This window comes from Mytilus edulis, chromosome 7 (assembly GCF_963676685.1).
Source record: "Mytilus edulis chromosome 7, xbMytEdul2.2, whole genome shotgun sequence".
In the NCBI taxonomy this organism is placed as follows: domain Eukaryota; kingdom Metazoa; phylum Mollusca; class Bivalvia; order Mytilida; family Mytilidae; genus Mytilus; species Mytilus edulis.
The window spans coordinates 92,978,111-93,266,468 of NC_092350.1; the positions used below are offsets into that span (position 1 = coordinate 92,978,111).

At 34.1% G+C, this 288,358-nt stretch overlaps 6 protein-coding genes across 10 annotated transcripts; 4 read left to right on the forward strand and 2 right to left on the reverse strand.

The window, feature by feature from the left end:
* Positions 1 to 13,780: 13,780 nt before the first annotated feature.
* On the reverse strand, positions 13,781 to 95,269 carry LOC139483511 (ankyrin repeat domain-containing protein 17-like). The gene is made up of 20 exons (XM_071267532.1): positions 95,133 to 95,269; positions 84,931 to 85,005; positions 62,866 to 62,911; positions 46,756 to 46,943; positions 44,978 to 45,289; positions 44,362 to 44,667; positions 40,375 to 40,592; positions 38,080 to 38,182; positions 28,525 to 28,578; positions 23,137 to 25,194; positions 22,228 to 22,599; positions 21,878 to 22,071; positions 21,413 to 21,604; positions 19,852 to 20,020; positions 18,767 to 19,062; positions 18,070 to 18,196; positions 17,183 to 17,478; positions 16,522 to 16,612; positions 15,829 to 16,191; positions 13,781 to 14,778 (listed from the first exon to the last, which is right to left on the reverse strand). The coding sequence occupies exons 2-20, from the start codon at positions 84,938 to 84,940 to the stop codon at positions 13,781 to 13,783; spliced, it is 6,393 nt and encodes a 2,130-aa protein (XP_071123633.1). The 5' UTR covers positions 84,941 to 85,005; positions 95,133 to 95,269.
* A 10,851-nt stretch (positions 95,270 to 106,120) lies between these two features.
* On the forward strand, positions 106,121 to 132,763 carry LOC139482490 (protein lin-7 homolog C-like). The gene is made up of 4 exons (XM_071266397.1): positions 106,121 to 106,193; positions 127,386 to 127,427; positions 129,091 to 129,239; positions 130,043 to 132,763. Exons 1-4 carry the CDS (start codon positions 106,154 to 106,156, stop codon positions 130,406 to 130,408), a joined length of 597 nt encoding a protein of 198 aa, XP_071122498.1. The 5' UTR covers positions 106,121 to 106,153; the 3' UTR covers positions 130,409 to 132,763.
* Positions 132,764 to 142,798: 10,035 nt separating this feature from the next.
* Positions 142,799 to 171,054, forward strand: LOC139482491 (aldo-keto reductase 1B-like). 4 transcript variants are annotated; one of them, XM_071266400.1, is made up of 11 exons: positions 142,953 to 143,338; positions 150,399 to 150,563; positions 154,624 to 154,740; positions 156,406 to 156,560; positions 156,618 to 156,657; positions 157,555 to 157,661; positions 159,837 to 159,912; positions 166,286 to 166,369; positions 168,151 to 168,233; positions 170,338 to 170,399; positions 170,445 to 171,054. In XM_071266400.1, the coding sequence occupies exons 1-10, from the start codon at positions 143,258 to 143,260 to the stop codon at positions 170,378 to 170,380; spliced, it is 951 nt and encodes a 316-aa protein (XP_071122501.1). In that variant the 5' UTR covers positions 142,953 to 143,257; the 3' UTR covers positions 170,381 to 170,399; positions 170,445 to 171,054. The 4 variants fall into 4 exon arrangements, with proteins under 4 accessions (XP_071122500.1, XP_071122502.1, XP_071122501.1 ...); XM_071266398.1 differs by having other exon boundaries at positions 142,954 to 143,338; positions 170,338 to 171,054; XM_071266399.1 differs by lacking the exon at positions 156,618 to 156,657 and having other exon boundaries at positions 142,799 to 143,338; positions 156,406 to 156,600; positions 170,338 to 171,054.
* An 11,702-nt stretch (positions 171,055 to 182,756) lies between these two features.
* LOC139482492 (atrial natriuretic peptide receptor 1-like) lies at positions 182,757 to 246,347 on the forward strand. The gene is made up of 25 exons (XM_071266402.1): positions 182,757 to 183,189; positions 198,754 to 198,863; positions 206,550 to 206,684; positions 207,387 to 207,590; positions 210,145 to 210,251; positions 211,411 to 211,518; positions 213,366 to 213,476; positions 214,152 to 214,287; positions 217,091 to 217,227; positions 217,797 to 217,905; positions 220,015 to 220,096; positions 221,158 to 221,254; positions 222,390 to 222,558; positions 222,935 to 223,011; positions 227,317 to 227,421; positions 228,417 to 228,488; positions 229,717 to 229,873; positions 230,888 to 231,034; positions 231,593 to 231,776; positions 233,935 to 234,075; positions 235,138 to 235,261; positions 236,695 to 236,763; positions 237,362 to 237,524; positions 244,471 to 244,581; positions 245,198 to 246,347. Exons 1-25 carry the CDS (start codon positions 182,987 to 182,989, stop codon positions 246,247 to 246,249), a joined length of 4,110 nt encoding a protein of 1,369 aa, XP_071122503.1. The 5' UTR covers positions 182,757 to 182,986; the 3' UTR covers positions 246,250 to 246,347.
* Positions 246,348 to 249,123: 2,776 nt separating this feature from the next.
* Positions 249,124 to 249,820, reverse strand: LOC139483512 (DNA-binding protein K10-like). The gene is made up of 2 exons (XM_071267533.1): positions 249,816 to 249,820; positions 249,124 to 249,484 (listed from the first exon to the last, which is right to left on the reverse strand). The coding sequence occupies exons 1-2, from the start codon at positions 249,818 to 249,820 to the stop codon at positions 249,124 to 249,126; spliced, it is 366 nt and encodes a 121-aa protein (XP_071123634.1).
* A 1,346-nt stretch (positions 249,821 to 251,166) lies between these two features.
* Positions 251,167 to 255,006, forward strand: LOC139482493 (major egg antigen-like). Of its 2 annotated transcripts, none has more exons than XM_071266404.1 (3): positions 251,167 to 251,336; positions 251,864 to 254,806; positions 254,868 to 255,006. In XM_071266404.1, the coding sequence occupies exon 2, from the start codon at positions 251,896 to 251,898 to the stop codon at positions 252,907 to 252,909; it is 1,014 nt and encodes a 337-aa protein (XP_071122505.1). In that variant the 5' UTR covers positions 251,167 to 251,336; positions 251,864 to 251,895; the 3' UTR covers positions 252,910 to 254,806; positions 254,868 to 255,006. The 2 variants fall into 2 exon arrangements, with proteins under 2 accessions (XP_071122505.1, XP_071122506.1); XM_071266405.1 differs by having other exon boundaries at positions 251,226 to 251,340.
* The last annotated feature ends 33,352 nt before the right edge of the window (positions 255,007 to 288,358 follow it).

A 288,358-nucleotide genomic window follows, 5' to 3' on the forward strand; every position in this document is an offset into this window, starting at 1 on the left:
CTTTCTTGCAGTAAATTAATTATATTGACAATAACCAGATGCTCCACAGGGCGCAGCTTTATACGACCTCAGAGGTCGAATCCTGAACAGTTTGGGCATGTATGGACACAACATTCAAGCTTGATACAGCTTTGAATTTGGATTGTGATTAAATAGTTGACACAGCGTATGTTTCTGACACAGAATGAATGTGGTCTAATGAACATAACAAAATCAAATTTACCTATTTTGGTCCAATATCCATAATAAGTTTTGGACCCCAATTTGGACCAACTTGAAAACCGGGCCCTTAATAAAAAATTTAAATATATGGTTTGATTCAGCATATCAATGAACCCCAATTGTAACGTTGGTAGCCTATATATATTAACTAAGAGACAAGCCATATGTACTGATTAACATACTTTAATATAATGCTCGAGCTAAGTAATCAACACAAATACATAAAGCAATACGACGCGACCTTATCTGCTATGTCCATCAACACAACACGTGCGTGCACTCTGAACTGTATAGATATTTATGAATGAAAGGGAGTTACAATATTACACCAATAATTCAATTTTTGTTAAAATCAAACTTAAGTTTTATTTTGGACCCTTTAGACCAAAATGGAGACTTATCTGAAAACGGGAACCAAAATTAAAAATCTAAATACATGGTTAGATTCTGCATATCAAAAAATTTAATAATTAAATTTTTGGTGAAATCAAACAAAGTATAATTTTGGCCCTTTTGGACCTCATGTGGACCAATTAAAAACAAGGTAAATTTTCAATAACTTGATTAACGGTTAGATTCAGCATATTTCATAAACCCCAAGAATTCAAGATTGCAATCCCATTTAAATTGGTCAAGAAATAGGCAATTTATACAAAGTATTAGAAAAGTATTGTTTTGGCCCCTTTTTCGCCCCTAATTCCTAAACAGTTTCTGCTTCTGCTTCTGCCAGATAATGGCCACAATCAACGAACTTTAGTTTTCTATGTTGTGTCATGTGTTCTATTGTTTTTCTGTTTGTCTTTTTCATTTTTAGCCATGGCGTTGTCAGTTTGTTTTAGATTTATGAGTTTGACTGTCCCTTTGGTATCTTTCGTCCCTCTTTTATTGTCTCAAAACTAGAAAAATACATATTTTGACCCGTGGGTCCGTTGTTTCTTAACTGTTGGCACCTAAACCCCCTAAATTCATCCAAACCTTCCTTTATCAACTTTGTGTTAAAAAACATGATTTCTATTCACTTATATTAAAGTTATCATCCGGAAACCATCCGGCTTCGGATGACGATGATACCAATATACGACCAAAAAAAAATTTGCGGTCGTATAAAAACCTCTGACTCTTATCTAAGAACGACATGTATTTTGGAAGATCTCAGTCGGTAATTAACTACTTCGGTTGCAAAAATGAGGGGGAGTAAAGCCATGCATTCCAACACTAGTGACGAGTAACAAATGTAGAAACAAGAAACAATTATGTCATGTATGTAGTTAATCGATTGTCTTCCTCTAGGACACCTAACACACTTTCAATATCCTTATTTATACTACACAACAACCCAACCTAAACGCAACAACGCGTCAGGCTCAGAAGTAAAATCTAAGTTTTAAAACATCGTATCCAGCAGTGACTTTGACTTTGCACACACAGACTGCCAATATTGTAAAATCTATATCATTTAGTCTTTGGTGGAGAGTTGTCTCATTGCCAATCATACCACATCTTCTTATTTTGATAGGATCATAATGTGATCCCGGCTTTGTATTAGGCGGAGTTAGATTTTCGTTGAAATCAACGAGACCAATTTTATGCACAAGATCCACATATTGAAAATTAATGTTTCATCAGTGATGTTCGAAGCAAGCATATTTAAAATCTAAAGCCTCATACGAATGTTTAGAGTTTATATGACCGTCAATGTCATAACTTAATCAAAACCTGTTGCTAGCTATATATATAGTGTACGAAGAAAAGTAGGAAGGAAGAACTGTAAGCCTATAATTCCGAATCCTTACTTAATTCTCCTTAACTCCTTACTTGGTACGTGACATTTTAAGAAATAAATTGGTAGGTTGAACCAGTTTTTGTGGATATCCGAAGTTTGCACTTTATGGCAATGTCAAATATACCGTTACAATGACAACATTCAAGACGGGATTACAGTACAAACAAAATAAAGAACGCCAAACTCAGAGAACACACATAAATGAATAATATGATAGTACTTTTCGACATGTAAACCAAAGAATAACAACAAATAACTAAAATTAATTTAGGACAGTACTTAAATCCAGCTTAATAAAATTACGAACTGTATGTTTGTCACACGAATAGATCAATGCCACAAAAAGCGACTTCACAGGTAAATTTCTAGAAATTAGATATAAATCAAGATTAGGTTCCTTATTATGTTATTTGATGTATTTTAAAAAATTACAAGAATATTAATATAGAATTGTGTTAGTAATAACTAAACTTACTATGTTGGCCTTTCTTTCAAACATTTTATTTATAATTTTCTTTACTTTTACATATGAATAAAAAGTAAATAATAGAATCAAAACTACAAGCAATAATACGCAAAAGAATATCGTATCAGAATTACAAATAAAACTCCGTAAATAAATACATGAACGTTGGTTAAACAAATACCGTGCAAATATCATGGTAATGTTATAAGTACATTGATTTGTAGTTATATTTAAATCCTATAACTGTGTTTACTTTTTAAAATAGTATTTGGAAGAGCATTCCATACTGTTGGTTCATTGTACGAGAAGCTATAGACTTATATTAGGTTTTGCAATTATAAATTTATCTGAAGACGAAAATCTCGTATAGTATTTTTTGGTTTACAGAAGCTGATAAAATAAGAATGGACACATATTCTGGAGCTAAGCCATGTTTTGCCTTATACATTAGTAATCATATCATATTGTTTTCTTCGTGCAATCGACATAATGTCAGTTTCATGAAATAATTCGCTTGAAGGTTACAAGATTGCCTATCAGAACACACTTAGTTTAGTGTTTTCTACATTGTAAGCGATTCAATATTTACATGAAGCTACTAAAAATTTAATAATTTAGAAAAAAATCAACCGTATGCATGGAAAAATACCAATAGGGACAAAATATCAGTTGTAATCTGCAGGGATTTTGATATGTTGTGGATTAAATTGGATTTTGTATGTGGGGAACTTATTTAAATGAAGACTGTGACTGTATTGTTTTAATAATACACTTTATCATACATTCTAAAATATACCTTACAACGGGATATTTTAAAGTTTGGTTCTAACTGGATCAAATATAGCCAAACGTAGCTTGGAATGAGCATATGTCTTTTAACCGTCTTGTCTGCTGACATTTAATTAACATTGAATAAGCAAACATATGTCAAATTCCTTTCTATAAATTGTTAAGGCTTATGGACCTTAAACGAAATACGAGCCTTTATCACCATTAAAAACATTATCGATCTAACATCAGATATTTGCTGAATATTAAGATTTACTGACCCAAAAACATTGATCGGATATAGGTCGTTTTACAGGTAACGGTGCATTTAGAATCTATGATTAGTGTAGTTTTGACAGATGATTTAAATTACATCATTGGCAAACTTATATTGTCCTATTTTGATGTTGACATTTGACTTGTGACATAAACTCAATATGGGACTTTATCACTCCAAGGCAAATTATCCACTAAAGGTTTGTAAAGATATTCATATGACTCAAGGTACATTTGGAATGAACTTTTCCCCAAGATGTCAGTATTATAGGTGTGCAATACTGGTCTTCCTTATCCTATTGAACATTATTGAATCACGTTTACTAACAAACTGACAAATCAATAATGTTCAGTGGTGATGGTTTGTTGTTGTGCAAAAGTGTTTCTCATTTCTCGTTTTTTATATAGATTAGACAATTGATTTTCCTGTTTAATTTGTTCTACACTAGTAATTTTGGGGACCTTTTCTAACTTGCTGTTCGGTGAGAACCAAGGCTCCGTGTTGAAGACCGTACTTAGAACTTTTATGGTTTACTTTTATAAATTGTGACTTGGATGGAGAGTTGTCTCATGGCACTAAAAAACATATCTTCTTATATTTAGGCGCAAACAATAATGTGTACATGTGCAGATATAAATATTAAAAAAAATAGGAAAATAAATAAACCAGTTCGCAGTTCTTTTATCTATATATGGTTCATTGACATAATCCGTTAACCATAAATGTTTAACAAAATCTAGTTTTATGTTGACCAATAGTTGCATTCATCCACATTTTTTTGGCAACGGTTGAATAGTTTTCTCAATGACAATCATACCACTCTTCCTTTTTTCTTACAGTCTATGTAAATTAAACATAAAAAAAATGACATTTGACCTCATGAACCAAAATCAATAGGATTTCCATCCCCTCTGAGGAGTTAAGGAAGCTGGCTTGTCATGTTTTGTAATTTTGGTCTGATTTTCGGAATCCTCTGGTTTTATCCATTTGAATGCATTAACAAATTTTGCCAGGTGACCCCCATTTTTCTTTTTATAATTCTTTTACATGTATAATGATAAGCTGTCTGTTAAAGTCTTTTAAAATTTTAATTATTTTTTAATAGTTTTTGAGGACTTTAACTTGTCAATGATAAAGCTATGAAAAGTCAAGAGAGAACATTTTCCGCCAAAATTTCAATGGCTTATATACCGAAAACGAGCACGGTGACCTATATATTTTTTTCGCTCTTTGTATTCCTTTATTAATCCCCTATTGATATAAACTAGTGTTTTGAAAAGTTAATTACTTTGAAACTGAGAAGCGAACTCCCTTAATTTCACAGGGTGTTATCATAATATATCAACTAACGAGAGTAAACCCGATGGAATGTCTTGCCTTAAAAGTTTGAATAACATATGAATGTGACATTGGCATGCAAATGAAATCAAAGTCAGATGAAAACTGCCAGACAGACAGATATATCTAACAATCAGTCTTTACACCTAATATAGTTGACCTATTACTTATATATATAGTATCTGACAAATGAACGAAAACATATAAAAATAACATTGTTCAGAGACAATGTATGTCTCTGCATTGACCAAAGAACAATGAAAAAGAAGTCAAAGTTGAATGAAATCTGTCAGTAAGGTTTGTACATGCTACAATCATGCCATACACCAAATATACAAAATGTAGTTGACCCATTGCTTATAGTTTCTGAGTTACGGACTAGGCGACATAACCGTAACCTTTATCACTGATCTATGCAATGAAGTCAAGGTCAGTTGAACCCCGTCTGATTGATATTATAGACCTTGCAAGAAACCCATATATCAAAACACATAAAATGTGAGAAATTTGCATGACAAAAAAAAAGCAATCGCTGAAGGTGTAACACCACTAATTCGGGCCCGGCCAGAAAGCACATACCAGAAAGTAGTACATATTTAACACAAAATAGTTCCTACACATGGACATAACTTTCAAAATATTTAGAGTATTTTATTAATTTTGGTATCAAATGAAAGCTGCATGACTGGTGATCATTGTAGAACAATTTTTGACTGATAAATTTGAATAATAAAAAATGGCATGAAATTTAAAAAGGAGGGTACATTTTGCCTTTTGTCAGATCGGAAGTACCTGTTTTGGTACATCCGAAGTTCCGGGAACAAGTTTTTTCTTATATGCAATATAAGGTATGTTGATTTTTTCAGTACAGGACACCAGAAGGTGTTGCTTTGACATGCAATGATTGTCACTTTATTTGAACTTAAGATCAAAGAGCTGTGACCACTCGAAATTGAGGAATTTAACATAGAAAGCAATCGGGCAATTAATTAGTGGTGTACTTCCTGAACCATGAAAATGAAGTCAAGGCAAATGAACACATGATAGTAGAAAATTTCATAATATATGGTTTCTGAAGTATCCATTTCTTTAAAATATAAAGCATGAAACAATTACATAACGCCTTAATGAAATCGGATTTATACCCTTATGTCTCGCATTCTACGGCTTTTGTCGCAGGCGAGACAAAACGTTGGCCTACAATTGCATTTAAACAAGCCCATTTGTCTCTAAAGGAAAGTTGTCTCACTGGCAACTTTTCATCATACAGCAATCCTAGTTAAATTTCCTGGCAGCTCCACTAAAAATGAGATCTATCATTTACCTGAAGTTTAAATAAATGATGAATGTCTTTTTCTAAATTTTCACGTATTTCCGGGGGATAGTGTTCAAAATTTTATTAACAAAAAATCTAAAAATTGTCAATTAAACAAATTAACAAATCAACCAAAGATGACATTTTCTAAAATAGTCCTTGTAACAAATTTATAGGTCAATCAAAATTACCACTTTCTGAAAAGGTCCATTTAACAAATGAAATATCATCAAAAGTTGACACTATCTGAAATAGTCCTTTTAACAAATTAACATATCAAACAAATGTGACACAATCTGAAATGATCCTTTTAACCAATTCAAAAGGCAACAAAAAATGACACAATCAACAAATTGTCCTTTTTAAATCAATAAAAACAAGAGGCTGTCAGAGCGACAGCAAACCGGATTAATTAATATTTATCCGTGTCCTGGCATTTTTCAATATTACAGGAACCATAAATGATGCACGGTTAAAGTGAAAATCATCAATATCAAACTTGACCTCCATTTTGTCATCAGTAACAACATATTAAAATTTGAAAAGCTTTGGTTGAATGGTTCATGAGTTAATGCACGGACAGGACTGGAAACGCCATTTTTCAATCTTTCAAGAACCATAACTCCAGAACCGTAAAAGTCAAAATGGTCATTATTGAACTTAACCTCCATTTTGTTGTCAGTAACAACATATTAAAATTTTAAAAGCTTTGGTTGAACGGTTCATGAGTTAATGCACGGACAGGACTGGAAACGCCATTTTTCAATCTTTCAAGAACCATAACTCCAGAACCGTAAAAGTCAAAATGGTCATTATTGAACTTAACCTCCATTTTGTTGTCAGTAACAACATATTAAAATTTTAAAAGCTTTGGTTGAACGGTTCATGAGTTAATACACGGACAGGACTGGAAACGCCATTTTTCAATCTTTCAAGAACCTTCACTCCAGAACAGTAAAAGTCAAAATGGTCATTATTGAACTTGACCTCCATTTTGTTGTCAGTAACAGCATATTAAAATTTTAAATGCTTTGGTTAGACGATTCATGAGTTAATGCACGGACAGGACTGGAAACGCCATTTTTCAATCTTTCAAGAACCATAACTCCAGAACCGTAAAAGTCAAAATGGTCATTATGGAAGTACACCACTAATTAATGGCCCCATTGCTTTCTATGTTAAATTCCTCAATTTCGAGTGGTCACAGCTCTTTTATCTTAAGTTCAAATAAAGTGACAATCATTGCATGTCAAAGCAAGATCTTCTGGTGTCCTGTACTGAAAAAAATCAACATACCTTACATGGCATATAAGAAAGAACTGGTTCCCGGAACTTCGGATGTACCAAAACAGGTACTTCCGATCTGACAAAAAGGCAAAATGTACCCTCCTTTTTAAATTGCATGCCATTTTTTTATTATTCAAATTTATCTGTCAAAAATTGTTCTGCAATGATCACCAGTCATGCAGCTTTCATTTGATACCAAAATTGATAAAATATTCTAAATATTTTGAAAGTTATGTCCATGCGTAGGAACTATTTTGTGTTGAATATGTACTACTTTCTGGTATGTGCTTTCTGGCCGGGCCTGAATTAGTGGTGTTACACCTTATTGAACTTAACCTCCATTTTGTTGTCAGTAACAACATATTAAAATATTAAAAGCTTTGGTTAAACGGTTCATGAGTTAATGCACGGACAACATTTGGTTGCCGCCGCCCGCCCGCCGTACATCCCCAAATCAATAACCGACATTTTTGTCACAAAAATCCGGTTAAAAATCAACCAATAGATAATACTTTCTGAAATGGTCCTTTAAGAAAAATTTCCATATTAACAAAAGATGACACTTTCTCAAATGATCTTTTAACAAATTAACATATAAATTAGAGAGGATACAGATGATACTTTCTGAGTTGATCCCTTTAACAAATTAACAAATAAATTTAAGATAACACTCTCCGAAATGATCATTTTAACAAAATAATAGATTAATTAAAGATGACACTTTCTGAAATGATCCTCTTAACAAATTATTATATCAATTCAATATGATCCTTTCAACATAGAATAGATCAACTAAATATGACACTTTCTGAAATGATGAACCTATAACAAATTTAAATAGTAACCGAAGACACATATTAAAATTGCCTTTTTAACAAATTAACAGATTGACACATGTGACACTATCTGTAATGACCATGTTAACAAATTAATAGATCAACCAAAGATGACACATTCTGAAATGGTCCTTTTATTAAATTAACAGATCAACAAAAGATTACAATTACTGAGAATGGACATATTGACAAATTAACAGACCAACTAAAGACAAATATTAGAATGATCCCTTTCAAAAATTAACAGATCAAATAAAGATGACACATTCTGAAATAGTCCTTTTAACAAATAAACAGTTCAACCAAAGATGACACTATCTGAAAGTATTTAACAAAATGGTTTGGTCAAACAAATAATAAATACTGATAAATATTTTTATTATACCTATATTTTGTCAGACTCAAACTATATCAACACATACATGTATTTATATTTTTACAATGTAAACAAAATATAATTTAAATTACACAAAATATACAAAAAATCAGTATATATCTTAAAATTATAAATTATAAATATATTCAAATTTTCTCAAGAGATTTATTTATAGTACACAATCAGTATAATTACTAAGCTAAGACGAAGGTCTACCATGATCTCCCAAGATCAACATAAGAATCCAAATAATCTTAAGATCACTATATGAAAAATATGAAAAATTTCCATTGAGAACACTGATGTTTTCATACACCGATATTCAATAAGCTTAATATATAATTTGAAACAGAACAAGTAAAATATTATGTTTTACTATCAAATTTTTCCTGTATCGTAAGACTCGATTTCATCAATTCAATTCTTTTCCTTGTTTACACTCAAAAACAAAATATGTGACATGGACAAATATACAAAAGAATATTTGCCTTAGGGTTTATGGTTATTTCATATCACTTTAAATCTTTCTTATAAATATCTTTTAGTTCTACAATATGGTTACCAAATATATGATTTACATCTGGTATCTTTCGTCCCTCTTTTACAGCAATTAATAATTAGTTACATGTGTATTCCTACTACTTTGCAAATGTCTAAACATCACATATTATTAACAACACCGGGAAAACAAATATAATCAAAAACTCAAATTTGTAACGTATGTCTGACAGTAATGACAATATTGACAAATAAACAATTTTAAATAAACATCATAAATTCAATACACACTACATTTTAATAATTTAAAATAAAAAAGTTACCAATCCTTCAAAACTTCAATTAAAATTAAAAAGTATTGTATCAAGCTCAGCTTTCTTCTAAAATAAAAGACATCTCTGCTATGATACATTTCCATATCGTCAGACAAAAACATACCGTGAATCACTGATATATCAAAAGACAAAATAATCAATTAAATTGCATCAAATGTGAATCACTGATATGCCAACAAAACAAATAAATCAATATCATATCATGATTTTGTGAATCACTAATGTAAAAAAACAACCAATTAATACCATTGCATAAAACTGTATCAAAAAACAAACGTATTAATTCCACCACATACCAATTTGTTAATTACTGATATGTCAAAAAACAAGAATCAGTACCATTGCATAACGACAACATTTGTTGTACCACTGATTAAAACAATGACCTATCAATTTTAGTAAATTATATATTCACAAATTCAAGGGTTTGTTGACATGGTTGTTTAAAGACACTTCACAAGATATTTTGTCATCTTCATTTAACATTTTTTACATCTGCACGAAGCTCTGGTACGTTTGCAGCTTCTTGTGTACAGTTTGGGTAAAACGTATTATGTAATACAAGTAGAGAAGAAAACAAGAATCAGCATGCATAGCAAAAAATGAAACTAATAATAAAATGATATTATAATACTGGAACGTAACACATAAGACATTCTTACGGTATTCCAATAACACAACTAGACCAGGGCTTCCGCCATAAAACTGAACTTAGTATTAAGAGTTAGAAATTTGGTTAGAAACAGTAAAGCAAGGGACTGATTGTTTTCCTTCATTTCAGAGTCAAAGTACAAAAAATATTCTAGAAAGTTTCATTACTGCAACATTTTCAAGGCCAGAAATAAAAAGGCAAGCATAAGTCTCATATATATATAAAAAAGAAGATGTGGTATGATTGCCAATGAGACAACTATCCACAAAAGACCAAAATGACACAAACATTAACAACTATAGGTCACCGTACGGCCTTCAACAATGAGCAAAGCCCATACCGCATAGTCAGCTATAAAAGGCCCCGATAAGACAATGTAAAACAATTCAAACGAGAAAACTAACGGCCTTATTTATGGAAAAAAAATGAACGAAAAAAAAACAGTAATAAAAAAAATATGTAACACTGAATTACAGGCTCCTGACTTGGGACAGGCACATACATAAATATGTTTACCAGAATGTATACATGTACAGTGTATATGATGACATACATACCAGGGATGGGCACGATTACTGACAAATGTAATCGATTAATAATCGATTACATGAAGTATTTTTGTGCAATCGATTAATAATCGATTACTCAAATTTTAGTATGTAATCGATTACAATCGATTACTTTATCAAAAGTAATTACATTACTTTTCGATTACTTTCAATTACATACTTCAACATTTCAACAAAAAATAACATGAGTAAAACACAATTATATTGCTCAACATTTGTATATATAGTGGAAATTAAGATCTTTACCAAATGCATCATTCAAAGCATTGTTTCTAAATTATAAGTTAATAGCTGCTTTTTAGATCAAATCTCTTGATGAAAATTAGAAATATTTAAAAAATCTTGTAATTTTGACTTTCAACATATATGAAAGATGTCATCGCATTGCAATAATCACTTATTCATAACTAATTGTTTTTCAAAAAATTAGCTTTCTTACTGACACGTAAGCTTTTTTGTTTTTACTCTTTCAAAAATTTTTTTTTAGCATAGTTAATTACAATGTTTAAGGAAATATAAAAAAAAAGTAGAATAATTAATTAGTTCAGCTAATTTTTAAGATCAAAATTTATTTTTATAATGACATGCATGTTTTAAAACTTTTGTTTGGATAACCACCCTAATTACAGATTATTTAACTGCCACTGGAGTACAATTTATAACCTGGGGCTAAATATTGTAAATTTCCTTCTTTATTAGACATAAGATAATTGAAATAAAAACAAAGTATGTTTGTCATTGATTAGAAGACTTTGATCATCTCATTAGTAAAGGCAAGAATGTTGTTAACTTCTCCAATCAAATTATATACAAAATATATTTATAGTGTCAAAGGGATACATGTATCTATTTCTAAAAAGAATTGCTATGCATTGCCATTGGTTCATTGTTAAAAGGATTTTGTGTTCTTTTTTAATCTAATTTATATACATGTATATATATCATAACATTTAAGAAACCAACTGTTTATGTATTCTAAGCTTTAATTTCAACTCTGATTGAAAATGATGTTTTCAGGAAATTTAATACAAATAAGCTTACTACTTTTAAAAAATGTAGTACAGAACTTAACGAAAGACAGACACATTTCTTATTTAAGATCTATTTTATTTTTTCAAATCTATTTTCTTATTTAAATATTAAAGCTCTTGAATTATTGACAAGCACATACATCCATTTGTTTCAAAAGCTAGATATAAAATAAATTTAGGTAGGGGAGGGATCTGGTTACTCATAATGCAGCTAGAGACATTAGATAGAAATAAGGCAGTTGCTTAAATCTCAAGTATTGTTAATGCATAATATTTTATCTGTACTACAAAGTGATAACATACATATTTTCCTCTGAAATAGGTTATTTTTCATCAAATTATTTTACTAAAGTAATCGAAATTTAATCGAAAAGTAATCGATGATTACATCCAAATTTTTGCTGTAATCGATTAAATTACGATTACATGTAATCGAAAATGTCTTCGATTACAGATTACTGTCGATTACTTGAAAAAATGTAATCAATTACAATCGATTACGATTACAGATTACGATTACCCCATCCCTGATACATACAGAGTAGAACATGAACCAACATTATGTAGCAATAATTCATAATTTCTATCCAAGAGGGTTATTTCTATATGAAGGTATACACAGACGCAGGTATTGATCACATTTGAGTGTGACTTATATATCAAAAGGGGTCGCTTGAACAGAGGTAATTTAAAAATGGGTTATTAATGATTACCTGCTGCTAAGATTTCTATAAAACATGTGTTCTGATCAAATGATATGAAAGATCCCATGTTGTTAGCATCTATATACAATATAATGGAAGCTTGGAAATATGGGATTTTCCATCAATCAATATATATGAATTATTAACTATACTAAATATATATAAAAAGATCTATACGTTACATTAATTATTTTGCATAACATACTGATGCACGCTTTCTGCTTGTCATTTATTGTATATTATGTTTTTTTATATATATATATAAAAAAAAAGAAGATGGAGATCTGGGTAATATTACAAAAGAAACAGCTTTTCAATGAAACAAGTATCCATCAAAGTTTAAATAAGGAAATGGGATATGATTACCAATTACACAACTATCTATCAAAGTAAAATTACGGATTACGGATATATTTACCAATTAGACAACTATCAACAAAAGTAAAATTATGTGATATGATCTGATTACCAATCAGATTATCCAGCCATGTGATAAGAATGAGATGTGGTATGATTGCATATTAGACAACTATCCACCAAAATAAAAAAAATGACTGCCAATGAGACAACTATCTACCAAAGTAAAACTAGGAAATGGGGTATGTTGGCCAATGAGAAAACTATCCACCAAAGGAAAATAAAAAGGTATGGTATGATTGCCAATGAGACAACTATCAACAAAAGTAAAATTATGTGATATGATCTGATTGCCAATCAGATTATCCAGCCATGTGATAAGAATGAGAGGTGGTATGATTAGATATTAAACAATTATCATCCAAAATAAAAAGAAGATTGCCAATAAGAAAAACTAACCAAAGTAAACATAAGAAGATGGGGTATGTTGGCCAATGAGAAAACTGTCCACCAAAAAAAGATTAGAAGGTATGGTATGATTGCCAATGAGACAACTATCTACCAAAAAGCAATTTAGGCCCAAATAGTATACCGGTAAGGTGATTTATACGACAATAACTTCTGAGTTTAATTGGGTGATTTAAAAAAAAACCAGACGTTTACCAAAATGTTTATGTTGACCCCTACCCCAGATGCGTGTGTTTGTGTGTGTGAATACCGGTATCACTAAAGACTGGTGGTGAAAACACAAAACGATAACCTGCATGTGCGTTGTAAAAATAAGAAACAGAGTAGAGTAGTGTAACAGGAGTAGATATCAAACCTTTTTAATAAATAACAGATCATACTAGCGAACGAAAAATATTAACAGTAATGTATGATCATGTTCAAAGTGGTAGGTATATATAAATGTTTGTGTAAAACTGAGATAAAGAGTTAAAATTCATTGACCAAAAAAAAAACGAGTTAAGAAAAATTTGGTTCCACCTTATTTGTGAGATTTGTTAACATCATTACTATAGATGTATGTCCATTATCCGTAGCAATCTGTAAAGGAGATTTCCCATCAAGTCTCAATATCTGTGTATCTGCTCCTTTATCTAACAGTAAACGTACAATATCCTCATGTCCTACTTCACTTGCATAACATAATGGTGTGGTGCCGTCTTCTTTTGTCAGGTTAATGTTAGCATTCTGGTCCAGAAGACAAAGGACGACATCTATTCTACCCATAAAACAGGCTATGTGTAATGGAGAAGAACCGGCTACTACATCAAAGGCATAATCTACTGACCTCTTGCTGACATAATATGTTACATGTGATGATTTATTCTTTACAAGACTATCAAATAATGATTGTTTTCCTTCGTCCAATGTTATACTTTGATGGTTATTTAATGTATCTGTAATAGACTGTTGACTATGGATACACATATTACAGTCAGCATTGTTCTCTAACAGTAACTGTATTATCTCAATGTTTCCATCCAGTGCACTGAAATATAAAGCATTACCTCCATCACATGTCTGAGCATTCATGTTTGGTTTATGTTTGATTAATAGCTTTACAATACTGGTATTGTTATTAATGCACGAGGAGATCAATGGTGTGAAGCCATTATTGTCACATAGATCAACATTAGGATTCTTCTCTAACAATAACTTGACTATATCAGTATGTCCTTCGTTACTTGCTGAATTCAGAGGACTCCAGCCATCGTTGTTATATAGATCAACATTAGGATTCTTCTCTAACAGTAACTTTATTATATCAGTATGACCTTTTGTACTTGCTGAATTCAGAGGACTCCAGCCATCATTGTGACATAGATCAACATTAGGATTCTTCTCTAACAGTAACTTTACTATATCAGTATGACCTTTAGTACTTGCTGAATTCAGAGGACTCCAGCCATCATTGTGACATAGATCAACCTTAGGATTCTTCTCTAACAGTAACTTTACTATATCAGTGTGTCCTTTAGCACTTGCTGAATTCAGAGGACTCCAGCCATTCTTGTTACATAGATCTACATTAGGATTCTTCTCTAACAGTAACTTTACTATATCAGTGTGTCCTTTATCACTTGCTGTATTCAGAGGACTCCAGCCATCATTGTGACATAGATCAACATTAGGATTCTTCTCTAACAGTAACTTTACTATATCAGTGTGTCCTTTAGCACTTGCTGAATACAGAGGACTCCAGCCATCATTGTGACATAGATCAACATTAGGATTCTTCTCTAACAGTAACTTTACTATATCAGTATGTCCTTCGTCACTTGCTGAATTCAGAGGACTCCAGCCATCATTGTTACATAGATCTACATTAGGATTCTTCTCTAACAGTAACTTTACTATATCAGTATGTCCTTTAGCACTTGCTGAATTCAGAGGACTCCAGCCATCATTGTGACATAGATCTACATTAGGATTCTTCTCTAACAGTAACTTTACTATATCAGTGTGTCCGTTATCACTTGCTGTATTCAGAGGACTCCAGCCATCATTGTGACATAGATCAACATTAGGAGTCTTCTCTAACAGTAACTTTACTATATCAGTATGTCCTTCGTCACTTGCTGAATTCAGAGGACTCCAGCCATCATTGTGACATAGATCAACATTAGGATTCTTCTCCAACAGTAACTTTACTATATCAGTGTGTCCTTTAGCACTTGCTGAATTCAGAGGACTCCAGCCATCATTGTGACATAGATCAACATTAGGATTCTTCTCTAACAGTAACTTTACTATATCAGTATGTCCTTTATCACTTGCTGAATTCAGAGGACTCCAGCCATCATTGTGACATAGATCAACATTAGGATTCTTCTCTAACAGTAACTTTACTATATCAGTGTGTCCTTTAGCACTTGCTGAATTCAGAGGACTCCAGCCATCATTGTGACATAGATCAACATTAGGATTCTTCTCTAACAGTAACTTTACTATATCAGTGTGTCCTTTATCACTTGCTGAATTCAGAGGACTCCAGCCATCATTGTTACATAGATCTACATTAGGATTCTTCTCTAACAGTAACTTTACTATATCAGTATGTCCTTTAGCACTTGCTGAATTCAGAGGATTCCAGCCATCATTGTGACATAGATCAACATTAGGATTCTTCTCTAACAGTAACTTTACTATATCAGTGTGTCCTTTATCACTTCCTGTATTCAGAGGACTCCAGCCATTCTTGTTACATAGATCTACATTAGGATTCTTCTCTAACAGTAACTTTACTATATCATTGTGTCCTTTAGCACTTGCTGAATTCAGAGGACTCCTGCCATTCTTGTTACATAGATCTACATTAGGATTCTTCTCTAACAGTAACTTTACTATATCAGTGTGTCCTTTATCACTTGCTGTATTCAGAGGACTCCAGCCATTCTTGTTACATAGATCTACATTAGGATTCTTCTCTAACAGTAACTTTACTATATCAGTGTGTCCTTTAACACTTGCTGAATTCAGAGGACTCCAGCCATTCTTGTTACATAGATCTACATTAGGATTCTTCTCTAACAGTAACTTTACTATATCAGTGTGTCCTTTAGCACTTGCTGAATTCAGAGGACTCCAGCCATCATTGTGACATAGATCAACATTAGGATTCTTCTCTAACAGTAACTTTACTATATCAGTGTGTCCTTTAGCACTTGCTGAATTCAGAGGACTCCAGTCATTTTTGTTACATAGATCTACATTAGGATTCCTCTCTAACAGTAACTTTACTATATCAGTATGTCCTTTATCACTTGCTGAATTCAGAGGACTCCAGCCATTCTTGTGACATAGATCAACATTAGGATTCTTCTCTAACAGTAACTTTACTATATCAGTGTGTCCTTTATCACTTGCTGAATTCAGAGGACTCCAGCCATCATTGTGACATAGATCAACATTAGGATTCTTCTCTAACAGTAATTTTACTATATCAGTATGTCCTTTATCACTTGCTGAATTCAGAGGACTCCAGCCATCATTGTGACATAGATCAACATTAGGATTCTTCTCTAACAGTAACTTTACTATATCAGTGTGTCCTTTAGCACTTGCTGAATTCAGAGGACTCCAGCCATCATTGTGACATAGATCAACATTAGGATTCTTCTCTAACAGTAACTTTACTATATCAGTGTGTCCTTTATCACTTGCTGAATTCAGAGGACTCCAGCCATCATTGTGACATAGATCAACATTAGGATTCTTCTCTAACAGTAACTTTACTATATCAGTGTGTCCTTTATCACTTGCTGAATTCAGAGGACTCCAGCCATCATTGTGACATAGATCAACATTAGGATTCTTCTCTAACAGTAACTTTACTATATCAGTGTGTCCTTTAGCACTTGCTGAATTCAGAGGACTCCAGCCATCATTGTGACATAGATCAACATTAGGATTCTTCTCTAACAGTAACTTTACCATATCAGTGTGTCCTTTATCACATGCTGAATTCAGAGGACTCCAGCCATCATTGTTACATAGATCTACATTAGGATTCTTCTCTAACAGTAACTTTACTATATCAGTGTGTCCTTTAGCACTTGCTGAATTCAGAGGACTCCAGCCATCATTGTGACATAAATCAACATTAGGATTCTTCTCTAACAGTAACTTTACTATATCAGTGTGTCCTTTATCACTTGCTGAATTCAGAGGACTCCAGCCATCATTGTGACATAGATCAACATTAGGATTCTTCTCTAACAGTAACTTTACTATATCAGTGTGTCCTTTAGCACTTGCTGAATTCAGAGGACTCCAGCCATCATTGTGACATAGATCTACATTAGGATTCTTCTCTAACAGTAACTTTACTATATCAGTGTGTCCTTTATCACTTGCTGTATTCAGAGGACTCCAGCCATCATTGTGACATAGATCTACATTAGGATTCTTCTCTAACAGTAACTTTACTATATCAGTGTGTCCTTTATCACTTGCTGTATTCAGAGGACTCCAGCCATTCTTGTTACATAGATCTACATTAGGATTCTTCTCTAACAGTAACTTTACTATATCAGTGTGTCCTTTAACACTTGCTGAATTCAGAGGACTCCAGCCATTCTTGTTACATAGATCTACATTAGGATTCTTCTCTAACAGTAACTTTACTATATCAGTGTGTCCTTTAGCACTTGCTGAATTCAGAGGACTCCAGCCATCATTGTGACATAGATCAACATTAGGATTCTTCTCTAACAGTAACTTTACTATATCAGTGTGTCCTTTAGCACTTGCTGAATTCAGAGGACTCCAGTCATTTTTGTTACATAGATCTACATTAGGATTCCTCTCTAACAGTAACTTTACTATATCAGTATGTCCTTTATCACTTGCTGAATTCAGAGGACTCCAGCCATTCTTGTGACATAGATCAACATTAGGATTCTTCTCTAACAGTAACTTTACTATATCAGTGTGTCCTTTATCACTTGCTGAATTCAGAGGACTCCAGCCATCATTGTGACATAGATCAACATTAGGATTCTTCTCTAACAGTAATTTTACTATATCAGTATGTCCTTTATCACTTGCTGAATTCAGAGGACTCCAGCCATCATTGTGACATAGATCAACATTAGGATTCTTCTCTAACAGTAACTTTACTATATCAGTGTGTCCTTTAGCACTTGCTGAATTCAGAGGACTCCAGCCATCATTGTGACATAGATCAACATTAGGATTCTTCTCTAACAGTAACTTTACTATATCAGTGTGTCCTTTATCACTTGCTGAATTCAGAGGACTCCAGCCATCATTGTGACATAGATCAACATTAGGATTCTTCTCTAACAGTAACTTTACTATATCAGTGTGTCCTTTATCACTTGCTGAATTCAGAGGACTCCAGCCATCATTGTGACATAGATCAACATTAGGATTCTTCTCTAACAGTAACTTTACTATATCAGTGTGTCCTTTAGCACTTGCTGAATTCAGAGGACTCCAGCCATCATTGTGACATAGATCAACATTAGGATTCTTCTCTAACAGTAACTTTACCATATCAGTGTGTCCTTTATCACATGCTGAATTCAGAGGACTCCAGCCATCATTGTTACATAGATCTACATTAGGATTCTTCTCTAACAGTAACTTTACTATATCAGTGTGTCCTTTAGCACTTGCTGAATTCAGAGGACTCCAGCCATCATTGTGACATAAATCAACATTAGGATTCTTCTCTAACAGTAACTTTACTATATCAGTGTGTCCTTTATCACTTGCTGAATTCAGAGGACTCCAGCCATCATTGTGACATAGATCAACATTAGGATTCTTCTCTAACAGTAACTTTACTATATCAGTGTGTCCTTTAGCACTTGCTGAATTCAGAGGACTCCAGCCATCATTGTGACATAGATCTACATTAGGATTCTTCTCTAACAGTAACTTTACTATATCAGTGTGTCCTTTATCACTTGCTGTATTCAGAGGACTCCAGCCATCATTGTGACATAGATCTACATTAGGATTCTTCTCTAACAGTATCTTTACTATATCAGTATGTCCTTTAGCACTTGCTGAATTTAGAGGACTCCAGCCATCATTATGACATAGATCAACATTAGGATTCTTCTCTAACAGTAACTTTACTATATCAGTGTGTCCTTTATCACTTGCTGTATTCAGAGGACTCCAGCCATTCTTGTTACATAGATCTACATTAGGATTCTTCTCTAACAGTAACTTTACTATATCAGTGTGTCCTTTTGCACTTGCTGAATTCAGAGGACTCCAGCCATCATTGTGACATAGATCAACATTAGGATTCTTCTCTAACAGTAACTTTACTATATCAGTGTGTCCTTTATCACTTGCTGTATTCAGAGGACTCCAGCCATTCTTGTTACATAGATCTACATTAGGATTCTTCTCTAACAGTAACTTTACTATATCAGTGTGTCCTTTATCACTTGCTGTATTCAGAGGACTCCAGCCATTCTTGTTACATAGATCTACATTAGGATTCTTCTCTAACAGTAACTTTACTATATCAGTGTGTCCTTTAGCACTTGCTGAATTCAGAGGACTCCAGTCATTCTTGTTACATAGATCTACATTAGGATTCTTCTCTAACAGTAACTTTACTATATCAGTTTGTCCTTTAGCACTTGCTGAATTCAGAGGACTCCAGCCATCATTGTGACATAGATCTACATTAGGATTCTTCTCTAACAGTAACTTTACTATATCAGTGTGTCCTTTAGCACTTGCTGAATTCAGAGGACTCCAGCCATCATTGTGACATAGATCAACATTAGGATTCTTCTCTAACAGTAACTTTACTATATCAGTGTGTCCTTTATCACTTGCTGAATTCAGAGGACTCCAGCCATCATTGTGACATAGATCAACATTAGGATTCTTCTCTAACAGTAACTTTACTATATCAGTGTGTCCTTTATCACTTGCTGAATTCAGAGGACTCCAGCCATCATTGTGACATAGATCAACATTAGGATTCTTCTCTAACAGTAACTTTACTATATCAGTGTGTCCTTTAGCACTTGCTGAATTCAGAGGACTCCAGCCATCATTGTGACATAGATCAACATTAGGATTCTTCTCTAACAGTAACTTTACCATATCAGTGTGTCCTTTATCACATGCTGAATTCAGAGGACTCCAGCCATCATTGTTACATAGATCTACATTAGGATTCTTCTCTAACAGTAACTTTACTATATCAGTGTGTCCTTTAGCACTTGCTGAATTCAGAGGACTCCAGCCATCATTGTGACATAGATCAACATTAGGATTCTTCTCTAACAGTAACTTTACTATATCAGTGTGTCCTTTATCACTTGCTGAATTCAGAGGACTCCAGCCATCATTGTGACATAGATCAACATTAGGATTCTTCTCTAACAGTAACTTTACTATATCAGTGTGTCCTTTAGCACTTGCTGAATTCAGAGGACTCCAGCCATCATTGTGACATAGATCTACATTAGGATTCTTCTCTAACAGTAACTTTACTATATCAGTGTGTCCTTTATCACTTGCTGTATTCAGAGGACTCCAGCCATCATTGTGACATAGATCTACATTAGGATTCTTCTCTAACAGTATCTTTACTATATCAGTATGTCCTTTAGCACTTGCTGAATTTAGAGGACTCCAGCCATCATTATGACATAGATCAACATTAGGATTCTTCTCTAACAGTAACTTTACTATATCAGTGTGTCCTTTATCACTTGCTGTATTCAGAGGACTCCAGCCATTCTTGTTACATAGATCTACATTAGGATTCTTCTCTAACAGTAACTTTACTATATCAGTGTGTCCTTTAGCACTTGCTGAATTCAGAGGACTCCAGCCATCATTGTGACATAGATCAACATTAGGATTCTTCTCTAACAGTAACTTTACTATATCAGTGTGTCCTTTATCACTTGCTGTATTCAGAGGACTCCAGCCATTCTTGTTACATAGATCTACATTAGGATTCTTCTCTAACAGTAACTTTACTATATCAGTGTGTCCTTTATCACTTGCTGTATTCAGAGGACTCCAGCCATTCTTGTTACATAGATCTACATTAGGATTCTTCTCTAACAGTAACTTTACTATATCAGTGTGTCCTTTAGCACTTGCTGAATTCAGAGGACTCCAGTCATTCTTGTTACATAGATCTACATTAGGATTCTTCTCTAACAGTAACTTTACTATATCAGTTTGTCCTTTAGCACTTGCTGAATTCAGAGGACTCCAGCCATCATTGTGACATAGATCAACATTAGGATTCTTCTCTAACAGTAACTTTACTATATCAGTGTGTCCTTTATCACTTGCTGAATTCAGAGGACTCCAGCCATCCTTGTTACATAGATCTACATTAGGATTCTTCTCTAACAGTAACTTTACTATATCAGTTTGTCCTTTAGCACTTGCTGAATTCAGAGGACTCCAGCCATCATTGTGACATAGATCTACATTAGGATTCTTCTCTAACAGTAACTTTACTATATCAGTATGTCCTTCGTCACTTGCTGAATTCAGAGGACTCCAGCCATCATTGTGACATAGATCTACATTAGGATTCTTCTCTAACAGTAACTTTACTATATCAGTGTGTCCGTTAGCACTTGCTAAATTCAGAGGACTCCAGCCATCCTTGTTACATAGATCTACATTAGGATTCTTCTCTAACAGTAACTTTACTATATCAGTTTGTCCTTTAGCACTTGCTGAATTCAGAGGACTCCAGCCATCATTGTGACATAGATCTACATTAGGATTCTTCTCTAACAGTAACTTTACTATATCAGTGTGTCCTTTAGCACTTGCTGAATTCAGAGGACTCCAGCCATCATTGTGACATAGATCAACATTAGGATTCTTCTCTAACAGTAACTTTACTATATCAGTGTGTCCTTTATCACTTGCTGAATTCAGAGGACTCCAGCCATTCTTGCTACATAGATCTACATTAGGATTCTTCTCTAACAGTAACTTTACTATATCAGTGTGTCCGTTAGCACTTGCTAAATTCAGAGGACTCCAGCCATCCTTGTTACATAGATCTACATTAGGATTCTTCTCTAACAGTACCTTTACTATATCAGTTTGTCCTTTACCACTTGCTGAATTCAGAGGACTCCACCCATTCTTGTTACATAGATCTACATTAGGATTCTTCTCTAACAGTAACTTTACTATATCAGTGTGTCCTTTAGCACTTGCTGATTTTAGAGGACTCCAGCCATCATTGTGACATAGATCAACATTAGGATTCTTCTCTAACAGTAACTTTACTATATCAGTATGTCCTTTATCACTTGCTGAATTCAGAGGACTCCAGCCATCATTGTGACATAGATCAACATTAGGATTCTTCTCTAACAGTAACTTTACTATATCAGTGTGTCCTTTATCACTTGCTGTATTCAGAGGACTCCAGCCATTCTTGTTACAAAAATCTACATTAATATTCTTCTCTAACAGTAACTTTACTATATCAGTGTGTCCTTTAGCACTTGCTGAATTCAGAGGACTCCAGCCATTCTTGTTACATAGATCTACATTAGGATTCTTCTCTAACAGTAACTTTACTATATCAGTGTGTCCTTTATCACTTGCTGAATTCAGAGGACTCCAGCCATTCTTGTGACATAGATCAACATTAGGATTCTTCTCTAACAGTAACTTTACTATATCAGTGTGTCCTTTAGCACTTGCTGAATTCAGAGGACTCCAGCCATCATTGTGACATAGATCTACATTAGGATTCTTCTCTAACAGTAACTTTACTATATCAGTGTGTCCTTTATCACTTGCTGTATTCAGAGGACTCCAGCCATCATTGTGACATAGATCAACATTAGGATTCTTCTCTAACAGTAACTTTACTATATCAGTGTGTCCTTTAACACTTGATAAATTCAGAGGATTCCAGCCATCATAGTCACATAGATCAACATTAGGATTCTTCTCTAACAGTAACTTTACTATATCAGTGTGTCCTTTAGCACTTGCTGTATTCAGAGGACTCCAGTCATTCTTGTTACATAGATCTACATTAGGATTCTTCTCTAACAGTAACTTTACTATATCAGTGTGTCCTTTAGCACTTGCTGAATTCAGAGGACTCCAGCCATTCTTGTTACATAGATCTACATTAGGATTCTTCTCTAACAGTAGCTGTACTATATCAGTGTGTCCTTTATCACTTGCTGTATTCAGAGGACTCCAGCCATTCTTGTTACATAGATCTACATTAGGATTCTTCTCTAACAGTAACTTTACTATTTCAATATGTCCTTCGTAACATGCTGAATTCAGAGTACTCCAGCCATCATTGTTACATAGATCTACATCAGGATTCTTCTCTAACAGTAACTTTACTATATCAGTGTGTACTTTATCACTTGCTGTATTCAGAGGACTCCAGCCATTATTGTGACATAGATCTACATTAGGATTCTTCTCTAACAGTAACTTTACTATTTCAGTATGTCCTTTCTGACTTGCCATGTACAGTCCAGTACTCCCATTATCTTTACTCTGATCCACATCTACATCATTATGTAGCAGCCATTCTACCATATCATGATAACCTTCATAACAAGCGTCTATTAGTGGAGTAGTACCTGATCCATACTCTTCTTTTGATCTCACTGTATCCTTGGTACTGGCTAATATTACTTGTTGTGATACATCTAGTTGTTGTAAGTACTGTAATAACTGTTGTCTGAATGATGATTCCTTCATATTATTGTTATCAAACACATCTGTCACCTTTCCTGCTGACCAGTCCTTTATCAACCTTTTAAAATATGATTCTAAATAATCATCTGGTATATCAATAATGAAGTCTATGTTACTGTTCAGCTCATCTGGTGATTTCTGCCAAATAAAACGTTCATGAAATAATTTACTATCACCATGATCTATCAAACATTCAATCATTTTCTGACCAAAGTAATGAGCAAGGAAGTCAAAAAGTTTATCATGTGCCGTTCTATAAGTACCATTCTGTTTACATATAAATGTACCATCTAGAGTGTCAAGTGCTTTCTTTAGTTTTGCCTTTGGTATACTGGTGAACTCACAAGCCTCACAAGTGTCTTCTATAACATGTCGCTGTTCATCCGTCATTTTACCCTGGAACCATTTCTCCTTTAGCTGATTATTAAAGAGAACACATAAAGCAAGACTACATATTTTATAGTTCCCTTCATCACTATGCTCACTTAACCTGTCTAATTCGTCTTTATAGACAATAAAAGGATTTCTGAAAAATTCTTTCACATCTGAACTTTTTTTTTCATGATATAAGTAGCATAAAAGTGGAAAAAAATCACTATTTTGTGATAAATCGTTAATATCTTTTACATTTGTACCAATATAGGTTTTTGCTATACTTAATTTCTCATCAGATGTAAGACATAATTCATCTGATACCAAGTTACATTCACAAGATTTAAAAGGTGTTAATACCTTAAACTTTTCATCCTTATAAACTTGTAACCTACAAGATACAATAATCTTACAAAAATTGTCTGCAACAATCTTGTTAATTACAGGTAACAGTTGTTTCCAGTTATTTATCTGTTGTTGGTTGGCAGTGTAATTTCCACAAATATCATCTACAATGAAGACTGTCTGTTTTCCAGGATGATAATAATCTCTTATGTCTGTTGGAGCATACACTGGTATTATTTTGTATCCTTCCTTCTGTAAAACAAGCGCTGTATGTCTACAGATAAAAGATTTCCCAACTCCTGCTGGGGCAGTTAAAGTCACACAACTGTTGTCCTGTACACATTCGATGACATAATCACTGGCTCTTGTAGACACAAACATCTTATCTTTCTTTTCCCAGTCTTCTATTTGTTCTTTTATCTGCTCTAAAAAATATATTTGTGTCTAATTGATCAATAAAATTTCAATTATTTTCAATTAATTTATTATGAGGGTAAGAGTGCCTCTTAATGTTAGGCTTCAAATGGTCATTTTCAGTCACCAATTGTGTCAAATTGGTTAACATATTACTGTGATTCTTCAAAATATCCTGATACTATATGTGGTATGTCAGAGGTCTTAAATAATAACCATTATCGTTATTTTTGTAAAAAAAATATTAACACGATTTGTCAATATCAGTCAAATTTTGTATAGTCTAATGGAAATTGTACACTTAAGGTTGACCCTCAATTATTATAACATTAAAGTTGCAAACAGAAGTAAAGAAAGATTTCTTGTCTTTGAAATACCTACACCACCGAAAGTAAAGACTAAGCTTTTGAAACTGATATCATACACATTATGACAATCACTGGAAGATTAAAATCGACTCAAAGTTGAGTGATTTAGAAAGTGACAAAATATCAGGTAAAGCACACATGGATAAAAATCATAGAAGCTCCAAAGAGCCTGCATCACCCATCTCATATCCTTTCCAGTTTAAACACAATAAGACACAATTTAAACAAGTGAATTTGTGATTTTCTGCTCCCTCATTGTATCCCCGGCCATTTAAAGTATACGTTAAACAGGAATTTATTGAGGAAAGGCATCACACCGTATATTTGACTTACAAAAACCCTGCGATCAAATTTCAGAAATCCTTATATTGTTGTTCCTCAGAAAATGTGATTAACATTTTCAGCTTCGCAGTTCTTTAGAAATTGCTAACAAAAGCACATAAGTTTCACTTGTGAAGCACATGAGATGCAAGTAAGAACTGTCTGCAAAATCAGATTGCTCACATGTGCAGTTTGGTAGTTCATATGTGCCCACAAAAATCTAAAATAATGCTCATATGTGCAATTTCAACATCCGGTGAGCTTTTATCATTCATGTTAGTTTTATGTTAGTTTTTTTGCATTCTTCTAACCATTCAAAACTTATAAACCAAGATCATTGCTCATATGAGCTTTTTCAAAATTACATGTTCAGTCATGTTCTTCCTGTAAATTCAAATAATCAAAGCATCAATTTGAAAGGAGATGGAGTTGAAAATATTTTGCCATATTTTTTGCAATTTGAAAATAATTGCATTGTTGGAATCTGATAAAACCAGTGTGGGTGTGGTTAATTATTTGTAAGTTATAATTTCTATTTCTTTATTTCAAATTTTGTATCAGATTCTGAAATATATTGCAATTTTAAGTCCTATATGGGAATATAGATGCAGGTTGCTTCAAAATAAGTACTACATGTATATAGATTATTCCCTTTTAAACTTTCTGAAATACAGTACTAATTAATCAAAAACATTCATTATGTACTAAACTTAATGCAAGTTCGTCCGTTAGTTTTATAATGAAATGCCATTCTTTGGTCTTTATCATGATTATTGTTTAAATAACAAAACAAAAGACACAATAATATGAAAATCATAAATAACTGACAATAATTTAAAAATAACACTTTTAACATGATTTTAAGATTTTCATTCAAATTCGAAAAATATTTCTATTTTGAAGCAGCCATTTTCTTATTATCATCATCTGGAAACCATAAGAAACCCAAATCAAATGAGTCGACTTGTATTCCCGTGTGCAACATGTGATCAATCCGATCAAATGCACATGTGGAACAAAAGCTCATATGAGCATTTGCACACGAAGTTTTAACATACAAATTAGGTTAGTTTCATATGTGCAATTTTTTGCTCACAAAAAGCTCACCTAATTTGCATGTTAAAAAACCTCATGTTCAATCATGTTAGTTTCTAGCGTGAGCATCTTATGTGCAACTTATTGCAACATGCAAGCACTTTTTGGTAAGGGATCACACATGACCATGTTTAAAATGATACATGTTAAGTTTACAGTAAACAGGAAGTTGTTAAGAGATGAATCTAAAAATGCATCACACTGACTTATATAAACCCTGAAATCTTATGATGTAGTTCCTGAGAAAGATGCGACAAATAACATTCATAGGACGGGTGGATGATATGACCAATGGACAGAGATAAAAATAGGATTATGGTGATTTCATCCATATTGACATATATGTTGAATTTGTGTTGCTGATTATTTTCTTATTAAAAATTTCACTTTATCAACTAAAGAGTGATAGCACAAAATGTGTTGCTGTTAACAGATCTGCTATTCAAAGTTTCAATGGAAATATACCAAATTCTAAGATGACATGCTTCTTTCGCTTTGTAAACAAACCCATGCTCTAAGTCCAATAAAATTTGTTTGCCCACATGCGTATATTGACTACTGCAGAACAATGAGTTCTATCAAATTGGTATTCATTTTATTAAGTTACTTAAAACACTTCAAACTCTTAAATAAAGAACATGTTGTTACTTATTCATTTATTATGACTGTAATGTGTTGCTTTCCGAAATTACATATTTGACCTAGATACGACACCGTATATGTTGGCTGTTCAAACTGCTCCCTCTGAAAAATCACAGTGCCAATCATTTGCTTCATTACAAACAAAAATAAAGGTTCATGGAAGAGCCTACACAAACGATCTACACATATACATGTCGGATATAGAAATTACCTTAATTTTCCCAATCAGAATCGAAATAATTGATACAAGCTATATGTTATTGTAGGTTTAACATGGGTATGCATTATATTCGTGTTATTTTAGCCCTCACTATCGCTCGGGCAAAAATAATCTATTTTAAAACATCAATAAAGTATAGCTTGCATCAATTATTTCTTAAATAAACATTTAAGAATAATAAAGCATACAAGGAGTGACCTGTTAATTTAAATTAAGCACGCATGAAATGGTGCCAAAATTGTATTTAATGTTGTAACATTCTAGACCTTTGACATTTATTAGCCCAAAAGTTTATTAGGATTTTCTTCACTGAATGGCGGAGGAAGACCTTAGGCCACATCAATACCTACAAAATATTATTTTACTCTTCCTCAGAGCACATGCAATTACTACTGGATTTCTTTGGGGTTTGTGTTGTCAGCTTTTATAGTGTGTTATGTAGTTTGGGGTTTTGATGTTTGTCTTCTCTTTGTTTTTGTTCTTTCCCATGGCATATTCAGATTATTTTTTTCATCTTATTGGTTTGAATATCACTTTAGTACATTTGCTTCTCTTCAATAAAGAAGTGTATTATAACGAAAATCTTGTTTGAACCAATTGACGGCAAAGAATTTCCAGAAGTTGCAAGAGAGCTGTCGGGTTTTTTTTAGTAAGAAGATGTCAACACTACATTTGTACATGAACTTTTAAAATACCTCTTATATTCCTTGGGATAACTTCTTCCTCTTCAGATTCTTTCTGGTACATTTCTAGAATAAGACCATAAGAGTACATGTATTTGAAAATATATACAAACTAGATGTGTCAAAGCGACACGAATGGTCCCGTCTCAAAAAGTTGAAAAATCTTCAATTTCAATAACACATGTGGACACAAACATGATCATCATGGTTTATCTCACATATAAAAATCATCTCAAAATTTGGAGGTCTATAGACAAAAAGTCCGTATGACTGTGATTTTCAACATTAATCAAAAACCAACGCCCGTAATTTCTGCAAAAATTACGGGAGCGGAAAGAAACTTAAACTTGATCTGTAACTCAACATGGTTAGTTCACATAACAAAATCATGAGTAATTCACATACAAAAAATCAGCCCAATATCTGAAAGCTGAAAGCTGAAAGCTGAAAGAAAAAAAATTCCATATAACTGTGATTTTCAACAATTTATCAAAGTCCATAGCCCGTAATTTCGGCAAAAATTGGCCAAGCGGAAGAAAACATTAACTTGATCTGTAACTCATCTCGGTTAACTCACATGTCAAATATCATCCCAATATCTGAAAGCGTTTGGAAAAAAATCTGTATCACTGTGATTTTCCTCAATTTATCAAAGATCAAAGCCCGTAATTTCGGCAAAAATTAGTGGAGCGGAACGGAACTTAAACTTCATCTGTAACTTATCATGGTTAACTCACATACTAAGAATCAGCCCAATGTCTCAAGGCCTTTTTAAAAAAAACCTCCGTATAATGGTTTGTTGCGGAATTTCGGAATGACGGAATTACGGAATTTCGGAATTTCGGACAAGGGTAAAACTATATGGCACCGACAACTTTAGGGCCATAAAACTAAAAGTAATCATTAGAAAGTTTCATGCAGGAGTCAAGAATACTATAAACATCAAGTAATTATGGCTTCAGTGAATATTGGTTATCAAATAAATATCGGGTTTATTCTGGAAACGCATAATTAAATTTTGAAAATGGAATTTAATACATGTTTGAAACAATTGATCCTTACAATAATTCAATACGCTAAATATAGTTTACCCATTGCTTATCATGCTTATAGCATATGATAAACTGACAAATTCATGAAAACTTAACATAAGTTCATCTAAACCTATTAGACAGGTTGTCTGACGAACGTGAACACCTGACAATCTGAATCAAATATAACGATGATATTAGATGAAGTATAAGAGAAAGAGTCCAAACCACACCAAAAGATCCCTTTCTGTCCATTTATACTGCTCACTTCGTCAACGTTTCATCATTTAGGCCAATAAATCAAAATGTTTGGGTAACTTTCACCCCGTATGTAGGAAATGTGATAATAAATGCGTATTAACTGAAGCATTGAAGCTGAATGAACTATCCATATTAATGATAAATTACTCCATCAAGGTTTCAGATAGTCCATACATAAAACTTAAATGTATCCCGCGATCCAGAGAGGGACATGAAATGGTTCACTCTCAGTGAAAAATCTGTTTTTACTGCTTCAAAAATAATTAAATTTACCTATAACTTTTTTAATTAATGAAGTATTACTTTCGAAAAATGTTTCTATTTTAGCATAATATAAGAACTCAGGAGAAAAAGTAAGAAAAATTTCCATAAAATACTGAGTATGGCTTTCTGTATGTTCTAATAGTTATCAAAAGTACCAGGATTAAAAAGCCAAATAAATACAAAGTTGAAGAGCATTGAGGATAAAAAATACCTATAAGTTGTGCCAAATATGGCTAAGGTAATCTACTCCTGAAGTAAGAAAATCCTTAGTTTTTCGAAAAATTTAAAGTTTTGTAAACAGAAAATTTATAAAATGACCATATAATTGATATTCATGTCAACACCAAAGTGCTGACTACTGGGCTGGTGATACCCTCGGGGACGAAACGTCCACCAGCAGTGGCATCGACCCAGTGGTGTAAATAGTTATCAAAAGTATCAGGATTATAATTTTATACGCCAGACATGCATTTCGTCTACATAAGACTCATCAGTGACGCTCAGAACAAAATAGTTAAAAAGCCAAATAAATACAAAGTTGAAGAGCATTGAGGATCAAAAATTCCTAAAAGTTGTGCCAAATATGGCTAAGGTAATCTACTCCTGGGGTAAGAAAATCCTTAGTTTTTTGAAAAATTTAAAGTTTTGTAAACAGAAAATTTATAAAATGACCATATAATTGATATTCATGTCAACACCAAAGTGCTGCATGACTACTGGGCTGGTGATACCCTCGGGGACGAAACGTCCACCAGCAGTGGCATCGACCCTGTGGTGTAAATAGTTATCAAAAGTACCAGGATTATAATTTTATACGCCAGACGCTAAATTGATGGTAGTCTAGAGTCCCATCTTAAGGCAATTGTCTCTCAATATGTGTTTTTTGATACACAATCTACTCAGAATATTTATGTTTTGCTACATTTCACTGAAATAGCGTGAACTTTTAAAAAATGAGAGAATATACAAAGTCAAAGGTGCAGGTGCAGCTTCTCATACCACCATTAATTACTGTTCCCCTATTAGTCTTAATTATATACATGTATATATAGTCAATTCCCAATTTTCATAAAATTGTGCAGAATTTATCTTTAATTCAAATAAAGAAATTCTTGGCATTAGTCAAATTTTATTCTGTCCAGTCCTAGAAAAAATTTCACATAATATTTTATTGCATACAAGATAATAACTATTACTGGAATTGACATCCTGTTTTCCCTGTAGACAAGCTTTAGTAACAATATAACCACAAGTTTCCAAATAATTCATAGAAAGAGCCTGTGTCTCTCACCTTGGTCTAGTGTGTATATTTAACAAAGGACACTCTCCAATATAGACCAAAATAGAATTCATGACAATAATCTGTTTTGTCGATCTTGTGTTGCTGATCATTTAGTCTACTTAGTCTCTTTCTATCTTCTCTCATTTCAGGGCAATCACTCCCATGAAGAGTGACAGTTTACAAACTACATACTAGGTAAAATTTGACTTGTTAGCATCAAGCAGATTTTGCCTAACTGATCATTTTGTGATTTAAAGATTTTAAGATAACCAACTGGTACTTGTGGCAAAGTTTGGTTAAATGTGGGCATGTGGGCCAGGTGAGCTAATACAAAAAGAGTGGTGCTTTAAAACACTCAAGATATATGTTTTATGATTTATATTTGTTTTTACTGCAAAGAAATGTTGCCTACAAAAGAGGGACGAAAGATACAAGACGGACAGTCAAACTCATAAATCAAAAATAAACTGACAACACCATGGCGTACTATGAATTGGTGGTATAACTTTAACAGAGAAATGTATTAAGGGTTCATGTTTTCAATCAATAGGTAATGTTTGGTGCTTTGTGACTGCTCCCTTCAATAAATTATAACAGCTTACTTTTTTCTTACATTATTTCTTTTTAAGGACTATAACATATGTTATAATATTGTAATTATTGTATTTATTTATGTTGGCCTGATTTGTATTGTGTGGCCTGATAGTTGTTTACAGAATAATTTTAGAATTGTGCAGTTTAGAAATCTCTGGAACAATTACAGAATGATTGGAACTTTCCAGAATGATTCTAATAAAAGATGCATTATATAAACTTCTACATTTTACTAGAAACTTCTGTTGTAACTTTCTAGGATGTTCCATTATAGACTGTTCTAGAATCTTCCATGACAAATATATATATATACAGACACTAAAGTTAAACTCACTCTAGGACTTACTCTTGGACTTAGACTTAGACATCGACAGACATTAGTATTCACTGCATTTGGATTGAAACTTTATTCTAAAAACAACATCACACTGGATTGTGACCGTAGTAGTGAACGTAATATTCAGATTGGATTCCGAAAAATATCCGGATACAGATAAAGATAAAGATTGGACTCATATTTTGACAGTTAAGTTGACAGTAATATTTGTGTAATACTTCTTGTAAACTTTTGTATAATAAATATTGTTAAATTTTACTATTGATTTGTGTCTTTTGTTGGCTACAATTTAAAGGTAATTTCTGGCCGTAACAGAAATTAGGGGCTCGTCCGGGATCTTGAAAATATCTTATTCAAAATTTGTTTAGTAATTTTTATTATAACTAGCTAACAAAATTCTACAAAATGGCATTTGATGCCAGTAAATTTTTGAAAACGCCAGACCTGGAGGGGTTTGATTATCTTAAGAAAGACGAATTAGTGTTGCTTGCTAAACATCTGAAATTAGATTTTAAAGTATCTATGAGAAAACAAATTATAAAAAATTTGGTTATAGACAAATTAGTTGACGCAGAAATTTTAGGTGAAGAGGCTCGTGAACTTAAGGTCGAAAATTAAAACAACTTGAATTAGAACATGAACTTAAATTAAAAGAACTAGAAATGAAGGAAAGATTGGAAATGGATAAAAAAGAAAAAGAAGATGAATTTAAATTGAAACAAGATGAATTTAAATTGAAACAAGATGAACTTAAATTAAAACAAGCAGAACTTGAAATGAGGGAAAGACTAGAGATGGAGAAACTGAAAATTGAAATGGTCAAAGAAGAAAGCAACACTAAAGTCCAGCCGAAATCAGAATATTTTGATGCAGCAAAAAATATACGTTTGGTTCCCAGATTTTGTGAAAAAAACAGTCGATAAATATTTTCCCCAGTTTGAGAAAATTGCTTATAATTTGAATTGGCCAAAGCCATATTGGACTACAATGCTCCAAAGTGTTTTTGAGGGCAAGGCCGCTGAAATATACTCCGCACTTCCATCAGAAAAAAGTTCCGATTATGAAACGGTGAAACAGGAAGTTTTGAAAGCTTATGAGCTAGTACCAGAAGCATATAGAGAGAAATTTAGATCTTATAAAAAGTTTGATTCGCAAACCTATGTGGAATTTGCTCGGGAAAAAGAAGATTTATTTGATAAATGGCTTACTTCAAAGAAAACAGATAACAATTTTGATAACCTAAGACAATTGATGTTATTAGAAGAGTTCAAACAATATGTTCATTTAGACTTAAAAACACATTTAGACGACAAAACTGTTAGGACAATACATGATGCAGCTGTAATTTCAGATAATTATACCCTTTCACATAAAAGAAGTTTCAAGGGTCAAAATGTTTGTACTTCAAGTGTAAATTACAAAAATTAAAGCACTGCGCGTACTGATAGTAAGCCTGTTGCACAGAATAAGAGTCAGTCCAGTTATAATATGTCTAGTCCAAAATTTGATACTTTTGAGAAGAAATCACTGATTTGTGCTTATTGTAAGAAAAGTGGTCACCTGATGGCTGATTGTTTTAGACTCCAGAAGAAGAATGAACGAGATAATAAGCCGAAGTCCAGTGCTTGTACGACACCTTATATTACCAGTACGTTGGAATGTCCTGCGAGTCAGGCTTTTAAGTCCAATTTTTGTGATTACATGGAGGAATATAAACCCTTTATGTCTGATGGGTTTATTTCTATTGTTGATGAAACCACTCTTCAGCCTATCAAGATTTTACGGGACACTGGAGCTTCTCAGTCTTTAATGTTAGAAGGTGTGTTGCCTTTGTCCGAGAAGACTTCTGTTGGTGCCTCCGTTTTGTTACAAGCTGTAGAGTTAGGTTGTATAGATGTTCCTCTCCATCGTATTTATCTGAAGTCAGATTTGATAACTGGACCAGTTATTGTTGGGTGTTCGTCCTAATCTCCCCATTGAGGGTGTTACGTTATTGCTAGGAAATGATCTAGCTAGGAACAAAGTGGTTGCTGAACCAATTGTTACCAGTGAACCGGTGGTGGATGTTAAATTACCTGAAGATGATGCTGAATTGTATCCAGCTTGTGTTGTAACTAGGACGTTGGCTAGAAAACAACAAGATGAGGATTTGCAAGAAAACCAGTTTGGTTACATGGACCTTTCTGACACTTTCCTAGCAAACATTGAAGGTCCTGGTAGCTCAGAAAAGGCCATAATAAGACCAACTTATGTTAACAAGAATGTAATTATGCCATGGCCAGACGTAAACAGCCATTCATTAAACAGAAAGAACTTTTTGGAAGAACAAAATAAAGACCCTGAGGTTCTTCAGCTCTGCAAGAGGGCTCAACCACAGGAGGAAGCAGACAAAATGGCTGAATGCTATTTCCATCAGGACGGCATTTTAATGAGGAAGTGGAGGCCTCCTGATGCTACCCCAGAGGAGGAATGGAGAGTGGTATACCAAGTGGTGGTGCCTAAAGTTTATAGGCAAGAAATTATTGGTCTTGCCCATGACACCCCCTTGGCTGGACACTTAGGTATAAGGAAGACTTGCCTTAAGATCTTGCAGCATTTCTACTGGCCAAGACTTAGAAATGATGTTGCAGAATACTGCAAATCATGTCATATATGCCAGGTTGTTGGTAAGCCTAATCAGAAAATACCACCAGCACCACTTCTGCCTATTCCAGCCTTTGACGAACCTTTCAGCAGAGTTCTAATTGACTGCGTTGGACCTTTACCAAAGACTAAAACTGGAAATGCGTATTTATTGACAATCATGTGTACATCCACTTGCTTTCCTGAGGCTATTCCGCTAAGAAATATCAAGACACTCCTATTGTCAAAGCACTCAAATTTTTCACATTAGTAGGACTTCCTAAGTCTATACAGTCCGACCAGGGATCAAATTTCATGTCAGGTTTATTTCAGCAAGTCGTGTACCAGTTAGGGATTGCTCAGTATAGATCAAGTGCGTACCATCCAGAATCTCAAGGTGCCTTAGAACGTTTTCATCAAACATTGAAGAACATGATTAGAACTTTTTGTCTTCAATTTGACAGAGACTGGGATGATGGAGTTCACTTTCTACTTTTTGCAGTCCGAGAGGCTGTTCAAGAATCCCTTGGAGTTAGTCCCTTTGAGTTGGTATTTGGCCATACTGTAAGGGGACCGTTAAAATTGATTAAGGAAAAGTGGCTCACTGAACATAATGACTTGAATCTTTTAGACTATGTATCTAGATTTAAAGAAAAATTGTACACTGCTTGTCAAATTGCTCAGAAAAACTTAAAAAATGTACAGAACAAGATGAAAATATGGTATGATAAAGATGCCAGGGACAGAGTTTTTGAGCCTGGTGATAGGGTACTTGTATTTTTGCCAGTCCCTGGACATCCTTTACAGGCTAAATATTGTGGTCCTTATACAATAGAGAGTAAAATCAATGATTTGAATTATATTGTAAAAACTCCAGGTCGGCGTAAACAAAACAGAGTGTGTCATATTAATATGTTAAAACCATATTTTGAGCGTACTAGTGAATGTGAGGGTAAACCAGTTGCCACTTTAGGCATGGTTAAATTTGAGAACAATCATGACAAACCAGATGTAATTGAACCACCTTTTAGTTCTAAAACTATGGAAGAGACAGTTAGATTGAAAAATTTAGACTCAAAACTTGCACATCTGTCTTTTGATCGTAGAGGAGAAATAAAAACTTTGGTATTTTCTTTTAAAAATCTTTTTCCAGATGTGCCAAACAAAACCACTGCTGTTTGTCATGATGTTGATATAGGAGATGCTTCTCCAATTAGGCAACATCCTTACCGTCTCAATCCACTCAAACTTGAAGCTATGAGAAAAGAAATTAAATATATGCTTGACAATGATATTATTGAGCCGAGTAACAGTGAATGTAGCTCTCCTTGTCTCCTTGTACCAAAACCAGATAAAACCTTTCGCTTCGTGACTGATTTCAGAAAAGTAAATTCAGTCTCAAAATCTGATTCCTATCCGATTCCAAGGATAGACGATTGTATTGACAACATTGGTCAAGCAAAATTTGTGAGCAAATTTGATTTGTTGAAAGGTTATTGGCAAGTTCCATTGACAAAGAGAGCTCGTGAAATATCAACTTTTGTTACACCAGATGGCTTATTTCAATATACTGTAATGCCATTTGGCATGAAAAGTGCACCAGCTACATTTCAAAGAATGATCAATAATGTTATAAAAGATTTAAACTGTTGTTATGCTTATATTGATGATCTAATTGTATGTAGTGATAGCTGGGAACAGCATTTAACACATTTGTATGATACTTTTGATAGATTGTCACAATCAAATTTGACTGTTAATCTTGGTAAAAGTGAATTTTGTCAGGCCACTGTTGATTATTTAGGGCATACAGTTGGCCAAGGTCAAGTGAAACCTATTATGGCTAAAGTGGAAGTTATTTCCAAATTTCCTCCTCCTACAAATAGAAAACAACTTATGAGATATTTAGGCATGATTGGATTTTTCAGAAATTTTTTTTCAAATTTTGCTACTGTGGTTCAACCATTGACTCATCTTTTACGAAAAGATTCTAAATTTATCTGGAGTGAAAATTGTCAAAACGCTTTTGAAAATAGCAAATCACTTTTAATTAATAGTCCATTTCTGATTACTCCAGACTTTGAAAAACAATTTAAACTTGCCTTTGATGCAAGCGATGTAGGAATTGGAGCTGTTTTATACCAAGAGACAGATGATAATGTTGAGAAACCTATATCATATTTTTCCAAGAAATTAGATAAACATCAGAAAAATTATTCAACTATTGAAAAAGAGTGTTTTGCAATGTTGTCAGCACTTCAACATTTTGAATCCCACTGTATATCCTATTCTTGTTTGTACTGATCATAATCCTCTCACCTTCATTCATAAAATGAGAAACAAGAATCAGAGGTTGACTAGGTGGAGTTTATTGTTACAGGAATATGATGTAATTGTAAAACATATTAAGGGTAAAGATAATGTAATAGCAGATGCTTTATCTAGAGCTTATTAAAACACTTTGTATATACTATGTATTTTTGTTCATTTTATTCATGATAAGTTTTTGTTAAACTAAAACTTCTTTTAAGGGGGGAGGTGTTATAATATTGTAATTATTGTATTTATTTATGTTGGCCTGATTTGTATTGTGTGGCCTGATAGTTGTTTACAGAATACTTTTAGAATTGTGCAGTTTAGAAATCTCTGGAACAATTACAGAATGATTGGAACTTTCCAGAATGATCCTAATAAAGATGCATTATATAAACTTCTACATTTTACTAGAAACTTCTGTTGTAACTTTCTATGATGTTTCATTATAGACTGTTCTAGAATCTTACATGACAAATATATATATATACAGACACTAAAGTTAAACTCACTCTAGGACTTACTCTTGGACTTAGACATCGACAGACATTAGTATTCACTGCATTTGGATTGAAACTTTCTTCTAAAAACAACATCATACTGGATTGTGACCGTAGTAGTGAACGTAATATTCAGATTGGATTCCGAAAGATATCCGGATACAGATAAAGATAAAGATTGGACTCATATTTTGACAGTTAAGTTGACAGTAATATTTGTGTAATACTTCTTGTAAACTTTTGTATAATAAATATTGTTAAATTTTACTATTGATTTGTGTCTTTTGTTGGCTACAATTTAAAGGTAATTTCTGGCCGTAAGACATAATTATAACAGTCATAGTTGATTTATTACTAGATTACCTTTTAAATGGTCAAGAATCGTTTTAACTTGTTTACACAGGACTGAACTCAATCTTATTTCTATATTAACAGGATTCTCTTGTCCACCAATTCTCATCACAATCTGTTCACAAATAAAAAAAAACAACATAGAACTGATTTTAGAAATCTAATTCTGCTTCGGACAATAAACCCTGGTCTGAAACCTTGCATAAAAGCACATCAAACACATTACATTTATAAACTGTTGTTAGTTTTATTTCCTCATGTCTTAAAAGATGTCTGTGTCATAACAAAAGGTCAACTGCTGCTCTTCGCCTAAATAATTGATAATGAACTTAATATAACAATATAGAATTGAATCAAACCGTAATTAATAAAGGCAACAGTAGTATACCGCTGTTCAAAACTCATAAGTCCATGGACAAAAAACAAAATCGGGGTAACAAACCAAAACCGAGCGAAACGCATTAAATATAAGAGGAGAACAACGACACAACATCGAAACGCAACACACACAGAAACAGACCAATCATCAGACAAAACACCACGAGAATAACAAATGTAACATGAAAACCAAATACATGAATTTGGGATAGACAAGTACCGTGCCACGTCTTATCTCAATATCTCAAAAATAAGAGAAAACACAAACGACTCAACGTTAAAATGCAACACAAAGAGAAACGAACAATATATAACAATGACCATCTTCCTGACTTGGTACAGGACACTTTTAAAGGGGAATAAAAGTGGTGGGTTGAACCTGGTTTTAAGGCATGCCAAACCTCGCACTTTAATGGCAAAGTTAAATATAACATTGAAATGACAACATAATATTACAGGACTACAATACAAATAAATAGGAGAACATATTAGACACAGAAAAACATGATTAATAGATAACAAAAAGCATCAGGTTTAAAATTAATAATTCAATCTAAATTTCAAAATGATTCATGAGTATATAGCTTTATGCTATACATTTGATACTGTAGATTCATCATTATTCGTTGGATGCCAATTTTCGTGGTTTTCGTGTGTAAAATGGAACTACAAATTCAAAAGTCCAAGGGATAACAAATTTTACATCAAGTTGTATCGAGACTTTGCCAAATCCACGAAATCACATATTCGTAAAAATGTCAGCAATCCACAAAAAAATTGATACCCACGAAAATACATAAATCCACAGCTGTATACATTAAAATAATGGAGAATGAGTCTATAGGGACACAGATGATGACCCCCATATAACGTTATAAAGGGACATGACTCAAGAAATGGGAAAATGACGCTTCCAAAAACTGCTTCAATTTATCAGAAGGAAGTAAAATTGAATATTACATTGTACAAAGCATTGGTTGTATTTGATTCAAGTACCATTCTGAAAAAAGAAAGATAACTTCATTTTTCATAGACGATTTTAAAATATTTTTAGAAATGAAGGGAAAAAATTGCTTTGATTTATTTGTGGAAGGCAAAATTAAACATTGTATAGTATTGATTGTAGTTGATTCAACCATAATCATAGACAAAGGAAGATAACTCAAATTTTATATAAAAATTCCTTGATTGATATTTTTAGAAAAAAGTAAAGTAACTTTTTTCATACACAAAGGGCATAACTCTAGAACAGTAAAAGCGATATCACTAAAATTCAAACTTGAACGGTTTATTGTGATAATAAACATTTGGTTGACACAAAACGTAATGCCCGTTTCGGCTATGGCGGGGGCATACCAAAAGAAACCTGCAAAAGTTTTGTTAAAATAGTAGTTACATTGTCTAACCAACAAGATGAAGGAAGGAATACAGTGTGAAAGGGTCTCTGCAGGTATCGTAACTATCATTCAAATAACGTTTTAAATTATTAGGTAGCAAAGTAAAATGAAACTAGAATTTTCAGTCAATCAAAATTGTTAAAAGGTCGAGGACACTTGAAAAAAAATGATAGCAAAACCTCACAACTACCCTTTGGTTGATTAACTGTTGGATTTTTAAAGCCACTGTAAAGCACTTCATTTTTGCTATTTGGTGGCGACCAGTTTTTTTTGGTGGAGGAAGCTGGAGTGCCCAGAGAAAACCATCGAACCTCGATAGGGAAACTAACAATCCTAGTCAATTAAGATTGGAGTCAAGTGCATCCATACATGTGGGGTTCAAACTCACAACCTCAGTTTTGAATGGCTATTGTGATCACAGTAGTAACTAGAAGAATAATATAATTACCTTAAATTGATTGACAAGGTTGTGTAACTTGTGTTACAAATGAGCACATCCAAACAAACACTTATACATAGAATAATAACTTACTGCTTGTATTGTTTCAATAAATTGTTGATGTTGATGTGAAGCCATTGCTATCATTTTGATTATCTTTTTATACCAAAACTGTAGTCTATATAAGTCTGCTGATAAACTGGTATCATTGCTCTTTGGCTTTGTACTTGTTATTTGTACATCTTTAACCATAGATAATAATGTCACCAGTGTCTGGAATCCTGGTCTGTTTGCAAGTGATTGTACTGTAGCTGTTGTAAAAAATAAATATATAAAAATACAGAGTTCAAATGTCAACTTTTAATCGGTCCAAGGTCAATAACTATAAATAACTTTTTTTTTGTTCTTTCAAATTTTTATAAATATTTAAGAGAATATATATATGAAAGCTTGCTACCAAAGAAATGCCATTTCATTACCATTAATATTTGTTACAAAAGTGCACACCCTGAAATTCTTGTCTTTTTAACTAACCATTGATAATATGTTGATAGCCCTAAACATGCTAAATATAAAGCTTTACTACAACTGTCACATAAACTTAACATGATTCAAGAAAATGAGGTCAAGGTCAGATAAACCAAATGAGAAATTAATACATGTACACCTTACAATCATTCAATATACTAACTATAGTAGTTGAACTATTGCTGATAGTTTCTAAGAAACAGACTTAACCAAACAACTAAACATTGGCCAATGAACCACCAAAATGAGGTCAAGGCCAGGTGATACCTGCCAGAAAGACATAGACAACTTACAAATTCCTTTTACATGTTTTATAAAACAAATATAATTGACCTATTGCTTATAGTTTAAGAAAAACACACCAAAACATAAAAAAATTAACACTGAGCAATGAACCCTGAAAATGAGGTCAAGTTCAAATAAAACCTGCAAAACTGACATGTACATCATAAAAAAATTCCATACACCAATGCAAATATAATATTAGAAAAAAGATAAAAACTAAAAAACTTAACTTTGACCACTAAACCATGAAAATGAGGTAAAGTAAGATGAGATCTGCTAGGTGGACATGCACACCTAACAATTCTTCCATACATCAAATATACTAGACCTATTGGTCATTGTATCTGAGATATGGACTTGCCCACCAAAACTTAACCTTTTTCACTGATCTATTAAATGAGTTCGAGGTCAATTAAAAACTGTCAGACGGGCATGAGGACCTTGCAAGATATGCACATACCAAATAAAGTTATCAGATTACTCATAATAAGAGAGAAATTAACATTACAAAAAATCTTTGTTACAGACTGAAACTTTATAAATTAAGCCGTAAGGCATCTTTATACAAAGTATGAAGCATCCAGGTCTTCCACCTTCTAAAATATAAATTACGTTTATGAAGCAAGGTAACGCTGTCGACACCTACACCGCTGGATCAATATCCCTATGTTGAGTTTTCTAGGCTCAACAAAAATCAGCATTGAATTCTAAATTTATTTTAGACCATTCCTAAAATATACCAACGATATAAATTTTATAAAATGTGGCAAAAATTGTACCCATGAGGGGACTTGCAATGCTTTTTTCATATAATAAATATTTCCAAGTGACATAACTCTTTTAAAATTATTGAGATTTCAAGGAACTTCAAATTGGTTATATGATTTGAATTTATATCATTTTTTTTGCTTTTTTGCAATACACTATGCTGTTCCGAATTGAGCCCCCCTCTCCCTTCCCCCCCCCAAAAAAAAAAGAAAATTTACCCTGGTTTTTTACTTTTGTGCAATACACTATGCTGTTGAATGTTAACCCCAAAAAATATATTTGAAGAAATTTTGTTTTAATTTCTGAAATCTGAAATGAGAAAAATTGTACTCCCTCCAATTTTGTTCACCTTCCCCTTTCCTTTATTCCCCAAAACAAATCTTTCCCTCAAGATATGGTCAGAATCTCAATTCAAATTTCTAATGGAGTTTGCAACCATAATTACCTATTTGAATTTATACATACTAGTAGTGATGGTAAAATTAATATTCTAACATGAAGTCCTTCAAACGCTTTGAGTACACACCCTTGGTAAAATATGAATATATTGTTTGGGCTGTTACGATCGTACTCCCACGTAATCTGCTTTTTTATGAATAAGCTACCCGACGTCATAGAACTATGACGTCAGAATATAGGCATTTTACGGAGAAATACACGCTTGTGAAACCATAAATCATCACAAACAAGGGAGCGTAAACAAACGATGCTATCATGTGTTATTTAAGCTCTTTTTTGTATACTTTTAAGACACGTAAGAATCATCCAAAACTATCTAAATATTGTATATTAAATAGTTTCAGCATGTCACTTATTCACTTTTCTCCGTTCTTTTATGTCAATTTAATAATGCGTTTATTTATGGGAACGGCAATTAATGCCTTCACCTAGAGCGCTTCGATCCGAATCCATTGCCGTATTTGTCCTATTAGAATCGAAATAATCCATGGGGGCTTAAATATATCGTGATTTTACCACGGGTTGTACCTTTATGCCGATATTTTACCCCTCGCTATCGCTCAGGGTAAAATATTTGTCATATAGGGCCAACATGCGGTAAAATCACTATATATTGAAGCCCCCATGAATTATTTCTTAATTTATTAATAGTAAATGCTTAAAATAAATTGACAGCTAATCAACTCAAGACCATCATCATTTCGTAATACATAATTTACAAGCAGTGTAAGGGAGGTAATCAAACAGTGTTCTTTAAATTGATTTGGATTACCTCCCTTACATTGCTTTTAAATTTTCTCAATTGTCCTTTATGCAGAAAACCCTTGTTTTTCCCTATTTTTGTCCCTTTTTAGTACTAAATGGTTTAAGCCATAACACCCCCCCCCCCCCCCCCCCAAGTCCAACCTTACCATCCCTTTGTAGTATGGAAACTTGTGGTATAATTTCAAAGAGATTCATACACTTTAACACCAGTTTTTAATGTTGTATAATGCATATTTTTTATACCAGTTAATAATGTTGGGAAAAGCATAGAGCGGTAAATGTCACAATTTAACAAACATCGTAAAAGATTATGAACTAACAGAAGCTATTTTTCTGAATCTCACAATGATATGTTATTTTAATTTTAGTTTCTTGTGTACAATTTGGAAATTAGTATGGCGTTCATTATCACTGGACTAGTATATATTTGTTTAGGGGCCAGCTGAAGGACGCCTCCGGGTGCGGGAATTTCTCGCTACATTGAAGACCTGTTGCTGACCCTCTGTTGTTGTTTTTTTATTTGGGCGGGTTGTTGTCTCTTTGACACATTCCCAATTTCCATTCTCAATTTTAGCAGTGCAGTAAATATCTATATTTAAGTATTGACTGCATGCATATGGAGTTTCATTTTGTATATGTCATTTACTTTTCCATTTCGAATAAATGCTAATCGTGCTAAATATGAGACAGCAACGGGAGATAAATTTGGTGCAAAGTTTAGTTTTCTTTAAAACAAGCATGCATCTGCTCTATGGTCGGGTTGTTGTCTCTTTGGCACATTCCCCATTTCCATTCTCAATTTTATACATGTGATACATTGTCAGAGATTGTTATAGTCCAACTTTGTTGTAGGCTTTTATAAGTTATACTACAGTAAAGGTGAAGCCATGTAATATAAAGATCAATATACCGATCCTGACATTTATTTAAGAATACACTTTTAAAATACCTCAAATGAAAGATGAAATCAAAGTACTACTAATTTCAAATAACGAATAAACATATCACAAATTGACAAAATCATAAATGCAAATTTACACTTTTGAGCTGAACCCATCTTGACATGAATATACACCAGTAATATATTTTACACTTCTGGTAAAAGTTCAACTTTACCTTCTTGTTCCTCTGACTATTATAAACCTGATCTATGCTATATAAGAATTACTCCCTATTCTCTTGGAAGTTTTAGATGATTTTATGTTTATTATGTTTGCAGTTGTGCATTCTATGTAAACATGGTAAATTAATAAATAGGCGATAAAATAACCGAACCTGTCTGAACAAGGTTTAATTCCTCTTTGCTAACATCAGTTGATTCTAAGTCAGATGTCAATTCTTCATTGCCAGGGTCCTCCTTGAGAGCCTCCAGAAAGGACAGATAATCTTGTTCACTTCTGATCTTAGCTATTAGCTTTCTATTCATTTCAGCTGGCATTCCACTGGAAGCTATATCTGCATGGTCGTCGGGTTCTAAAACTCCCTTTGATATTAATGAATCAATGACATTTCTTACATCAGATAAATTCTGAGTCAGATGGTGGTAGTTCTTTTGTAACCTGACTGAATGGTTCCCTGTAACTATATATACATTTGCTTTCAGTAACTGTAAGCATTCTGTAAATATAATATTATATATGGTATATAAAATCATTAAAGATTTCTTACTAAGAACTGGTGTTTTTATTATTTTTATACTGTATACATTTAACAGTAAAAGTGTTTTCACTATATATACCAACCTTCTTTCAGTGTTTCTTCAATGTTAATCCAATATACTGAATAAAAAATAGAGGTTGATTTATTTTTTTATAGTTTTGTCTCATTTAAGTTTTAATAAAACACTGCGTTTAATTCCTACAAATAATCAAAATGTATAGTAAGTACTCACTACTTGACTTGACCATGGAATGTGAATCAACTTCTTGATGGGTAGTTTTAGATTCCATACATTCTATGAGGTCTCTAGGACAAGTAGGAGACTCTTTAAGAACTTCTAATAATACACTGTAGGAATCTTGTGGTCTTTGAATTAGAAGATCTAAGATACATTTGTTGCGATCAGATTGTCTGTGGTAGTGTTCTATCTCTGCTCTATCATCTATCCCAAGGATACATCTGGATATCAGTTTATCAAGGACGTCTTTATCTAGAATGGCGTCTTCTTTTATCTTATCATAGAAATGGTACAATCTGTGGTGAACTGGAAAAGAAACAGAACATGTGGTTACCATGGTAATTTAGATAGTTATGTATGATTTAGTATGTATATCATCACAGAACTGAATCATTGGCAGAGTGGAGATAGATATAGAGGCTCTAAAGAGTATGTGTCTCTCACCTTGGTATATCTGCATATTAAACAAAGGACACTGTGAGTGAGATCGATTCATGATAAATTGTGTTTTGGTGATGGTGATGTGTTAGAAGAGCTAACTTTACTGAAAATTATTGCTGCTTAGAATTGTCTCTCATCTATAATGAACCAAGTAATTACGGTGGAAAATATTTTGTAAAAATTTACAAATATTTTACACAATTTATGCATTTTATCCTATGTACTATTTTTAGCCATGTTGACCATTTTGGTTTGCAGGCAGGGTCACATCTTTTTCACTCGATACCCTTATAATGATTGTGGCCAAATTTTATTAGTTTCAGACGAGAAAATTTTGTAAGAGATTACAAAAATTTACGAATAATTGTTAAAAATTGACTATAAAGGGCAATAAATAACTCCTTTTAAAAGGTGTCAACTGACCATTTTGGTCATGTTGACTTATTTGTAGATCTTACTTTGCTGAACATTATTGCTGTTTACAGTTTATCTCTATCTACAATAATATTCAAGATAATATTTAAAAAACTGCAAAAATTCCTAAAAATTCCCTATTGAGGGGCAGCAACCCAACAACGGGTAGTCCGATTCATCTCAAAGTTTCAGGGGAGGATCTTGACCTGATATAAAGTTTAACCACCCACATCAGATTTGCTCTGAATGCTTTGGTTTCAAAGTTATAAGCCAAAATCTACATATGGTTGGTTGGCCGGGTCATCAGACACATCTTTTAAACTATATATATATCCAAATGATTAGTGTGGCCAGTATGGTTAAATTTGGCCCAGTAGTTTCAGAGGAGAAGATTTTTGTAAAAGTTTTCAGACGATGGACGACAGGCGCCAAGTGATGAGAAAAACTCACTTTGCCCTTCGAGCCAAGTGAGCTAAAAAAAAGCATTTTTCTATTTTGAAGGGGCATAACTCTAGAATGGTTAAATGACGCCACCAAAATTCAAATTTGATCTGTGTAATTGTGTGGTAATACGCACTTTTGTATGAGTTTCATAATATTTGGTTGAAGCAAAGTTAGAGATTGGAAACCAATTGCATCTTTGGGACAGACGTACCTTCAGACGAACACTTGTAAAACTGAATGCCTGATGCATAAAATTAGTTGCATTTAAAAAAAACTCAATATAATAAATGATATGCAAATACCATTCATTTTCTTAATGATGTGCACATTATTATTAAGTATAACAATTTTGGAAGCATATCTTTTTTACTGTCATCTTACTTAAAAGTTTTCTCATATTTTGTCACTTTTTTATCTGTTCTTTATTTGTTATAGATCTTATGAATGAGTCTCATGCTAGATTAGTAATGTACCTATTAATTGGCTAAGTAAATCCCATTCATCTGATCTAAGTTTGGTCTTTAGTTGATCTTTATGATCACGGATAGCTTGGAGAAAACCACCTTTGTACTCTTTGTCGATGTAGTGTTCAATAGCCCTAGGTACTGTATAAAGGACAGTATAGGCTGCCTGTAATCGGTTGTCTTCTTCTGTTGGTATTCTATAAATACAGAGTAACTTTTTGTATCTTACCTCTTATAGATTTATTGGGATATGATTGGTTAATGGGCTAAACGTGGTGACTATGTATACTTAATATAGGGTATCCTAAAAAATACTTGGTTAGTTACCATATAGAGTTAGCAACCATATGGGGTTAGTAGGGAGAGTAACTTCCCTTTCAAAACAAAAAAGATGCCACAACCCTTTATAAAAACAACACTGTGTTGAGGAAAAATCTGAACGGATTCAACAGACAAACAAATTGATGATGAAAGGTTGAAATAAGTTCATAAAACATAATCAATGATAATTAAAGTTCAAGTTTTTATTTTTGGCATACCGGAGTTACTTCCCTTTCAAAACATAAAAAGAAATATGAAAGGATTCAACAGACGAAGCAATTGATACATGTAATGAACGATTGAAATAAATTCATAACACAAATTTAAAGCTATAAAGTCGTAACTAATTATATAAAGAAGGAGTGGTGCTACAGGCCGTTTTGAATTGTAATAAAAAAAAAGTCTGAGAAATTTAGAATATATAGTACAAACTGATAATCATATTTATAATTTGTTCATCTGAATGATGTACTGTTACACCACTTCCCCATGTTAGGGGAGGGTTTGGCACCCGCTAACATGTTTATTGTCCATGCCACATTATGTATGTGCATTAAGAGCCTGTTAGTGAAAGGTTGTTGTTTGTTGCTGTATACCATATTTGTATTTTGTTCATTGTTTTCTACATAAATCAGGCTGTTAGTTTTCTTGATTGAAATGTTTTACATTTGTTTTAGTCATTACAGTACTTTTCATAGCTGAAAATGTGATATGGGTTCTGTTCATTGCTGAAAGCTGTACAGAGACCTATAATTGTTAACTCCTATGTCATTTCAGGTCTACGGAGATCAAGTTGTATCATTGACAATTATACCACATCTTCTGTCTTTTATTTTTCACTGAACTAGTATAATGCATTGGAGTTTAGTGTGACGTCTATTATCACTTATCTAGAATGCATTGGAATTGAGTGTAATGTCTATAATCACTGGACTAGTATGTATTGGAATTTAGTGTGACATCTATAATCACTTATCTGGAATGCATTGGAGTTTAGTATGACGTCTATAATCTCTTAACTAGTATGCATTGGAGTTAAGTGTGATGTCTATAATCCCTTAACTACAAAATGTAGAATGTATTGGAGTTTAGTGTGACGTCTTTAATCCCTTAACTAGTATGCATTGGAGTTTAGTGTGACGTCTATAATCACTTAACTAGTATGCATTGGAGTTTAGTGTGATGTCTTTAATCACTTTACTAGTATGCATTGGAGTTTAGTGTGACGTCTATAATCACATAACTAGTATGCATTGAAGTTTAGTGTGATGTCTATAATCACTTAACTAGTATGCATTGGAGTTTAGTGTGATGTCTATAATCACTTAACTAGTATGCATTGGAGTTTAGTTTGACGTCTATAATCACTTAACTAGTATGCATTGGAGTTTAGTGTGATGTCTATAATCACTTAACTAGTATGCATTGGAGTTTAGTGTGATGTCTATAATCACTTAACTAGAATGCATTGGAGTTTAGTGTGACGTCTATAATCACATAACTAGTATGCATTGAAGTTTAGTGTGACGTCTATAATCACTTAACTAGTATGCATTGGAGTTTAGTGTGATGTCTATAATCACTTAACTATAGTATGCATTGGAGTTTAGTGTGACGTCTATAATCACTTAACTAGTATGCATTGGAGTTAAGTGTGATGTCTATAATCACTTAACTAGAATGCATTGGAGTTTAGTGTGACGTCTATAATCACATAACTAGTATGCATTGGAGTTTAGTGTGATGTCTATAATCACATAACTAGTATGCATTGGAGTTTAGTGTGACGTCTATAATCACTTAACTAATATGCATTGGAGTTTAGTGTGATGTCTATAATCACTTAACTAGTATGCATTGAAGTTTAGTGTGACGTCTATAATCACTTAACTAGTATGCATTGGAGTTTAGTGTGATGTCTATAATCCCTTAACTACAAAATGTAGAATAAATTGGAGTTTAGTGTGACGTCTTTAATCACTTAACTAGTATGCATTGGAGTTTAGTGTGATGTCTATAATCCCTTAACTAGAATGCATTGGAGTTTAGTGTGATGTCTATAATCACTTAACTAGTATGCATTGAAGTTTAGTGTGACGTCTATAATCACTTAACTAGTATGCATTGGAGTTTAGTGTGATGTCTATAATCACATAACTAGAATGCATTGAAGTTTAGTGTGATGTCTTTAATCACTTAACTAGAATGCATTGGAGTTTAGTGTGATGTCTATAATCACATAACTAGTATGCATTGAAGTTTAGTGTGACGTCTATAATCACTTAACTAGTATGCATTGGAGTTTAGTGTGATGTCTATAATCACTTAACTAGTATGCATTGGAGTTTAGTGTGATGTCTATAATCACTTAACTAGTATGCATTGGAGTTTAGTGTGACGTCTATAATCACATAACTAGTATGCATTGGAGTTTAGTGTGATGTCTATAATCACTTAACTAGTATGCATTGGAGTTTAGTGTGATGTCTATAATCACTTAACTAGTATGCATTGGAGTTTAGTGTGATGTCTATAATCACTTAACTAGTATGAATTGGAGTTTAGTATGACGTCTATAATCACTTAACTAGTATGAATTGGAGTTTAGTATGACGTCTATAATCACTTAACTAGTATGAATTGGAGTTAAGTATGACGTCTATAATCACTTAACTAGTATGCATTGGAGTTTAGTATGATGTCTATAATCACTTAACTAGAATGCATTGGAGTTTAGTATGACGTCTATAATCACTTAACTAGAATGCATTGGAGTTTAGTGTGACGTCTATAATCACGTAACTAGAATGCATTGGAGCTTAGTGTGACGTCTATAATCACGTAACTAGAATGCATTGGAGCTTAGTGTGACGTCTTTAATCCCTTAACTACAAAATGTAGAATGCATTGGAGTTTAGTGTGACGTCTATAAGCACTTAACTAGTATGCATTGGAGTTTAGTGTGATGTCTATAATCACTTAACTAGTATGCATTGGAGTTTAGTGTGATGTCTATAATCACTTAACTAGTATGCATTGGAGTTTAGTGTGATGTCTATAATCACTTAACTAGTATGCATTGGAGTTTAGTGTGATGTCTATAATCACTTAACTAGTATGAATTGGAGTTTAGTATGACGTCTATAATCACTTAACTAGTATGAATTGGAGTTTAGTATGACGTCTATAATCACTTAACTAGTATGAATTGGAGTTTAGTATGACGTCTATAATCACTTAACTAGTATGCATTGGAGTTTAGTATGATGTCTATAATCACATAACTAGAATGCATTGGAGTTTAGTGTGACGTCTATAATCACTTAACTAGAATGCATTGGAGTTTAGTTTGACGTCTATAATCACTTAACTAGTATGCATTGGAGGTTAGTGTGATGTCTATAATCACTTAACTAGAATGCATTGGAGTTTAGTATGATGTCTATAATCACTTAACTAGTATGAATTGGAGTTTAGTGTGACGTCTATAATCACATAACTAGTATGCATTGAAGTTTAGTGTGACGTCTATAATCACATAACTAGTATGCATTGGAGTTTAGTGTGATGTCTATAATCACTTAACTAGTATGCATTGGAGTTTAGTATGATGTCTATAATCACTTAACTAGTATGCATTGGAGTTTAGTGTGACGTCTATAATCACTTAACTAGTATGCATTGGAGTTTAGTGTGATGTCTATAATCACTTAACTCGTATGCATTGGAGTTTAGTGTGACGTCTATAATCACTTAACTAGTATGCATTGGAGTTTAGTGTGACGTCTATAATCCCTTAACTAGTATGCATTGGAGTTTAGTGTGATGTCTATAATCCCTTAACTAGAATGCATTGGAGTTTAGTGTGATGTCTATAATCGCTTAACTAGTATGCATTGGAGTTTAGTGTGACATCTATAATCACTTAACTAGAATCCATTGAAGTTTAGTGTGATGTCTATAATCACTTAACTAGAATGCATTGGAGTTTAGTGTGATGTCTATAATCACATAACTAGTATGGATTGGAGTTTAGTTTGACGTCTATAATCACATAACTAGTATGCATTGAAGTTTAGTGTGACGTCTATAATCACTTAACTAGTATGCATTGGAGTTTAGTGTGATGTCTATAATCACTTAACTAGTATGCATTGGAGTTTAGTGTGACGTCTATAATCACTTAACTAGTATGCATTGGAGTTTAGTGTGACGTCTATAATCCCTTAACTAGAATGCATTGGAGTTTAGTGTGATGTCTATAATCACTTAACTAGTATGCATTGAAGTTTAGTGTGACGTCTATAATCACTTAACTAGTATGCATTGGAGTTTAGTGTGATGTCTATAATCACTTAACTAGTATGCATTGGAGTTTAGTGTGATGTCTATAATCCCTTAACTACAAAATGTAGAATGTATTGGAGTTTAGTGTGATGTCTATAATCACTTAACTAGTATGCATTGGAGTTTAGTGTGATGTCTATAATCACTTAACTAGTATGCATTGGAGTTTAGTGTGATGTCTATAATCACTTAACTAGTATGCATTGGAGTTTAGTGTGATGTCTATAATCACTTAACTAGTATGCATTGAAGTTTAGTGTGACGTCTATAATCACTTAACTAGTATGCATTGGAGTTTAGTGTGATGTCTATAATCACATAACTAGAATGCATTGAAGTTTAGTGTGATGTCTTTAATCACTTAACTAGAATGCATTGGAGTTTAGTGTGATGTCTATAATCACATAACTAGTATGCATTGAAGTTTAGTGTGACGTCTATAATCACTTAACTAGTATGCATTGGAGTTTAGTGTGATGTCTATAATCACTTAACTAGTATGCATTGGAGTTTAGTGTGATGTCTATAATCACTTAACTAGTATGCATTGGAGTTTAGTGTGACGTCTATAATCACATAACTAGTATGCATTGGAGTTTAGTGTGATGTCTATAATCACTTAACTAGTATGCATTGGAGTTTAGTGTGATGTCTATAATCACTTAACTAGTATGCATTGGAGTTTAGTGTGATGTCTATAATCACTTAACTAGTATGAATTGGAGTTTAGTATGACGTCTATAATCACTTAACTAGTATGAATTGGAGTTTAGTATGACGTCTATAATCACTTAACTAGTATGAATTGGAGTTAAGTATGACGTCTATAATCACTTAACTAGTATGCATTGGAGTTTAGTATGATGTCTATAATCACTTAACTAGAATGCATTGGAGTTTAGTATGACGTCTATAATCACTTAACTAGAATGCATTGGAGTTTAGTGTGACGTCTATAATCACGTAACTAGAATGCATTGGAGCTTAGTGTGACGTCTATAATCACGTAACTAGAATGCATTGGAGCTTAGTGTGACGTCTTTAATCCCTTAACTACAAAATGTAGAATGCATTGGAGTTTAGTGTGACGTCTATAAGCACTTAACTAGTATGCATTGGAGTTTAGTGTGATGTCTATAATCACTTAACTAGTATGCATTGGAGTTTAGTGTGATGTCTATAATCACTTAACTAGTATGCATTGGAGTTTAGTGTGATGTCTATAATCACTTAACTAGTATGCATTGGAGTTTAGTGTGATGTCTATAATCACTTAACTAGTATGCATTGGAGTTTAGTGTGATGTCTATAATCACTTAACTAGTATGCATTGGAGTTTAGTGTGATGTCTATAAACACTTAACTAGTATGCATTGGAGTTTAGTGTGATGTCTATAATCACTTAACTAGTATGCATTGGAATTTAGTGTGATGTCTATAATCACTTAACTAGTATGAATTGGAGTTTAGTGTGATGTCTATAATCACTTAACTAGAATGCATTCGAGTTTAGTGTGATGTCTATAATCACTTAACTAGTATGAATTGGAGTTTAGTGTGATGTCTATAAACACTTAACTAGTATGCATTGGAGTTTAGTGTGATGTCTATAATCACTTAACTAGTATGAATTGGAGTTTAGTTTGACGTCTATAATCACTTAACTAGTATGAATTGGAGTTTAGTATGACGTCTATAATCACTTAACTAGTATGAATTGGAGTTTAGTATGACGTCTATAATCACTTAACTAGTATGAATTGGAGTTTAGTATGACGTCTATAATCACTTAACTAGTATGCATTGGAGTTTAGTATGATGTCTATAATCACATAACTAGAATGCATTGGAGTTTAGTGTGACGTCTATAATCACTTAACTAGAATGCATTGGAGTTTAGTTTGACGTCTATAATCACTTAACTAGTATGCATTGGAGGTTAGTGTGATGTCTATAATCACTTAACTAGAATGCATTGGAGTTTAGTATGATGTCTATAATCACTTAACTAGTATGCATTGGAGTTTAGTATGATGTCTATAATCACTTAACTAGTATGCATTGGAGTTTAGTGTGACGTCTATAATCACTTAACTAGTATGCATTGGAGTTTAGTGTGATGTCTATAATCACTTAACTCGTATGCATTGGAGTTTAGTGTGACGTCTATAATCACTTAACTAGTATGCATTGGAGTTTAGTGTGACGTCTATAATCCCTTAACTAGTATGCATTGGAGTTTAGTGTGATGTCTATAATCCCTTAACTAGAATGCATTGGAGTTTAGTGTGATGTCTATAATCGCTTAACTAGTATGCATTGGAGTTTAGTGTGACATCTATAATCACTTAACTAGAATCCATTGAAGTTTAGTGTGATGTCTATAATCACTTAACTAGAATGCATTGGAGTTTAGTGTGATGTCTATAATCACATAACTAGTATGGATTGGAGTTTAGTTTGACGTCTATAATCACATAACTAGTATGCATTGAAGTTTAGTGTGACGTCTATAATCACTTAACTAGTATGCATTGGAGTTTAGTGTGATGTCTATAATCACTTAACTAGTATGCATTGGAGTTTAGTGTGACGTCTATAATCACATAACTAGTATGCATTGGAGTTTAGTGTGACGTCTATAATCCCTTAACTAGAATGCATTGGAGTTTAGTGTGATGTCTATAATCACTTAACTAGTATGCATTGAAGTTTAGTGTGACGTCTATAATCACTTAACTAGTATGCATTGGAGTTTAGTGTGATGTCTATAATCACTTAACTAGTATGCATTGGAGTTTAGTGTGATGTCTATAATCCCTTAACTACAAAATGTAGAATGTATTGGAGTTTAGTGTGATGTCTATAATCACTTAACTAGTATGCATTGGAGTTTAGTGTGATGTCTATAATCACTTAACTAGTATGCATTGGAGTTTAGTGTGATGTCTATAATCACTTAACTAGTATGCATTGGAGTTTAGTGTGATGTCTATAATCACTTAACTAGTATGCATTGAAGTTTAGTGTGACGTCTATAATCACTTAACTAGTATGCATTGGAGTTTAGTGTGATGTCTATAATCACATAACTAGAATGCATTGAAGTTTAGTGTGATGTCTTTAATCACTTAACTAGAATGCATTGGAGTTTAGTGTGATGTCTATAATCACATAACTAGTATGCATTGAAGTTTAGTGTGACGTCTATAATCACTTAACTAGTATGCATTGGAGTTTAGTGTGATGTCTATAATCACTTAACTAGTATGCATTGGAGTTTAGTGTGATGTCTATAATCACTTAACTAGTATGCATTGGAGTTTAGTGTGACGTCTATAATCACATAACTAGTATGCATTGGAGTTTAGTGTGATGTCTATAATCACTTAACTAGTATGCATTGGAGTTTAGTGTGATGTCTATAATCACTTAACTAGTATGCATTGGAGTTTAGTGTGATGTCTATAATCACTTAACTAGTATGAATTGGAGTTTAGTATGACGTCTATAATCACTTAACTAGTATGAATTGGAGTTTAGTATGACGTCTATAATCACTTAACTAGTATGAATTGGAGTTAAGTATGACGTCTATAATCACTTAACTAGTATGCATTGGAGTTTAGTATGATGTCTATAATCACTTAACTAGAATGCATTGGAGTTTAGTATGACGTCTATAATCACTTAACTAGAATGCATTGGAGTTTAGTGTGACGTCTATAATCACGTAACTAGAATGCATTGGAGCTTAGTGTGACGTCTATAATCACGTAACTAGAATGCATTGGAGCTTAGTGTGACGTCTTTAATCCCTTAACTACAAAATGTAGAATGCATTGGAGTTTAGTGTGACGTCTATAAGCACTTAACTAGTATGCATTGGAGTTTAGTGTGATGTCTATAATCACTTAACTAGTATGCATTGGAGTTTAGTGTGATGTCTATAATCACTTAACTAGTATGCATTGGAGTTTAGTGTGATGTCTATAATCACTTAACTAGTATGCATTGGAGTTTAGTGTGATGTCTATAATCACTTAACTAGTATGAATTGGAGTTTAGTATGACGTCTATAATCACTTAACTAGTATGAATTGGAGTTTAGTATGACGTCTATAATCACTTAACTAGTATGAATTGGAGTTTAGTATGACGTCTATAATCACTTAACTAGTATGCATTGGAGTTTAGTATGATGTCTATAATCACATAACTAGAATGCATTGGAGTTTAGTGTGACGTCTATAATCACTTAACTAGAATGCATTGGAGTTTAGTTTGACGTCTATAATCACTTAACTAGTATGCATTGGAGGTTAGTGTGATGTCTATAATCACTTAACTAGAATGCATTGGAGTTTAGTATGATGTCTATAATCACTTAACTAGTATGCATTGGAGTTTAGTATGATGTCTATAATCACTTAACTAGTATGCATTGGAGTTTAGTGTGACGTCTATAATCACTTAACTAGTATGCATTGGAGTTTAGTGTGATGTCTATAATCACTTAACTCGTATGCATTGGAGTTTAGTGTGACGTCTATAATCACTTAACTAGTATGCATTGGAGTTTAGTGTGACGTCTATAATCCCTTAACTAGTATGCATTGGAGTTTAGTGTGATGTCTATAATCCCTTAACTAGAATGCATTGGAGTTTAGTGTGATGTCTATAATCGCTTAACTAGTATGCATTGGAGTTTAGTGTGATGTCTATAATCACTTAACTAGAATGCATTGGAGTTTAGTGTGATGTCTATAATCACATAACTAGTATGGATTGGAGTTTAGTTTGACGTCTAAAATCACATAACTAGTATGCATTGAAGTTTAGTGTGACGTCTATAATCACTTAACTAGTATGCATTGGAGTTTAGTGTGATGTCTATAATCACTTAACTAGTATGCATTGGAGTTTAGTGTGACGTCTATAATCACATAACTAGTATGCATTGGAGTTTAGTGTGACGTCTATAATCCCTTAACTAGAATGCATTGGAGTTTAGTGTGATGTCTATAATCACTTAACTAGTATGCATTGAAGTTTAGTGTGACGTCTATAATCACTTAACTAGTATGCATTGGAGTTTAGTGTGATGTCTATAATCACTTAACTAGTATGCATTGGAGTTTAGTGTGATGTCTATAATCCCTTAACTACAAAATGTAGAATGTATTGGAGTTTAGTGTGATGTCTATAATCACTTAACTAGTATGCATTGGAGTTTAGTGTGATGTCTATAATCACTTAACTAGTATGCATTGGAGTTTAGTGTGATGTCTATAATCACTTAACTAGTATGCATTGGAGTTTAGTGTGATGTCTATAATCACTTAACTAGTATGCATTGGAGTTTAGTATGACGTCTATAATCACATAACTAGTATGCATTGGAGTTTAGTGTGACGTCTATAATCCCTTAACTAGAATGCATTGGAGTTTAGTGTGATGTCTATAAACACTTAACTAGTATGCATTGAAGTTTAGTGTGACGTCTATAATCACTTAACTAGTATGCATTGGAGTTTAGTGTGATGTCTATAATCACATAACTAGAATGCATTGAAGTTTAGTGTGATGTCTATAATCACTTAACTAGAATGCATTGGAGTTTAGTGTGATGTCTATAATCACATAACTAGAATGCATTGAAGTTTAGTGTGACGTCTATAATCACTTAACTAGTATGCATTGGAGTTTAGTGTGATGTCTATAATCCCTTAACTACAAAATGTAGAATGCATTGGAGTTTAGTGTGATGTCTATAATCACTTAACTAGTATGCATTGGAGTTTAGTTTGATGTCTATAATCACTTAACTAGTATGCATTGGAGTTTAGTGTGATGTCTATAATCACTTAACTAGTATGCATTGGAGTTTAGTGTGATGTCTATAATCACTTAACTAGTATGAATTGGAGTTTAGTATGACGTCTATAATCACTTAACTAGTATGAATTGGAGTTTAGTATGACGTCTATAATCACTTAACTAGTATGAATTGGAGTTTAGTATGACGTCTATAATCACTTAACTAGTATGCATTGGAGTTTAGTATGATGTCTATAATCACATAACTAGAATGCATTGGAGTTTAGTGTGACGTCTATAATCACTTAACTAGAATGCATTGGAGTTTAGTATGACGTCTATAATCACTTAACTAGAATGCATTGGAGTTTAGTGTGATGTCTATAATCCCTTAACTAGAATGCATTGGAGTTTAGTGTGATGTCTATAATCGCTTAACTAGTATGCATTGGAGTTTAGTGTGACATCTATAATCACTTAACTAGAATCCATTGAAGTTTAGTGTGATGTCTATAATCACTTAACTAGAATGCATTGGAGTTTAGTGTGATGTCTATAATCACATAACTAGTATGGATTGGAGTTTAGTTTGACGTCTATAATCACATAACTAGTATGCATTGAAGTTTAGTGTGACGTCTATAATCACTTAACTAGTATGCATTGGAGTTTAGTGTGATGTCTATAATCACTTAACTAGTATGCATTGGAGTTTAGTGTGACGTCTATAATCACATAACTAGTATGCATTGGAGTTTAGTGTGACGTCTATAATCCCTTAACTAGAATGCATTGGAGTTTAGTGTGATGTCTATAATCACTTAACTAGTATGCATTGAAGTTTAGTGTGACGTCTATAATCACTTAACTAGTATGCATTGGAGTTTAGTGTGATGTCTATAATCACTTAACTAGTATGCATTGGAGTTTAGTGTGATGTCTATAATCCCTTAACTACAAAATGTAGAATGTATTGGAGTTTAATGTGATGTCTATAATCACTTAACTAGTATGCATTGGAGTTTAGTGTGATGTCTATAATCACTTAACTAGTATGCATTGGAGTTTAGTGTGACGTCTATAATCACTTAACTAGTATGCATTGGAGTTTAGTGTGATGTCTATAATCACTTAACTAGTATGCATTGGAGTTTAGTGTGATGTCTATCATCACTTAACTAGTATGAATTATAGTTTAGTATGACGTCTATAATCACTTAACTAGTATGAATTGGAGTTTAGTATGACGTCTATAATCACTTAACTAGTATGAATTGGAGTTTAGTATGACGTCTATAATCACTTAACTAGTATGCATTGGAGTTTAGTATGATGTCTATAATCACTTAACTAGAATGCATTGGAGTTTAGTATGACGTCTATAATCACTTAACTAGAATGCATTGGAGTTTAGTGTGACGTCTATAATCACGTAACTAGAATGCATTGGAGCTTAGTGTGACGTCTATAATCACGTAACTAGAATGCATTGGAGCTTAGTGTGACGTCTTTAATCCCTTAACTACAAAATGTAGAATGCATTGGAGTTTAGTGTGATGTCTATAATCACTTAACTAGTATGCATTGGAGTTTAGTGTGATGTCTATAATCACTTAACTAGTATGCATTGGAGTTTAGTGTGATGTCTATAAACACTTAACTAGTATGCATTGAAGTTTAGTGTGACGTCTATAATCACTTAACTAGTATGCATTGGAGTTTAGTGTGATGTCTATAATCACATAACTAGAATGCATTGAAGTTTAGTGTGATGTCTATAATCACTTAACTAGAATGCATTGGAGTTTAGTGTGATGTCTATAATCACATAACTAGAATGCATTGAAGTTTAGTGTGACGTCTATAATCACTTAACTAGTATGCATTGGAGTTTAGTGTGATGTCTATAATCCCTTAACTACAAAATGTAGAATGCATTGGAGTTTAGTGTGATGTCTATAATCACTTAACTAGTATGCATTGGAGTTTAGTTTGATGTCTATAATCACTTAACTAGTATGCATTGGAGTTTAGTGTGATGTCTATAATCACTTAACTAGTATGCATTGGAGTTTAGTGTGATGTCTATAATCACTTAACTAGTATGAATTGGAGTTTAGTATGACGTCTATAATCACTTAACTAGTATGAATTGGAGTTTAGTATGACGTCTATAATCACTTAACTAGTATGAATTGGAGTTTAGTATGACGTCTATAATCACTTAACTAGTATGCATTGGAGTTTAGTATGACGTCTATAATCACATAACTAGAATGCATTGGAGTTTAGTGTGACGTCTATAATCACTTAACTAGAATGCATTGGAGTTTAGTATGACGTCTATAATCACTTAACTAGAATGCATTGGAGTTTAGTGTGATGTCTATAATCCCTTAACTAGAATGCATTGGAGTTTAGTGTGATGTCTATAATCGCTTAACTAGTATGCATTGGAGTTTAGTGTGACATCTATAATCACTTAACTAGAATCCATTGAAGTTTAGTGTGATGTCTATAATCACTTAACTAGAATGCATTGGAGTTTAGTGTGATGTCTATAATCACATAACTAGTATGGATTGGAGTTTAGTTTGACGTCTATAATCACATAACTAGTATGCATTGAAGTTTAGTGTGACGTCTATAATCACTTAACTAGTATGCATTGGAGTTTAGTGTGATGTCTATAATCACTTAACTAGTATGCATTGGAGTTTAGTGTGACGTCTATAATCACATAACTAGTATGCATTGGAGTTTAGTGTGACGTCTATAATCCCTTAACTAGAATGCATTGGAGTTTAGTGTGATGTCTATAATCACTTAACTAGTATGCATTGAAGTTTAGTGTGACGTCTATAATCACTTAACTAGTATGCATTGGAGTTTAGTGTGATGTCTATAATCACTTAACTAGTATGCATTGGAGTTTAGTGTGATGTCTATAATCCCTTAACTACAAAATGTAGAATGTATTGGAGTTTAGTGTGATGTCTATAATCACTTAACTAGTATGCATTGGAGTTTAGTGTGATGTCTATAATCACTTAACTAGTATGCATTGGAGTTTAGTGTGACGTCTATAATCACTTAACTAGTATGCATTGGAGTTTAGTGTGATGTCTATAATCACTTAACTAGTATGCATTGGAGTTTAGTGTGATGTCTATCATCACTTAACTAGTATGAATTATAGTTTAGTATGACGTCTATAATCACTTAACTAGTATGAATTGGAGTTTAGTATGACGTCTATAATCACTTAACTAGTATGAATTGGAGTTTAGTATGACGTCTATAATCACTTAACTAGTATGCATTGGAGTTTAGTATGATGTCTATAATCACTTAACTAGAATGCATTGGAGTTTAGTATGACGTCTATAATCACTTAACTAGAATGCATTGGAGTTTAGTGTGACGTCTATAATCACGTAACTAGAATGCATTGGAGCTTAGTGTGACGTCTATAATCACGTAACTAGAATGCATTGGAGCTTAGTGTGACGTCTTTAATCCCTTAACTACAAAATGTAGAATGCATTGGAGTTTAGTGTGATGTCTATAATCACTTAACTAGTATGCATTGGAGTTTAGTGTGATGTCTATAATCACTTAACTAGTATGCATTGGAGTTTAGTGTGATGTCTATAATCACTTAACTAGTATGCATTGGAGTTTAGTGTGATGTCTATAATCACTTAACTAGTATGAATTGGAGTTTAGTATGACGTCTATAATCACTTAACTAGTATGAATTGGAGTTTAGTATGACGTCTATAATCACTTAACTAGTATGAATTGGAGTTTAGTATGACGTCTATAATCACTTAACTAGTATGCATTGGAGTTTAGTATGATGTCTATAATCACATAACTAGAATGCATTGGAGTTTAGTGTGACGTCTATAATCACTTAACTAGAATGCATTGGAGTTTAGTATGACGTCTATAATCACTTAACTAGAATGCATTGGAGTTTAGTGTGACGTCTATAATCACTTAACTAGAATGCATTGGAGCTTAGTGTGACGTCTATAATCACGTAACTAGAATGCATTGGAGCTTAGTGTGACGTCTATAATCCCTTAACTACAAAATGTAGAATGCATTGGAGTTTAGTGTGATGTCTATAAGCACTTAACTAGTATGCATTGGAGTTTAGTGTGATGTCTATAATCACTTAACTAGAATGCATTGGAATTTAGGCTCCAGCTGACGCTCGACAATGTGCTGGATTTTCTGGCTGAGACACATTGTTCAGTCCTTTGTCTTTTTTTTTTTGCTCTTTGACAGATTCCTAATTATCATTCTCAATTTCTATAATCTTAATGAATTTAGGATAAAATATAATTTATAGGTAGCAGTATTTCAGGAGAGGTATCATATCATCACATCAACTTTTAGTGGTGACATCATCTACAAATAGTAGTAATACAGGAGAGGTAGCAGTAATACACATGATACAGGAGAGGTAGCAGTAATACAGGAGAGGTATCATATCATCACATCAACTTTTAGTGGTGACATCATCTACAAATAGTAGTAATACAGGAGAGGTAGCAGTAATACACATGATACAGGAGAGGTAGCAGTAATACAGGAGAGGTATCATATCATCACATCAACTTTTAGTGGTGACATCATCTACAAATAGTAGTAATACAGGAGAGGTAGCAGTAATACAGGAGAGGTAGCAGTAATACACATGATACAGGAGAGGTAGCAGTAATACAGGAGAGGTATCATATCATCACATCAACTTTTAGTGGTGACATCATCTACAAATAGTAGTAATACAGGAGAGGTAGCAGTAATACACATGATACAGGAGAGGTAGCAGTAATACAGGAGAGGTATCATATCATCACATCAACTTTTAGTGGTGACATCATCTACAAATAGTAGTAATACAGGAGAGGTAGCAGTAATACACATGATACAGGAGAGGTAGCAGTAATACAGGAGAGGTATCATATCATCACATCAACTTTTAGTGGTGACATCATCTACAAATGCTTTTGTACTTCATTGTTTTATTTATACAAAACTAAATTAGCCGAAACACTTGTGTGTGATAAATTCATTATAAGGTTCACTACTGACAATAAATGACTGACCCTCTGCAAATCAATACATATTTAGGAAAATTCATCATCAACCATGAACATAGAGGAAAGATTGTTTAAAAGAAGTTCAGAAGTTCATCAATAGAGGATTCAACCTTTGCCATCACACCCCGGGCTTTGGATTTATTTTAACCCTCTATGAAAAAAAATGATGGACACACATGGAGTCAATCATTGTAGCTTTAAACATGATATATTAATAAAAGACACACATTGTACTAAATTCATTATGGGCCCTTTTCAATATGGTTTTATAGATGCATTTAGAGCTGGATATCACAATTTTAACACAACATCATGCAGAACATTCAATTTTTTTCAGTGCGAAAATCAGCATAATTAAGACTTGTTTTGTATCTATCTATGATGAGTTTATTTGACATCAAAAAACCATGAAAATTTTATAAATATATTTACTCAATTACTTACATTATTCAATTTCTTTTCTAATTGAAAGAATCATATGACTTTGATGAATGTATTAATCAAAATAACTTACGGGTCTTCCATTGATGAAGAATGTGTCCTTCTTCCTTGAACATTTCCTGTAATTATTTTAAAATCATGCATATTATTTAAGTCTACACATCAAAAACTTTAGAACAAAGTTACCTCAAGAAGAAAGCAACTACCATCACATGCTTTATATTATAAAGACAAGTTTGATCTGAGGTTATTTTTAAAGTTTAACCTTTATATTACGAAATGGGGTTAGGGGTTAGTACCACAAAATGCTATAAGACTAAGTGCAACCCTAGTCCTCTACTGGTCCTCTCAAATATCAATTTAAGAACTGAATGCTTCTTTTTGTAAATTCATTGGGGTGTAAAAGCGTTGACCGAAGTACATTCTGTATGAAGCATGAAAGCGCTTCATTCTGAAAATATGTGCACTTTCAACCTTATGAAATTACTAAAAGATTTTAGCATTCACTACTTATAATTCATTTTTTTTGCTATGATATGAAAAATCGATTATTACTATTTATATATTTACGGCATAGCCTGTGCACATTTTTTGTGTTAGCACATGTGTGTCATCATGAATGGGATACGAAAGTTAATTTAAATATGATACACATAAGCATTGTTATCCTAAATCAAAATAAGGTTTCTTCTGAAACATACATGTAATTGTATTTATATACTAAATAATAGACAGCTATAAAAAGAATTAAATCTTTAAGTTTAAAATAAGACATCAGAACCTAAGTTGACTATTTTTGTATTCAATATGGGCCAGTTATAAATCAGACATCAGAACCTAAGTTGACTGTTGCTGTATTGGGCCAGCTATAAATCAGACATCAGAACCTAAGTTGACTGTTGCTGTATTGGGCCAGTTATAAATCAAACATCAGAACCTAAGTTGACTTTTGCTGTATTGGGCCCGTTATAAATCAGACATCAGAACCTAAGTTGGCTGTTGCTGTATTGGGCCAGTTATAAATCAGACATCAGAACCTAAGTTGGCTGTTGCTGTATTGGGCCAGTTATAAATCAGACATCAGAACCTAGGTTGACTGTTGCTGTATTGGGCCAGTTATAAATCAGACATCAGAACCTAAGTTGACTGTTGCTGTATTGGGCCAGTTATAAATCAGACATCAGAACCTAGGTTGACAGTTGACTGTTGCTGTATTGGGCCAGTTATAAATCAGACATCAGAACCTAAGTTGACTGTTGCTGTATTGGGCCAGTTATAAATCAGACATTAGAACCTAAGTTGAATGTTGCTGTATTGGGCCAGTTATAAATCAGACATCAGAATCTAAGTTGACTGTTGCTGTATTTGGCTAGTTATAAATCAGACATCAGAACCAAAGTTGACTGTTGCTGTATTGGGCCAGTTATAAATCAGACATCAGAACCTAAGTTGACTTTTGCTGTATTGGGCCAGTTATAAATCAGACATCAGAACCTAAGTTGGCTGTTGCTGTATTGGGCCAGTTATAAATCAGACATCAGAACCTAAGTTGACTGTTGCTGTATTGGGCCAGTTATAAATCAGACATCAGAACCTAAGTTGACTGTTGCTGTATTGGGCCAGTTATAAATCAGACATCAGAACCTAAGTTGACTGTTGCTGTATTGGGCCAGTTATAAATCAGACCTTAGAACCTAAGTTGACTGTTGCTGTATTGGGCCAGTTATAAATCAGACATCAGAATCTAAGTTGACTGTTGCTGTATTGGGCTAGTTATAAATCAGACATCAGAACCAAAGTTGACTGTTGCTGTATTGGGCCAGTTATAAATCAGACATCAGAACCTAAGTTGACTGTTGCTGTATTGGGCCAGTTATAAATCAGACATCAGAACCTAAGTTGACTGTTGCTGTATTGGGCCAGTTATAAATCAGACATCAGAACCTAAGTTGACTTTTGCTGTATTGGGCCAGTTATAAATCAGACATCAGAACCTAAGTTGGCTGTTGCTGTATTGGGCCAGTTATAAATCAGACATCAGAACCTAAGTTGACTGTTGCTGTATTGGGCCAGTTATAAATCAGACATCAGAACCTAAGTTGACTGTTGCTGTATTGGGCCAGTTATAAATCAGACATCAGAACCTAAGTTGACTGTTGCTGTATTGGGCCAGTTATAAATCAGACATCAGAATCTAAGTTGACTGTTGCTGTATTGGGCTAGTTATAAATCAGACATCAGAACCAAAGTTGACTGTTGCTGTATTGGGCCAGTTATAAATCAGACATCAGAACCTAAGTTGACTGTTGCTGTATTGGGCCAGTTATAAATCAGACATCAGAACCTAAGTTGGCTTTTGCTGTATTGGGCCAGTTATAAATCAGACATCAGAGCCTAAGTTGACTGTTGCTGTATTGGGCTAGTTATAAATCAGACATCAGAACCTAAGTTGACTGTTGCTGTATTGGGCCAGTTAAAAATCAGACATCAGAACCTAAGTTGACTGTTTCTGTATTGGGCCAGTTATAAATCAGACATCAGAACCTAAGTTGACTGTTGCTGTATTGGGCCAGTTATAAATCAGACATCAGAACCTAAGTTGACTGTTTCTGTATTGGGCCAGTTATAAATCATACATCAGAACCTAAGTTGACTGTTGCTGTATTGGGCCAGTTACAAATCAGACATCAGAATCTAAGTTGACTGTTGCTGTATTGGGCTAGTTATAAATCAGACATCAGAACCTAAGTTGACTGTTGCTGTATTGGGCCAGTTATAAATCAGACATTAGAACCTAAGTTGACTGTTGCTGTATTGGGCCAGTTATAAATCAGACATCAGAATCTAAGTTGACTGTTGCTGTATTGGGCTAGTTATAAATCAGACATCAGAACCAAAGTTGACTGTTGCTGTATTGGGCCAGTTATAAATCAGACATCAGAACCTAAGTTGACTGTTGCTGTATTGGGCCAGTTATAAATCAGACATCAGAACCTAAGTTGACTGTTGCTGTATTGGGCCAGTTATAAATCAGACATCAGAACCTAAGTTGGCTTTTGCTGTATTGGGCCAGTTATAAATCAGACATCAGAACCTAAGTTGGCTGTTGCTGTATTGGGCCAGTTATAAATCAGACATCAGAACCTAAGTTGGCTGTTGCTGTATTGGGCCAGTTATAAATCAGACATCAGAACCTAAGTTGGCTGTTGCTGTATTGGGCCAGTTATAAATCAGACATCAGAACCTAAGTTGACTGTTGCTGTATTGGGCCAGTTATAAATCAGACATCAGAACCAAAGTTGACTGTTGCTGTATTGGGCCAGTTATAAATCAGACATCAGAACCTAAGTTGACTGTTGCTGTATTGGGCCAGTTATAAATCAGACATCAGAACCTAAGTTGACTGTTGCTGTATTGGGCCAGTTATAAATCAGACATCAGAACCTAAGTTGGCTTTTGCTGTATTGGGCCAGTTATAAATCAGACATCAGAACCTAAGTTGGCTGTTGCTGTATTGGGCCAGTTATAAATCAGACATCAGAACCTAAGTTGGCTGTTGCTGTATTGGGCCAGTTATAAATCAGACATCAGAACCTAAGTTGGCTGTTGCTGTATTGGGCCAGTTATAAATCAGACATCAGAACCTAAGTTGACTGTTGCTGTATTGGGCCAGTTATAAATCAGACATCAGAACCTAAGTTGACTGTTGCTGTATTGGGCCAGTTATAAATCAGACATCAGAACCTAAGTTGACTGTTGCTGTATTGGGCCAGTTATAAATCAGACATCAGAACCTAAGTTGACTGTTGCTGTATTGGGCCAGTTATAAATCAGACAATAGAACCTAAGTTGACTGTTGCTGTATTGGGCCAGTTATAAATCAGACATCAGAATCTAAGTTGACTGTTGCTGTATTCGGCTAGTTATAAATCAGACATCAGAACCAAAGTTGACTGTTGCTGTATTGGGCCAGTTATAAATCAGACATCAGAACCTAAGTTGACTTTTGCTGTATTGGGCCAGTTATAAATCAGACATCAGAACCTAAGTTGGCTGTTGCTGTATTGGGCCAGTTATAAATCAGACATCAGAACCTAAGTTGACTGTTGCTGTATTGGGCCAGTTATAAATCAGACATCAGAACCTAAGTTGACTGTTGCTGTATTGGGCTAGTTATAAATCAGACATCAGAACCTAAGTTGACTGTTGCTGTATTGGGCCAGTTATAAATCAGACATTAGAACCTAAGTTGACTGTTGCTGTATTGGGCCAGTTATAAATCAGACATCAGAATCTAAGTTGACTGTTGCTGTATTGGGCTAGTTATAAATCAGACATCAGAACCAAAGTTGACTGTTGCTGTATTGGGCCAGTTATAAATCAGACATCAGAACCTAAGTTGACTGTTGCTGTATTGGGCCAGTTATAAATCAGACATCAGAACCTAAGTTGACTGTTGCTGTATTGGGCCAGTTATAAATCAGACATCAGAACCTAAGTTGGCTTTTGCTGTATTGGGCCAGTTATAAATCAGACATCAGAACCTAAGTTGGCTGTTGCTGTATTGGGCCAGTTATAAATCAGACATCAGAACCTAAGTTGGCTGTTGCTGTATTGGGCCAGTTATAAATCAGACATCAGAACCTAACTGTTGCTGTATTGGGCCAGTTATAAATCAGACATCAGAACCTAAGTTGACTGTTGCTGTATTGGGCCAGTTATAAATCAGACATCAGAACCTAAGTTGACTGTTGCTGTATTGGGCCAGTTATAAATCAGATATCAGAACCTAAGTTGACTGTTGCTGTATTGGGCCAGTTATAAATCAGACATCAGAACCTAAGTTGACTGTTGCTGTATTGGGCCAGTAATAAATCAGACATCAGAACCTAAGTTGACTGTTGCTGTATTGGGCCAGTTATAAATCAGACATCAGAATCTAAGTTGACTGTTGCTGTATTGGGCCAGTTATAAATCAGACATCAGAACCTAAGTTGACTGTTGCTGTATTGGGCCAGTTATAAATCAGACATCAGAATCTAAGTTGACTGTTGCTGTATTGGGCTAGTTATAAATCAAACATCAGAACCAAAGTTGACTGTTGCTGTATTGGGCCAGTTATAAATCAGACATCAGAAACTAAGTTGACTGTTGCTGTATTGGGCCAGTTATAAATCAGACATCAGAACCTAAGTTGACTGTTGCTGTATTGGGCCAGTTATAAATCAGACATCAGAACCAAAGTTGGCTCTTGCTGTATTGGGCTAGTTATAAATCAGACATCACAACCTAAGTTGACTGTTGCTGTATTGGGCTAGTTATAAATCAGACATCAGAACCAAAGTTGACTGTTGCTGTATTGGGCCAGTTATAAATCAGACATCAGAACCTAAGTTGACTGTTGCTGTATTGGGCCAGTTATAAATCAGACATCAGAACTTAAGTTGACTGTTGCTGTATTGGGCCAGTTTTAAATCAGACATCAGAACCTAAGTTGGCTTTTGCTGTATTGGGCCAGTTATAAATCAGACATCAGAACCTAAGTTGACTGTTGCTGTATTGGGCTAGTTATAAATCAGACATCAGAACCTAAGTTGACTGTTGCTGTATTGGGCCAGTTATAAATCAGACATCAGAACCTAAGTTGACTGTTTCTGTATTGGGCCAGTTATAAATCAGACATCAGAACCTAAGTTGACTGTTGCTGTATTGGGCCAGTTATAAATCAGACATCAGAACCTAAGTTGACTGTTTCTGTATTGGGCCAGTTATAAATCATACATCAGAACCTAAGTTGACGGTTGCTGTATTGGGCCAGTTATAAATCAGACTGTTGCTGTATTGGGCCAGTTATAAATCAGACATCAGAATCTAAGTTGACTGTTGCCGTATTGGGCTAGTTATAAATCAGACATCAGAACCAAAGTTGACTGTTGCTGTATTGGGCCAGTTATAAATCAGACATCAGAACCAAAGTTGACTGTTGCTGTATTGGGCCAGTTATAAATCAGACATCAGAACCTAAGTTGACTGTTGCTGTATTGGGCCAGTTATAAATCAGACATCAGAACCTAAGTTGGCTTTTGCTGTATTGGGCCAGTTATAAATCAGACATCAGAACCTAAGTTGGCTGTTGCTGTATTGGGCCAGTTATAAATCAGACATCAGAACCTAAGTTGGCTGTTGCTGTATTGGGCCAGTTATAAATCAGACATCAGAACCTAAGTTGGCTGTTGCTGTATTGGGCCAGTTATAAATCAGACATCAGAACCTAAGTTGACTGTTGCTGTATTGGGCCAGTTATAAATCAGACATCAAAACCTAAGTTGACTGTTGCTGTATTGGGCCAGTTATAAATCAGACATCAGAACCTAAGTTGACTGTTGCTGTATTGGGCCAGTTATAAATCAGACATCAGAACCTAAGTTGACTGTTGCTGTATTGGGCCAGTTATAAATCAGACATTAGAACCTAAGTTGACTGTTGCTGTATTGGGCCAGTTATAAATCAGACATCAGAACCTAAGTTGACTGTTGCTGTATTGGGCCAGTTATAAATCAGACATCAGAACCAAAGTTGACTGTTGCTGTATTGGGCCAGTTATAAATCAGACATCAGAATCTAAGTTGACTGTTGCTGTATTGGGCTAGTTATAAATCAGACATCAGAACCAAAGTTGACTGTTGCTGTATTGGGCCAGTTATAAATCAGACATCAGAACCTAAGTTGACTTTTGCTGTATTGGGCCAGTCATAAATCAGACATCAGAACCTAATTTGGCTGTTGCTGTATTGGGCCAGTTATAAATCAGACATCAGAACCTAAGTTGACTGTTGCTGTATTGGGCCAGTTATAAATCAGACATCAGAACCTAAGTTGACTGTTGCTGTATTGGGCCAGTTATAAATCAGACATCAGAACCTAAGTTGACTGTTGCTGTATTGGGCCAGTTATAAATCAGACATTAGAACCTAAGTTGACTGTTGCTGTATTGGGCCAGTTATAAATCAGACATCAGAATCTAAGTTGACTGTTGCTGTATTGGGCTAGTTATAAATCAGACATCAGAACCAAAGTTGACTGTTGCTGTATTGGGCCAGTTATAAATCAGACATCAGAACCTAAGTTGGCTTTTGCTGTATTGGGCCAGTTATAAATCAGACATCAGAACCTAAGTTGACTGTTGCTGTATTGGGCCAGTTAAAAATCAGACATCAGAACCTAAGTTGACTGTTGCTGTATTGGGCCAGTTAAAAATCAGACATCAGAACCTAAGTTGACTGTTTCTATATTGGGCCAGTTATAAATCAGACATCAGAACCTAAGTTGACTGTTGCTGTATTGGGCCAGTTATAAATCAGACATCAGAACCTAAGTTGACTGTTGCTGTATTGGGCCAGTTATAAATCAGACATCAGAACCTAAGTTGACTGTTGCTGTATTGGGCCAGTTATAAATCAGACATCAGAACCTAAGTTGACTGTTGCTGTATTGGGCCAGTTATAAATCAGACATCAGAACCTAAGTTGACTGTTGCTGTATTGGGCCAGTTATAAATCAGACATCAGAACCTAAGTTGACTGTTGCTGTATTGGGCCAGTTATAAATCAGACATCAGAACCAAAGTTGACTGTTGCTGTATTGGGCCAGTTATAAATCAGACATCAGAATCTAAGTTGACTGTTGCTGTATTGGGCTAGTTATAAATCAGACATCAGAACCAAAGTTGACTGTTGCTGTATTGGGCCAGTTATAAATCAGACATCAGAACCTAAGTTGACTTTTGCTGTATTGGGCCAGTTAAAATCAGACCCTAAGTTGGCTGTTGCTGTATTGGGCCAGTTATAAATCAGACATCAGAACCTAAGTTGACTGTTGCTGTATTGGGCCAGTTATAAATCAGACATCAGAACCTAAGTTGACTGTTGCTGTATTGGGCCAGTTATAAATCAGACATCAGAACCTAAGTTGACTGTTGCTGTATTGGGCCAGTTATAAATCAGACATTAGAACCTAAGTTGACTGTTGCTGTATTGGGCCAGTTATAAATCAGACATCAGAATCTAAGTTGACTGTTGCTGTATTGGGCTAGTTATAAATCAGACATCAGAACCAAAGTTGACTGTTGCTGTATTGGGCCAGTTATAAATCAGACATCAGAACCTAAGTTGGCTTTTGCTGTATTGGGCCAGTTATAAATCAGACATCAGAACCTAAGTTGACTGTTGCTGTATTGGGCCAGTTAAAAATCAGACATCAGAACCTAAGTTGACTGTTGCTGTATTGGGCCAGTTAAAAATCAGACATCAGAACCTAAGTTGACTGTTTCTGTATTGGGCCAGTTATAAATCAGACATCAGAACCTAAGTTGACTGTTGCTGTATTGGGCCAGTTATAAATCAGACATCAGAACCTAAGTTGACTGTTGCTGTATTGGGCCAGTTATAAATCAGACATCAGAACCTAAGTTGACTGTTGCTGTATTGGGCCAGTTATAAATCAGACATCAGAACCTAAGTTGACTGTTGCTGTATTGGGCCAGTTATAAATCAGACATCAGAACCTAAGTTGACTGTTGCTGTATTGGGCCAGTTATAAATCAGACATCAGAACCTAAGTTGGCTTTTGCTGTATTGGGCCAGTTATAAATCAGACATCAGAACCTAAGTTGGCTGTTGCTGTATTGGGCCAGTTATAAATCAGACATCAGAACCTAAGTTGGCTGTTGCTGTATTGGGCCAGTTATAAATCAGACATCAGAACCTAAGTTGGCTGTTGCTGTATTGGGCCAGTTATAAATCAGACATCAGAACCTAAGTTGACTGTTGCTGTATTGGGCCAGTTATAAATCAGACATCAGAACCAAAGTTGACTGTTGCTGTATTGGGCCAGTTATAAATCAGACATCAGAACCTAAGTTGACTGTTGCTGTATTGGGCCAGTTATAAATCAGACATCAGAACCTAAGTTGACTGTTGCTGTATTGGGCCAGTTATAAATCAGACATCAGAACCTAAGTTGGCTTTTGCTGTATTGGGCCAGTTATAAATCAGACATCAGAACCTAAGTTGGCTGTTGCTGTATTGGGCCAGTTATAAATCAGACATCAGAACCTAAGTTGGCTGTTGCTGTATTGGGCCAGTTATAAATCAGACATCAGAACCTAAGTTGGCTGTTGCTGTATTGGGCCAGTTATAAATCAGACATCAGAACCTAAGTTGACTGTTGCTGTATTGGGCCAGTTATAAATCAGACATCAGAACCTAAGTTGACTGTTGCTGTATTGGGCCAGTTATAAATCAGACATCAGAACCTAAGTTGACTGTTGCTGTATTGGGCCAGTTATAAATCAGACATCAGAACCTAAGTTGACTGTTGCTGTATTGGGCCAGTTATAAATCAGACATTAGAACCTAAGTTGACTGTTGCTGTATTGGGCCAGTTATAAATCAGACATCAGAACCTAAGTTGACTGTTGCTGTATTGGGCCAGTTATAAATCAGACAATAGAACCTAAGTTGACTGTTGCTGTATTGGGCCAGTTATAAATCAGACATCAGAATCTAAGTTGACTGTTGCTGTATTCGGCTAGTTATAAATCAGACATCAGAACCAAAGTTGACTGTTGCTGTATTGGGCCAGTTATAAATCAGACATCAGAACCTAAGTTGACTTTTGCTGTATTGGGCCAGTTATAAATCAGACATCAGAACCTAAGTTGGCTGTTGCTGTATTGGGCCAGTTATAAATCAGACATCAGAACCTAAGTTGACTGTTGCTGTATTGGGCCAGTTATAAATCAGACATCAGAACCTAAGTTGACTGTTGCTGTATTGGGCTAGTTATAAATCAGACATCAGAACCTAAGTTGACTGTTGCTGTATTGGGCCAGTTATAAATCAGACATTAGAACCTAAGTTGACTGTTGCTGTATTGGGCCAGTTATAAATCAGACATCAGAATCTAAGTTGACTGTTGCTGTATTGGGCTAGTTATAAATCAGACATCAGAACCAAAGTTGACTGTTGCTGTATTGGGCCAGTTATAAATCAGACATCAGAACCTAAGTTGACTGTTGCTGTATTGGGCCAGTTATAAATCAGACATCAGAACCTAAGTTGACTGTTGCTGTATTGGGCCAGTTATAAATCAGACATCAGAACCTAAGTTGGCTTTTGCTGTATTGGGCCAGTTATAAATCAGACATCAGAACCTAAGTTGGCTGTTGCTGTATTGGGCCAGTTATAAATCAGACATCAGAACCTAAGTTGGCTGTTGCTGTATTGGGCCAGTTATAAATCAGACATCAGAACCTAACTGTTGCTGTATTAGGCCAGTTATAAATCAGACATCAGAACCTAAGTTGACTGTTGCTGTATTGGGCCAGTTATAAATCAGACATCAGAACCTAAGTTGACTGTTGCTGTATTGGGCCAGTTATAAATCAGATATCAGAACCTAAGTTGACTGTTGCTGTATTGGGCCAGTTATAAATCAGACATCAGAACCTAAGTTGACTGTTGCTGTATTGGGCCAGTTATAAATCAGACATCAGAACCTAAGTTGACTGTTGCTGTATTGGGCCAGTTATAAATCAGACATCAGAATCTAAGTTGACTGTTGCTGTATTGGGCTAGTTATAAATCAAACATCAGAACCAAAGTTGACTGTTGCTGTATTGGGCCAGTTATAAATCAGACATCAGAAACTAAGTTGACTGTTGCTGTATTGGGCCAGTTATAAATCAGACATCAGAACCTAAGTTGACTGTTGCTGTATTGGGCCAGTTATAAATCAGACATCAGAACCTAAGTTGGCTGTTGCTGTATTGGGCTAGTTATAAATCAGACATCAGAACCTAAGTTGACTGTTGCTGTATTGGGCTAGTTATAAATCAGACATCAGAAGCAAAGTTGACTGTTGCTGTATTGGGCCAGTTATAAATCAGACATCAGAACCTAAGTTGACTGTTGCTGTATTGGGCCAGTTATAAATCAGACATCAGAACTTAAGTTGACTGTTGCTGTATTGGGCCAGTTATAAATCAGACATCAGAACCTAAGTTGGCTTTTGCTGTATTGGGCCAGTTATAAATCAGACATCAGAACCTAAGTTGACTGTTGCTGTATTGGGCTAGTTATAAATCAGACATCAGAACCTAAGTTGACTGTTGCTGTATTGGGCCAGTTAAAAATCAGACATCAGAACCTAAGTTGACTGTTTCTGTATTGGGCCAGTTATAAATCAGACATCAGAACCTAAGTTGACTGTTGCTGTATTGGGCCAGTTATAAATCAGACATCAGAACCTAAGTTGACTGTTTCTGTATTGGGCCAGTTATAAATCATACATCAGAACCTAAGTTGACTGTTGCTGTATTGGGCCAGTTATAAATCAGACTGTTGCTGTATTGGGCCAGTTATAAATCAGACATCAGAATCTAAGTTGACTGTTGCCGTATTGGGCTAGTTATAAATCAGACATCAGAACCAAAGTTGACTGTTGCTGTATTGGGCCAGTTATAAATCAGACATCAGAACCAAAGTTGACTGTTGCTGTATTGGGCCAGTTATAAATCAGACATCAGAACCTAAGTTGACTGTTGCTGTATTGGGCCAGTTATAAATCAGACATCAGAACCTAAGTTGGCTTTTGCTGTATTGGGCCAGTTATAAATCAGACATCAGAACCTAAGTTGGCTGTTGCTGTATTGGGCCAGTTATAAATCAGACATCAGAACCTAAGTTGGCTGTTGCTGTATTGGGCCAGTTATAAATCAGACATCAGAACCTAAGTTGGCTGTTGCTGTATTGGGCCAGTTATAAATCAGACATCAGAACCTAAGTTGACTGTTGCTGTATTGGGCCAGTTATAAATCAGACATCAGAACCTAAGTTGACTGTTGCTGTATTGGGCCAGTTATAAATCAGACATCAGATTCTAAGTTGACTGTTGCTGTATTGGGCCAGTTATAAATCAGACATCAGAACCTAAGTTGACTGTTGCTGTATTGGGCCAGTTATAAATCAGACATTAGAACCTAAGTTGACTGTTGCTGTATTGGGCCAGTTATAAATCAGACATCAGAACCTAAGTTGACTGTTGCTGTATTGGGCCAGTTATAAATCAGACATCAGAACCAAAGTTGACTGTTGCTGTATTGGGCCAGTTATAAATCAGACATCAGAATCTAAGTTGACTGTTGCTGTATTGGGCTAGTTATAAATCAGACATCAGAACCAAAGTTGACTGTTGCTGTATTGGGCCAGTTATAAATCAGACATCAGAACCTAAGTTGACTTTTGCTGTATTGGGCCAGTTATAAATCAGACATCAGAATCTAAGTTGGCTGTTGCTGTATTGGGCCAGTTATAAATCAGACATCAGAACCTAAGTTGACTGTTGCTGTATTGGGCCAGTTATAAATCAGACATCAGAACCTAAGTTGACTGTTGCTGTATTGGGCCAGTTATAAATCAGACATCAGAACCTAAGTTGACTGTTGCTGTATTGGGCCAGTTATAAATCAGACATCAGAACCTAAGTTGACTGTTGCTGTATTGGGCCAGTTATAAATCAGACATCAGAACCTAAGTTGACTGTTGCTGTATTGGGCCAGTTATAAATCAGACATCAGAATCTAAGTTGACTGTTGCTGTATTGGGCTAGTTATAAATCAAACATCAGAACCAAAGTTGACTGTTGCTGTATTGGGCCAGTTATAAATCAGACATCAGAAACTAAGTTGACTGTTGCTGTATTGGGCCAGTTATAAATCAGACATCAGAACCTAAGTTGACTGTTGCTGTATTGGGCCAGTTATAAATCAGACATCAGAACCAAAGTTGGCTGTTGCTTATTGGGCTAGTTATAAATCAGACATCACAACCTAAGTTGACTGTTGCTGTATTGGGCTAGTTATAAATCAGACATCAGAACCAAAGTTGACTGTTGCTGTATTGGGCCAGTTATAAATCAGACATCAGAACCTAAGTTGACTGTTGCTGTATTGGGCCAGTTATAAATCAGACATCAGAACTTAAGTTGACTGTTGCTGTATTGGGCCAGTTATAAATCAGACATCAGAACCTAAGTTGGCTTTTGCTGTATTGGGCCAGTTATAAATCAGACATCAGAACCTAAGTTGACTGTTGCTGTATTGGGCTAGTTATAAATCAGACATCAGAACCTAAGTTGACTGTTGCTGTATTGGGCCAGTTATAAATCAGACATCAGAACCTAAGTTGACTGTTTCTGTATTGGGCCAGTTATAAATCAGACATCAGAACCTAAGTTGACTGTTGCTGTATTGGGCCAGTTATAAATCAGACATCAGAACCTAAGTTGACTGTTTCTGTATTGGGCCAGTTATAAATCATACATCAGAACCTAAGTTGACGGTTGCTGTATTGGGCCAGTTATAAATCAGACTGTTGCTGTATTGGGCCAGTTATAAATCAGACATCAGAATCTAAGTTGACTGTTGCCGTATTGGGCTAGTTATAAATCAGACATCAGAACCAAAGTTGACTGTTGCTGTATTGGGCCAGTTATAAATCAGACATCAGAACCAAAGTTGACTGTTGCTGTATTGGGCCAGTTATAAATCAGACATCAGAACCTAAGTTGACTGTTGCTGTATTGGGCCAGTTAAAAATCAGACATCAGAACCTAAGTTGACTGTTGCTGTATTGGGCCAGTTAAAAATCAGACATCAGAACCTAAGTTGACTGTTTCTATATTGGGCCAGTTATAAATCAGACATCAGAACCTAAGTTGACTGTTGCTGTATTGGGCCAGTTAAAAATCAGACATCAGAACCTAAGTTGACTGTTGCTGTATTGGGCCAGTTAAAAATCAGACATCAGAACCTAAGTTGACTGTTTCTATATTGGGCCAGTTATAAATCAGACATCAGAACCTAAGTTGACTGTTGCTGTATTGGGCCAGTTATAAATCAGACATCAGAACCTAAGTTGACTGTTGCTGTATTGGGCCAGTTATAAATCAGACATCAGAACCTAAGTTGGCTTTTGCTGTATTGGGCCAGTTATAAATCAGACATCAGAACCTAAGTTGGCTGTTGCTGTATTGGGCCAGTTATAAATCAGACATCAGAACCTAAGTTGGCTGTTGCTGTATTGGGCCAGTTATAAATCAGACATCAGAACCTAAGTTGGCTGTTGCTGTATTGGGCCAGTTATAAATCAGACATCAGAACCTAAGTTGACTGTTGCTGTATTGGGCCAGTTATAAATCAGACATCAGAACCTAAGTTGACTGTTGCTGTATTGGGCCAGTTATAAATCAGACATCAGAACCTAAGTTGACTGTTGCTGTATTGGGCCAGTTATAAATCAGACATCAGAACCTAAGTTGACTGTTGCTGTATTGGGCCAGTTATAAATCAGACATTAGAACCTAAGTTGACTGTTGCTGTATTGGGCCAGTTATAAATCAGACATCAGAACCTAAGTTGACTGTTGCTGTATTGGGCCAGTTATAAATCAGACATCAGAACCAAAGTTGACTGTTGCTGTATTGGGCCAGTTATAAATCAGACATCAGAATCTAAGTTGACTGTTGCTGTATTGGGCTAGTTATAAATCAGACATCAGAACCAAAGTTGACTGTTGCTGTATTGGGCCAGTTATAAATCAGACATCAGAACCTAAGTTGACTTTTGCTGTATTGGGCCAGTTATAAATCAGACATCAGAACCTAATTTGGCTGTTGCTGTATTGGGCCAGTTATAAATCAGACATCAGAACCTAAGTTGACTGTTGCTGTATTGGGCCAGTTATAAATCAGACATCAGAACCTAAGTTGACTGTTGCTGTATTGGGCCAGTTATAAATCAGACATCAGAACCTAAGTTGACTGTTGCTGTATTGGGCCAGTTATAAATCAGACATTAGAACCTAAGTTGACTGTTGCTGTATTGGGCCAGTTATAAATCAGACATCAGAATCTAAGTTGACTGTTGCTGTATTGGGCTAGTTATAAATCAGACATCAGAACCAAAGTTGACTGTTGCTGTATTGGGCCAGTTATAAATCAGACATCAGAACCTAAGTTGGCTTTTGCTGTATTGGGCCAGTTATAAATCAGACATCAGAACCTAAGTTGACTGTTGCTGTATTGGGCCAGTTAAAAATCAGACATCAGAACCTAAGTTGACTGTTGCTGTATTGGGCCAGTTAAAAATCAGACATCAGAACCTAAGTTGACTGTTTCTATATTGGGCCAGTTATAAATCAGACATCAGAACCTAAGTTGACTGTTGCTGTATTGGGCCAGTTATAAATCAGACATCAGAACCTAAGTTGACTGTTGCTGTATTGGGCCAGTTATAAATCAGACATCAGAACCTAAGTTGACTGTTGCTGTATTGGGCCAGTTATAAATCAGACATCAGAACCTAAGTTGACTGTTGCTGTATTGGGCCAGTTATAAATCAGACATCAGAACCTAAGTTGACTGTTGCTGTATTGGGCCAGTTATAAATCAGACATCAGAACCTAAGTTGACTGTTGCTGTATTGGGCCAGTTATAAATCAGACATCAGAACCAAAGTTGACTGTTGCTGTATTGGGCCAGTTATAAATCAGACATCAGAATCTAAGTTGACTGTTGCTGTATTGGGCTAGTTATAAATCAGACATCAGAACCAAAGTTGACTGTTGCTGTATTGGGCCAGTTATAAATCAGACATCAGAACCTAAGTTGACTTTTGCTGTATTGGGCCAGTTAAAATCAGACCCTAAGTTGGCTGTTGCTGTATTGGGCCAGTTATAAATCAGACATCAGAACCTAAGTTGACTGTTGCTGTATTGGGCCAGTTATAAATCAGACATCAGAACCTAAGTTGACTGTTGCTGTATTGGGCCAGTTATAAATCAGACATCAGAACCTAAGTTGACTGTTGCTGTATTGGGCCAGTTATAAATCAGACATTAGAACCTAAGTTGACTGTTGCTGTATTGGGCCAGTTATAAATCAGACATCAGAATCTAAGTTGACTGTTGCTGTATTGGGCTAGTTATAAATCAGACATCAGAACCAAAGTTGACTGTTGCTGTATTGGGCCAGTTATAAATCAGACATCAGAACCTAAGTTGGCTTTTGCTGTATTGGGCCAGTTATAAATCAGACATCAGAACCTAAGTTGACTGTTGCTGTATTGGGCCAGTTAAAAATCAGACATCAGAACCTAAGTTGACTGTTGCTGTATTGGGCCAGTTAAAAATCAGACATCAGAACCTAAGTTGACTGTTTCTGTATTGGGCCAGTTATAAATCAGACATCAGAACCTAAGTTGACTGTTGCTGTATTGGGCCAGTTATAAATCAGACATCAGAACCTAAGTTGACTGTTGCTGTATTGGGCCAGTTATAAATCAGACATCAGAACCTAAGTTGACTGTTGCTGTATTGGGCCAGTTATAAATCAGACATCAGAACCTAAGTTGACTGTTGCTGTATTGGGCCAGTTATAAATCAGACATCAGAACCTAAGTTGACTGTTGCTGTATTGGGCCAGTTATAAATCAGACATCAGAACCTAAGTTGGCTTTTGCTGTATTGGGCCAGTTATAAATCAGACATCAGAACCTAAGTTGGCTGTTGCTGTATTTGGCCAGTTATAAATCAGACATCAGAACCTAAGTTGGCTGTTGCTGTATTGGGCCAGTTATAAATCAGACATCAGAACCTAAGTTGACTGTTGCTGTATTGGGCCAGTTATAAATCAGACATCAGAACCTAAGTTGACTGTTGCTGTATTGGGCCAGTTATAAATCAGACATCAGAACCTAAGTTGACTGTTGCTGTATTGGGCCAGTTATAAATCAGACATCAGAATCTAAGTTGACTGTTGCTGTATTGGGCCAGTTATAAATCAGACATCAGAACCTAAGTTGACTGTTGCTGTATTGGGCCAGTTATAAATCAGACATCAGAACCTAAGTTGACTGTTGCTGTATTGGGCCAGTTATAAATCAGACATCAGAACCTAAGTTGGCTGTTGCTGTATTGGGCCAGTTATAAATCAGACATCAGAACCTAAGTTGACTGTTGCTGTATTGGGCTAGTTATAAATCAGACATCAGAACCAAAGTTGACTGTTGCTGTATTGGGCCAGTTATAAATCAGACATCAGAACCTAAGTTGACTGTTGCTGTATTGGGCCAGTTATAAATCAGACATCAGAACCTAAGTTGGCTGTTGCTGTATTGGGCCAGTTATAAATCAGACATCAGAACCTAAGTTGGCTGTTGCTGTATTGGGCCAGTTATAAATCAGACATCAGAACCTAAGTTGGCTTTTGCTGTATTGGGCCAGTTATAAATCAGACATCAGAACCTAAGTTGACTGTTGCTGTATTGGGCTAGTTATAAATCAGACATCAGAACCTAAGTTGACTGTTGCTGTATTGGGCCAGTTAAAAATCAGACATCAGAACCTAAGTTGACTGTTTCTGTATTGGGCCAGTTATAAATCAGACATCAGAACCTAAGTTGACTGTTGCTGTATTGGGCCAGTTATAAATCAGACATCAGAACCTAAGTTGACTGTTTCTGTATTGGGCCAGTTATAAATCATACATCAGAACCTAAGTTGACTGTTGCTGTATTGGGCCAGTTATAAATCAGACTGTTGCTGTATTGGGCCAGTTATAAATCAGACATCAGAATCTAAGTTGACTGTTGCTGTATTGGGCTAGTTATAAATCAGACATCAGAACCAAAGTTGACTGTTGCTGTATTGGGCCAGTTATAAATCAGACATCAGAACCAAAGTTGACTGTTGCTGTATTGGGCCAGTTATAAATCAGACATCAGAACCTAAGTTGACTGTTGCTGTATTGGGCCAGTTATAAATCAGACATCAGAACCTAAGTTGGCTGTTGCTGTATTGGGCCAGTTATAAATCAGACATCAGAACCTAAGTTGACTGTTGCTGTATTGGGCCAGTTATAAATCAGACATCAGAACCTAAGTTGACTGTTGCTGTATTGGGCCAGTTATAAATCAGACATCAGAACCTAAGTTGACTGTTGCTGTATTGGGCCAGTTATAAATCAGACATCAGAACCTAAGTTGACTGTTGCTGTATTGGGCCAGTTATAAATCAGACGTTAGAACCTAAGTTGACTGTTGCTGTATTGGGCCAGTTATAAATCAGACATCAGAACCTAAGTTGACTGTTGCTGTATTGGGCCAGTTATAAATCAGACATCAGAACCAAAGTTGACTGTTGCTGTATTGGGCCAGTTATAAATCAGACATCAGAATCTAAGTTGACTGTTGCTGTATTGGGCTAGTTATAAATCAGACATCAGAACCAAAGCTGACTGTTGCTGTATTGGGCCAGTTATAAATCAGACATCAGAACCTAAGTTGACTTTTGCTGTATTGGGCCAGTTATAAATCAGACATCAGAACCTAAGTTGGCTGTTGCTGTATTGGGCCAGTTATAAATCAGACATCAGAACCTAAGTTGACTGTTGCTGTATTGGGCCAGTTATAAATCAGACATCAGAACCTAAGTTGACTGTTGCTGTATTGGGCCAGTTACAAATCAGACATCAGAACCTAAGTTGACTGTTGCTGTATTGGGCCAGTTACAAATCAGACATTAGAACCTAAGTTGACTGTTGCTGTATTGGGCCAGTTATAAATCAGACATCAGAATCTAAGTTGACTGTTGCTGTATTGGGCCAGTTATAAATCAGACATCAGAACCAAAGTTGACTGTTGCTGTATTGGGCCAGTTATAAATCAGACATCAGAACCTAAGTTGGCTTTTGCTGTATTGGGCCAGTTATAAATCAGACATCAGAACCTAAGTTGACTGTTGCTGTATTGGGCTAGTTATAAATCAGACATCAGAACCTAAGTTGACTGTTGCTGTATTGGGCCAGTTAAAAATCAGACATCAGAACCTAAGTTGACTGTTTCTGTATTGGGCCAGTTATAAATCAGACATCAGAACCTAAGTTGACTGTTGCTGTATTGGGCCAGTTATAAATCAGACATCAGAACCTAAGTTGACTGTTTCTGTATTGGGCCAGTTAAAAATCAGACATCAGAACCTAAGTTGACTGTTTCTGTATTGGGCCAGTTATAAATCAGACATCAGAACCTAAGTTGACTGTTGCTGTATTGGGCCAGTTATAAATCAGACATCAGAACCTAAGTTGACTGTTTCTGTATTGGGCCAGTTATAAATCATACATCAGAACCTAAGTTGACTGTTGCTGTATTGGGCCAGTTATAAATCAGACTGTTGCTGTATTGGGCCAGTTATAAATCAGACATCAGAATCTAAGTTGACTGTTGCTGTATTGGGCTAGTTATAAATCAGACATCAGAACCAAAGTTGACTGTTGCTGTATTGGGCCAGTTATAAATCAGACATCAGAACCAAAGTTGACTGTTGCTGTATTGGGCCAGTTATAAATCAGACATCAGAACCTAAGTTGACTGTTGCTGTATTGGGCCAGTTATAAATCAGACATCAGAACCTAAGTTGGCTGTTGCTGTATTGGGCCAGTTATAAATCAGACATCAGAACCTAAGTTGACTGTTGCTGTATTGGGCCAGTTATAAATCAGACATCAGAACCTAAGTTGACTGTTGCTGTATTGGGCCAGTTATAAATCAGACATCAGAACCTAAGTTGACTGTTGCTGTATTGGGCCAGTTATAAATCAGACATCAGAACCTAAGTTGACTGTTGCTGTATTGGGCCAGTTATAAATCAGACGTTAGAACCTAAGTTGACTGTTGCTGTATTGGGCCAGTTATAAATCAGACATCAGAACCTAAGTTGACTGTTGCTGTATTGGGCCAGTTATAAATCAGACATCAGAACCAAAGTTGACTGTTGCTGTATTGGGCCAGTTATAAATCAGACATCAGAATCTAAGTTGACTGTTGCTGTATTGGGCTAGTTATAAATCAGACATCAGAACCAAAGCTGACTGTTGCTGTATTGGGCCAGTTATAAATCAGACATCAGAACCTAAGTTGACTTTTGCTGTATTGGGCCAGTTATAAATCAGACATCAGAACCTAAGTTGGCTGTTGCTGTATTGGGCCAGTTATAAATCAGACATCAGAACCTAAGTTGACTGTTGCTGTATTGGGCCAGTTATAAATCAGACATCAGAACCTAAGTTGACTGTTGCTGTATTGGGCCAGTTACAAATCAGACATCAGAACCTAAGTTGACTGTTGCTGTATTGGGCCAGTTATAAATCAGACATTAGAACCTAAGTTGACTGTTGCTGTATTGGGCCAGTTATAAATCAGACATCAGAATCTAAGTTGACTGTTGCTGTATTGGGCCAGTTATAAATCAGACATCAGAACCAAAGTTGACTGTTGCTGTATTGGGCCAGTTATAAATCAGACATCAGAACCTAAGTTGGCTTTTGCTGTATTGGGCCAGTTATAAATCAGACATCAGAACCTAAGTTGACTGTTGCTGTATTGGGCTAGTTATAAATCAGACATCAGAACCTAAGTTGACTGTTGCTGTATTGGGCCAGTTAAAAATCAGACATCAGAACCTAAGTTGACTGTTTCTGTATTGGGCCAGTTATAAATCAGACATCAGAACCTAAGTTGACTGTTGCTGTATTGGGCCAGTTATAAATCAGACATCAGAACCTAAGTTGACTGTTTCTGTATTGGGCCAGTTATAAATCATACATCAGAACCTAAGTTGACTGTTGCTGTATTGGGCCAGTTATAAATCAGACATCAGTATCTAAGTTGACTGTTGCTGTATTGAGCTAGTTATAAATCAGACATCAGAACCTAAGTTGACTGTTGCTGTATTGGGCCAGTTATAAATCAGACATCAGAACCTAAGTTGACTGTTGCTGTATTGGGCCAGTTATAAATCAGACATCAGAATCTAAGTTGACTGTTGCTGTATTGGGCTAGTTATAAATCAGACATCAGAACCAAAGTTGACTGTTGCTGTATTGGACCAGTTATAAATCAGACATCAGAACCTAAGTTGACTGTTGCTGTATTGGGCCAGTTATAAATCAGACATCAGAACCTAAGTTGGCTTTTGCTGTATTGGGCCAGTTATAAATCAGACATCAGAACCTAAGTTGGCTGTTGCTGTATTGGGCCAGTTATAAATCAGACATCAGAACCTAAGTTGGCTGTTGCTGTATTGGGCCAGTTATAAATCAGACATCAGAACCTAAGTTGGCTGTTGCTGTATTGGGCCAGTTATAAATCAGACATCAGAACCTAAGTTGACTGTTGCTGTATTGGGCCAGTTATAAATCAGACATCAGAACCTAAGTTGACTGTTGCTGTATTGGGCCAGTTATAAATCAGACATCAGAACCTAAGTTGACTGTTGCTGTATTGGGCCAGTTATAAATCAGACATCAGAACCTAAGTTGACTGTTGCTGTATTGGGCCAGTTATAAATCAGACATTAGAACCTAAGTTGACTGTTGCTGTATTGGGCCAGTTATAAATCAGACATCAGAATCTAAGTTGACTGTTGCTGTATTGGGCTAGTTATAAATCAGACATCAGAACCAAAGTTGACTGTTGCTGTATTGGGCCAGTTATAAATCAGACATCAGAACCTAAGTTGACTGTTGCTGTATTGGGCCAGTTATAAATCAGATGTTAACTGTATTGTTGTATTGTTTTTTATTTTACTTTTTGGAAATGTAACATAAATAGGATCTTGCAATGTAGGAAGTCTGACATTACTTGTTGGATTTTGATGAAAAAGATCGTCATGTTGATTGTCAGCAAAATATTAGTTTTTTAGTAAGTGACAATCAAATATTTGTGTACTGAGGACATGCCCCTTTGTTAAAACCATGCCTTTTAAAGCGGACTGAATTTACTGCATGGGTTTTACTCAGGCTTATAGGAATCCGGTTGTAAACAGGTAATTTTTGGGAATTCCCTGGGTTTTTAAAGTCCCAGCAGGTGTCTCAGGTCAGAGTTGTGAAATTCTCGGGTCACACTCCCAGGATACGGGCCAGTTGACAAGTATGTAGATATATATTAACAATAGGTGATGAATTTGTGATCAAAGAAATTTTAGCTACCATTTTAACTTTTGTAATAAATTTACAGTCTTACCTTCCTCCATTGAAATCTATTACTACTTTAAAATAACCATCAAAATTGTTCTCCATTGGTTGGTGCACATTTCGGCTGAAAAATTACATCATTTTATCACAACTTTTAATATTCTAAGTTACACACATGTTGCTAACTGTCATAGGCGGATCCTTCCTAGGGGAAGGGGGAGTGTTTGTGCAGTGTGTCTTCATAATTACCCACTTAAATACATCATAAAAGGCTTTAAATAAAAAGTTAATGAAAGTTACATACCAGTACACAATCAAGGCTTAATCATGTTAAAATAGATATTGCTTAATCAGTAAAATAGTAACTTATGAAAATAAATTGACAGCAAAGCACCTAAAGACAATACAATATTTCCATGTATACCAGTGTAAGGGTGGTAATTTTTGGGAATTCCCTGGGTTTTTAAAGTCCCAGCAGGTGTCTCAGGTCAAAATGTGTCCTTAAAATGTGTCCTTTTATTTAATTGTCCATAAACATTGTCCATAAACCCTTGTTTTCCCCCTTTTTCCCCCTATTTCCTTAACCGTTTAAGACATAGCCCTCCCCAAAGCCAATCCTAACAATCCCTTTGTGGTATGAAAACCTCACGCATGACTTAATGAAAAAAATGTAGTTTTTGGAAATATTAAGACGTCTATCAACACCGGACAGCGTTCACGCCGCCAAAAACAACATTCATACCCATTGCTCTAAAAAAAAAAAAAATTTGAACTTGTAGGTCTGTAAATAGAACCATTTCAAAATTGAAATGTCACTTTTTTAGGCAATTTCTCGTGGGGCAACTGATTTTGTAAGAGTTCAACTCTACGTACAACAGTAAATGATACATGCATCTCTTCGTTAAAGTATTCACCACAGCATAGCATTCTCTGATTTTCAATATTTTGATCAGTTGAATAAGAAAATTGAGATTTAGAAATGTACATTCCGTTTGAAGCGGTGAGAATTACTCCACTCAAGCACAACCGGAAAATCCTCTCACGGTTTTCATTGCAGAACCAAATGTTCTGCGTGTGTAGATTACCAGCCGTGTTAGTTGTTCTATAAATAATATTTCACTCAGTGGTTAGAATTTTGTTGCCAAAGTTAACTGGACCGTAATTAATAAACAATCAACACAGAGTATATGAAAAATAAGTAAATTGTTGCAGCCATCATAAAAACATATATATTTTCCATGTGATCCCATTAGTTAAAATAATTTTAATCCTTATACCATATTTCTGTTTATATAATTATTACATAAAAATTATAAATAATTTGAGGTTTTCAAATTTCCATTTATTCATTTGTCATATTATTAATTGAGTCTTTAATTGTTTTAACACCCAGTCTCCCATAAAACCATGCAAAACAGTCCACAAGGGGGGTCATCAGATTCGATTGAAACTTTGTGTGCTTAAACATCATTATGAAAGAAGTTCAAATGAAAAATATTTCATCTGGTTCCCATGTCTTTCAGCTTGGAGATGCTGTAATGTACCGGGAACCAGTTTTCCCATGTTTGAGGCAGTATTTTTCTATGAAATAGACCAATTTCAACACCCTGAAACTTATAAATGCGAAAAATAACGAGATAGAGAATGATGATTTATTGAATAATCAAGTGTTAAAGCTTTAGAAACTCATGAGTACATACATTTTTCAAGAAAAGGTTTGTGGATTATTACAAGGGAGATAATCCAGTAAAAAATATTTTCAGAAAATCATAAAAAGTACATATTTTAAAAGCTATCCAGCCTTTGGTCCATTAAAAATATTAAGATAACTCACTTTCTTTTATCAATTGGAATACTTAATTATGCATTTTAGCTAATACACTTGCTGGGGTCTCTTTCAAGTACATTGTAAAATTCTTCTCAAAAAATGCCTAAATTTACATTTTCTCTCTATAAATCAATGAATTTAAACTAGTATTTTGTGGATAATTTTGGGAATGTAAGTGTTTCTTCTTCAAAAGCAGTACAATAATTGACAAATTAATTCAAAGTAACAATGACAATAGTTCAATTACAATTTATGGTGCCATATATATTGAATTTATCTGGTACAAAGGGAGATAATCTTGTAAAAATGATTTAAAAAAAACCCTTAAAATAACTTTTTTCAAACTTACCAATTCTCAGTACATTAAACATAAAAGTATATATCTATTTGGTTATATTAAGAGACATAGTTATTAACGCATTCAAGCATATACGATGGCTGGGCTCTTGTATAAGTACTTTCTAAAATTCTCCTTGAATACATGTAATATTCAAATTTGCCTTTCTCTGAAATCAATGAAATTAATATATCAATCCGTATACAATTTTGTGAATGTATTTTTTTCTTTTTTCTAAACCATTATTATACCTAACAATGTTAAACTAACAATGAAGACAATTATACAATCAACATAAATAATGCCATAAATATTGATTATTTATGGTACAAAGGGAGGTAATTCTGAGAAAAATGCATTTTCAAAAATCTAAAGAGAAAAAAAAAATTAGTGTAAGCGGGATACGGGAATCTGACAAAACAATAAGCGAGATCCGGGATCAGAACCCCCCAATGAGACCCCCTTTATGTACTATTCTGTTGAAAAATGTAAAACTTTGCAATTGTTAATTGATAACAAACATTTATAGAATAACAATCTGTATATCCATATATCCATATAGTTTCAAAGAATATTTTTAAAAGAAAAGAGAAATAATTTAACAAGGTGTAAATACCTAAAAAAAAATACAGTCAAATTAGCATTGATTTTTATATGACCAATTGGATAATACAAAGAAATCCTAAATTATATAAACAGACTTCTAAACTAATGTGTGCTGTCATATTTTACTAGAGTTAACTCATCATTATAAAACAATCTAATGTATTTAAATGTTTCTTTTTATCAAATAATTATAAAACATTTTTGTCTTGCTTTTAAAAGTTGACATCTTTAGATTGAAGTTTTCAAGATACTAGGCAAAAATTAAAAAAAAAAGGTTAAAAATCGTCATTATAAGGCTATATATAAGTCGTCTGACAATTTGAGCCCTGCAGACCTTTTTGTAGTCCTTTGTTTTTTGCCCCTATAGTTTCTATACACCTATTACAGTTTATCCCATTTTAAAATAATACGCAAACACGCAAATAAATGTTTAAAATCGCCATTGAAGGACAATAACACCAATAGGAAGTAAACTGTCAAGATAAGCCAATGAATTGTTTTTACATCTTGTCATGCTGATAATTTATATCGATACTGCACTATTTATGTTGCAAAAGTGAGATATAGCGATCCTATATTCTTTTGTTGGTTGCAGCGGCGTCAACATTTAGTTCTTTAGGTTTTTTTTAACGCAAACAACTTTATCAAAACTTAGATTTTATGAAATTTGGACAGAGCTTGTTAATGTTAAGTTTTTTTTATGGTTAAGAGATAATGTCTGAAGCAAACTCCAGAAATACTTTATATATTTTTATGTCAAAGTTACACTTTTACACTGACACGAACAATCAGAGCCTTCATAACGAGGTCTTTTCATGCAGTTTTTTTCCACCTTGCTTATATAAAATGCTTCATTGAGTGCAGCCTGATACGACCGGAGATGTCGAACATTAAACAGTTGGGGCATTTTGGACACATTACTCATACTTGATACTGTCTGAATTTGGATTGAAATCAAATTTTTGACATAAAATATATAATTCTGAAACAAAATAAATGTGGTCTAAGATCTAACAATTCTATTGTGCAATACTGTGCAATTGAATTCGAAAGAAGTAGATTCAGTAAGACCCCTTTTTGGCCCCAAAATATAGCAGTTTTACAAAATTGTTAAAATGTAAACTTTTGTTATTTATTTGAAAAAAAGAATGCTTCTGCTACATAAATATGGGCAGTTTTTGACAATACAATGCACATATATTGTGTACTAGCATCACTAAGTCATGCTAAATTAATGAAATTTTCACAATTTGACCATTTTAGTTAAATTTCAGACGGTTTCCATCTAAAATGAAAATGGCCGCATTCGTGTTCATTCATAATATTGAAATGTTAGTTGTATTCGATGATAATACATAACATATATAAAGGTTGAGGATGAACACGGATGCGGCCACTTTCATTTTTGACAAAAACCATCTGAAAAGTGACGTTTTTTGGCATATTTGATAGATTTTTCATATTTAAGCTTGAATCAATCAGAGCGTCTTTAATGACTAAATCAGTTAACATCGTTTATTTAAACTAATTGAATCAATTTAAATAGACACTTAAGTGTTTAAAACGTGTCCAAAATCTTTCGTTCGATGAAACTGAAATGTGAGGCCAAAATCATACCTTACCGGACCTACTCCTTTGTAAAATTTTGGAAAAACAATATGAATCCCTTTAATGAATTGGAAAAATACCCCCCCTTTTTTTACCTTTTTGAAACCCCCTTGGAGCAACAACCCCACAACACAATCCCAGCCTCTCCTTTGTGCAACGGAATCTTGTAGTACTTTCCAGAGAGATCCATACACTTTAGCACAAGTTATTGTCTACAAACCAGAAAAATGCTTTTTTTGTCCCTATTTGATCCTCATTCCTCCATATTTGAGATATTAATCCCAAACTCTATCCTAGCCTTCCCTATGTTATACGGAACCTTGTGGTACAATCTCAGAGAGATCCATTCACTAACACACAAGTTATTGTCTGGAAACTATAAAAATGCTAGTTTTTGGTCCCTTTTAGGCCCTTTATTCCTAAATTGTTGACCCTTATATAATAACCCCTAAAATGAATCCCAACCTTCTACTTGTAATATTAAACATTGTGGTACAAATTCAGAGCAATAGAAATACTAATACACAAGTAATTATCCTGAAACTAGAAAAATGCTTGTTTTTGGCCCCTTTGTGGCCCCTTATTCCTAAATGGTTGGGACCATCATCCCTAAAATCGAGTCCATCCTTCCTTTTGTGGTATTGAACTTTTTTTTTAATTTATAGAGATCCATTCACTTAAAAATAAATGTGTTTGTTTTTTTGCAGATGTGGTACAATGTATTATAATAGGTTCTTTTTAATTTTTTGAAGAAATTTTACATTTTTCTTGGGCCTTTCAAACAACAGCCATTATTTAACAAATCTTCATTGTTTTCTTAGTTATTTTTTGGGAAATCTAACAAACTGACTAAAGAGACCTTCTATAAATTCAAAAATAATTGCAATATGAATAAAACAACCGATGTTCAATGTTCCCCCAACTTCTAATTGTTTGAACTGGTCTCATCTTCAGCCTTGACCATTTATCTTTAGAAAGCAATGGCAAAAATTCTAGATTAGATAACGATTAATTATACTAGATACTTTACAATACGAGAATAGATATTGGGTATATGTCAAGGATACAACATTTCATCTCAGAAGTTAACCAGCCAAAAAATTGTACACCCATTGGTTGCTTCACGATCTGCAACAAACTGGGAAACCCGACACCATGTAGTTACACAGCTACTTTTGCATAGGTACTATTTCTGTACTAAAAAAATGCAGTACTGGAAATTTACTTTTAATATTTAGTACTATTTCTTTACTTTAAAACTATTGTAATATTTATAGGTACTTGTAATTTACAGTACTTGCTTTGTACTAATTCAAATATAATTATTTGGGTACAGAATTGAAATAATACAATATTCCATGTTTGAAAATCATAACTTTAAGAGATTTGAAATAGAAAAACTTTCAAAATGCTGAAAATGTAACGGTAGTAACCAAAAATCTGTAGTACTTAAATTTCAAGTACAAATAAAGTACTGTAAAATACAGGTACCTACATATTACAATAATCTAGAGTAACAAAATAGTACTGAATTTTAAAAGTAGATTTCCAGTACTAAATTTTTTATTACAGAAATAGTACCTATGCAAAAGTAGCTGTGTAGCTCTATATGGCATAGGCTGTTATATAACCAAAGTTGCAATTTCATTTTTGTACACTATTCTGTTACAGTATAATTTTTAATTGCTTTGATTAATCTCACATTTTTGACGGTCACCATGAATAAGCAATTATAATATTATTACAAACATTAAGTTCTGAATTTGCAGTATTTTAAGTTTCTGCATTAAGCTAAAATTCTACGATTTTTTTGAAAATTTAACTATTACTCGATAGAACTGTTTTAGTGAATCGAAACGTATGTCTTCCCTGTAGAAGTCACTCTTGTAAAAAAAAACTGCAATTGTAATTAAATATATGGTGCGTGAGTGGAATTATGCATTGTTTCCAATAAATTTAACAATTTATGAGTCGAGGGGTTAGGACATGAGTAACATAATATATGGTACACTTAATTGGTCTAGTCATGATATAAAATTATTAAAGTATATAGTTTATAGGTGGGTATCTGAACAGTTTTTATAAGGAAAGCAAACTCCAGCAAAAACATCATTGGTGTACTCTAAGGTCTGATTGAAAAAATATATATGATTTGAGGTAGGAATATGAACATATTTCAAGCTATTTAACCATCAATTGTATGTAGGAGGCAGGGCATGACCCCCATGATGAACTGAAAGGCAATTAAGATTAAATATGGGTTACGGATTGTGTTCTGAACTTTTTAAAAAGATAAGTCTAAACAGTAACATCATTATATGAGGGGTGGAACATGACCACAGGGAAAACCCCTTAGCTGTACTGCAAAGGTCTTACCCGTTCTGTGGGCTATAAAATAAAATTGCTTACTACCACTCCATTTTAATTGTGATGTCTCGTAAGCAATCAGTACACTTTTCTTTCATATTGACATGTCAAGACAGAATGTTTTGTTTTAGGCTGACATATAGAATTACCTATTTGACCTTGGTCTTTCATTTGACCTTGAAGGTCAAATAACAAGGTCATTTTCCATGGTACACAACACATCATATTTAGGTGCTGACATTGTGTGTCAAGTATTAAAAATATCTTCAAGTAAGCATGGCAACGGAATAAAAATGGGTTATTTTCATATATTTTCCACAATAATCTGTGTATTTAATCATGAAAACTTATTTATCTTTTGACACTATCTCATGATATTTAGCATGAAGGTGTATTACAATAAGACAGTATGTCTCATAAAATGAAAACTGCCAGATGACCTTGACCTTTGACCTCAAGGTCAAAATATTTGATTTTTTTCCCCGTTTTTTTTTACCAGAGAACATATTTTTCTCTTACTTACTTTTAGTTATTTATTGGAAAGTAGAATGCTTCAAGTACATAAATATGGGCTGTTTTCGACAATACAATGCACATATATCGGGTACTAGCATCTTAAATTTTAGACGGTTTCCGTCTTGAATGAAAGTGGCCGCATTTGTGTTCATTCTTTCGGCGTTTTGCATTTGCGCCGATCTGCATTTCATTTGCGCCGACTTTTTCTTTCATTTGCGCCGATTTTTTTTTTCATTTGCGCCGATTTTTTTACAGGTAAATAACAGGTAAATTACAGGTGAAATGATATAAGAAGATGTGGTATGAGTGCCAATGAGACAACTCTCCATCTCAGTAATGTTATTTTCATTTATCATTAAAGACCTCTTCCGTTAGCCAGTTGCACATATGTTTTGAATTGTCAATCATAACATTTATATAACTGTTGTCTCCTGCATAAAATCAAGAAGTAAAAACCTAAGATAAAAGCACTTTGTTTATTCTAAAATGACGAATTAAAAATATATGTACAGCATTCAAATCCATTAAAACGGAATACATTCAAATCATAAATCTGTTCTTCCCGAGTATGTATAGGCAACACATCTAATATATTCCTTTCTTATGATTTCGTCTCTTCTATATTTGGCGTAATTGTCGATAACGAAGGCCATCTTTTCTTTGTCTGGCATACGTACTGGTGGGGGCATTTCTAGAGTTCGCATTTTCTCACAAGAAAGCTACTAAACCAAGAGTTCCAAATGGTGCAGTTGAAATCATCCCTTCGTTAATTTTATGGACGCCATCACGAATTGGTTGACCGTTATGGCATGTGTACTTGTACGTTGTCTAAGAATGTATGCCATTTGTCATCAGAAGGAGCGTCAGACAATGTCATCTGTGAAGCAGTCATCGATTTCATTTAGGGAAAGGAATGGTAACCCGAAACATTGGGATAGCCATTTGCCAATTGCAATGTCACTTGAGTTGTCTTTATACTCTGTGCTCAGTCAATGTAAAAGTATGAATTTACCTGTAACTTACCTGTAAATCCAATTAGCAAAAATATAAAATCGGCGCAAATGAAAAATTGAAATCGGCGCAAATGAAAGAATGAAAATTTTCAAAATCGGCGCAAATGTCATACGCCCCATTCTTTATATTGAAATGTAAATTGTATTTGATGATAATGCATAACATTTATAAAGGTTGAGGATGAACACGGATGCGTCCACTTTCATTTTTGACAAAAACCATCTGAAAAGTGACAATTTGTTTTGCATATTTGATAGATTTTTCATACTTAAGCTAGAATCAGAGCGTTTTTAGTGAGTAAATCAGTTTAATATTTCACATTAATAAATTAAATCAACTGACATAGACACTTAAGTGTACAAAATCTTTCGTTAGATGAACCTGAAATTTGAGGCCGAATTCAGCCCTTACCGGACATTCTCCTTTTACAGTGTCTTTAAAGTCACTCATATTCCCTCTTCAACGTATTTACTCTACTTTATTTGATTCCTTATCTTATTGTATTCCTTCCTCACCTCTGTGTCGTTATTATGCGTTATCTTTTTTGAAAGGATGTTTTTCCTTTTAATTTTATCTATGGTGTTCTATCCATTGGAAAGTTGCATCCCATGATATGAAAACCTGCAAAATAGCCCCCAAACAACTAACGATTGTCGCACGACTGTCGCACGACTCACTTGCGACAACCCAACGACAGTACAATACACTTCTTTTGTTCTGTACTGTACCCATTGTGGAACCATCGTGGAACCATCATGGACATGTCGTAGCTAATGTGACCACTCGAAACATTTTTTTGACATTTTGCACGAGTGCCACGGCAACTATTAAATAGATCTTCCACGACAAAAAATCGCAAGATCTGTTGTGACCGGGGCTAAAAAGAACTTGTTGACAACATATTTGTTGAATAGATCATTTTGTAACAAGTCAGTTTTCTCTAATTACAACAGCTTTAGAGATATTGGCCACCATGTTCTATATTGGAAATGATGGCCATGTTGGTATTTCCACTGATGCTATAGTTATAGCCTAAGATGCTATAAATCCGACAATTTTGACAATTGCACCTAATTAACATTCAAAGATTTGTATACATGAAACATGATAACAATTATCAAAAGAAATTCCAGTGTCAGTGCATATGGTTCTTAAGGGCATACGATACAGTTACAGGGGAGGTAATGACGTTGCTAACGGCAATGTACATAAATTTTTATCAGTTTTTCATTTAAAAATATAAAACTTAATTACTGGGGTGCTAATACATTTATCTAACCAAACATATTTTATTGCTTTAGTTGAAATTCAAAGTTCTTCATAATGAACGATATAAAAGGATCGAATACAGGAAAGTGTTTACAAATGTACAAATGTACAAGGCAATGTTACATGTATGTTATATATAATATGTTTTTCTTTATACCTTTGTTCAACTTCGGTGAAACCAGAATAAAATGATATTATTAAGTAAAAGGTAAAGCAAGATTTGATTATTAGGATCGCGTTGCTTCTGAACATAAACATGAGCGAGACCCCCAAAACATTTTCTATACTTGTGTTCCAGAAGGGTTTGTTTTTTTTCTAAAAAAAAAAAACAACAACTAGTAATTACGATGCGAAATATGTTCTAGTTACTTCCCTTTGGCCGATCGTTTGATATTCTCACGTAACTGATTTTGATTTGTGTTGACTCCACCTTTTAGTTTTAAAGTGAATTCTTTTTCCCAGTCATTACATTAGAATCCCGCCCTCTCCCGCATTTTTCGAACCCCTGTGGTATAGTGCGAGTGTGGTCTTGTACTGAATGTAGATAGATATTTCAAGAACAGATATCTGCGTGTGGTCGCAGGGTCATCTCTATCATGTCTATATAGAATAGTATAAGTATATATACTTATGTGTATTGATTTTTAATAATGTCTCAGGAAACTTGTACTTAGTTTATAGAGAATCAAGTATCTATCTAACATACCTTGCTTCTATTGAAGGTCCCAAAATAGAGGTTTGCTTGATATTAGCCAAAGTTTATCAGGAAGTTTGAAGTTAAGTTAACTTTAAACAAGGAAATAAATGACGATACTAGAATCTGTTCTGGCGGAGACTGTAATCGGCAGTACTCGGTTGAACCCGTTACTCTCCTTATGAGCACCCGATGAGTAGCGGATACACCCGAGGAATGACGAGGGCTCTCCTTCTATGAGGAACGGAATCGACCGAGGGATTGAAGAAGAGTAGCGTATTAACCCGAGTATTGCTGATTGTCGTTGTAGTATCTATCTGAGACTACTATTACTGTTATAGTAGTCTCAGTATCTATTGAATAGTATAATTATATACAAGGACAAACTGGACGGTCCAGCATTTTTTTTTTAAAAGGGGGTCGACCAAGGCTAAAGAGGAGGAAATGGGGATTCCAACAAAGTCTCAATTCAAAAGCAGACAGCGAAAAATTGGGTATTAACCTAAATCAATCTAATTAAAAAATCTCTCATCGCTCCTGTTTCTGATATGTCGCGTGGGCTCCCACGCGACATATCAGAAACAGGAGCGATGGGCTCCCACGCGACGTATCAGAAACAGGAGCGATGAGAGATCGGTTTTTAATTAGATTGAACCTAAATATATGTACAGCATGTAAAAATTTAGGCAAAAATGAATTTTAAGATTTACTGAAAAAAAAATCAAATCAACTTTTCAAAATGATTGGGAGAAAATGCAGGATTCTTTTTTTTTACAGAATCAAGGCAAATTGGACGCTTACTATTCATTCAAGAGGTCATTTGACTATGAACATTATTTAGATTTAAGGCACCCCCAAAAATATTTGTTAACAAAATACACTGAGATCCAGCAATCACTGTTTAAGAATAGAAACTGACAGACATGAACGATTTATCAATGTGTGTGGTAAATATGAAATATTACCTCGACATTAGAGGATATGTTTATATTGTAATTCAAATTCTATTGAAAATGAAATGCACTTTCTTCTGGAATGCCCTCTTTTCAATAACCTCAGAAGAGATATGACTGATTATATGAAGAAAAATACCCAGTTTAGTGAATCTTTATTTAATTCAAACAAAAATTTATCCTTTTACATGGATCATGAGTAATGAAGATAGCAATTTTTTGTTGTTTTTTTTTTTTGGTTTATATCTTTTTCAGATAAAGGCCTGCAACTTAGAAAATCAGAAAATTAATAAATAGATAGCAAAATTACCTCCCCTTGACCACTGACCCTTTCCTCATGCATTTGAACTATTATTTTATGCTTCTTTAATCACTCTGTAATGTTTATGTAATGTTGTTATTAATGTTATGGTCTTAAAAAGTAACATCACAATAATACTGAACTCCGAGGAAAATTCAAAACGGACAATCCCTAATCAAATGGCTAAATCAAAGGATGAAACACATCAAACGAATGGATATATAACAACTGTCATATTCCTGACTTGGTACAGGCATTTTTAAAAGTAGAATATGGTGGATTGAACCTGGGCCCTTTACTTTGAAAAGTAATAAAATATAGTAGTGTATTGTATTGTATTGTATTGTATTGCATTTGATCGTTAAAAATGGGGCTTCAACCCCCGGACCCCCGGCTTAACATCCGCCACTGAGGACATATAAATGTCTATGGTAATATTAAAGATCATTTAACTACTATTGCATCTGTTCCTACAGATAAACATGCTCAATAAAAAAAAAAAGATGAAGAAATATTTGAAATACTTGAGAGAAAAAAAATGACCGATCAGCTTCACACTCCTATAGTGCCTAGTTAATAAAATTTGAGACTTAAATCTGGTAAAAAGTCCCGTACTAGATAATATAAGCAACGAAGTACTTAAGTCATCTCGATCTCATATCAATACAATTTTATTTTTAATGCAGTATATTCCTTCAGACTTGTATATATTCCCAATCAGAATGGTAAAAAAGTTTTGTCTGTCCAATATATCAAGCAGAAGATAGAAAAAAATGAAAGTAACAGGAGAATTGCTGTGGTTAACCGATACGTAGTAGACGAAACGCAAATAGGCTGATTTCCAAACGGAATGCCCGTTTCGACCTAGACAATTATTGTTTTACACAAGTCATGCTGGGGACATGCAGTCGGCTATCTACTCGGAGTGCCAATGAGACAACGCTCCACCAGTCATAATGTATAAAAATCCGTTATACGGTTCAAAATACGAGCTTCAACACGGAGCCTTGCCTCACACCGAATATCAAGCTATAAAGGGCCGGCCCAAAAATGACTAGTGTAAAGCCATTAAAAAAGGGAAAACCAACGGTCTGATATATATATATATATATAAACAAGATACGAGAAACACTTAAGAACCACATCAGCAAACGACATACAACCATGGAACATCAGGTTCCCGACTAAGAACATGTGTGAAAAAATAATTAAGTGTGTTTAAACGTCTTGGATGTAAGACAATTTCAGAGACACAAACATAACCATGGAAAAAGAAGGTTATGTTATATGACCTCCTTGATTACACAGAATACCGCCAAAGAAAATAACGTACACAGAAAAATGAAAATAGTTTTGTAAAAAGGTATATGTACAACGCGTGGATACAGACATATCTATTTCAAAATAAATAGTTTAGAGTTAGGGTTAGTTCACGTTCAATTTTAAGATGACTTTATACCGAATAACTAATTTAACAAGTTCAGCTTTTTTGTAAATTGATTTTTTGTTCAAACTAAAATTTTCTGATTTGTTTTTCAGGGCCACGGTCCGCCTGCATTCTTAGATCTGTCTTCTTGCTGGGAAGTAAACATCTTTTGAAAAGATCAAGGACAACTCTAGTTTATATAATTCACTGACTTAGACTGTCCCTGTAACATGTGTAAAGAGTAATATCTGATTTTAATCAAATATTTGCATCTGTATAATAAAAGTATAAATCACACTTAATTGTGTACAAATAAGGAGTTTAATCTACATAAACACACTGGTCAGCTTTAATTTTAATTTAACCAAACTTTAACTCATTTTCATTAGCGGAGCGAGTTGCAAGTGTTAAGTCTAAATACAGTGGGATACTACTTATTTCTATTATCAAGGCGATTTGGTTGGGCGTAAAACCCATTTTCATTAGTGGGACGAGTTGGTAGGCCATTACATGCATCGGGATTAAACTCATGTTCATAAGTGGGGCAAGTCATATTCATATGTGGGGCGAGTTGGTCGGCCAATACATGCAGAGGGATTAAACTAATACGAAAGTTTTATTTTGAATCGGTTAGGGTTAGGGCTTTTAACCGAATATAAAATAACATAAACACAACATTAAAACATACAACATGAAGACAAGATAAGGATTAAACTCATATTCATTAGTGGGGCGAGTTGGTAGGCCTTTACATGCAGCGGGATTAAACTCATGTTCATACATGTCATAAGTGGGGGCGAGTTGGTAGGCCATTACATGTAGCGGGTTCATAAGTGGGGAGAGTTGGTAGGCCATTACATGAAGCGGGATTAAACTCATATTCATTAGTGGGGCGAGTTGATAGGCCATTAAATGCAGCGGGATTAAACTCATATTTAATATGTATACAGTTATTGGGCGGCGAGTTAAAGGCAAATAATTCTTATATCATTTGCATATCTATAAATACTTGAATTGGATTGGTCTAGTAGAGTTTTTCTCTTGGTTTACACTTCGATAAACCATGTTTCCGAAACTACTTTTGTAATCTATTCATGCGCGATACACATTCTTGCTTGGATTCTCTGCAAGTTGAGATTATAAAACAATTGCATAACAGTTGTTTATATTCTAATGCATATATAACCAAAAGAAAAGAAATAAAATAAATGCACTAAAGCTTCGAAAATGAATAAAAATAAAATTTAAATAAAATTCCGGGAAATTTCACGAATGATTTGACGAACTCACGTCATGGCAAAACACGACGTCATACGATTGAAAACTTTCAGACGGAAGATTATTTCGTTACTTGTACGCTTCAAATTCGGATAGTTTCTAATTAAAATGAAGTTTTTGAGGTAGGTGCTAGTTCATTTTAGATTCTGTTGCATTTATCAAACATTTAAGTTTTTATAGAAAGTCAAGATGGCGGCGTACTCATTAGTTACGGCACGCCATTGTGCTTCTGATGGTACATGTAGTAGCCATCAAAGTAATAATGTAAATTAATAATCGCGTATGTTTGGCCGAAGAATTATAAGGATTAAACACATTTTTTCTAGAGGTTATTGATGTGTAAACCGGGTCTCTAACTCACAAACTTGACATAAAAGTCCTTCGGACTTTTATTCAGTTTGTGAGTTAACCGCCCCGGTTTACACATCAATAACCTCTAGAAAAAATGTGTTTAATCCCATTTTTTCTAGAGGTTATTGATGTGTAAACCGGGTCTCTAACTCACAAACTTGACATAAAAGTCCTTCGGACTTTTATTCAGTTTGTGAGTTAACCGCCCCGGTTTACACATCAATAACCTCTAGAAAAAATGTGTTTAATCCTATAATACATGCAGCGGGATTTAACTCGTATTTGTTCGTGAGACCATGGAAGTATTATATTGACGTCAATATAATACTTCCATGGTGAGACGTAACGGCTCTCGAAATTTGTTTACCGCAAATACCTCTCATGTCAAGCATGATATATATTCTGAGGATAAATTTAATGAAAGTTTTAATTTGAATGTCGATTTTTATATTGGGTCGCTTATGTGTAGTCTACGACTAACATACAGTACATTTTTATGCCCCACCTACGATAGTAGAGGGGCATTATGTTTTCTGGTCTGTGCCTCCGTTCGTCCGTGCGTCCGTCTGTGCGTCCGTCCGTTTGCTTCAAGTTAAAGTTTTTGGTCGATGTAGTTTTTGATGAAGCTGAAGTCCAATAAACTTGAAACTTAATACACATGTTCCCTATAATATGATCTTTCTAATTTTAATGCCAAATTATAGTTTTGACCCCAATTTCATGGTCCACTGAACATAGAAAATGATAGTGCAAAGTTCAGGTTAAAATTTTTGTCAGTCAAGGTAGTTTTTGATGAAGTTAAAGTTACATCAACTTGAAACTTAGAACACATGTTCCCTATGATATGATCTTTCTAATTTTAATTCCAAATTAAAGTTTTGACCCCAATTTCACGGTCCACTGAACATAGAAAATGATAGTGGGAGTGGGACATCCGTGTACTATGGACACATTATTTCTTGTTTTTAAATACATACTTCCTAGAAAAGAAAAGAAAACTAGTATCTATTTTGATAGTTATCGGCTTTTTGAAAATGCTTTAAAAGACTCAGTTGTTTAAGAGACTTCTATTAAAGTAAGGAAGATCACTTTTAATATGCACGATTTGTATAAATGTTTCAAAGAGATATATTTGTATAGAGATTTTTTTATCTAAGTGTATCATGTGTATTATGTTTCTATTTTTTTTTTCTATTCTTATTTTTTTACACGACAAAATAGCAAAACACTACCGGAGCCGCAGCCGGTGAAATAGCCACCAACTTTTTTGTTTTGTTTTTAACAAAACATTAACTAGTTTTAAATAAACATGCCACTTATGCACCAGGTATTAATCACCTTTATTAAGATGGAAAACTGGAAAACTTGAAGAAGAGAAGAAAAGAAACTATTTTGCGGAGCTGTCAAAATCATGAGTATAGCCTCTGTCTTATTATATATAGCGACAATGATTTGTATATTTACTATAAATCCTTGATAAACAAACTTTTATTGAAATCATTTATGAATATTAATTTTGTCAGTTTGTGGACGATTGTTCGAATTTTGTCCAGAGCGATGAGTTATCCCAGAGACATGTTATCCTGACCTCTGGGAAGACAATCTCACGAAAGCAAGGAGACAATCGTTAGTATTCTGTCAGACCCTGACATGAGTAAGGTCACTTCATTGCCACCAATAAAACCTAAAGCAGGTGATATATTTGTCATTGAGTCTATTAACACGGAGGACTGGAAGTGTGATCAGTACTTGTGGATACGTGATGGAGGTAGAACAATTAAGATCAAGGGTGTTGAAATAGGTAAAGTTTTTTACAAAGTAAGAATTCCAGGTACTGAGATAAAATCTGGGCGTGTAAGACCGAGGTTTTCATTAAAATTCAAAAAGGTCGGCTATTGGTTGACAAATAGACCTACATTGGTTTTGGTTCATTACATTGGCGATGAGACGATATATACACCTATGGCACATGGTAATAGCAAACATGATGGTGAGTTCAAAAGAACAATGCCATCAGTAATTGATAAGGTAAAGGACCATGTAGGTAGTGAGGGTGCCAAAAAATTATATAGGACTATGGTATGTTCTGAACAAGTCGAGGGTAACATGCAAGGTGTAGCTAATCCTAGGAATAGCAAACAGGTAAAGAATGCACTTCAGAAGCGGCGAGGTGATCAGTTATTGAGTAGAGATGATTTATATATTTTTTTTCAGCTATCTTCCCATTTAGATGGGTTCGTGAAACAGTTAACACTTTACCCAGATTTAGTGGCTGTTGTAAGCTTACCAGAAATCATCACTCAATTTAACCAACTCTTAGATGTTAAATCTGATGAACAGCTTTATTTATCTTATGACACCACATTCAACCTAGGTGATTGTTACGTTTCGGCCATAGTATTTAAACATATTCTTTTCAAAGAGACACCTCTTATTCCTTTGGCTTTTGTTATTCATGATAGAAAATTTGGAAGTGTTCACGAGACTTTATTTAACTTTTTGAAATTTGCTGTTCCGAAAATTTCCAAAAAAAGAATTCCCATTGTAGTGGACAGAGAAGCTGGTATACGAAAAGCTATTAAAAATATTTTGCCTGATTGTCCTATACTTACATGCTGGAATCATTTACGAAACGATTTTAAGTACTGGTTGAATAAAAAAAAAGTTTCTCCTGATAATATCAGGCTATATCATCATCAGTTAAAACAGATGCTTCAATGTGACTCTGAGAATGAATTCTTAGAGCTTTCCAAAGATCTGACATCTAAATGGACATCCGAAGTTGTGTCATATTTTGAAAAAGAGCTAAAAACTGATATTTTAGAGAGATCAGGAAAATGGGTTTTAGAACAGTTTGAAGGTTTATATGACCCATACTCAGGTATCACAAACAATCTGTCAGAAAGTTATAACGCTGTTTTAAAACAAGAAAACGATTGGAAAGAGTTACCAGTTGATATGCTTGCTTTGGGTTTTCATTTTCTACAAAATTTTGATCACTACGAGATTCTTAGAGGTTTGGCAGGTGTTGGGGACTATCATTTAAAAACAGAGTTTTCGAGGGCAAAAATTGACATACACGATTTGTTCATACCTAAGAAACTCATAGCACCATCCGATATAATTTCGTACCTGAAAACAGCACACATAAATACACCACAGTTGTCGTCTCCGTCTGCTGAAACGACAGAAACAGTGGAAGATCTATCCGATTCTAAAACTGAACATAGTACACCCACCACACCAAAAGAAAAAGACACTCCAGTCATTAATACTATGTTTGACTTTCCTGCTTTTGTTAGTAGTCAGCACGCTTTGGCAAAGTATATAGTTGACAACAACCTAATCACACTTGTTCCATCTCAAGCAGCTTTCATTGTTCAAGGTCGAAATGGTAAGTATTGTGTCACTTTATTTCCGAAGGAAACTTGTCAGTGTCCATCTACTACTACATGCTTTCATATCCTTGCAGCAAAAATGAGCATTGGTCAAGAACCCATTGAAAAAAGACCAGTAGTTAGTCTAAGAGTTTTAACAAAAAATAACAGAAAGAGAGTTGACAAAAAATCAGGAAAAAAACAACCTAGGCAAAACGATTACGATCCTGTTGTAGAACCAGCTCCAGACTCGGCTTATTTAGTCAACACACCAAAAACACCTTCACAAGTACATTCAACACAGAAATCACCACAGAAATCAGCATTAAAAACAAAATCAAAAACACCACATTCTAAAAAGAAACTTCACTTTAATTTGGAGACTGTTAGCGAGGAAGAAATTGATACATGTCCTATTTCACCAGACGAAAAAAAGGATAACATAATTACATTAGATGACACACCACCAGGTCAAAAAGAGAAAACTTGACTTTCCATCTCCGCCAATTTCGATTGAAATTGAACAGGAAAAAAAAACAACCATGGATAGGTACACTTACACAAGTAGACAAAAAAACTATTTCAGATAGTAAGTGCTTAACTTCCGACATTGTTAATTATGCACAAAACATTCTTTCAAAACAGTTTCCATTAATCCATGGTTTTCAGAACACATGTTATGCTCCAGTTTTCTGTAATCAACAAAAAAAATGGCTTTCTGAGACAAGTTTTACACCTACACAGGCTCCAGCTGTACAAATTCACCATACAGGGCATTCACACTGGGTCACTTCTTTAACCAAACAATCAAATGAAGTCTATCTATTGGACAGCGTGTATGACACACTTACAACATCTTCAGAAATACAGCTTTCACAAATATATTCACATGGTAAAAAAAGGCTTTTGGTCAAGTTACCAGAAGTTCAGAAACAAACTAATTCCATAGATTGTGGGTTGTTTGCAATTGCAAATGCTGTAGAATTTTGTTTTACAAGTTTTTCAGGTGGGATACATGTAGAATTTGACACTGAACTTTTAAGAGAACATCTTGTGATTTGTTTGGAAAAAGGTGAATTTATTCCATTTCCAAAAAAAAAAATTAGCATGAAAGGTAAACCGAAATATAAAACCAGTGTTGTAGAATGTAACTGTGAGTGTGGAAAATGTGATTCAGTAGAAGACATGTTAGGATGTGAATGGCAAAAAGGTGTTAAAAAATGCAACAGTTGGAAATAGTTATCAAAAGTACCAGGATTATAATTTTATACGCCAGACGCGCGTTTCGTCTACATAAGACTCATCGGTGACGCTCAGATCAAAATAGTTAAAAAGCCAAACAAATACAAAGTTGAAGAGCATTGATGACCCAAAATTCCAAAAAGTTGTGCCAAATACGGCTAAGGTAATCTACTCCTGGGGTAAGAAAATCCTTAGTTTTTCGAATAATTCAAAGTTTTGTAAACAGAAAATTTATAAAAATGACCATATAATTGATATTCATGTCAACACCGAAGTGTTGACTACTGGGCTGGTGATACCCTCGGGGACGAAACGTCCACCAGCAGTGGCATCGACCCAGTGGTGTAAATAGTTATCAAAAGTACCAGGATTATAATTTTATACGCCAGACGCGCGTTTCGTCTACATAAGACTCATCGGTGACGCTCAGATCAAAATAGTTAAAAAGCCAAACAAATACAAAGTTGAAGAGCATTGATGACCCAAAATTCCAAAAAGTTGTGCCAAATACGGCTAAGGTAATCTACTCCTGGGGTAAGAAAATCCTTAGTTTTTCGAATAATTCAAAGTTTTGTAAACAGAAAATTTATAAAAATGACCATATAATGGAAACACTTTTCATGTACCGGATTAAAAGATGGTGACACATTCCTTTGCTCTAAACACATTACTAATTAGTGAATAAACACCTTTGATGATTTGACACCAATCAGTGACTTTGAAGTTTTTATTACTGTCAAAACTTAATTTGGGATATTATAGTTTTTATTTTATTTGGTTTTTATTGTTTTGCATGATTATTTATTTTATATATATGTATGTGTATAATTGAAATGTTTTTGATTAATAAAATATAAGCCCATGCCCTTTCAACGATATGTCTGCTGCCTTTAATAAATAAATCTGAAAATAGATCAAATTATTCAACATAGCAAATAAGTAAATATTATTTAAATAAACACACAGATAATTGTATTTTCTTTCTTTCATATTTCCATAAAGCTGAATATTCGAACTTTCCTATAAACATGATTGTTCCTGCCAGACATTAATTTTGAAGAAAAGATTAATTTGATTTTAAGCGAATTTCTACCAATTTTTTTACGCATAAGGCAACTGTCCTGGCAGATTTTTTTTATGTTAATGAAATAAAAGTCCATATTTTTTTATATTTTCTGGAAGCTTATACTCTAAACTTTACAATGCACCTACTTTTGTTTACCAGACATTTATTTTGAAGAAGATATTAAACTTTATATTATGACCTTAGACTAATTTCAACAAAATTTCTGACGTAATAGTCTACTGTCCCGGCAGATTTTCCTACCTTTAAAAGACGAAAAAAATATTGAATTGTAGATTTTAGAAATAAAAGTTTGTTAAACTTTATTATCATACAAAAATAATATGCCAGACAGTTGATTTGGAGAATTTATTTCAATTATAAGTAAAAAATTCTCGGCAATTTCAGCCGTTTTTAGCTTAAAATTTAATGGAGTAGGCTACTGTCCTGGCAGATTTTTTTTACGTTAATGACATAAAAATTCATATAATTTTATATTATCATAAAGCGTATATTCTAAACTTTCCAATGAACTAACATTTGTTTACCAGACATTTATTTTGAAGAAGATATTCAACTTTATATTTTGATCCTGAACTAATTTCAACAAACTTTCTAATGTAAAAGTCTACTGTCCTGGCAGATTTTTTTACCTTTAAGAGATGGAAAAAAAATAAAATTATAGATTTTTATAATTGATATTCCATAAACTTTACAATCGTACCAAAATATTATGCCAGACAGTTGTTTTGGAGAAAATATTCCAATTATAAGTAAACTTTTCACGGCAATTTCAGCCATTTTTTTCTTAAAATATAACTGTCCTGGCAGATTTTTTCTTACTTCTTAATTTTTTTTATATGTTTTTTTTATTAATAATGTTAGTAAATACTTTCTTCTTTATTATACAATTAAAATTTTAACCATGTGTTGAGTAAAACAAAAGTTACAGATAAAAACGTATCGAAAAAAAGTGTCCTGGTTTTATCTGTCCTGTTAATAGACCTTCCCTCCAAGGGGAAACAACTGCAACCAGGAAGTCATGGCGTCGATAAATGTTGAACCGCTTCATTTAGAAAAAGGTAAATTACGATATCAAAGCATATGTTGCAATGATAAACATTGTGTAGAGCGAAACAGAAAAAAAAAGCCTTTTACACCTTTGAAAGATATTTAACGTTTTTGGTTTTGTGTAACTAACTAACTAACTAACTAATTTTATTCAGTATAGAGGGGGGGCAAGGGGGTCCCAATAACAGCAAAACAGCAAATTGATTTGGCTCATAACAGATAACAAGGAATTAAAATGGACAAAAACAGATAACAGTAAATGAAATATTAAAATAATTCGGTCTTTGACAAATCAGTATTTCTTATTGCGGATATAATCCTTTGTAATGCGTTCCATTTTTTATGACTATGTTTTTAGTATTAATTTATGTAACTAGAATGTGTTTAAATTACTCCTCAAATAATATTTTTTATACGCTCGTTTACAGAACGTATTATGGTATACTGTTGTCCGTCTGTTGTCAACATGTCGGACATTAACTCAAAAACTCTTTAACCATTTGCATTAAACTTTGGGAAATTGTTTATATCTATTGACGTGAGCTCCCTTTTTTTTTTCTTTTTTTTTTTTTATAAATTTTAGATTTTAAGTTTCTGGATAATGGGTTTTTATTCAATAAAATTGGTGGTTTTTTTTCAGTCTTCTGATAATATCTCAAAAATGCTTTCACAAAGCAAGGAATTTTGTTGAATTAACATGAGGTAACTTTCAATTTTTATAAATTTTAGATTTTACGTTTCCGAGTTAACGGGTTTTATTAATTAAAAAGGGGTGATTTTCCAGTTTTCAGACATTAACTCAAAAATGTTTTCAGCAGTTCTCATGAATTGTTGGTGTATTGTTTATATATATTGACTGAAGCTCCCTTTGTTGCTAATCAAAAAAGTGACCTAAAAGAGTTTGAATATTCTGAATTTTTCTAAATGACCATTTAATGAGGTGTGTGATTTTTTCTTAATAAAACTATGAGGCGAAGTGGTATATAGAGTAGAAAAATCAAAAGCACCAATTATAAGCATGCAATTTATCAAGTACTTCGAACGAATTTTGACACTCTAAAAGCAATTAATTCCACTATTTTCAAAGGCCTTTTTTGAACAATTTTTTATCAGCTGAGGTTTTTGATTGTACCAAGTGTACTAGTAAGTAGAATACATAGTTTAGTAGGGAAACAATGGCTTGAAACGAAATAAATCTTTGTTTGTAATGAGTTATGTGCAGCTTCGGACCCAAGTACATGGTTGGAACTTTCATTGTACAATGCATTTGGTTCTGCTTTGAAAAGAATCACAGAGCTGAGTCTATGTACAATATTATATAAAAGGTTAAGTGGTTGTTAGGACCTAGTCCTTAATTGAGATCCTTGTCAGATATTCCTGGCCATATGTTTTCCTTTTTGTCATATTAAAAATTGTTTTAATTTAATATGTTCGTACGGAAAACAAGGAACATTATTCTCATACAAAAAATTAAGATAATTCTAAATACACATTCATAAAAAAAATGGAATTTATTACAAAGGATAATCATAATTGTCCTGGACCTCACTTCTGTGATGGGTATATGTTAATGGAATCCTTCTCTGAATACGGGACAAACATATTAGTAGTGGTAGACCCCAATGGCCAATGATCTTCAATTTATACCGAATATTGACTGTCAAAAAAAATGCTAACATTCCAATTTTCAATAACAGTTAACAGCAAATACATTATCACAATAACAGATAACAAAAAAACTAAAAGCCCAATAACAGCTAACAAAGAATAAGACAATAACAGCTAACAGCAAATATATTTTCAAAATAACAGATAACAAAGAATAAAATTGCCCCATAACAGCATAACAGTTAAACCCCTTGCCCCCACCCCCCCCCCCACCCCCACCCCCACCCCCAGTATAAAATCCAGTACAAAAGGATCATTGCTGAAACACATAAACACATATAAAAAACATATACAAAACAAAAATAAAACATAACAGACAACAATTTTGACACTTATAACAAGCAAAAGACAAAACTCACATTTCAATATTATGCAATTATTCCCACTGATGAATGTCTAATCAAAATACATTTGTCTATATATATAAGAAAACTGGTGAGAACATCAGTCTCCGAACAGTTCATTAAATATTTAAATTTATCAAAATTATCTAAATTGCAAAAACATGGTATAATATTAACAATGTCATCATAAAACATTTCCCTCTCCTCGTGATAGAGGTTGCATTCACATATATATGAAATGAAACTCATCTTCAATTTTGTTATCAATACAATGTGTACATATTCTTTGATCCAAAGGCGTTTTATTATATCTGCCTTTTTCAATGTGTAAACTGTGGTTAGAAATTCTTAATTTACATAATTGTCTAACATATTGTTTTGGGATATTTAACTTTGTATAAGTCTCAGGTTTATATTCCTCTTTTAACTTGTAATATGTTCGTAGTTTGTTTTGCTTTTCATCTGACAAACATGAGAAAAAGTAATTTCCATATCTTTCTTGTAATATCTTTTTCACTGCAGATATAAGTTTTCCTTCTGACATAGTTCCTTTATTATTCCAAACATGGTCAAAATTAATTAATTTTAGAAACTTAAAAATGTGTTTATTGAAGGTACATGGAAAGGTACAATCAACTTTTTTGATTGACTTATATGCTAATTTTGAAAAATTCAAAAGAGGGTCTTTATACAAATATAGCCAGTATTTAAGAGATTGCAAAATAACAAATATAGAGATTGGATAACGACCAAGTTCTGCCATACTGGCAATATTAGGAGCATATTTAGTGGCACCAAGTACATATTTACAATATCGAATGTGAACCTTTTCAGGAGCAAAATTTAAAAAAGTTTTTTCTAAATCATCATTTGAACCTTGTGTTAATCTTTTGTCCAGGTTAAGAATGTACGGACCCCACAATTCACTTCCATAGAGAAGGACTGGTTTTACACAGGAGTCAAAAAGTTTTAAAAGCAAAGGTGTATTATTATGTGTACAGTGAAATTTACGTTTAATCATGAAAATTACTTTAAGCATGTTAAGTGCTTTCTTACTAAGATCTTCAACTGCAGTACTGAAAGAACCAGATGCTCTCATTACAATACCTAGGTATTTATACTCTTGAACACTTTTCATCAGATTTTGCTCAAAATAAAAATTACAGTCTTTCAGTAATTTACCTGATTTGTTAAATACTATTATTTGAGTTTTTTCTATATTCATTGATAATTGCCATTTTTAAAGCAATTGCTTTTATGCCGTCGCGTATGGCCATCTTTGTGACCCAGATCAGAGACTCCGCCCAGATCAAGCCATAGTATTTTGTTAAACAGGCTCCTGGTCAGTCATTCTTTAACACCTATGTATGTTTTCTAATGCAATACATAGCTTGAAACTTTAAAAAAAAGTTAGTGGGTTTAAGAAGTTTCAGAATATGTTCTTGTAGATGTATTTTTGTATTTAAAGGGTCAACCGTTTGACTATCAAATAACATAGAAGTCCGAGTGAAAAAAGTACATTTTTATAAATGCGATTCCGTTTTCCGCCGTTCGTACGATGTTTCAACAAAATATGGATTCATTTCAGTTGTTGATTTAGTATTGAAAATTTAACTGAATTATCTCCTAATAAATACGGTTTTTTATGTTTAATTTGTGTTTCTTTTTTCAGGTGCTCTTGTTCATTCATAAAATTATCGTTCATTCATACATTTATCGTAAAATCAAAATCACTACACAGGTTAATGCGTAGTGTCAAATTATTACCTGTAATCTAAAAATAGACAAACTTTATTTGCGCAAATAATTTAGCGGAACGAAACCCTTGTTGAAAACACATACAGTCAGAGCTCTGACATAAACAAGTCAGAATAAAATGACTTCCATAGGTCAGATATAATTTGATGTAAGTGTTGTCTCCCTTCTTGCACTCAACAGAATATGACTTGTACAGGTCAGTTTATGTCAGACTTTAATTTATCATAAAATGACTTCCACAGGTCAGCTTTTGCATAAAATATTGTGACTTAATATCTTCATATTCTTATAAGATTTATGTCCCTTTTTAATGCATTTTGACTTAGAGAGGTCATTTTTGTTCTGACTTGAAGCAGTCATTACTACCACTTTGTTATCAATCTCCATAAAATATAGTGAATACTAGTTTCGAATCAAAGAGTTTAAAAAGTGGGGCTCATCATACCTTCTTCTTTCCAGAATCTTAACATAATATTTTTTTCTCATCAAATTCAATCATTTCAAAATACAAACAAAAACCAAAGCAGAAAAAATGGATCATACAATTTTCTGTCAATATCAAAAGATTTATAAAATACAATATTGGATACATTTACTAGTACCATGACAATACTTCAAATCTTCCAAGGAAAAAAAAAGGGATCTATTCTCATCCACTTTTAGCTAAATTTATCAAGAGCAAAACATTTATTTTTTTAATATTTCATTGAGGTAAATACTGTTGTGCAAACTGACTCAAACAAGCTGACTTCAAAAGTCAGTCAAAACTAAACTTATTTCAACCTTTAAGTCTAGTACTGTCATATTGATTTAAAAATGTATGGGAAAGCCAGATATAGGACAGAGAAAATATTAAAGGTCCCCTAAAGTCACAATGAGGACTATAAAAAAAAATATTTGGTATATTCAATATTTAAATGCAATTTTTTTTAAACAGGTCAAATCATGTTTTGACTTAAAGCAGTCAGCCCAAAACTAAATTTATTGAAATTTTTAGAGTGGGGCACTGACATATGATATTAAATGAAAGTATGGGAACCTCGGACATAAGAAATATATGTAAGATCCCCTAAAATAAATAACCATTTGACTTAATTGTTTCTAAACATTTATCAAATAAATTCACAAATGGCAGATTCAGAAGCAGGGCTTAAAGGAAGTACACCTAGCTTTGATTGGAAAATTTGTTCTGCAATCTGACTTGAACAGGTCAAATCATGTTCAGACAAATTGACTTAAATAGGTCAAATGGGCATGTTCGGACAAATTGACTTAAACAGGTCAAATCATGTTCTGACTTAAAAGAGTCTGTCAAAAACTAAATTGCTTGCAAAGTTCTGTAAAAGTCGTGCATTATCATGATTGTCATGATTGTGATGTGATTGTTAAAATTGAGAATGGAAATGGGGAATGTGTCAAAGAGACAACAACCCGACCATAGAAAAAACAACAGCAGAAGGTCACTATCAGGTCTTCAATGTAGTGAGACATTCCCGCACACGGAGGCATCCTTCAGCTGGCCCCTAAACAAATATATACTAGTTCAGTGATAATGAACACCATACTAATTTCCGAATTGTACACAAGAAACTAAAATTAAAAAAATACAAGACTAACAAAGGCCAGAGGCTCCTGACTTGGGACAGGCGCAAAAATGCGATGGGGTTAAACATGTTTATGAGATCTCAACCCTCCCCTATACCTCTAGCCTGTATGGATACAAGTAGGAAAAAAAATCACAAAAAATTAAGTCACAATTATAAGAACTATATATATAAAAGATAATTTGGTATATTTTTGATATCTTAATATTTCATTGAGGTAAATCCTGTTGTGCAAACTGACTTGAACAAGTCACATTATGTTCTGACTTCAAGGAGTCATTAAAAGACTATACTTTAATTAAGTATTGCAACTTTAAGTCTGGGATTGTGACATATGCATTTAAGAATGTATAAGAAACTCAGATAAAAGACACCCTATAATAAAGTCACAAAAATGTGGACTATAAAAAAGTGTATTTGGTATACTATTATTTAATATTGAAATGTATTTTGTTAACAAATTTCTCCAAATTATTTTAAAATTTTATTATATTTCTGTATTTTCATGACTTTTTTTCTGTTAAATTAACATTTGGAACTTTCGGTTTGAAAAAACATTATTTTAAAAACCATTTGACTGAATTGTTTCTTAAAAAAAAATATGAATTAATTAACTCAACAGTAGCAGATTCAGATATGGAGGGGGCGTAAAGGAAGAAGACTTAGTTTTGATTGGACATTTTTTTTCTGTCAACTGACTTTAACAGGTCAAATTGTGTTCTGACTTCAAAGAGTCAGTCCCAACTAAACTATTTCAACTTTTAAGTCTTGTTTTTTCATATTGATTTTAAAATGTACGGAAAAGCCAGATAAAAGACAGAGGAAATAAGGTTCCCATACGGCGCAATAATGAGGACTATAAAAAAGTTTATTTTGCATATTCATTATTTAAATGTATTTTGTTTTAAACCGGTCAAATTATGTTCTGACTTTAAAGAGTCAGTCAAAAACTTCACTTTAGCTAATTATTACAACTTCTTAGTCTGGCATTGTCATATGCATTTAAGAATGTATGGGAAAATCAGATAAAAGACACCCACTAATAAAGTCACAATAATGAGGACTATAAAAAAATGTGTTTGGTATATTTTTTATTCAAATATATTTTGTTTACAAATTTCATCAAATCATCTTTAAATTTTATTATATTTTTGTATTTTCATGACCTTTCTTTTCTGTTAAGTAACACATGGAACTTTTGGTTGTAAAATATATTATTTTAAACCATTTGACTGAATTGTTTCTAATAAACCTATCAATTAATTAACTCAACAGTAGCAGATTCAGATAAGGGAAAAAGGGGGAGAGGGGGGCTTAGAAGAAGAATACCTAGTTTTGATTGGATTTAATTTTCTCTGTAAACTGACTTTAACAGGTCAAATCATGTTCTGACTTCAAAGAGTCAGTCAAAACTAAACTTATTTCAACTTTTAAGTCTAAGATTTTCATATTGATTTTAAAATGTATGGGAAACCAGATAAAAGACTGATGAAATAAGGTCCCCTTAAGTCACAATAATGAGGACTATACAAAAATGTATTTGGTATATTTTATATTCAAATGTATTTTGTTAACAATTTCATCAAATTAATATCTTAAAAATTTATTCTATTTCCGTATTTTCATGACTTTTTTCTGTTAAGTTAACAAATAGAACTTTTGGTTGTAAAAAACATTATTCTAAAAACCATTTGACTGAATTGTTTCATAATTTTTTTTTAACTCAACAGTAGCAGATTCAAATAAGGGAAAAAAAGGGGGGGCTAAGATGAAGAAACCTAGTTTTTATTGGATTTTTTTTTCTGTAAACTGACTTTAACAGGTCAAATCATGCTCTGACTTCAAAGAGTCTGTCAAAACTAAACTTATTTCAACTTTTAAGTCCAGGATTTTCACAAAGATTTAAAAATGGATCGAACATTTTTATTTGATATATTCAATATTCAAATGCATTTTGTTTTTTAGAGATTTTCATCAAATTATCTAAAAAAAAATATATTGTATTATTTCTGTATTTTTATGACTTTTCTTTTCTGTTAAGTTAACACATGGAACTTGTGGTTGCAAAAACAAATTTATATTTTAATAACAATTTGACTGAATTGTTTCTAAAAAACTCAGTAATTAATTAACTCAACAGTAGCAGATTGATATTTAGTGGGGAGGGGGATTAGAGGAAGAACACCTAGCTTTGATAGGACATTTTTTTCCTGTCAACTGACTTTTACAGGTCAAATCGTGTTCTGACTTCAAAAAGTCAGTCCCATTTAAACTTATTTCAACTTTTAAGTCTAGTTTTTTCATATTGATTTAAAAATGTACGGAAAAGCCAGATAAAAGACAGAGGAAATAAGGTCCCCATACAGCGCAATAATGAGGACTATAAAAAAGTTTATTTTGCATATTGATTATTCAATATTTAAATGTATTTTGTTTTAAACTGGTCAAATTATGTTCTGACTTCAAAGAGTCAGTCAAAAACTTCACTTTAACTTATTATTACAACTGTTAAGTCTGGCATTGTCATAAATATATGCATTTAAGAACGTACGGGAAAACTAGATAAAAGACACCCAATAATAAAGTCACAATAATGAGAACTAATATTTTATATTCAAATATATTTTGTTTACAAATTTCATCAAATCATCTTTAAATTTTATTATATTTCTGTATTTTCATGACCTTTCTTTTCTGTTAAGTTAACACATGGAACTTTTGGTTGTAAAATATGTTATTTTAAACCATTTGACTGAATTGTTTCTAATAAACTTATCAATTAATTAACTCAACAGTAGCAGATTCAGATAAAAGGGAAAAAAGGGGGGGGGCTTAGAAGAAGAAGACCTTGTTTTGATTGGATTTAATTTTCTCTGTAAACTGACTTTAACAGATCAAATCATGTTCTGACTTCAAAGAGTCAGTCAAAACTAAACTTATGTCAACTTTTAAGTCTAGGATTTTCATATTGATTTTAAAATGTATGACAAACCAGATAAAAGACTGATGAAATATGGTCCCCTCAAGTCACAATATTGAGGGCTATAAAAAAAATGTATTTGGTATATTTTATATTCAAATGTATTTTTTTAAACAAATTTCATCAAATTTATATCTTAAAAATTTATTTTATTTCTGTATTTTCATGACTTTTTTTTCTGTAAAGTTAACATATAGAACTTTTGGTTGTAAAAAACATTATTCTAAAAACCATTTGACTGAATTGTTTCTTAAAAAAAATTTAATTATCCCAACAGTAGCAGATTCAGATAAGGAGAAAAAGAGGGGGGGGGGCTAAGATGAAGAAACCTAGTTTGATCGGATTTTTTTTCTGTAAACTGACTTAAACAGGTCAAATCATGTTCTGTTAAAAAAATGTTGAGGAGAAAATACTTAGAAAATCAGACTAAGTTTGGTGACTTTGTTGTCCTTCAAGAAGTGGTACATGTATATATAAATACATAATATTTTCACTACAACTATCTATTGGGTGTTTTTTAAATAGATTTTTTAGCAACATTTATAACTTTGTAATTTATGTTCAATTGTACACTTGTTATTCTTAATATATATTTTTTTGGGAACAAAATCTTGTCAGGGTTTCTTATGGTACTAGCATGACAAGAGCATTCATATTCTTAAATACTCTAAACATTAAAAGCAAGTCATTATCTTCAGATCATTCTGAGTCTTTCTGGCCTTATTAAATTAAAGTCAGAACATTGAGACTTTCATAAGTCAGAACATTCAGACTTTTATAAATCAGAACATACTGACTTCCAATATTTCAAATAAAAGGTTAATGCTTTATGTGGCTAAGCATCTGGGGTAAGAATTATAGATGTGTAACTTCATAGTAAAACATATATGCCATATAATTAGGGATTGACCCTGTATGTCATTCAAATCTTCTTGAAATGACGAACAGGAATATTATATGGTCTAGTGGTGGTGATCCAGACCATTTCAAAAAGGGGGATGGGGATGACCCCCATGGACTTTCCCTTTATTTCATTTGATTCGTTGTATTGTCCCATATAATAATATATTATAGGCTTATGGGGTGGGGCTCTCAACCGTTTACAAGTTTTCAAACATGAGGGGGTGGGGTGGCCCCAAGGGACTTTATCTTTATTTCATTTGATTTGTCTTGTTGTCCCTTACACTAATATATATGGTTCAGGGGTGGGGATCTTGACCATTTACATGTTTTCACACAGTAGGGGTGAAACACTCCCCCCCCCCCCCAAGGGACTTCCCCTATATTACATTGGGTTTGTTTTATTTTCCCATACAAGAATATATATAGTTTAGGGGTGGGGATCTCGACCGTTTACAAAATATAAGAACATTCGCAAATGGCAGGGGAGGGGGTAAACCCAGAGACTAGCCCGGTATATTTCATTCAAATCAATTTGACATTATAAAAAGGAATATATATATGGTTTACAGGTGGGGATCTCGACCATTTTCAAGATATAAGATCATTCTCAAATGACAAGGGGTGGGGCGACCCATAGAGACTAGCCTGGTATATTTCATTATACTTTACTGAGAGAACAAAATGAGTTTAGGGGGCAGGGATCTCGACTGTTCAACATTGTCAAATGACAGGAGTAGGGTGATCCCTGGAGACTTACCCTACATTTCATTTGATTTGTTTTTAATATCATATTCCATGTTCATAATTGAAAAACCCGTTTTGTGAATCTCTTTATAATGTTCTCAAGTTAAAATCAATTTTAAAATAAAAATAAAAAAATATTTCGGTTCTTCAGTTAAACCCTCCCTTCCCTTTATTAAAATTATTCCGATTTCATTTCATTTTCATTAATATCAATATTCAAAAGATCGTTTTTCTCATTGGGAGAAACGAAAAAACAAATATATTTATAAGCCGCAAACTCGGAAAGGTTAAAAAGTCACTTCATGATTGAGTTTAAAAATAGAACAATCACGTGATGATGTTCAGCTCGAAGCAATAATTTTACTTTTAAAATTGCACCGACTGGTTATTAATGTTAATACTGTTTAAGACAACAGGAGTTGTCTCCCGAAAATAACAGTTCATTATCATAACAACATTTTCTGACCTGAACAAGTCAGAATTGTCAGACACCAGGTCATCTCAAAGGCCACGCGTCCGTATTTACAGGTCACGCGCCTTCATGAAACAGCAAAAAAATCACTTGCAAAGACCTTCTTCACACGCAAAAAATATTAAAATGGCCATAAAAATACGGAGGTAATATGTATTACCTTCTGAAAATGACCACATTGACCTAGATTTTCACTAAAAAAACGTAAATAATCACTATATTTTCAATAACTTCTCGTTCGAGAAACTCCGAAAACAACGACTTTCAAACACGTGATCTCTTGCAGAAAACCAAGTGATCGTATGTGTCTTAGATCGGCGGCAAATTCAAAATATCTTCTGGTTTGACGGACTCGATGGAAAACTACGCAAAACAAAAATTGACCCGTACAGGTCAGAATTTCAAAACATTTTCTGACTTGAAGAAGTCATTTTATTCTGACTTGTTTATGTCAGAGCTCTGACTGACATAACAATAAGTTCGTTTTCCTTTTCTGTCAAAACTCCGTAATATTTATCGATCACCTTACTAATGAAATGGACCCGTCCAAACTAGTAGATGCCAAGTCGGTCCAGATGAAGAGATATTTACAATTTGGAATTTTCTAGTTTATTAATATATAGATTGAAAAAAAGTACGTCTTTTTAAATATCATGATCAAAACTGGGTTTGCATAACAAATGTCAGATGAAACCATTATCCTCGTCTTTTCAGTGAACAAGTCTACTACGTTTGTTGACACTCGACGGTCCACCGTGTTAGCAATTTTATTTCACATGTTTTCGAAATATTGAAGATCATTTTTCGCAATGTTTCCTGAAAATTGATAAATATCAAAGCAACGTAGAGCTGTTTGTTCTTGTTCGTATAATAAAATTGAGAATGGAAATGGGGAATTTGTCAAAGAGACAACAACCCGACCATAGAAAAACATACAACAGCAGAATTAAGGTCACCAACAGGTCTTCAATGCAGCGAAAAATTCCCGCACCCGGAGGCGTCCTTCAGCTGGCCCCTATACAATATATATACTTATTATATGTCTAGTTCAGTGATAACGATTTAATGTCATGTTTGTCTGTGATGACCCCCCTTTTCGGGATTGCATGAGAGTTGTAGTTATCTCGTACCCACATGCACTTGTTTCTATCCATAGGAAGGTCGACTATCCATATAAAACTATTTATATGGATAATCGACCTTCCTATGGATAGAAACAAGTGGCTGTGCTCGTACCGCATCAGAAGGACACATATCAACTGAGCAATAATGTTTGGAACTTAGTTTTAAAAATGATGAAAAAGTAACATTATGAAAATATTTTTATTAAGCTGAAATATACATTTATTCTTTACATGTTTATGTCTTGTAAGATATTTTATTTCTTTCCCTTTTTTTAACATTTGCGTCTGGAAAGTTGAAATGTTTTAACTTAATCATTTGTGTTAATGGTTAAATATAAATTAATAATGAAAATTGTTAAAATTAAATCAATAAAGGAAATTATTGCCAAGGAAGTTACAAACACTACCAGGGGATTTCTTTTTAAATTATATGTTTCAGCACATTTATATTTGACCCCAACTTTAGCCTGGTAAACGTGTTGTCTCCTTGTGAAATATAAAACATATTTAAAATGACTTTCTGCTAAAGTCTTTTATTTATATAAAGTTAAAACCTTCTTACTTTTAACTAGACAACACTCATGTCAGGTTTAATTCTTGTATATATGTGGATGAAAAATAAAAGTCCCCAAACATTAACATGGCAGCAATTGCTTTTACAGCCTTTAAGGCTTTGATTGACAATAAAGTTCCAATGAGGATAAACAATTTTGTGCCCTTCTTTGGTTTGAGACATTAAAATTATGTCATCTGCATACATTAAACAATTTAGGCTTGTATTTCCTATATCTACTGGATCACACTTTTTATCAAGGTATCCTGGAAAGTCATTCATAAATAAATTGAAAAGAAGGGGACTCAGTATACACCCTTGTTTAACACCAACATTTGAGAGTATGGAATCAGTCAGTCCGGAATCTAGTTTAACTGAATATTTAACACATGTGTACATATCTTTAATTAAATGGAAAATATTGCCACTAATACCTTGCTCAAAAAGTTTAGAAAACAGAAAATTCCTCCGGACTGTGTCAAAGGCTTTTCTAAAATCAACAAAACAGCAATATAGATATTTTTTTGCCCTAAACATTTTATCCACAATGGATTTTAATGTATAAACATGATCAATTGTTCTATTAGCTTTTCTAAAGCCTATTTGATTTTGACATAGTATGTTGTTCTCAGTTACAAAAAAATCTAATCTGTTGTGTATACTAGTAGTCATACCAAATTTTGTTACGCTTTCGGCGTTTCGACAAAAATAAAAAAAAAGGAAAATATCGGCATGAAAACTTTATTAAAATAGTGAATATATTATAGGACTATTTGTTGACCTGTCACCATCTCCAGTCAGGGGTACTACTTTGATTTCAGAATCAATTCTTTGAGTGATTTTGGCTGTGAATATTAAAAAGTTTCACATGTAAACTTTTTAAAATTACAGAATTTGAGAAACAAACTTCAATGTTGTAATTTTAGAAGTAAAAAAATATGTTATCACTTTTAATAATAAGCCACAGTAAGTAAGTTAGTAAATTTTATTTAGAGTCTGCATATATGTACATAATAACAAAAAAACATTCATGAACTCTGGTGAGCTCTACATGTTTAACCGACCATCACATAAACAAATCATGCAGCATCATGCAAATACTACCAAATAAAAATGAAAAAGCATGCAAATATAATGAAAGCAAATCTGTTTGATTTGTGAGCCTCCAGAGTCAAAGCTCATGTGGCAAGCGCCTCTATGTGTTGAACAGTCAAGGGTCTAACTTAAATAAGTTATCAGAGAAAATAACATGCATCATTTTTGCATGTGTTATTGTAACAGCCACTATGTTCCGACAGTTACTTTGTTCCTGCGGAACTCTTCAACTAGTTATTTCGTTCCGATGGAACTTTCCAACTAGCTGTTTTATTCCGAGTGCAGTTGAAAAGTTCCGGAAAAAAATAGCTAGTTAAAAATACCCGGAACAATGTAGCTAGTTGAAAAATTCTGGCCGGAACAAAACAACTAGTTACATCGTTCAGGAACAAATCAGATAGTCAATTTATTCCAGCATGTCATAATAACTATTCATTACACTCGGTATAAAACAAACTAGTTGGACAATATGTACATCATAGTTGTGTATATCAAATGAAAACTAAAATGAGTTACTGAAAAGTGAACGTGTGCCCACCATGCTTTAATAACTCATTGTATTTAAATAGATATTGAATAAATACAATGGAAATATGTTAGTTCTTTTATAGACTTATTTGACAAAGAGGAACTTTGTGACTATAGTTAATAAGTTCTGTTTAACTTTTAAGCTAGTTTGCTATTTCCAATTTGGGCTAAACATGCTAAATCGCCGATGAAGGAGGAACTTTGTAGCTATTTGATAAGTCCCGTTAGGCATTTGTGGCTAGGGTCTTTTAGTCTCTGCGTTCCGTTTTAAAAAAATTCATTGCTGATATGTTCTTCCATTTTTTAGCCAACTCTCTGAATGTAGCTGTCTGACTATTTAATAAGTTCTGTTGGTAATTTTGACTTGTTTGTTAGTTTCTTTATAGACTTATTTGACAAAGCGGAACTTTGTGACTAGTTGACAAGTTCCGTTTGACTTTTGTGGCTAGAATCTTTTTTTCCCCTTGGAAAACTTTCAAAGATAATATGTTACGCTTTTACTTTGCATCAAATCTCCAAATGGAACTTTGTGACTGGTTGATAAGTTCCGTTGGAACTTTTGGGCTAGTTTGTTAGTTCCGGTTTTGAAGAATTTGGCAAAAAGGTACTTTTCAACTAGACTTACTAGTCAGTTTGTTCCGGTGGAACTTTTAAACCAGAGGAAGGAACAAAGTAACTAGTTGCTATGTTCCTCCGGAACTTTTCGGCTAGTTATTTCTTTCTGCCCGGAACTTTCCAACGTCGGAACAAAAGAGCATTTACATTATTACAGACACTTTCATGAGTTGTCTACTCTTTTTAGCTCACCTGGCCCAATGGGCCAAGTGAGCTTTTCTCAGCACTTGGCGTCCGGCGTCCGTCGTCCGTCGTCTGTCGTCCGTCGTCTGTCGTCCGTCGTCGTCTGGCGTCGTTAACTTTTACAAAAATCTTCTCCTCTGAAACTACTGGGCCAAATTTAACCAAACTTGGCCACAATCATCATTGGGGTATCTAGTTTAAAAAATGTGTCTGGTGACCCGGTCAACCAACCAAGATGGCCGCCACGGCTAAAAATAGAACATAGGGGTAAAATGCAGTTTTTGGCTTATAACTCAAAAACCAAAGCATTTAGAGCAAATCTGACATGGGGTAAAAATGTTTATCAGGTCAAGATCTATCTGCCCTGAAATTTTCAGATGAATCGGTCAATCGGTTGTTGGGTTGCTGCCCCTGAATTGGTAATTTTGAGGAAATTTTGCTGTTTTTGGTTATTATCTTGAATATTATTATAGATAGAGATAAACTGTAAACAGCAATAATGTTCAGCAAAGTAAGATCTACAAATAAGTCAACATGACCAAAATGGTCAGTTGACCTGTTTAGGAGTTATTGCCCTTTATAGTCAATTTTTAACCATTTTTCGTTAATTAAAGTAATCTTTTACAAAAATCTTCTCCTCTGAAACTACTGGGCCAAATTAATCCAAACTTGGCCACAATCATCTTTGGGGTATCTAGTTTAAAAAATGTGTGGCGTGACCTGGTCAACCAACCAAGATGGCCGCCACGGCTAAAAATAGAACAAAGGGGTAAAATGCAGTTTTTGGCTTATAACTCAAAAACCAAAGCATTTTGAGGAAATCTGACATGGGATAAAAATGTTTATCAGGTCAAGATCTATCTGCCCTGAAATTTTCAGATGAATCAGTCAATCGGTTGTTGGGTTGCTGCCCCTGAATTGGTAATTTTGAGGAAATTTTGCTGTTTTTGGTTATTATCTTGAATATTATTACAGATAGAGATAAACTGTAAACAGCAATAATGTTCAGCAAAGTAAGATCTACAAATAAGTCAACATGACCAAAATGGTCAGTTGACCCGTTTAGGAGTTATTGCCCTTTATAGTCAATTTTAACCATTTTTCATAAATTAAATTAATCTTTTACAAAAATCTTCTCCTCTGAAACTACTGGGCCAAATTAATCCAAACTTGGCCACAATCATCTTTGGGGTATCTAGTTTAAAAAATGTGTGGCGTGACCTGGTCAACCAACCAAGATGGCCGCCACCGCTAAAAATAGAACATAGGGGTAAAATGCAGTTTTTGGCTTATAACTCAAAAACCAAAGCATTTTGAGGAAATCTGACATGGGATAAAAATGTTTATCAGGTCAAGATCTATCTGCCCTGAAATTTTCAGATGAATCGGTCAATCGGTTGTTGGGTTGCTGCCCCTGAATTGGTAATTTTGAGGAAATTTTGCTGTTTTTGGTTATTATCTTGAATATTATTATAGATAGAGATAAATTGTAAACAGCAATAATGTTCAGCAAAGTAAGATCTACAAATAAGTCAACATGACCAAAATGGTCAGTTGACCCCTTTAGGAGTTATTGCCCTTTATAGTCAATCTTTAACCATTTTTCATAAATCTAAGTAATCTTTTACAAAATCTCCACTGAAACTACTAGGCCACAATCATCTTTGGGGTATCTAGTTTGAAAAATGTGTCCGATAACCTGGCCATTCAACCAAGATGGCCGCCACGGCTAAAAATAGAACATAGGGGTAAAATGCAGTTTTTGGCTTATAACTATGAATTTAAAGCATCTAGAGCAAATCTGACAAGAAGTTAAATTGTTAATCAAGTCAATATCTATCTGCCCTGAATTTTTCAGATGAATTGGACAACCGGTTGTTGGGTTGCTGCCCTCCAATTGGTAATTTTTAAAGAAATTTTGCCGTTTTTGGTTATCTTGAATACTATTATAGATAGCGATAAACTGTAAACAGCAATAATGTTCAGCAAAGTAAGATCTACAAATAAGTCAACATGACCTAAATGGTCAATTGACCCCTTAAGGAGTTATTGCCCTTTATAGTCAATTTTTAACAATTTTCATTAATTTGGTAAATATATGTAAATTTTTACCAAATATAGTTCTCTGTTACTAATGGGCAAAGTTCATTATAGATATAATTGTAAGAAGCAAAATCGTTCAGTAAAGTAAGAACTTCAAACACATCACCATCACCAAAATACAATTTTGTCATGAATCCATTTGTGTCCTTTGTTTAATATGCACATAGACCAAGGTGAGCGACACAGGCTCTTTAGAGCCTCTAGTTTTTTTATAAAGCTGAAGTTCAATCAACTTGAAACTTAGTACACTTGTTGCTTATGATATGATCTTTCTAATTTTAAAGCTAAATTAGACTTTTGACCCCAATTTCACAGGCCACTGAACATAGAAAATGAAAGTGGGAGTTTCAGGTTAAAGTTTTTGGTCAAGGTAGATTTGATGAAGTTAAGTCCAATCAACCTGAAACTTAAAAATAAAATTGAGAATGGAAATGGGAAATGTGCCAAAGAGACAACAACCCGACCATAGAAAAAAACAACAGCAGAAGGTCACCAACAGGTCTTCCATGTAGCGAGAAAATTCCCGCACCCGGAGGCGTCCTTCAACTGGCCCCTAAACAAATATATACTAGTTCAGTGATAATGAACGCTTGTTGCTTATGATATGATCTTTCTAATTTTAAGCCAAATTAGACTTTTGACCCCAATTTCACCGTCCACTGAACATAGAAAATGAAAGTGGGAGTTTCAGGTTAAAGTGTTTGGTCAAGGCAGTTTTTGATGAAGCTGAAGTCCAATCAACTTGAAACTTAGTAAACTTGTTGCTTATGATATGATCTTTTTAATTTTAAAGCCAAATTATGCTTTTGACCCCACTTTCACGGTCCACTAATTATATAAACATAGAAAATGAAAATGGGAGTTTCAGGTTAAAGTTTTTGGTCAAGGTAGTTTCTGATAAAATTGAAGTCCAATCAACTTGAAACTTAGTACATATGTTCCCTATAGTATAATCTTTCTAATTTTAATGCCAAATTAGATTATTACCCAATTTCACAGTCCATGGAACATGGTAAAGGATAGTGTGAGTGGGGCATCCGTGTACTTTTGACACATTCTTGTTAGAAAATATTTTCCACTGTAATTACTGGACAACGTTCATTATAGATAGAGATAATTGTAGCAACAAGAATGTTCAGTAAAGTAAGATCTACATACACATCACCATCACCAAAACACTATTTTGTCATGAATTTATCTGTGTCCATTGTTTAATATGCACATAGACCAAGGTGAGCGACACAGGCTCTTGAGAGCCTCTAGTTTTCCTTAATCTGTAGTGGTGTTTGATATCAGTTAAATATATCATAAATATTTCATCTTTAATGAGCACTTTGAAATTCTTAAAACTTTGTGCAGTAGCTTAATACATTAGCTTGATAACTAATTTTTTAATTCCATTAAAACAACTTTGATCAACCATGGTAAATCAATATGAGACAAGGCTTTAAATTGAAACTAAGCTGTGGTAACAAGGCTTAGTTATTACAAGAATGAAACTTACTATATGAGAGTAAATGAGACACTTGGAATCTTACGCAGTGCCTCATTACAAACTCTGATCATCATTTCTTACAATGAATTGAAAATATATACATTGTTATGCATGTCAGAGCAAAGCCTTTAAAGAGATACAGAGAAGCTGTAATAACACCCTTTTGTTATTGCAGGAATATATTTTCTGTAATAACATAGGTGTATAATTGGTAAACTATGAACTGTTATATTTTTGCAAAGATTAGTATACTTAAAGAAAATTATATATAATATCAATAGAACTTGAGAAAAATTTAACAAAATAAAGGTTGTATATTTTCCCTTTGAAACATGTAACATACATATGTTATCACAATCACAGTTTTTTTTTCTATTTTAGCCGACAATAACAACATGTATGTTATGTTTCTCTAATAACTTATTTAAGTTAGACCCTTGACTGTTGAACATGTTGAATGGGTGACATCGTATTAACTTAATGAGTATAAAACTTTCTTGATATTTCATGATTTTGCCCACGAGCTCAATCAAGATTTTTGAAATTTGAAAGTTAATATTACCAGTAGATTATTAAGCTTGGTAGGAGTAAGATTTTGAATTAAAAAAAACAAGGTAAGATTGTTTTTCACAGATTGTGAAAAGTTTTATATAGCTGTTTGGAATCTTCTGCTTGTATGACTTGTAAGACTTAGAGACCTTTTTTTTCCTGGTTTTTGACAAACATGACACACAAAAGTCAGAATATGTAATATAAAACTTGTTTTCATTTTAAGACTTATTTAAATCAGAAAATGACAGACTTGTTTATGTGTACATGTATTTATGTTTATGAAATTACTTCATTTTAATTGATGATCAAAGTGTACTTCATTTTAATTGATGATCAAAGTGCACTATCTATATTTTATTATGTAATTGAACATTTTTACATAACGCAAGATTATTTTCCTCATTTAGTTTGGTATTAGATGGTTGCATTGTAAAGAAAATAAACCTTATCTCTGGTTTTTTTAGGCTATCATGAAGAAGCATAGTCTTTCAATGCTGTTAATGTGCATGTAGAGGCTTGACCTTTTTATAAATGTGCTTGGGTCTTGAAGTTGACCAATTTTGGTAACTTATCGACTTGTAGCAGTCAATATTTGCTTATTCAGGTCAAATATTTCTAGCTTAACACTGATTGACATATTGGAGTAATTATTTGTCTTAAATTAAAGGGGAACTAGCTGTCAAATTCGTATTCACTGATTTTAATCAATTTCTAATATTTGATTTATAATAATGTAAAACATTTATCCAAACTATTAAAAGTCTAAAATAAACAATGAAAAGGGCACAGACATGAAAAACAAAGTAGCTTCGTTTTGTGTGTAAATCAATCTTGACGCTATCTAATTAACTATTGAGTTGACCTCTAAAGTTAATGATGACCATATAAGCGATGTAAACATAAATATAGATATAAATAGATTAAGCAAACTCATGCAGTTGGATTTTTCTATGTCTTTTTAATTTCATACATCATGTACATGTATTATAGAATAATTGAATTTGTACATGTATGCTTCTTCTGAATGGCTGACGTTGTTACGTTTAATAGCTCATAGACATAATTTTGCATGTGACACCTGATGTCATCAACATTTTTTTTATGGTTTACTCTGGTTTAGAATAAAATTTTGAACAAAATTATAAGAAATGACTGTAATATTTTTTCTGTCTATTCGAAATACATGTAACATAAAAAATGTGGTGCACACTTTAAAATAACCCACTAGGCAGGTTATTCAGTGTGTACCACATTTTTTATGTTATTTGTTCATAAACAGAAAAAATATTTCAGTCATTCCTTAATCATGTTAATGAAAAATAAATTTTTATCATCGTTTTTACCTGTAAAGAATAATTGTTTGTGGATCGAATCAATCAATCAAATGAATTACCTTTGTTTCACTTTCAATGTTGACTTTCTTTTCCTTTAAATAACTGTACACATACCATTCACATGTTATTCATCTCAAGCTAAGAGGTTAAATTGAAGTTCACATGAATACAGATTCAATGAGGTCGAATTATTCACTTGCAAGTGAATAATTCATAGTCAATGTTTTTTAGCTTATTTTGTCAAAATTTAACCATACTCATGAATGCATGATACTGGCTTCTAAAAACGAACTATTATTAGGCCAAAAAAATAATATTTCAGATTATTTATACATGTTACATATCTCGTAGTTTATGCCCCTTTAAAGGGAGACAAATCTTGAAACCTACAAGTTTAGACCTCTATGAGTTAAAGGCAGATTTAGATTTATTTATGTCTAAGCTCTGACTAATTAAAAAAACCTAAGTTACCTTAATTTATTGATGTTCATAGTGATACACTATAGCATGATTAAAAACTTATTCAACACAAAATCTTTATACATTTGTAAAAGGGGCAACATGATTTTGGGCAAACAGACCTGGATTTACAGTTCCACAGCTACCTTTATTTATGATCATGCAGCACAACATATTTGTGGACGACATCCCTATCAAGGTTTCATGTCATTATAGACCAAAGTCAATCCATCCCAAGTGCCGAAGTTAGATACAATAATCACTTATACATTCTATCATGGTTATAGAAAAGTCATATGGCACCTGGTCAAATCAGCATCTAATTGCTATCCAAGCTGCATTTATGACATCATGACTAATGATAGGAAATAAAAAAGGTAAAAATAATACTAGGTCAGTACATGTAGGTGCAGTATTTGCTTCACATAAATTTTATGTTAAGTCAATACTCTTAACTCATGATACCTAGTATGCCTAGTATCTAACTCACTGCACCTAGTATTGTTTTTACCTTTTTAGGCAAGGGTATAAGTTATAACGAAAACCAAGTTATTATAAAATGCAAGCTGTTATTGTGGGAATTCTGTTTTAATCATGGTAATAAGGCCTCAAGGTTATCACAGACATTTTTGTCAGGTGAAAGACAAAACATTGTACATGTAGTTGTAAATTATTGTTTTCTTTTTCAGATATCAACAGAGCAATTGACCTGTTGGATGCCTTACAGAAAAGTAAGTTAATGTAATTACTCATGATCATGATGATTGACTGTCCCAGTATTACAATGTACACACTGACTACCGGTGACTGACTGTCCCAATGTACACACTGACTACCGGTGACTGACTGTCCCAAAGACTCCCAATGTACACACTGACTACCTGTGGTGACTGACTGTCTCAATGTACACACTGACTACCTATAACTGACTGTCTCAACGTACACACTGACTACCTGTGATTGACTGTCTCAACGTACACACTGACTACCTGTGATTGACTGTCTCAATGTACAGTCTCAATGTACACATTGACTACCTGTAACTGACTGTCTCAATTTACATACTGACTACATGTGATTAGGTGACTGACTGTCTCAATGTACACACTGACTACCTATAACTGACTGTCTCAACGTACACACTGACTACCTGTGATTGACTGTCTCAACGTACACACTGACTACCTGTGATTGACTGTCTCAATGTACACACTGACTACCTGTAACTGACTGTCTCAATGTACACACTGACTACCTGTGATTGGCTGTCTCAATGTACACACTGACTACATGTAACTGACCGTCTCAATGTACACACTAGTACTGACTACCTGTGATTGGCTGTCTCAATGTACACACTGACTACCTGTAACTGACTCTCAATGTACACACTGACTGCCTGTAACTGACTGTCTCAATGTACATACTGACTACCTGTGATTGACTGTCTCAATGTACACACTGACTACCGGTGACTGACTGTCCCAATGTACATACCGACTACCCGTGACTGACTGTCTCAATGTACACACTGACTACCTGTAACTGACTCTCAATGTACATACCGACTACCTGTGACTGACTGTCTCAATGTACACACTGACTACACGTGACTGACTGTCTAAATGTTACAGTGTACACACTGACTACCCATGACTGACTGTCCCAATGTTACAGTGTACACACTGACTACCCATGACTGACTGTCCCAATGTTACAGTGTACACACTGACTACCCATGACTGACTGTCCCAATGTTACAGTGTACACACTGACTACCCATGACTGATTGTCCCAATGTTACAGTGTACACACTGACTACCCATGACTGATTGTCCCAAATTAATCAGTTGAATTAAAACTATATGACAGGTCTCGATCTCTCCAAAGAAGATAGATCCAACTCTCTGAATGCTTTGATTACCGTAGTACTTTAATGTTTTCAGTGTACAATTTCTGTTCTAGACTAGGTGGTCAAGTCCCTCACTCAAAATAAGAGACGCTTAACACATTGTGTAGAGTAAATTTCTGGTTCCATTTACCCTACAACCCTACTTTTTTTACTTGATAATAGCCTACCTTAAACAATTTTTTGTCATTTTTCACAAATAAGCACTGTTAAAGTCAAAATGTTGCTCCTATATAGACTCAATGTAAAAAAAATCAGAATAAAAAAAAAATCTGTACGTACCTGCCCTAACTTTTTGAAAATGTATCTGGAACCACACATACTATATATTTTATATGGCGTAAGGACTCTAGATATTGTTTTTATTGTACAATATATGTTACAGGTGTTAAGAGTCCCTCCACAAAAGTTAGCTGCACTTCAACACATTCTGGATATTGTGATAGCACCTATTTATTGTTTTAATCATAATATTTCTGTTACAGGTGGTCAGGTCCCTCCACAAAAGTTAGCTGCACTACAGAAGATTCTCCAAAGTGACTTTCTGAATGCTGTCAGAGAGGTGTATGAACATATCTATGAAACTGTAGATATAACTGGAAATGATGAAGTCAGAGCAAATGCTACAGCTAAGGTAATACTGAGTCAGGCCCAATGTGGCAGCTAGGTAAAACTGAGTCAGGGCCTATGCTACAGCTCAGGTTTATGTAATACTGAGTCAGGGCCAATGCCACAGCTAAGGCAATACTGAGTCAGGGCCTATGCTACAGCTAAGGTAATACTGAGTCAGGCCCAATGCGGCAGCTAGGTAAAACTGATTCGGGGCTTATGCTACAGCTCAGGTTCATGTAATACTGAGTCAGGTCCAATGCCACAGCTAAGGTAATACTGAGTCAGGGCCTATGCTACAGCTAAGGTAATACTCAGTCAGGGTCCATGCTACAGCTAAGGATATATATACTTAGTGAGGGCCAATACTACTACAGCTAAGGTAATACTGAGTCAGGGCCCATGCTCTAGCTAAGGTAATACTGAATCAGGACCAATACTAAAGCTAAAGTTATACTGATACTGTGCAAGGCTGAGTCAGGGTCAAATCTTGAGGCAGAGCCAATACTACAGCTATTTAAAGGTAATATGCTGAGAAATAATTAGAGTTATCTCCCATAGACTGTTCTGAATCTCTGAACTTTGTGCTGCACTTAGCTGTTTTTGTGATTTTGAATATTATATATATAGAAAATACTATGCATTGTAAAATATTAAGAAATATAGGTTATATTTATCTTATTTTATTCTTGAATTTTACCACGTGTACACGTACATTGTACAGAAAATCAGCTATCGAAAGAGATTTTAATTGTTTTTAGGCCGCTGTTGCTACCAGTGAAAAGACGACCATCTCAGGGTATATATTTTGTATTTTATTGTTTTCAGGCAACTGTTGCTGCCTTTGCTGCCAGTGAAGGACATGCCCACCCCAGGGTTGTTGAACTTCCTAAGACTGAGGAGGGATTAGGTTTCAATGTGATGGGAGGCAAGGAACAGAATTCACCCATATACATCTCTCGTATCATCCAAGATGGCGTTGCTGACAGACATGGAGGACTTAAGAGAGGTGACCAGTTGTTATCAGTGAATGGTGTCAGTGTGGAGGGAGAACATCATGAGAGAGCGGTAGAATTATTAAAAGAAGCAAAGGGAGTTGTGCGTTTAGTAGTCAGATATACCCCTCGTGTTCTCGAGGAGATAGAAGCTAGATTTGATAAACAGAGAATGTCACACAGGAGACAGACCCCATAAAACTGATGTCATTAACACATTTATCACTTATACATGTTATATAAGACTTATCATTAGATCATACATGGACACAGTAACTGTTTAGGTATCAATACAATTTATTTCTAAACTGAACAATATTAGACTGATGTGTACTATAATATTTATAAACAACAGAAGTATCTATATAGTATTTGGAGTATGAAATTGCCTTTTGAATGTGTGAAACTAATTGATTATTCAATTTAATACACTTAACACATCTAGAATGATAGAATTAGAATTTCTTTTCTTGATTTATCTTTTGTATCTTTAAATTAATAGAAAAAAATGTACATGGATAGTTAAAATATTTATGAACTTCAAGTTATATTGAATATGAATAGATGTAATTTTTATCATAGATTTTGACATTTATTATTGATAAACCATAAGACATATTGTGAGAATTGTGTCAATACTGTGCAGGGAATAATTATTTAAACGGGCAAATTTATTTAATCTGAATTTTATAATTTTAAGGTTATACTTTTTAAAAGCCAAGAAGATCAAATATATGTTTAAACTTTCATCTCCTGACTAATTTAATTTCAATCTGTAATATTTTCTGTATGTTTATATACAAATGTAGCATGTATAGTTTTCCAGATCATAGTGATAGTAAGGGCAGAAACCTAAAACAAATCCATGTGTTTTAATTTCTTATAGAATTGTTAATTCTTTGCATTATAATTTGGGTTTTTTTTGTTTGTTTTTTTGTCACAAACTAAATACCATATGTTTATATGACAATACAAATATTATCAAATTTTGTTGAATTAATGAATATTTTGAATATATTATTCAATAGAGAAATAAGGAATTGCCTAAATTGTATTTAGAACAAGTTCTAAAAACAAATCTTTAACATTTGTAAAACAGTATTGAATGCAGATAAGTCTATCTACTATGATTTAAGTATAAATCATTTTGACTTAAGAAAATTAATTTGAGAAACAACTTTTCAATAGAAAAAGGCAGGCATTGGGAAAGTTTGCATTATATTAGAAGATGATATTCATATATTCTTCACTTGCCATAAAGTACATTTAAAAAATAACTTAAAATTGATTAAAAAGGTATAATGTCAAAACAAATAGTCATGAGTCAAATTAAAAAAAAAAAACAGCTATTTATTCAACTAGTTATATTACTTCATTTTATTTTTTAATTTTCTTGTCATTATCACAGTAATTAAATTTCACAAACACATACATGTACATATTACCTGAGACACATGACCTGTAAGTTATATAATTTTAACTCTTCAATGCAGTCAAGATTTCCCTTTATCCTTGACTAGTTTTTGATTAATACCTTGTGTATTAATTAAGCGACAGGGGGTATAATGATGGACATATAGGGCCACCATGGTGGACATAATTTTTATGGCTACCATGAATAAGATAATGTCACAGGTAGTACTGTAGCATGTATAGTTTTCCAGATCATAGTGATTAATTTAAACAAGTACTTTATCACTATTGATTGATTAGGTGGGAAGAAGGTAAATGTATCTGAATGTTATACCTTTTAGGGGGCATTAAAACTGAATCTTTAGTTGTATAATTAAAAGGATCATCGCTAATTAATTTGAACTTTGCCCTTTTTGAGTTGACAAATAAGCTTATATCAAAGGTTGTATTTTTTAATGGGCATGGCAGACAATTTTAGAAATGAATAAATTTTATAAGTATTTTGACTGAGAGAAAATAGATTATTTATTGATGATTTTCTGTTTTTATTATATTTAGAGATTTTATCATGTCAGAAGAACATTTATATACCATTATGTGTACATTTAGAAAAATTTAGAAATACATTGTACATTAATAGAATGAAGATGGGCACTTTTTTAAAGCAGCTATTTTGAAAATTTCAATATATATAATAATGTTTCAGCTTGAACCAATGTTGGTTCATCCTATATCATCTGTATCTGCTGTACATACACTTGTTACTTCTTATAGTTACCTCATTTCAAACTGAAATATAGCAGCAGGTAAAAAAATAGATATTTTTTAGGATTTCACATAAAGGCTAGACTTCTCAGAAAATTGTTATGTATGAATCTGTCTATTGTATTTGAATTGATGATGAGCTGTTTAAGTAAAATAAGAACATGATACTAATCAGTTTACTTACCATAAAACAAAAACTTACATCTGTGTTCCTTTTCTCAGATCTTAATAGTGCCCATCTTTTAATTCTCTTTTTTGGCGATGTATTACTTGCAATTGATTAAAGTGTTTTTTTCAGATATTTACAATTTATTATGTTGATATATGGTGTATGTTTTACTAGGTTGTGAGTATATGTAATAAATCTTTACTAGTTTATGCTTCTCATTCCTTTGTTCAGAATTAAATACTGTACATTCAGAAATTATTGCGATGTTTTTATTATTGCGAAAAAATGCAACAGGTTTATAATCACAAATACTAAGTAATTAAAAGTTCCGTCTTGAATTTTTATTATATTCATATAAAATAGAATTTTCCTCCATACCGAAAAAAATCAAATCGTATGTTAGTCTAAAATGACAAATAAATGCACACAATAATTTCTGAATTAACAGTAGTTTTTTGTCGAGCCTGCAGAAAGCTCGACATAGGGATAGTGATCCGGCGGCCGCGGCGTTAGCTAACTTCTTAAAAGCTTTATATTTTAAAAGGTAGAAGACCTGGATGCTTCATACTTTGTATATAAATGCCTCATGTTATAAACTTTCCGTCAGTCACATTTCCAATGTCCTTGACCTCATTTTCATGGTTCAGTGACTACTTGAAAAAAGTTAAGATTTTTTGTAATGTTAAATTATCTCTTATTATAAGTAATTGGATAACTATATTTGGTATGTGCGTACCTTGCAAGGTCCTCATGCCCGTCAGACAGTTTTCACTTGACCTCGACCTCATTTCATGGATCAGTGAACAAGGTTAAGTTTTGGTGGTCAAGTCCATATCTCAGATACTATAAGCAATAGGTCTAGTATATTCAGTGTATGGAAGGACTGTAAGGTGTGCATGTCCAACTGGCAGGTGTCATCTGACCTTGACATCATTTTCATGGTTCAGTGGTTATAGTTAAGTTTTTGTGTTTTGGTCTGTTTTTCTTATACTATATGCAATAGGTCTACTATATTTGGTGTATGGAATTATTGTAAGGTGTACGTGTCTAGCTGACAGGTGTCATCTGACCTTGACCTCATTTCCATGGTTCAGTGGTCAAAGTTAAGTTTTTGAGTTTTGGTCTATTTTTGTCGAGCCTGCAACTTTTGTTGCAGAAAGCTCGACATAGGGATAGTGATCCGGCGGCGGCGGCGGCGGCGGTGTTAGCTAACTTCTTAAAAGCTTTATATTTTAGAAGGTGGAAGACCTGGATGCTTCATACTTTGTATATAGATGCCTCATGTTACGAAGTTTCCGTCAGTCACATGTCCAATGTCCTTGACCTCATTTTCATGGTTCAGTGACCACTTGAAAAAAAAGTTCAGATTTTTTGTAATGTTGAATTCTCTCTTATTATAAGTAATAGGATAATTATATTTGATATGTGCGTACCTTGCAAGGTCCTCATGTCTGTCAGACAGTTTTCACTTGACCTCGACCTCATTTCATGGATCAGTGAACAAGGTTAAGTTTTGGTGGTCAAGTCCGTATCTCAGACACTATAAGCAATAGGGCTTGTATATTTGGTGTATGGAAGGACTGTAAGGTGTACATGTCCAACTGGCAGGTGTCATCTGACCTTGACCTCATTTTCATGGTTCAGTGGTTATAGTTAAATTTTTGTGTTTTGGTCTGTTTTTTTCATACTATATGCAATAGGTCTACTGTATTTGTTGTATGGAATGATTGTAAGGTGTACATGTCTAGCGGGCAGATGTCATGTGACCTTGACCTCATTTTCATGGTTCAGTGGTTATAGTTAAATTTTTGTGTTTTGGTCTGTTTTTTTCATACTATATGCAATAGGTCTACTATATTTGTTGTATGGAATGATTGTAAGGTGTACATGTCTAGCGGGCAGATTTCATGTGACCTTGACCTCATTTTCATGGTTCAGTGGTCAAAGTTAAGTTTTTGAGTTTTGGTCTATTTATCTAATACTATATGCCATAGGTCAACTATATTTTGTGTATGGAAATATTTTATGATCTTTATGTCAGTAGCACAGGTTTCTTTTGACCATGACCTCATTTTCACGGTTCATTGCACAGTGTTAATTTTTTGTGTTTTGGTCTATTTTTCTTAAACTATAAGTAATAGGTCAACTATATATGTTGTATAGAAGCATTGTTAGCTGTACATGTCTGCCTGGCATGGTTCATCTGACCTTGACCTCATTTTCATGGTTCATTGGTCTGTGTTTAGTTATCTTGGTTAATGTTAAGTTTATGAGACAGTTGTAATAAAGCTTTATACTTAGGACTATCAACATAATATCAATGATTAGTATAGAAGGCGAGACATTTCAGCATGTGCACTCTTGTCTAATACTTTATGCATTAGGTCAACTATATTTGGTGTATGGAAATATTTTATGATCTATATGTCTGTTACGCACGTTTTATTTGACCTTGACCTCATTTTCACGGTCCATTGCTAAGTGTTAAGTGTATGTGTTTTGGTCTGTTTTTCTTAATTGATAAGTCAACTGTATTTGTTGTATTGAAGAATTGTTAGCTGTACATGTCTACCTGGCATGGTTCATCTGACCTTGACCTCATTTTCATGGTTCATTGATCAATTTTTCGTTTTTTTGGTTAATGTTGTGACAGTTGTAATAAAGCTTTATATTTAGGTCTATCAACATAATATCAATGATTTGTAAAGAAGGCGAGACAGTTCAGCGTGTGCACTCTTGTTCTTCTTTCATTTGATAAACAAAGGAGTAGGTTCATCTGATAAAAGATTTTGGACACTTTTTAAACACTTTAATGTCTACTTCAGTCCATTCAATTATTTTATGTGAAAGATTTGAACTGATTTAGTCATTATGCTTTTTGATATTATAAGAATAATAATGCAGCAAGCAGTGAAAACTAATCATGCTAATGTTTTTTGTCAAGCCTGCGACTTTTGTCGCAGAAAGCTCGACATAGGGATAGTGATCCGGCAGCGGCTACTGCGGCAGCTTTAGCTTACTTCTTGAAAGCTTTATATTTTAGAAGGTGGGAGACCTGCATGCTTCATACTTTGTATATGGATGCCTCATGTTACGAAGTTTCCGTCAGTCACATGTCCAATGTCCTTGACCTCATTTTCATGGTTCAGTGACTACTTGAAAACAAAGTTAAGATTTTTGTAATGTTAAATTCTCTTTTATTATAAGTAATAGAATAACTATATTTGGTATGTGCGTACCTTGCAAGGTTCTCATGTCCGTCATACAGATTTCACTTGACCTCGACTTCATTTCATGGATCAGTGAACAAGGTTAAGCTTTGGTGGTCAAGTCCATATCTCAACTATAAGCAATAAGTCTACTATATTCGGTGTATGAAAGGACCGTAAGGTGTACACGGCAAACTGGCAGGTGTCATCTGACCTTGACCTCGTTTTTATGGTTAAGTGGTTAGCTAAAATTTTGGGTTTTGGGTTTTCTTATACTGTATGCAATAGGTCTACTATATTTAGTGTATGGAGTGATTGTAAGCGGTACATGTCTGACTGGTAGGTGTCATCTGACCTTGACCTCATTTTCATAATTCAGTGGTCTTAAGTTTTTGAGTTTTGTTCTTTTTTCTAATTTTGCTATATGCAATAGGTCAACTATTTTTGGTGTATGGAAATATTTTATGATCGTTGTCAGTCACGCTGCTTTTATTTGACCTTGACCTCATTTTCATGGTTCAGTGCTCAGGTTTAAGTTTTTGTATTTTGGTCTTTTTTTTAAACTATAAGCAATAGGTCAACTTTATTTGATGTATGGAAGAATTGTTAGCTGTTCATGCCTACCTGGCATGTCTCATCTGACCTTGAACTCATTTTCATGGTTCATTGGTCAATGTTTAGTTTTCTTGGTTAATGTTAAGTTTATGTGATAGCTGTAATAAAACTTTTTATTTAGAACTATCAACATAATATCAATATTTAGTATAGAAGTGGAGACATTCCAGCGTGTGCACTCTTGTGTTGAATTATAAGGACAAATTCAAATTCAATTTTTGAATATTGTCTATTGTTGAAGGTTAAATTATATGCCGACCTCTAAATACTAAAGGTGTTTTAGTTAATTTATATAGAGTGGTTAGCGTTTAATGTCCAGTGGCAAACATTACAATCTTATAAGGAGGAGAACATGTTAATGTGATATGATAATGTCACTTGAATTGTACATCACAAACCTGATCAGTCAATTTTAAATGTGCCAGTAAACTAGGTAATAGTCTACAGGAAGACATGTCACCTTACCAAGTTAACTAGGTAATAGTCTACAGGAAGACATGTCACTGTAACCAGTTAACTATGTAATAGTCTACAGGAAGACATGTCACTGTACCCAGTTAACTTGGTAATAGTCTACAGGAAGACATGTCACTGTGCCCAGTTAACTTGGTAATAGTCTACAGGAAGACATGTCACTGTACCCAGTTAACTTGGCAATAGTCTACAGGAAGACATGTCACTGTAACCAGTAAACTTGGCAATAGTCTTCAGGAAGACATGTCACTGTAACCAGTTAACTTGGTAATAGTCTACAGGAAGACATGTCACTGTAACCAGTTAACTTGGTAATAGTCTACAGGAAGACATGTCACTGTAACCAGTTAACTAGGTAATAGTCTACAGGAAGACATGTCACTGTAACCAGTTAACTTGGTAATAGTCTACAGGAAGACATGTCACTGTAACCAGTAAACTTGGCAATAGTCTTCAGGAAGACATGTCACCTTACCAAGTTAACTAGGTAATAGTCTACAGGAAGACATGTCGCTGTAACCAGTAAACTAGGTAATAGACTACAGGAAGACATGTCACTGTACCCAGTTAACTTGGTAATAGTCTACAGGAACACATGTCACTGTAACCAGTAAACTTGGCAATAGTCTTCAGGAAGACATGTCACCTTACCAAGTTAACTAGGTAATAGTCTACAGGAAGACATGTCACTGTAACCAGTAAACTAGGTAATAGACTACAGGAAGACATGTCACTGTACCCAGTTAACTTGGTAATAGACTACAGGAAGACATGTCACCATACCCAGTTAACTTGGTAATAGTCTACAGGAAGACATGTCACCTTACCAAGTTAACTAGGTAATAGTCTACAGGAAGACATGTCACTGTAACCAGTTAACTTGGTAATAGTCTACAGGAAGACATGTCACCCTACCAAGTTAACTAGGTAATAGTCTACAGGAAGACATGTCACTGTAACCAGTTAACTTGGTAATAGACTACAGGAAGACATGTCACTGTAACCAGTAAACTAGGTAATAGACTACAGGAAGACATGTCACTGTACCCAGTTAACTTGGTAATAGACTACAGGAAGACATGTCACCATACCCAGTTAACTTGGTAATAGTCTACAGGAAGACATGTCACCTTACCAAGTTAACTAGGTAATAGTCTACAGGAAGACATGTCACTGTAACCAGTTAACTTGGTAATAGTCTACAGGAAGACATGTCACCTTACCAAGTTAACTAGGTAATAGTCTACAGGAAGACATGTCACTGTAACCAGTTAACTTGGTAATAGTCTACAGGAAGACATGTCACTGTAACCAGTTAACTTGGTAATAGTCTACAGGAAGACATGTCACTGTAACCAGTTATCTTGGTAATAGTCTACAGGAAGACATGTCACCCTACCAAGTTAATAGTCTACAGGAAGACATGTCACTGTAATCAGTTAACTTGGCAATAGTCTACAGGAAGACATGTCACCCTACCAAGTTAACTATGTAATAGTCTACAGGAAGACATGTCACTGTACCCAGTTAACTTGGCAATAGTCTACAGGAAGACATGTCACTGTACCCAGTTAACTTGGTAATAGTCTACAGGAAGACATGTCACCATACCCAGTTAACTTGGTAATAGTCTACAGGAAGACATGCCACCCTACCAAGTTAACTATGTAATAGTCTACAGGAAGACATGCCACCCTACCAAGTTAACGAGGTAATAGTCTACAGAAAGACATGTCACTGTACCCAGTTAACTATGTAATAGTCTACAGGAAGACATGTCACTGTACCTAGTTAACTAGGTAATAGTCTGATTGGAAACTAGTTCACTAGGCAATAGTCTGCTGGAAGACATGTCACCATACCCAGTTTAATAGGTTAAGTTGGAAGGAAGACATGTTCCAGTAACCAGTTCACTAAGTAACAGTCTGCAGGAATACATGTCACCATACCCAGTTTAATAGGTAAAGTTTGAAGGAAGACATGTTCCAGTAACCAGTTCACTAAGTAACAGTCTGCAGGAATACATGTCACCATACCCAGTTCAATAGGTAATAGTCTGCAGGAAGACATGTCACCGTATCAAGTTCGCTAGGTATACAGAGTAGTCTGCAGAAATACATGTCACCGTATCAAGTTCGCTAGGTATACAGAGTAGTCTGCAGGAAGACATGTCACCGTATCAAGTTCGCTAGGTATACAGAGTAGTCTGCAGAAAGACATGTCATTGCGAACATTCCAATAGGTAATAGTCTGCAGGAAGACATGTCACCGTACCTAATTCTCTAGATAACAGTCTGCAGAAAGATATGTCATTGCGAATATTTCAATATATAATTTTTTGCAGGAAGATATATCATTGTACCCAGTTCTCTCGGTATAAGTATGCAGGAAGACATGTCATTGCAAACATTTCGATAGGTAATTGTCTTTAGGAAGACATGTCATTATACCCAGTTCAATAGGTAATACTCAAGGAAGTGCAAGAAGTTATGTCACCGTACCAAGTTCACTGGGTATACCTAATAGTCTGTAGGAAGAAATGTCATTGTACCAATTGAGTGCAATAGGTAATTATAATAGTCTACAGGAAGACATGTCATCATACCAAGTTAACAAGATTAAATCTGCAGGAAGACATGTCATCATAACTAGTTTACTAGGTAAAGTTTGCAGGAAGACATCATGTCACCGTACCCAGTTAACTAGGTAATAGTCGGCTGAAAGATATATCATTGTACCCAGTAAACTTGGTAATAATATAATAGTCTGTGGGAAGACATGTCAACGTATCCAGTTAGCTCGGTAATAATCTGCAGGTGGAAGACATGTCACCGTACCCATTTAACTAGAAATAGTCTATATGAAGACATGTCATTGCACCCAGTTTAATAGGCAAGTCCGAAGAAAGACATGTCATTGTACCAAGTTCAGTGTGTAATAATCTGCAGGAAGACATGTCACCGTACCCAGTTCACTAGGTAACAGTCTGAAGGAAGACATCTCATTGTACCCAGTTTACTAGGTAATAGTTTGCAGTAAGTTATGTCACCATACCCAGTTAACTAGGTAAAGTTTGGAGGACGACATGTCACCGTATCAAGTTCACTATGTTATAATCTGCAGGAAGACATGTCACTGTACCAAGTTCACTAGGTTTTAATTTGGAGGTAGACATGTCACCATACCCAGTTTACTAGGTAATAGTCTTCAGGTAGACATGTTCGTCACTGCACCAAGTTCACTATGTTATAATCTGCAGGAAGACATGTCATTGCTCCTAGTCACATGATTCTGACTATAAGTCAACCAGTTTACTCTTTCATTTAAATAACACTCACTTGGGCGAGAAGCAGCAAAATTTTAAGTCTTTTGTAGAACTTTCTGCACTCCTCGTGAGCATGACCCCTGATGTGGTACTTTAGTGTATTCCTGCTGCTCAGCCTGTTGTATCATTGATCTTATCTCTATGTGTTCATACATAATGATGTAGAAAATTATACTTCTGTAATTGAAATTAACTAATTCAAGTCAATCGTACAGTACAATGATGCTGCTGATTATGCTACACTAGACCTAATTACTTTGCTCTTTGTTGTGATGTAAGTAAAACTTTGGTTGAATGGGCAATGAAACAATCATCCACCGTGAATATAAAAAAATATAGGTCAGAGTACAACCTTATGTTTATAAAAAGAATAGAGGATAAAAAAAAACGGAATGTGTCTAAAAGACCAATGCCACCAATTGTTCTTCAACGAAGCAATCAAATTCTGCACCAGAATCGGGCTTTGACTGGCTCTTGTGAATACATATACAACTTCTTTCTACATTGAAGACCTGTTGGTGACATTCTGCTGTTGTTTTTTCTGTGGTCGAATTGTTGTTTCTTTGACACATTCCCCATTTCCATTCTCAATTTTACAAGACGAAAGGATGCCACAAAAAAAAAACATGCGAAAGACAATGACTCCTATAAGGTATCATTTGAAATGTCGCCCTATACACCTATCCATTCTCCTGCCAATCATCAGTTAATTGACCAATCACATGTGGTCAATTTACCACATGTGTAAACATTTGATAGCAGCACGTGTTGTCGGACATAACCTTGGTCAAGCTTTCTTATCTGAACAGTTAATTTGATAGAATTTTTTTGAACTTTTTGCAATTAAATCATTAATAATATTGTTTTAGGGAAAGTAATCAATGTAAGAGGGTAGAGGAAGGTCAAGTTGTCAATTTCCAACAAAATAAAAGGTTATTCCAATGAATGAAAGTAATTAATAAATCAATTAAAAAGGAATAGGATGGCTTTTAAAATATTGTTTACATGCTAATAGTATTTATAAAAAAATGATGAAAAAATATATATTTTGAAATACAAGATTTCGATTGGTTTACAAATTGAATTAGAATTCAAATTGATATTTTTTTCATTCATTTAAGAATTTATTATACTATAAAACATCCAAGTTAGAATGTGTTATTTCTTGAAATTACATTATATATATCATAATGTAGAGATTCAGCAATTAAAGAGTTAAATATAGAAATGAAAGTATTTTTGTTTGTACTGTTATTCTTAGAATTTTGTTAAAAGGTAGGGGAAACTTGAATAACAATAAAAAGATATATTTCAATAGACGCTTCATTAGTAAAATAAAGTGTTATTTTGATACGACTTGGTCTTCTGTGGGAATATTTACTGATTAAACGGGATTTATTATCATATATTTTATAAAAAGAAAAAAAAGTAGTGAGAAGTTTTGGATATATTTTATTTTCTTAATTTGAAATTAAAAAGGTACTATGTGCAAAGATTTCTGTTTTAAAAGGACAATTAAGAGTTTATATGAATTAAAGCCAAGACGAACTTCAATGTCCAAATATACATGTAAGCAAAAAATGAATTAATTTTCTTTTGTTCTTTACTTTTTACTTGGTGATAGGAATTTTAATTATCAGTAAAAGTTATCTATGGACATAAAAAAGGAAAATTGGTTAAAAATTATTCAATAAACAATTATTAGGTACTGGAGCAATGATGCTTGTTTCACAAGTTGACCCAATGCTGTGTTTGTCTACATAGTAAACATACTTATCAGCATTTATTAGCCATGCTTAATTAAACCTGTAATTTATCATCATAATTTATCTTATCAATCATATCATATTCTATATCAGTTGTGAAAACTACATTTTTGTGAATGAAAGTTATAATCTAGTATAGCTTCAAATTTCAATATTCTATTTGTTTCTTTTAATTTAGTTTAAATGGTCAGAATTTCATTAATCCATCTCTCAACTCTTGAGGAGTAACCATTTTATCATATTTTAACACAAAAACATATATATATTGCTCTTCTTTATATTTTTTATAACATTTTCTTTACTTTGTTATTATCCAATGTTCATAATAACCGCCATTTTGTTGATTAGCTTGACCTAAGATGCTGGGTTGCCATGAGTTGCTAAGAGGGGCGGGCTTATCAGTAGATAGTGGAAAGGTGTAATGAAATATTAGAAGATGCTAAAGACAATACCTCCTATAAGGTATCAGTCGTTGTCATATTTGTTTATTTTTATAATTATAGTGTTTAAAATAATAATAAAATAATAGCATTGACTACTGTACCCAACATTTTGACATTTTTACCCATAATGTCTGTGGTTTTTTTTTTGTTCACTCACACATATATCAATCTTATCAATTTTAGAAAAAATAATGTCATCAACAGAACGTGTTCTCGTAAAGTGCATACACATGGTTTTGTCTGCATTGAAGGTTACAACCGACTGTGACCACCCTAATAACTATAAGGATTCGGCTGCTGATGGCTGTCACAGTGATTTTTCATCGTCTACAGAATTATACAACACAATAAAATGGGACAAGTGTCGTCTACAAAGTTTTATATTCATGGTATGCAAGTTATATTATTATGTCATTTATTATGTATGAAGATACCTAGCCTTTATATACTAGCTGTTTTTCTTCCGAAAACCGTATTACAGACATTTGTTAATTCGCGGGAAATTCTATTTCGTGTGTCTCTTTGTTTTTCATTGTTTTTCATAAAAACAGACTGCCATTCGGAAAATTGTCCAGAAATTGGTTCAATGTAAGAGGTGAACACTTGAGGACTTGTGTGTACAGATAATATGTTTGATTTTTGTCGAGTCCATCCAATGACAGGTTAAAAGCAAACTGACTTATTGAACAATATAGATAACGTGTTTAAATTCAGGATTATTTAAAGTTTTATCTTAACACATGCTTAAGGTTAGGATGTAGAAAAATCGACCGAATTTGTGCAAATTCTTGGGGTTGTGTTTTCCTGAATTTTGTGTGTATTATTAGTCAAGTTTTGGATATATTCAAGAAGTGCATTTAAAAGCTGAAATGGCAAATAAGTTTAGTTTTACTTTAAATAGTGGTAGTGTGATGCCAGCTCTTGGATTCGGAACTTATGCTCCTCAACATGTGAGTATAAAGACCGACCTTAACACGTGTATCAAGTTATCTGTTTATTTTAGTATTTTAGAAAGTAAGTCAGCATGCTATTATAACGTGATACTTAACCAACAAACCAAGTTAACGATATTAATAGTGCTTTTTAAACAGTTATGTGGTCTTGACACTAAAGACGCCGGGTAATATATATACACACAGTTGTAATACGACTTGCAAACAATGATCAAGAGTGAACCATAAAACATGTCAACATATAATATAATCATGATAATAATAACAATTGAACTTTTAACAAATCTTGATTTGTGTATTTGAAAACATGACTTGAGGAGGTCTTTATACTGATCAGTGCAGTTGATTTTTATATAATCTATACAGTGAGGGGGATAGGACCTTTATCAGGACTCTGGGATTTCGGGATTTCTTGTTTTAAAGCTAGGGATTTTGGGATCAGGACCCCTCCTTCCCTCCCTCTACAGTGACGGATCCAGCCATTTTAAAAAGGGGGTTCCCAACCCAGAGTAAAGGGGGTTCTAAATTCTATGTAGATTCCTTCAGAAAATCAGAGACATGTATATGCAGAATTTCAGAGTTACCTCCCCTGAAAATGCCAATTTAAAAACATTAAAAATCAAGCAAAAATAATGTACATTTGTCAAAATATTAATTATAATGAGTTATAATCGCATACATTTATTCTTTTAAATGCAAATTAACATTAGTTATCTGTATTCCTGCATCAAATTTTGCTAGCTTGATTGAAAAATGGACCTTAGATTTTAGTTTTTTTACAATTCAAAATCATGAAGATGGTGAAAGACACCCTTTAGCAGAATTTATTATCATAGTAGCAGGACATTTAATTATTTTAAAACTTTTTGTTGTGTCTTCATGTTTCTCTTTATCAGTCAGGGGTACTACTTAAACAAGTGATTTCAGAATCACTTCTTTAAGTGATTTTGGCTGTGAAATATTTAAAAAAAAATCTATAAATAGACATTGACTTTTTAAAATCACTAAAACAAGTAATTTGAGAAGATCACTTCAATAAGTATTTATAACTTTTTCTTGATATTTTTCTCACAAGCTTGATTTTTTTATTGGTAAAAAGACAAGAATTCCATTGAAAAAACAACTATGTACATGATTTCAGAATCACTTCTTTAAGTGATTTTGGCTGTGAAATATTTTAAAAAAATCTATAAATAGACATTGACTTTTTAAAATCACTAAAACAAGTAATTTGAGAAGATCACTTCAATAAGTGTTTATAACTTTTTCTTGATATTTTTCTCACAAGCTTGATTTTTTTATTGGTAAAAAGACAAGAATTCCATTGAAAAAACAACTATGTACATTTAGAAATTTTCTTTTGCTTGATAAGCCTGTCAATTTTTACAATTTATTTAAAATGTGCATTTTCTGGAATAATTTGTAGATCAGGACATAACCTTGAAGTATATCATTTAAACTCTAAAGAAAACCAATCAGGTTACCTAATGTTGTTGACCTTTGTCTGATAGTCAGAGTAGTTAATGTATATTTGATTACAGAACAATTCCCAAGGGTACTTTTAAAAGCTTTCACTAACTTACTGCCCAAGTACACTGATGAAGTTAATATCCATAGAAAAAGGGATAATTGATCTATGTAGGAAAATTATAGAAAAGTTTGTGAAAATATGGAAAATCAATGAAATTAGCATTTGAAGATCAACATGATCAAAGGAAACACCAAAATCACTTAAATAGGTGATAACTGAATATATCAAATCACTGAAATAGGTGATAATGAAATCACTTGTTTAAGTAGCACCCCTGACTGTTTATAACCTTAAATAGTACTTTGGTCTTGGATCCAGTTTTTGTCGAGCCTGCAAGTTTTGTTGCAGAAAGCTCGACATAGGGATAGTGATCCGGCGGCGGCTACGGCGGCAGCTACGGCGGCGGCGTCAGCTACGGCGGCGGCGTTAGCTAACTTCTTAAAAGGTTTATATTTTAGAAGGTGAAAGACCTGGATGCTTCATACTTTGTATATAGATGCCTCATGTTACAAAGTTTCCGTCAGTCACATGTCCAATGTCCTTGACCTCATTTTCATGATTCAGTGACCACTTGAAAAAAAAGTTCAGAATTTTTGTAATGTTGAATTCTCTCTTATTATAAGTAATAGGATAACTATATTTGGTATGTGCGTACCTTGCAAGGTCCTCATGCCCGTCAGACAGTTTTCACTTGACCTCGACCTCATTTCATGGATCAGTGAACAAGGTTAAGTTTTGGTGGTCAAGTCCATATCTCAGATACTATAAGCAATAGGGCTAGTATATTTGGTGTATGGAAGGACTGGAAGGTGTACATGTCCAACTGGCAGGTGTCATCTGACCTTGACCTCATTTTCATGGTTCAGTGGTTATAGTTAAGTTTTTGTGCTTTGGTCTGTTTTTCTCATACTTTATGCAATAGGTCTACTATATTTGTTGTATGGAATGATTGTAAGGTGTGCATGTCTAGCGGGCAGATGTCATCTGACCTTGACCTCATTTTCATGGTTCAGGGGTCAAAGTTAAGTTTTTAAGTTTTGGTCTTTTTATCTAATATTATATGCCAAAGGTCAGCTATATTTGGTGTATGGAAATATATTATGATCTATATGTCAGTCCCGCAGGTTTATTTGACCATGACCTCAATTGCACGGTTCATTGCACAGTGTTAAGTTTTTGTGTTTTGGTCTATTTTTCTTAAACTATAAGTAATAGGTTAACTATATTTGTTGTATGGAAGCTTTGTTAGCTGTACATGTCTGCCTGGCATGGTTCATCTGACCTTGACCTCATTTTCATGGTTCATTGGTCTTTGTTTAGCTATCTTGGCTAATGTGAAGTTTATGTAACAGTTGTAATAAAGCTTTATACTTAGGACTTTCAACATAATATCAATGATTAGTAAAGAAGGCGAGACATTTCAGTGTGTGCACTCTTGTTATGTTTAAATACTCAACACTCATGGACTTATATAATACAAGAATACATGTAGCTGTACACACTATTTATCTGAACATGCTGAAGAACCATAATAACTGCATGTACTGTCATGACTGTTGATTCAAAATATGGCTGTCAGATAGTAAATGTAGTATAGGTTTCTTTTATTTATTGTGCAAGATTTCAGTCATAATTCTTACCTCTGAATAATCTACAAAATGTATTTTTAAAGGAGAGGGAGAAAACCTGGATCCATTGAATCTTGTGTATAATTATTATAATCACGATAATCATGATAATCATTATAATCATGATGATCATTATAATCATGATAATCATTATAATTGGTAATTAAATGGCTGAGAAGAAACCATAAATCATCACAGTCATGATATTTCAATATTTTAGCTAAAATTGTTTTTTCTCAGGAAAGACATGATAGATTGTAAATCAAGAAAAAACTAAAATAAAAAAATAGGTTCCTTAATAATTTAGATCATGTAGGTATATTATATGAATTAATCTTATATAAAACATAATATGCAACTAAGCAGTCAGAGCTCAGACATAAATAAGTCTGAATCTGCTTTTGACTCATAGAGGTCTAAATTTGTAAGTTTTAGGATTTGTCTCCCTTTAATATAAGACAAAATATGACTTGAGTAAGTCCAATATTGTTAAACAAGAAATAATTGACCAGAATCAAAAAGTTGCAAATATCGACTCCTACAAGTCGGTGAGTGATCAAAATTGGTTAACTTCAAGACCCACGCATACTTAGAAGGAGGTCATGCATCTAAATCAAATAATGACAACATTGAAAGCCAATGCTTTGTCTTCAAAAGAAAAATATGAATGAGAGTCTAAAAAATCGGAGATAATGTTAATTAACCTTACAATGCTACCACCTGGAATCACACTTAATGAGGTAACACATCTGTGTTTAGTAAGGATGTTAAAATAGATAATTAAATATAGATAGCTCAAGTCCTTGTGAACTCTCATACAGGTTTTTGCTGTCATAGGTGGTGTAGTTTGGCCATAAAGTAACATTAAGTTTTTTCACCAACATAAATAGACCTAAACAAGTCTGTCATTTTTTGACTTAGATAAGTCTAAAATTTAAACTACATTTTTATAATAAATACATGTTTTGACTTATTAAAGTCAAAAACAAAAATCGACTTGTTTATGTCTGAGCTCTGACTGCTAAGCTACAAGTCAAATGATGTATATTGGCCTTTTGAAGTATATACTGTTTAGGGGCCAGCTAAAGGACACCTCCGGGTGTGGGAGTTTCTTGTTGCATTGCAGACCCATTGGTGGCCTTCGGCAATTATCTGCTCTATAGTCTGGTTGTTGTCTCTTTGAAACATTCCCCATTTCCATTCTCAATTTTATAACAGACATATATCACAGTTATTTGATTTTTTAGTCCACAATAAAAAATATATGTTATTTTTCTCTAATTACCATATAGAGTTATATCCTTCACTGAAAATTGGATTGGGCCCCTAAAACTTTATAAAAATGTCCATAGTCATGATAGTGCTTACATTAATTTTCATATTGTTGCAGATTAGGCCCCATAGTCCAGAAAATGTTTGATCAAGAGATGCACACAGACAATGACAGATTTACATATATATATATATATATGTGTGTAATAAGATTTACAAATACATGAAACTTCAAGTTTTATTTTTACCATAATCTTTTTCACTTCAATCTTTTTTGTTAGGAGTGAGTAGATGAGACATCAAGTACCCTACCCTTTTCATATCAATTAACAAAAAGCAGACCAATGGATATACACATGATACATTAGCATAGGAAACTTTATTATACCCCCGCTTTAAAAAAGGGGGGGTATACTGTTTTACCTCTTTCTTTCCGTCCGTCAGTCCGTCCGTCAGTCCGTCAGTCTGTCCATCAGTCCGTCCGTCAGTCAGTCTGTCCCATGAAACTTTCGTCACATTTTTCTCAGGAACTACACATCCACCCTTTCTGTAATTTGGTATCAACATTTATATATGTTAGCCATACCGTGTGATGCGTTTTCAGATTCATCACTTGACAACTTCCTGTTTACTGAACACTTGTATGATTTTACACATGATCATGATGATAGCCAAGTTGAAAATTTTTCGTCACATTTTTCTCAGGAACTACACATCCACCCTTTCTGTAATTTGGTATTAACATTTATATATGTTAGCCATACCGTGTGATGCGTTTTCAGATTCATCACTTGACAACTTCCTGTTTACCGAACACTTGTATGATTTTACACATGATAGCCAAGTTGAAAATTTTCGTCACATTTTTCTCAGCAACTACAATACAAGAATTTCTGAAATTTGGTTTCAGGATTTATATAAGTCAGCTGTATACTGTGTGATGCGTTTTCAGATTCATCACTCGACAACTTCCTGTTTACCGAACACTTGTATGATTTTACACATGATAGCCAAGTTGAAAATTTTCGTCACATTTTTCTCAGGAACTACAATACAAGGATTTCTGAAATTTGGTTTCAGGATTTATATAAGTCAGCTATACCGTGTGATGCGTTTTCAGATTCATCACTTGACAACTTCCTGTTTACTGAACACTTGCATATTTTTACACTATTAATATTATCCACTTGCGGCGGGGATATCATCAGTGAGCAGTAGCTCGCAGTTTCACTTGTTGGGGTCCTGCTCATCATCATGTTTATGTTTAAAAGTAAAGTGATCACAATAATCACACCTTGCAATAAATTCGTCACATTTTAAATACTTTCCCCTTTTATCATGTTTATATATCTTTCAATATGAAGAAATTTCAATTTCAACTACATGAACTAAGACAATGAAATATGTTTGGTCAGATAAATGTATTAACACCCCAGTTAGTTTTATATTTTAAATGAAAAACTGATTAAAAGTAACATTGCTGTTCCCACAGGCACTTGTCTCAAATTTTTTTCCCCCTATATACCTTATTATAGGGAAACAAAATTTTGAGACAAGTGCCTGTGGCTGTTCCCTCTTAACATGCTTAAAGGGTGCTGACACTTAGGAATTTCTTTTGATTATGTATACACAGCTTTGAATGTTGATTAGGCATGTTAGGTACAAATATCAAAATTGTCAAATTTACAGCATAATTATACGATCTATTATCATGATTATAAAACTAGCTTTCAGCATGTTCAGTATAAATGCCTCATTGGAATAAAAAGAAAAATCACAAAAATACTGAACTACGAGGAAAATACAAAACTGAAAGTCCGCAATCAAATGACAGAACACATCAACATAATCAAAATGAACATGATGAATGGAATATTAATAGAGAAAAATTGTTTCACAAATAGCTGATGAGATTACCACTGTCATGACTGTAGTTTAACCCCACCAAAAAAAAAAAAATACTGACATCTGATTATCATGATTATAGTTTCAGATACTTATGATATAATCAAGCAAGTGATAATATCAACGTTTTGATATGATTAATTTGATTTTCTCACCCTTTTCATATATATGTCATGAAGCACGAAATAGTATCCTATTCCAGCAGCTCATCCCTACCTCTCATTACATAGTATATAAAGTGACACCCCCCCCCCCCCCCCCCCCCCTAGATATGCCCCTCCCCCTTATGTTGGGACATGTAATGAATTTAAGCATTTGCAATCGTTCAACTTGCTGATCTGTTACTTAGATTTTGACTGAGGAAATATGATATTAAGCATGTATGTAATATTTATATTGTGCATTTAAATCCTTCAGTTTCTATATTTAGAATGAAGGTTATCTATGGTGACTGACCAAATTTTACTGTCCAAGGTTGTCTAGGTAAGCCAACAGATCAATTCAGAGTCAATCTTTGGTTTTTAGTTTAATTTAAATTACTACAAATTGATCATGTTGATTTAAAAGTCATATGTTTTTTTATTATTTGACCTGATTTACATGGATCAATTTACTATATATATAGAAAGTTTTCGCTGGTTTTATTTTGTTTAATGTTATACATTTTATGAAAGAGGTAGAAGTTTTTCTATGGTTTAATTTGTATATATTTATTATACAGGTAGAAGACGATGTATTAAAAGCTGTAAGAATCGCTGTTAAAGCAGGCTATCGACATCTTGACTGTGCTGCCATCTATAGGAACGAACGAGCTGTAGGCCAGGCACTTAAACAACTTATCGTAGAATCAACTATCACTAGGAAAGATATATTTGTCACCAGTAAGGTAAATTTGTTATGGTTTATTCTGGGTTTTCTGTAAATACTTTTGTAAAACAGATACTGAATGTACAGGAAAATTTTATGCATTATATACTATAGTTATGCTGATTATTTCAACCCTGTACATTCTTCATATGCCTAAATAATGACTTATATATATAATTATGTTAGTGGATGATTTTATTATTTCAATAATTTTTATTTGATTTGTTGTGTTGTTCAGTTGCTGTATCGTTGATGTATACCCTACATCTCCCCTTGTGTTGTTCAGTTGCTGTATCGTTGATGTATACCCTACATCTCCCCTTGTGTTGTTCAGTTGCTGTATCGTTGATGTATACCCTACATCTCCCCTTGTGTTGTTCAGTTGCTGTATCGTTGATGTATACCCTACATCTCCCCTTGTGTTGTTCAGTTGCTGTATCGTTGATGTATACCCTACATCTCCCCTTGTGTTGTTCAGTTGCTGTATCGTTGATGTATACCCTACATCTCCCCTTGTGTTGTTCAGTTGCTGTATCGTTGATGTATACCCTACATCTCCCCTTGTGTTGTTCAGTTGCTGTATCGTTGATGTATACCCTACATCTCCCCTTGTGTTGTTCAGTTGCTGTATCGTTGATGTATACCCTACATCTCCCCTTGTGTTGTTCAGTTGCTGTATCGTTGATGTATACCCTACATCTCCCCTTGTGTTGTTCAGTTGCTGTATCGTTGATGTATACCCTACATCTCCCCTTGTGTTGTTCAGTTGCTGTATCGTTGATGTATACCCTACATCTACTTTTATCAATGTTTATACATTAATGTCCTTACTAGTCAACATCTTAGTATTTAGTCTGATTCTAGATATATCCTTTCTGATAGGATTTTTATATCCTGACAACAAAGGCCCATATAGAAATGTTGGGGGTATATTTGCATGATTTGGAGGTATATTATTTTGATCCCTGTTTGACGTCAGGGTTTGTCCATCTACATACTACATGTTAATACTATACCATCTAGGGATTCGGTACATATATACATAAATTAGCAGCTTATAATGAGTCATGATTTGACCTGTTAACTTCACCTACAATTTAGAAAGCTACATGTAAAACAGTTGTTTTATGTCTATGTAGGGGGATAGTGTTTATAAATATTTAGAGAATGTTTGCCATCAGGATTTTTTCTTTAAATTTCTTCTTCATGTTTTTATAACTATGATAACAGAATGCTTATGATTTATTTAGGGGGTGGGTGGCATCTGCTTTGTCTTTGAAATAACATACCATGACATACTGTGATACATGACATATGTGTTTTTCTCAGACAGGTTATGAAGTCTTTAGACTAAATCTATTGGATGTATAATGAATGCTATTTTAGTCATGGAAACATAAATTACATATATATGTCATGTATGCTGTAATAGGCTTTGAATACACTCTTACTTTATAACTTTAATATTATATCATGTATATCAGAATGACACACATTAGAGATTTTATATGTATTGTATTACACTAGTCATTGTGGGGCCCTTTATACTAACCTTGCTGTTTGGTGTGAGACAAGGCTCCCATTGTTGTTTACCAGTGGCAGATCCAGAACTTTCCATAAGCCTAAGACCAAAGAGCAGACAACATCTTTTCTTGTCATTATATATACAATATAAGACTTGATAAATGAAATAGCTCATAAACCATTTGTAAACATGATAAAAGTCATTTACCTTTTATACGACCGCAAAAATTGAAAAAATTTTCTTCATATATTGCTATCACGTTTGCGTCGTCGTCTGTGGCGTCCGAATACTTTTAGTTTTCCCACTCTAACTTTAGTAAAATTGAATAGAAATCTATGAAATTTTAACACAAGGTTTATGACCACAAAAGGAAGGTTGGGATTGGTTTTGGGAGTTTTGGTCCCAACATTTTAGGAATTAGGGGCCAAAAAGGGCCCAAATAAGCTTTTCTTGGTTTTCGCACTATAACTTTAGTTTAAGTGAATAGAAATCTATGAAATTTTGACATAAGGTTTATGACCACAAAAGAAAGGTTTGGATTGATTTTGGAAGTTTTGGTTCCAACAGTTTAGGAATTAGGGGTAAAAAAAGGGCCCAAATAAGCATTATTCTTGGTTTTTGCACAATAACTTAAGTATAAGTAAATAGAAATCAATGAAATTTAAACACAAGGTTTATGACCACAAAAGAAAGGTTGGGATTGATTTTGGGAGTTAAGGTCCGAATAGTTTAGGAATTAGGGGCCAAAAAGGGGCCCAAATAAGCATTTTTCTTGGTTTTTGCACCATAACTTTAGTAGAAGTTAATAGAAATCTATGAAATTTAAACACAAGGTTTATGACCATAAAAGGAAGGTTGGGATTGATTTTGGGAGTTTTGGTCCCAACAGTTTAGGAATAAGGGGCCCAAAGGGTCCAAAGTTAAACTTTGTTTGATTCCATCAAAAATTGAATAATTGGGGTTCTTTTGATATGCCAAATCTAACTGTGTATGTAGATTCTTAATTTTTGGTCCCATTTTCAAATTGGTCTACATTAAGATCCAAAGGGTCCAAAATTAAACTTAGTTTGATTTTAACAAAAATTGAATCGTTGGGGTTCTTTGATATGCTGAATCTAAGAATGTACTTAGATTTTTGATTATGGGCCCAGTTTTCAATTTGGTCCAAATCGGGGTCCAAAATTGAACTTTGTTTGATTTCATCAAAAATTGAATAATTGGGATTCTTTGATATGCCAAATCTAACTGTGTAATTATGTAGATTCTTAATTTTTGGTCCCGTTTTCAAATTGGTCTGCATTAAGGTCCAAAGGGTCCATATTAAACTTAGTTTGATTTTAACAAAAATTGAATCGTTGGGGTTCTTTGATATGCTGAATCTAAAAATGTACTTAGATTTTTGATTATGGGCCTAGTTTTCAAGTTGGCCAAAATCGGGGTCCAAAATTAAACTTTGTTTGATTTCATCAAAAATTGAATAATTGGGGTTCTTTGATATGCCAAATCTAACTGTGTATGTAGATTCTTAATTTTTGGTCCCGTTTTCAAATTGGTCTACATTAAAATCCAAAAGGTCCAAAATTAAATTAAGTTTGATTTTAACAAAAATTGATTTCTTGGGCGTCAGTGATATGCGGAATCTAAACATGTACTTAGATTTTTGATTATGGGCCTAGTTTTCAAGTTGGTCCAAATCAGGATCCAAAATTATCATATTAAGTATTGTGCAATAGCAAGAAATTTTCAATTGCATAGTATTCAGCAATAGCAAGAAATCTTCAATTGCACATGCAGTATTGTGCAATAGCAAGAAATTTTCAATTGCACAGTATTGCGCAATAGCAAGAAATCTTCAATTGCACAGTATTGGGCAATGGCAAGTATTTTCAATTGCACAGTATTGCGCAATGGCAAGAAATATCTAATTGCACAATATTGTGCAATAGCAAGAAATTTTCAATATTCTTTGAAAATTTGAGTTATCTTTCTTTGTCCAGAATAGTAGTTGAATCAACTTAAATCATTGTTTTATACAATGTACAATGTATATATATTCACTTTTACTACCAACTGATAAATTAAAACAATCTTTACCATTCAGTGATAACAAGCACTTTTTTACATTTTAATATTTTACAATGTATTTAAATGAGTAGTTATTGTTAGGGGCCATTAGAAATTTGAATTGAGATCAGTTTTGGAATAAGGGAAAGGGGGATGTGAATTTTTTTTTATTAATATTCAACAGCATAGTGAATTGCTCAAAGACAAAACAAAACATTTAAGTTCATTAGACCACATTCATTCTGTGTCAGAAACCTATGCTGTGTCAACTATTTAATCACAATCCAAATTTAGAGCTGAATCCAGCTTGAATGTTGTGTCCATTCTTGCCCGAACCGTTCAGGGTTCAACCTCTGCGGTCGTATAAAGCTGCGCCCTGCGGAGCATCTGGTTTTTAATTGATATCTTATCTTGAGACCTAAATAATACCAATGCAAATATTCACATTTAAGTACTGAGTCAGTTTAATTGTAAATGATCATTGTTACAGTTATGGAATACATGTCACAGACCAGATTTAGTCCGTTCCAGTTTAAAGAAAAGCCTTGATGATTTAGGACTAACATATTTAGACCTGTATCTTGTCCATTGGCCTATGGGGTATCAGGTTAGTATAGCATGATGGTTTAGGACTATCCTATTTAGACCTGTATCTTGTCCATTGGACTATGGGCTATCAGGTTAGTATGGCAGGATGATTTAGGACTATCATATTTAGACCTGTATCTTGTCCATTGGCCTATTGGCTATCAGGTTAGTATGGCATGATGGTTGAGGACTATCCTATTTAGACCTGTATCTTGTCCATTGGCCTATGGGCTATCAGGTTAGTATGGCATGATGGTTTAGGACTATCCTATTTAGACCTGTATCTTGTCCATTGGCCTATGAGCTATCAGGTTAATATGGCATGATGATTTAGGACTATCCTATTTAGACCTGTATCTTGTCCATTGGCCTATGAGCTATCAGGTTAGTAAGGCATGATGATTTAGGACTATCCTATTTAGACCTGTATCTTGTACATTGGCCTATGGGCTATCAGGTTAGTATGGCAGGATTATTTAGGACTATCATATTTAGACCTGTATCTTGTCCATTGGCCTATGGGCTATCAGGTTAGTATGGCATGATGGTTGAGGACTATCCTATTTAGACCTGTATCTTGTCCATTGGCCTATGGGCTATCAGGTTAGTATGGCATGATGGTTTAGGACTATCCTATTTAGACCTGTATCTTGTCCATTGGCCTATGAGCTATCAGGTTAATATGGCATGATGATTTAGGACTATCCTATTTAGACCTGTATCTTGTCCATTGGCCTATGAGCTATCAGGTTAGTAAGGCATGATGATTTAGGACTATCCTATTTAGACCTGTATCTTGTCCATTGGCCTATGGGCTATCAGGTTAGTATGGCAGGATTATTTAGGACTATCATATTTAGACCTGTATCTTGTCCATTGGCCTATGGGCTAACAGGTTAGTATAGCAGGATGATTTAGGACTATCCTATTTAGACCTGTATCTTGTCCATTGGCCTATGGGCTATCAGGTTAGTATGGCAGGATTATTTAGGACTATCATATTTAGACCTGTATCTTGTCCATTGGCCTATGAGTTAACAGTTTAAATAAGCATATCTTGATTTCAGCATTGACACCTCTCAGTCAACCTAAAGCTTTAAATTTACATAAGGATTTTGTTAATCAGTAAAATCGCCTGTATCAGACCATTGGGTACCTGTATTATAAAGCCTATTGGCATGATTGGGTAGACTGTTGTTTCAGACACTATGGACATGATGGATAGCCTTATCTTCATATAAACATTAAAATGATTTTTTTAAAGTCCCTGTCATATATATATATAGTGGAGAGGGCATTAAGTTTTTCCCTTGTCTGTCAATATGAGTTGAAATCTGTCCATTTTCTTACTTTAGTTTACCCCAACTGAATGTTATGAAACTTGTTACACAATACTTATTATCACAAAACACAGATCAAGTTTGAATTTGGGTGGCATCACTCTATTCTCAAACTTTAAAATTTGCATCAAACAATGTCATGAATGTTATGAACCTAATACAGAATACATATTTCAGTATAACTCAGATCAAGTACAAATTTAAGAAGCATCACTTTTACTGTTCTACAGTTATGTCCCTTTATCATTGTTTATAAATTTATACTGTATGCAAGCTGAGGGCATCATCTATGTTCCATGGAAGAATTCCCCATTTAGTCTTGTTTTTTTTCATTTGTTTAACAGGAAGGTGGTGAGTTTATACCCCGAGGGAAAGATGGTAATGTGCTGTATTCTGATGTAGATTTTGTTGAAACATGGAAGGCATTAGAAGACTGTGTGGACGAAGGTTTAGTGAAGGATATAGGCCTTTCTAATTTTAACAGTAAACAAATAGAGAGGTTACTTGAAGTGGCTAGAATTAAACCTAGTAATAATCAGGTAGGTTTAATAGAGAGGTTGCTTGAAGTGGCTAGAATTAAACCTAGTAATAATCAGGTAGGTTTAATATAAGTAAGGAGAAGTATGAATGCCAATGAGACAAGTCTCCCTTCATCAGAGTGCAAATGATGTGGATGTTAGCAGTTAAAGATCACTGTATGACCTTCAACAATGAGTAAAGCCAAAACTGTATTGTCAGCTATAAAGGCCTTCAACAATGAGTAAAGCCAAAACTGTATTGTCAGCTATAAAAGGACCTTATAATGAGAAAATGTGATACAATTCAATCAGTCTTTAAGTACTTTTAAACATAGAAAAAAACACAGTAAATATCTGCATTTTGTGCAGAGTGCTCCAAGAAACAAAACAATTTAGAAATTGAAAACATTGATTAAATGTTCTACATGATGATCATGATGATCAGCAGGGTTTGAGAACATCAGTTGTTCGACCTGTTAGTCAAATGGGTTTTGATAAAATATATTTTTTCACCCTTTTGTTCTTTTGGAAAATGTTGTTTCTGCTGTATTTAGACCCTTCTACAACGAAATTTGTTACATGCATATGTATAATAAATGCGGTTTTTATCCAATGCAATCATAGGTTTGAAAGTTGTTTTCAATTTAGACTTGTTTATATACATGTATATATAAATATATATAAGTACGTCTGAACCAGTGACAACTCTACAACAGATTTATCCATGGGACAACCATCAGTGATGGTGATACATGGCTGTGTACATTTTGCATATATACAACTCATCTAAACATCAGCCCAACAATGTTGGATCTGTAAATTCGCTTTTGCAAAATTTTTGTTCTTCCCAGGCCATGATTCAAACTCATAATGCTACTACGATATCGTGACACCAAATTGCCTGCACTGTATTTGACGCGCTAGACCATATATTATTGTAGATAGTAAAACTATAAATTCTCTTCACCTTTGCAGGTTGAGTGCCATCTTCATCTTGCACAAAATAAGTTAATAGAATATTGTAAATCCAAGAATATTACAGTCACTGCTTACTCACCGCTGGGCTCACCTGGAAACAAAAGGTAAACATGGTAACTACATATGCTCACCTGGTATCATATGATAAAATTACTCACTAGCTAGGCTCACCTGGTATCATATGACAAACTTACTCACTAGTTAGGCTCACCTGGTATCATATGATAAACTTACTCACTAGTTAGGCTCACCTGGTATCATATGAGAAACTTACTCACTAGTTAGGGTCACCTAGTAACATTAGGTAAACTTGTTCACCAGCTAGCTCACCTGGTAACAAAAATTTAAGTTTGTTTATGACAATCTGACTTTGAAATAAAAAGGTAAACTTGTTTATGGCAATCTGACTTGGAAATAAAAAGGTAAACTTGTTTATGGCAATCTGACTTGGAAATAAAAAGGTAAACTTGTTTATGGCAATCTGACTTTGAAATAAAAAGGTAAACTTGTTTATGGCAATCTGACTTTGAAATAAAAAGGTAAACTTGTTTATGGCAATCTGACTTGGAAATAAAAAGGTAAACTTGTTTATGGCAATCTGACTTGGAAATAAAAAGGTAAACTTGTTTATGGCAATCTGACTTGGAAATAAAAAGGTAAACTTGTTTATGGCAATCTGACTTGGAAATAAAAAGGTAAACTTATTTATGATGCAATCTCACTTGGAAACATTAAGGTAAACTTGTTTATGGCAATCTCACTTGGAAACAAAAAGGTAAAATTGTTTATGGCAATTTCACCTGGAAACAAAAAGGTAAAGGAGAAGGTAAGGTAAGGTCCTAAAATGGCCCCCTTTTTTAGCGTAAATTTCAAATTCGGATTTATTGACCAATATCACAATAAATTATAGCTAATACAGTGACTAAATTTTACTATTCTGCGTTTAATTATGACATCACAAGTTATACTCATAATGATTTTTCACCAAAAAATCAATAAAAATGGGTAAATTTCCATTGATTATTGGACAGGAAACAGAAACATACATCGACAACAAAGATCTTTTGAAATAATGGTTGTGAAGACATTTCACATATCTTGTTAAAAGTTTGTCGACGACTGCTCTCTATGTTTCCTGTTCCATAATTTGGTTGAAATGCATCTGATTTTGTCAAATTTCAATGTGTTAGAATTAAACTGACAAAAACAGTAACTTTCTCACATGTATGTCTTTAAGGCAACTTAAAACATTTATTGTCTTTTAACTATGAACTTTATGATTAGGGCCAATTATGGCACTTACTGAACTTACTCCTTTGGTCACTGCAATTTCACCTGGAAACAAAAAGGTTAATTTGGTCACTGCAATTTCACCTGGAAACAAAAAGGTTAATTTGGTCACTGCAATTTCACCTGGAAACAAAAAGGTGAATTTGGTCACTGCAATTTCACCTGGAATCAAAAAGGTTAATTTGGTTACTGCAAGTTCACCTGGAAACAAAAGGCTAAACTTGTTCATTACTATTGCAATATCACCTGGAAACAAAGATTCACTGCTATGCTCACCTGGTAACAAAATTTAACTGGCCCACTACAATGTCACCTGAAGGAAAAGGTAAAGCTGCTGACTGTGAAACTCATCTTGGTATAACAGGTAATCTCTGCAAAGCCCACCTGAGCCACAGAGGAGTCCAACATTGTTATAATAATATAGTATTTTATTTTAGTGCCCCCCCATACCCCAACATTGTTATAATAATATGTTATTTTATTTTAGTGCCCCCCCATACCCCAACATTGTTATAATAATATGGTATTTTATTTTAGTGCCCCCCCATACCCCAACATTGTTATAATAATATGTTATTTTATTTTAGTGCCCCCCCATACCCCAACATTGTTATAATAATATGGTATTTTATTTTAGTGCCCCCCCATACCCCAACATTGTTATAATAATATGGTATTTTATTTTAGTGCCCCCCCCCATACCCCAACATTGTTATAATAATATGGTATTTTATTTTAGTGCCCCCCCATACCCCAACATTGTTATAATAATATGTTATTTTATTTTAGTGCCCCCCCATACCCCAACATTGTTATAATAATATGGTATTTTATTTTAGTGCCCCCCCATACCCCAACATTGTTATAATAATATGTTATTTTATTTTAGTGCCCCCCCATACCCCAACATTGTTATAATAATATGTTATTTTATTTTAGTGCCCCCCCATACCCCAACATTGTTATAATAATATGTTATTTTATTTTAGTGCCCCCCATACCCCAGCATTAGAAGAACCAGTTGTTAAACAGCTTGCTTCACAGAAAAATAAAACTCCAGCACAGGTGAGATCTCTTGTTTTATATATACCTACTTGTGTATATAGGAACATATATCATATAGCTCTGTTACTATAAATAGCTATTTCTTAAAACTTGATTACTCTGTTATCTTCAATAACTATTAAGTTATTTTGAAGATTTTTACAAGGAGGATATAAGATTGTAATATACATAGATAGATGAAGATGTGGTATGAGTGCCAATGAGACAACTCTCCATCCAAGTTACAATTTGTAAAAGTAACCATTATAGGAGCCTTGGCTCACACCAAACAGCAAGCTATAAAGGGCCCCAAAAAAATTACTAGTGTGAAACCAGTTAAAGAGGAAAACCAACAGAATAATCTATATATATATAAAAAAAACCAAGAGAAACATGTGCACACTTATTAACCACATCAACAAATGACAACCACTTAGAAAAACACACTATATAATATCTATTTAAATAAAATAACTTAATATAACAAAAAAGATGTGGTATGATTTCCAATGAGACAACTCACCACAATAGACCAAATGAAACAAAAATTAACAGCTATAGGTCATCTTACCGCCTTCAACAATTAGCAAATCCCAAACCGCATATTCAGCTATGAAAGGCCCCAAAATGACAATGTATAACAATTAAAACAATTTTATAAAAAAAAAACCAAGAAACCTAACAGCCTAATTTATGTACAAAAAATGAACGAAAAAAAAATATGTTACACATGAACAAATGACAACCACTGAAATACAGGCTCCTGGCTTGGAACAGACACAAACATACAAAATATTGTGGGATTAAACATGATAGCGGGATCCCAACCATTCCCTTACCTGGGACAGTGGTGTAACAGTACAACATAAGAACAAACTATAAAAATCAGTTGAAAAAGGCTCAACTCATCAGATGGCTAAAAATACAAATACTACACATAGTAGACATGGCACGGTACTTGCACATCCCAACAACAAAAAGACACTAAGTACAGATCTGAGAGTACTAGCAGTTACTGACAGCTAGTTCAAAGCCACTTACAACTGATAAAAAATGCCAGATATCGCTTACTTTTTTGTCAGATTTCCCGTGTCCCGCTAGACTTCATTTCCCGTTTTCATGGCACAATATTTTGATTTTCACGTGTCACACTTACAGAAAATCGGCAATCCCGCGTCACGCTTAGACCCCAATGAGACTCACTCATAAGACCTATTAACGCAAATAATTGAACATACACTGAACGTTTGATCTATGAATAATGTAAATTAGAATAAGGGTAATACCACAGTAACCAAACACTTATCAAAGCTAAAGGGGTTATACCAAACACTTATCAAAGCTAAAGGGGTTATACCAAACACTTATCAAAGCTAAAGGGGGTATACCAAACACTTATCAAAGCTAAAGGGGGTATACCAAACACTTATCAAAGCTAAAGGGGTTATACCAAACACTTATCAAAGCTAAAAGGGGTATACCAAACACTTATCAAAGCTAAAGGGGTTATACCAAACACTTATCAAAGCTAAAGGGGTTATACCAAACACTTATCAAAGCTAAAGGGGTTATACCAAACACTTATCAAAGCTAAAGGGGTTATACCAAACACTTATCAAAGCTAAAGGGGTTATACCAAACACTTATCAAAGCTAAAAGGGGTATACCAAACACTTATCAAAGCTAAAGGGGTTATACCAAACACTTATCAAAGCTAAAGGGGGTATACCAAACACTTATCAAAGCTAAAGGGGTTATACCAAACACTTATCAAAGCTAAAGGAGTTATACCAAACACTTATCAAAGCTAAATAAGCAAACATCAAATATCAAAAAAGCCAATGAGATAACTCTCTTTCTATGTTGCAATGTATATAAAAGGACAAGGTACGATAAGCATCAGAGAACGGCCCCCTAATTTTGTTCAAATTAAAAGTGACCTGCCATTAATTATAATACATTATTTTTAAAGTTTAAAACCTATATTTTTGTAAACATCAATAGATTTTTCAACTTCCGCTAATATTATTCATGCTCTGTTGCTGTAAAGACCTCAAGATTCGCGAAAAGGCCAGAAAAATGGCAGTTTCTAAACCTTTTTCTGTATTTTAAACTATGAGCGTACCTACGACCCACGATCATATTTATACCAGACATTCCTTGAACATAAATGTTGATGCAGTTCAAATATTTTAGTGGGTCGTAAGTACGCTCACAGTTATAAATTCAAAAAAGTGACAAAAATCGTCGGTAGTTTTCATTGAATCATCGAAATTTTTAACCGAATTGCGGACCGGAGATGATTTCCGGTATTTACTGGATCCGACGGAAATGTATTCATGGTACGCTATAATAATTGCTAGTTTCTTCAGGACGAAAAATAAACATATTTTAGACAGGAAAACAGGATATTCCTGTATAATTCATTATTCTTGAATTTAAAGTGACATTTTAGCAGACCGTCGAAATTTGACCCAAATCAGACGGAACTGTGACAAACTTCAGAGGAATTCTGGGAACGTAATTGTTAATGAATATAATAACTGGTTCATACTTAAACAGTGCATATACGTATTTTGTTTCATAATTGACAAAATCGTCGCCCTGGAATGTTTTAATCTCCGATGACACTTTCGTGAAAAGTGCTTTCTTTCACGTCCGCATTTCTACCAAGTATGGCATGCCAAGTTAACATTTTAGACAATCATTTAATATAAATACAGATGACGATGGCGAAATAAACTACAGAACTGTGAATAATAACATACATTGTAATTCATATGACATAAGAAGACACCATGTGACAATTTTAATTAGTTAATTGTGTAAGTATAACAATAATCAAGATTAAACAAAACTATCCAACACTTTTATGATCTAAATTAGGTATCTTGAGTTATGTTTTGGTCATGGTGTTGAATTTATTGGACTTATTATTTGTAATTGTCACCCGCCTTCCCGTTGTTCTATCTTGACGACAACGGGTGCTACTTCGTATTTCTTGTTTGCAAATCATTCTCTACATATCTTTTCATTAAAATTTGCATGCATAAAGTATTTGTCACTGGACGGTCAGGAAACAACATTCAATCAATCATATGTCTTCTTAAATAACAGCACTACATGTAGAATGAATTTAAACATATTCAAAAGAATAAAAATAAGTATTGAATATGAAAGGAATAAAACGCATCATAATTAAAGACATTTTGATTGTAAGACGTGTGTTTCGCATACAAAAGACTCATCAGTGACGGTCGAATAAAAAAATGTCAAAAGACCATAAAAGGCTCAATATTTCGGGTTTTTTTTTTTTGCGATATACAGCTAATAAAGGTTATTTATTCCTGAATATATTATCCGTAGTTTTTGCCAACAATATAAAGTTTTGTAAACAGTTAATTCATATAATTGACTATTTTAATAATAATGCATGTTTACACAAAGTGCTAACTTTTGGACATCATGTTGCTGCATGGGTTGTTTGTTTCATTAATTTTTATTGTGCTATAGTTAAAAAGGTTACAGTCCACAGGAAGACATATTACCCTAACTTGACACTCCGATCCAACTAGTCTTTGTTCTTACCCCTTAATGCCAATTGATTAACGGAAATCAGCAAATACCAATTTTTGAGTCTTAGGTTTGACCAGGCCGGTGTCAGAACCCACGATATCAGACGTTTTAATTCATTTATTATATTTATTTAATTGTACAATGAATTAATAAAAGGGTGCATACTGTAAGAATCCATCTTATATGAATCCACGCTTAAACATACACATCCAACCAAAAGAAATAACTTTTGCAACATATATAGAAATAAGAAGATGTGGTATGAGTGCCAATGATACTACTCTCCTTCCAGGACACAACATGTAAAAAGTAACCAATTATAGGTCAAAGTACGACCTTTAACACAGAGCTTTGGCTTACACCGACCAGCAAGCTATCAAGGACACACAAGTGACTAATGTAGAAATTCAAACAGGAAAACCAACGGTTTAATCTTTATATAAAAAAAAACTAGAAACGAGGAACACGTATGAACCACAACAACCACCGAACAGGTTCCTTACTTGTTGCAAACAAACACAGCATGTGAAAACGTTTAAACAGGCGACAACCTTCACCCTAACCCGAACTTATATACTTTTATTAGTAACTTGCATGTCCAATTATAACTGTAGTTCATTTTGATAAACAAATTACAAAAACACAAAAACAAAACGAAACAATACAAAATGCAACTTAATCACATACATGCATTTTACATGATATTTCACAAATCATTTGACACTGACAGGAAAGTGAAAACATTTTTCGTCATTGCCAGTATCCACATCATAATTACAGATAACAAAAATGTTCCATAGATATAGGAAGATGTGGTGTGAGTGCCAATGATACAACTCTCCATCCAAATAACAATTTATAAAAGTAAACCATAATAGGTCAATGTACGGCCTTTAACACGGGGCCTTGGCTCACACCGAACAACAAGCTATAAAGGCCCCCAAAATTACTACTGTAAAACCATTCAAACCATAGTCCATTTCATCGTGAAAGAAACATCAGTTTATTCTGTTCTCAGTTTTCACTTGTCTTTGCAGTGGCGGATCCAGAGGGGGGGTTCCGGGGGTCCGCACCCCCCCTTTATTTTGGCCGATCAATGCATTTGAATCGGGACATATGTTTTGCACCCCCCCTTTGCCCTGGGCTAGCACCCCCCCTTTCGAAAATTCCTGCATCCGCCACTGCTTTGTCAATTTTCCCTGGCTTCCAAGATGAAATGAATGGATACATTATGTTAAACATAACTATTCTTCTTCTTTTTTGGAATTGTATTCTCATACACACTTGTCCGGGTCTACACTTATTTAGTTTTTATACATTGACTTATGATATTTGGCATACAGTGTATAGCCATGACTCAGATATCATAACAGTCTAATATCATTATGACATTTACCGTTGATCTCAAGGTACAATTAATTGACCTTCAACTTTCATGGTTAAATGATTGTCCAACCCTTAAACCATATATATATATATTCTTACAGGCTATGCCATTTTTTTTACTGCACAATAGGATTAATTTCTTAGGTCAATTAATGCCTCGTTAATAACTTCAAAAATGATTTAAACCCCCCTTTTGCCTTGATAAGTCGTTTCTAATTCACTATAGGTTTTGTACCCATGCAGAGGACACATTCCCATTTCAACCCCTACATCATATTAATTCGTAATTGCCTGGATTAGACATTTTATTCCACACAATGTGACAAGTTCATACTTCAAAAAATATAAAGAACCTATTATTGCATGGTTGATATGCACTTGTTATGTATCTTAGTTGTTGATCAGCGTGTAGTGACCTACAATTGAACTAAGTGTTCATTTCTAACTAAACATGTTCACAAACAGACAATCTGCATTGCATTCAATTTAATTTGTTCAATATAATGACTAATTGATTTGTAGTTGGCTTTAATTCAAACATGTTTTGCTGTTGCTAAGCAACACTTGTGTTGCTATGCTCAACACGAAATTTGTAAAGAATAAAAAAAGATGTATATGAAAAAATATTGAAATGAAACTCCAAATGGAAAGAAAAATCTTCAAACAACTGCTTAATTCATACTTAAGAGTGGCAAGCACCAATTTTTTAACCGTTGCTAGGCAACATTTCTGTTGCCAAGGTTGTTTTAAACATATAATAAACAAATTCAAAGGGTATTTTCATTTGTGACTTCAAGTTCTTCTTGGACAAACAATATTATTTGCAAATATTTCAATTTTTACTGATAAAGCAATTATAAGGTGATAATTTTCATTCTTAATAAAAACCGTTGCTAGGCAACCTTCCTTTCACCGGAACACAATAAAATCATTATTTTTTCAAATGTCTACACTAAGACCATCATTGATATCAATATAAACTTATTTGGAGAGGGGGCCAAAAATAGCCCTTATCATACCTTGTCCTTTATAAGTCAAAGTACAGCCTTCAACACAGAGACTTTGCTCACATGGAACAACAAGCTATAAAGCACCCCAAATTGACTACTGGTAGTGCAAAACAATTTAAAGAGGAAAATCAACAGTCTAACATGTCTTATCCATATACATGTATATACATATATGAAAAAAGAGAAACATCTTAAAACCACATTAACATACGACAACACGCTCCTGACTTGCTCTTTTGTCAGGTTGTTGTCTCTTTGACACATTCTCCATTTCTATCATGTTTATATACAATTGCTTTTCAGATATCCTAATTTATTAAAGTAATTGACCTTTATTTTGAATGATATTATCACTATAGTTGCAATACAGTATGCAAATATATTAAAAGTTAACATGGTTAAAATAAATTGTTATATTTCAGATACTCCTTAGATTTTTATTACAAAGAGGTCTTGCTGTTATTCCAAAAAGTGTAACTCAAGTTAGGATTACAGAAAACTTTCAGGTATTTAATTGATTTGTGTCTGCAGATAAAGATCATTTATTTAACGGAATAAACCAGTAATCTGGAATATAATGTGCCTTATCACAGAAAAAAGAAATAGACAAAAATGCCAATTTTGTCTGGTTAGACGCTACTTAAAATGCCTTTTTTAAATTATAATAGATCCCCAAACTTCCATCTTTTGTTATGGTAGTATAATATTAATTTTATACACAAAAAGAATTTGAATATGTTCAATCATTCATGGAGAGACCAGAATAACTTTGTCATGTTTGTACAAAAACAAGGTGGGGTTTGTCTTTAATGTTTTAGGGGAGGTTCAAACCTTAAAAGACACTAATTGAAAATGTAATATTAAGTTTAACATGTTAAAGTTTAAAGATTTTAAAAACTTAAATTGATTGAAATACCTATAGTTTTTTTCCCTATTTTAAGCCAGTTTGGTATTTCATCCAACTAGTAGTGGTATTTGGTTAATTATTTTTATTTGGGCAATGGGAGGTAATCCAATTATTTTTATTACATTTTTAGATTAAAAATAAAAATTTAAGCTTTTGTGTCATTTTAAAAAGTTAACTTTGTTTTTCATACTAGATAGATAGTATATGTTTATGTGTAGGAGTATCAACACAATATAAAATGATTGGTAAAGAAGGCAAGACATTTCAGCGTGTGCACTTTTGTAAAAAAAACACAATTATAAATGCATGCAGTAAATTCTAAATTTACAAATCACTAGTAGATATTGATGCAGTAAATGCTTATTAACCCAAATGTGGCGGTATAAACAGTGTACCCTGTGTTATCTGACACACCAGGGGACCAGAAATTAAGCAGGGTGTCTGAATACTCAGGTTTTTTCTGCAATGATAGACATGTTGTTGGACCATGTAAATGTGTCGGTTAAAGCAGGATGTTGGATAATAAGGTGTCAGATTAGGCAGGTTGCACTGTATAATCATGGTTACTGATAACTGGTGTTTATTTATGGGTATTTGATTTTGAATTATCTGATGTCGGCAGGTTGCACTGTATAACCATGGTGACTGATTACTGGTGTTTATTTATGGGTATTTGATTTTGAATTATCTGATGTAGGCAGGTTGCACTGTATAACCATGGTGACTGATAACTGCTGTTTATTTATAGGTATTTGATTTTGAATTATCTGATACAGGCAGGTTGCACTGTATAACCATGGTGACTGATAACTGGTGTTTATTTATAGGTATTTGATTTTCAATTATCTGATGTAGGCAGGTTGCACTGTATAACCATGGTGAATGATAACTGGTGTTTATTTATAGGTATTTGATTTTGAATTATCTGACGTAGGCAGGTTGCACTGTGTAACCATGGTGACTGATAACTGGTGTTTATTTATGGTTATTTGATTTTGAATTATCTGACGTAGGCAGGTTGCACTGTATAACCATGGTGACTGAATACTGGTGTTTATTTATGGGTATTTGATTTTGAATTATCTGACGTAGGCAGGTTGCACTGTATAACCATGGTGACTGAATACTGGTGTTTATTTATGGGTATTTGATTTTGAATTATCTGATGTAGGCAGGTTGCACTGTATAACCATGGTGACTGATAACTGCTGTTTATTTATAGGTATTTGATTTTGAATTATCTGATACAGGCAGGTTGCACTGTATAACCATGGTGACTGATAACTGGTGTTTATTTATAGGTATTTGATTTTCAATTATCTGATGTAGGCAGGTTGCACTGTATAACCATGGTGACTGATAACTGGTGTTTATTTATAGGTATTTGATTTTGAATTATCTGAGGACGAAATGACACAGCTAACAAATCTGAATAAAGATCACAGATTGAGTACAGAAGACATGTAAGTATGAAGTACGCCATCTGGTGGGGGAGGGGGATGTGGTAATATTACAGATTGAGTGATTGAGTACAGAAGACATGTAAGTATGAAGTACGCTTTCTGGTGGGGGAGGGGGGATGTTGTAATATTACAGATTGAGTACAGAAGACATGTAAGTATGAAGTACGCCTCCTGGTGGGGGAGGGGGGATGTGGTAATATTTGAGTACAGAAGACATGTAAGTATGAAGTACATCTCCTGGTGGGGGAGGGGGGATGTGGTAATATTACAGAAGACATGTAATTAGATATAGGAAGATGTGGTGTGAGTGCCAATGAGACAACTCTCCATACAAATAACAATTTAAAAAGTAAACCATTATAGGTTAAAGTACAGCCTTCAACACGGAGCCTTGGCTCACACCGAACAACAAGCTATAAAGGGCCCCAAAATTACTAGTGTAAAACAAGTATGAAGTACGTCTCCTGGTGGGGGAGGGGGATGTGGTAATATTACAGATTGAGTACAGAAGACATGTAAGTATGAAGTACGCTTCCTGGTGGGGGAGGGGGGATGTGGTAATATTACAGAAGACATGTGAGTATAAAGTATGCCTCCTGGTGGGGAGGGGGGTGTGGTAATTTTACAGATTGAGTGATTGAGTACAGAAGACATTTAAGTATAAAGTACACCTCCCGGTGCGGGAGATTCTTGCTGTAATGAATACCCATTGGTGGACTTTGGCTGTTGTTTGCTCTTTGGTTGGGTTGTGGTCTCTTAGAAACATTCCCCATTTCCAATCTCAATTGTATAAGATATCTATTGTAAACTAATTCCATATCACAAGGGTTGGCTGGGGTATGGAAATATGGTCATCTCTTTGAATGCTTTAAGGGCATACGATACAGTTGCAGGAGAGTTAATGACTTTGCTAACTTAAATTGTTATTATCGGGAAAAGATTCAGTTTTCGACGGATTTTTATCATTCAAACTTATTTTACTGGAAAACGGCTTCATGGACCCCTCATTTTTAAAATGACATTTGGTTTGATAATGCGAGAAGATTATGTGTGCCAATTTTCATGAAAATGTAAATAGTGCAATTTTTTAAATTTGATAAATATACAGCAAAAATGATGTTTTTTTCTACATTCATGAACATTTGATAAAATATGAGTTATTTCTGAATAAAAATTGTATAAACTTTTAGGATACTTAAAAAATACAGAAATTACAAATTATTTAACAAAAAAAAATTTGTGTTTATCTTTTAAAACAAAAAAGTTATGTCTTTCTTTCGAAAGGGAAAATACAGCCACAAATCCGAATTAAATACACAAAATTTCGACCTCATTTAACTCAAAAGTAGCACATGAAGGTATATTTTTTATTACAACTTTAATTTAATTAGGTAAAAAATAGTCTATATGGAAATTTTTATCAAAATGTAAATATGGGATCAAAACTGTATTAACTGTTATGGGTGTATGACCCTTGCTAAAGTGGGGTGTCTATTTGAGTGTTTAGTTCTACAGCTATGTCTGGTTGGAATCATGACATTATATCCAATGGGTGTGTGTGTCTGATAATACTCAGTCCTTTTTTTCTAGAAAAATTAATAGAATATGTGAATTGGTTAATGCCATGATATCACATATGAATTTGACAGTTCATGCAATTTCAGTGATTTTTATGCCCCACCTACGATAGTAGAGGGGCATTATGTTTTCTGGTCTGTGCCTCCGTTCGTCCGTGCATCCGTCTGTGCGTCCGTTCGTCCGTCTGTGCGTCTGTTCGCATCAGGTTAAATTTTTTGGTCAAGGTAGTTTTTGATGAAGTTGAAGTCTAATCAACTTCAAACTTAGTACACATGTTCCCTATGATATGATCTTTCAAATTTTAATTCCAAATTAAAGTTTTGACCCCAATTTCACGGTCCACTGAACATAGAAAATGATAGTCCGTGTACTTGGGACACATTCTTGTTAAAAGTAAAATTGAACCACACTTTCAGTATATTTAAAAAAAATTAATTATCAACAGGTGAAGACAAATTGACTTTGAATTAGATAAACAAATATTTCCTTATTTTCTATATAATTAGGATTTTATTTATAATTTCAGAGCATTAAAGCACAAGTACTATCCATTTAACGAGGAGTTTTGAGTAACTTTTGACACAGCTGTTATGCCATTTAACGAGGAGTTTTGAGTAACTTTTGACACAGCCATTGAAACCAAAGATTGCCTTATATTTACAGAGCTTCCTACAGATATTTCTTTATATGCTTAATGCTTTGTATATTCTCTACAAGCCGATAGGAAATATGTTTTTATACACAATTGGTCAAATCCAAATCTAAAGTTTTAAAATAATGTTTTAATTGCATTTTATAGAACTGTGATTTAAAAACACACTTTTAAGGAAATTACATCAAAATTTGTTTTAATTTTCCATTTTTAAGTTTTAAATTAGATTGTAGATTGTGTAATTCTGCAATGTGTTGATGAATAAAGATTGTCGAATGGAACTAATTCTATATAATGGTAGTTATGATAATTAGTATATTTCATCAACATGATCAAGAAGGAATTAACTAATGTCAAAGACAAACCCTTAATCAGATATGAAATAACAATTAATTAGATATGAATGGTTCAAAATAGTAAAGTATCATTTTGATCAGGTTTATACCAATAGATCAATTGGGTCTAGGGTTGTTGTTAGATATAATAAATCAAATATTGTTATAAAGTTAAGGATGCCATATGTTGATGTTTCTCTATTGTTAGACTATGGATATATTATATATAATTGCTGTAATAAAAACTTGAATATTTGCTGAATTTATAATTTTGTTTGTTGAGGTGTACATAGGGATAGTGATCTTGCAGGGATGGTGGCGCCATGTTAGCTAACTTTTTTAAAGCTATATATTTTTGAAGGTGAAAGACCTGGATGCTTCATACTTTGTATATGGATGCCTCATGTTACGAAGTTTCTGTCAGTCACTTGGTTCAGTAACTACTTGAAAAAAAGTTAAGATTTTTTGTTATATTAAATTCTCTCTTATGATAAGTAATAGGATAACTATATTTGATAAGTGCGTACCTTGAAGGGTCCTCATACCTGTCGGACAGTTTTCTCTTGACCTCGACCTCATTTCATGGATCAGTGAACAAGGTTAAGTTTTGGTGGTCAAGTCCATATCTCAGATACTATAAGCAATAGGTTTAGTATATTTGGTGTATGGAAGGACTGTAAAGTGTACATGTCCAACTGGCAGGTGTCATCTGACCTTGACCTCATTTTCATGGTTCAGTTGTTATAGTTAATTTTTTGTGTTTTGGTCTGTTTTTCTTATACTGTATACAATAGGTCTACTTTATTTGGTCTATGGAATGATTGTAAGATGTACATTTCTAGCTGGCAGGTGTCATCTGACCTTGACCACATTTTCATGGTTTAGTGGTCAAAGTTAAGTTTTTAAGTTTTGGTCTTTTATTCTAATACTATATGCAATTGGTCAACTATATTTGTTGTATGGAAGAATTGTTAGCTGTAAATGCCTGCCTGGGATGCTTTATCTGACCTTGACCTAATTTTCATGGTTCATTTGTCAATGTTTAGTTTTCTTCTTAATGTTAAGTTTATGTGACAGTTGTAATAAAGCTTTATACTTAGGACTATGAACATAACACAATGATTAGTAAAGAAGGCCAGACATTTCAGCACTCTTGTTATACCATGTATTGTTTTACTGGTAATATTAATATAGATATATTTAATTAATGTTTTTTTTACTTTTGGTCATTGTTGGTATTATCAGTACTTCAACATTGGAATTTTAGGACTTGAAATATTTTGGTTTGACAGAACACTGAAGAGACAAATTGCCTAAATATGCATCTGTTGATGGTATGATACTAAACCTCTAACGGGAGGGATTGTGCATGATATTCATATGATGAAGACATAATCTTTTAATCAGTTTAATTGAAGTCTGGAGCTTGCATGTCAGTTAACTGCTAGTAGTCTGTTGTTATTTATGTATTATTGTCATTTTATTTATTTTCTTTTGTTACATCTTCTGACATCAGACTCAGACTTCTTTTGAACTGAATTTAAAAGTGCGTATTGTTATGCGTTTACTTTTCTACATTGGCTAGAGGTATAGGGGGAGGGCTGAGATCTCATAAACATGTTAAACCCTGCCGCAATTTTGCGCCTGTCCCAAGTCGGGAGCCTCTGGCCTTTGTTAGTCTTGTTTGATTAATTTATTGATTTTTAATTTTAGTTTCTTGTGTATAATTTCTGAGTTTAGCATGACTTGTCACTTCCAGTATCACTGTACTAGTAAACATATTTTTAGCTCACCTGGCCCATAGGGCCAAGAGAGCTTTTCTCATCACTTTGCGTCCGTCGTTGTCGTCCGTTGTCGTCTTCCAGCGTCATTAACTTTTACAAAAATCTTCCCCTCTAAAACTACTGGGCCAAATTAAACCAAACTTGGCCACAATCATCATTGGGGTATCTAGTTTTAAAAAATGTGTCCAGTGACCTGGCCAACCAACCAAGATGGCCACCATGGCTAAACATAGAACATAGGGGTAAAATGCAGTTTTTGGCTTATAACTCAAAAACCAAAGCATTTAGAGCAAATCTGACATGGGGTAAAAGTGTTATCAGGTCAAGATTTATCTGCCCTGAAATTTTCAGATGAAGCAGACAACCTGTTGTTGGGTTGCTGCCCCTGAATTGGTAATTTTAAGGAAATTTTGCTGTTTTTGGTTTTTCACCGGTAGGGGACTATGTATTGCCATGCAAAACTCTCAGAATACTTGTTATCTTGAACATTATAATAGATGGAGATAAAACTTTGAACAATATCAATGCTGGATTTTATTAATATGTTTTAGTTTATATACGACCGCAAAAACAATTTTTGGGATCGTATAATGTATGATGTCAACTTTTGTCTGCATTGTCGTGGTCCAAAGACACATTTATTTCCGGACAATAAGTTTAAGTGAATGGATCTTTATGAATTTTTTTCAGAAAGGAAGGTTGGGATTGATTTTGGGGATGATGGTCCCAACTGTTTAGGAATTATTGGCCCAAAAGGGGCCCAAAACAAGCATTTTTCTAGTTTTAGGATAATAACTTGTGTGTAAGTATTTCAATTGGTCTGAAATTGTACCACAATTGGGCCAACAGTTTAGGAATTGGGGCCAAAAACAAGCATAATTCTAGATCTCTCGGACATTGTACCAAAAGGTTCCATACAACAAAGGGAAGGCTGGGTTGAGTTTGGGGTTAATTGCCCCAAACATGTAGGACTAAGGGGTCAAAAAGAAGCATTTTTCTTGTTTGCAGACGAAAACTTGTGTTTCAGTGTAATGGATCTGTTTGAAAGTGTACCACAAGGTTTCATACTAAAAAGGAAATGCTGGGATTGAGTATGGTAATTTCACCAGAGAGGCATTAAATAGAAATCTTCAAAGCACAGTATTATGCAATAGATTTGGTAAGATCTTTGATCACATTTAATTTGTGTCAGAAACCTACATTCCCCATTTCCATTCTCAATTTTATGTCAAATATTTTATCACAATCCAAATTCAGACAGTATCAAGCTTGAATATTGTGCCCAGATTTTCCCCAACTGTTCAGTTTAGACTTTTGCAGTTGCATCAGGCTGCGCTCAGCGAAACATTTCATTGCCTTTTATCTAGAAAATTATAATATATTAAAACTTTGAACTATAAGATTATCAAGAAGACCAAGGCCGTTTTTCATCCGCCCTTTTACGGGACGTATTATGGTATACCGTTGTCGGACTGTCTGTCTATCCGTCATCAACATGTCGGAAATTAACTCAAAAACACTTTAACCATATTGCATAAAACTTTGTTTAATTGTTTATATTGGTTTGTAGAGTAAACGTGTTGTCCCGTGTTTATTTGTTTGTAGAGTTAACGTGCTGTCTGTTGTTCATTAGTTTGTAGAGTAAACATGCTGTCTGTTGTTTATTTGTTGAGTAAACATGCTGTATGTTGTTCATTAGTTTGTAGAGGAAACATGCTGTCTGTTGTTCATTAGTTTGTAGAGTAAACGGGCTGTCTGTTGTTTATTTGTTGAGTAAACATGCTGTATGTTGTTCATTAGTTTGTAGAGGAAACATGTTGTCTGTTGTTCATTAGTTTGTAGAGCAAACGTGCTGTCTGTTGTTCATTGATTTGTAGAGTAAACGTGTTGGCTGTTGTTCATTAGTTTGTAGGGTAAAGATGCTGTTTGTTGTTCATTGGTTTGTAGAGTAAACGTGCTGTCTGTTGTTCATTAGTTTGTAGAGTAAACGGGCTGTCTGTTGTTTATTTGTTGAGTAAACATGCTGTATGTTGTTCATTAGTTTGTAGAGGAAACATGTTGTCTGTTGTTCATTAGTTTGTAGAGCAAACGTGCTGTCTGTTGTTCATTGATTTGTAGAGTAAACGTGTTGGCTGTTGTTCATTAGTTTGTAGGGTAAAGATGCTGTTTGTTGTTCATTGGTTTGTAGAGTAAACGTGCTGTCTGTTGTTCATTAGTTTGTAGAGTAAACATGCTGTCTGTTGTTCATTAGTTTGTAGAGTAAACGTGTTGTCTGTTGTTTATTTGTTGAGTAAACATGCTGTATGTTGTTCATTAGTTTGTAGAGTAAACATGCTGTCTGTTGTTCATTGGTTTGTAGAGTAAACGTGCTGTCTGTTGTTCATTGGTTTGTAGAGTAAACATGTTGTCTGTTGTTCATTGGTTTGTAGAGTAAACGTGCTGTCTGTTGTTTATTAGTTTGTAGAGTAAACGTGCTGTCTGTTGTTCATTAGTTTGTAAAGGAAACATGTTGTCTGTTGTTCATTGGTTTGTAGAGTAAACATGTTGTCTGTTGTTCATTGGTTTGTAGAGTAAACGTGTTGTCTGTTGTTTATTAGTTTGTAGAGTAAACATGTTGTCTGTTGTTCATTGGTTTGTAGAGTAAACGTGCTGTCTGTTGTTTATTTGTTGAGTAAACATGCTGTATGTTGTTCATTAGTTTGTAGAGGAAACATGCTGTCTGTTGTTCATTAGTTTGTAGAGTAAACGGGCTGTCTGTTGTTTATTTGTTGAGTAAACATGCTGTATGTTGTTCATTAGTTTGTAGAGGAAACATGTTGTCTGTTGTTCATTAGTTTGTAGAGCAAACGTGCTGTCTGTTGTTCATTGATTTGTAGAGTAAACGTGTTGGCTGTTGTTCATTAGTTTGTAGGGTAAAGATGCTGTTTGTTGTTCATTGGTTTGTAGAGTAAACGTGCTGTCTGTTGTTCATTAGTTTGTAGAGTAAACGGGCTGTCTGTTGTTTATTTGTTGAGTAAACATGCTGTATGTTGTTCATTAGTTTGTAGAGGAAACATGTTGTCTGTTGTTCATTAGTTTGTAGAGCAAACGTGCTGTCTGTTGTTCATTGATTTGTAGAGTAAACGTGTTGGCTGTTGTTCATTAGTTTGTAGGGTAAAGATGCTGTTTGTTGTTCATTGGTTTGTAGAGTAAACGTGCTGTCTGTTGTTCATTAGTTTGTAGAGTAAACATGCTGTCTGTTGTTCATTAGTTTGTAGAGTAAACGTGTTGTCTGTTGTTTATTTGTTGAGTAAACATGCTGTATGTTGTTCATTAGTTTGTAGAGTAAACATGCTGTCTGTTGTTCATTGGTTTGTAGAGTAAACGTGCTGTCTGTTGTTCATTGGTTTGTAGAGTAAACGTGTTGTCTGTTGTTTATTAGTTTGTAGAGTAAACATGTTGTCTGTTGTTCATTGGTTTGTAGAGTAAACGTGCTGTCTGTTGTTTATTAGTTTGTAAAGGAAACATGTTGTCTGTTGTTCATTGGTTTGTAGAGTAAACGTGCTGTCTGTTGTTCATTAGTTTGTAGAGTAAACGTGTTGTCTGTTGTTTATTAGTTTGTAGAGTAAACATGTTGTCTGTTGTTCATTGGTTTGTAGAGTAAACGTGCTGTCTGTTGTTTATTAGTTTGTAGAGTAAACGTGCTGTCTGTTGTTCATCAGTTTGTAGAGTAAACGTGCTGTCTGTTGTTTATTAGTTTGTAGAGTAAACGTGCTGTCTGTTGTTCATTAGTTTGTAGAGTAAACGTGCTGTCTGTTGTTTATTAGTTTGTAGAGTAAACGTGCTGTCTGTTGTTCATTAGTTTGTAGAGTAAACGTGCTGTCTGTTGTTCATTAGTTTGTAGAGTAAACGTGCTGTCTGTTGTTTATTAGTTTGTAGAGTAAACGTGCTGTCTGTTGTTTATTAGTTTGTAGAGTAAACGTGCTGTCTGTTGTTCATTGGTTTGTAGAGTAAACATGCTGTCTGTTGTTCATTAGTTTGTAGAGTAAACGGGCTGTCTGTTGTTTATTTGTTGAGTAAACATGCTGTATGTTGTTCATTAGTTTGTAGAGGAAACATGTTGTCTGTTGTTCATTGGTTTGTAGAGTAAACGAGCTGTCTGTTGTTCATTAGTTTGTAGAGCAAACGTGCTGTCTGTTGTTCATTGATTTGTAGAGTAAACGTGTTGGCTGTTGTTCATTAGTTTGTAGGGTAAAGATGCTGTTTGTTGTTCATTGGTTTGTAGAGTAAACGTGCTGTCTGTTGTTCATTAGTTTGTAGAGTAAACATGCTGTCTGTTGTTCATTAGTTTGTAGAGTAAACGTGTTGTCTGTTGTTTATTTGTTGAGTAAACATGCTGTATGTTGTTCATTAGTTTGTAGAGTAAACATGCTGTCTGTTGTTCATTGGTTTGTAGACGAAACATGTTGTCTGTTGTTCATAAGTTTGTAGAGTAAACATGTTGTCTGTTGTTCATTAGTTTGTAGAGTAAACGTGCTGTCTGTTGTTCATAAGTTTGTAGAGTAAACATGTTGTCTGTTGTTCATTGGTTTGTAGAGTAAACATGTTGTCTGTTGTTCATTAGTTTGTAAAGGAAACATGCTGTATGTTGTTTATTAGTTTGTAGAGTAAACGTGCTGTCTGTTGTTCATTGGTTTGTAAAGGAAACATGCTGTATGTTGTTCATTAGTTTGTAGAGTAAACGTGCTGTCTGTTGTTCATTGGTTTGTAGAGTAAACGTGCTGTCTGTTGTTCATTGGTTTGTAGAGTAAACATGTTGTCTGTTGTTCATTGGTTTGTAGAGTAAACATGCTGTCTGTTGTTCATTGGTTTGTAGAGTAAACGTGCTGTCTGTTGTTCATTGGTTTGTAGAGTAAACGTGCTGTCTGTTGTTCATTGGTTTGTAGAGTAAACGTGCTGTCTGTTGTTCATTGGTTTGTAGAGTAAACGTGCTGTCTGTTGTTCATTGGTTTGTAGAGTAAAGATGCTGTCTGTTGTTCATTGGTTTGTAGAGTAAACATGCTGTCTGTTGTTCATTGGTTTGTAGAGTAAACATGCGGTCTGTTGTTCATTGGTTTGTAGAGTAAACGTGCTGTCTGTTGTTCATTGGTTTGTAGAGTAAACATGCTGTCTGTTGTTCATTAGTTTGTAGAGTAAACGTGCTGTCTGTTGTTTATTAGTTTGTAGGGTAAACATGTTGTCTGTTGTTCATTAGTTTGTAGAGTAAACGTGCTGTCTGTTGTTCATTGCTTTGTAGAGTACACGTGCTGTCTGTTGTTCATTAGTTTGTAAAGGAAACATGTTGTCTGTTGTTCATTTGTTTGTAGAGTAAACATGTTGTCTGTTGTTCATTGGTTTGTAGAGTACACGTGCTGTCTGTTGTTCATTAGTTTGTAGAGTAAACATGTTGTCTGTTGCTCATTGGTTTGTAGAGTACACGTGCTGTCTGTTGTTCATTAGTTTGTAGAGTAAACATGTTGTCTGTTGTTCATTAGTTTGTAAAGGTAAAATAATGTTGTCTGTTGTTCATTTGTTTGTAGAGTAAACATGTTGTCTGTTGCTCATTGGTTTGTAGAGTAAACATGCTGTCTGTTGTTCATTGGTTTGTAGAGTAAACGTGCTGTCTGTTGTTCATTAGTTTGTAGAGTAAACATGTTGTCTGATGTTCATTTGTTTGTAAAGGAAACATGCTGTCTGTTGTTCATTTGTTGAGTAAACATGTTGTCTGATGTTCATTTGTTTGTAAAGGAAACGTGCTGTCTGTTGTTCATTGGTTTGTAGAGTAAACGTGCTGTCTGTTGTTCATTTGTTTGTAAAGGAAACATGTTGTCTGTTGTTCATTAGTTTGTAGAGTAAACATGCTGTCTGTTGTTCATTGGTTTGTAAAGGAAACATGTTGTCTGTTGTTCATTGGTTTGTAGAGTAAACATGCTGTCTGTTGTTTATTTGTTGAGTAAACATGTTGTCTGTTGTTTATTGGTTTGTAGAGTAAACGTGCCGTCTGTTGTTTATTTGTTGAGTAAACATGTTGTCTGTTGTTCATTAGTTTGTAAAGGAAACATGTTGTCTGTTGTTCATTGGTTTGTAGAGTAAACATGTTGTCTGTTGTTTATTAGTTTGTAGAGTAAACATGCTGTCTGTTGTTCATTGGTTTGTAGAGTAAACGTGCTGTCTGTTGTTTATTAGTTTGTAAAGGAAACATGTTGTCTGTTGTTCATTAGTTTGTAAAGGAAACATGTTGTCTGTTGTTCATTAGTTTGTAGAGTAAACGTGCTGTCTGTTGTTTATTGGTTTGTAGAGTAAACATGATGTCTGTTGTTCATTGGTTTGTAGAGTAAACATGTTGTCTGTTGTTCATTGGTTTGTAGAGTAAACGTGCTGTCTGTTGTTTATTAGTTTGTAGAGTAAACATGCTGTCTGTTGTTTATTAGTTTGTAGAGTAAACATGTTGTCTGTTGTTCATTAGTTTGTAGAGTAAACGTGCTGTCTGTTGTTCATTGGTTTGTAAAGCAAACATGTTGTCTGTTGTTCATTAGTTTGTAGAGTAAACATGTTGTCTGTTGTTCATTAGTTTGTAGAGTACACGTGCTGTCTGTTGTTCATTAGTTTGTAAAGGAAACATGCTGTCTGATGTTCATTTGTTTGTAGAGTAAACGTGTTGTCTGTTGTTCATTGGTTTGTAAAGGAAACATGCTGTCTGTTGTTCATTTGTTTGTAGAGTAAACATGCTGTCTGTTGTTCATTAGTTTGTAAAGGAAACATGCTGTCTGTTGTTCATTTGTTTGTAGAGTAAACATGCTGTCTGTTGTTCATTAGTTTGTAAAGGAAACGTGCTGTCTGTTGTTCATTGGTTTGTAAAGGAAACATGCTGTCTGTTGTTCATTTGTTTGTAGAGTAAACATGCTGTCTGTTGTTCATTAGTTTGTAAACGGAAACATGTTGTCTGTTGTTCATTGGTTTGTAGAGTAAACATGCTGTCTGTTGTTTATTGGTTTGTAGAGTAAACATGCTGTCTGTTGTTCATTAGTTTGTAAAGGAAACATGTTGTCTGTTGTTCATTTGTTTGTAGAGTAAACATGCTGTCTGTTGTTCATTGGTTTGTAGAGTAAACATGCTGTCTATTGTTCATTAGTTTGTAGAGTAAACATGCTGTCTGTTGTTCATTGGTTTGTAGAGTAAACATGTTGTCTGTTGTTCATTAGTTTGTAGAGTAAACATGTTGTCTGTTGTTCATTGGTTTGTAGAGTAAACATGTTGTCTGTTGTTCATTGGTTTGTAGAGTAAACGTGCTGTCTGTTGTTTATTAGTTTGTAGAGTAAACGTGCTGTCTGTTGTTCATTAGTTTGTAGAGTAAACATGCTGTATGTTGTTCATTGGTTTGTAGAGTAAACGTGTTGTCTGTTGTTCATTGGTTTGTAGACGAAACATGCTGTCTGTTGTTCATTAGTTTGTAGAGTAAACATGTTGTCTGTTGTTCATTAGTTTGTAGAGTAAACGTGCTGTCTGTTGTTCATTAGTTTGAAGAGTAAACATGCTGTCTGTTGTTCATTAGTTTGTAGAGTAAACATGCTGTCTGTTGTTCATTGGTTTGTAAAGGAAACATGCTGTATGTTATTCATTAGTTTGTAAAGGAAACATGTTGTCTGTTGTTCATTAGTTTGTAGAGTAAACATGTTGTCTGTTGTTCATTAGTTTGTAGAGTACACGTGTTGTCTGTTGTTCATTAGTTTGTAGAGTAAACATGTTGTCTGTTGTTCATTAGTTTGTAGAGTAAACATGTTGTCTGTTGTTCATTAGTTTGTAGAGTAAACGTGCTGTCTGTTGTTTATTAGTTTGTAGAGTAAACGTGCTGTCTGTTGTTCATTAGTTTGTAGAGTACACGTGTTGTCTGTTGTTCATTAGTTTGTAAAGTAAACGTGCTGTCTGTTGTTCATTGGTTTGTAAAGGAAACATGTTGTCTGTTGTTCATTGGTTTGTAGAGTAAACGTGTTGTCTGTTGTTCATTAGTTTGTAGAGTAAACGTGTTGTCTGTTGTTCATTAGTTTGTAGAGTAAACGTGCTGTCTGTTGTTCATTGGTTTGTAGAGTAAACGTGCTGTCTGTTGTTCATTAGTTTATAGAGTAAACATGCTGTCTGTTGTTCATTGATTTGTAGAGTAAACATGTTGTCTGTTGTTCATTAGTTTGTAGGGTAAAGATGCTGTCTGTTGTTCATTAGTTTGTAGAGTAAACGTGCTGTCTGTTGTTCATTGGTTTGTAGAGTAAACGTGCTGTATGTTGTTTATTAGTTTGTAGGGTAAAGATGCTGTCTGTTGTTCATTAGTTTGTAGAGTAAAGATGCTGTTTGTTGTTCATTGGTTTGTAGAGTAAACGTGCTGGCTGTTGTTCATTAGTTTGTAGAGTAAACGTGCTGTCTGTTGTTCATTAGTTTGTAGAGTAAACGTGTTGTCTGTTGTTCATTGGTTTGTAGAGTAAACGTGCTGTCTGTTGTTCATCAGTTTGTAGAGTAAACGTGCTGTCTGTTGTTTATTAGTTTGTAGAGTAAACGTGCTGTCTGTTGTTTATTAGTTTGTTGAGTAAACATGCTGTATGTTGTTCATTAGTTTGTAGAGTAAACGTGCTGTCTGTTGTTCATTGGTTTGTAGACGAAACATGTTGTCTGTTGTTCATCAGTTTGTAGAGTAAACGTGCTGTCTGTTGTTTATTAGTTTGTAGAGTAAACGTGCTGTCTGTTGTTTATTAGTTTGTAGAGTAAACGTGCTGTCTGTTGTTCATTGGTTTGTAGAGTAAACGTGCTGTCTGTTGTTCATTGGTTTGTAGAGTAAACGTGCTGTCTGTTGTTCATTAGTTTGTAGAGTAAACGTGCTGTCTGTTGTTTATTAGTTTGTAGAGTAAACGTGCTGTCTGTTGTTTATTAGTTTGTAGAGTAAACGTGCTGTCTGTTGTTCATTGGTTTGTAGAGTAAACGTGTTGTCTGTTGTTCATTGGTTTGTAGAGTAAACGTGCTGTCTGTTGTTCATTAGTTTGTAGAGTAAACGTGCTGTCTGTTGTTTATTAGTTTGTAGAGTAAACGTGCTGTCTGTTGTTTATTAGTTTGTAGAGTAAACGTGCTGTCTGTTGTTCATTGGTTTGTAGAGTAAACATGCTGTATGTTGTTCATTGGTTTGTAAAGGAAACATGTTGTCTGTTGTTCATTGGTTTGTAGAGTAAACGTGTTGTCTGTTGTTCATTGGTTTGTAGAGTAAACGTGCTGTCTGTTGTTCATTGGTTTGTAAAGGAAACATGCTGTCTGTTGTTCATTTGTTTGTAGAGGAAACATGCTGTCTGTTGTTCATTAGTTTGTAGAGTAAACGTGCTGTCTGTTGTTCATTGGTTTGTAAAGGAAACATGTTGTCTGTTGTTCATTGGTTTGTAGAGTAAACGTGTTGTCTGTTGTTCATTGGTTTGTAGAGTAAACGTGCTGTCTGTTGTTTATTAGTTTGTAGAGTAAACGTGCTGTCTGTTGTTCATTGGTTTGTAGAGTAAACGTGCTGTCTGTTGTTCATTGGTTTGTATAGTAAAAATGTTGTCTGTTGTTCATTGACTTTACACTGGCCAAATAAGAAGAACGGTTGAAATGGCCAAACAATAAAGACGGATACCATGACCACAAATGACCCATCGAACTAACGCATATATTGTACATCTTATTATTCAAAACATCAAAATTTTATTCAGGAATAAAAGTTAACAATGTTTGGCTTCTGTTTGAATCAATATATAGAATGCATACTATTTTTGTATTATATATATCATGTATATATATATATGGTATAGTTGTTGATTCACCTGTGTAAAGAAATATAGCATACGCTGTACAGACTACTTCATAAAATATACTGTTAACATTTGTTTTATTCATTCTTTTTATAAATACTTATTGCACTCACATTAAAAAAAAACATCTAACAAATGATAAAATACAGGTGTGGAAATAGTGTGGCAAAAAGACCATCACCTCTACATCATTTCTGTTATTTTACCTAATATATTGTCAGTACATACAAACTGTCATGAGTTATCGCTGTAAACATGTCTTTTACTTACATTATAATAGCCAACTGTCTAAATGATGCATGTATTAACTTCAAGTATTGTTTGTTAGGCAACTTTTCATTGGTGTATCTGGTGACGTCAGGAGCAATATTGTAATTTTTACAATATGGATGTCAGTGTATTCTTGGAAGTTTTTCTTTTTGTAAAAAAATCTTAATTTATATGTCAAAGAAAGAAACAGACTAATGGAAAATATTTAGTTTAGTTGGAATATATTTCAAGTGATGGTTCAAAATATAGTTTAAAGTGGTGACTCAGTGGATTTCCTTGTCTAACCACTTCATTAAACACAATGTACATCTTTATAGACATTTCTCTGCTGTTACTATTGTTAGTTCTTTGTGTGTTGGATGTAAATGGCCGAGAGTTTAGAATCGCTTGGATGGCACCAAAAAATACATATCATGGATTAAACGCGTCTTCCAGTGTTGGCGCTCTGAAACTTGCTTTACAAGCGATCGATATGGGTGACCTTCTAGTAAACCACACAGTCAGGTAGGTGGTTAGTCTTAAGCCAATTACACAGACAAGTTTGTGTTTAATCTTAACAGTCAGCCAATTTCTTATTTAAACCAACAACATAATAATGAAAATGATATCTAATAATAAAAATAAAAATAAAAAAGATACAATATTTTATAGAGAGATATATTATTATAGAGAAGGTAAATATTTCAATTTACCCATTTAATAAATTTGTATATTTTTTAAGATATATTCATAACATCTAATAAACAAACTAGTCACTATAAAAATTAACTTATATGTATTTTAAAATAGAAATCATCATTGGAGGTTGTCCTTCATTGGAGGAATATTCGTTTCACAGTTTACAGTAACTGTATACAATTAATCAACAATTAACTATAGTATATTTAAATCTCGTTATTATCCTGATTATGAATATTATGATTATCGTTATGATTATTATTATTATTATTATTATTATTATTATTATTATTATTATTATTATTATTATTATTATTATTATTATTATTATTATTATTATTATTATTATTATTATTATTATTATTATTATTATTATTATTATTATTATTATTATTAAATTCCACGAATGTTTAGTTTAGAAATTATCTCAATGTCTTAAAGCAAGTAAAAAACTAAGGGTCATTTAAGTTATTTGTTTTAATTTCTCTTTTTCATTCAGTATATAATTTAAAGAAACAAAACATGTATCCCCGAAGTCCTAAATAAACAAGACAATTAAAAAGGCGAATAATACATGATCTGATTTATTTTGATATTAATGTGCATGTCACGTAAACATTTAGTGATGACATATGACCCGTCATTGTACCTGATAGCTTGTCGACCTTATCAACTTTTTCTTCTTTCCTTCCATTCCTGGATATTAATCATTTGTTTAAGATGTGGAAATGATTCAGTGTGTAATTAAATAAATTAAAACTTACATGACATAATTTTCTTGAAAGAAACACTATTTTCATGTTATATATTCACGCATATAGAGTCTCGGAAGTATCATCACTATAGTACACCATAGCTATAATACCGGTATTTATGTATTTACATCATGGCTATAGTACCGGTATTTATGTATTTACACCATGGCTATATTACCGGTATTTTTGTATTATATAATTCCAATAATAGTTATCAAAGGTACCAGGATTATAATTTTGTACGCCAGACGCGCGTTTCGTCTACATAAGACTCATCAAGAAATAAGAATTATGATTATGATTATGATTATTATTATTATTATTATTATTATTATTATTATTATTATTATTATTATTATTATTATTATTATTATTATTATTATTATTATTATTATTATTATTTTTATAATATTTATTTTTTTATTATCATTATCATTACCAAGAAATTGGCTGGTCTGTTAATATTAATGCCTTGAATAAGCTTATAGTAACTATAACTTCTCTTAGATCGGTAGTTTGGAGTTTTGTCTGGAAGCCAATAACATAACTCCCCACCAGAAACAAATGACTTGGTAGTCACGGTCTAATAATAAAGAGATGTGGTATGATTGTCAATGAGACAATCCCCAACCAAACACTAAGAAGATAAGGTATGATTGCCATGAGACAACTCCCCACCATAGACCAAGAAGATGTGGTGCTATTGCCATGAAACTAGCCCCCCCCCCCCCCCCCACACACACACCAGAGACCAAGAAAATGTGGTATGATTGCCAATGAGAAAACTCCACACCATGGACCAAGAAGATGTGGTATGATTGCCAATGAGAAAACTCCCCACCATGGACCAAAAAGATGTGGTACGATTGCCAATGAGACAACTCCCCATCATAGACCAAAAAGATGTGGTACGATTGCCAATACGACTACCCCTCCCCCACACACACCAGAGACCAAGAAGATGTGGTATGATTACCAATGAGAAAACTCCCCACCATGGACCAAGAAGATGTGGTACGATTGCCAATGAGACAACTCTCCATCATAGACCAAAAAGATGTGGTACGATTGCCAATACGACTACCCCTCCCCCACACACACCAGAGACCAAGAAGATGTGGTATGATTACCAATGAGAAAACTCCCCACCATGGACCAAGAAGATGTGGTACGATTGCCAATGAAACAACTCCCCACCAGAGACCAAGAAGATATGATATGATTGCCATTGGGAAAACTTTCCGTCAGATATCTTAGAATGATGCTGAAGTCACGGTATAGAGATATGTAGATGTGGTATGATTGCCATTGAGACAACTCTCCAACAGAGACTCAATGTTATTGAAGTTAACAATTATAGGTCAACGTACTGCCTTCAACAATAAGCAAGACTCAAACCGCATAGTCGATTGTAAAAGGCCACAGAATAACAAATTTATAACAGGTCAAACGAGAAAAATTATTGGACAAAACAATGAACGAAAACAAATATGATATATAGCAACAAACGACAAAGTTTATTAGGATAAGAACTTTTTAGAATATAAATATATATCCCATTTATTGTTGCCGACCTAAATATAGAATAGAATAATTGTCACTCACTTAAAAAACTAACCGACCCTTTTAGTGTTACAGTACATAACACATTCAGAGACGGATTTAGGGGGAGGGCGGGGGACAGGCCCTGCCCCCTCCCCCCCCCCGTTTTCTGGGAAAAAAAATGGTTTATATAAGGAATCACTGAAGCATGCCCGGAGCGTGCCCCAACTTAGGCAGTCAGTGCCCCCCGTATGAAAAATTCTAGATCCGCCACTGAAATTATAAAATTATAAAAGACCAGTAAGCGAAACAGTAAGAAAAGATTGGAATATGAAAATAAATTTAGTGTTACCATTACTATCTCCTATAATGTCCTACCTATAGGAAGAGTATTGTGTGTTGTATGTGACACTATAGTTATGGCTTCAGGCATTCTAACTATTAATAAATCAATTTGTTGTAAGTTCCTGCATAAAGAAAGAGAGTATGTGACATGGTTGTAATGAATTGTAATTCATTTTATGTCTACAATAATATTAAAATAAACAGTAGGTAAATATCCCGTACAATAATATTAAAATAAACAGTAGGTAAATATCCCGTACAATAATATTAAAATAAACAGAAGGTAAATATCCCGTACAATAATATTAAAATAAACAGTAGGTAAATATCCCGTACAATAATATTAAAATAAATAGTAGGTAAATATCCCGTACAATGATATTAAAATAAACAGTAGGTAAATATCCCCTATCATAATATTAAAATAAACAGTAGGTAAATATCCCGTACAATAATATTAAAATAAACAGTAGGTAAATATCCCGTACAATAATATTACAAATAAACAGTAGGTAAATATCCCCTATAATAATATTAAAATAAACAGTAGGTAAATATCCCTATAATAATATTAAAATAAACAGTAGGTAAAATATCCCGGCCTATAATAATATCAAAATGGCAGCAGTCCTTTTGCGACAATTATTGTTTTTCGTGGGTATCATTTGCGCCAAATTTTGTTTTCCAAATGTATCAATTGCGCCAATATTCGGTACTCATTTGCGCTGATTTACCTGTACACATATCTATCATAAATATAAATGATTAATATTTATTCTTATTTTTGGCTTTAAAAGTATCCTACGTTCGTAGATATTTCACCATGAAGATGAGCATCTGGAGAGAAATTATTTAAAATGCACTAGACAGTCCGTGTACAGAGAGAGAAGAAAACGTATTGCTTTCTTGAATATTTAGTACACGGTATGCCAAAAGAGATTTAAATTACGAAGAACCCATGCAGCAACATTTTCCGTGTAAACTGCCGGTTCCAAGTCCGAATAAAGGAGGAGGGAAGTCATATTTCTTCTAATTGGGGCAATCGCATATTCTATTTATGGCGCAAATGATACCATGTAATTTTGAAACAGGTGGCGCAAACGTAGCATTGGAGAGAAAAAGTTATGGCGCAAAAATATGCATTTTTGGCGAAAACGGATCTCATTAAAAGAAACAGTCGGTAAATTTCATCATAATAATATTATAAAATAAACAGTAGGTATATATCCCTTATAATAATATTAAAATAAACAGTAGATAAATATCCCCTTTAAAAATATTAAAATAAACAGTAGTTATAATAATATTAAAATAAACAGTAGAAAAATATCCCCTTTAAAAACATTAAAATAAACAGTAGTTATAATGATATTAAAATAAACAGTAGTTATAATAATATTAAAATAAACAGTAGATAAATATCTACTATAATAATATTAAAATAAACAGTAGTTAAATTTCCCCTTTAAAAATATTAAAATAAACAGTAGTTATAATCATATTGAAATAAACAGTAGTAAAAATCGCCGCTACAATAATATCTAAATAAACAGTATAGTTGAATATCCCTTCAAATAATTTATTGTAGCAAAATAATGTATACTATTAATTTTATTTTGAAGACTGTAAAAACGGTAAAAACGAACATAATTGGTAAATTGATTATTATAATTTTGATTTATGAAAAATATACAAAAAAACTCATTACTGTAACAAGTTATAATTTAGGAGTATATAATGACGTTCATTTTCACTAAAGTAGTACACATTTTTGTTAAGGGCCTAGCTGAAGTCCGCCTCCAGTGACTGAATGTTCTTATGTTGAAGACCCATTAGTAGCCTTCGGATGATTTTTTTACTCTTTGGTGGGATTGTTGTCTCTTTGAAACATTCCCTATTTCAATTCTCAATTTTATATGATCTATGTACAGTAACATTTTTGAAATACATGTAACTACAGTTCCGTTACATAAAGATATTGCATGAGGTTAACCTGTACACAACACAAATAAATTGACAAATTCTGCTCGTGTTACACTATTTCATTAACGGACACCAGAAGATTGTACCGCAAAGTGGTACTAGTAGTCACAATAAAATATGTGACATTTATTTAATAAACAACTGAACATAATTGATGCAGGTATTTATGAAATGCAGGATATCATGAACATCGTGTAAAAATTGGACGAGACACAATTGTCAATGAAAATATCCACCAGAAAATAAGAGATGTGGTGTAATTCTAAATGAGACGAGTATCCACCCGAAGATAAGGAGATATGGTGTGAAAAGACAAGTATTCACAAATTTTATGCATTCTAAATGCATTTTTATTTTCATATTTTATTTTTAACTCTGTAACCTTTGTCTTTGGTTTTTATGGGGATAAACTATCTGTCAACATCCGGAAAAAACCGACATGCGGAAGTATTTTCAATGATAAAACTGGCTGAAAACCCACAGACACTTGTCTCCGAAAAAAATCCTATATATATACGGTGTTATATTGAGGTACAAATGTATAATATAGGAATTTTTTTTATCTGAGACAAGTGCCTGTGTGAAAACCATTTTGAAAATCATCGTATAACCTTCAACAATTAGCAAATAATACAGTATGGTAATTATGATATACATGTTAGCTGTAAAATAGCCCCGGCATAACAAAATAGAAAGCAATAAAATAGGTAAACAAACTTTATACTGCAACAATAAATGAAAAAAGCCTGCCAGACACCACTGATAACAATCAGATTAAAGTCTCTTGTCTTAAGACACGCATAATATAGAAACCACTGATAACCATCAGATTAAGGTCCCTTGTCTTAAGACACGCATAATATAGAAACCACTGATAACCATCAGATTAAAGTCTCTTGTCTTAAGACACGCATAATATAGAAACCACTGATAACCATCAGATTAAAGTCTCCTGTCTTAAGACACGCATAATATAGAAACCACTGATAACCATCAGATTAAAGTCCCTTGTCTTAAGACACGCATAATATAGAAACCACTGATAACCATCAGATTAAGGTCCCTTGTCTTAAGACACGCATAATATAGAAACCACTGATAACCATCAGATTAAGGTCCCTTGTCTTAAGACACGCATAATATAGAAACCACTGATAACCATCAGATTAAGGTCCCTTGTCTTAAGACACGCATAATATAGAAACCACTGATAACCATCAGATTAAGGTCCCTTGTCTTAAGACACGCATAATATAGAAACCACTGATAACCATCAGATTAAGGTCCCTTGTCTTAAGACACGCATAATATAGAAACCACTGATAACCATCAGATTAAAGTCTCTTGTCTTAAGACACGCATAATATAGAAAAAGGAAAGGGGGGGGGGGGGGGGTAGCATGTTTGAGAGCGCTTAAAATAAGAGCTCAAACTGATTAAACTGATACTAAGTACCAAAAAAAAGCAAAATGCATACAATGCATTACAGCTAGTCTTCGTTTTTTAGACTGAATGTGACGTCCACGCCAAACTTGTTAGATATTTACTGATTGAAAGTTATGTAGGGGAGAACATGCTTTATCTAATGTATATATTGTCTTTGAATTATAGTTCAGTAACTACGAGTATTCTTATTTCAGTGCTTTATGTCTATTGTCTTTAATTAAATTGCTCAGTTAAAGTTTAACCCGTTGGTTTAACTGTTCTTGTTGGTATTGTTTAATTTTTTCATGTTTTTAGCCGACTATTCGATATGATATTTTTCATTGCTGAAGGTCGCACTGTGGTCTATAATTGATTACATCCACTTCATTTGAAATTTGGTGTATAGCGACATATATCTCATTGAAAATCATACCACATCTCCTTATTTTTAAAACGATACAATTACTGATAGGCAGTTCAACACTTGTTTTTAACTGTCAAATAAATCATGTTCTCCCGGACTTAAAGATTGCAATACATAAAGGTATTCAAATTACCAACGTTTTTATAGACGCGTTTTTTATTCAAAGTGAACGTCTTTGTGTTTTTTTATTTACTCGGCGATTCTTGAAATTAAAAATAGGAACAGCATATCATTGCATCATTGTTAAAATATGTTTCAACTTAAATAAACCAAAAACTTGTGCGTTAAAAGTATATCATGGATACATAATTACCACTATATATTATATACAAATGTGATACAGGTTGACAATGTTTACTAAAAACCTATAAAACACGTGCTTTCGTTAAAACATATAAAGTTTAGTTTGAACAAAGGTATATATTAAATCTTTAACAAATCTGTCTTAATTTGTTTAAGATCAATTATAGAGGTGTTATTCAGTAGGTTGATACATTGCATGCCGTACATTTTTCATCCATCAAGGTTTTCTTTATTATTCATGTTATTTGTAATTCCTGAAAGTTTACTATGTTGTATACATTTAGGACTATTACAATGATCGCTCACTTACTTATGGAGACTGTTGTATACATTGAGGACTATTACAATGATCATTCACTTACATATGGAGCATGTTGTATACATTGAGGACTATTACAATGATCGCTCACTTACTTATGGAGCATGTTGTATACATTGAGGACTATTACAATGATCGCTCACTTACTTATGGAGCATGTTGTATACATTTACGACTTTTACAATGATCGCTCACTTACTTATGGAGAATGTTGTATACATTTAGGACTATTACAATGATCGATCACTTACTTATTGAGCATTTTGTATACATTGAGGACTATTACAATGATCGCTTACTTACTTATGGAGCATGTTGTATACATTTAGGACTTTAACAATGATCGCTCACTTACTTATTGAGAATGTTGTATACATTTAGGACTTTTACAATGATCGCTCACTTACTTATGGAGCATGTTGTAAACATTTAGGACTTTTACAATGATCGCTCACTTACTTATGGAGCATGTTGTATACATTGAGGACTATTACAATGATCGCTTACTTACTTATGGAGAATGTTGTATACATTTAGGACTATTACAATGATCGCTCACTTACTTATGGAGCATGTTGCATACATTTAGGACTATTACAATGATCGCTCACTTACTTATGGAGACTGTTGTATACATTGAGGACTATTACAATGATCATTCACTTACATATGGAGCATGTTGTATACATTTAGGACTATTACAATGATCGCTCACTAACTTATGGAGCATGTTGTATACATTGAGGACTATTACAATGATCGCTCACTTACTTATGGAGCATGTTGTATACATTGAGGACTATTACAATGATCGCTCACTTACTTATGGAGCATGTTGTATACATTTACGACTTTTACAATGATCGCTCACTTACTTATGGAGAATGTTGTATACATTTAGGACTATTACAATGATCGATCACTTACTTATTGAGCTTTTTGTATACATTGAGGACTATTACAATGATCGCTTACTTACTTATGGAGCATGTTGTATACATTTAGGACTTTAACAATGATCGCTCACTTACTTATTGAGAATGTTGTATACATTTAGGACTTTTACAATGATCGCTCACTTACTTATGGAGCATGTTGTAAACATTTAGGACTTTTACAATGATCGCTCACTTACTTATGGAGCATGTTGTATACATTGAGGACTATTACAATGATCGCTTACTTACTTATGGAGAATGTTGTATACATTTAGGACTATTACAATGATCGCTCACTTACTTATGGAGCATGTTGCATACATTTAGGACTATTACAATGATCGCTCACTTACTTATGGTGCATGTTGTATACATTGAGGACTTTTACAATGATCGCTCACTTACTTATGGAGCATGTTGTATACATTTAGGACTATTACAATGATCGCTCCTTTACTTATGGAGAATGTTGTATACATTTAGGACTATTACAATGATCGCTCACTTACTTATGGAGCATGTTGTATACATTTAGGACTATTACAATGATCGCTCACTTACTTATGGAGTATGTTGTATACATTTAGGACTATTACAATGATCGCTCACTTACTTATGGAGAATGTTGTATACATTGCGGACTATTACAATGATCGCTTACTTACTTATGGAGCATGTTGCATACATTTAGGACTTTTACAATGATCGCTCACTTACTTATGGAGCATTTTGTAGAGACTAAGACATACCAGAATTAGAGTTACATTGTAAATAGTATTTAATTGTAAAATAAACTAAAATTCAGTTCAAGATTTTTCTAATGACACAAATTAAAAAAGTAAAATCCTAAGTTAATAGATATGCAAGCTTGAACGGTTTTCTAGTGATTTACAAAATGCTATGCTCTTCAATAGCTATCAATATACACATAATAAAATGTTATATGATTTTTGAAGCCTCTTGCCTTATTACGGTCACATTACATTTAAGTAATTTCATAAGTGTGGACCTTATTACGGTTAAATAACATTTGAATAATTTCATAAGTGTGGACCTCATCATGGTCACATTATTTCCAAGTCTCTTCATTGGTGTGGACCTTATTACGGTCACATAACATTTAAGTACCTTCATGGGAGTGGACTTTATAACGGTCCCATAACATTTCAGTAACTAAATAGGTGTGGACCTTATTACGGTCACATAATATTTAAGTACCTTCATGGGTGTGGACTTTATTACGGTCTCATAACATTTCATTAACTAAATAGGTGTTGGCCTTATTACGGTCACATAGCATTTCAGTAACTAAATAGGTGTTGGCCTTATTAGGGTCACATAATATTTAAGTACCTTCATTGGTGTGGACCTTATTACGGTCACATAACATTTCATTAACTAAATAGGTGTGGACGGCCTTATTACGGTCACATAGCATTTCAGTGGCTAAATAGGTGTAGACCTTATAACGGTCACATAACATTTCAGTTACTAAATAGGTGTGGACCTTATTACGGTCACATAGCATTTCAATAACTAAAAAGGTGTTGGCCTTATTAGGGTCACATAATATTTAAGTACCTTCAGTGGTGTGGACCTTATTACGGTCACATAACATTTCATTAACTAAATAGGTGTGGACGGCCTTATTACGGTCACATAGCATTTCAGTGGCTAAATAGGTGTAGACCTTATAACGGTCACATAACATTTCAGTTACTAAATAGGTGTGGACCTTATTACGGTCACATAGCATTTCAATAACTTGATAGGTGTGGACCTTATTACGGTCACATAACATTTCAGTAACTAAAAAGGTGTGAACCTTATTACGGTCACATAGCATTTCAGTAACTAAATAGGTGTGGACCTTATGACGGCCACATAGCATTTCAGTAACTAAATAGGTGTTGGCCTTATTACGGTCACATAATATTTAAGTTCCTTCATGGGTGTGGACCTTATTACGGTCACACAACATTTCAGTAACTAAATAGGTGTGGACCTAATATGGTCACATAGCATTTCAGTAACTAAATAGGTGAAGACCTTATCACGGTCACATAGCATTTCAGTTACTAAATAGTTGTGGATCTTATTACGATCACATAACATTTCAGCAACTAAAAAGGTGTGGACCTTATTACGGTCACATATCATTTCAGTAACTAAATAGGTGTGGACCTTATGACGGTCACATAGCATTTCAGTAACTAAATAGGTGTTGGCCTTATTAGGGTCACCTAATATTTAAGTACCTTCATGGGTGTGAACCTTATTACGGCCTCATAACATTTTAGTAACTAAATAGGTATGGACCTTATTACGGTCACATAACATTTCAGTTACTAAATAGGTGTGGACCTTATAACGGTCACATAACATTTCAGTAACTAAATAGGATTGGATCTTATTACGGTCACATCACATTTTAGTAACTAAATAGGTGTGAACCTTATTACGGTCACATACAATTTCAGTAACTAAATAGGTGTGGACCTTATAACGGTCACATAACATTTCAGTAACTAAATAGGATTGGATCTTATTACGGTCACATAACATTTTAGTAACTAAATAGGTGTGGACCTTATAACGGTCACATAACATTTCAGTAACTAAATAGGTGTGGACCTTATAACGGTCACATAACATATCAGTAACTAAATAGGTGTGGATCTTATTACGGTCACATAACATTTCAGTAACTAAATAGATCTGGACCTTATTACGGTCACATAACATTTCAGTAACTAAATAGGTGTTGGCCTTATTACTGTCACATAACATTTCAGTAACTAAATAGGTGTAGACCTTATTACTGTCACATAACATTTTAGTAACTAAGTAGGTTTTGGCCTTATTACGGTCACATAATATTTTAAAAGTACCTAGTTGGGTATGGACCATATTACGGTCGCATAACATTTCAATAACTAAATAGGTGTGGACCTTATTACTGTCACATAGCATTTCAGTAACTTAATAGGTGTTAGCCTTATTACGGTCACATAATAGTTATGTACCTTTATGGTTGTGGACCTTATTACGGTCACATAACATTTCAGTAACTGAATAGATGTGGACCTTATTACGGTCACTTAATATTAAGGTACCTTCATGGGTGTGGACCTTATTACAGCCTCATAACATTTTAGTAACTAAATTAGTATGGACCTTATTACGGTCACATAACATTTCAGTAACTAAATAGGTGCGGACCTTATAACGGTCACATAACATTTCAGTAACTAAATAGGATAGGATCTTATTACGGTCACATAACATTCTAGTAACTAAATTAGTATGGACCTTATTACGGTTACATAACATTTCAGTAACTAAATAGGTGTTGGCCTTATTAGGGTCACTTAGTATTTAAGTACCTTCATGGGTGTGGACCTTATTACGCGTCATAACATTTTAGTAACTAAATAGGTATGGACCTTATTACGGTCACATAACATTTCAGTAACTAAATATGTGTGGACCTTATAACGGTCACATAACATTTCAGTAACTAAATAGGATAGGATCTTATTACGGTCACATAACATTTCAGTAATAAATAGGTGTGGACCTTATTACGGTCACATAACATTTCAGTAACTAAATAGGTGTGGATCTTATTACGGTTACATAACATTTCAGTAACTAAATAGATCAGGACCTTATTACGGTTACATAACATTTCAGTAACTAAATAGGTGTTGGCCTTAGTACTGTCACATAACATTTCAGTAACTAAATAGGTGTAGACCTTATTACTGTCACATAACATTTGAGTAACTAAGTAGGTTTTGACCTTATTACGGTCACATAATATTTAAAAAGTACCTAGTTGGGTATGGACCTTATTACGGTCGCATAACATTTCAATAACTAAATAGGTGTGGACCTTATTACTGTCACATAGCATTTCGGTAACTTAATAGGTGTTGACCTTATTACGGTCACATAGCATTTCAGTAAACTCATAGTTGTGGATCTTATTAAGGTCACATAATATTTCAGTTACTTGAAAGGTGTGGACTATATTACGGTCACATAGCATTTCAGTAACCTCATAGTTGTGGATCTTATTACGGCTCGTAATATTTCATTTACCTGATAGATGTTGACCTTATTACGGTCACATAAACTTCATAGTTTTAAACATGATAACAGTCACATAACGTCCAATTAACCTCATAGTCCGGACCTTAATACAGTCATATAACATTTCAGTTACTTCATAGTCCTGGACATGCATAAAACGGTCATAAAAGCATTCCTTATTTTCATAGACCTGGACATTAATATCATACTGTCCCATTTAATGGCATTGCTCAGCATGAACATAAGGATATCAACAATACGCTTACCAATAACTATCCCTTAAATTGGTAGCTCCATATCCTGTTAAATCCATGCAAATTATGACCGACGGATGCTCTCAGGAACAATGATCGAATTATTCATTCGGTACCCTGCCTAAAACTGGTATGGCAGACAGCTTCTCCCAAAGAGAAAGATAATTATTAACTTCATATCCTGTTTAACCAGGTATGCAAGACAGCTTCTCCCGTGGTCAAGGATAATTATTATATTTGTAGCCCCATATCCTGTTTAAACCAGGTATAAGAGAAAGCTGCTCCCAAGAATATCCTGTTTAAACCAGGTATGGCAGACAGCTTCTCTCAAGGACAAAGATAATTATTAACTTCATATCCTGTTAAAACCAGGTATGAAAGACAGCTTCTCCCGAGGACAAAGATGATTATATTTACTTCATATCATGTTTTAACTAGGTATGCAAAACGGCTTCTCCCGAAGACAAGGATAATAATAACTTCATAACCTGTATATAAACCATAACTTTTCGTATAATTAAGTATGATGAAGTAATTTAACATTGACAAATTACCCTTCAAAATTATGCAAACCAATATTCAAGTAAAAAGCATACAACTTAATCCCGAAATGGCATGTAGAGATAATAAAAAAACATCTCTAGCATGTCTTGTATCAGATAAAAGGAATGCCCCGCCGCTTTGTGTTTCGTCCGATGAATTGGTTTGATTATTCTTTAAACATGTGATGGCTGTTTTTGGTATTGCTTCTACTCAGTTAAATTATCATGCAAATATAAGTTCATCGAGACAACAGAGACACATCTTATTTACGTACAAAAGAGGTATTCCTACAAATTCCCTACCTATTACTATTGTGTGTTATGATAAGTTGATCGAGACAACAGAGACAAATTTTATTTATCATGTTTATGTACCAAAGAGTTATTCCTACAAATTCCCTACCTATTACTATTGTGTGTTATACATGTTAAGATCACGATTTGTCGTTCGTTTGTTTCATCATTTTACACTTGATTAACCAGACATGGTCTGCGGTTTACATGATTCTGCTTGCTAACAGACGCTTTGTTGTTTTTCAATTTACACTCTACATATTAACATATTTATAGAAAGAATACGTAACATGCGTAAGTAAAAAAGTACTGAAAGTTCAAACTGTCTTCTATATTAAATCTATCGATTGAGAAATTCTACGTAGTGACCCGAGGTCCGTCAGAGAAATTCTACGAAGTTCCCCGAGGTCCGTCAGAGAAATTCTACGAAGTTCCCCGAGGTCCGTCAGAATAATAAACAGAAGTGGGAGACAGTTACGACTATAAGTGAACAAAACATGGACCCGATAAAAAATGATATTTCTTTGTTGTCTAATGACTTTATTTTTTATTTCTGAAGACTCCGAGTCATTGACATATCTAGGCATTGTGTTATTGTACGAGTATACATTAAAAGAAATGAATATTTGGGGTATATTCAATTGAAAATATTACCTAACAGGGACTGCAATGGCACAAAATACCACAGAACACAACTACTTTGCGAGTCCTGCCTTGCAACGGCGCATACACCTGCTCTTTTTCGGAATCTACAAGGTTGTCTTTTACGTGCAATAGATATTGCTCTCTCTTAACATTTGTTAGCCATTGACGGACTATCATCGTTTCTCAAGACCATAGTCACAAATGGTGCCAAGAGAGAGCCGAAAATTCAATCCCTTACATTTAAAGTTTTCGTCATTCAAATTAATTCATTATACTTAACTATTGTAGGTTAAAAAAATCACTTTCGTTAAAACTTAAAAGAACAATGTACTGGAACATTCCTATTGTTAATGTATTGTAGTACAGTTTTATTGTAAGAAATGATTTATACGATTCGAATAATATTAATATTGTCCTTGAACTTTCAATGTCTTACTTTTGTTATATACATTAATACTTCACAAAAACACAAATTAGGAGTTATATCTTTGTACTCTATACTAACGGAAACAGCTGATGAGGTTACTCCCCGTACAAAGATAATTTATTATCAGGTGGAACCATTTGTTAAATGAAAGATTTGAAATACACCTTTTCAAAATTGTATTTTGAGAAAAATCATTTTCTAGGGAATTTTGAATAAAAGATGCATTAATATAACCGTCATTTGTAGTGAACACATGTTAACAGGCTATAAAGGTAAAGAGAACGTGTTAACAGGCTATAAAGGTAAAGAGAACGTGTTAACAGGCTATAAATGTAAAGAGAACGTGTTAACAAATTACATACTTTACGAATATGAGAAGAGAAACATGTTCGAAGGTTACTTGATTTTTTGAAAAGACATGGTAAGATAATTCATCGAAAGCGTAAAACGTTAACAGGTTACACGATTCTTGAAATGGTAAAATGGTACGTGTTAACAGGGTTCATGATTTATACAAGGTAAAGCGTAACGCGTTAACAGGTTATATTTTCCCATGAAAGGTGAAATGGAACTTGTTAACAGGGATCATGATTCATACGAAGTTAATAGGAACGCGCTAACAGGGTTCATAATATATACGATGTAAAAAAAAAATAACGCGTTAACAGGGTTCATGATTCATACGAAGTAAATAGGAACGTTAACAAGGTTCATGATTCATACGAAGTAAATAGGAATGTTAACAGGGTTCATGATTCATACGAAGTAAATAGGAACGTTAACAGGGTTCATGATTCATACGAAGTAAATAGGAACGTTAACAGGGTTCATGATTCATACGAAGTAAATAGGAATGTTAACAGGGGTCATGATTCATACGAAGTAAATAGGAACGTTAACAGGGTTCACGATTCATACGAAGTAAATATAAACGTTAACAGGGTTCACGATTCAAAGTAAAGAGGAATGATTAAAAATGTTACAAAGTTCTAAGGTCAACAGTCAGATTACATGATTATTTGGTAGGTAAAAAGGAACATGTAAACAAGTTTCATGATTGTTTGGAGGAATAGCTTAACATTTGTTTAATTTTTCAGAGTAAAGTGGTACGACTCTGACTGCAATCAAAAGTCTGCTCTAGCAGCTACTGTCAGTGCAAAATCTAACTTTGAGCCGGACTTATTCCTGGGGCCACCATGCTCATCTGGTAAGTACATATATATATAGTTCTAATGATTTGATATACAGGGGCTAAGATTTTGGGTTGATCTTAGAAGTATATTTACATACGTACAGAGAGTGGTCATTGTAAAGCTAGAGTATTGACCAATTGGGAATTACTAAAACACTGATTTATATGGATTGTATAAGTTGAAGATTTGGATAACATATGTTTTTTGTATGTATTTTGTGTCTCAGAATCGAATTTGTTTGCACTGACTCCCCTTTCGAATTTTCAAATATAAATTAGAACACACCCGCGAAATCGCGGGCATATACAGCTTGTGAACTGTTGTAGGATGATGTTTGTAAAAGATAACTATGTATGGAGTATTTCATAAAAGGTATCAAAAGCCCTCTCCCTTTTTCCAAAGTTCGACGTTTGTTTCCTTTCTGTTAAATTCAACTATTTTCGTGTTTCTGGCCTCAATTATTCTTATCCTTTGCTACAAAAAGCCTACAATGCATCTTTTGGTAAAAGTCAAATTAAATTAAAAATTTGCACCGCTTCAAACATGAAATAAATGTAACTACTTATATATAGACCATTATTAGTGTAATAAAATATGCTTCTAGGACAATCGGATCCATACGGTGCTTTTTCTTTTGAGAGCCTTATTAACATGCCAGTGGTAGGAAATGAATCTTGTATAAATGACTGAGACCGACTAAGGCTAATTTTAGGGGTGGTCGGAGGGGTCCTGATCCCCGAATTTTCAAATATAAATAGGCTTATAATTCTACACAAGAATGTGTCCATAGTACACGGATGCCCTACTCGCACTATCATATTTAGTTCGGTGGACCGTTAAATTGGGGTTCATAACTTTAATTTGGCATAGAATTAGAAAGATCATATCATAGGGAACCTGTTTACAAAGTTTCTAGTTGATTGGACTTCAAATTTATCAAAAACTACCATGACCAAACACTTTAATCTGATGCGGGCACTATCATGTTTTATGTTCAGTGGACCGTGAAATTTGGGCCAAATTTTTTTTGTATTAAAATTAGAAGAAATAGACGAACAGACGAACGACCAAACACACATACCTAAAGACATAATGTCCCTAAGTAGGGCCATTAGTAAGGCATAACAATGTGGTATATGTATGGTAAACTGTATTATCATATACTTAGACTACATAACATTTGATTTTTACTGTATGATAATAGCATTAAATTAACGTAAATTCCATATGTTTTCGAATTGGTGCTTAGCGGGCTGATATGAAAAGTTTATCACATGCTTCGATTGTTATCATATGCCTTTCTGTAACGTTATAACATGGCATTCCGGTGATATTCGGCAAATTCCGGAAAATACACTTCAATGCTATGTTTTCTATGTAAAAATATTACGAAGTAGTGTACAAAACAATTATTTGGGTACTGGAAAGTATATTGTGTAAAATAATAATAATAAAAAAAAAAACAACAACAACTAAAAAACAAATTTCTTTAAAGTTACTTTAAATAGTTGACTTTTCTAAACAGTGTTCATTATGTATACTTTTGTCGATTCGTCCATATTAAAATATGTTTCTTCTCTGTTGAACAAAATATTTCATATCGAATGTACTAAATTTTGGGTCCGACGTGGGTGAACTTTTCACTTTTTTAACTTCTATGTGCATGATTTGGGTAGCATGTAAAAGGATCAATATATGAATCTGTTATTTTTCTCCATTGTTGAAGCATATGATAAAAAGATCATAATATGTCATTTTTCATATCGCATGTATTATCAGCCCTCGGTCAATATCAGCCCTCGAGCCATGCGGCTCTTGGGCTGATATTGAACCTAGGGCTGATAATACATGCGATATAAAAAATGCCATGTAATAATCTGATAATATTAGATATGATTGGAGAAAGTAATATGATGGTATAGTGTTATTAACTGGCTGTTTCTGTATTGGCACTGGTAGAGATTCAAGGGCCAATACAGCTGACCGAGAATCTATACCAGTGCCAATAAAGAAACAGCCAGTTCATAACACTTTTATTAAATAATCCAACTTTTTCAATACGGACTTGATCTGAATGCTGTATTACATACATCAAATGTGAATATAGGGTCAATATTTCCAATACGGACTAACAATGATGTGAATATTGTGCCAACAAATATTGAAAATGTTTAAAAGAAGGATCAATAATGTAACGATTTTTAAAAATCTTCAATGAAAAAAAAAGATACTTCAATTCGCCAAATATGACTTTAAATTTTTTCATCAAAGTTAATTGTTTACAGATTTCCAATAGAGGAACAGAAAGTACACTTGTGCTGTGGTTACATGCTCCTATATTTGGTATATTGTTTTGTACTGTGGTTACATACTCCTATATTTGGTATATTGTTTTATACTGTGGTTACATGCTCCTATACTTGGTATATTGTTTTGTACTGTGGTTACATGCTCCTATATTTGGTATATTGTTTTGTACTGTGGTTACATGCTCCTATATTTGGTATATTGTTTTGTACTGTGGTTACATACTCCTATATTTGGTATATAATATTGTTTTGTACTGTGGTTACATGCTCCTATATTTGGTATATTGTTTTGTACTGTGGTTACATGCTCCTATATTTGGTATATTGTTTTGTACTGTGGTTACATACTCCTATATTTGGTATATTGTTTTGTACTGTGGTTATATGCTCCTATATTTGGTATATTGTTTTGTACTGTGGTTACATGCTCCTATATTTGGTATATTGTTTTGTACTGTGGTTACATGCTCCTATATTTGGTATATTGTTTTGTACTGTGGTTACATACTCCTATATTTGGTATATTGTTTTGTACTGTGGTTACATACTCCTATATTTGGTATATTGTTTTGTGCTGTGGTTACATGCTCCTATATTTGGTCTATATTGTTTTGATAAAACTGACTGTGACGCTCAACAGTGACTTTATTTAAAATCTCTTACGTAATACTGACACTTTGAAATATTATGTTCAAGTACATCAACTTTTCTTTAAAGCCAGAGGGAAATGCAATGTCAAAAACACATGTTTTAAGACTGAAAAATTGTTAAAAGGTCAAATGTGGTTGTTCATAATGTCTGATATGGGGCTTTACGCTGAAAATTAAACTCGTTCAGTTACTTTATGTTATTTGACAAAGAAAATAAACGATTTTTGCTCATTTCATGCACAGTCAAACTGTAATTGTTTTCTATTTTTATGTCATATAAAAGTAATAATTTAATTTTGGATTTAACGCGTCTTCTGATTGGCTGACGTTGTTATCAGCCCATAGACATAATTTAGTCATGTGACCGTGGCGTCATCAACGTTTTTTCATGGTTTTCTACGGATTAAAATTGAATTTTGATTTAGATTATAAGAAATGACTGTAATATTTTTTTCTGTCTATTCGAAATAACATAGAAAATGGGGTGCACACTATTAAATAACCTGCTACACACGTTCTTCAGTGTGCACCAAATTTTTATCTTATTTCTTAAACAGAAAAACTATTACAGTCATTCCTTAAATAACACTTCAGATAAGACGATTATTCAGCGCACGCTGGTGAATATAGGTTGCTAAGAGTGCCTGATGTGCATGCGCGATAAGAAAATAGATGAACGCAATATGCCCTAATCATTGATATGTTAATAATTAAAATTTACTGTTTACATGATTTATAATTTTTGAAATACTAAGACTTTCTACCTTAGGAAAAGATTACTAAAGCTGTACTTGGCAATACTTTTAGGAACTTTTGGTCCTCAATGCTCTTAAACTTCGTACTTTATTTGGCCATTTAACATTTTTTTATTCGAGCGCCACTGATGAATAAAGGCAACAGTAGTATAACGCTGTCCGATATTCATAAATCGATAGAGAAAAAAACAAATCCAGGTAACAAACTAAAACTGAGGGAAACGTATCAAATATAAGAAAACACAGCAGAAACACAACATTAAAATTAAAAACACAGAAACGAACTATAATATAACAATGGCCATGATGAGTCTTTTGTAGACAAAACGCGCGTCTGGCGTAAATATAATTTTTATTATCCTGGTATCTATGATGAGTTTATTTGTAGTTCACAAGACTCCCTCAGGTTTTTTGCTTGTATTTTCAAATGTATTTACTAAATTGGAGCAATGGTAAACTATCTTACCTAGATTCTGTAAAACACGATTTGGTCGGAATAAAGAAGAAAAACAACGTTTGCTTGGGTAAGCTCCAACACATTGATGCTAGTTACATAATCGCTACGGTTTTCAATGTTGTGTCATATGCATCGTACCTAACATTTTTAATATTTCAAATAATGTTTTAATTTTGTGATCGTAAAGTACTTGTTCTAAACTTTTGTATTAGTTCTTCTCTCACTAACATATTTAACCCCTCCACCATCTATATGTGCCTGTCTCAAGTCAGGAGCCAGTAATTCACCGGTAAAAGCCTCTCAATTTGTGACTGATACATACATTCTGTCAATTTGAAGTGTGTATGCTAGTAGTTTATGTGAAATTGTAAATAAAAAAAGAAGATGATTACCAATGAAACTACTGTTCGCAAGAGACCAAATGACACAATGAGAAGTTGACGATAGTTCTTTTGTTATACTTTTATAGCAATGATATATTAAGCATAATTCTTTAAGATACTCTTATTCTATTTTATGTTTTGTGATCTACGAGAGATTTCGCTGAGTTTTCTTATGTAATACTTTCTTAGTTTGAGAGATTCAGCATTGTTCTTAGCTATGAGAGATTCAGCATTGTTCTTAGCTATGAGAGATTCAGCATTGTTCTTAGCTATGAGAGATCCAGCATTGTTCTCTTTAGTATTTAATCATTGTGTACACCATGAGATATTATTTACGATTATCATACTGCATACAATTTAGAAAGCTTTGTAGAAATAATCAAACAACTTGTATAGTTCTTTAAGATAATCCTATTTTAAACCTCAGTATAGATTTGGCATAATTCTTTAAGAACATAACTGTATAGTTTGTTAGCTATGAGAAATTTAGTTAAGTTCTTTAAGATAATCACATTGTATAGTTTTTAGTTAAGTTCTTTAAGATAATCACACTGTACAGTTTGTTAGCTATGAGATATTTAGTTAAGTTCTTTAAGATAATCACACTGTACAGTTTGTTAGCTAAGAGCTATTTAGTTAAGTTCTTTAAAATGATCACACTGTATTGTTTGTTGGTTTAGTTGTTTAAGACTATCCTTTTCTATCCATGTTAAGCTATCAATAACACATCCCGTTTATCTTATTTAACCTATGGGATATTTAGTTGTTTAAGACTATCCTTTTCTATACATGTTAAGCTATCAATAACTCATCCCGTTTATCTTATTTAACCTATGGGATATTTAGTTCTTTAAGACTATCCTTTTCTATCCATGTTAAGCTATCAATAACACATCCCGTTTATCTTATTTAACCTATGGGATATTTAGTTCATTAAGACTATCCTTTTCTATCCATGTTAAGCTATCAATAACACATCCCGTTTATCTTATTTAAGCTATGGGATATTTAGTTCTTTAAGACTATCCTTTTCTATACATGTTAAGCTATCAATAACACATCCCGTTTATCTTATTTAACCTATGGGATATTTAGTTCATTAAGACTATCCTTTTCTATACATGTTAAGCTGTCACTAACACATCCCGTTTATCTTATTTAACCTATGGGATATTTAGTTCATTAAGACTATCCTTTTCTATACATGTTAAGCTATCAATAACACATCCCGTTTATCTTATTTAACCTATGGGATATTTAGTTCATTAAGACTATCCTTTTCTATACATGTTAAGCTGTCACTAACACATCCCGTTTATCTTATTTAACCTATGGGATATTTAGTTCTTTAAGACTATCCTTTTCTATCCATGTTAAGCTATCAATAACACATCCCGTTTATCTTATTTAACCTATGGGATATTTAGTTCATTAAGACTATCCTTTTCTATCCATGTTAAGCTATCAATAACACATCCCGTTTATCTTATTTAAGCTATGGGATATTTAGTTCTTTAAGACTATCCTTTTCTATACATGTTAAGCTATCAATAACACATCCCGTTTATCTTATTTAAGCTATGGGATATTTAGTTCATTAAGACTATCCTTTTCTATACATGTTAAGCTGTCACTAACACATCCCGTTTATCTTATTTAACCTATGGGATATTTAGTTCATTAAGACTTTCCTTTTCTATACATGTTAAGCTATCAATAACACATCCCGTTTATCTTATTTAACCTATGGGATATTTAGTTTATTAAGACTATCCTTTCTATACATGTTAAGCTATCAATAACTCATCCCGTTTATCTTATTTAACCTATGGGATATTTAGTTCATTAAGACTATCCTTTTCTATACATGTTAAGCTGTCAATAACTCATCCCGTTTATCTTATTTTATCTTATTTAAGCTATGGGATATTTAGTTCATTAAGACTATCCTTTTCTATACATGTTAAGCTATCAATAACACATCCCGTTTATCTTATTTTATCTTATTTAAGCTATGGGATATTTAGTTCATTAAGACTATCCTTTCTATACATGTTAAGCTATCAATAACACATCCCGTTTATCTTATTTTATCTTATTTAAGCTATGGGATATTTAGTTCATTAAGACTATCCTTTTCTATACATGTTAAGCTGTCACTAACACATCCCGTTTATCTTATTTAACCTATGGGATATTTAGTTCATTAAGACTATCCTTTTCTATACATGTTAAGCTATCAATAACACATCCCGTTTATCTTATTTAACCTATGGGATATTTAGTTCTTTAAGACTATCCTTTCTATACATGTTAAGCTATCAATAACTCATCCCGTTTATCTTATTTAACCTATGGGATATTTAGTTCATTAAGACTATCCTTTTCTATACATGTTAAGCTGTCACTAACACATCCCGTTTATCTTATTTAACCTATGGGATATTTAGTTCATTAAGACTATCCTTTTCTATCCATGTTAAGCTATCAATAACACATCCCGTTTATCTTATTTTATCTTATTTAAGCTATGGGATATTTAGTTCATTAAGACTATCCTTTCTATACATGTTAAGCTATCAATAACACATCCCGTTTATCTTATTTAACCTATGGAATATTTAGTTCATTAAGACTATCCTTTTCTATACATGTTAAGCTATCAATAACACATCCCGTTTATCTCATTTAAGCTATGATATATTAAGTTCTTTAAGACTATCCCTTTATACCATTTAAAGCTATCATCAACACATCCCGTTTATCTCATTTCAGCTATGAGAGGAGTAGCACATTTAGCTTTTCTATACATGTTAAGTTATTATTAACACAGCCCGTTAATCTTATTTAAGACATGAGAGGATTAACACAATTAGCTCTTCTATACATGTTAAGCTATTATTAACACAGCCTATTTATCTTATTTAAGCTATGAGAGGAGTAGCAAAATTAGCTTTTCTATACATGTTAAGCTATTATTAACACATCCCGTTTATCTTATTTAAGCTTTGAGAGGAGTAAGATAATCCTTTTCTATACATGGTAAGCTATCATTAACACATCCCGTTTATCTTATTTAAGCTATAAGAGATGTTTTTCTATACATGTTAAGCTGTCATTAACACATTCAATTTCTCTTATTTAAGCTATGCGAGGAGTGGCACAATTAGCTTCCTATTGGAGAAGACCTGTATTTGGTTGGGTGTCAAACGATATCGAATTCCGTAACAGAACAATTTATTCCACATTAATTCGATTGCTCGGACCGTTAAACAAGCTGCGTGAGTATGTCATTTGTTGTCTTGAGAGAAAGTCTTCAAAGTGTTTTGTTCAGGTTAATTGTGCATGTCACAATTTGTAATTATTAACATTTCTTCATGTTAACTGTGAACGTAATTTTGTATGAGAGGTAATTGCCGAAGTTCGGGGAAAACCACTGAACTTAATTCAACAAAAAAAACTATCAATTATAGACGATAACGTTTAGAATCGAACGTACGGAAGTCGGTAAGTGTCAAGGTGGATGTTTTTTTATTTGGTCGTTATAACGGCTAAGCTAACTTGTTAAAACGACCTAACGATTTTTTTTTATCCCAGGAATAGACTACATAAGCAGTATTTGGCTTTTTTTGTTGAATTTTGGTCCTCAATGCTCTTCAACTTTGTACTTGTTTGGCTTTATAACTATTTTGATCTGAGCGTCACTGATGAGTCTTATGAAGACGAAACGCGCGTCTGGCGTATTAAATTAGAATCCTGGTACCTTTGATAATTAATTAGCTTACTTGTTTACACGACTAAGCGAACTTGTTGCAAAAACTTAGCTAACTCGTTTAAACAACTTTGCTAACTTGTTATAACGAGATAGATTTAGATTAGCTAAGTCGTTATAACGACTTAAACATAAAACTTCAACCTGACGAATGTACGAAATTACTGCCAAATGTTGATGTATATTCAACATTTATACTTTATACTTTCAGCTGATGTGATGCGATATGTTTCAAAAATGTTTAAATGGAATAGATTTTCTATGATCCATGACGAGGCGGCACCGTATGTGGCTGTAGCAGTAGCCATTGCAGAAAATAAAGACACGACCATTAAAAGTACACACGAAGTTAGCGAGAGGATGGAAGATAGTGTTATCGAAAGTATATTTCAGCAAGTTCGTAAATACTCAAGAAGTAAGTAGATTAATATCTAGCCAGGAAATAAGTAGGTCTTCATTGATATCTACCCAAGAGTAAAGTAGGTCTTCATTGATATCTAGCCAAAAGTAAGTAGGTTTTCATTGATATCTAGCCAAGAAGTAAGTAGGTCTTAATTGATATCTAGCGAAGCAGTAAGTAGGTCTTAATTGATATCTAGTCAAGAAGTAAGTAGGTCTTCATTGATATATAGCCGAGAAGTAAGTATGTCTTCATAGATATCTAGTAAATAAGTAAGTAGGTCTTCTTTGATATCTGGCCAAGAAGTGAGTAGGTCTTCATTGATATATAGCAAAGTAGTAAGTAGGAATTAATTGATATATAGCCAAGAAGTGAGTATGTCTTCATAGATATGTAGCAAATAAGTAAGTAGCTCTTCTTTGATATCTAGCTCAGAAGTAAGTAGGAATTCATTGATATCTAGCCAAGAAGTAAGTAGGTCTTCATAGATATCTAGCAAATAAGTAAGTAGGTCTTCTTTGATATCTAGCTCAGAAGTAAGTAGGAATTCATTGATTTCTAGCCAAGAAGTAAGTAGGTCTTCATTGATATCTAGCCAAGAAATAAGAAAGTCTTCATTGATATCTAGGCCAGAAGTTTGTAGGTCTTTATTAATATCTAGCTCACAAGTAAGTAGGTCTTCATTGATATCTAGCCCAGAAGTAAGTAGGTCTTTATTGATATCTAGCCAAGAATTAAGTATGTCTTCGTTGATATCTAGCCCAAAAGTAAGTAGGTCTTCATTGATATCTTGCCAAGAAGTAAGTAGGTCTTCATTGATATCTAGTCAAGAAGTAAGTAGGTCTTAATTGATATCTAGCATATCTAAACTATTAGAAAAACACACTTTTGATTAAAGAAAATATTAGATTTCTGATTCAAGAAATATATCAGCTACAATGTTACGTTATTCATAAAACAAATATCAATACTGTAATTTAAATAACTTTTTCTCTGCAAATATTTTGAATAAATATAGAAAAAATGCATGCAATTTAAAAAAAAGTATCAACTTCTACCCGTTACACGAACTTGTTGAAGAAGAGATGTTGATACTAGTCTTTACGATTTTACTAGGGAAGGCAGAAGACAATAATACAACAGTCTCTACACTATCGAAGACTGCTAACACCCAACGTCAGATTCACTTGAACCCAACAACTTTCTTTATTAAAAACGAAGCTGCTGTCTAGAATTAAACCAGATCAGCTTTTTCAAGAATCACTCTTAAAGGTTGTTTTTTCAATAGATATAGGAAGCTGTGGTGTGAGTGCCAATGAGACAACTCTCCATATTCCCTTTGTATTGCAGTCAACAAACTCTGCGCCAACTTTTAAGAAGAAAGAAATATCCAGCAAAAAAAGAAGACGCCGTTTGATTGCCAATGAGAAAAATCTCCCAAAGAGACCAAGTGACATAGAATTAACAACTATTGGTCACCATACAGCCTTTAATATGCAATGTAATGTAAACTAATGTGTTTTTCTGTATACCTTTGTCCAACTTAGGTGATACCAGAATAAAATGATATATATAAACAATGAGCAAAGCCCATACCGCAAAGCTATTCAAGGTCCCAAAATGACATATGTAAAACAATTCAAACGAAATGACATAATTTATGTACAAAATAATGAACTAATGAGCAACAAATGACAAACACTGAATTACAGGCTCCTGACTTGGGACATGCAGAATGTGGCAGAGTTTTAAAAACTTTTTTTAAGAGGCCGACCTCCCACAAAAACTGATCCAGTTTTGAAACAATGCATACAACATAAGAAACAACTATAAAAATCAGTTGAAAAAAGCTTATCTCAACGGTTAGGTACATACAGAAATACATATTACAAGAACACAAAGTGGTCGGCTATTTATATATCACAACCAAGACATAAAGTACAGATCTAAGAGTACTCACAAATTATAACAATACACATCTACATGTAAGACTAAAAATTTTATACACCTCAAACACGCCCTAACATAAAATGGTGCACTCGATTTTCTCTTTTCGATAAAACTGTTTGGAATCTTTTCTTGAGTCACATAATGGAAGGGCAGACACGAAAATTACTGAACTAATAGATTGATATGTTCTCTGTCCGTGGTAATTAAATTGCAGGTTATGCATTTTCTACATCCAACTTGATAGATACTTATGTCGACTTGATATCTAATTGTTCTGCATTACTATGTAATAAATTGAAAACTTATGCAAATGGTGTTTTTTAAATAAAACACTTCGTAATTGAGAAGAAAATTTTCGTTTTATATGTTTCTATTAAATTTTAAAATGTTTGTTACTTTAGTAAACATTACAGTAAGCATTTATCGCCTTCTCTGACTAAGAGCTTCGATTTTTTCGTTCCATTTCAACTGGGTTTCCGCCTGAAGATATTTGATGTTGAATAAAAAATGTAGTTGGTAAGAACGACAAGAACTAAAATAATCTTCTTCTAAAAGACAACAAAGCAACTGGTGCTATTGAGAAGTTACTTTTTCTTTAATAACACTACATATTTTTCAGTTTTGATATTTGCTGTACCTAAACACACACTAAGAAGATATATGGTGGTTGCACACAGACTTGGGATGTCCAGTGGGGATTTTGCTTTTTTATGTATTCATGGAGATGTAAGTTAACAACATCGCTTTTAATATCTTGGCTTCGAGCATTCTTAGTGAAGGGAAATACAGAAAAACACTTGTAGCTCACAAATGTATACAATTTTATTTTCATTCCTTTCCATTATGATAAGAAAGTGTAGTACCAAGTCGGAAAACGGTTATTGTTATATTATAGTTCGTTTCTGTTTGTGTTGCATTGGAGTGTTTATTCTCCTCTTATTTAAGACGTGTTTCCCTCCGTTTTAGTTTCTAACCCGGATTTGTTATTTTCTCTCAATCAAGTTATGTATTTTGGCGGAATACTACTGTTGCCTTATCATCAGCCAAGTCAACATGAATTATCATTGATATGGTCATATTTATAAATAAACAATTAACAAAACTTTTGAATATTTGAAATATCAAGGCTCTCTTCCACAGTAATAGATTACCTCAGCTGTACTTTGCAAAATTTTTAGGAATTTTGGTCCTAAATGCTCTTCTAACTTAGTACCTCAGCCTTTTAAACTTTTTTGGATTCGAGCTTTTGAGATAAGATTCGAGCTCAATAATGAATCTTTTGTAGAAGAAACGCGCGTCTGGCGTAAATACAAAATTTAATCCTGGTATATATATATGATGAGTTTATTTATAACAAATAAAACAGATTAATTGATTTTAATAAATCATCTGCCTCCGAAATGTTTACAAAAATGAATGAAGATACAACAGAGGTATTAAAAAAAAGTTAACATTAATGCTTAAAATAAAAGAAACAAAAAGTATAGCAACTTGAACCGACAATATCCGGAGATGGACTAATGAGTGATTTCTGTAAAAGTAAGCGGTTCATATTTTACTCATTGGAATATGATCCATCGATGTATTGCTCGTGAATGGATAGAACATTTTCCAGAAAGCTTTTAGAAGAATTCGGGATTCAAATTACATCCGTAAAAGTGATCGTAATATCTTGTTAAACTGAACCTAAATATGAGAATAAAGCATGGCTGTATTACCAATGATTGGCAAAACATGACTGTTTAACCAATGATTGGCAAAACGTGACTGTTTAACCAATGTTTGGCAAAACGTGACTGTATAACAAATGTTTGCCAAACATGACTGTTAGGCGTGGAATGCTTGATAAGGGTTTGCGTCTGATTTTTCTATAACCCTATTGCAGTTATATACATGGCAACAATTGAACGACGAAGTTTTAACAGAGGCCGTTTGGCGAAAGAATGACACAGACGACCAAGGTGCAAGACAAGCATTTGAATCTGTTTTACATGTAAGATTATTTATACAATTAAAATACAAAGCAAACTGCTGCTTTAATGAGTACAAATTAAAGATATTTTTTGTTATACACTGGAAATTGAGAACATCTTTTTCGTTTTGAAGAAGTGTTTTTTTTAAATTAGAATATATAGATAGATATACAGATTTTAAACGCCGATTATAAAGTACTTCTCAAAATTTGTTTTTTATCACTATGTAATTTCTGTTATTTCCGAGTCGTGTATTGAAACAGTTATCTTTATCTAATTTTGATTTATTGAATGCAACGTCAATTATCTGAGTCTGTTTTGACAAACAACTTTGAAAATATGTAAATAGGTATTTTATTTATTTATGTATTTCTCTTTCCTGCGTTTATTTGTACTGTATTCACGTCATTGTTTAATGTTGTCATTTTAGCGGTATAATTAACATTGCCCTCAAGCGCAAGGTTTGGCTAGCCCCGAAACCAGGTTCATCCCATCTTTTGTTTTTCTTAAAATGTCCTAAACGAATTCAGGAATATAGCAGTTGTTATTTTATTCATAGGTCGTTTCTATGTATGTGTGTTGCAGTGTCGTTAGTTATTTTGTTTCAAATCAGTGTTCTGTTGTTATAGTATAATAATACGTTTTGAAATATCTTACCACTTGAAGAAAATGTACACTGAAAACAGTTCATTCTTTATTCTGTCAAATAGCATTAGAGTGACAGTCACAAATAAAATCGCCAGGACAAAGATCCGTAGATATGCTTTAATTGGACTCGTACATGCTGAATCAAACTCTTCCATATTTCTATTGAAGAAATTCTTACTTTTTAGGAACCTATAAAATCTAAATTAAAACTTAAAAAGTCGAGTAAAGAAATCTTTAAAATCGTTCGGATATGCTTTTCAACCAATATGAAAGTTTCAAAAATAAATAAAAAAGTTTGTTTCAATTATCAACATTAAAACATATTAAGTCTATATAAAAAAGAGGATGTGGTATGATTGCCAATGAGACAACTATTCACATAAGACCAAAATGACACAGCAATTAAAAACTATAGGTCACCGTACAGCATACACACTGTTGTCAATATAATTGAACTCTTTGCGACTGTCATACAAGTGAGACGTTAGGCTAGCTGTAAAAGCTGGGCTGAACTCCAATTTTCTAATAAAAAAAGTACATTTCAATAATAATCTGAGGAAAATTAAAAATGGAAAGTTCTTAATCAAATGGCAAAATCAAAAGCTCAAACACACCAAACAAATTGATAACAACTCTCATATTCCTGAATACATGCATTTTCATTGGTAGAAAATGATGGGTTAAACCTGGTTTTATAGCTTGTTTTGCCTCTCCCTTTTATATGAGTTGCAAAATTTCTTTTATATTGACAACGATAATTGAACAAAACAAACAGACATAGTGCTTCTCAAAGCATTAATTTTATAAATTGCGACTAGAATGGGGAGTTGCCTCATTGCCACTCATACAAGATCTTCCTATATATGTATAATAGGTAAAAAATTGGGATACACCAGTCAATATTGTGTTTTAATGTTTATCACGATTAAACTCACAAATATGTTACAAAGAAATGATGTCTGTACCAAGACAGTAAAATTGAGAATGGAATTGGTGAATGTGCCAAAGAGACAACAACCCGACGAATATAACACTACTACAATGTAATGAATATCGCCATACATTTGTGTATGTAGTTAGGCTTTGTATAAATTTAACTTGTTATATGATTGACCCTTTTAAGTTGCAAAAAAGATCACGTATATAACTTAAAATTGTTTTTCACCATTTGAACTCTTTCTTTACTTTTCTATTTTTGAATTTTTTGTTTGTATTTTAGATAATTATGCCAACTTTAAGTGCCAAGTTATCAGAGAACTTAGATATCTTGGTGAATAAAATGAAAAATAAAGAAAATGCCAACTGGATCAATTTTCCGCCCGTCTCAAAGGTAAAGGAACCAGAATAGATGAAACAACAATCAATTAATCTATCAGAGACATGCTATCGCCGGACGATGAATTGAAACTATCAGAGAAATAATATCGCCGGACGATGAATAGATAGACATTTTTATCAACACTTGTTTAAAGATAGCTACTCTTGGTTTTTTTGTGAGATATGTATTTGGTTACATATAGTTTTATCGATGCAGTACATTAGTATAAAAATCTCCTAACCCCTACTTGTCCTTTAATAAATTTATTACACATAAATTACAATGTCATGTTATAAGATTCATAAAATCCTTAATATTTGTTACAGGATATTCTGTTATAATGTTTTTATCTATAGTATTCAACATCGAGTTTTAATGAGACAGCTTGTACTCCAGGAACCTAACCATATAAATAAATTACTATATATTGTATTTTAGCAATATTCAATCAATTTCCCAAAGCAAACATTGTACTTGAAGCCATATTGCTGACAACTTGAATTTACGTTACTTTTTACTTACGTGAGATGAGTAAATATATCGCTCGATAAAATAACTTTGATGACATCATCATGAAAAACAACAACTTGTCTACTATTTGAAAAATTATGACACTGGAAGATTGAACACCATAGTCACATGTATTTAACGTTGGTGAATGTATAATGATATGTTATTTTTGTACAGCCTGATGCATACGCTCCATACCTGTATGATGCAACGTTAACCTGGGCCATAATGGTGGATAGGATATTGAAAGATAATAAAGATCCATCAGACGGTGACATCATGTTCAAACGGACTGCTAACTTTTATCAAGAAGGTATTTGATATGATATTAAGGTTCACAATACGTGTTTCTCGGGAGGGGGGGGGAGGATTCTTATCGAGTTGTTATTCATTCGTTTGATGTGTTTTATTTTCTATTTTTTACCATTTGGTTAAAGACTTTCTGTTTTCAATTTTCCTCGTAGTTCAGTTTTTTTGTGATAATACTTTTAATTAAAGATCTACATGCACATTTTCATTTTTCATTTTTGAATCAATTTAACAAAAATCTCCCTTGAAAAAGATATGTGATTTCGTCGAAAAGTTTCTTTGTTTCGCCTTTGAATCATTTCCTCTGGTATAACAGATACATAATTGTTTAATTTATAATAGAATTATTTTTGTGACCTTTGTTTTATTATTGATTTATATTATTTTGTACTTTTTTTCATAAAAGATATGATTCATGTATCTAGAAATTAATTAATAATCATTAATGTATAAATTGTAGATAATTAACGTTAATACTAAATTTAGACAATAACAATCAAAACCAAGGAGTAAATAAAGACTCACAAAACCAAAGGACATTTACATTAACAGTTATAAATAAGAAATAATAAACAACACGAACTCCACTAAAAACCGGGAGTGAAATCGGGTGCTCCGGAAGGGTAAGCATTTCCTGCACGGTACACGGCACCCGTCGTGTTATTTCTTTGTTCAGTTCGGTAATGATGGAAGGTTATTATGACTGAGGAAGAATATCAGATATGATTTCTGACACACTTTTGTCATAATTGATAATCAGCTCATGATGGCGACCGTAAAATTTCTTGAGTGATGGCCTTAATTTGATTGATTCATAGCCCTGTCTTAGCAACTTTTGAGAAAGCAGCATTCCTCGTTCAACAAAATCAACGTACTTTGAGCTAGCTCTAGAGTAGCTTATCAATTGAGATACATATACTACATATGCTGGTGCCGCTGGGATGTTGGTACACAGAAATGGAAAGTTGACTATAGGAAAACTAAAATCATCGCGTTTGTCATAAATTTTGGTATTCAACCTACCATCGGTAGTCATACACAAAGTACTTATATATACAAATGTATGTGGATATCTAATATCATGGTTTCTTAATTACAATGCTCCTTTAGATTATCCATTTACATTTGTTTTACTTCAGGGGCAGATCCAGAAATTTTCGTAAGAAGGCACACTTCCTGCCTAAGAGGGGACCTGCTCTAGTCATGCAACAGTGATCCCCTTCATAATCAATCAATTGTGTACCACAAAATCCGCATCTGTATTATTGTTCTTCTACTTTATGCATATCACATTATTTATTAACATATTCTGACGTCAAACGCGCGATGTCAATGTTAATCTGGCCATTCGGTCCAAATACTTAAGATCCTTCAATCGTTTATGGGGGGATTCGACATACTTGAATAAAATTTATAAAAAGGGAGCAATGAATGAGGTTTTAAATTTGATGTGTATTTTTGTGCTTTATGTTAAATATTTGTTTGTTTTTATTGTGATTTAGATACTTGTGGTACTTTCTGTAATTATTGTTTATAATATTCTCGCATTCTTGTCTTTCATTCTTATTAATGTGCTTTGTCTATATGCATTTTGGTGTTACTTCGATACATATAGCGTGGCTCTGTACTTATACATTCCATTATTATGCTATTTTAAAACTTACTTGTGGCCACATAAATAAGGTCGTTTGTTTTCTCGTTCGAATTGTTTTACATTGTCATTTCGGTGCATTTTGAAGCTGACTATGCGGTATGGGCTTTGCTCATTGTTGAAGGCCGTACGGTGACCTAAAGTTTTTAATTTGTGTGTCATTTTGGTCTCTTGTGGAGAGCTGTCTCATTTGCAATCATACCATATCTTCTTTTTCATATTGTTTGTTGCTTCTCTTTCTTTTTTGCCATGTGCTTTGTCTATATGCCTTTTATGCTTCTTTGTTACATAGATGACGTGGCTCCGTATTTATACACCCCGTCATTGTGTTATTGTACTATGGTTAATTTGTGTATTCTTGTCTTGTATCTAACATTTGCTATTATGTATGGTCTGAATGCCATTTTGTGCTTCTTTGTTACATATTTTTGCTGAAATTTAAGTGTTTAGGATTATAACACAATGTTGACTGCTGTATTTTTGACATTTTATCTATTATGTCTGTTTGTTTCGTTCACGCATCGTTGTCAATATAATGGAATTTGATGCGACTGTCATACAAGTGAGAGATTTAGCTAGCTGTAAAACCGAATTCCATTCACCGCTTTCTACGTAAGAAAATGCCTGTACCAAGTAAGGAATATGACAGTTGTTATCCATTCGTTTGATGTGTTTGAGCTTTCGATTTTGCCATTCAATGAGTGACTTTCCGTTTTGGATTTTCCTCGGAATTAAGTATATTTGTGATATTACTTATTGTTATAGATACATACATAGGGTGTGCTAATATTGTTTTTCTTAGGTTCTCTTCTATGACATCCATTCAATTTATCATACTACACCAGTTAAATAAACCTAATATATGTATTGTGTATTAGGCCAAAACTTCTTTCAATTAGAGTTAAAATTACGAAGGGATTCAAAAAGGTACATATCAGCATTTACAAAGTTGTAGTTAAAACAAGTAATACGCTCTTTTCATTGTTGTATTCATTCTGATGCTATACTCTGAACATGAATTTCTATATAAGAAAGATGATAATTAAATGAAAGAAGACTACCCATAGAGACTGAGGTTTTGTTGAGATAAACCCCAACATAATAAAACGAAGATAATAATGTTTTGTCTGCAGTAATTATGATTTTTGTATTTCAGGTTTAACTAATTTCATTGTATTAGATGCAGAAGGTGACAGGTTATTGAATTTCTGGATGCTTGACATGCAAGAGAACGGGCGATTTCAGAGAATTATGGAGATCAAATACCAAGTCAAAAAAATTGTGGCAAATACGGTACGTAGATTGATAATGAACTCATCAATTGTTTTTTTCTTTTGGTGTTATTTTAAATAAATATAAATAAATAATATACGCATGTTTGTTCAATGACTATAAAACTAGTCATGGTGTTGATATAACTCTGAAATACTATCCATCATTTGATTGATTGATTGATTGTTTGTTGCTTAACGTAAAATGATCCTATCATTTAAAAAGTATTCCTATTTGATAGTTCATAACATTGAATAGTTTAGTCATAACAAATGTACAATCACAAAGAAACAAACAAAGTAAATACAAGTAAGCTACATTTTATATTAACCACATCTAACTAGAAAAAGGTAGTCTTGTTATAAATGTTATAAGTGTATATGAATAAAAACAACAGTAGTATACCGCTTTTAGAAGTCATAAATCGATTTAGTGAAAACAAATCCGTGTTACAAACTAACCTAAACTGAGGGAAATACATCAACATTACGAGGAAAAGAAAAGAAACAACCAAAACGACAATGGAACACACACAGAATTATTACATATATTATCCTTTAATAATTAAGTGATTTACTTCATACTTATAGACTGTACGTGGAGATAAATTGGTTCGATGGGCTAATGGGAAGTACGGACTTCATAATGCTCCTCCTGATGTGCCCGCATGCGGATTTGAAAATGAACATTGTCGGGAAGGTAACAATTCTTTATACATGAAATATAAATATTTTACCCACCAACTTTTATGTAACTCATCAAAGACTTAAGTTAAACCTATGGCGTCAATGGTAGCAATGTACATACCCCTTCATAAACAAAAAATAAACCTGTGACGTCAATGGTACTAATATGCATACCCCTTCTTAAACCTGTGGCGTCAATGGTAACAATATGTATACCCCTTCTTAAACAAAAGTTTAACCTGTAGCGTCAATGGTAACAATATGAATACCCCTTCTTTAACAAAAGTTAAAAATGTGGCGTCAATGATAACAATACCCCTTCCTAAACAAAAGTTAAACCTGAAGTGTCAATGGTAACAATATGTATACCCTTTCTTAAACAAAAGTCAATCCTGTGGCGTCAATGGTAACACTATTTATACCCTTTTTAAACAAAAGTTAATCCTGTAGCGTCAATGGTAACAATATTCACACCCTTCTTAAACAAAAGTTAAACCTGTGGCGTCAACGGTAACAATATGTATATCATTCTTAAACAAAAGTTAAACCTGTGGCGTCAATGGTAACAACATGTATATCATTCTTAAACAAAAGTTAAACCTGTGGCGTCAATGGTAACACTATAGTTACCCTTCCTTTAACAAAAGTAAAACATGTGGCGTCAATGGTAACAATATATATACCCTTCTTAAACAAAAGTTAAACCTGTGGCTTCAATGGTAACACTATAGGTACCCTTCTTTAACAAAAGGAAAACCTGTGGCGTCCATAATAACAATATGTATACCCCTCTTCAACAAAAGTTAAACCTGTGGCGTCACTAGTGACAATATGCATACCCCTTCTTAAACAAAAGTTAAACCTGTGGCGTCAATGGTAACACTAGAGTTACCCTTCTTTAACAAAAGTTAGACCTGTGGCGTCAATGGTAACAATACACATACCCTTCTTAAACAAAAGTTAAACCTGTGGCGTCAATGGTAAAAATATGTATACCCTTCTTAAACAAAAGTTAAACCTGTGGCGTCAATGGTAACACTATAGTAACCCTTCTTTAACAAAAGTAAAACCTGTGGAGTCAATGGTAACAATATGTATACCCCTTCTTAAACAAAAGTTAAACCTGTGGTGTCAATCGTGACAATATGCATACCCCTTCTTAAACAAAAGTTAATCCTGCGGCGTCAATGGTAAAATTATATTTACCCTTCTTAAACAAAAGTTAAACCTGCGGCGTCAATGGTAACAATATGCATACCCCTTCTTAAACAATTATCACACTTGGTTTATAATACTTTGATGAACCAAACGATCTGGAATAACTTATCAAGGTTTTTTTAAACAAAATTGTATTTTATTTGTAACTGAGATTTTGTTATGAAAGACATTTCAGTTTATCGATCTGCATCAAAACTTAAACACAGCTTTGAAACAACCAGGACTGAAAACGTTGTTTTTTTTAAACAAAACAAAGCAACTGTAGTATTCCATTTGTTTGATGTGTTTGAGGTTTTGATTTTGTAATTTGATTAAGGACTTATCGTTTTGAATTTCATGGTGAGTTTTTTGTGATTTATTTTTTTCCATTGTTGTTGCTGGCATGATATTAAGTCTGTGCACATTACAGAGCCCATTTCAAAGCCTGTATCAGGTACGTTCCCGATCATAAACACGGCGAACATACATTGACATTGCAACGTTCGTTTAAACACAATTAGAAACCTTTTTGAGCAAGACTTTTACCTACAAAATGTTTTATTATTTAATACATGACAACAATACAGATCTGTCTACATGGCCTTTCAGACAACTTATAATACTAAAGCAATTTACCCCAAACGGATTAAGTACTCTGATGATTTCAAAGTTATCTTAACCTCAATTTAATCTGATAAGGAATATTATTTTTGCGTGAACATTTTGATAATTCCAGATATTGCATCCAGTAAATGACATGATTCCTTTTGTTTTGGCAATCTTTTAAATTTTTCTATATAGGTCGAAATACGATGATGAAAGTTCAATCAAAATAAGTTTTTCAATCAGATTTATGATTTATTCAGCAATAAGCGGAGCCTAAATTTTTAAATGTAAAAGGTTTGGCTTATTTTTTTCATTTCAGATTTTACCAACACAATAGTAGGCGCTGTTTGTGGATCATCTTTTGTTCTTGTTGTAGCAATTATCATAAATATTGTTTTCAGGTAAGAAATGTATAAAATGTAACAGTGTCATGGAATATGATTCCCTTAAATCTGAAGGTATCAACTTCACATTGTTTATATGGTACTTTTGCACATTAAAGGGATTAACTCTTAAATCTGAAGGTATCACATTAAAGGGATTAAGAATGTGAGATCTAAATGAGCTTATATAAGAGTATCACCTTTACATTGTTTATATGGTGCTTTTGCACATTAAGGGGATTAACTATGTGTGATCTTGCATTGTTTATATTGTACTTTTGCACATAAAGGGGATTAACTCTATGAGATCTTACATTGTACGTATGGTACTTTTTCACATTAAAGGGATTAACTATGTGCGATCTTACATTGTTTATATGGTACTTGTGCACATTAAAGGGATTAACTCTTAAATCTGAAGGTATCACATTAAAGGGATTAAATATGTAGGATCTAAATTATATGATCTGATCTGAAGGTATCAACTTTACATAGTGTATATGGTACATTTGCACATTAAAGGGATTAAATATGTGGGATCTATATGAGCTGGTCTGAAGGTATCAACTTTACATTGTTTATATAGTACTTGTGCACATTAAAGGGATTAATTCTTAAATCTTAAGTTAACATTGTTTATATGGTACTTTTGCACATTGAAGGGATTAACTATGTGGGATCTAAATTAGCTGATCTGAAGGTATCAACTTTACATTGTGTATATGGTGCTTTTGCACATTAAAGGGGTTAACTATGTGTGATCTTACATTGTTTATATGGTACTTGTGCACATTAAAGGGATTAACTATGTGCGATCTTACATCGTTTATATGGTACTTGTGCACATTAAAGGGATTAACTATGTGCGATCTAAATGATCTGATCTGAAGGTATTAACTTTACATTGTTTATATGGTTTTGTGCACATCCCTTTAATGTGCGAACGAACCATATAAACAATGTAAAAGTGCTTCGCCGCGGTTGACAATGTTTTCTCGGGGTAACAATCTGCTCTATCACCCTCTCAGCTATGTGTTATTCATATAATTGTTTCAGAGATTTATTCTTTTTTATTACAGGCGATATCGGCGTGTTCAACTTTTAAGAAGTATGATATGGCAAGTCAAATTTGAAGACATCGATTTTGTAACTGCGTTATTACATGGCAGTGTTAGAGTAAGTACAATATTTGATACAAGCAACAACACGAATGGTACAACTACATTAGGAATTTCCTTGTTTTATCTGAATTATTTCCTGGTTTTATCTGTATTATATTTCATAACATACACCAGATATACCATTTAAGTAGGACGACGCAACACAAAATTACTAGACTCAAAACGGTTAGAAGAACACACTACTTTTTAAATTGTACGGTTTTTTTTAAAGTTTTTTTTAGGTCAGTATTGTTCAATTTAAAATTGCTTATAACTTTTGCTAATTATGAATTATCAGTTCTACTTTAAAACTGTAAAAGAGGGGCGAAAGATACCAGGGAAACATTCAAACTCATCAAAAAAAAGAGGGGCGAAAGATACCAGGGAGACATTCAAAATCATCAAAAAAAAAGAGGGGCGAAAGATACCAGGGAGACATTCAAAATCATCAAAAAAAAAAGAGGGGCGAAAGATACCAGGGAGACATTCAAAATCATCAAAAAAAAAAGAGGGGCGAAAGATACCAGGGAGACATTCAAAATCATCAAAAAAAAAATGACAACACCATGGCTAAAAAAGAAAAAGACAAACAGACAAATAATAGAACAAAATACGCAACATAGAAAATCAAAGACTAAGCAACACGAACCCCACCACAAACTGGGGATTATCTCCGGTGCTCCGGAAGAGTAAGCAAATCCTGCTCCGCATTAGGCACCTGGTGTCAAATTAAGACAAAAGTAGTTGATTTTTAATTCTCTTAAATTGATTAATAAAAACATGGAAAAAAGAAACACTAACGGACTTGCAGGACAACGTTACTGGTAAACCTAAGCTGAACTTAACTAATAGCTAAAGATATAAGACAAGAAACGCCTATAAGTAATGGTCAACATAAAAATGTATGTAGTGTTGATTTCAGTCATGTCTTTTCAACCTATATGTAAAGGCTGATTCGTGATTAATTACACCCAAAGTGAGAATTAGCAAGCTGTCGTGCCAAATGAGATATTTTCAAATGGTGATCGACTATATATCATTTCTAAAACATCATCAGTATGTCCCGTTAACTCTAGGCTATCTCTTAGAAACAAACAAAAATAATTTAGATCCTTCTTTTTAATCTTTCTTTATGTTTATTTGCGATGTAGAATAGTTTTAAGAATTTGTCAAGACGGCGGACAAGTTCAAACAAGAAGAAGGCTTCCCGTACAAGCAGTGGTAGTGGTGGTGGTGTTATTATCTCATCAAACAGTTCCCCGCCTCAGTTCCATAAGCCAGACGGCGGTGCAATGTTTGGATCTGTCGCTTATGTTCGTGGTAAGTCATTATTGTTCTCGATCAATATTTGTCATTGAAATTTGAGATAGTTCATGGTCGATCTGCCATTGAGAAAGGTTATGGTCGATCTGCCATTTATAAGTGTAGGTAATAAGGTTGGATATGTATTTTATGTTGGTTATAAAACATGTTTGTTACACGCATTATTAATAATATTTTTTATCATTTCTTATATTCAAAGATTTAATGAAAGTTGTTTTCCTTTACTATTTAATTGTCCAATGTTGATCAGATTTCAGATTCTAGATTAATGTTTTAATTTTTTTTGTTCATTCATCGAATTCTATAAGAAAAGGGAAGTTTTGCCTCAGCTCAAAGAATTTATGATTATGACAATTATGACTTTTTTGTACAGGCAGTTTGGTCTCTGTAAAACGTCTTAATAAAGGAAATATCACGATGACAAAAGATGTTCTTCATCAACTGAATCAGGTAATTATAACATAGTAAATGACACTTCATTAACTTAATCAGGTATTTATAACGTAGTAAATGACACTTCATCAACTTAATCAGGTAATTATAACTTAGTAAATGACACTTCATCAACTTAATCAGGTAATTATAACATAGTAAATGACACTTCATTAACTTAATCAGGTAATTATAACATAGTACATGACACTTCATTAACTTAATCAGGTAATTATAACATAGTAAATGACACTTCATCAACTTAATCAGGTAATTATAACATAGTGAATGACACTTCATCAACTTAATCAGGTAATTATAACATAGTAAATGACACTTCATCAACTTAATCAGGTAATTATAACATAGTAAATGACACTTCATTAAGTTAATCAGGTAATTATAACATAGTAAATGACACTTCATCAACTTAATCAGGTAATTATAACATAGTACATGACACTTCATCAACTTAATCAGGTAATTGTAACATAGTACATGACACTTCATCAACTTAATCAGGTAATTACAACATAGTACATGACACTTCATCAACTTAACCAGGTAATGATAACATAGTGAATGACACTTCATCAACTTAATCAGGTAAATATAACATAGTAAATGACACTTCATCAACTTAATAAGGTAATTATAACATAGTAAATGACACTTCATCAACTTAATCAGGTAAATATAACATAGTTAATGACACGTCATCAAATTAATCAGGTAATTATAACATAGTAAATGACACGTCATCAACTTAATCAGGTAATTATAACGTAGTAAATGACACGTCATCAACTTAATCAGGTAATTATAACATAGTAAATGACACGTCATCAACTTAATCAGGTAATTATAACATAGTAAATGACACTTCATCAACTTAATAAGGTAATTATAACATAGTAAATGACACTTCATCAACTTAATCAGGTAAATATAACATAGTTAATGACACGTCATCAAATTAATCAGGTAATTATAACATAGTAAATGACACGTCATCAACTTAATCAGGTAATTATAACGTAGTAAATGACACGTCATCAACTTAATCAGGTAATTATAACATAGTAAATGACACGTCATCAACTTAATCAGGTAATTATAACATAGTAAATGACACTTCATCAACTTAATCAGGTAAATATAACATAGTTAATGACACGTCATCAAATTAATCAGGTAATTATAACATAGTAAATGACACGTCATCAACTTAATCAGGTAATTATAACGTAGTAAATGACACGTCATCAACTTAATCAGGTAATTATAACATAGTAAATGACACGTCATCAACTTAATCAGGTAATTATAACATAGTAAATGACACTTCATCAACTTAATCAGGTTATTATAACATAGTAAATGACACTTCATTAATTAATCAGGTAATTATAACGTAGTAAATGACACTTCATCAACTTAATCAGGTAATTATAACATAGCAAATGACACTTCATCAACTTAATCAGGTAATTATAACATAGTGAATGACACGTCATCAACTTAATCAGGTAATTATAACATAGTAAATGACACGTCATCAACTTAATCAGGTAATTATAACATAGTGAATGACACGTCATCAACTTAATCAGGTAATTATAACATAGTAAATGACACGTCATCAACTTAATCAGGTAATTGTAACATAGTAAATGACACTTCATCAACTTAATCAGGTAATTATAACATAGTAAATGACACGTCATCAAATTAATCAGGTAATTATAACATAGTAAATGACACTTCATCGACTTAATCAGGTAATTATAACATAGTAAATGACACGTCATCAACTTAATCAGGTAATTGTAACATAGTAAATGACACTTCATCAACTGAATCAGGTAATTATAACATAGTAAATGACACTTCATTAACTTAATCAGGTAATTATAACGTAGTAAATGACACTTCATCAACTTAATCAGGTAATTATAACATAGTAAATGACACTTCATCAACTTAATCAGGTAACTATAACGTAGTAAATGACACTTCATCAACTTAATCAGGTAATTGTAACGTAGTAAATGACACTTCATCAACTTAATCAGGTAATTATAACATAGTAAATGACACGTCATCAACTTAATCAGGTAATTGTAACATAGTAAATGACACTTTATTAACTTAATCAGGTAATTATAACGTAGTAAATGACACTTCATCAACTTAATCAGGTAATTGTAACGTAGTAAATGACACTTCATCAACTTAATCAGGTAATTATAACATAGTAAATGACTTTTCATCAACTTAATCAGGTAATTATAACATAGTAAATGACACGTCATTAACTTAATCAGGTAATTATAACATAGTAAATGACTTTTCATCAACTTAATCAGGTAATTATAACATAGTAAATGACACTTCATCAACTTAATCAGGTAATTATAACATAGTGAATGACACTTCATCAACTTAATCAGGTAATTATAAAATAGTGAATGACACTTCATCAACTTAATCAGGTAATTATAACATAGTGAATGACACTTCATCAACTTAATCAGGTAATTATAACATAGTAAATGACACTTCATCAACTTAATCAGGTAATTATAACATAGTGAATGACACTTCATCAACTTAATCAGGTAATTATAACATAGTGAATGACACTTCATCAACTTAATCAGGTAATTATAACATAGTGAATGACACTTCATCAACTTAATCAGGTAATTATAACATAGTGAATGACACTTCATCAACTTAATCAGGTAATTATAACATAGTGAATGACACTTCATCAACTTAATCAGGTAATTATAACATAGTGAATGACACTTCATCAACTTAATCAGGTAAATATAACATAGTGAATGACACTTCATTAACTTAATTAGGTAATTGTAACATAGTGAATGACACTTCATCAACTTAATCAGGTAATTATTACATAGTAAATGACACTTCATCAACTTAATCAGGTAATTGTAACATAGTAAATGACACTTGATCAGGTAATTATAACATAGTAAATGACACTTCATCAACTTAATCAGGTAATTGTAACATAGTAAATGACACTTTATCAACTTAATCAGGTAATTATAACATAGTAAATGACACTTCATCAACTTAATCAGGTAATTGTAACATAGTAAATGACACTTGATCAGGTAATTATAACATAGTAAATGACACTTCATCAACTTAATCAGGTAATTATAACATAGTAAATGACACTTCATTAACTTAATAAGGTAATTATAACATAGTAAATGACACTTCATTAACTTAATCAGGTAATTATAACATAGTAAATGACACTTCATCAACTTAATCAGGTAATTGTAACATAGTAAATGACACTTGATCAGGTAATTATAACATAGTAAATGACACTTCATCAACTTAATCAGGTAATTACAACATAGCAAATGACACTTCATCAACTTAATCAGGTAATTATAACATAGTAAATGACACTTCATCAACTTAATCAGGTAATTATAACATAGTACATGACACTTCATCAACTTAATCAGGTAATTATAACATAGTAAATGACACTTCATCAACTTAATCAGGTAATTGTAACATAGTAAATGACACTTGATCAGGTAATTATAACATAGTAAATGACTTTCATCAACTTAATCAGGTTATTATAACATAGTAAATGACACTTCATCAACTTAATCAGGTAATTATAACATAGTAAATGACTTTCATTAACTTAATCAGGTTATTATAACATAGTAAATGACACTTCATCAACTTAATCAGGTAATTATAACATAGTGAATGACACTTCATCAACTTAATCAGGTAATTATAACATAGTAAATGACACTTCAAATTCATAATACAAATGTTAATTCCGTTATATCAGAATTTAATGAATCATTATACTGAAAGTATTCTTCAGAAGGAACTTTCTATAGAAAAAGACTTTAGAACCAAATCGATATAAATGATAAGTATGACACCAATCTGAGCATAAAATGAGTGTCAACCAAACCCTTAAAGAAAATCATTTGAAAGCGTTTATACAACAAAAAAATTGTATTTACATGTAATCCTAAATAAAATTGTGTGTTCTTATAAATATTGTATAATTGATAAAATTTCATTTCTTTTTTCAAATGTTTGTACTATATTATAACAGTTCTAAATTTGTTTTTCAAACGCAAAAATTTGCAATACCCTATAAAACAGGATAACAGGTCTTTCCGACCATTAAAAAAAGAATATAAAGTAAACGGCATAATTTGGGACCACAAAATGTCCCTTCTTCTTTCTTAATTTAGAGTTTTAATATTTATATATATTCAACATGTATAATTACAGTTAATGGAGTTAAAACAGCAAAATGTATGTGCATTTGTTGGCGCCTCGTTTGATCCTGGAAGGATACTGTTGTTATGGGAGTATTGTCCAAAAGGCAGTATACAGGCAAGTTTTTTTTTAATTGAACTGTTCTAAATTCACTTATTCATCGTGTTGTGCTTCAAAGCTTAATACTGTGGATTCATTTATTTTCGTGGGTACCAATTTTCGTGGATTAAGGAAAACGTGCATGTTCAAAGATATTTAATTTCGTGATTTTGACGAAGTCTGCATACAAGCTTATAGACAATTTTTTATTCGTTGAACATTTAATTGCTTGGTTCATCTGTATCCACGAAAGCCATGAAAATTGTTATCCAACGAATAATAATAAATCAATAGTATGCTTGCTTTGTCAATCAGGACTAAATAAGACTTACAGTTATACTCTTAGCATGCTAGACCCAGGAAGGCAATAGTTGCATATTCTACAATATGCATTGTGTAAATACATGTTTTGACATTCAATTCAAATGTGGTGTAAATTATTTCCCTCAATATTGAAAAGTATAACTGTTTGTTATCCCAAGAACAATAAGTATAACTTTTTGTTATCCCAAGAACAATAAGTATAACTGTTTGTTATCCCAAGAACAATAAGTATAACTGTTTGTTATCCCAAGAACAATGAGTATAACTGTTTGTTATCCCAAGAACAATGAGTATAACTGTTTGTTATCCCAAGAACAATAAGTATAACTGTTTGTTATCCCAAGAACAATAAGTATAACTGTTTGTTATCCCAAGAACAATAAGTATAACTGTTTGTTATCCCAAGAACAATGAGTATAACTGTTTGTTATCCCAAGAACAATGAGTATAACTGTGTGTTACCCCACGAACAATAAGTATAACTGTTTGTTATCCCAAGAACAATGAGTATAACTGTTTGTTATCCCAAGAACAATAAGTATAACTGTTTGTTATCCCAAGAACAATGAGTATAACTGTTTGTTATCCCAAGAACAATAAGTATAACTGTGTGTTATCCCAAGAACAATAAGTATAACTGTTTGTTATCCAAAAAACAATAAGTATGTGATATTTTTGTTTTCTTATAGGATGTAATTTGGAACCAGAATATTAAGTTAGATCAAATGTTCAAGTTTGCATTGAGTCTGGATATAGTGAAGGTAATTATACTCGACTAAAAATGTTAAACGTCAATAAGAATACAACCCATAAACACAAAAGAAAACGTTCATATATATATATATATATATATATATATAATATAAGTATGTCTGAGCCAGTGACAACTCTACAACAGATTTATCCATCGGATCACAAGCAGTGATGGTGATACATGGCTGTGTACATTATGTATATACAACTCATCTAAACATCAACCCAACAATGTTAGATCTGTAAATTTGCGAAAAAAATTACAGATCTAACATTGTTGGGTTGATGTTTAGATGAGTTGTATATATATATATATATATTTGTTACAGGTAATAATTCAAAGAATATAAAAAGTTACATAGAAAATTCAATGTTGTCTATTCTAAACTGGGTGTTCACCTATAAAAGATTTCTATATGCTTGAATTCAGGACCCTGACAGTACCATGACCGTTGTTTTGACATAAAACCGTAGGGTGGGTATTTGTTTCTCCATCTTCATGACGAATAGTTTTCATTCCAGTCCACATAGCATCAAAAATGTTTGTTATTTATTTGATTATTATATTTAGACTGCCTATCAAAGAACTTGAATATCATATCAATAAGTCTAGCATTCCAATGTAACGCCTACATCATTCACGAAATGGGAAATAACAAAACCTCACAATTAGATTCTTCTCCCGTTTGACAAAAAGAGGAACTTCTTTATATTGGATATCTTCACAAATTTTATCATAAAAAACAACATATAACATGATTGTCAAGATATTCAAATAAAAGTCTCCTTAAAAGTAAAATAACTAAAAAACAGAACTCGAAGGAGACTAAGCGGAAAGTCCCTAAGAAAATGGCAAAATCAAAATCTCAAACACATCAAACGAATGGATAATTATTGTCACATTTCCTACTTGGTACAGGCTTTTTCTTATGTAGAAAACGATCAATTAAACCTAGTTTTATAGCTAGCCAAACCTCTCAGTTGTATGACAGTCGCATAAAATTCTTTCAAATTGCTAACGATGCGTTAACAAAACATTGGGATAATCATTGTTCATTCGTTCTAGCCGTCAAATGAAGCTCAATCCATACAAACCTTAACAAATACAAAAAACGAGTAGTATAGGGTTACAAAGACAAAACATATATGTTGATACTGTTTTATAGCTTTATTTAGGCTATATCATAGCAAATAGATAACCATTCATTGATTAATACGTTGATACTGATTATACAGGGATTAGATTTCGTGCATAAAAGTTCTGTACAGTACCATGGTAACCTGAAGAGTACTAACTGTGTGGTAGACAGTCGGTGGACATGTAAGCTGACAGATTTCGGCGTACCAGGAATAAGATACGTCGACAGGAATATACAGGAGGAACCGCATGATAGTAAGACTTTATTCGATTACCGATGGATTCAAAACAATATCATCGAGTCCCGAAAAACTTAAATTAACGAGCCTGTCATTCAGAGGTTATAGTTGGTTCATGTCGGTCGTGTTTGATTTGTTTCTCGTAAATTAAATGATCTAATCTAGAACGTTAATAGTTTTCTAGATTGCACAATTACTCATTTTCTATCATACCACATCTCTTTATTTGTTTTATCATATTCAATTCAGTCCAGTGTATATTAAATTGATCTTCGAGTGAAGTGTACAGTAAGGTGATGACGATACTGACGTTTTATAAGATTATGATAAGCAAAGACAAAATTTCAAAGAATTAAAGGTTTCAGAGCCTGTCTTTTATTCTATATCTAATCAAAAGATTAACCTTAGACAATTTTGTTTTAATCCTAACACTTTTATATCTAACAAAAAAGTTAACCGAAGACAATTTTGGTTTAATCCTAACACTTTTATATATCGAATTTTAAGGTTAACCTAAGACAATTTTTATGCCCCACCTACGATAGTAGAGGGGCATTATGTTTTCTGGTCTGTGGCTCCGTTCGTTCGTTCGTCCGTCCGTCTGTGCGTCCGTTCAGGTTAAAGTTTTTGGTCAAGATAGTTTTTGATGAAGCTGAAGTCCAATCAACTTGAAACTTAGTACACGTGTTGCTTATCATATGATCTTTCTAATTTTAAAGCCAAATTAGACTTTTGACCCCAATTTCAGGGTCCACTGAACATAGAAAATGAAAGTTGGAGTTTCAGGTTAAAGTTTTTGGTCAAGGTAGTTTTTGATAAAATTGAAGTCCAATCAACTTGAAACTTAGTACATATGTTCCCTATAGTATAATCTTTCTTATTTTAATGCCAAATTAGATTATTACCCAATTTCACGGTCCGTGGAACATGGAAAAGGATAGTGCGAGTGGGGCATCCGTGTACTTTGGACACATTCTTGTTTTTTATCCTAACATTTCTTTACTAAATCAATATATATTTCTTTTTGTAGAATTACTTTGGACTGCTCCAGAGGTCCTGAGAAATGAAAAGGTTTTAGATGAACAGAAAGCCGATTTATTCTCTCTAGGAATCATACTGAAGGAAGTGTTCACACGTTCTGGACCATACACTGAATTTCCATTTCTGCAGCCATCAGGTACAAAACCTAACCCTAACCCTTACCATAACCTTACTTCCCGAGTTTAATTTTCCATATAGTTCGATATTTTTGTTATTTCAACTAACACATCAAACGAATGGACAACCACTGTCATATTTTCACTTGGCACAGGCATTTGCTTATGTTAAAAATATTGATTAAACCTGATTTAATAGCTAGTGGAGTAAACGTAAATTAAACGTCAACTTTTACGTTGTTTTGTGAACAGGAAAAAATTCGGCAAACTGTATTTTCAATTTATTAATTTTAAACTGTGAATGGTGGATGTATTCTACAACATAGTTATTTCATCGATAATGTTTGAAATCATTGTGTCATGGTCAATGTTTGTTTATACATCTGTTTGTTTTTATTGGGTTTAAGATATTAACATAACGTTGACTGCTGTATCCCTACTTTTGACATTTTTACCTATTATTACTGTTTGTTTTGTTTACACTTTGTTGTCAATATAATGAAATTTTATACGTTTGTCATACAATTGAAAGGTTTAGCTAGCTATAAAACCAGGTTTAATCAACCGTTTTCTTTCAGATATTATAGAAAAGGTCCGAGAAGTTCCAGATGGTCCTGTTTTCAGGCCTTTGATAACAGTTGATTTTCGCAAACAAAATCCAGATTTGTTTGGTGTAATCGACGAATTATGGAACGACGATCCACTACACAGACCCTCTGCCTCTAGAGCATATAAAGTTTTACATCGAATTAACCCGTCCAAGTAAGTACACCTGCTTTAAGAGCATTTAACGTTGCTATGGGAAAACAACATATATTAGTATCTTTTATTAATACCCTAGATTAAGAATGTCTTTAACATAAACAAATACCTGACTGCACAGTTAGGTTATCTCACTGATATATAAATGTTGAAAAATAGATAATTTTTAATAGAATACATTTCAATGAAGTCTGGCACACCCTTTTTACACTTCGAGATATATATTAACCGAACAAAATGGCAAAGACAATGGCTTAGACAACAAAAACCTTTTTGAACAGTTAACAATTGAATACAAGAAAAATAAAAATTACTCTTAAACAAGATAACATAACTTTTTAGGCCAAAGCTAATGATATTTTGAGTGAATCAAAAGATCGAGTATTAGAAAAAATTATATGATTACTGCATCTTTAAGCATAAATTCTTATAAGTACTTCGTTACCACAATGTTGTGTTGTTTTCTCTCAAACTAAATACAACCTAATAGACTTACAACGGAGTCTGTACTTATATGCGCAACAAAACGAGCGGGATCTGCTTACTAGTAGTGCCCATGATGTCACCCTTTAGTTTGGTGTGTGTTGGTCAGTGTTTCGGTTTTCTATGGTGTGAGTTGGTCAGTGTTTCGGTTTTCTATGGTGTGTGTTGCTCAGTGTTTCGGTTTTCTATGGTGTGTTGCTCAGTGTTTCGGTTTTCAATGGTGTGTGTTGGTCAGTGTTTCGGTTTTCTATGGTGTGTGTTGGTCAGTGTTTCGGTTTTCTATGGTGTGTGTTGGTCAGTGTTTCGGTTTTCTATGGTGTGTGTCGCTCAGTGTTTCGGTTTTCTATGGTGTGTGTTGGTCAGTGTTTCGGTTTTCTATGGTGTGTGTTGGTCAGTGTTTCGGTTTTCTATGGTGTGTGTTGGTCAGTGTTTCGGTTTTCTATGGTGTGTGTCGCTCAGTGTTTCGGTTTTCTATGGTGTGTGTTGGTCAGTGTTTCGGTTTTGTATGGTGTGTGTTGGTCAGTGTTTCGGTTTTGTATGGTGTGTGTTGGTCAGTGTTTCGGTTTTGTATGGTGTGTGTTGGTCAGTGTTTCGGTGTGTGTTGGTCAGTGTTTCGGTTTTGTATGGTGTGTGTTGGTCAGTGTTTCGGTGTGTGTTGGTCAGTGTTTCGGTTTTGTATGGTGTGTGTTGGTCAGTGTTTCGGTTTTGTATGGTGTGTGTCGCTCAGTGTTTCGGTTTTGTATGGTGTGTGTTGCTCAGTGTTTCGGTTTTGTATGGTGTGTGTTGGTCAGTGTTTCGGTTTTGTATGGTGTGTGTTGGTCAGTGTTTCGGTTTTCTATGGTGTGTGTCGCTCAGTGTTTCGGTTTTGTATGGTGTGTGTTGGTCAGTGTTTCGGTTTTGTATGGTGTGTGTTGCTCAGTGTTTCGGTTTTCTATGGTGTGTGTTGGTCAGTGTTTCGGTTTTGTATGGTGTGTGTTGCTCAGTGTTTCGGTTTTCTATGGTGTGTGTCGCTCAGTGTTTCGGTTTTGTATGGTGTGTGTTGCTCAGTGTTTCGGTTTTGTATGGTGTGTGTTGGTCAGTGTTTCGGTTTTCTATGGTGTGTGTTGCTCAGTGTTTCGGTTTTCTATGGTGTGTGTTGGTCAGTGTTTCGGTTTTCTATGGTGTGTGTTGGTCAGTGTTTCGGTTTCGGTTTTCTATGGTGTGTGTTGGTCAGTGTTTCGGTTTTGTATGGTGTGTGTTGGTCAGTGTTTCGGTTTTGTATGGTGTGTGTTGGTCAGTGTTTCGGTTTTGTATGGTGTGTGTTGTAAAATGTTGTTTGTCTGTTGGTTGTTTTTCGTTTGATAACATGGCGTATGAGTTTGAATATCCCTCTGGTATCCTCCTCTCTCCTTTATAACCATGGCGTTGTCAGTTTGTAATTTACTTTAGAGTTTGGATATCCCTCTGGTATCCTCCCCTCTCCTTTATAACCATGGCGTTGTCAGTTTGTAATTTACTTTTGAGTTTGAATATCCCTCTGGTATCCTCTGATCTCCTTCATTGCCATGGCGTTGCAAGTTTGTCATCGAACTAGGAGTTATATCCATCTGGTATCTTATGCCCCTCTATTATAATGTTATCTTCCTCTAAAAGCTTTTTACTTTGAGTTAAGTTAATAATATTTTGTTTTTTTCAGAAATTTAACCATGATAGACAATATGATTGCAATCTTAGAAAAGTATGCTAACCATTTAGAGGACCTTGTAGCAGAGCGGACAAGTGAACTAGATGCTGAAAAGAAAAAAACGGAAAATCTTTTATATAGAATGTTACCACGGTAAAAATCTTTCTGAATTTTTTGTGTAAGGAACAAAACAATAGGAAATATGGTGGGATTTTAAATAAGACAACTACCAGCAAAAGCCCGAAAGAAAATGATGTACATAATAATAGGTTATCCGTAAGGTCTACTACAATAAGCAAATAAGCAAAACACATCCTTACTGTTTACAAAATTTTGATTTTTTTTAAATTCTAAGGCTTTTCTAACTCAGGCATAGACTACCTTAGCTGTATTTGCAGAACTTTTAGGAATTTTGTCCGTACTACTTATCAACTTCGTACTTTATTTGGCCCTTTTAACTTTTTGGATTCGAGCGTCACTGATGAGTCTTTTGTAGACGAAACGCGCGTCTGGCGTATATACAAAGTTTAGTGCTGGTATCTATGATGAGTTTATTTACAGCAGCTTTAAAAGGTTTGATGAAGACAAGATGTGAAATATCGAAAGGAAAAACCAAATGCTTATGATTACGCAAAGGTGTCGTAAAAATGTATTTGAACTAGTATAGCAACTTAAAAAAAATATTAAGACAAATAGTAGAAAAATATGTTTTCAGTAACATATCTAAATATAAATGAAGATATTTTTAAAAAGAATTTTGTTGGTGCAGCTTTGCACTTTTCCTTCAAATGTTCAGCCTTTAAGCAACTCTAAAAGATACAATTCAAAAATAAGTTGTTTGAATAATTTTGACACCTATATTTTTGAACTTTATGAAATACTCAGGCTTTTCTACCTCAGGCATAGATTACCTTAGCTGTATTTGGCAAATGTTTTAGGAATTTTGGTCCCTAATGCTCTTCAAATTCGTACTTTTTTTTTGTATTTTTAAATTTTTTTAGGATTCGAGCGTCACTAATGAGTCTTTTGTAGACGAAACGCGAGTATATACTTAATTTAGACCTGGTATCTATGATGAGTTTTACATCTTTTAAAGTGATCTGACAACCATTGGTGACTTAATAACCACAGCATATATAGATTACAGCTATTAACGATAGGGAAAGTCTCGTACTTGAGGTTCCCATTTATATTTGTAGTTTCATATCTTCACAGGTCAGTGGCTGAGGATTTAAAGGCAGGAAAACAAGTAAAGGCTGAACAATTTGATGAGGCGACAATCTATTTCTCTGACATCGTTGGCTTTACGACTATTTGTGCGAGCAGTACACCTATTGAGGTAATATGAAGTCTATGTAGAAGTCTTTGGCAAAAGATAATAAAAGGACATGAAAAATATATTTACTCTTCAAATAATAATTACTCTTTTTTATTTCGTGTATCCGACGCTCTTTTGCCGATTTACCTTCACAGTTACAAGCCTATCACTTGCACCTTTTCGTGTAATGGAAAGTGATTAGATGCAAGTTTCGTAGCTTTACTGTTATCAATGAATTCCCTTCCTAATGTATTCCGATTAATGGATAATTTGACCATTTCAAAAACAGTATAGCTATTGATAAAATTGAGAATGGAAATGGGGTATGTGTCAAAGAGACAACTCCCGACCAAAGAGCAGATAACAACTGAAGGCCTTCAATGGGTCTTCAATGCAGCGAGAAAATCCCACACCAGCAGGCCCCTAACTCCTAAACAAAAATGTGTACCAGTTCAGTGATAATGGACCTCATACTAAGATCCGAAATATACAAAAGAAACTAAAACTAAAAATCATAGACGACTAACAAAGGCCAGAGGTTCCAGACTTGGTACAGGCGCAAAAATGAGTATAAATAAAATAATAACTCGTCGATGTTACAGTTACAAAACGACATACAAAACGGTGAAACACCCCGTTAGGACACGATAGGTTTTCTTCAGGAGTAGACACATGTCTATAAAGTACTGTTGCTTGGCCTTTTTTACATTTTTGGATTCGAGCGTCACTGATGAGTCTTTTTGTAGACGAAACGCGCGTCTGGCGTATATACAAAATTTAGTCCTGGTATCTATGATGAGTTTATTTTATGGTTATAATGGATCTGGAAAAAATGAATAAAGACAATCAAGGGGTAGTTAGCTTCAATAAAGAATCCTCTAAATGACAATAAAATAAATAAATAATATTTTTATTATTTTCATTTCTAAATATAAACATAGTAAAATTAATGGCCATTTGAGTAAGAATCTGTTTCCGGTTTATTCTTTGATGAACTATTTAGATTTGACCTGATTATTTGAGGAAACTATCTGATAAACAATAATATAAGTTGGAGATCACTTTAAAAGTGTTGACTTTTACAAATCTTGAACATAAATGAAATCAATTACATAAGATGCATAAAGCAACGGAAATCAACTTTGTGTATTTATGTAAACGATAATACTTGTTAACAAATAAATAAATAACAAACGAGAGTCATTTAGTCACCATACGGTAAAAAGGTAAAGTAATGGAAACAAAAAAAATCTCTTTAGTCAGGTGACTTTATAAAATGGTGTAACAATAAAAACAAAATACAAGTACAATTATATTGAAAATATTCACGAATGCTCGCAGTTACTTACAAAAAGCTCAATAATGCTTCATTTGTTACTGATACTGTTTCATTCTAAGGATCATTTTGACGGGAAATTGTGCAGGGAATGATCAGTCTGTTTTATATATTCCAGGTTGTTAATTTGTTGAACAGTCTATACACTTTATTTGATGATATCATCACACGTTATGACGTGTACAAGGTAAACATAACACATTTTTTATTACATCGTCACACATGATGACTTCTACAGAGTACACATAACACATAATGACTTATAAACGTAACAATAACACGTAATTTGATGACATCATCACACAGAATGACGAATACACCTTATTTGGTGACATCATCACACAGGATGACAAAAACAATGTAAAATAACACATCATTTGATGACATCATCACACATCATGACGTATACTATGTAACAATAACACTTTAAAATACTTATAAACGTTAACATGACAATCATAATACATTATTACATGGCATGTAAGGAAGATACATAAATTATATGTAACATGAGAATTTAACACTCCATCTGTTTAAAATATGTGAACCTTTTCTGTTTACCGGTAGAAATATCAGTTTTATTCAAATCGAAACAATCATCGGACTTTGAGTATATAATATGATATTTTAACTCGTTGGTCAATAGTATAAGTACAGAAATGACTTAAAAATCTAATTCAATATTAATCAGTTATGATACAGTTTCAATAACTGATATAGGACATATTAACATTATAAACATCACAATCGTTCAAACGTGAACAACAATACACTCAATATTTAAGGTGGAAACTATTGGAGATGCATACATGTTGGCAAGTGGATTACCAAAACGGAATGGTTCTCGTCATATACGGGAAATCGCTGACTGTGCTCTTAACATACTGGAATCTATAACAACATTTTATATACCTCATCAACAGAACCAGACAGTCAGAATACGTATAGGTCAGTACTTGTTTGAGTCACTACTATAACCAAACAGTGACAAAACCTATAATGGTTTACTTTTAGAAATTTTTATTTGAATGGAGAGTTGTCTCATTGGCACTCACACCACATCTTTCTATATCTATGTAAAGATAAATATTTCTTTTTGTCACTACCATCATCTAACAGTTACAATACGTAAAGGTGAATCTTTCTTTTTGTCACTACCATCATCTAACAGTTACAATACGTAAAGGTAAATATTTCTTTTTGTCACTACCATCATCTAACAGTTACAATACGTAAAGGTAAATATTTCTTTTTGTCACTACCATCATCTAACACTTACAATACGTAAAGGTAAATATTTCTTTTTGTCACTACCATCATCTAACAGTTACAATACGTAAAGGTAAATCTTTCTTTTGTCACAACCATCATCTAACAGTTACAATACGTAAAGGTAAATCTTTCTTTTTTGTCACTACCATCATCTAACAGTTACAATACGTAAAGGTAAATCTTTCTTTTTGTCACTACTTTCATCTAACAGTTAAAATATGTAAAGGTAAATCTTTTTTTTTGTCACTACCATTATCTAACAGTTACAATACGTAAAGGTAAATCTTTCTTTTTGTCACTACCATTATCTAACAGTTACAATACGTAAAGGTAAATCTTTCTTTGTGTCACTACCATCATCTAACAGTTACAATACGTATAGGTAAATCTTTCTTTTTGTCACAACCATCATCTAACAGTTACAATACGTAAAGGTAAATCTTTCTTTGTGTTACTACCATCATCTAACAGTTACAATACGTAAAGGTAAATCTTTCTTTTTGTTACTACCATCATCTAAGAGTTACAATACGTAAAGGTAAATCTTTCTTTTTGTCACTACCATCACCTAACACTTACAATACGTAAAGGTAGATCTTTCTTTTTGTCACTACCATCATCTAACAGTTACAATACGTAAAGGTAAATCTTTCTTTGTGTTACTACCATCATCTAACAGTTACAATACGTAAAGGTAAATCTTTCTTTTTGTTACTACCATCATCTAAGAGTTACAATACGTAAAGGTAAATCTTTCTTTTTGTCACTACCATCACCTAACACTTACAATACGTAAAGGTAGATCTTTCTTTTTGTCACTACCATCATCTAACAGTTACAATACGTAAAGGTAAATCTTTCTTTTGTCACAACCATCATCAGACAGTTACAATACGTAAAAGTAAATATTTCTTTTTGTCACTACCATCATCTAACACTTACAATACGTAAAGGTAAATATTTCTTTTTGTCACTACCATCATCTAACAGTTACAATACGTAAAGGTAAATCTTTCTTTTGTCACAACCATCATCTAACAGTTACAATACGTAAAGGTAAATCTTTCTTTTTTGTCACTACCATCATCTAACAGTTACAATACGTAAAGGTAAATCTTTCTTTTTGTCACTACTTTCATCTAACAGTTAAAATATGTAAAGGTAAATCTTTTTTTTTGTCACTACCATTATCTAACAGTTACAATACGTAAAGGTAAATCTTTCTTTTTGTCACTACCATTATCTAACAGTTACAATACGTAAAGGTAAATCTTTCTTTGTGTCACTACCATCATCTAACAGTTACAATACGTATAGGTAAATCTTTCTTTTTGTCACAACCATCATCTAACAGTTACAATACGTAAAGGTAAATCTTTCTTTGTGTTACTACCATCATCTAACAGTTACAATACGTAAAGGTAAATCTTTCTTTTTGTTACTACCATCATCTAAGAGTTACAATACGTAAAGGTAAATCTTTCTTTTTGTCACTACCATCACCTAACACTTACAATACGTAAAGGTAGATCTTTCTTTTTGTCACTACCATCATCTAACAGTTACAATACGTAAAGGTAAATCTTTCTTTTGTCACAACCATCATCAGACAGTTACAATACGTAAAAGTAAATCTTTCATTTTGTCACAACCATCATCTAACAGTTACAATACGTAAAGGTAAATCTTTCTTTTTGTCACTACCATCATCTAATAGTTACAATACGTAAAGGTAAATCTCTCTTGTTTGTCACTACCATCATTTAACAGTTACAATACCTAAAGGTAAATCTTTCTTTTTGTCACTACCATCATCTAACAGTTACAATACGTAAAGGTAAATCTTTCTTTTTGTCACAACCATCATCTAACAGTTACAATACGTAAAGGTAAATATTTCTTTGTGTCACTACCATCATCTAACAGTTATAATACACAAAGGTAAATTTTTCTTTTTGTCACTACCATCATCTAACAGTTACAATACGTAAAGGTAAATCTTTCTTTTTGTCACAACCATCATCTAACAGTTACAATACGTAAAGGTAAATATTTCTTGTTTGACACTACCATCATCTAACAGTTACAATGGGTAAAGGTAAATCTTTCTTTTTGTCACTACCATCATCTAACAGTTACAATACGTAAAGGTAAATCTTTCTTTTTGTCACAACCATCATCTAACAGTTACAATACGTAAAGGTAAATCTTTCTTTTTGTCACTACCATCATCTAATAGTTACAATACGTAAAGGTAAATCTTTCTTTTTGTCACTACCATCATCTAACAGTTACAATACGTAAAGGTAAATCTTTCTTTTTGTTACTACCATCATCTAATAGTTACAATACGTAAAGGAAAATCTTTCTTTTTGTCACAACCATCATCTAACAGTTACAATACGTAAAAGTAAATCTTTCTTTTTGTCACTACAATCAACTTACAGTTATAATACGTAAAGGTAAATCTTTCTTGTTTGTCACTACCATCATCTAACAGTTACAATATGTAAAGGTAAATCTTTCTTTGTGTCACTACCATCATCTAACAGTTACAATACGTAAAGGTAAATATTTCTTTTTGTCACTACCATCATCTAACACTTACAATACGTAAAGGTAAATCTTTCTTTTTTGTCACTACCATCATCTAACAGTTACAATACGTAAAGGTAAATCTTTCTTTTTGTCACTACTATCATCTAACAGTTAAAATATGTAAAGGTAAATCTTTTTTTTTGTCACTACCATTATCTAACAGTTACAATACGTAAAGGTAAATCTTTCTTTTTGTCACTACCATTATCTAACAGTTACAATACGTAAAGGTAAATCTTTCTTTGTGTCACTACCATCATCTAACAGTTACAATACGTATAGGTAAATCTTTCTTTTTGTCACAACCATCATCTAACAGTTACAATACGTAAAGGTAAATCTTTCTTTGTGTTACTACCATCATCTAACAGTTACAATACGTAAAGGTAAATCTTTCTTTTTGTTACTACCATCATCTAACAGTTACAATGGGTAAAGGTAAATCTTTCTTTTTGTCACTACCATCATCTAACAGTTACAATACGTAAAGGTAAATCTTTCTTTGTGTTACTACCATCATCTAACAGTTACAATACGTAAAGGTAAATCTTTCTTTTTGTTACTACCATCATCTAAGAGTTACAATACGTAAAGGTAAATCTTTCTTTTTGTCACAACCATCATCTAACAGTTACAATACGTAAAGGTAAATCTTTCTTTTTGTCACTACCATCATCTAATAGTTACAATACGTAAAGGTAAATCTCTCTTGTTTGTCACTACCATCATTTAACAGTTACAACACCTAAAGGTAAATCTTTCTTTTTGTCACTACCATCATCTAACAGTTACAATACGTAAAGGTAAATCTTTCTTTTTGTCACAACCATCATCTAACAGTTACAATACGTAAAGGTAAATATTTCTTTGTGTCACTACCATCATCTAACAGTTATAATACACAAAGGTAAATTTTTCTTTTTGTCACTACCATCATCTAACAGTTACAATACGTAAAGGTAAATCTTTCTTTTTGTCACAACCATCATCTAACAGTTACAATACGTAAAGGTAAATATTTCTTGTTTGTCACTACCATCATCTAACAGTTACAATGGGTAAAGGTAAATCTTTCTTTTTGTCACTACCATCATCTAACAGTTACAATACGTAAAGGTAAATCTTTCTTTTTGTCACAACCATCATCTAACAGTTACAATACGTAAAGGTAAATCTTTCTTTTTGTCACTACCATCATCTAATAGTTACAATACGTAAAGGTAAATCTTTCTTTTTGTCACTACCATCATCTAACAGTTACAATACGTAAAGGTAAATCTTTCTTTTTGTTACTACCATCATCTAATAGTTACAATACGTAAAGGAAAATCTTTCTTTTTGTCACAACCATCATCTAACAGTTACAATACGTAAAAGTAAATCTTTCTTTTTGTCACTACAATCAACTTACAGTTATAATACGTAAAGGTAAATCTTTCTTGTTTGTAACTACCATCATCTAACAGTTACAATATGTAAAGGTAAATCTTTCTTTGTGTCACTACCATCATCTAACAGTTACAATACGTAAAGGTAAATATTTCTTTTTGTCACTACCATCATCTAACACTTACAATACGTAAAGGTAAATATTTCTTTTTGTCACTACCATCATCTAACAGTTACAATACGTAAAGGTAAATCTTTCTTTTGTCACAACCATCATCTAACAGTTACAATACGTAAAGGTAAATCTTTCTTTTTTGTCACTACCATCATCTAACAGTTACAATACGTAAAGGTAAATCTTTCTTTTTGTCACTACTATCATCTAACAGTTAAAATATGTAAAGGTAAATCTTTTTTTTTGTCACTACCATTATCTAACAGTTACAATACGTAAAGGTAAATCTTTCTTTTTGTCACTACCATTATCTAACAGTTACAATACGTAAAGGTAAATCTTTCTTTGTGTCACTACCATCATCTAACAGTTACAATACGTATAGGTAAATCTTTCTTTTTGTCACAACCATCATCTAACAGTTACAATACGTAAAGGTAAATCTTTCTTTGTGTTACTAACATCATCTAACAGTTACAATACGTAAAGGTAAATCTTTCTTTTTGTTACTACCATCATCTTACAGTTACAATACGTAAAGGTAAATCTTTCTTTTTGTCACTACCATCACCTAACACTTACAATACGTAAAGGTAGATCTTTCTTTTTGTCACTACCATCATCTAACAGTTACAATACGTAAAGGTAAATCTTTCTTTTGTCACAACCATCATCAGACAGTTACAATACGTAAAAGTAAATCTTTCTTTTTGTCACAACCATCATCTAACAGTTACAATACGTAAAGGTAAATCTTTCTTTTTGTCACTACCATCATCTAATAGTTACAATACGTAAAGGTAAATCTCTCTTGTTTGTCACTACCATCATTTAACAGTTACAATACCTAAAGGTAAATCTTTCTTTTTGTCACTACCATCATCTAACAGTTACAATACGTAAAGGTAAATCTTTCTTTTTGTCACAACCATCATCTAACAGTTACAATACGTAAAGGTAAATATTTCTTTGTGTCACTACCATCATCTAACAGTTATAATACACAAAGGTAAATCTTTCTTTTTGTCACTACCATCATCTAACAGTTACAATACGTAAAGGTAAATCTTTCTTTTTGTCACAACCATCATCTAACAGTTACAATACGTAAAGGTAAATATTTCTTGTTTGTCACTACCATCATCTAACAGTTACAATACGTAAAGGTAAATCTTTCTTTTTGTCACAACCATCATCTAACAGTTACAATACGTAAAGGTAAATCTTTCTTTTTGTCACTACCATCATCTAATAGTTACAATACGTAAAGGTAAATCTTTCTTTTTGTCACTACCATCATCTAACAGTTACAATACGTAAAGGTAAATCTTTCTTTTTGTTACTACCATCATCTAATAGTTACAATACGTAAAGGAAAATCTTTCTTTTTGTCACAACCATCATCTAACAGTTACAATACGTAAAAGTAAATCTTTCTTTTTGTCACTACAATCATCTTACAGTTATAATACGTAAAGGTAAATCTTTCTTGTTTGTCACTACCATCATCTAACAGTTACAATATGTAAAGGTAAATCTTTCTTTGTGTCACTACCATAACGAGACAGTTACAATACGTATAATTAAGTTTTTCTTAGTGGTAACTGTTAAAAACGTATAATTAAGTCTTTCTTAGTGTTAACAGTTACAATACGTATAATTAAGTCTGTCTTAGTGTTAACTGTTACAATACATATAATTAAGTCTTTCTTAGTGTTCACTGTTACACTACGTATAGTTATATCTGATGTTCTCAGTTGCCCCAGTCACACTGTCACGTTATACTACGTTTTAAAATACTACGTTTCAACTACGTTTTGAAGTTGTCCCGTTATTTTGAAAGCTAAGTTTTACTAGGTTTGTGCTCCGTTCTTACCCCCTTTTCCTACGTATTAGTACATGAAGACCCACGTTTCTACCAATCCTTGATACGTTTCGCTACGTAGTAAGCACGCTTTGTTACGTTCCGATAAGCTTCAATTGATAACTATATTTACTAGGTTTCAACTTCGTTTAAATTTTCGCTACGTTTGAATTCCAGTTTTGAACATAGGATCAATACGTTTTGTTAACGTTTCTACTGTGTGTCGATACGCTTCGTTACATATACTCTCGTTATTCTACGCTTTCAAAACGTAGTAAAACGTAGCTCTTGAAACGTGACAGTGTGAATGGGGCTTTACTAAACGTACAGTTAAAACCTTCATTATGTCACTACCTTAACCTAACAGTTATAATACGTATAGGTAAATATCTCTTCTTTTTTTTTAATATGAGAACTCTAAGTATTGCTTACCTACTCATTTTACGAAACAATATGGATATTTTCATACACATTCCCTGTCATGTCTTACACTTATATCAAATATTTAATGTAGTTCCAACATTTAAAATGAATAGTAATATGTTTATCTTTTAGATAATAGATTAAGTGACGACTTATATGCATTTCTATTTTAGGAATCCATTCAGGGTCTGTAGTAGCAGGGGTTGTTGGCATGGCAATGCCGCGGTATTGTTTGTTTGGAGATACTGTAAATACAGCATCAAGGATGGAGTCAACTGGCTTACGTAAGTTTAATGAAAGGTTATTCAATATACAGCAACAAACGCAAGGACTAGAGCAGGAAAAGGGGCAAAACAACAAAGTAAAAGCTAGAGCTAAGGGCCTAAGAACCGAATTCGATGAGCAAATATTCCATATAACGTCAACATTGCAAGTGTGTTATGGCTGTGAAGTCATCTCTTAACATTTGCACATATTCATATTCTTGAAACTCGATATGGACCGTTTCCACCTTTGATTAAATCTAGTATCCAATGTGTAATGCGCATGACTATATCACCGGGAAACCGACACAATATTTATATAATTATCAAAAGTAATTCTTACAACATGGTATATTGAAGTGTGAACTAAGGGACGAACTTTTAACTGATCGATTGCATTTATGTATTTGTAGATATACAATTCAGTGCCGTTTATTATAGTGTAAATGTATAGGAACGGTATAATGAACTTTAAAAGTGCACATGATTATATTTATATGTTTTGGTATCTCATAGATTGGTTGATTTGACAGACAATAAACCAACAACGAAATTTATATATAAAAATAATGTACATATTCCTTAATTTTATTAGTTTTACCCGGTCCTATATCTAAATTTTTCACTTCTGTTGTAGCTATGAAAATTCACTTGAGTACAGTGGCAGCAGAAAACCTTCAACAATATGATAATTATAAGCTTAATTGTCGAGGTGAAATAAGTGTCAAAGGGAAGGGATTAATGAAAACATTCTTTCTTTGTGGAAAATATGATGGTACCCAATCTTTACAATCAATTAATGAGGACAAGAAAACAATTGTTACTTCAACTTCCGGTAGTGAACTAAATCGATCTTCACCAACGAGACACGTGTCTACAGTATCGAATGCGTTGGAGAGTCGAATTGGCATTGGACATTATGGTGACATTCCTGACATTATCCACAAATGTAAGTCAAGACCTTCCCTACAGTCTATTTTATCTATAGAAGCATCAAACTTCAACCCAGTTCGACGATCTTCATCAACTGAAACAACATCGATACGAAAAATCAGTGTGCAGTCAGAAATAGCAGAAAATGGATGTACGATGGACGACTCATCGGAAAGAACGAATTCATTAGAGTCGGGATATTTTCCAGCAGACTCATCTTGTTCGTCAGTAGAAAGGACAAGTCCTGGTGTGCATCGAACAAACTCATTTGAAAATAAAGATAAAAACCTCGAGGCAAGTATTACTGAATGTAAAAAGCCAGGTCGTCGAAAAGACAATTTATTTTCACAAAAATATTTTCCTCCCACACTTTCTACTTTTGATGAAAAAGGACAATCAGTCATTAATAGATACTCATTAGAGACATGTTTAGACTCAGACAAAATGTCAGCCGAAATGGAAAAACATTGGAAAAAGACGTTAGACGAAAATTCGTTCATGAATCTGAAATTAACATGCGATGATCCAACCAGTTGTGCTGTAGACTGTTTAAAAGAATGTATATTAAAAGATAAAACAAACGCGAAAGTAATCATTAGCGATGACCTTTTAAGTGAGAAAACCCCAGCAGCAATAGATGTGTTGATATCACAAGATGTAACGCCGGAACTGGAGCTTGATTTACTGCCGGAACCTGAACAAAGAATACGCCGTCGCTCAAGTAAAACAATCATGACGGAAGTTACCGCATTATAAGGATGGATGTTTGTTTCAAATATTAGTGCTGAATTGAAATCTCAATATTTTTAAATTATGAATCTGTGATATTATTTAATAAAACGACATTTCTGTTATTGATTTAGATAACAAAAAATCAATGCAAATCGATAGAAAATTTGTATTTTCATTGAACAGCTGAAAAGAAATCAACGAAATTTAGGTTTCCAACGGGTTATATTGATTTCTCCGTGCATGACTATTTTCTTTTTCCCCGTTTTTATTCAGATGATGCCGGGTAAACGAAAAGGCACATGGTAAAACATGGACCTTATGCAATGCCAAAATATAGGTATCAATATACTTTCTAGTAACTTTTGACCCTATAGCTTAGACACAACGATAAATCATGATAAATTCAGAAACTGTACATCTTATGTAATATATCATGCAATAATTACACCTTATGTAAGAATCCTGGGTTTTGATTGGTTGATAGTCAGTGTAATTTTCACTAATTTACTGTTATCAACTGAATATCGTTCATTTTTTAACGACGCCGGGGTATATGCAAAAAGGATATGCCTTTTCTACCCTCTCTGCCGTGGTGTTTGCCAAAAAATACTCCATCCGACTGGACGCATGTAACGTCACGATCATCAATGCGTTTTTGAAAGTTAACATTCGGTGTAATTAAACAGATATAGCATGTTCGTCATGTTCTTGAGGGGTATTTGCGAAAAATATCAGTCTTCAGAATGAATTTCCCTCGCCTTACGGCTCGCGAAATTTAACATTCTCTCGACTGGTATTTTTCGCAAATACCCCTCCTTAACATAATATATCTGTTCAAAAGAGGATGTGGAAATTAACAATACGGCCTTCAACAATGAACAATGCCCAAACGGCATACGTATAGTCACCTATAAAAGACCTCAACTAAAAAAGGTAAAACAATTCAAACGATAAAACTAACGGTTGATGTCCAAAATGGTGTACGAAAAACAAAAATGTAGCACAGCCACAAACGACAACCACTGAATTACGGGCTCCTGAATTGGGACAGGCTAATGAAATATACAGAATGTGGCAGGGTTAAACATGATAGCTGGCGCCCGACCCTCCCCTAACCTTTGACAGTGGTGTTACAGAACAATGCAACTTGTTAAGAGCTGGAAAAAAAAACAATAAACAAACAAAAATTATGATCAACAGCAACAAACAACAACCACACAATTACAGGCTCTTAACTTGGGACATGCACTTATAGATTGTGGCGGGGTTAAACATGTTAGCTGGCGCTCAACCCTCCCCAACCTTGGACAGTGGTGTTATAGTACAAAATAAGATATATATTTATTCATATTGTGTTGTAAAATGATGCCCTTTATGGGTTCTTGATTAGATTAGATTAGATATTCATTAGTTCCTCTTTTTTTTATTTAGAGTTGTGGAACTTTGAACATAATAGAAAATGTAAAACTTCTGTAAATTAGGATCGGTGCAACCAGAATCAATATCGCCATGATCTGTAATGAACTATTTCAATTAATACCGATGTTTCCGTCGAGTTTATTCCATTTAAAAGAAGGCGTCATCTAAACTTTTGTTGCTTGTTAAGAAACATTCAATAGATATATAGATATTATAATGGTTATGGGGCCACCGGACCCGTAGCCAGGAAAAGATATGTATATATTATAATGGTTATGGGGCCAGGCCCGTAGCCAGGAAAAGATATGTAGATATTATAATGGTTATGGGGCCAGACCCGTAGCTAGGAAAAGATGTGAAGATATTACAATGGTTATGGGGTCAGGCCCGTAGACAGGAATCATAATGGTTATGGGGCCAGGTCCGTAGCCAGGAAAAGATATGTATATATTATAATGGTTATGGGGCCAGGCCCGTAGACAGGAATAGATATGTAGATATTAAAATGGTTATGGGGCCAGACCCGTAGCCAGGAATAGATCTGTAGATATTATAATGGTTATTATGTGACCAGGCCCGTGGCCAGGAATAGATATGTAGATATTATAATGGTTATGGGGCCAGGCCCGTAGCCAGGAATATATATGTAGATATTATAATGGTTATGGGGCCAGGCCCGTAGCCAGGAATGTTCACGCTGTGGCTATCGTGACTCTTTGAAACTCACAGTTGAAAGACAAGAAAATTTAAACTTTAACAGTAACAGTTCAGAGAAAAGAAAATTTAAACTTCAATAGTAACAGTTCAGAGAAAAGAAAATTTAAACTTTAATTGTTACAGTTTAAACAGTGTATCAATTTTTAATAGAGCTTTTTGCTTTCAACACCTCGAATCCCATCTGACAACGGGCCTGGGTCTGTCTCCCTTAAATCACCACCGTGCTTAGTAAGGTTGGTAATACTTGGCACTCAGTCTTATGTGTTTTTTATGTTGTGATGTTGTACTATTGTTTCAATAAAAGGGAGAAGGTTTGGTACCATTAAAACGTTTAATCCTAAGTCCTAAGTCAGGAATCTGATATACAGTAGTTGTCGTTCGGTTATGTAATTTATACATGTTTCTCATTTCTCGTTTTTTTTTATATAGATTAGACCGTTGTATTTCCCGTTTGAATGGTTTTACACTTGTAATTTTGGGGCCCTTTATTGCTTCTTTTTCGGTGTGAGCCAAGGCCCCGTGTTGAAAGCCGTACCTTGGCCTATGATTGTTTACTTTTATAAATTGTTATTTGAATGGAGAGTTGTCTCATTTGCACTCATACCCCATCTTCCTATACCTATATATTATATGTTGTCTTTTGGTCGTGTTTCGTTTTATGCCATGGCGTTGACACTTTTAATTAAACTTAATTTTAAACAGCACCTTTGACGGTTGTCGGCTCATTGCTCAGGTTGTTTTCTCTTTGACATATTCCCCATTTCAATCATCGTTTGGTGGTGGGTGTCTGGCTTTACTAAGTACCTGATCATCGTTTGGTGGAGGGTCTCTGTTTTTACTAAGTACCTGATCATCGTTTGGTGGTGGGTTTCTGTTTCTACCAAGTACCTGATCATAGTTTGGTGGTGGGTGTCCGTTTTTACTAAGTATCTGATCATCGTTTGGTGGTGGGTGTCTGTTTTTTCTAGGTACCTGATCATCGTTTGGTTGAGGGTGTCTGTTTTTTCTAGGTACCTGATCATCGTTTGGTGGTGGGTGTCTGTTTTTACTTAGTACCTGATCATCGTTTGGTGGTGGGTGTCTGTTTTTTCTAGGTACCTGATCATCGTTTGGTGGAGGGTGTCTGTTTTACAAAGTATCTGATCATCGTTTGGTGGTGAGTGTCTGTTTTTACTAAGTACTTGATCATCGTTTGGTGGTGGGTGTCTGTTTTTTCTAGGTACCTGATCATCGTTTGGTTGAGGATGTCTGTTTTACTAAGTACCTGATTATTATACAGAGAAGCATATAACTTCTATTCGTTGCTGAAATCTGAAGACATAAAACAACGTAAAACCCTGCGAGCTAAAATGAGTGAATTAAATGTACATAAGTAGCATGTATTTGAATAAAGTTCAAAACGAGTCAAATTAAAAGTTATATAATTTTATAAATCATAGTTGACCAATGCATACCTCATTTTCAAACTCCATTGATAACTTTATTATGTTACATTACACAAACTATCTTTATCTGTAATAGCTTTAAATTAACATACATCCTAAGTCAGGAATCTGATGTACAGTAGTTGTCGTTTGTTTATGTAATATATACGTGTTTCTCGTTTCTCGTTTTGTTTATATAGATTAGACCGTTGGTTTTCCCGTTTGAATGGTTTTACACTAGTAATTTTGGGGCCCTTTATAGCTTGTTGTTCGGTGTGAGCTAAGGCTCCGTGTTGAAGGCCGTACTTTAACCTATAATGGTTTACTTTTTAAATTGTTATTTGTATGGAGAGTTGTCTCATTGGCACTCACACCACATCTTCCTATATCTAATTACACGTCAAACTATCTATATCTGTATTAGCTTTAAGTTAGCAGTTTGAGTATATGTATATCAGGTTAAACTTAGGATAATGTGTGGTAATTGCATATACTAATACTGATTTTTCAACAATATTAAGTAATTTATGTACCTTTTCCAAACTTAAGGATGTACTTAGGTGAGGATAGGTAAAAATTAAGAAATTAAGAATTTAAAAGTGATACTATTAGCTGGTAGAGCATCAATTAAGGATAAAGATAAGCTAAAAATATTGATAGGTCATGGACCTCCTTTTCGAGATATTTGAGATTTGAAATATGGCGGGAAAAGGTTGACTCTGACTTTTACCTTATATTTGCATTGATATTATTTGGGTCTCAAAACAAAAGAAAGAAAATCAAGAATCTTCTAAAATTTTGGTAAATGACCTTTCATGAGCTATTAAGTCTTATATGAAAAAATAAATGGGTGTTATGGGGCAAAATATTTTACATTGTATTGTATGGAAAAACACCAAGGAGTCCGAAAATTTGGCACAAATTCCAAAACCTCACCTAAGTACATCCTTAATTGAAACCATTTTTTGTTATACAGCCGAAGTTAATATACCGAGACAATCCCCGAAAGTCTCCGACCAATATTATACAGTAGGGACATTATCATATATCATATATCACAAATGTAAGGTAGAAAGTACGTACATTATATGTAAATATTTAGGAATAGTTGAGGTTCACTATGGACTATATAGGTAGCAGCTTCCCGACCTTTGATGAATTGATTGTATATAGATAACATGTGTAGGGATGACCTATAATCTACAAATGACCACACTGGTATTTCTTACATCCATCATCAGTGTAACTTCTGTAGCTAATCAAGATTCTTCTCATCTGCAATCTAACCAAAACACGTGCCCGTTATTTCTGGAAATATTATGAAATTCTCTTGCTAATTCTAAAATTGTTGAAAGCATTCTATTGGTTATTTTGTAATTTCATTAACAAGTTGTGTCATTAGCCTGTTTTGAGGGGGTGCTGTGAAGGGAGACATACCTATCATTCCATGCACGTGAGATTACACGATATGTAATTGCATTCTTATTCAGACAAACATCTATCTCTTGGTGATGGTTGTATTAAACGGATAACATACCCAGAGAGTCAAGCGTGAGTATGTATTTAAAAAACATATCAATTAATAACTAAAGAAAAGCAAATCTTAAAGGAACGGTCTATTAAGTCCAAACTGACTAAAGGTTTCACTTCGATGCATTCTTTCTAACTTTCTACTATAAAAATTTGCGAGTGTTACCATCATTATGAGCGTGTGCGTGTTTGTGTATAAATGTTTGTGTATGTACGTATACGTTTATCCTCGTTTATTAATGTTAAAAGAAACAAATATTTTTACATTTAAAATATCGTTTGAAAAGTCGACAATATTTGTTTTAAAGTATCAAAAATTAATTAGACTTCATAAAAATATTTTCATTATCAGTTTTAATCAGCAGTCAGAAAGGTTAAATATTTGTTAGAATTAACAGCATGGGTATAATCACCAATAATAGACAACGAACAGCTGCAACAAAATGGCAGCTATTTTGAGAAAGTTATCTTACGAAAGAAAACACCTTCCTTATCAGTTAGTGGTTACTTCGCTGTAGCATTCTTCTATGATGATTTTTATTTTACAGATAAGAATCGGAATATTAATTACAAAGATAGAATGGCACGCTTTAGATCTGAATTACACATCCCAGTGCACAGAGACGAAATGAACTTCCAAGATCGACAAGTAAAGTCCTGGCAAGACACAGAAACAAAAATGGAACAGCAGAAGAAGGAATGGGATGATGAATTTGATCGATTACGGAGCGATTTTTTTACACTTAAACCAGTCGATAAAATTCGGAATAGCCCAGAAAGACTTGATCAATTGAAAACCAATTATGAAACGGATCCATTTGGAAATCAAAAATTTATGGTTCGATTTGATGTTAGTGAATTTAGACCTGAAGAAATTCAAGTTCGCACACAGGACGGTAAAATATCCGTATCTGCAAAACAACAACAGAAATCTTCTACATCATCCGTCAGTAAGGAATATAATAGAAACATTGATATACCGAGTAATGTGGATGAGGATAAATTACAATGTGTACTCAGCAAGGATGGAATATTGACTGTCGAGGGACCGTTGAAAAAGGGCCATCTTGTTACCACTAATTATTTACCCATTCAACAAGGTCCTGGAAGTGTCTCGCCTGGAAGTGTCTCGCCTGTACCAACGATTCACAACCAAGTGGCAATCTCCAAACCGTTAGAAGTGGCAACACCTGTCAAAAACCCCATCATAACGGAACCCGATGGTACACGTAAACTACGTTTATCAGTCGACGTCGGCGAATTCAAACCGGACGAAATTGTAGTGAAAACGGCAGAAAAGAAATTAATTGTTCATGCCGAGCACGAAGAAAAATTGTCAGGAAGGACACTTCATAAAGAATTTAACAAGGAATACGAACTTCCGGATAGCGTAGATCAGTCGGCTATTACGGCATATATAGGAGAGGAAGGAAAGTTATACATCGAAGCGCCATTAAAGCCAGCACAACAGAAGAGATATTCTATAACCCAGACACACGACGTTAGGAAGGTTGTTGTTACGAAAGAGTCACAAGTGACTATAACGGACAGTCAAAACAGACCTATGATAACAATCAATGTTCACCGTAACTAAATGGAGTAAGAGCGGAAGGATTTCAATGTTGTGATAGGTGCCATAGTAAGCTTGCTTTTCGTTGTAATAGTAAGTGTATGGACACTGTATGAATCCTGTGTTTGCTTCGTATAACCTGTGTATCTTTAGGATGCAGAACTAAGTATGTCTGTTGATAAGATGTATAGACAATAATTTGGAATGACGCCATATCGAACTGCCAAGAAAAACAATTACGGTGAAATTATTATGAATGAAAGTTAGTTTGACTGTTATCACCTTGTATATGAGTCTGGAGTCATTTATTATGTCATAAATAACTTCATTGTTTGGTGCTTTGCAAGTGGTTTTCCATCTTCATCCGAGAAAAACATGTCTGTATTGCGCATATTTATATGAAAAAAGTTTCTCATTTTAAGTTTTATTTCTTTTTGTTAATATGGTTAAGTTTAGTTTGTTAGATAAGTTTAAAAGACTATATAAATCCTTGATAAAACATAATAAAATAAAACTGACAGAGAATATTTATAATTTATTAAAGATTTCAAATTCATGTAATACATTTAATATGTATTATTAATATTGAAAAGAATAATTATGTTTGTGTTTTTTTTTTACTTTTTCGAGTATTTATGAAATTTTTAAATCTGTTTCTGATATGGTAATATAATGTTTATAAATTATTTTTTTTAGCTCAGTAATAATCTCACTATATTCTTCATATTGTCGACGTTTTGTAACTGCAGCATTGTCAGTATTCTTTGTCATACCTTAGAGATTGTAGAGTGAATATCAATACTATTTTCGGCAGAGTTTTAAGTTAAACTATTATAACGTATACCATATATTATACGCCCAAGCACACGTACAAAAATCCGTCTTGCAATTAGTCATAAGATATGAGTTATTATTTAGTTAATTAGTTATTTGTTTATTTATATACGTAATGCATGTATCCCTCAATGAGTTGAAGTATTGTGACATGAAACACTGGAGTGGTGTATTTAGAAATCACTAATTAATCATTTTGTTATAAAAGTATGGAGACATGACTGCCAAGAACAAAATTATTCCGAAAAACCCAAAGACAAAGATATGAAGATAATTATTGATGCAGGAAATGTATTAAGTCTTATAATGTTAGAGATTGGCCAAGAGATGACAGATACATTCTTTATTGTTTTATCGGTAATCATTTGGCAGTTCTTTAAGATTATACTTGGCTCTTCTTTGCAAGCATAAAAATTTCACGTAATAGTTCTTTTCGGAATTTGATGAACATGCATATTTAATGTGTTAATTAAGTGTACGTGTTTAAGCTTGTGTAAAGAATAGAAAATAATGGGCCAATATATAAAAAGTTCCTTAAAATTAAATAATGCCGAAATGGCGATCCTCAACCATACACTTATGAATGGCAGATTAGTACGCGATATAAATTACTATGGTTACTGATATCGGTCATTACTGCTTTTAAATTCTACATTGTATTCCACCTGTTGTATTCAAAGCTGCCGCTGTTGATATACAACTAGTAAAATAATTATTTACTAAACTATTTTTAGCCTCATCAAGTGTCTATAATATTTGAATGGCTCCGAGTGTTAAGAATTTTCGAAGTGAGTGCAAATATTGGTAACCTTCAGTGAAATTTGGGGATGAGTGTGAGGAGAGTTTCTAGTTTGGATGAGTATTTATAACGCACAGTATTCTTACCGTATTTTGTAGTACCGAAACCGATGTACACTCATTTAAATCCCCCTCTCCCACTCCGTTTATGTAGTATGTTTTCCTTTACATTGTTTACCCCGTAACTCACCGACCCGTCTGTCTGTTTACTTTAGCACGCTAGATTTCCATGAATATACTGTAAAATATTCAATATAAAGTTAGATAGAAACAAAGAAGTCAGCTATAGGCATAATATAGGGTTTGTCTTTTACTGTAAAGTTAGATAGAAACAAAGAAGTCAGCTATAGGCATAATAGGGTTTGTCTTTTACTGTGTGTACATCACATTTGAGTGTTTTCATATTTTCATTGTATTTTTATACAGTAAGCTCTCTTAAACTGTGATGACGTTGTACTTAATTGTTAAATAAATTAATGTTATAATAAATGTTCATAATGTTGTTTTTTTAGCACTTGTTTCTATGATTACTAATGCAGGTGGTAACTCGTATGATATAGTACCAACTCCGGTAACCCATATAGTATCCACTGCGGTAGCCCGTATAGTACCAACTCCGGTAATCTATATAGAACCCACTGCGGTAACCCGTATGATATCTACTGCGGTAACCCGTATAGTACCAACTCCGGTAGTCTATATAGTACCCACTGCGGTAACCCGTATAGTACCAACTCCAGTAATCTATGTAGTACCCACTACGGTAACCCGTATGATATCCACTGCGGTAACCCGTATAGTACCAACTCCGGTAATCTATATAGTACCCACAGCGGTAACCCGTATAGTACCAACTCGGGTAATCTATATAGTACCCACTGTGGGTTACCGTACGATATCTACTGCAGTAACCCGTATAGTACCAACTCCGGTAATCTATATAGTAGCCACTGCGGTAACCCGTATAGTACCAACTCCGTTAATCTATATAGTATTCACTGCGGTAACCCGTATAGTACCAACTCCGGTAGTTTATATAGTACCCACTGCGGGTTACCGTACGATATCTACTGCAGTAACCCGTATAGTACCAACTCCGGTAATCTATATAGTAGCCACTGCGGTAACCCGTATAGTACCAACTCCGGTTATCTATATAGTAGCCACTGCGGTAACCCGTATAGTACCCACTGCGATAACCCGTATGATATCCACTGCGGTAAGCCGTATAGTACCAACTCCGGTAATCTATATAGTACCCACTGCGGTAACCCGTATGATATCCACTGCAGTAACCCGTATAGTAACAACTCCGGTAATATATACAGTACCCACTCCGGTAACCCGTATGGTATCCACTGCGGTAACCCGTATAGTACCAACTCCGGTAATCTATATACTACCCACTCCGGTAACCCGTATGTCATCCACTGTGGTTATCCGTGTAGTACCAACTCCGGTTATCTATATAGTACCCACTGCGGTAACCCGTATGAGATCCACTGCGGTAACCCGTATATAGTACCAACTCCGGTAATCTATATAGTACCCACTGCGGTAACCCGTATGATACTGTAACTTTTAGCAAAACTATAATAATCAGTCTTGTCTTTTGTGATTTTACTACATACCTATTCAAGCGAGTTTTACATTAGGTTTATATTACCGTTAGCAACACAGGTGGGAGAACCATTCAATAATGTTTATTTCAGGAAGTTTATCTTGATTTGCGTATTTTCTTTCACGATGTGACTGATGAAAGAGTAACAGTTTTATATATTTTATGATAAATCTGATGGCCAGCTATGAAGAAGATATAGTCTGAGATATAATTTGATTTATAGAGTACGAACTTTTCCCCTTAAAAAAACTAGAAAGGTAACCAATGAGAAAGTTGTTCACCAGAAACCAAATGTGAGACTGTCAAAAGCTATCCTAGGGCATCTGACTTTGGACATAAAATTTGCCTGAACGCTCAACCCTACCGCTACCAGCTCGGACATTGGTCATGGTGGTCAATCCTACCACTAACGGCTCGGACACTGGTCACTTGTCGTCAAACAATTGTACCTACATTAATCTCGTGTACCTCCTATATCCTTAGTTACACTTACACATAAAACGCTAGGCTGGAATTTAAAAGTTCATGTACGTGGTCTTGTTAGTAAGTAATCAAGACCCATTTGTGACATTCGGTTGTTATCTGCTCTTTGGTCGGGTTGTTGTCTCTTTGACATATTCCCCATTTCCATTATCAAATTTACGTATCAACATTAAACAAACGAAGAAAAAGTGTAATACTAACACAACGCAAGTGCTCCTAAGATTTTGTTTCCCACAAAACATGTTGTTATATTTATATATGACAGTCTAAACATGTCATACATTGGTAGATATAAATAGTGAACGCTGAGTTAATCAAGACTTTCGTTTAATTGTCATATAGATAACATATTTGTGAGTAAACCAGTCGATGTTTATATTTCTGGTACCCATCAATATAGTTGCACGAGCTTTACACGTGTACAGTTCCTAGCTTCGTAAGAGGATTATGTAATGGAATCTAAGAAGATAAAACCGATTTAATCTGCTTATAGTTTGAAATTGGTTATTCAAAATGTGATTTTATGAAGTTGTATTTGCCTCTTTGACATGCTAAAGTTATCATTCTTAATTATGTTTTTTAAAAGTACTAGTATTTAAACAAAATACAGACTTTAGAAATCTTAGAAATACTCAACCAGAAGTTTTTTGTCTTTGTTATATATCTTTAGATAAAAAAAAAAAGTGGTTCAACATACGTCACTAAGACGGCAGTTCAATAACAGAGAGACATAAATAAGTAACATTCATCCCACGCGAGGCATCATATATCCTATTTGCTTCTTACATAGTAGTTGCATAATTTACAGTTCCCATAGTACCAACCACACGAATATTTGTTCTGTTTACTGCGGGGATTTCATTCCGACATATTTTACCAAGAAAATCTATTATCTTCAGATATAAATGCAACCTGACACTTGTTAAAGTTGAAATGGAAACATGAACAGTTTGTATATAGTTAAGTTAACGGTTTTGGTGAAATTGGTAACATAATATAAACAAATAGTGTTCACAGTGTGGGTACAGAACTGTACGGTTTTCTAATAATTTGTTCATTCGAGAGACTGTCAAGCGGGGCTCCGACATTTGCAAAATAACAAGTTGCTCGATGGAAACTTTGATGAACTCTTATGTTACTATATAAAAAGAAATCAAAATGTATGCTTGTTGGATCAGACAGAAAACTGGTTAACTGTAATGAATGTTTATGTGTTTTACAATTCATGGTGGGTTAAAACTAGGTCTCTGATATGGGACATGTACAATACATGATAGTTAAAACTAGGCCTCTGGTATGGAACATGTACAACGCACGGTGGGTTAAAACTAGGTTTCTGGCGTGTGACATATACAATGTATGGTGGGTTAAAACTAGGTCTCTGGCGTGTGACGTACAATTCATGGTAAGTAAAAACTAGGTTTCTGGTATGGGACATGTACAACGCATGGTGGGTTTTAAACCAAGTCTCTGGCTTTGGGCATGTACAATTCATGTGGGGTAAAAACTAGGTTTCTGGCGTGGGACATGTACAACGAATGGTCGGTTGTAAACTATATTTCTGGCGTGGCATATGTACAACGCATTGTGGGTTTTAAACTAGGTCTCTGTTCCAATGTACAATGCATGGTGGGGTAAAACTAGGTATCTGGCGTGTGACATGTACAATACATGGCGGGCTTTAAACTAGGTCTCTGTTGTAGGACATGTACAATGCATGGTGGGTTTCAAACTATATTTCTGGCTTGGGACATGTACAACGCATTGTGGGTTTTAAACTTGGTCTCTGTCGTGGAACATGTATAATGCGTGGTGGGGTAAAACTAGGTCTCTGGCGTGTGACATGTACAATACATGGTGGGTTTTAAACTAGGTCTCTGTCGTGGGACATGTACAATGCATGGTGGGTTTTAAACTATATTTCTGGCGTGGGACATGTACAACGCATTGTTGGTTTAAACTAGGTCTCTGTCGTGGAACATGTACAATACATGGTGGGGTGAAACTAGGTCTCTGGCGTGTGACATGTACAATACATGGTGGGTTCAAACTAGGTCTCTGGCGTGTGGCATGTACAACGCATGCTGGGTTAAAACTAGGTCTCTGGCTTGTGACATGTACAACGCATGGTTGGTTAAAACTACGTCTCTGGCGTGTGACATGTACAATGCATGGTGGGTTAAAACTAGGTACCTAGCGCGTGATATGTTCAATACATGGTGGGTTAAAACTAGGTACCTAGCGTATGACATGTACAACCCATGGTGCGTTAAAACTAGGTCTCTGGTATGAGACATGTACAATGCATTTTGAGTTAAAACTAGGTCCCTAGCGTGTGAAATGTACAACGCATGGTGGGTTAAAATAAGGTCCCTAGCGTGTGATATGTACAATGCATGTTGGGTTAAAACTAGGTCTCTAGCGTGTGATATGTGTACAATGCATGTTGGGTTAAAACTAGGTCTCTAGCGTGTGATTTGTACAATGGATGTTGGATGTCTCTGGCGTGGGACAGATACAATACATGGTGGGTTTAAACATATTCTCTGGTGTGTGACATGTACAATGTATGTTGGGTTTAAACTTGGTCTCTAGCGTATGACATGTACAATGCATTTTGGGTTAAAACTAGGTCCCTAGCGTGTGACATGTACAACGCATGGTGGGTTTAAATAAGGTCCCTAGCGCGTGATATGTACAATGCATGTTGGGTTAAAACTAGGTCTTTAGCGTGTGATATTTACAATGCATGTTGGGTTAAAACTAGGTCTCTAGCGTGTGATTTGTACAATGGATGTTGGATTAAAACTACGTCTCTGGCGTGGGACAGATACAATACTAAATACATGGTGGGTTTAAACATATTCTCTGGTGTGTGACATGTACAATGTATGGTGGGTTTAAACTTGGTTTCTGGCGTGTGACATGTACAATGCATGATAGTTAAAACTAGGCCTCTGGTATGGAACATGTACAACGCACGGTGGGTTAAAACTAGGTTTCTGGCGTGTGACATATACAATGTATGGTGGGTTAAAACTAGGTCTCTGGCGTGTGACGTACAATTCATGGTAAGTAAAAACTAGGTTTCTGGTATGGGACATGTACAACGCATGGTGGGTTTTAAACCAAGTCTCTGGCTTTGGGCATGTACAATTCATGTGGGGTAAAAACTAGGTTTCTGGCGTGGGACATGTACAACGAATGGTCGGTTGTAAACTATATTTCTGGCGTGGCATATGTACAACGCATTGTGGGTTTTAAACTAGGTCTCTGTTCCAATGTACAATGCATGGTGGGGTAAAACTAGGTATCTGGCGTGTGACATGTACAATACATGGCGGGCTTTAAACTAGGTCTCTGTTGTAGGACATGTACAATGCATGGAGGGTTTCAAACTATATTTCTGGCTTGGGACATGTACAACGCATTGTGGGTTTTAAACTTGGTCTCTGTCGTGGAACATGTATAATGCGTGGTGGGGTAAAACTTGGTCTCTGGCGTGTGACATGTACAATACATGGTGGGTTTTAAACTAGGTCTCTGTCGTGGGACATGTACAATGCATGGTGGGTTTTAAACTATATTTCTGGCGTGGGACATGTACAACGCATTGTTGGTTTAAACTAGGTCTCTGTCGTGGAACATGTACAATACATGGTGGGGTGAAACTAGGTCTCTGGCGTGTGACATGTACAATACATGGTGGGTTCAAACTAGGTCTCTGGCGTGTGGCATGTACAACGCATGCTGGGTTAAAACTAGGTCTCTGGCTTGTGACATGTACAACGCATGGTTGGTTAAAACTACGTCTCTGGCGTGTGACATGTACAATGCATGGTGGGTTAAAACTAGGTACCTAGCGCGTGATATGTTCAATACATGGTGGGTTAAAACTAGGTCTCTAGCGTATGACATGTACAACCCATGGTGCGTTAAAACTAGGTCTCTGGTATGAGACATGTACAATGCATTTTGAGTTAAAACTAGGTCCCTAGCGTGTGACATGTACAATGCATTTTGGGTTAAAACTAGGTCCCTAGCGTGTGAAATGTACAACGCATGGTGGGTTAAAATAAGGTCCCTAGCGTGTGATATGTACAATGCATGTTGGGTTAAAACTAGGTCTCTAGCGTGTGATATGTGTACAATGCATGTTGGGTTAAAACTAGGTCTCTAGCGTGTGATTTGTACAATGGATGTTGGATGTCTCTGGCGTGGGACAGATACAATACATGGTGGGTTTAAACATATTCTCTGGTGTGTGACATGTACAATGTATGTTGGGTTTAAACTTGGTCTCTAGCGTATGACATGTACAATGCATTTTGGGTTAAAACTAGGTCCCTAGCGTGTGACATGTACAACGCATGGTGGGTTAAAATAAGGTCCCTAGCGTGTGATATGTACAATGCATGTTGGGTTAAAACTAGGTCTTTAGCGTGTGATATTTACAATGCATGTTGGGTTAAAACTAGGTCTCTAGCGTGTGATTTGTACAATGGATGTTGGATTAAAACTACGTCTCTGGCGTGGGACAGATACAATACATGGTGGGTTTAAACATATTCTCTGGTGTGTGACATGTACAATGTATGGTGGGTTTAAACTTGGTTTCTGGCGTGTGACATGTACAATGCATGGTGGGTTTAAACTAGGTCTCTGTCGTGGGTTATGCACAAAGCATGGTGGGTTTAAAATAGGCCTCTAATGTGGGTCATGTACAATGCATGCATAGTGGGTTGTGAACAAGAATATCTGAATTGGTAGAAAAAATGTTAATGCAAAGGTATATTCAGTACACGAAAGATATGAATCGCTATCAACTGTATAGTAACTGTATATATAAGATAGAAACCCATTGAAGATGTGAAGCAAAGAAAAAAAGAAGACTTAGAATTTGTATGAAATCATGCTTGTCTTCGCCCTAATATGACTGATTGTACCACGAGCTATATATGTTTTATTTAAAATAGCCTTTTACCAATTCATGTTGGATGTGTACACCAGCTTTTAAAGAATTGTTTCACTCTTTCTCTAAACTTGGGAACGTAAGAAATCATTTTCCTACCAGTTTTGTTTTCTTATTAAATCGTCGTAAAGTTTTCAATCCATATCACTGAAACCTCAAAACCAGATTGCACACATGTTGATGCTAATATGGAATTGTTAAATGATTTGTTTTCGATTTTTTTCAGACTTGGGAACAATCATTTTTCATCGAAATCTACAGAAGACAGTACACAATTTGTGTATTCAACTTATCCTAGAGAAGTTTGTCCGGATCAATTAAACTTCGCAGAGCACTTGTACATATATATTGAAGTTATGCACATGCTGTTATAAATTTGTTTGACCAATTTTATCCCACATTCCCAGATTTGTTAAATTCGTTGTTTTTAACATAATTTATCAAAAGATTGTAATAATTTTAGTTTTAACAAAAAGCTCTTTGTGCGTTTTTCATTGTGTAGTACGTGTTTTCCCTGTTTCATATACTCGCGATCACATATATTTAAATATCAGTTTTGACCATTCTCAATTGATTAATAATAAGTCTGCGCAGCTCAACCAACCAAGTCTTATTACATTAATAAATCTTTACGTAGACAGCTTCAAAAATATAAATAATATCTATCCAGGATTTACAAAATCATCTAAAAGCGATAGACTGTAATTACTTTTAAGATCATTTAATGCAGGCTTGCTGTTCTATTAATTAAAAAGTCGTTTGCACTGAGGAGGGTGGACACCACACCAGCAGTATTAATATTTACTTTTTATTATAGTATGAATGAATGGGTGTTTTTATAATGGCCCTGTTATATGTCCAAGGTCTGTAATAATGGTCGAGGAAGTCTGTAATTGCCCGAGGCAACGCCGAGGACTATTACAGAGATCCGAGGTCATTATTACTGACCGAGGACATATAACAGGGCCATTATAAAAAGACCAATTTCTTAATACATTTATTAACCAACTGAACAAAAGTGTATGTGTTGCTGCTAACTTGATGTACTGTCTTACTCTTTTAATGACAGTTTAGTTTGAACAAAATAATTTGTACTTCACCATTATAAAGCTTTAAATATACCAAATATCCAAGATATTAAGTCTGGCGTACTAAATTATAATCCTGGTACTTTGATAACTATTGAAAGAGATATGTGTTAAAAACAGGATGAACAGTGATCCCTTTATATGGTTCTTTAATGTTGGTTGCTGGTTACTAAATTAAATAAAATACAAAAAGGTATTATACTCTTTACAACTTAGTTTTATTAACTTTATTAAAAACTCTAACAGGGCTTAATACAGACAAACTGGGCATTAATACAGGGCCATTACAGAAAAACGGGGCCATTACAGAAAAAAACAGGGCCATTACAGAAAAACAGGGCCATTACAGAAAAAACAGGGCCATTACAGAAAAACAGGGCCATTACAGAAAAAAAACCAGGGCCATTACAGAAAAACAGGGCCATTACAGAAAAGATGTAATTTTTAATAAACAGTCATTTTTGGCAATAATGCACTTAGTTGGTTAATAAATGATAATATTCTAACAATATTTTATGTATTTTCGCACTGCGTAATTTGTATTGTCGATTTACCTTCAACTTCTCGGGAGCCATTCCATAATATATATATAATAAAAAGATGATATTCTGTGGGTGAGGTGAATAATTCCATCTCATCTATATCATTAGTTTTGAAGCTTTGACTTCATTCAGCAACACACATCTATTTCTAAGTTTGTTTCCTGTGTATATTTATTTGATAGTCTTCATGAATAAACTGAATTTGTTTAATTACTTACGCAATTAAAAGCACCTGTCTTCTCTAATATATGGGGTTGATTTGAAACACCTGGTGTCTGGTTTTGGAAGCGCTCTGAAAACTTATCTGTGTCCTAAGTGGCTGTATCAAACATGTCGTAATTTAGGAAAAGTCATATTGTTAGGTTGGTCCTAACTTTAAAATATTTTCTATGCATGTTAATTTGTTAACAAATACGACCGTCGATATATGATCAAAGTCTGAATTAGGTATAGATATAAAAGAAGTACCACGAAATCTTAGATTATGTAATTTGCCCAATTAAAGATATAGCTGCTGAATGTCACTTCTTCTTTCATTGCGAAATATAAATTAAAATTTAAGAAATAATTAATTCTCTGAAATTGCTTCTCAAATTACAGACATGTTTAAGAAAAAACTACAGTATAATTATACTCAATCTTTCAAATTTTCAGCAGGTACAAAGTTTAGGTTCCTTTTTAAAACTGTCAATGAAACTGACATGACTAAGGACATAGGACTCTTGATTTACCATGGTTAAAAGCTTTGTGGTATATTAATATGTTGTAATTTATATTTTGATTTGTCACTATATTATATACTTGCAACAATTAATATATACATATATATATTATATGTATGAGTGTATGATAGTTTCGTTTTTCAGTTTGTCACAAACATGTTTAATTTGTTTATATGACAAATTGGAAATAAAGATTATCATATATGTGTTTATTTAGGAAGCAGAGCAAATATTTTTTGTAGAAGTATGCCGCCTAGGGACTACAATAATCCACTGAAATATTAGCATGATTAGCCAATTTTATTTTTATGTGATGTTTGCATCGGTCTCAGATTAATTTGAATTAACTAAAAAGACAATTTATGAAAAAGCCTTGTGCAACAAAATAAGTTCTGTTCATATTGATTATAAAAGCTTATATGTCTTTTAAATAAAAACTACTAAAATTAATATGCAAATATGTCGATGTTTTGATTGAAAAAAAAATGTTGTAATTCACATGTTCTTGTAAACAGTTTTCATTCTACTGACGTCTATTCACATGTTCTGTTAAACTGTTTTCATTCTACTGACGTCTACCTATTCACATGTTCTGTTAAACAGTTTACATTTTACTGATGTCTACCTATTTACATGTTCTGTTAAACAGTTTTCATTCTACTGACGCCTACCTATTCACATGGTCTGTTAAACAGTTTTCACTCTACTGACGTCTACCTATTTACATGTTCTGTTAAACAGTTTTCATTCTACTGACACCTACCTATTCACATGGTCTGTTAAACAGTTTTCACTCTACTGACGTCTACCTATTTACATGTTCTGTTAAACAGTTTTCATTCTACTGACGCCTACCTATTTACATGTTCTGTTAAACAGTTTTCATTCTACTGACGCCTACCTATTCACATGGTCTGTTAAACAGTTTTCACTCTACTGACGTCTACCTATTTACATGTTCTGTTAAACAGCTTTCATTCTACTGACGCCTACCTATTCACATGTTCTGTTAAACAGTTTTCATTCTACTGACACCTACCTATTCACATGTTCTGTTAAACAGTTTTCATTCTACTGACGCCTACCTATTTACATGTTCTGTTAAACAGTTTTCATTCTTCTGACGCCTACCTATTCACATGGTCTGTTAAACAGTTTTCACTCTACTGACGTCTACCTATTTACATGTTCTGTTAAACAGTTTTCATTCTACTGACGCCTACCTATTCACATGGTCTGTTAAACAGTTTTCATTTTACTGACGCCTACCTATTTACATGTTCTGTTAAACAGTTTTCATTTTACTGACGCCTACCTATTCACATGTTCTGTTAAACAGTTTTCATTTTACTGACGCCTACCTATTCACATGTTCTGTTAAACAGTTTTCATTCTACTGACGCCTACCTATTTACATGTTCTGTTAAACAGTTTTCATTCTACTGACGCCTACCTATTTACATGTTCTGTTAAACAGTTTTCATTCTACTGACGCCTACCTATTTACATGTTCTGTTAAACAGTTTTCATTCTACTGACGCCTACCTATTTACATGTTCTGTTAAACAGTTTTCATTCTACTGACGCCTACCTATCTACATGTTCTGTTAAACAGTTTTCATTTTACTGACGCCTACCTATTTACATGTTCTGTTAAATACTTTTAATTCTACTGACGTCTACCTAGTATTCACATGGTCTGTTAAACAGTTTTCATTCTACTGACGCCTACCTATTCACATGTTCTGTTAAACACTTTTAATTATACTCACGTCTCATATTTACATTTATAATACTTTTTTTAGTCTTCAGCTTTCATCTTAAATAAAATGATTTACTCAAAACAGAAAAGTCAACATGACTGAAGATGATTATCTTTGAAATAACCCTTTACATGTTTGATTGTATCTTGTTTAGTTTTAATCAGAAATATGCAACAATTTGTGCACACTCACTTCCGGGGAATTTAAGATCGACCTGGCAGTGTACCAAACTATTTCAAAATCTAAATTTAAACAATTAATGAGGCTTTCAATCTATTTGTAATCCTTTACTCATAGAAATATGCAATTTCAGCAAAGTTAAAAACAGAAAACTTTCTGAAATAATTTAAGTTATATGTAATATAAGACATTCACACTTAAAAGTATATACTGATTGTAAGTAAAGTAGTAAAACTATATACTGATTGTAAGTAAAGTAGTCAAACTATATACTGATTGTAAGTAAAGTAGTCAAACTATATACTGATTGTAAGTAAAGTAGTCAAACTATATACTGATTATAAGTAAAGTAGTCAAACTATATACTGATTATAAGTAAAAGATGTCAAAATATATAATGGTTATAAGTGAGAGAAGTCATAAAAGTTACAGATGCATCAAATAATCAAAAACGATATAAAAACAAGTTTTCTCATGTCTCATTGATTTGTTCTATGTATTTCGTTTCACCATTTTGTATATATATATGTATTGCTATAGGATTTTTTTGTGAGGGATTAAGAAGTAAAGACCATCGGGTTTTCTATACATCGATATCGTTAAATATCAGCCGCGAACACAATGTTTTCTACACATCGATATCGTAAAAAATCAGCAACGGACACAATGTTTTCTACACATCGATATCGTAAAAATTCAGCAACGGACACAATGTTTTCTACACATCGATATCGTAAAATATCAGCCACGAACACAATGTTTTCTACACATCGATATCGTAAAATATTAACCACGGACACAATGTTTTTTACACATCGATATCGTATAATATCAGCCACGACCACAATGTTTTCTACACATCGATATCGTAAAATATCAGCAACGAACACAATGTTTTCTACACATCGATATCGTAAAATATAAGCCGGGAGGACAATGTTTTCTACACATCGATATCGTAAAATTTCATCCGCGAACACAATGTTTTCTACACATCGATATCGTAAAATATCAGCCGCGAACACAATGTTTTCTACACATCGATATCGTAAAATATCAGCCGCGAACACAATGTTTTCTACACATCAATATCGTAAAATATCAGCCACGGCCACAATGTTTTCTACACATCGATATCGTAAATTATCAGCCGCGAGGACAATGTTTTCTACACATCGATATCGTAAAACAGTAAAGTAAAGTAAAGTAAAGTAAAGTAAAGTAAAGTAAAGTAAAATAAAGTAAAGTAAAGTAAAGTAAAGTAAAGTAATCACATTGTATCGGGCTGCAGATATTCTTTATAGAAAGTTTTAGGAAGAGGTGTGGTTTTTTTCAAACATATCTTAAAAAATGTACGATTAAGGTTCAGGGTGAAATAAATCTGAAGTTACCTCTGACTTGTTTGCTGCAATTATTCGCTAGCTTGAGTGAAATAAACCAATATATGTATTATGCTATGGTTTTGTTGTTTTGCAGGGTTAATGACTTCTGCCCTATTAACATCATATCAATCTGACTTTGATAATCAGAGGAACTGTCATGTAAATTGATGGTAAAATAGAACAATGTTAAACAATTATGGCGTTTGGCGTGTTATACATGTTATATATCTACTAGTGTGGATCTAGCCGGCGTTAATATTCATGAGGCTAGCCGTCAATAATATTCATGAGATCAAAACCGCGTTCGATGAAATGTTTTGGGTAGTTATTAGATTGTGACAATAAAATAACTTTTGCTGTTAATATCCAATATGGTTATGCTATTTATAGCAATATAAAGTAATTAGGAAATAGTAAGCCAATAGGTGTCTTCTGCAAGGTCCGCGTCATTTAAAATGAAAGTAAATGAAAAGTTTAATTGCATTGCCTCACACAACACAAAACAATTATGAACATTAAAATGTTGTTATTATTGAATCAATGTAAACTATAGTAATTAAAACAAGATGATTAAATATAGGGTAATTAAATGGAATTAATTGTCATATGGGCATTCCATAATCTGTTCGTTGTCTACAAATATAGTCCAATTCTAAAACTAAAATATACAATACATACGATAGTATCACACAATTAAAAAGATAACAAAAACAAGAAACATAGTTTGTTGAAGGAATATAATAAACAGAAAAATAGAAACTGTCAATTACTATTTCAATGACATAATTCTTCAAAATTACGGAGATCAATAAGAGTCCTTAATCTCAACATTACCAGTCCATTTAATTGCCTCTAAAATGTCCCATAGCACTTATGCCCTAGACCCGTACGAGTTAGTCAGAAAAGGATAAGGGGGGTACCCTGGTATATCACAAATTCGAAAATGAACTATTGCCGGCTGGCCAAACGAAGAGATTCTCCACGTGGGCAATGATACCAGAGGAAGAGGTACTTATTGCCTTTAAAATGGCCCATAGCACTTATACCCTAGACCCGTACGAGTTTGTCAGTAGAGGGTTCAAAGGGGGGATATGGTATCCCGGATACAACGAATTCGAACTGAACTATTGCCGGCTGGCCAAACTAAGAGATTCTCCACATCAGCCTTTATACCAGAGGTAGAGGTTGGTATTGCCTCTAAAATGGCCCATAGCACTTATGCCCTAGACCCGTACGAGTTAGTCAGAAAAGGATAAGGGGGGTACCCTGGTATATCACAAATTTAATATGAACTATTGCCGGCTGGCCAAACGAAGAGATTCTCCACGTGGGCAATGATACCAGAGGAAGAGGTACTTATTGCCTTTAAAATGGCCCATAGCACTTATACCCTAGACCCGTACGAGTTTGTCAGTAGAGGGTTCAAAGGGGGGATATGGTATCCCGGATACAACGAATTCGAACTGAACTATTGCCGGCTGGCCAAACTAAGAGATTCTCCACATCAGCCTTTATACCAGAGGTAGAGGTTGGTATTGCCTCTAAAATGGCCCATAGCACTTATGCCCTAGACCCGTACGAGTTAGTCAGAAAAGGATAAGGGGGGTACCCTGGTATATCACAAATTTAATATGAACTATTGCCGGCTGGCCAAACGAAGAGATTCTCCACGTGGGCAATGATACCAGAGGAAGAGGTACTTATTGCCTTTAAAATGGCCCATAGCACTTATACCCTAGACCCGTACGAGTTTGTCAGTAGAGGGTTCAAAGGGGGGATATGGTATCCCGGATACAACGAATTCGAACTGAACTATTGCCGGCTGGCCAAACTAAGAGATTCTCCACATCAGCCTTTATACCAGAGGTAGAGGTTGGTATTGCCTCTAAAATGGCCCATAGCACTTATGCCCTAGACCCGTACGAGTTAGTCAGAAAAGGATAAGGGGGGTACCCTGGTATATCACAAATTTAATATGAACTATTGCCGGCTGGCCAAACGAAGAGATTCTCCACGTGGGCAATGATACCAGAGGAAGAGGTACTTATTGCCTTTAAAATGGCCCATAGCACTTATACCCTAGACCCGTACGAGTTTGTCAGTAGAGGGTTCAAAGGGGGGATATGGTATCCCGGATACAACGAATTCGAACTGAACTATTGCCGGCTGGCCAAACTAAGAGATTCTCCACATCAGCCTTTATACCAGAGGTAGAGGTTGGTATTGCCTCTAAAATGGCCCATAGCACTTATGCCCTAGACCCGTACGAGTTAGTCAGAAAAGGATAAGGGGGGTACCCTGGTATATCACAAATTTAATATGAACTATTGCCGGCTGGCCAAACGAAGAGATTCTCCACGTGGGCAATGATACCAGAGGAAGAGGTACTTATTGCCTTTAAAATGGCCCATAGCACTTATACCCTAGACCCGTACGAGTTTGTCAGTAGAGGGTTCAAAGGGGGGATATGGTATCCCGGATACAACGAATTCGAACTGAACTATTGCCGGCTGGCCAAACTAAGAGATTCTCCACATCAGCCTTTATACCAGAGGTAGAGGTTGGTATTGCCTCTAAAATGGCCCATAGCACTTATGCCCTAGACCCGTACGAGTTAGTCAGAAAAGGATAAGGGGGGTACCCTGGTATATCACAAATTTAATATGAACTATTGCCGGCTGGCCAAACGAAGAGATTCTCCACGTGGGCAATGATACCAGAGGAAGAGGTACTTATTGCCTTTAAAATGGCCCATAGCACTTATACCCTAGACCCGTACGAGTTTGTCAGTAGAGGGTTCAAAGGGGGGATATGGTATCCCGGATACAACGAATTCGAACTGAACTATTGCCGGCTGGCCAAACTAAGAGATTCTCCACATCGGCCATTATACCACAGGTAGAGGTTGGTATTGCCTCTAAAATGGCCCATAGCACTTATGCCCTAGACCCGTACGAGTTAGTCAGAAAAGGATAAGGGGGGTACCCTGGTATATCACAAATTCGAAAATGAACTATTGCCGGCTGGCCAAACGAAGAGATTCTCCACGTGGGCAATGATACCAGAGGAAGAGGTACTTATTGCCTTTAAAATGGCCCATAGCACTTATACCCTAGACCCGTACGAGTTTGTCAGTAGAGGGTTCAAAGGGGGGATATGGTATCCCGGATACAACGAATTCGAACTGAACTATTGCCGGCTGGCCAAACTAAGAGATTCTCCACATCGGCCATTATACCACAGGTAGAGGTTGGTATTGCCTCTAAAATGGCCCATAGCACTTATGCCCTAGACCCGTACGAGTTAGTCAGAAAAGGATAAGGGGGGTACCCTGGTATATCACAAATTTAATATGAACTATTGCCGGCTGGCCAAACGAAGAGATTCTCCACGTGGGCAATGATACCAGAGGAAGAGGTACTTATTGCCTTTAAAATGGCCCATAGCACTTATACCCTAGACCCGTACGAGTTTGTCAGTAGAGGGTTCAAAGGGGGGATATGGTATCCCGGATACAACGAATTCGAACTGAACTATTGCCGGCTGGCCAAACTAAGAGATTCTCCACATCAGCCTTTATACCAGAGGTAGAGGTTGGTATTGCCTCTAAAATGGCCCATAGCACTTATGCCCTAGACCCGTACGAGTTAGTCAGAAAAGGATAAGGGGGGTACCCTGGTATATCACAAATTTAATATGAACTATTGCCGGCTGGCCAAACGAAGAGATTCTCCACGTGGGCAATGATACCAGAGGAAGAGGTACTTATTGCCTTTAAAATGGCCCATAGCACTTATACCCTAGACCCGTACGAGTTTGTCAGTAGAGGGTTCAAAGGGGGGATATGGTATCCCGGATACAACGAATTCGAACTGAACTATTGCCGGCTGGCCAAACTAAGAGATTCTCCACATCAGCCTTTATACCAGAGGTAGAGGTTGGTATTGCCTCTAAAATGGCCCATAGCACTTATGCCCTAGACCCGTACGAGTTAGTCAGAAAAGGATAAGGGGGGTACCCTGGTATATCACAAATTTAATATGAACTATTGCCGGCTGGCCAAACGAAGAGATTCTCCACGTGGGCAATGATACCAGAGGAAGAGGTACTTATTGCCTTTAAAATGGCCCATAGCACTTATACCCTAGACCCGTACGAGTTTGTCAGTAGAGGGTTCAAAGGGGGGATATGGTATCCCGGATACAACGAATTCGAACTGAACTATTGCCGGCTGGCCAAACTAAGAGATTCTCCACATCGGCCATTATACCACAGGTAGAGGTTGGTATTGCCTCTAAAATGGCCCATAGCACTTATGCCCTAGACCCGTACGAGTTAGTCAGAAAAGGATAAGGGGGGTACCCTGGTATATCACAAATTCGAAAATGAACTATTGCCGGCTGGCCAAACGAAGAGATTCTCCACGTGGGCAATGATACCAGAGGAAGAGGTACTTATTGCCTTTAAAATGGCCCATAGCACTTATACCCTAGACCCGTACGAGTTTGTCAGTAGAGGGTTCAAAGGGGGGATATGGTATCCCGGATACAACGAATTCGAACTGAACTATTGCCGGCTGGCCAAACTAAGAGATTCTCCACATCGGCCATTATACCACAGGTAGAGGTTGGTATTGCCTCTAAAATGGCCCATAGCACTTATGCCCTAGACCCGTACGAGTTAGTCAGAAAAGGATAAGGGGGGTACCCTGGTATATCACAAATTCGAAAATGAACTATTGCCGGCTGGCCAAACGAAGAGATTCTCCACGTGGGCAATGATACCAGAGGAAGAGGTACTTATTGCCTTTAAAATGGCCCATAGCACTTATACCCTAGACCCGTACGAGTTTGTCAGTAGAGGGTTCAAAGGGGGGATATGGTATCCCGGATACAACGAATTCGAACTGAACTATTGCCGGCTGGCCAAACTAAGAGATTCTCCACATCAGCCTTTATACCAGAGGTAGAGGTTGGTATTGCCTCTAAAATGGCCCATAGCACTTATGCCCTAGACCCGTACGAGTTAGTCAGAAAAGGATAAGGGGGGTACCCTGGTATATCACAAATTTAATATGAACTATTGCCGGCTGGCCAAACGAAGAGATTCTCCACGTGGGCAATGATACCAGAGGAAGAGGTACTTATTGCCTTTAAAATGGCCCATAGCACTTATACCCTAGACCCGTACGAGTTTGTCAGTAGAGGGTTCAAAGGGGGGATATGGTATCCCGGATACAACGAATTCGAACTGAACTATTGCCGGCTGGCCAAACTAAGAGATTCTCCACATCGGCCATTATACCACAGGTAGAGGTTGGTATTGCCTCTAAAATGGCCCATAGCACTTATGCCCTAGACCCGTACGAGTTAGTCAGAAAAGGATAAGGGGGGTACCCTGGTATATCACAAATTCGAAAATGAACTATTGCCGGCTGGCCAAACGAAGAGATTCTCCACGTGGGCAATGATACCAGAGGAAGAGGTACTTATTGCCTTTAAAATGGCCCATAGCACTTATACCCTAGACCCGTACGAGTTTGTCAGTAGAGGGTTCAAAGGGGGGATATGGTATCCCGGATACAACGAATTCGAACTGAACTATTGCCGGCTGGCCAAACTAAGAGATTCTCCACATCGGCCATTATACCACAGGTAGAGGTTGGTATTGCCTCTAAAATGGCCCATAGCACTTATGCCCTAGACCCGTACGAGTTAGTCAGAAAAGGATAAGGGGGGTACCCTGGTATATCACAAATTCGAAAATGAACTATTGCCGGCTGGCCAAACGAAGAGATTCTCCACGTGGGCAATGATACCAGAGGAAGAGGTACTTATTGCCTTTAAAATGGCCCATAGCACTTATACCCTAGACCCGTACGAGTTTGTCAGTAGAGGGTTCAAAGGGGGGATATGGTATCCCGGATACAACGAATTCGAACTGAACTATTGCCGGCTGGCCAAACTAAGAGATTCTCCACATCAGCCTTTATACCAGAGGTAGAGGTTGGTATTGCCTCTAAAATGGCCCATAGCACTTATGCCCTAGACCCGTACGAGTTAGTCAGAAAAGGATAAGGGGGGTACCCTGGTATATCACAAATTTAATATGAACTATTGCCGGCTGGCCAAACGAAGAGATTCTCCACGTGGGCAATGATACCAGAGGAAGAGGTACTTATTGCCTTTAAAATGGCCCATAGCACTTATACCCTAGACCCGTACGAGTTTGTCAGTAGAGGGTTCAAAGGGGGGATATGGTATCCCGGATACAACGAATTCGAACTGAACTATTGCCGGCTGGCCAAACTAAGAGATTCTCCACATCGGCCATTATACCACAGGTAGAGGTTGGTATTGCCTCTAAAATGGCCCATAGCACTTATGCCCTAGACCCGTACGAGTTAGTCAGAAAAGGATAAGGGGGGTACCCTGGTATATCACAAATTCGAAAATGAACTATTGCCGGCTGGCCAAACGAAGAGATTCTCCACGTGGGCAATGATACCAGAGGAAGAGGTACTTATTGCCTTTAAAATGGCCCATAGCACTTATACCCTAGACCCGTACGAGTTTGTCAGTAGAGGGTTCAAAGGGGGGATATGGTATCCCGGATACAACGAATTCGAACTGAACTATTGCCGGCTGGCCAAACTAAGAGATTCTCCACATCGGCCATTATACCACAGGTAGAGGTTGGTATTGCCTCTAAAATGGCCCATAGCACTTATGCCCTAGACCCGTACGAGTTAGTCAGAAAAGGATAAGGGGGGTACCCTGGTATATCACAAATTCGAAAATGAACTATTGCCGGCTGGCCAAACGAAGAGATTCTCCACGTGGGCAATGATACCAGAGGAAGAGGTACTTATTGCCTTTAAAATGGCCCATAGCACTTATACCCTAGACCCGTACGAGTTTGTCAGTAGAGGGTTCAAAGGGGGGATATGGTATCCCGGATACAACGAATTCGAACTGAACTATTGCCGGCTGGCCAAACTAAGAGATTCTCCACATCAGCCTTTATACCAGAGGTAGAGGTTGGTATTGCCTCTAAAATGGCCCATAGCACTTATGCCCTAGACCCGTACGAGTTAGTCAGAAAAGGATAAGGGGGGTACCCTGGTATATCACAAATTTAATATGAACTATTGCCGGCTGGCCAAACGAAGAGATTCTCCACGTGGGCAATGATACCAGAGGAAGAGGTACTTATTGCCTTTAAAATGGCCCATAGCACTTATACCCTAGACCCGTACGAGTTTGTCAGTAGAGGGTTCAAAGGGGGGATATGGTATCCCGGATACAACGAATTCGAACTGAACTATTGCCGGCTGGCCAAACTAAGAGATTCTCCACATCAGCCTTTATACCAGAGGTAGAGGTTGGTATTGCCTCTAAAATGGCCCATAGCACTTATGCCCTAGACCCGTACGAGTTAGTCAGAAAAGGATAAGGGGGGTACCCTGGTATATCACAAATTTAATATGAACTATTGCCGGCTGGCCAAACGAAGAGATTCTCCACGTGGGCAATGATACCAGAGGAAGAGGTACTTATTGCCTTTAAAATGGCCCATAGCACTTATACCCTAGACCCGTACGAGTTTGTCAGTAGAGGGTTCAAAGGGGGGATATGGTATCCCGGATACAACGAATTCGAACTGAACTATTGCCGGCTGGCCAAACTAAGAGATTCTCCACATCAGCCTTTATACCAGAGGTAGAGGTTGGTATTGCCTCTAAAATGGCCCATAGCACTTATGCCCTAGACCCGTACGAGTTAGTCAGAAAAGGATAAGGGGGGTACCCTGGTATATCACAAATTTAATATGAACTATTGCCGGCTGGCCAAACGAAGAGATTCTCCACGTGGGCAATGATACCAGAGGAAGAGGTACTTATTGCCTTTAAAATGGCCCATAGCACTTATACCCTAGACCCGTACGAGTTTGTCAGTAGAGGGTTCAAAGGGGGGATATGGTATCCCGGATACAACGAATTCGAACTGAACTATTGCCGGCTGGCCAAACTAAGAGATTCTCCACATCAGCCTTTATACCAGAGGTAGAGGTTGGTATTGCCTCTAAAATGGCCCATAGCACTTATGCCCTAGACCCGTACGAGTTAGTCAGAAAAGGATAAGGGGGGTACCCTGGTATATCACAAATTTAATATGAACTATTGCCGGCTGGCCAAACGAAGAGATTCTCCACGTGGGCAATGATACCAGAGGAAGAGGTACTTATTGCCTTTAAAATGGCCCATAGCACTTATACCCTAGACCCGTACGAGTTTGTCAGTAGAGGGTTCAAAGGGGGGATATGGTATCCCGGATACAACGAATTCGAACTGAACTATTGCCGGCTGGCCAAACTAAGAGATTCTCCACATCAGCCTTTATACCAGAGGTAGAGGTTGGTATTGCCTCTAAAATGGCCCATAGCACTTATGCCCTAGACCCGTACGAGTTAGTCAGAAAAGGATAAGGGGGGTACCCTGGTATATCACAAATTTAATATGAACTATTGCCGGCTGGCCAAACGAAGAGATTCTCCACGTGGGCAATGATACCAGAGGAAGAGGTACTTATTGCCTTTAAAATGGCCCATAGCACTTATACCCTAGACCCGTACGAGTTTGTCAGTAGAGGGTTCAAAGGGGGGATATGGTATCCCGGATACAACGAATTCGAACTGAACTATTGCCGGCTGGCCAAACTAAGAGATTCTCCACATCGGCCATTATACCACAGGTAGAGGTTGGTATTGCCTCTAAAATGGCCCATAGCACTTATGCCCTAGACCCGTACGAGTTAGTCAGAAAAGGATAAGGGGGGTACCCTGGTATATCACAAATTCGAAAATGAACTATTGCCGGCTGGCCAAACGAAGAGATTCTCCACGTGGGCAATGATACCAGAGGAAGAGGTACTTATTGCCTTTAAAATGGCCCATAGCACTTATACCCTAGACCCGTACGAGTTTGTCAGTAGAGGGTTCAAAGGGGGGATATGGTATCCCGGATACAACGAATTCGAACTGAACTATTGCCGGCTGGCCAAACTAAGAGATTCTCCACATCGGCCATTATACCACAGGTAGAGGTTGGTATTGCCTCTAAAATGGCCCATAGCACTTATGCCCTAGACCCGTACGAGTTAGTCAGAAAAGGATAAGGGGGGTACCCTGGTATATCACAAATTTAATATGAACTATTGCCGGCTGGCCAAACGAAGAGATTCTCCACGTGGGCAATGATACCAGAGGAAGAGGTACTTATTGCCTTTAAAATGGCCCATAGCACTTATACCCTAGACCCGTACGAGTTTGTCAGTAGAGGGTTCAAAGGGGGGATATGGTATCCCGGATACAACGAATTCGAACTGAACTATTGCCGGCTGGCCAAACTAAGAGATTCTCCACATCAGCCTTTATACCAGAGGTAGAGGTTGGTATTGCCTCTAAAATGGCCCATAGCACTTATGCCCTAGACCCGTACGAGTTAGTCAGAAAAGGATAAGGGGGGTACCCTGGTATATCACAAATTTAATATGAACTATTGCCGGCTGGCCAAACGAAGAGATTCTCCACATTGGCCATTATACCAGAGGTAGAGGTTGGTATTGCCTCTAAAATGGCCCATAGCACTTATGCCCTAGACCCGTACGGGTTAGTCAGAAAAGGATAAGGGGGGTACCCTGATATATCACAAATTCGAAAATGAACTATTGCCGGCTGGCCAAACGAAGAGATTCTCCACATGGGCAATGATACCTGAGGAAGAGGTACTTATTGTCTCTAAAATGGCCCATAGCACTTATGCCCTAGACCCGTATGAGTTAGTCAGAAAAGGATAAGGGGGGTACCCTGGTATATCACAAATTCGAAAATGAACTATTGCCGGCTGACCAAACGAAGAGATTCTCCACGTGGGCAATGATACCACAGGAAGAGGTACTTATTGCCTTTAAAATGGCTCTGAGCACTTGTACCCTAGACTCGTACGAGTTTGTCAGTAGAGGGTTAAAAGGGGGGATATGGTATTCCGGTTTACAACGAATTCGAACTGAACTATTGCCGGCTGGCCAAACTAAGAGATTCTCCACATCAACCATCATACCAGAGGTAGAGGTTGGTATTGCCTATAAAATGGCTCATAGCACATATGCCCTAGACCCTTACGAGTTAGTCAGGAAAGGATAAGGGGGTACCCTGGTTTATCACAAATTCGAAAATGAACTATTGCCGGCTGGCCAAACGAAGAGATTCTCGACGTGGGGAATGATACCAGAGGAAGAGGTACTTATTGCCTTTAAAATGGCCCATAAAAATTATACCCTAGATCCGTACGAATTTGTCAGTAGAGGGTTCAAATGGGGGGATATGGTATCCCGGATACAACGAATTCGAACTGAACTATTGCCGGCTGGCCAAACTAAGAGATTCTCCACGTGGTCCATTATACCAGTGTTAGAGGTAGGCATTTCCTTTAAAATGGCCCGTAACAATCATGCCCTAGACCTGTGCAAATTTGTCAGCAGACGGTTTAAAGGGGGATATAGTATCCCGGTGTACAACGAAGTCAAAATGAAATATTGCCAGCTGACCGACTAAGATAATCTAAACGTGGACCATTTTAGCAGAGGTAGAGGTAGCCATTGCCTTTAAGATGGGCCATAGCACTAACCCTGATTGCGTTGTCAAACATATCAGATGTATGGAATAATGTTGCCTCGAAAATTACCCATGGTTCTTATGTCCTAGACCCGTACCTGTTGAACAGCAAAGGGAAGTACTCTTGTATATCACAAAGACCAAACTAAGAGATTCTCCTTGTGGGCTAACAAAAAGATTAGCGTAGGTGTTTTCTCTAAAAAGGCCCATGTATCGTATATCATAGATCCGTACGTATTGGTAGGAAAAGGGTAAGGGAAGTACTCTTGTATATCAAAATATTCAAACATACTTTTACTTGCTGGTCATTTTAAAGGTAATTAGTACCTTAACCTCTGTATCATGGTCCACGAGGAGAATCTTTTAGTTTGACAAGTCGTCAATAGTTCAATCCGACTTTGAGATATATAAAGGTGCCCATCTTTCTCTTTGCTGACTAGGTCGTACGGTCTAGGGTATAGTAGTATGGGTCATTTTAGAGGCAATTCCTATTTCTTCCTCTGATATAATGACCCACGTGGAGAATTTCTTAATTTGGCCATTCGGCAATAGGTTTTTTCGACTTCGTGATGAATCGGAGTACCACAACCCTTGTTATCCCCTCCTGACAAACTCGTACGGGTCTAGGACATAAGTACTATGGGCCATTATACAACTACTACATATACCTCTTGTGTCATGACCCATGTGGAAAATGTCTTGGTTTGGCCAGCTGGCAATAGTTCATTTCGACTTTGTGATATATAAAGGTACCAACCTTATCCTTTCCTGGCTAAGTCGTACGAGTCTAGGGCATTAAAGATTTTTGTCATTTTTGAGGCAATGAATACCTCTCCCTCTGATATAATGACTCGTGTGAATAATTCTTTCTATTCAAGCTCTAATGTCAACATGTCACACATGTTACAATGAATATGGGCAGCGAGAACGTTGCGTTTGTGATTTTGCTCTTAACATACTTGGGCCGCACATGAATTACTTTAAAATAAATGAAAGTGATCACAACATTAATTATTAATAAAATAAATTACTAGTAAAATTTTAAATTTATATGTAAAATATTTAACAGCCCACGGTTTAAATTCATTTTAATGTCCATATGCTAATCACACGTTATCATTTAACTTTTCACGATTTATATTTAACACATGTTAGTCTATGTTTTTATTTTCGTCTTTTCCTCACTCTGAGCTGCTATATTTTCAAGTTCCAAAGAATTCAAGTTTGATGATTGGTCTAGATGTCAAACCAGTTTTTGTTCGAATTATGGCTGATCGTGTAAGTCCATCTTTGCCGTAAAAAAATTTGTCACTGATCGCCAAAGTCCAATTTACTGAAGATACATAGTCCTGAATCTGAACTACATATTTCCGACGTTAATGTTCTATGTGTTTCGATCTGTGTATCGGTAATATTTCCTAAGCGAATTTATGTATTCCTGCTTCCATCTTTTTATGTAGTTTTTAAGAATTAATGAAAGAAACTTCGATTGTCTAGCCAGTTACTGGTTCATGCGTAGTGTCTTTGGTTCATGGTTGTAAACTACAGTCTTTAAGGCCATTATACGGTAGCGTCTTGGTCCGTTTTCAATATAATAAATGTGACGGAGTAAGGGGTTCGTCGTCCGCGTTTGATCCGATGAAACGTATGTTAGTGGGCGATCACTGAGTAAACGTTCTACTTCAGTCATTATCGTGTTGAGTGTTTTATTGTCCATATGTGCTCGTTTAATTCAGTTTTTCGTTATTCCTCTCAATCTCTCCCACCATCCACCGAACAAAATTGTTCCATAAGGATTAAGCTTCTCGGTTACATGATGATTTTGATAAATGTTCAATTTCTTATGCTCTCGCATCATACAAATCATTTACAAATACTAAACGTGATGCATGGAAGAAGTCTAACAAGCTCTTTGTTAATTAAAGCTCGATATAATATTGTCAACATAAAAGTATTTCTTTAACATTGCTGTCCAGTCTGTTGAATTGCAGTCAAATGTTTACGTATAACAGCATTTAGGATAAACGGAGAGAAAGTTGCTCCAAATTATACTGACTTGAATCTGTTTGCGGTTAGTTGACTATTTGGGTCATCCGGGTTACTAAGCATAAGAGAATCTGGTAACATCACGATCCTCTTCATCCAGCCCATAATAAGTAAGGCTTTTTCTATACCTGTCGAGACGGCGTATTTGTGCATTCTAAATCGGAGAAAAATTCCGGTTAAATCATTAAAGTTTGGCCAAAGATCCATCAAACAATCATTTAAGCTTAGATTAATAGGTGAAGGTTTGCAGCTACAGTCAAATACAATTCTGATTGGCGTGGTTGACGACTTTTTACGGAAATGATGGTGCGGTATGGAATGAACAATTGTTTTGGCTGATCGTTCATCAACTCTCTCGATAAATCTACGTTTTTCTTGTTCATTAATAATTTTTCCGTTTTTCTGTAAAAGTGTAAGTTTACGATTAAGACGCTTAATGACATTTTTTGTTCTCCTTTATTCAATACTTCTGTTGTCTAGTAAGGTGTGGTGTTCCTCCTTACAAGGTAACTTATCAACATATCTTTATGTTTCCATATGGTAACCTCTACCATTTGATTTATATACATCTTGGAATTGTCTGTTTTCAGATTTGTTGTCACTATTACTTATACTAGCAGCTTCAACTTCCATAAATTTCTCCATTATAAAAGTTCTACTCTTCAACTCTGTGACCTACTAATATGTTCATCATTGACGTAAGTGTGTGATCTGGATTTGCAGGTATTCAATTGATTGTGCCGGACAGAAGGTTACGGATTTCCGACTTGACGGTAGTAGGTCCTGTTCCTCATACTATTCTATCATCGACAATTGACCAGTAATAATCGAATTAGATATAATTCAATAGAGAATCTTCAACCATTGGGTCATGTGAGACCAGATGGTCTAATTTCAAGCCAAACAAATACTTTAAATTTGTTATATTACATACATAAGTCTTCATTGGTACAGCTATTTCTGGTACAATCAAAACGTTGATAGGTAATTTGCCGTTGTCTGTGCCATCACTTGTGTCACAAAATCCTGACAAGTTTATGGTCTTCTGTCTGGTAATTGTCAAATCAAGCTCTGTAGCTTATTTTTCTGTGATGAGGACATCTGTGCGCCCTTGTCAAATAATGTGTTTGTGTAAGTACATTGAATGCCCGAACTTACTTGCGCTACGACAGTTTTTAGTCTGTGTCTGTGAGTGAAGAACTGTACCCGTTTTCTTCGCGTTGTGTTGTGTTTACTGAATTGTGTTACTAGTAATATATTCATTAGAGTTACTCTGTTTTTCATCTTTTTAACCTCGTCTTTGCATAAACTAGTATGCTGCTTTATTTTACATTTCCTGCAACTTTTGTGTGATTTGCAATCAGCTATATTGGGGGTCAAAGACAGTTAAAAAATAAACGATGATGTTTAACAACAGAAATATTTGCTGTTTGATCAATTATCTTAGTGCAATTAACGGGAAAATGTGATTCGTTACAAAAGTACACATGATTTTACGTTTATTTGTGTTGATTTATTTTGTACGTACCTTTGCATTGGTGTGACATGCTGCTGTAGTGGTTTAAGTTTCCGTATGATCAGAGGAATTGCCTCTCTCCATAATGTTGAGTTCTTGAGATAGTATATGTAGTAGTTCATTTAATTGCCAACTATTTGATTCATGGTGTCTTGTAAGATTTATGCGTACGTCCCCGGTAACTTTTTCAATATGATAGGGACCAATAATGGGTCATATGTATTCTCTGTCTGACCAAGGGATTCTAAACCACGTACATATGTTTCAATTTTGTCGTAAAAAATAACGTAAGCTCTTGTATGAAGGTATGTAAAATTATGCATTCATGTACGTTTGCGTGATGTTGCGAACTTGTGGCATTTGTGTTTAGCGTTGATGTTTGTACTTAGATAAATTTTGCTATTGGCTGTATTTTTTTTCTAAATTAAATAAATAATCATCAGAGTTAACGATTTCTGTTTCGAAGGTTATTGGAATCAACAAGTTTTGTGCCGCTCTCCCCATTTTTCGTCGAATTTCTGGAATATTCCGGAGACGGCTCTACTATGTCCTGCTAGTATCGATTTCAGCTGTAAATTCATCCTGGTCACTTGACACCAATATCGTTAAGAGGTTCACTTGACACCAATATCGTTAAGAGGTTACATCGGACAACTATATAGCTAACAATAACAAAAGTGAATAGAATGTATGTATATCTATTTTGACTCTATTGTCAACACGTGACACTTACGTAACATTACAATGATTAACAACAGCGAAAACTTGATCAATTACTCCTTAACATATTGTCTAAGTATCGGTACCCAATACGATTGTAATACGTAAGTAAGCGTAGCATTGAGTCCGAATTAAGTGAACGCTCGTGTGCGTCTGTCACTATCAGTTTGGTAAGTAAATGATTCGCAGGTAATAAATACGGAAATTTGGTATTCTCTAAAATGATTTCGCTGTGAATCCTTCCATTGCATCTCAAAAAGCTACCGTCATCTATGAAGAGTCACAATTGTCTAGTGCTAGGATATTGCCTTGTGTTTTTATCTCAGATGTTTGGTATATCGGTATATTGGTAGTTAAATATGAACCGCTGAACGTAAGCAGTTACTCAAATCACTTTCCTGAAAATTTCAATATTTCCAATTGTCTATAACGTTACTGATATCATAGTGATCAGTATGAACTTCATTGTTTAGAAATTCCTCGTCTTCGTTTTTTTTCTGTAATTGTCAATACCGTTAACTAATTCTGTCTTTTTTTAAAGGACACTATCGATGTATTGATCGACGTCAATTCCTCGTGTTAAGAGATTGGTTGGGTTGCATTCTTTTGGGCAATATCTCCATTAATGCTGATTTTGTAGATTTTGTTATTCCTCGCGCTCGATTCACAATAAATCGTTTAAACAGTTTCGATGATTTAACCAGTGCAATACTATACAGCTATCCGACCAGAAAGCCACGTTTTTACATTAGAAGGTCGATTTTACATGAAAAGCTAGTCTAGTTCCAATAACTGCGGCCATAAGTTCTAGTTGCGGTTATGTAAGGGTTTTCACTTGCGCTAATCTGCTTTTCGCAATCACTAACGTAATTTCGGTTCCGTTGTGCAGATAGTCAGTCGCAAAATACGTGTAGTTCAAGGTATACCTAAGATTAGATGAAACAAAGGAGAATACAAAATTCGATCAAGTAGAAGTCATTACAACACTAGGAAAACTTGTGCAAACACAAACATTGTTTTAGGACTTGAATGAACAAATTCTAAAGTTAACGGAACCGGAAGATGTGGTAAATTAGATTATTTCATTCAGATGAATTTTCGGTTAATATGATAACCTTGATTTGACACGTACGTAAGTTCATACAAATGTCCAAAATCCTGCAGTCCCGTCACATTGAATCAAATACTAAAGTACTAGAACGCACACTTTAAATCCAAAAACTATACCGTTTGTTTCAACGCAAAACATAGCAAACCTACACAACGCACTGTCGTTTGAAAACCAGTTTGCCCAAGCCATTCTCACAATCAACACGCAATAAAGTACATTTCCTGCAACTTTTAATCAGAGTAACGTACCAAAACTTACGCTTCCAACTTTCGAAGGCACGATTTCAGAATGGCAAACCTTCTGGGACTCATGTGAGTCGTCCGTACATCTTAACTAGTTACTTACAAATATACAAAAGTGTAACTGCTTGAAAGCTCATGAAGTAGAACACGAAGCACTAGATTTAGAAATTCCTTCGCCTATAAATCAGTAAACAAGCTTACGAAGTTTTTTACGATCAAATTGGAGGTAGCGTCAAGGTCTAGAAACTTTGGGTAAGACACATGAAACATACGGCACACTACTTCTTCCCATTATTGTCAACAAATTACCCGTTGAAGTCAGAAAATATCTCGCGCGAGGACATAGAACAAAAACGTTGGTATAACGGACCTCCCTGAAAGCATATTAGACGGTATCGTTATACCGGACACAGGATAAAAGAGTCGACATCCGAAATTGGTGAAATCTAAATCTTACAAGAATATTAAGACTAGACCTAGCGTTTACTGTCACGAAATACATCCACCAACTCATTGCAGTAAAACAGCCGACACATAATGCCGTATGAACAAATTTGTTATCTTTAACTACCTTGGTATACACAGACTAAACGAATGTAAATCTAAACGCACATTGTAATGAGAAACACCACACAAACTAATGTAATGCACGTTAAACCCACTATCTTCGAATTCGCCCAACGTTCAACTCGTGAATGACATTGATGATACGGAACATAATACTACTATTTTGTATTCTCAACGGACAGAATTGCAATCGAATGTACTTTTGAAAACTGCCGTGGCACAAGTAGGCTCAAATCAGTTCTTTATCGATACGGATAATTCTTTTTGACGAAGAAGGGCAAACATCTTTTGAAACGCAAAACTTAACTAAATTTACAGATAGCGGGAACATAAATAATATATTAATCGGCATTTGGAGGTGCAGAGAAAAACGTGAGACACATAGAAAAGTCAACAATCTATCTCAAAACCGATGTAGGACACGTATTGGCATGCCTATACAGAATCACATACGTAATATTGATACACAGAACGGTTATTTGCGTGGTTTAAAGATAGCGCACACGGTGACAAAGCACGATTTATTCGAGATATCGTTGCTGGTAGGCGCATATCACTACGGGGACATTGTTAACGATTATATAGTCCGTGTAAACGATCCGACCGCCGTGAAATCCAATATCGGATAAATGGTATCGGTACTTACATACGGTAAGAAAACAAACACGTCGAAGACTAGTATGTGTAATGTTGATAAAAGGGATGATTTTTCATTTCCTATCGTTAATTATCCGTTTTTAGATGGTGACGTTCCCTTGTCACCATCTTACGGTGTGTATATATCTCAACTTGTACGATTCGCTCGTGTATGTAACAATGTTTTAGATTTTAACGAGAGAAATTTATGTAGAACTGAAAAATTATTACACCAGGGTTTTCGATATCACAAACTATTCAAAACATTTACTAAATTTTATCATCGGTATAAAGACATCATTCGTAAATATAGCTCAACATGCAGACTTCTAATACGTTCAGGTATTTCACATCCAATTTTTTATGGAAATATTCTTTATAAAGCACAAAGGTGTCAGTATTCACCTCAGAAACTTACAAAACCTTTGAATAGACTTATTAAGAAGGGATATAATTACGATACTGTTGTCAAGTCATTAAAAATTGCATATTTTGGCGTTAATATTGAGTCACTGATAAGGTCCTTGCATCGGAACTAAACACATTTATTCTAAAAACAGTTGTTGGCATGACACGGGTTATGTTCTTCTCATATATGTTATGACGGTATGATACTAAACCCCTAACGGGAAGGATTGTGCCTGATGTTCATATGATGAAATCATAATCTTTCAGTCAGTTTAATTGAAGTCTGGAGCTGGCATGTCAGTTAACTGCTAGTAGTCTGTTGTTATTTATGTATTATTGTCATTTTGTTTATTTTCTTTGGTTACATCTTCTGACATCAGAATCGGACTTCTCTTGAACTGAATTTTAATGTGCGTATTGTTATGCGTTTACTTTTCTACATTGGTTAGAGGTATAGGGGGAGGGTTGAGATCTCACAAACATCTTTAACCCCGCCATTTTTTGCGCCTGTCCCAAGTCAGGAGCCTCTGGCCTTTGTTAGTCTTGTATTATTTTAATTTTAGTTTCTTGTGTACAATTTGGAAATTAGTATGGCGTTCATTATCACTGGACTAGTATATATTTGTTTAGGGGCCAGCTGAAGGACGCCTCCGGGTGCGAGAATTTCTCGATACATTGAAGACCTGTTGGTGACCCTCTGCTGTTGTTTTTTATTTGGTCGGGTTGTTGTATCTTTGACACATTCCCCATTTCCATTCTCAATTTTATCTAGTATCACACAAAGTTAAAGAATTCAATCTGGAGAGATTTTGGAATTTAGATTCAATAGGAATAAATAGTAGGGAGGTAGACGAATACGACAATGCATATATTTAAGTCTATCAGGACAGATAAATTGAGTTCTGAGAAAACAAATATTCCGCTATGTTACCTTGAAAACGTGATGAATTGCCTATAAATTAAGCAGTCACGAACAGAAGGACAGAAAACGTCCTTCAAAGACTTACTCAAAACTCAGATATGTTAAAGAAGTACGGGAACATTATACAAGAACAGGAACGAAGAGGATTCATAGAGAAGGTAGATGAAACAGATGAACTTAAGAAAAGTATCACTACATTCCTTATTATCCTGTACAGAAGGAATCAAGCACTATGCCTATCAAAATTGTTTACAACTGCATTTGTCGACATCGCATAATTCGCAAAGTTTGAATGACTGATTTGTATGTGGACAACATTCTGTTAAGTTTACAGAACGAGGGTGGGCTGACTATAAGGAAGGGAGATCAATGATGAAGGAAACTGGATTCTATCTACGATCCTGGACGTCAAACCGTGTGGATATACGTAAGCTAGCTAAAACGGAAAAAGTACTACTATATGCGGACAAAACACAAAAGTACTTGGTATGTTATGGAATAGCAGATTCGATGATCTGATGTACCAGAAATTAATACGGCCGCTTTGTGAAAAATTGTGCAAATCATGCTACAGGAATAAAATTTGGCATAGACTCAGCTCAGCTGTTACTCTTTTGTTCAAGATAAGGAGGCATTTGAAAAAAATGTCTCACATCCGGTAAAAATCTTAAATGGCCGACATCATACTTAAATCATTCAAATATCAGAGGCTAGTGTAAGTGTGTGAAAAGCGGTTTTTATCATGCTGATATAATAATATTTGGAACAAACCTTTGTTATGTACTACTTTTGGATATTTTATATAGATTAGATGTCTTTTAAAACCCTACTTTCGGTAAAATCCGACATGGCGGACATTGTACTAAAATAAGCTTATTTTTAAAGGAGGGTATTGCTACTATCATTAAATTGTTCAGGAACCTTTCTTTGATGCTGCTAATGGATACAATACATAAGACATATGTCTTTAAAAGCATTACTTCCGGTTATAGTCAAACTGGCGGACATGAAACATCATTATTTTACTTTAATATTCAACTTAATTTCAAAATGTAAAGAAACTGTTTGTTTTTTTGTGCTGGTCAGTTACCATTTGGTTTTGGCTTTAAGTTATCTTCTAAACCACCTATTGTATTCTATAGATAATGATTAAATACAAAGCTAACACTTCCGGTATATAAAACCAATTTGGAGTAAATTTCAAAGATGAGTCCTCAGTCCATATCTTCGAAATAGAGCTTTTATTTGGATAGATTGATGAAAATAAGATAAAATCACTGTAGTACTAAAACATCTTTAAAAGTACAGATCATTTATGGCCGCAAATATTCACAATCGGAAAGCTGATTTTCCTCATTTACTAAGACAGCGGCGGTATTGGTTTTTACATCAATAATGTACAAGCTCCTGATAAGGTGAAGAGGCCTCACAAAGAGTTGTCCAAAGGGGTTCCAATGTTTCATATTTTCCCCGCCATTATAAGCGTCTGGAATAGTAAGCATAGAAACCAAATCTCAAGCTTGTTACTCATCCACACCCGCCATGGTATATTGCATGTTTTACATGATGAAAAACATTAGACCGAGTCGTTCAAATATCATCAATAAGTCTTTCCACTTTCAAAAACATGTTTTCTTGCTTCGTAAACCCTATCTGATAAGTTTGTTCGATCTTACTACAAAACCACGTATCGTTTTATCAATGGCATTATCAAATCCATATCTGGTGATGTTGGCTGATCAATCATCATTCTAAATCATTAAGTCACATCTTCAAACGCCATCCATGTCAACAACGAAGTTTCCTTTCAAGTAAACGTGCACTTGAAAGGTCACGGATAGATTATATCTAAGGCTTTTTCCACTTCCATATACAAGCCAAAGTTCATCTGCCCCCATGTCACGGAATAATGACACAGCAATGACAGCAGCATCAGTATCGACTGTTCAAGTCATGAGTCAGTTAAGTCTGTGAATCACTGCATCAGACACATGTTTTTTTTGTATATTGATTCTATAGTATAAGCCTATTCATTTTAACATGGGGCTAAACTTGAAACACCATCATGTGGTGAATAACACAAAACATCCTCAGCATTTGTTGCTACAACTAACTCTTCCTCAAAATCTATTGAGCAAGCGCCTGTGAATAAAAACTAAAAAGTTCTTTCTTAATGTCGTCATCTCTCAGAAAACTTTACCAATTTTGAGATTTGTTTCGACTCTAGATTCGTCTTTGTATTCTCT

Excerpts from the sequence above, each read along its gene's own strand:
- LOC139482492 (XM_071266402.1), top strand. The coding sequence starts at position 182,987 with ATGTACATCTTTATAGACATTTCTCTGCTGTTACTATTGTTAGTTCTT. Across the intron at positions 213,477-214,151 it reads ATTTTCCGCCCGTCTCAAAG|CCTGATGCATACGCTCCATA; the intron begins GTAAAGGAACCA and ends ATTTTTGTACAG. Across the intron at positions 223,012-227,316 it reads TTCTTCATCAACTGAATCAG|TTAATGGAGTTAAAACAGCA; the intron begins GTAATTATAACA and ends GTATAATTACAG.
- LOC139482493 (XM_071266404.1), top strand. The coding sequence starts at position 251,896 with ATGGCACGCTTTAGATCTGAATTACACATCCCAGTGCACAGAGACGAA.
- LOC139482490 (XM_071266397.1), top strand. The coding sequence starts at position 106,154 with ATGGCGTCGATAAATGTTGAACCGCTTCATTTAGAAAAAG. Across the intron at positions 127,428-129,090 it reads GTTGGATGCCTTACAGAAAA|GTGGTCAGGTCCCTCCACAA; the intron begins GTAAGTTAATGT and ends TTTCTGTTACAG. Across the intron at positions 129,240-130,042 it reads GAGCAAATGCTACAGCTAAG|GCAACTGTTGCTGCCTTTGC; the intron begins GTAATACTGAGT and ends TATTGTTTTCAG.
- LOC139483511 (XM_071267532.1), bottom strand. Across the intron at positions 28,579-38,079 it reads GATTCTTGACCATTTAAAAG|AAATGTACCAGAAAGAATCT; the intron begins GTAATCTAGTAA and ends GTCTTATTCTAG. Across the intron at positions 19,063-19,851 it reads GAGTCCTCTGAATTCAGCAA|CAAGTGATAAAGGACACACT; the intron begins GTGCTAAAGGAC and ends CTCTGAATTCAG.
- LOC139482491 (XM_071266399.1), top strand. The coding sequence starts at position 143,258 with ATGGCAAATAAGTTTAGTTTTACTTTAAATAGTGGTAGTGTGATGCCA. Across the intron at positions 150,564-154,623 it reads ATATATTTGTCACCAGTAAG|TTATGGAATACATGTCACAG; the intron begins GTAAATTTGTTA and ends TCATTGTTACAG. Across the intron at positions 159,913-166,285 it reads AAAATAAAACTCCAGCACAG|ATACTCCTTAGATTTTTATT; the intron begins GTGAGATCTCTT and ends GTTATATTTCAG.